Below are 240568 nucleotides of genomic sequence, written 5' to 3' on the forward strand. Positions count from 1 at the left end.
TACTGTGAATATTCATAGAAAGTAACAGACTGACACAGATATATATGAAAAACCCCACACTTCCCACTGCCACAGCCCGAAGAACTCATCAGGCTGAAAACAGTAATACAATACCTTATCCTTTATACTCCACAATCCTCATATTTCTTCCTGTTAAAGCACATTATGTGGCCTAAGGAAGTGCCTGATGGGACAAAAATCCCTAGTAACAAGACATTACTCCATGTTGTCCTATTGGTTGGTCTCCGTCACAGTAAACCATATTTTCATGCAATAAGATGAAAGGCCATTAATTTTCTTGTACTGAAAGACACGTGCTTAATGTACCTGCTGCCTCTGTGTGATAGGTAATGGTGCCAGGCAGCTTTGGATTTATCTCAATACTCAAAAGATGAGTTGACTAACAAACTTGAAGGTCCTTCAAATACCTCCCCTGCTAGGAGGGAATCAGAGGATGCTGGTCTCAGAACCTGACAGGCACTGACAGATTGAGAAATCCCATGCTAAACAGTAATCAGTGCCCCTCAAAATTAGGGTTGACCTGCACGGACAACCAGGAAGCCAAAAAGATGTTTACAGTCTCGTTCTTGCTAGTCTCACTGTTTTTTTTAGTCTCATTATTCATTCAAAAGATTGTGATCTAATATCCACTGTTAGAGGCAGGGACTTTAGACAGAATGGCTCATAAGAGGGATAGACTCAGGAGGAAACCTCGTTCATGCTCAGGTGGGTGAATCCCACTCATTCATTTACACGTGCATTGGTTCAGGAAAAAAGCAAACTGGCATTTTTTTGTCACTGCCAACTGAATGCTCCTGTCAGTGCACAAAATTAAAAATGTCAGAAATCCTGTAGGTGATCAAGAGCTGTGGAGAGAAATATTTTACGGTGCCATCTTTCCCATCATCCGTAGGAAGGATCTCTCTGTGCTAGCACACAGTGCGTCACCCAGCACACACCTACAGTTCACAGGCACGGGCTGACAACACCCACACGAGCTAACTTTAAACCAACTGCTTGAGCACAACAGCCAAGGCAGCACAAAGCTTTGTGGGGGTGAACTCCAAGGATATTTCTTCATGCCCCAGCCAGCAGGTAGGCTTCCCAGCCACAGCTCAGTGTCACCATGGTGATGCTTCCAGCCCTCCCCAAAACAGCCAGTTTAAGGGTAATGTGGATAAGCCTGCACTAGCTGCAGACATTTTAGTGACTGCAGCATAGACATACTCATAGCAATGAAGAGCTCTCAGAAGGATTTCAAAATAGCCAGGTAATCTTTATTTTAAATGTCTGCTGCAACCGTACCCACTGATGGAAGGAGGACAGGTGCAGGGGGAGTACAGGGGAGGGCAACTTTCTTGAGTCAGGCAAAATGCAAGGGAGTGCTGCAAGCAGCCCAGATTGCTTGTGAGTGAATTGATACAATGGCACAGACAAAACCACAATGATGAGGAATTTATGTCCTCAAATTTTTCTTTATATTCCACTGTTTACTTAGGTGTAGATCTTCATATGAAAAGAATTAGTTTCCTTATCTTTTGGGCACCACAGATGAGCTTAATTTTCCTGTTTTTTTATTAATTCCTTATAGTAATATAAAAAGAATGTAACTCATTTATATACAAAGCAAATGCCTAGACACATATTAAACAGTTGACACAAAAAATGACTATTATTTGATTTATCTGTATCTGTATCTGAATTTCTTTCCACATTACCTTCTGTAATCCTGGAATTAGTACACGAAAGAGTCAAGTAACAATGTCCTCTCATTCCCATATCTGCTACACACCTCATTTGTACTCACTGCAGCACAACGATATCTCAATAGCCTGAAAAATCACTTGACACTGCATATATTCAGGTTGCACTCCGTTGGAAATAAATAATTCAATGTTACCTGTTCTATAAACACCCCCATCACAATCCCCCAGTAACCATAAGGATAAGCTGCTTTAATTGAAGCAGAGACCATGGTCTGTACTATAACTGTATTGTAACATCTCTTAAGAGATTCCTTTAACAGCTATAACAGACTGCTTAAGTAAGGTATTGTCTCTCTTCAGAGAAAAATATTTTTAAATAAAGAATACTTGTAAGTGAATTTCCTTTAAAAGATTATAGAGACAGGTCAATCACTGTGGTCATGCCCAGTGCTGCTGCTTTCTCTTTAATGGGTAATAGGGCACCAAAGACATCTTCCTTTACCCTGTTAACAAGTCCAAATTAATCTGAAGACTCTGAAGAATGAAAGCTGCTTGGCAGTGTTTCCAAGTGGTCAATCTTCTGTACACTGCACATACAAAAATAAACTCCTTTCCTCAAAAGACCAACTGCTCACATACATCATCTCAGCTAGAATTAAGTGGAGAAAAGAGGAGGTGCCATTGCACACTGAAGAGCTGCTCCTAAAACTGGATATCAAACATGAGCTGTGTACTATAGGGAATCAATGCATAGCAGCTGATAAGCTTTTCAAATTACATCCTCACTTATTGCCTACCTTAAATTTTTAGATGCAGTTGAGAAATGAATTAAATAATCTCCATGGAAATTCCTAACACAGTGTTCGAATGTGTTCTAAAATCCTGAAAAATTGTAGAAATATATCTAAAGGGTGATAATACTATAAAAGAACAGAATTAGCTACTTGAATACTACCCCTCAATACTTAAGAACCAAGAAAATACCAAGGTTTATCTTAAGGGTAGAACAAAAATTTGTAACTCTCCTAGCAGTTAAGAGCAGAACTTGAAGTAAATGTCAGCTGAAACACAGATGGGCTCTCCCACAAAAACAGATTTTGCTGTCATGTGGTTTGTTTAGACATCATGGCTAGTTAATTGAGTTACTAAGCTGCACTTCATGAACCTCATATTTGCAACTACTTAAATGCCTTCATTTCTATACTTCTAAATTTTAACTGCATGGAAAATTTCTAGAGCTGTATATTGATTTTGTGCCCATATATTTTTAATTTAATAATATTTTTTTTTCTTGCATGTTATAATTAGTAATTAGGATCCTATTTTGTATACAGTTTTGTATTTGCACGTTATTCTGGAAATCAGTCCACAGGCTGAATTTTACAACTAGAGGGTGCTGGTGGACCATAGTGTGAGATAGTATGCAAAACTCTTGATGACCTTTAGTAGAAAGAAGAAAAATAAAAGAAATCAATTATTACTGCTCAGTAGGACAAGCGAATATATTCCAAGGTAATACCAACACTGCAATATTATCTAGTGTAAGTAAAAAGAAAATTAATACTTTATAGCTGATGCTTGGTTTCATTTTAAATTAAGTTTCAAATTTGATGTTAAACTTTGCTTCTGGCCTTAGTTTTTGTGCTGTAATGAACAAAAAAACCTTTATCTGAACAATATGCATTCCTCTTGCTTCCCTTTGTGTGAGTTGGAAAGCAATTACAGTGTATTATTGATTAAGTGTTTTATGATAAAACACAAAAGCCATCAAGTAAGCAGGAAAGCAAGAAGGAACAAAGATTAATTTAACAATAAAATCTATAATTGAGATTTTACAGATAGCATGTGGACATTAATTACAGATAAATCATTTAATAACAGTTATAACAAGAAAATTATCTTCCAAAATTCATATAATTTCCAACACAAGGTAATTATTTTTTTGCCTTCCAGTACTGTAAGAAAAAATACAAGTATGAGAATAAATAATGTCTATAAATATACCATTCTGTATGTATAAAAGTTCCCCCTCCCATCCTTTCTCTCTTTCTTTTATCCTTACTGCTTCTTAGAGTCTCTGACAATTCTGCAATTACCTTCAACTAACAGAAATATTAAAACTTTGAACTAGACCTTAAAGATATAATTTCCCTCAGCCCCCATTCAACACAGCTTAATAACATCTGGGATTCACCTTCCACTTTGGATCAGAAAGAAATCCAAAAAACAAACTGTAGCCACTTGGTAGAGTGGCTGCCTGAAACCTCCATCAGACAGTGGCCAGGAAGCTGCTGGAGCTCATGTGACCATACTGTGAAGAGCAGATCTCTTCCACCCAAATGTGAGTTGCTGCAGCCAGCCTGTTGATCATAAAGTGGCAGTGGTTTGAAAACGCTCTGGGCATGCAGGTTCCCCAGATGTCCAGTGAAGCCAGTGTGGAATGCCATTCCTCTTCTTACATTCCCACTTTTGACCTTTTGGTTGCACAGGATCGCTGTAGGTGGACAACATTCTCGTTCTGGGCAAGTCCCAAGTGATCCAACAGTCCACTTGTGGTCTGCATCAGCTCAACACATCCTGGATGTGCCAGAAGCAGGATTGTTTGTTTCCACACTGTGGAAGGTTACGTGTATTTAAACCAGCCCCTTCCTAGCCTATGAGAAGCCAACAGTCCAGATTTCCTTTAATCAATTTCAAAGTTAGTGAGAGGTGGCTTATTTTCGTGTTTTAACTATCTCTGGTGCCCCGTCTCTACCAACAGAGATGTGTATGGCATGCTCTCATGGGCTGAGGCCAAATGCCTGCTCTCAGGAAACACACTACTCACATGCCTACCTACATGCAGCTTTCTTTTGGCCACATTTCTTCTCATGACTCACCCTTATGAATGGATGTACCCTGGCATCCACAGGAGACCACAGCTCCTGCCCTATGCACACCAAGGAGCTCACATTAAGGTAGTCTCCATGCATTTTCCTCTGGGAAATGGAAAGCAGGCTCCTATCAGAAGTATGTAGTGCATAGGACCTTATTCTCCAAAACATAGCAGCCAGATCAATGAGTTGATGAGGGCAGCCATTAATTAATACATAGGCACACTAGGACCCGAGAGTCTCAGCCTCTTAGACCTTAGGACACGTTTTCACACCTACTGGTGGCTGTGTGCTAGTTAGCACACAAACAGAAAAGGTATAATTATTGGTGAAAATGGGATTTTGTCTTGACAACTGGTTTGTTAAAAATGAAAACTTTCAAGGGGATAAACAAAACAAATCAAGTAAGAAGTGTCCAATGCAACAACAAAGAAATTGTGACTTACATACTGCAGGCTTGCCAGGTGCTACAGAAGCTGAGCCAGAGGACAAACTAATGTAAAAATGTAGAACAAAACTGATATGGAGCCGCATCTTGTGATGCCTCTCCAAAACTCTTGATATCTTTAGTCTAGGAAGTGGCCCATTTGTTTTTTATGTACTAGTTGGTAGCTAAAGAAACAGCAGTTAAAATTTTCCCCAATGTTTTATTGCCAGCATATTCTAACACATTTAACTGTGTCTGTTTCATGGACACAGTTGTTGGGGTTGGTTTCCTAAATGAGCTGATTCTACAAAATTAGTAGTTCTCTGATCTTTATTTTTCCACATAGACAAGATCTGCTTACTTGATGCTACCTTCACTTACAAAGTCTAAATAATAATAATTACACCTTAGCTTTTTCTTCAACAGTGCCAGCTGAAATTATACAAGAACAAGATGTTTGGTGGGTGTTTCTTTTTCCTCTGGAAGTCAGCAGAAAAGCTGTTAAATACTACATATACTAGAATACTGATTTTAATAATACTCAACGTGCACATCAGTTTCATTGTCAGAAACACTTTAAATTTCTGTATGTTACTAATAACTGAAGAGCATTATTCAGCTTTATAATGTAGTAGGCATCGTCCTTCATATATATTCCTAAAGCAGGGTGTATGCTGTACATTTATATACAAAGTTGGTCAGAGCACAGACATTGCAGTGTCATGCTTTCATTCAAATTTCAGATGCCATATGTTCAGTACAATCGCACGGCATCAAGATGCAACATATTGCTTTGCAAATGCAAATAATTTCACACAGTGGCCTTCATGACTGGGAAGGGATAATGAAATGGGCTATATTTTACACATATGAAAAAAAATAAAAGATTTATCATAAATATATGGACCAGTATATGACGTTGAAGAACAAGAAGCAAAAAGGAAACAGTGCTCTTGCATAAAGATCGATTCTCTTTGCTGCTGATGGAATGACAGGCTTGGGAGGAGGAGGCTTCTTGTTGTTCTTGGCTTGAGATTTCCCGAGCCCATTGTTGACTTCAATGGGCTTCCCGTAACAGTCATAATTTGATAATTCAAAATCCCTTGGCAAGCTTCCAACGATGCTGAAATCATTGGATCTCAGATCAGATTTCGAAGTGCAAACTTTTTTGCATCTGGTCTCACCAACCTATGAAATAAAGAGTGAGGGGAATGATGATCGACTCACCACAGCTCATTAGCAAACTTCATGCAGCTGCTAAAGAACACTGCAAACAAACATATAGGAAATTACTTGTTGATAGGGATACATTACATCAGACTAATTTGTGGAATGGTTATGTTATAAAGTACTTAAGGATGATCAGTCAATCATATCAACATAATTCAAACATTCATAATTGTGTCATTTTTCATGCACAAGGTGCCTCATGCTCTGCAATCTGCTGTAGCTAGACTCCTTCATTTTAAGATGATAGAAGGGGAGAGAAAATTTTTGTGGGGAGTATTTTGGATATTGATTCTGTACTGATGAACCTGCAGGCCTGATATTATTCAATGCTTGCACTTTTCTGAGCTCTGAAACCCATAGTCAGAATTAGCCCTGAAATTCAATGTTTGATGCAATTAATTTCAGTTTGTTCTGGTTCTAAAGAGGTCATCAGGTCAGGATCCTACACCACATCCTACGGTGACCAGCTTGCATGGTGAGAAGCATTTTGTTTGTACCTGTGGAGCTTAGTGCCTCTGTAAAGACAGGTAACACAGGTGTAACACGGCTCTCAGCACTGTAGAAGCGTTTAACTGGGAAATCTGAATACAATAACAGAACTCCTGTGTTTCCTATAGCTCCTTTAGTGCTCTTGGGGATCAAGCAATACCTTTTTTCTGCAGTGAATAAAGGTTCCTATAATCTCTTGATTGGATTTTATTAAGTTTTTATTTCAGATTCAACACATCTCTAGGAGAACCAACCCTGTTCGGGGAGCTTGAAGTGATTTAGAGCCTACTTGCTAAACTCACTGTGCTTTGTGACTTGGGTAAACCCCTCCCAAACTTTCACTTCAATTGGACTTCTCAGGAAAGCAGAGAAAAAAAAAAAAGAAAAAAAAAAAGAAGAAAAAAGAATACAGACAATGACTTTGTTCACATATATAACCTGAGCGTTAGTTGAGAAAATGCTAGGTCAGAAATCAGGTTATACCCATGGACAACTGACATAAATGTAAGTTTCACTAAGGCTTCTTGAAGCCACTGGTAGAATAAAACTCAGTTATTCCAAAAGCTGCCTGTTCCTTCTACCCATTAGCCTGTCTCTCCTCCACAATACTCCCAGGCGTTTTACCATCACCTGTCTCCACCTCTGCTTTTCTGCAGTTTTTGGCTGATAATTTGGGATATTTGCATGGTCATATTTTGTAATTACTAAAATAATAATAATAATAGTGTCATAAAAAAGTACCAGGTTTATGAATGAATGAAAAATATTCTGAAGAATACTATTAGCTTCTCTATGACAGTGACAACTTATCCTGCGTGGAAGGAACTGAGGCAGTCCGGAAGAAACTTAAACTTTCATTGGGGCTTTTACTCCTATTATTGACAAAGCTGATTCTAACGCAAGGTGGAAGAGAAGCATGACACTATTCCTTCTGAAAAAAGTGGATACACCTTCCCAAATTTTCAAGAGTTCTATTTCTCATGAAAGCAGTATATTTTGAAACCAGTGCATTAAACAGAGGTGTAGTTTTGTCCTGGTTCCAGCCAGGAGACGGTTAATTTTTGCAGTAGCCAGGGCACAGAGGTTACTCTGTATCTCCTCATGTCATTGCCAGGGCTGAGGAAAGAAATTCTCTTCTGGCACAAAGATGTTCCTTCTGGTTGACAAAACGTGCAGAGAGAGCCATCCAATATTGTCTGTTGTCAGAGAATTTTTCTGTGTGAATCATTTATTTTCTTACACCTTTTGTTATTAATATTATTGCTGTCAACTGCTCATTTTCTTAGCTCATTGCCATTTTCAGTGAATTTTTCTCATCTCAAACCATGATCTTTACCTTTTGTGCCTCCACTTGGAGCAAGGAGGTGGAGTGTGTGGAGGAGTGCGTGGTTTTAGTGGGAGTACTAAATTGGAGAATTAAATTGGAGAATACCATTCCTAAACCACCACAAAATCAAGATTCCATGTTATAAAGAAGAAAAACAAGATAGGTAGGACAAAACTATACGTACAAATTTCTTGCAACTGTCTCCAAGTCCTCAAAGACCTGACAGCACAGGCCAGTGTTCATTACTGGAGTAGCAGGGGCAAGCTGTCTAGTATGGTGGTGACTAAGACACAGATAAACATGATTGTGTGACCCTGGGTGACAGGATGCTATTATTCACCAATCTGAGACATTCCTTCCAATCAGATCATACCCAGTGACACAGGTAATAAAGACATAAAGCAGACCCTTGTGCAATGAAAAGTGAACTTGCAGGACTGGGGTGCATGTTAACTGAATAGTCACAGGAATATTAGATTTTTTCCATGGTCAAACCTAGCAAGATTTAGTAAGGTCACTACAAGAAATAGAATCTTGTATGAAATCATAGGCCTCCTTTTGGATTTGAAAACTTGTAGTCCATTCCTCATACTACCAGCAATATGTTGTAAAATTCAGTGACACTAATTGTAGCCTAAGTTCTCTCATTTATAGCACAGAATATTCCTGTTCCAACTGCAGTATCTAGAGTGCTCCCCTAAAGGCTGTTACAAGTCGGTTCTCATTCCCATTCAGGACTGAGAGTGGATTCTAGGTCACCTCTGCCTTATAAGCAGAGAACTGTTCACAGCATGTTCACACAGAGCTCTGCTTAGTTCAGTGTCAGCTGGAGTACTGATTTATCAGGGTGACACAATTTTCCTTGTATGAGCAACCTGGCCCAAATTTTTCTTTAATAAGTATATGCTACTTTTGAAAATAATTTCATCTATTTCCTCAGCTTTACAAATCTGACATTCTTCTATTTACTACACTCAGCTGCTGCCTAAACATATTTTTAATTTTTTTCTCATATTTCTCTTCAACTCTCCAATGCTTCTGTTGTTTTAATCTAAATTCACTCCAGTTGACCTACAGCTTTCCCTAAACAATGTGAGCTAATATAAGGTGTATCAATGTGCCAATATAAAATATATTATTATCTGCTTTTTATTAATTTTGTCTTGGTTTGTGCCAGAAGCCTAACAATAATCCTAACAATGCCTCTGTTCCTCCTCAGTTTCCACATTTACTGCACAAAAATCTTTTCTGTACAAAAAAAAAATATCATAGGACTTGATTTTATGGTACTACATTGAAGATGTGTAAAGAATAGTAAAATGTTAAATGTTATATCCTTTTGACCTCATCCTGACACAGAAAATATTTGATATCACTTGCCTTATCCTGTCCCAGCATCATGACCTGTGGGCCAGCCACAGGATTTATGGCTTTTCCCCAGCAGGGGATGGGGAGCAGCTGTTTGGGAAAGAAAGGCTTCTGGGATAGTGTGGGGACACCCTGCATTCCCAAGGGAGAGCTGGGCAGCCACACCTTGTCCCTCTGGCATGGATTTGGTGGGAGGGGAGGGGGAAGGAGAGCACGGGAAGGTGATGGCTCTTGGGGCTTGGCCCAAAACACAGACCTAGTTCCCTATTTCTTCCAGACCTGGACCACCTTGTCTAGGTTTGGTAGGATGGACAGAACACCTGTCTTTTGATGAACAGCTCAGAAGTACTTAAAAACACCTCTGAGAATCTATAAGACCCATTGTGATGATGGTTTCTCTCACCTTTAAAAAAATTCGGGCAGACTGGTGCTCATTGCCAAGCTCAGCACCTGCTGCTGCTCCAGAGCTGCAGCATGTGTGCCTCTTCAGAATGCCTTTAGTTGCAGAATCAGGGGAATAATGTGAGAAGAAAATGGGGAAAGAGATGAAAGAACTGCTGCTTATGCATGCAGACTGGCAGGGAGGAGCAACTAACTCCTCATCTCTGCCTCTGCTGCTTCTGCTGCTCCTCCTCACTTTCCACATTTACTGCCCAAACTAGTTACACTAGATTTTCCTTTAAAAACATCCAGGATGGAGAATTTTTTCCATGACCTTGTTCCTCAGAAACATATGTACCTTATTTCTAATCTGAATTTATTTGGCTTCAATATTCACACATGAGGCATGACTATAGTTAGTCTGATTAACTGCTGGTACATAGAGATGGTAACAAATCTAACCTCGATTTTGCATAATTCAGATGATGTAACTGGGCTGAAATACGATGCCAAGAAAAATGTTCTGAAAGAGTTTCTTACTTTCTGATCATTACATCTGCCAACCTAATTGATAGTACTTAAAAAAGTTATATTCTGTTAGACTGAAACAATAAACACACAGATCAACTTTAATTTCACTGACCCATTTATTAGCTAACATGGGGGTGAATGATGAGTAATAATAAAGATAATTAATACTTACAAACAATGATTATTAGTCAGCACCTGTAAGCCATGCAATATTCTCCGCTGATTGATGTCAGGCTTATAATTATTCATGTTATGCCACTTAACTTTTAAAAGTACTGGCATAAACTTAGCTTCTTGCTGTATTTTGGAAATCTCCCAGATTTAAAGGATTTATTAAAAAATCAATATTAATGTTCCACAGCACTCACAGACCAGCTCTGTAAAAAATTCTAGATGCAACTTAAGCTGAAATCTTGATTGTAAAATGTCTAACAGTTACTGTTTAACATTCTCATCAGCTACTGTGAATGAGAACTACTTTATCCACAGATTGAATATATGTGGCTTTTCCCCAGACCTAGAGCTGAATATTTGTTCAGTGCTTTTCTCTGTTAATTCTTGATACTTACAGCACCTCTACCCAATATAGTACCATTACTCTTCTCACAAGGTTTTATATTCTTGCTGTATATGAAAAGTAACTTCCTATTTCCCTCAGTTATGCTATGCATATATCTCTTTTCTTACTTACACAATTATTTTATTGAATTCAGCTTATATTTATTGTTCTCACCTCCCACTTGCCAGTGAGAAGAAAAGAGAAGTGCTTGAAGCTGAGTTAGTTTTAAATCTTTGGGGAGTTTGCCTTCAATTGTGCTGTTTGTTAAGTTTTGGGGTTTTTCTTAAATTAGTATACCTTTACATCTGGTATGAACATTATTAGCTCACCAGCAGCATTCATACATTTTGCTTAAATTCTTCCATCCAGATTAGACAGTTCTCAAATTTGTGAAATCTGACCTTTCACAGCACCAAAAATTCCGTGGACTTGATTCAATTTATTTTGTGCAAATAGAATAAAGATCCTTTTCAACTGACTGTTCATCCTGTGATCAAGTCCTCTTTATCCACCAGGATGAAGTGTAATACAAAAGCCACCATTTCTGAGAGCAGAAATGTATTGTCCATAACACCTAGCAAGGCTTCAAACGTGCTACAGCGCTGGCAGCTTCTCAAGCTCAGCACATGTCCCTCAGGCTGAAGAGCTTCCCCAGTGGAGTGCTGCCTTCCCTGCCCTGCACAGCACATCCCCCTTGCCTCTGCTGCTGTGCCCCCAGCCTCCTGTTGGCATGCAGATCTGTCCCCAGTGCTGCCACTTCTGCAAGGGGCCTCCATACAAAACAAAGGAGGGGTTTTTTAACAAGCTCTGTTATTCATCTCTCTTGCACTTGTTTTGTGCTCTTCTCTTGCTCTTTCCGTAATGATAGATAGTAGATCATCAATAAAGTAATTATTGTTTAGCATTAGTCTGCATTCACACTGAGTATATTTTCCAGTGCAGCTCAGCAGGAATATGCTACCACATTCCAAATATTCCATGCCAAGTACAGGACAAAAAATATTAATACATAAAATGTCACAGTATTACGGCTAAGGTTGGCAGGGACCTCTGAAGATCATCTAGTCCAACCCCCTGCTCAAAGCAGACTGCTTGGGGCCTTTTTACAGTCGTGTTTTGAATTATCTCCAAGGATGAATGTGAGAGTCACTGGAGCAGAAAGTACCTACTCTGTACCTGAAATGCTGTCAGGAACTATTAAAATAGGCTGCAGCCTGTGGTTTTGCGTACAAGGCAAAATGTAAGCTGGGTTTTTGGTGGTTCTACAATAAAAGAGTTGAGTCTGGAGAGCCACTTGAGGGGGAAAAACCCTGGGAAGATTAGGTCACCACAGGTCACCACCAGTGGCCAAGTACATTATAACTAAGTAGAGATGAACATAACCCATCTCATGTTTCAGAGCCTAGATTTGGCTCTGACAAGATAAAGCAAGCAGTAGCACCACTTCTTTTTAAAAATAACTGGTATTAGAGCTATTACCACAACTTGCCTAGTGCTATTCATCATCTGCCAGAACCATTCTTTTAGCAAATGTTCTCTCCAGTCATTAGCACATTATCTGTGGGGGACAGTTTCTATAAATGGACGTGATGAAAATGTGGCTTTTCAAATGGAGGGGTGTTGTTATAGTTAACAGTGCAATCTCTCACTGTAATCACGTCAGCAATGAAAGAAAGAAAAAAAAGAAATTATTCATCTTCAAAACATTTCCCTTTTTTCTTGTTTTTCTCACTGTATGATGTTTCATTGCTAGGAAACACATGCAAACTCCTGCTGAGGATTCCCAATAAAAAGCCAGTACATGCAGTTATCACCAGACTGCATAATTTTCTCCTCTGCTTAGAACAGCATCTAGTCTCAGCCACCATGAGCTAAGGGAGCCAAGCTGCATTTTCTCATGGCTTTTTGCCTCTAAGTGTATAGCCACTGCTTCTACTAGAAATACACATCAGAAGTGCTTATTTTCTCTTCTTTTCCCTACAGATTCAGGGTGATCTTGACAGACAGACCACTTGACTTAAATCAGACAGTCATATTGATAAACCTCTGGGTTTAAAATGGCACTGACATTTCAAGGGTTTTTGTTGGAGGGAGCATGACTCATAAAGCTTGGACTTGAGGGGCTGGCGTATGCTAGCAACATGCAGCTTTTACATCAGCCAGTTCCCAGGATCTGGTAAAGTAGCTGTACATCTGTGGAAGCCTTTCTCCACCTTTGGGTGATTGGAAAATTGTGAGCACTCTTTTCACCCTGCCATTTTCACTGTCACCATTGGTGATTATTGGTCATGATCACCAACTGTTTGACACAGTGACATAAGTGCTTTCTGCTGAAAACTTTCAGTTCACCCTTGCAGGTTCTGTTACAGAGGATCTCTTCTCCTAGCCTGCAATTATGAATTACATTAAGCTTTTAATATTTAGGATACACTGAAAAGCTTATGCCTTTATTCCTAAAAATGGAACAATAGCTGCTTGTATTTTTAGGGATTATCATGAGGTTTTGTTACAGTTGTTTTTCACTAAAATCAAATATGCCAAATCTCCAGATGCCATTTTAAGTTTCACAAATGGAGCAAGCACACAACAAGCAAGTTGTTCCATGAAAACTGGAACCAGAGATGCCCGATTGCCCCGCTTGCTTCCCTCTGATCCTCCTCTCACCAAGGATCTTCTCAACCCAGCAACTCCCCTGTACCTTACATGCAGACCCTTTCCCCAGATCTCCTGCAGAGACATCACTGCTGCAACACTGCAAAAGCAGCAGGTGCACAGCTGCCACAGCACCAGGAGCAGGGGCATTTTAAAGTGACAGAAAGTAACTTCTGTTTTAAAATTTTATTCCCTTCTAATAACTTACAGATATGTATCAGCACCATTCAGTTAACGTTTCATAATATGTAAGAGCTTAATTTAAACAGGAGAAACACTCATAAATGGAATTATTCATGCCCTCTGTTTTTCCCCACTTGGAGTTTTCTGCTTCCCTGTTTTCCCTTGGCTTTACCTTCAAGTCCCATCTGCTCTATCCACTGTTTCAAGCTTAGCTATGCTGACATTTCCAGCTACACCCTCAGTCACTTTTGCCTGAATATCACCTCCTATGTGGAAAAAGAACGTCCTTAAACATTTCTATAGGACATATACTTATTTCAGGGCTGCAGTTATAAGTCATCCTTTTCTCCTAAAGTTATACACTGGGCCACCTAAGTCTTTCCAGACATTTAGCACAGTATTTTCTCTTGCCTCCCACACAATCCTCCATGACCCCAATGAAAACAGCTCCTGAAGTTTTGGGACAGCACTCTGGCCTCTTTTTGTTTTGTATTCTTTATGCCTTTCAACATCCAGTTTTTTTCCATTATCTGCTTCTTTAATGTTTCTCTCCCTTACATATTTTCCATATGACAAATGCATTCTCTACTTGATCTTTATTGGTATGCATTTACTACTATTTACCATTACTGCATGGGAGCAATCCAAATTTTGTGGGGCAGGCCTAGTTTTGGATTAGAAGTCAGAGCTACCAAAAGATTTACAGCTGTTCTGATTTAGGACTTCAGTACAGGCTGAGAATTTTCAAAGTACTCCTCTGCAACAGCAGGTTCAGAGAGGCAGATTTATAACTTTCAGATATATAAAATCTAGTATCTCTGTCCTACCACATCCTGATGTCAAATGATTCATAGGTCTGGGACCTTTCTCTACCTCAGCCTGGTCATCTTCCCAGAAATTACCAGCCCAGGATACATTTCCTCTGGTAGACTGTGTTTCAAAGCAGGTGGATTAATTCAAGCTGGATCATTAGCCATGAGCCACTCAGCCACATTATAAACTTTTACAGCATGGAATACTTATTTCCACTATGTCTTGGCAAATAAATTTTTTGTAAATGTCTGTATAGAAGTCATCAGAAGCTACTAGAATATTAAAGATTTCTCATAACAAACTGGAAAGACCCTGAAAAGTGCAAGTCAAACATGAAAAACTGAGGCTGACATTTCAAGTTCATGGAGGGGAGGTGCTATGAGGGGAGGGCAAACTGAATTTTGAATTCTAAAAACCTTCAGCCTACTGCTAGACACCATTCATGGGGAACATTACTGAACTTCTGTGAATAATGATTCCCCTTCTAAGTCTTAAAACACACTGTATACCAGTGCCTTCTTGAAAAAACATTAAAAGATGAAAGCACAACATAGGTAATTGTACATACACAATTTTGTTTTCCACATGGATATGACAATGGCATGTACCTTAGAGGGTGTGAATACCAAGAAGAATCAGTAATTTAGCAATTGGTTTTGTTCACACTACTGAAAAACTGTAATTTTTGTTAAACTTGTAATTGATCAAACTAAACACTTAACACTTTTTAAGTACTGGAAATAGGAAAAATATATTATATGCTGCTCTGCTGGATTTTTTGCAACTATTTTTTCAGAAGAAACAGCTGAATTTGGGACCTGCAGGTTGCTGAGCACAAAATTATCACATTCAGCTCAGGGGAAGCAAAACCACAGCAGAGACATTTTCTTTCTACTCAGTTCTCACGTTGCCTGGGCTTGGGGAAATATTTGTGACACAAGTCAAAGCAGTCATGGGGTTACTCTAAGCTGAGACTACTTGTCTACCAAAAGTAGTTGTCTACATTTCCCAAAGATTCTTCTACCAGATGAGAATTATGGTGGTTGAGTGCACTGTTCTTCAATACCTGTGGCTCTTCTGGACTGGGGGCAATTGGTTATGGGGCAATCCCAGCTTGATACTAAGACAAGATTTCAGCCATTCTTGCATAAATTACTCATTCCTTAAAGAAACATTGGAATCACAGTGTACCAATATTATCACTTGGGTCTAGCCTAATAGCTGTATTTTATACAACAGAATTGCTGAGTCATTGAAAAGGAAAAGCCAAATTCCTATTAGACATGTTGTAGAATAAAGTATTTTCTTCTGCAGAATAAATGTCAAGTAAATATCACTTAGGACTGAAGGCAGTTGGACTGGGATGTCTCATAACTCTTGAAGCACAAACAGGGACTTCTAAAATATCAGCAACATAATGGAAAACTTTGTCCTGAGTGAAGATGTACATGTCATCCTTAACCATATAGTGAAATCTGACTGATTTACACATAAACTCCATCTGGAAACACAAGAAATGCAGAAACTGTTTGACACAAACAGACTGGACTTTTGTCTACAAATGCCATGACTTCTGGATTCCTGGCTTCCTAGGCATGCAATGCAGTGCAGCTGTGGCCATCCCGAGGAAAGCAATGAGCTGGGTGTTATTTGAGTATGCTCTCAGCAAATACTGCCTGAGAGTTCTATCCTCTGAATAGTTACAGTTTGACAGCTGCTATTTATTATGAGAAAAACAGCAACTGTAAAGCTGCTTGCTACTTTATTTACCTAAAGCTAAGAAGCAACCACGGTGCTATGACACTAAAAGACAATTTTTTCACTTAGAACTTCTGACCCCAAAACACTAGGGACCAATTGGTCAGATTGCTAGCCAGTAATTATCACTGTGTTTTTTATGTCCTGGCCCCTTCCAAGATTAAGCACTATTCAAAATTATTACAAACAGTATATTCCTGGAATTGGGTTAATAGAGAAGAATGCTGATTTTGCATGCAAAGCTTTGCAGCTCCTACCTGTAAAGTGCTGATGTGAACAGGAGTCCCTGTGCCATTCACAGTGTTCTTCTTGGCAGCATTTCCACCCTTCCCTTCCGCTTGCTCTGCCTTGGCAATCTTTGCTTTTTCAGCTTCAATTCTCTTTGGATTATTTAGCATTACCTGAACCACAGCATATTCCACCAGGGATGCAAACCCAAAGAGAAGGCATACAATCAGCCAGACATCTAAGGCCTTCACATAAGACACTTTGGGAAGTTCAGCAGCAAGAGTGGTACATTCAGATGCCAAGCTGAGCACTGAGAAAATACCTACAAAAAGAGAAAACAATATATCTAGTAAGAAAACTTCCCTTTAATGACACTGGCTGTGTTCTTCCTCTGAAACAGACAACAGTGAATGATGTTTTGCAACACTGAATGGGACTTCACAATGTGGTCGGTGCAGCAGGTCAGTGCAAACAAAATGCATATGCCTCCAGCTAATGAACAAGTTAAACACTTAGGTAGAATAATGCAGTTAATGATGAATTATTAATAATGATCACCTTCATTTTATTAACAGAGACATAAATGAGGCTAAACTGGTTGTTATGTTTTCCCTGTGCCATCACACGTCACACAGTCGAGAAATGTGCTTTCCAAAGAATTATCTTACAATGTGCATCTAATTCTGGGAAGGTGGAAGACAAATATATATATATTATATATAATATTAAACCAAAGTTTATTAAACTCCAAGTCCTTTAAATTAGACTAGCATTGTACAAGAAATCGAAACGTTGCTGTAGCAGGAGCAATTCTCTGAATGACCTGTTCACAAGTGTGAAATTCAGACCTTAGGTGAAAGGGAAGTTTTTGCTGAAGAGCAAAGCTGTATGAGAAAATCAAAAAGCCTTTGTTCCCAATTCACTGAGAAGATGAAAACGTGGAGGTGACTGAGGATCTACAATCATTCCCTATTTGAACTTGCAGGCTCTAGAGGAAGCTTTCTAGATAAAGGGCATCTCATGAAGCCCTTATAATGAAAACAGCCCACATGTGCAAAGGCTGTTAAAAGGTCACGCTCATCACGGATTTCGCCATGCATTTCTCCTAATAAGGCTTCTAAATATCACCATCAGCACAGGATTCGTATGACAAGGGACAAAATACAAGCTTGACCCCAAAGATTTCTCACAGGCTCCTGTGAAAATAGTAGCATGAACAGCTACATTTGCCGAAAGCTAAATTTAGAAATGGCTGTCATATAGGAAAAACTTGGTTCAATCTCCAAGTTCAGAATGTCACATTTAGGTTTTGTACATGCTAATGATAAAAATCTTTATCTATGAGTGGGAAGCTTAATGAAATAGAATTGATATCCATAAAAAATGTTGGCCAAAAGGAGATATTCAGTTAGTCTCAACAATGTTTGTTATATTTCATGGAAATTTTTTTTTTTCATTCACAGAGGAATGATTTCCTTCATTTTAAGTAACTGAGGATGTGAAAACGTAAATTAAAATGAAACTATCTGTATTGGTGTATGAAAATATTCATTTCTACTTGATCACAAACAACACATTCTTCAGCTACTGTTACTGCCAAAACCTTAAAATACTATACCTTAGAATCTTGGACTGAATTCTACAGAACTAACTTATAAATTCTAGCTGAAAGGATTTTTGTGGAGGTTTTATTAACATGTTCAGTAGAGAACTGGTGACCAGCAGCTAATTTCCTTTTGTATGGATTCCTACAATGAAAGGTTCACTCAGAGTCTAAGAAACTTCTAGGTTTTCAAGGCAACAATAAAGTGAGACAGAAGAACAGAAATATTATATTCAGCAACCATTTGCTGCCTGATGAATGTTGGCATGGCCTCAGAGACCCTAGTTCCAGAGGTGTAAGCTGCACTTCTGGCAGCAGCTGCACTAGGTGCCTGCTTATCACAATCCAAAGCTTAAGGCTCAAATGTGAGCTAGGAGCACGAATAAATAAACTGAAAGATCTGAAGTAGCTTCTCATCTAATAAGATCTGTAACTAGCCACTGGTGCACTTTCTTGGGGCTAGATGTCATTTACTTGACACATAAATGTTAATCTTGTCGTATTTCAAGGTCAAGGATTTCAAGGATGTCACTAGAAGAGTTAGTTTGTTGCTCTCCTGACACGGAAGAAAGATAAATCTTACCCCAGTGACAGCATTAATAACTATCATACTAAATACTGACTCAACTAAGGGGGTGTCAGATTTAGAGGTTTTTTGCTTTTCTGGGGATTAAAGAAAAGTCACGTAGCCAGGCCAATGGTTAGCATCTTTGAAAATTCATTATTTCAGAAATGGTAATACATGAAAGAAGCCAATAAACAGCTACAATGAATGAAACAAATAAACAATAAATAAGCATGCATATTTAGTTACAAAGACATCCATGTTACTTAAATCTATGCTAAGATTCTTAAAAATGTAATATAACTTTAATAAGCTCAGCTGGTTCACTATTTGAATCGTGGGATTATAAAACTGGCAGTACAGCTTGGTTTTGATTCTAGTTTTCCAGTTCATCTTTCATTCTCTTTAATTTAATGCATGATACATTTTCCCCACCCTTTTTGTCTTCAAATGTTCTCTTAAAGTTTTGCATTATGTAATGCAACCTTGCAATTTTTCAAGGTAAAATATTGTATCTTTTATGTGCCATGAAACTAATACAAATTGAGACTTCTTCCCAATTAATTATTTTTAAAGGTAAAAACAAAACAAACAAACAAAAAAAAAGCTTCACAGGAGTCATATCCTGTGGGGGTGTGGCAATTCCAGTGTGGGTAAGAGGTTTCTGAGCTAGGCAGGCAGCTGGAGGGATTCTGCAACTGCACCACTGGGGTATTAGAAACAGATGCACTAAACCTCCTGGGACATGGCAAAGATTAGGAAAGCATGGACTTGGAGAGGGGAGAGTGCTAGGGAAAATAGGAGCCTTGTGGGGCTAGAACATGGGAAATGGAACCCAAATAGGAGAAGTGTCAGGATGCAGGAGCCTGACTCTGCATGTCCCTGAGCTCTTGGGGTCAGCAGGTTTGGCCATACCAGAGCTGTAGTCCCGCGTACAACCCAATTAGCCAGGATAATATTGTTACTATTAAGTCTGTGTCCTGCTATTTCATAACAAATGAAGGGTCTGCCTACTGTGTTGTGCTAAGCAGCATGACTGCATGAGCTTCAAGTACTCTCATGAAGTGAGTCTAATGAAATAAAGCCAGTCAGGTAACAAGAATGCTAGCTCTTTTCTAAATATAGTTTCTATTAATCTTCAGAAAGACTTCTCCAACAGGTAGCTATTTAGAGTCTTCCTTATCACCCTGCTTTCTTAATGATTATTCAAATGTTGAAATCCTGTAAACTGCATATTGTCAGTGTTTGCAGCATCACCTGTGCATAGATGGATCAGACTTGTCCAGACTGAGGGGAGCGGAGACAGTGTGCTTGTCACCCAAATGCTGGAACTGCTATCAAATGAAGTCTTAATGCTGAGGTGGAGTTCACAGGACTTGGAATGAGCAGATTTCAGTGAAAATGATAAGCAGATAATGGAAGTGAAGTTGCTTTCAGGGTCCAGTGTCATGTAGACAAAGCAACTGAGAACGGCCCAATGGAGATACAGTGGAGTGTGACAGTACGTGAAAACACAGGTTACCCAGTGGGACTCTTGCAGCACTTGCATCAGGATTGATCCAAAATGACAGCCAGGATAGAACAACAATTAGCAGTGTAGGAGCATAAACACCCATCATGTAAAATCCAACTTGTCTTCTTAAAGTGAAGATTACTTCTACACAAGTGTAATAACCTTTAAAGGAATAAACGCATTAATGTTTAATGTACTTTGCAGGTGAATTTCTGATCCATATCATCCAGGTCTTTTTCTGCTCAAGAGCAAAAATTCAATGCTTTGATTTTCTTTATAAAGGTAAAGAATTTAATTTGAAAAAAAAAATCAAAACACAAGTCTACTTAAGCACCAAATGTGGTTAGGCTGTGGTACCCTGTGCTCTGTAAGGAACCCTTCCACTTTTCAAAGCAACAGGAGGCTGAAGTGACTCCCAGCTTGATGCTGGCTTCAAGATGAAGTCCAGCTAAAACCAATGGAGTCCAGCAGTCCCACTAGCTTAAGATCATCTGAAAATCCTACTTAGCACTAATTTGTGCAAAGGATGAATTAAGAAATATTAGTCTAGCAGGTTTAGAATGGAAAGAAGTGTTCTGAATGTGACTGTAACCAGAGATTTCCCCAGTACTGAAAGCTGGTACAAATAACTTCTGAAATTTGTACAGACATTTTAAAAAAGACTCTAGAAAAGCTGCAAGTTTTGTAAACAAGGAATAATGTATCAAATCTTTTAAAATGAAGATCTAAAGCATACAAACTTCAGAAGATGCTTAAGATGAATTCAACACAATACAAAGTTGTAGTTACGAGATGTTTTTCTGGAGATAACAAATGTATCAAGTTTGATAACCAGAATATAATTTCTGTCCATATTTTCACTCAGTTGGAAGAATCAGAATATTTTTACATTAATTCCAACACAACAGTGTTGGGAAAAACCCAGAAAACTTCAAAAACTATTCTATCACAAGGAAAAGGCATTCCTATATTACAACACCTTCAAAATTGAAATCAGACTGTATTTATCAATCCAGTTGGTGAGAAACTTATTTAGAAGATAGAATGTGTCAAAAAGTTCTCTATTTATCTTCTATATTGTATCAGTTAAGTGCTGTATAATGATACGTCATCACAAAAGTGGTGTTTGGGCATACAAATACCATAACAACAAAACAATAAAACATTAAGGACAAACATCCTTGTGTAGAAGACACTATACTGTATTTTATAGTTCATTCTATCATCTTCAGTGATCAGTTGGCTGAAAAATTTTCCCTCTATAATTTATGAAAGGATTCCAAACACTTTTAGGTTTTGTTTTCAAATGAGCGATGACCTTCAAAAGCATTATTTGTTTGTGTTATATAGGAAATGGATTCTGCATGCCTTCATTTGAATAATATTTCATCAGACAGAGTAGAATATCTATTGCCTTCACCATTCAGCTCAATAGGACCTATTTGATCTGTCATAAAATTGATGAATAACAGGAAATTTGCAAACATAAATATTCAATGTATTGCTACAAAAGCAGACCAGATTTGCTGACCCTCTTTCAACTTAGGCAGGTATGATAAAACAACAGTTGACCAAAATAGGCAGCAAAGATTAAGGGTTCTTGCAATTGTCAGGGAACTCCTACATAAACCATAATTTTGAGAATCTGTTCCTTGATGCAAAACTTCTTTTGATTATCTGACAAAATTATTTAGCTCTGTGTGTGAAATCTGCTTTAAAAAAATACCTTTCAGCAAAAGAACTTTCAAGTAAATAAAAAAATGGAGTATTGAAAACAGCCTTTAGAAATACTTCTAAGTATTTAAAAGTACTAAATATTTGACTCACATTACTGAAATATTAATTCTTGTTTTGGTTATGAGATTAAACAGAAGTTCTTAACAGAATAGATTTGAAATAAGAGAATTGTGAAAACTTTTCAAAATGGTTCTCTCCTGTTCTTTCTTTGATTTTCAAAGCATACACACAAACAGAATGTGCATATTTTACTGAACATTTTGCATCATGTCTTTTGTGGTCAAAGTTGCTGAAACTTGAGAGAACACCACTGATTTTCTTTGTGTATAGTCCTTAAATATTTTTCTTTAAGTTTCCTAAAAATACCTGAAATATCTAAATTTTTTTTTGACATTTAATTTCAGATTTAAGGGACACCTAAAAATAATCACAATAGAATATAAGTTTTACAATTTTCCCATTTGTAGGAATGTCATTTGGGAAATGTAAGATCCATTCCTTTAGTTTTCCACTACTTTATGGATTATTTTTTTCAGTTAAAAATCTTCATTTTTTAATAAAGAACAAAATATTTTTCTCCCTGCTAAGCAAGGTTTTACCATATCCTGAATACAATCACTGCTAGATGCTGGATGTGCTTTCAAAAAATCAGAATTTTCCTGAAGAGAGGTAATTTCTTATTTTTTACAAATTATAAATCACATGAGAGGCTGAATTATGTTCTTGGGCTGATATCTCACTCAATTTGCAGTTAAAAAACAAAGCCTACTTTTATTTTCATCATATTCTCAAATTAAATTCTTAACTCTAAGATCTGCTAAGGTTCCTTGATACCTTTCCAGGCTTGGAATCTACCACAGGAGCAACTGCAAGTAACAGAGCCTCCACTTCAGCTGAATAGGCAACAAGAAACTTGCAGAGGGTCTTCAGAAGCTGCAGCACCACAGACTTCCCAATGGAGTTTTAATGGAAGATTTATTCCCATGATGCAGAAACACTGACTAAAATACAGCTGTTCTTATAGAAAGACTTGTGGCTGTCATAGTGTGAGTAGTTTGGCTATACTTGTAGGCAGTCAAGGTGAAAAAGGTAAATCATTAAAAGCCAGAGTACAGAAAGCATTGGAAAGATTTGTGCCTACATTAGAAAAATAATCACAGGAATAAATAAATAGAAGGCTGAGGATTGCAAGCAGCTCTCAAAAATGACATAATTTCCAGAACTTTTAGAGAAAGGAAGAACCTGCAGGGTGAAGCATTTGGAATTACACTCTAGTAATATCCACTTATGGAACAAAAGTCTAACCAGAAAATCAAAATTTACCCACTTTGCTGCAACTGGTATGATTCCACATGGACATTCTTTCAGAAAAGTTTGACATTTACAAGCATAAACAGGTATTAGCACCATAGAAATAAAATGGTGATAATAAGATCACAATATATGTAAGCAAAGCCAAGACAAACATTTAATCTCTTCTTTAACTTGGATATTTCTATATTTGAAGTAGTTTGTAATGATCACATATTAAACTTATCATTATATGAACCACTCATTAGTTAAAATTAATCTATTTTATACATTTTATTAAATGTAAGATGTGGACTGGAATATTAACTACAAACAGTAATTGAAGGAGGCTTAGAGTTTTTTACTAAGGAAATAACTCATATTACTTACCTGTGCCTTTGTAATACTTGGTACAGTTACCATATTCAATATCCTCCTTTTTAATATCAAACTGAGGCAGAGCAATTTTCTCTAGCTGTACAGGATCTCCAGACTGCCAGATAAACCGTAAGTCATCAGTCGTGTAACCAACTACAAAAACAAAATAATAACAGTTGTTTAAAGAACCACCTCAATCACAGTAAACTCTGCAACAAAACCTAGTGTGTGTGTATATATATATATATATGTATTGTATATCTTTCAGTCTTTTCATTTCCTGTTCAAATAAATAAATAGAAAAATTAAATATTTTGCAGCTGCATTTTTATGTAGGCTGAAGTTAGAGGGTGAAACATTACATTATCAGCAATATTAGGATGACTAAGAGGTATTTGTTACAGTGTGTACTTTGCAAACAAAGAAAGCAAAGCTGTATTTTCCACAGCTTTCAAGCCTCCATATTCATTCATACTCTACTTCAGCAAAATATGAAAATGCTGAATTTTAAACAGCACTTATGAGTCTGAGTAACTTCAAAAGAATTTAACAACTCAATTACCATGATGAATCTTGGTGTTTGTGTAAGACAACCGCACTGCTTATTTGCTCAGACTAAAAGTCCTGATTCATGAAAGCATTGCCATTCAGGAAATACTTGACCAGGAATGAGAGCAGATGTGCAGTCCTACAGAAATCAGCTCAGTGCCTTCATGACCTAATGAGTACAGACAGACCTCAGCAAACCTCTGAGTGCCCAAATCATAATATATACACCACCACCAAGTGAGAGGCAGTGCAAGTTAGATTCACAATAAAGAATAAAGCAATATTGATTAAATATGCATAATCAGAATCATGATTTTACATGTCATTTTTCTGCTACCTTCTGTTCACTAAAGATTAACTTAATTCAAATAGAGATAATGTGTATTAGATGGAAACAGAGATGAGGAAACATAAAAAAGATGAAGTTGAAATGCATCATTTAGCAGTTCAAAGCCTGAAAAAAATATTTAAAGAGCCATTCTTTTTCTGGAGGCATCAGATTACTCTTTTTAATTTTTGAAAAATAGCTGTGATTAAGAAAGTTAAACTGTTCGTAAGTGATGTCTCTACAATTCACAATAATTTAATAAAATCACAATGTTTCAAAGCTCCACAATATATTATACTATTAAAAAAATTTGTTTTAATGTTTCATTCATAAAACTGTTTTCACCCCATTCCAACACAGCATATCACAAAACTGCCAAGGTCATGTTTGATAGCAATTACTGGAGAGTGAAAATTGTGTTTATAGAGAATACATAGAACTGTAGATCATAACGGTATATATGAGAACATCTTAGTAACAACTGATGGCCTTCTTTGATTTTAAGTTTAGCAAGTAAAAACAAAATATTGATTTGAAAATAACCTAAGAATAAAACTGACAGTGGTTAACAGGGAAAAAATTGAAAGGATGGATAGGAAGTCAGGGGTACCTTTCCTACTTTTGATAACTGAATCAAATGGTAGAAGAAAATTTAGTGCACAATCTTTTCAAAGAAGTAAATTCACTGAATTTGAGTATATCAAATTAGCATGATTTTTTTAATGAGTAGTTTATCTGTGTATGACTATACCTTTGAACACTTGCAAAGCAAGTGGACTTTCTGGACTGAGAAATGTTGAGAGAACTTCTATTCATATTACTAAACTAAACTGATTTGGGTTTTCCATAAGAGTTTACTTCAGCTAATGTACATACATAGTAGTGATGAACAAAATTACTGTGGACATACTAAAATTCTAAAGATAAATGCTGACAATCAAAATCTAAATTTTAAAACTCTATTATTATTATTATTATTATTATTATTGATATTAGTATTAGTGCTATCCTTGTCCCTATTGTGATACTCTGCCCAGTTTTGGTTAACCTTACTTTTTCTTCACTTGTGACTTCCTTTCCCTAACCTCACCTTTCCCACCAGACCTGCTGGAGCAAGAGCTGAATGAGTTTTTAGGTTACAGCAGGAGCAGACTGGAACAAGTCACCATCCTTCTCTCTGCTTCATGCTCATCCTTATTCAGGAAAACAGAATTACCATGAAACTGGGATCACCGAGGATTAAAGTGTTGGAAAAATCTGTAGTTGAGGAGACACCTATGTACTTGGGGCATGGGAAGGAAGATGGATTTCAGAAACTTTTTGTCTGCAACTTCCAGCATGGCATGAAGCCCTTCAGAGATGTGACCTGTGTGCCCTGTTGTAAGATAAATCACCTGGAGACCAGGAATAGATGCCTGACTACATCCACAACACATCCTGAAACCACTTTCAAAAGGTTTGATACTAAATGATCTCACTGTTTTGTCATCAAACACTTTTCCTTTGGTACTGTATCAAAGGAGTTCCAAACAATACCAATGTATCCATGCAAGAGGATAAATTGGGCCCAAACAACCTACAAAGAAGCACAGGTTGGGGAAGTTAAAGCTACCAGGCAAAATCATTCTTTTTTCCAAATGGTATATTTCCATTTATCTCAGTTTATTGTAAATGAATTTATAAAAGGCATCAGTTATCATTCTGGTTGATAGCAAAAGCTAAAACTAAGAGTGCTGTAACAGTAAGAAATATCTTTGATAGGGAAATGTACATTGGTAGGAGCCAGTGAGTAAAAATTTCATAATTCATTAAAAACATTTTCATGATTCATTAAAAATATTGAGATGAAACAAACAGAATAATTTTTGTTTGAATCTCATGCATGCCTAGAAGAGAACTGCTTTTATGGACAGAGTGATTTACATACAGCTTTCCAATTGCATCTTGCAGCGCTGTGTATCCATAGGAAACAAGGTCAAGTCCAAAGGGCATGACAGTGTAATAGACAATCTGAAAATACAGAAATTATATTTAAAACAGTGTGAGCTATCAGGTAAGCAGTAGATGGCCATGAGAAAGAAAAAAATCACAGGTATTTGATTTTCATCTTCTAAAAGAACAGAAAGAAAGTTTAGAAGTTATAATTAGCAGTTTGCGTTGGAGATCTCTCTAGTATAAAATAAGACAATAAAATTTAGAGAGGGTTTTAAACACACAGAAGCTCACAAATTAGAGAACTACTAATACAAGACAAAATATATACAGGTCACAGAATATCCAAATCAAATGTCCATACAGAACAGTCCTGTCTTCACCATTGGCCAATGAGAGACTTCTAAAAAGAATAACTACAGCAAACTGGAAGTGCTATTTTGCCAGATATCCAGCAGCATCCAAAAGTTGCACCTCAAGGGCTTTCCAAACCAGAAGGGATTATTCCATATTTAAGAGACATCAACAGATTTGTTGTCTCCCAGAAGTTGTTTTGCTTTCAGCTGCTTTCCTGAATCTAGCTGTCCTGGTTTCAGCTGGGACAGTTAATTTTTTTTCCTAGTACCTAGCACAGTGCTATGCTCTGGATTCAGTATGAAGATAACATGGATAGCACACTGATCTTTCTGGTTGTTGCTGAGTAGTGCTTACCCTAAATCAAGGACTTTCCAGTTTCCTGTACTCTGCCAGTGAGCAGGTACACAAGGAGATGGGAGGCAGCAGGGAAGAGATGGGCATCTGTAAGCAGGTAGTGAGCAATTCTATTCTGCATCACTTGTTTCTCTTGGTTTTATGTCTCTCTCCCCCTGTCCTTTTTATTACAATTAGCATTAATACTTTTACTTTGTTTTACTTTGCTGCAATTTTTTAGTGGTTCTTGACCCACAACTTCTGTGCCCTTTATTTTCCTGCTTCTCCTCCCCATCCCATTGGGGCCAGGAGGACTTGAGCAAATGGTACTTAGTTGCCAGCTGGGGTTAAACCCCAACACCACATAAACCTCATCATGCACAGCATCTTCCAGCAAAGAACAGCATAGCTAAGCTGCACTCACTTTAATCACCTCTTATCTACCCTCAGTCTGTCTCATAGTTCTTTCACTGTAAAAGAAGGCAAAAAATCAATGTCTATCCATTCTCTCTGTGCCATTTGTAATTTAGACACCTCTATGGCAGAGGTCTCTATTTAGAGACCGTTTTCAATTTAGAGACCTCAAGTATTTTGCTTTTTCCAGTGTGAAAAGTTCAACCTTGCTCAACTGTTCCATACCTTTAACTATCTCTGCCTCCCTTCCTACAGCTGGAAGACCAGAACTACATTCAAGATGTAAGTATAGCATACTTTTATGCTGTGGCATAACTTTAATCCCTAATACTTCCAAGAATGCAATTCACTTTCTCAGATAGTACTGAGCTATTGGGTGACATTTTCAGAGAACTACCCATTACTACTCAATTTTTTTGGCTGGTAATAACCAACTCTAGATCAATCAGATTTTATGCGAAGTTAAATAATTTTTTTTCCCTCATGCATCATTTACAGTTGTTTACATTGAACTTCATCCCATACTGTTTTGTCTAGACATTAGATTGATTTGAGGTTCTCACTGTTGTTTCTTATCTTTACTGTTCTGCATATTTTGGTATCATCAAACACACTTGCAAATTCAGAGTTTTTCAGATGGTTTATGTTGAAAAGCACAGAATAGATTTTTTTTGTGGGACTCTACTGTTTACTTCCCTGATGTGAGCAGTAGCTGTTTATTTCTGCATTCAGATTCCAAATTCTTAACTATTTGTGCAAGAGCTTTCTCTCATACACATTTTTCCATATCGGTATTTTGATAACTGGAGAGTCTCTCATTTATATGTGATAATATTTCTGTAAACTAGAAACACAAGACATAGAAATTATATATTTTAAAAATGCCACCAAACCACAGTCCCTAAAAAATTCATCTTACCTACATATATATCATGTAAGAACATAGTGTGCTATTAAAATAAACAGTATTTTTAGAGGATGACAATAATTTCTATCTTTATGAAACCTCGTTTTCTTATTTTCAAGTTTTCAGAGAATAATTTTTCCATCAGAAACATTTCCATTAGTATTCATTCAATATTCACTAATCATTAACCATAGCTATTGAGCTCATTTATAAATACCTGCAACCCAGAAAAAATATCTGAAAAATATTTCAAGGTTTCATTTAACATCTGCTCTTTCAAATGGGAAACTTCTTTCATAGCTGAAAGTTATTTTCTACTTTGAAATATTAATTTCTACACACTTCAAAACTATGGAACCAGTTGAAATCAAAACCAAGACCTTCAGAGCAAGCCAAATGAAATTCTTTGATTGCTCAATGTATTTACTTTTCTCATCACTGCCAGCAATAGTCTTGACACTGATTTTTCTCATCCTGTTTTGAAATGAAAAAAATAGAACCCCAACTCTTTCTTATTGTTTCTTCTTTTTTTCTATCCATTTCTACTCCAGAAAGAAATAGCTCACGTGAACCTAGCTTCTTGAGTGGTTCCCTCTTAAAAGTAATGTTGCAGTATATTCAGATAATCACTTCTGTGTCTGTCAGGGCAATATGTTACAGAGCACACCAGAAGAAAATTCACTTCCTTTTAGGAAATTAAGCCTAATCTCTACAAACTATAAACTCTCCAGATCTGTAATTCACCATGACCTCCTTTTTAATCAACTAATTTGCTGGCTCCAATGGATGACTATTTTTTTGGAATCATGTATACCTTTGATAAACCACCAAAAAAGGATATGTCAATTGCAATTAAATTGAACAGCAATTTGGTGTTTTGAAAAAAATTATATCCAGTAAGGCACAGAACTTAATCAGGATTTTTTCGCAAACATATTCACAAATTTTGTAATTTCTGCCTTTCCCTATATCTTTAGCAAGAAATCATGGTTTACTTTAGTTGCTATAAAAATTCAAGTAGTGTGCAACATATACTGTTTTTCTAAAGGCTGTATTTCAGATATATTATCCACTCCATTATGCTTCTAGGAAGCTAAGAAATCATCAAAAGGGTTTAAATTTAGTTAGTTCAGTGTGTTAGCTTAACATGTATATACACTTCAAATTTCTCACACCTGCAGTTCTATCAACAGACATGCTTTAAAACACTTCCATCTGATTTCTTTACACATACTTGATTTATTGCAGCGTTGTTTAGAGACTGTCTTATAAATTTAAACATTAATTATAAATTGTAATACATTGCTAAGGCTAACACAGAATATATATTTCATATAAAATCACTTTAAAAAATAGTGGAAGCATATAAATAAAATACCTCATGCTGACTAGGACGTCTCCATCCCGAAATATAAAAAGGAGGATGTTTTCTTGTGTGACATCATGGAAGTTAGCATTTTTTTCATTTGCAAAGAATAAGTCTGGCTTCCAAAGACACTTAAACATAGTTGGGTCCACTGTCAGTGTATCTGAACCTCTCCAGTCATTGGGCAGTTTGAGTCTGGGGTCATTCCACTTCTGTCTTAGAAAGATGTTGACTCTATAATCCTGATGGGAAGAATAAATAAATATTTGACTAAAAGTCTAGCAGAAAACTCACAGAGAAACAAAACCATTCTATCAGATTCAGAAAAAAAAATTAGGCCCTGATTTTTCTATCACAAAGACAGTAATCACTATTCAAATTACATTACGAAGTGTTATGTTTAACAGGCTTTACTACAAACAGATTACATCTCACTTATGGTTTTGAATATAGCAACTTTCCTTAAACAAAGGATCAAATTGCCACTCCACAGTAATTTTTGTATTCCCTCAGTAATAGCCTCCTGTCACCCAGGCATAGAGAAAAGCATGCAGCAGGGCAGAGAAAGGCCATAGCTTGACTACACTAAATGGCTGCAGGCAGCAGGCATGATATCACTTCTATCAGGATATCCTGTGAGTGCCAATTCCAGTTTACTCTCCATTTGATTAAGTGGCACACTGCTGGCAAAATATTACACTATAAAAGCAGGAAACAGACCAGCCAGGTAACAGATTTTATACTACACACTTAGAATACAGCCTCAGACCTTCTATCAGTGATCTGAGACTATCTTGGTAACAGGAAAACCTATGTCAGCTTGCAACATACGTACTGATGTAGGAAGTATGAAAGGAGAAACAGAATCAATCTCAAAGAGACAAAATCAAGGCATTACAGAGGAAATCTTCTGAAATCAGTAGGACTCAGGCTGAAGAAGGGACAGTAGTAGAGCCATTCTCAATGAGAACCTAATTTTGCTTTTGGGAATTGGAGTATCATGTGTCTCAAGGCAAAATGATACCCTACACATGCTCTGTCCTTAGTGAAAGCGATGTGCATCTGAAGGAAGAATCTGACTTAGAATGTCAGCTATGATTTTTCAGTCTTATCTCTTAAGTCTTTTTGTTTTTTACACTTACATTAAGCCAGCACCCCTTTTTGATGTATATGTAAACTAGGCAGATCATATGCAGAGAAAGAATAAAGTTATTGTTAAAAAGAAGTTAAACAAACCCAAACAAATTAATGAAAATTCTGTATGCAAGATTATTTCTATCTCCAGTCTTTCTAGTTTCCTTCTATAGTGTGCTTTGTTTTTTTCATAATTGTCTATTAGGTACAAAGCCTTCTGAGAGGGCTGTGCCTTTCAGAGCAGTGAAAACACTGCTACTGCTCTACAATTATAGCAAAATTCTAAAATTGTGTGAGTGAAGGCTTTCAACATATTTTTGGCTTGTCAGTGGATTCTGCCTACAAACTAATTTTATAAAGTTTTTGCTTCTACATGTCAATGACTCTTACACTTTTTTTTTATACAACTGAATTATCTTTTGTTGAACTTGCTACATTTACAGTCCAAAGCAGGTGCCATGTTGAGACAGCCATGCTAACTTCAACTGGAAGGAGTCTTCTTGGTAAGACCTCATGAAGAATAATTTATTATGTTGATTTGCTCTGTACATTTAAATACACTTTCCCATGTCCAGTCCACCAGTCAAATCAGCCCAAGTATTTTTTTATGACACTATACTGCGTAATATTTTTCCTTACTGCATTGTAAAGAATAGCAAAGCATCAAAATCAAATACTTGTTACTTGTTGTTAGCTGGTTTTGGAAAAAATATACATAGTCTGATTCTTATTTCTACAAAGACCTATGATGACTTGCCAAAGTTAAGAGGCAAAAAATAATGGTTAATATGAAGTGAATTTGTACTGGAAGTCTCTCATAGAGAAGCTTCATAATTGGAAGGAATTCAGGTCATTATCTCAAAAAGCATCTTTTCAATTATATGTATATAATTGAAAATTTCCTTTACTTGCTTCTTGCTGAAGCTCCTATTCCATATGCACTTCTCTCAGTGAAAAAAATTACTCTGAACCATATGAGATAAATACTGCATACCATTCATGCTCACAAGCATTACACTATTGGTTACACTGAATTTAATTTCCCCATAAACAAGTGTGTTACCCTAATTTTAAACAAAATAAGATGCCTTCCCAAAGCCAAATGATAAGCATTGTCCAACACTTGCCTTCAGGTTACCCATTCAGTAGAAGGAGATGCTTACATCACTGAAAAGCAGAATGCACTGGTTTAATAAGAATTGGAAGTAAGATCAGGTGGATGCTATTTTATTTCCTTCCTTTCTCTACTACGAATTAACTTAAACACCAAACAATCAGATGTTTCAACATTTTAAGAACTTGAGTCTGTCCTTGTTTAACTCAGAGAAAATAAACTCCCATTAATCTAAAATGTGGAGGTTCAGGCCCAAAGTAGAGATGTTGATAATTGGAGAGGAAGGCCACCACATACTTGAGGCAATACAGAAAATGTAGAAGGAAGCAAAGACATGTCACAATACAAAACTGGCTAGCCAGACAGCAATGTGCAAAAGATCTGCTTTTTAGAAGAGCATGTACCCTTACAGCATCTGGCAGCAGTAAAGACAAAGATCTGGTATCAATCTGTCTTGAAAGAAGTCTGTAACCAGTCCTCTCAAATTTGCACAACGAATTTTAAGATTCAGTAAGTATATTACAAATAGGTTAAACAGGGGTTGAAGAAGAACTATGCGTGGAGCACATGGTCTTCCTGGTGTACATTTTACAAATGTTTTTTGAATTTGTAGAGTGATTGGCATTTTATAGAAAAGGAGAGTCAAATAGCAACTAAGAAGCCTGAATCTCAGGGAAGAGGATGGAAGAGATATTCATCAGCATCAGAGCTAGGAGAACCTGCCAGGTAGAAACACAGAAATATTCTACAGGGCTTTGTTTTCCCATGCAACTCCAATAGAAGGCAAGTTACTCTCAAGGAGGTTGGGAGGCATTCTAGGAAATATTTCAGAAGTCTACTAAATAGTTGGCATGTGGCCAGAAAACCACCTCAGGTTAGAAAGCAAGCATGGCCTATACATCTCTCTGCAAAATAGAGCACACAGGAGATCATGAAAGACTTACTACATAAACTGCACTCATACAAAGAGAGGCAACATAATACTGCTTCCTTTCAATGAAGTAGAAAATGTCATTTTTAAGATTAAAATATGGAAACCGAATAGTTTTTATAGTCAAAAATATTAAAAATACATTTCTGAGAGGTTTTTAAATAGAGGAGAAGGGAGAAGTGGTGTTTTGTCATTTAGTCAGTGAAGAAAGGTCACACTGCAAGCAAAGACCTTGAACACAGATTCTGTAGACAGAAAGATCATCATCACAGAAAAGAATATCGTAGTACTACGGGTGTTTATACCAGAAACTCCCTATACCTAGGAATCCTTGACTGGTCATCCAGTTTAAAACAGCTTCTAAATGTGACATTATCACCATATTATGCCACAAATCTGCAGTCTGAAAAAAATGTGTGCAAACTCAGAAGCAGAGCTAACATGGGGTCCTTGACAAGTGGCCTAATGATATAGAAGGAAACAAGTTACAGGAGTCATGATAAAGAGAGCTAATTGAAAGGCAGCAGCTCTGGTATAAGCTCTTCTCCTTTTTATCTGTACAAATTCTGATTCCCTCTGTAGTTCACTAGTTCTTTTGCTTTTTTTTTTTTTATTTTTTTCAGAAAACTTGCTTGCTAAGGATGTGGAAGTACTGCAATTCTCTCCAATATTAAACAACACAACATGAGCACTATCCTTTCTAGACACAGAGCAAATATGTGCCCTTCAGACACTTCACAAGGGCTCGATTAAAGTGATACAGGATTCTGGGCATAGAACCCACAAAATGGGGACTCTTGCTTTAAAATAGTTACTTCAAACATGTAGCTGTGTTTCTATAAAGAAATTCCCTCCTTTCTTAAATCTAATGGATTCTACCTCAGAAGAGCTAATCTCAACTCTTTGTTGAGGATGAGCCAATTGCATAGCTAAGAATATAATAATCACAGGACCAAAATGTCAGCAAGCAAGGCCTTTTCTCACTGTCACTCTACACATTTGTTTGTTGGGCCTTCTATCATGACCTCTCTTCCAGTCATCTGGTACCCATTGTTATTTTTCCCCACACTTCCATCACACAAAAGAATCATTGCTTTAGCATGGCTTTACCCCAACACAGACTTTGTAAAAATTTATGAGTTCAATTACTACAGCCAACAGTAGAGAGCAAAGCATCATCACAATAATTCACTGACTGAAATACTTAGAAATATATTATTTCACAAATTTTGATATCACTCCAAGCAGTTTAGGAGCTTCTGGTAATTTTAGAGACAGTCTATAAATCAATACTCCTCATGATTCTCACCAACACCAGAGACAGTAGAAATGTAGCCAGCCACTCCCTTCTCCAACACCAAGGAATGTTTTCAGCATTTCTGGTACTTTTGCAAATGTCTCCTTTTCAGAACTTAGTAGTTCTGGTACCCCTCTGATCCTTCTGATCAGAGGCTTGGTGCCTCACCTCCAAGAAATATTTTTCCTGTGATTCTGGAAGTAGAAGTTTTTTCCTATTCTAAGGGATTAGTTTCTACTATCTGGTGTGTTACCCAGACCATTTGAAGACAAGTACAAACCCATCCCCAAGAGAGCAGTGATTCCTGAAAATCCAATGACCACTGCAGCAGGAAAAATTTTCGAAGTAATACATGGAAGAACAGATTAACTGTTAATTTTGTCAGTGCTTCCTGTATTACATTAAGCCAATCAAGAAGTAACTCAAATTTCACATAAACATGCTTAGCTATCATAGTGATCAACTAGACATAGAAGTCAAAATAAAAGCATAAAACAATGTAAGGATGGTATCTGAAGTTCTGAATTATGGAGGAGAATATGACTTATCATACAGCACGTCCTAGTAAATTTGTGAGAGACCACGTCAGGAAGGCACGGTCAGGCATACGTACATGGCTGCAAAGAGTGTACTTTTTTATTTTTTTTGAGCGGCTGACGGGGAGAAATCTCTCACATTCATGTTTTGTTACTATCTGAATCTGGGTGAATTGTAAAAAAGCCTTTTAAAAGTCACTTTTTAAAGCATGCAATTAACTTCAGAAACTTGAAAGGACCATCAAGATACTTGGCATCTTAAGACACTTATCTCAGTTCTACTTTCCTGCTCTTCCTCCCTGCCCTTCTTTAAATTTGAGTCCTCCTTTTGTTTTCAGAAATAAATCTCATGGCCTTTTGGGCAAAATTACTTTTTTTTTGTTTTAATATCACTTCTCACTAATGCCATTAGTTGACTTAATATCATTTGCAATCAAACATAAATCTCTGCTAGCTAAAGAAACAGAAATTTCTCGCCAAGCTGTTCAAAACTGTTCCAGCCACCATTTATTTTCAACTTGGAGCGGTTCTGCAGTCCTATTGAAACTTCATTAGGGTAACATGTAAGCTGGTTCTGAATTTTAAGTGGGCACTTACATCCAACAACAAAAAAATGTGGTTTATTGCTTATTAGTGGTATTGTGGTTTATTGCTTCTCTGCCATTATGAGTCAGAATGCTGCCTTAGTCACAGCATTAGAAAAGGCAATTTGATTTTTGGAACTGCCTCAATGCTTTAGATGCAGCAGATCACCAAAGCAATCAGGGAATGCCTCAGAACTCCCACTCAGTGCATGTCTTGGCTGTGGCTTTCCATGTACTGGCACAACATGGTGCATTCCCCTCTTTTTTACACAAAAGTAAAACCTGATCAGGTCAGAACATCTTCAATAACTAAATGCATTTTTTTTGGCAATATTTTTGATAGTATTTATTGGAAACACCTGGACAAAAAGAGATCTTCAAGTCCCAGAATACCAGAAAGGGCTTTGCTGAAGCAACTCATCTTTGGAAATGGATTTTATTTCCCAAAGAAACAAAAGAAGTCAAAATTATAATGAGGATTATGTTGAAATTTTCTGGCTGAACTGGAAACACATTTTTACTTCAAACTTCATTCCCCAGTTTATCTTTCCCATGCAGTAAATAAACAGCAGTAAGGCTATGGTCATTGATAGTCTATTCCTTTACTACCGCTCCTTCTATTCCTCCACAATTTATTTCCATCTTCAGATCCACATAAGACAAAGAACCTCTACGTTTCATCCTTATGTGTGTCCTTTTTTTCTCATCTACAGTCTTAGTAGTTTGGGGTTTTTGAATAGCACACCAAGCAACCTCTGTAGCAACTCTCAGGAAGATCTTTAACTCATATGACCAAATGGGTTCTTCCAATGAACGTAATAACTTATGGAAATTGTTCTACCTCTTACATCTTAGAAACCATGGATTTCCTTTCATGTAAATCAGATTCTAAAGCCAAAATAATCTGTGGACGTATAAAAAGTGAAATACATTAATAGGTTTAGGTCTATGGCATAAAACACAGTCAGTCAATCACTAACCCCAGTAATTTAATTCTCAGTGTCTGCACCCACAACAATTATTTCTATTTTATAGTTCATAATCCTCAGTCTGAAGTTCAGTATAATAAGAAAATCTCCATGTGTACTACATGAATTTAATTTCACTCTTACCATAGTTGTCTCTTGAATTGACCCAAAGCTGTTAATGAAGATGTTAACTGCAACATCGACTGGAATTCCTTTAAAAGAAATAATTCTAGTGAGCTGCACAACCCAGTAAAGATACATTATCTTTCATTTAAAGCTCCTTTATACCAGTATCACAATGTCACAATGTAACTTTAAGTTTGTATATATACAGTTTTCAAAGTCATTAGAAATCACTAAAACTCTTTTTAGCCTAATGGTAAGAAAAAGGGAAAAATAAAAATCCTTAGTCCAGAGAGCTAATCTTACAGAATTCCACTGACCATATATCTAATTTAATAGTTTTTGAATTCCATGTTTTTCTGTTATCTCAGAATGAATAAGCCAGTATTACTTTTGCACACAGTATAATGGATAGAGGAAATTCACATTTCTAGCAGCAGACACTTTTAACTGTCAAGATCATAATGACAATCTATCATCCCAAATTATGTGTTTATCATTTATAATGAGAAATTTCCCTATGCTTTAAGAGGAGACCTCTTTGTGCAAGTAAAATACATACATGTGTAAAGTAGAAACACAGGCAGGTAAAAATTACTGCATGCATCTTTTGCAGCTACCTAGCTTTGGTATGACAGAACTGGAAAGCTTCTCAATTTTACAATGGCTACCAATTAGCCAAGAAAAATTTCTAGATGTCAGCAGCTGTGAAGATACTAAGATGGCCTGGATTTTTTTCTCTTTTCCACAGCCAGGATTCCTGTAGTTGAAGAGGGATGGTATGACAGCTGCTACATCTGCCCTCTGTCACCCTGTGGGATTTGATTGACAGTCATTTAATCTGGTGTTAACAGAGAGTTATCACAGAGCAAGGAGAAGTGGCCTGATAGTTGAAAGAACTAATTATAGATCACTACTTTTATTTAGTGTCTCTATGGTGTGAGTGTCAGGATGTCCACTAGATGCAGGTATCTGATCTCATGTGCACTGTTAAAAACTCTTGGCAGGTTTCTTCCTACTTTCAGCCAGAAAAGAGATATAAGAATATATGAATACTGTTTTGACAGACTAATACAGTACTAAATATAGTACAAAGTAATATATGCCTCTTCAAATAGCTTGTTTGTCTGCATAAAATATTTTATGTACATTTAATACAGAAATTCAAATTCATTCTCTTGGTTACCAGAAATTCATGAAGATAAAATTTCACTTTTTCAGTTAAACCAATTAGTTTGGTTTGCTTTTTTAATCAGACTACTTAAGTGTGATGCTTTTGGTTATGCAATAGGTACGATATTTCTTTTAATGTCTGATGCATGTGACAGAGCACCCATCACATCACAAGTAGCCAAGAGTGTACTCTCTCTTCCAGATTTGAATAGGAAGTGCCATCCAAGAAAATCACTCATGTGTGAGGAACATTTTAACATGGGCAAACCATTTGTCAGAAAATGTTCTTTTTCTTCCACCTCCCTCTGAGTTAACGTTACATGTCCTCCCTTTCCCTTCTGTCTTGACTCTTACCAGACTGCCAGAAGGGTTATCAAAAATATAAAGAAATCTGCAACATGCTTTGTGATTACAAGCTGATTATGCTGAGGAACAGGTAGAGAAGAGGCTGGACATATATTCTTTGTGACAAGACTCAGTGCTGGAAACATAAATACAGTTCTACAGAGAGTAAGAAAGAAGCAGAACACTTGCTGAGAACTGAGTTTAATATGTTCATAAAACTGTTAAATAGAACTGAAAATAGCCTCCTCAAAAGCACAATATACATTTAAGATTTCCAAATTTTTCATTCTAGTGATATTTATGTTAAAATATCTCTTAATGCTCATATAATTAATTAAAATGAAAGAGCTGTTTTATGTAAACTGCATTGCCTATATGTAATAACATTGTCTACATCTTTTTTCAGAAGGTAAATAATCAATTCCTGGAAAGCCCAACTTGTGTGAATTCTTAGAGGTTTTGCAGAGAATATGTATTCCAACTTTTTCTGCATATGTAAGGATTCACACTTGCTTACTCAGAAGAATCCTGCAACATCTGACTACCAGGGAGATGTTTTAATAGAAGAAAATGTGTTTCAATGCATTCCCTATAAATTCCCTATGAATTCCCAAAGCGTGTAAGCTTTATATCTAAAATATCTTTAAAGGAATTAATAATTGTATAGTTTTCTAATACTGATACTGCTGACCCCAAGTTTTTTTTTAGTTATCTTAAAGGATGCAAAAAAAAATAAACATTAAAATCCAAATATTAAACAAAAAGGCTGAAATATCTGACTAACCTTTGAAATTAGGCCTTATTCTGGGATCATAGCTGAGCAATAATCTATTCAAGATATTGCTGGTAGAATTGGCAGGTACTCTTGCAAGGTCTTCAGCTGATTGCTGCCTGTAAAAAAAAGTTCATTAGTTACTATCAAGACAGAAACAACTCCATGCTTAAACTGAAGTGATTTCAAAGTAATGCAATAAATGCCATTTCACAAGTAAAAAATGTTTATTATTTTCAAGTGCTATACTATATAGTCTTCCTTACCTTGAGAAGTTTCAGTATTTTTCAGGAAACTATTTGTGTAATAAACAAATGCTCTTTGACACACTCCTAACTGTAAACTTGGAAGCAAATAAACTACGATTCACTAATTGTTCCATTCCCTCCTAACAAAAATATGCAGAGGGACATGATTTCTTCATCAGTAGAAAGCAGCCACCTGAACTATTTTTAGTGACTGTCTGATTAGGAACCTTAGCAAATTGACAGCCACTTTGTAGGTGCCAAACCATGCAGAGGCTTTTGGCAGTCTCCTGCTCTCACATGCCAGTGCCAGCTATTCCACCCAGAGCTGGAGGATTGCATAATCTCATTGTCAAGTGCTAATAAAAGCTTTGCTGCAGAAAACAAGGCCTTGGACTCTGGTTTTGCAGAGGGAATTTAAACATCTTCATTATGTTGCCATTATTGTTCTGGGTGTTAAACCATTCCCACAATCAAAAAGAACCTGTGACAGGTAAATGTAGCTACAAGAGTACATGAAATTGAGTGTAATAAAAAGCAATACGGGTGCGTCAGTGCCCTCCCCAGGTATTTTAAATGCCAAGCAGGCTTGTAATGGTATGGAAATTAATTTGTATGTTTCCAGAACCTGTTCAGTGACTGTTTCCAGTTTTGAACTCTGTCTCATAATCACTTTTCCATCCTTTTAATGACTACTTTGCTGTCTTTCTGTTATTATAATTCAGTAACCAGGACGCCATGTAATGATAAGACAAACACTTTACAGAGGTATAAGTCATATGCATCACCTTTATCACCTCTTCCAAACTAATGCATGAATGTATTTTTAAAAATGATCAAGTTTACTTCCTAAATGTTTTCCATAATCAGTATCAGCTGCTGTTGCCTTCTTCACCCTGTAATTTCTTTTTTTCGTTATTCTTTCCCATACCAATGTCGGCTTGACAGACCTACAGGTTATTCTGTATAACATCTCAGTTCATTGCTTTTTTTCCTCTCATCCTTCAGTTTCCTTCATGTCCTCTGGGATTTCTGACTTATTCAGACATTTGTTGAAGAAAAAATTAACTCTACAGAAGGTTTTTGACCAGTTAAAAAAGCCAAAATAAAACAGCATGAATCTATTAGACCTCCTGATTTTAAAATGTCCAATTATGGTAGCTCCTTTTCAGCATTTTCCTTATTCATTACTGGGAAACCAATTAATTAATAAATTTCAGCATAGAAATGACATCAGTATTTGATTGAAAACTGGAGATGAAACCAGATCCTAGCCCTTGAATTTATTTATTTATTTATTTAATTTATTATTTAGTAATAACCTCACCTTTAAAAACAACTTGTTTTACTCAAACAGTAAGGGAAAAGAGAGTCAGCTCTGCTGACTTGGTAGCACTCACTATGACTTCCCAAAGAGATCTAATCTCCTCAGTTAACATTTAACAACTAAAACATTTATAAATAAAACTATGAAGGAGTTCCCTATTATTAAAAACATGTCAACAATTTATGAAAACATAACTTCATTTTATTATATCATAGTCTCCTTGACACCCTTTGAGCATTTTATCATTCAGAAAAAAAATCAGATTTCTGTTTTCTCTGTTGAATTCAGGATACTTCTGAAACCTAAAGCTTCATATATGCTTAGCTATTTTCTTGTATTTGCTTGATGCTATAAACGAGGAAAAAATATGGCAATAAAATGGCACTAAATCCTCATTGAAATTCTGGACTACTCAACGGTAATTAGCAGGATAAGTATGCATTCCAAAGACTACACAGAGACTTACCTACCAAGACATGCATTCAGGAGGATAGCTTAAACTACAGGAAAATTAAAGAATTGTGGAGCAGCATTAAGAGGCTGAAGTAAATAATTCCCCACCCACCTCTTGCAGTAAACACACTAAAACCTCTGTGATCTGTAACAACCACAGAGGTGAGCTAATTGTTCCAGCAGAATTTCTCCAGAGATAGTTGGTCTTCTAATAAAACAAAGAAGTGTTTACTTTTAGCAGCATATGCTAACTTGCTGTTATGTATACAGAACTATATGTCCTGTATTAAATAAGCCTCTGGTAATTTTTAATTAGAGCAATTAAAAAAGGAATATCTGTTCTTACTCCTTTCCTAAAAATTGACAATGCTTTCAAACAATACTTCCAGGGCTGAGTTTACAAGTTTTTATATTTTACTTAGAATTGTATCATTATGCAAAATAATTAATTTATTTCCTCATTTGGTCAGGCAGCTGGACTAGATGATCATTATAAGTCCCTGCCAGTTGAAATGTTCTGTTCTATTCTATTCTATTCTATTCTATTCTATTCTATTCTATTCTATTCTATTCTATTCTATTCCTATTCTATTATATTCTATTCTAATTTCTATTTCTATTTCTATTCTATTCTATTCTATTCTATTCTATTCTATCCCATTCCATTCCAATTCTATTCCATTCTGTAATTTTGAGACATGTTCAGTTTTCAGCAATGACCTTTACCAATGCAGAGGTTGCTATAGAAATATCATAAACCAGCTTTGTATGCTTTTTTTGCTATTACCACTAGCTGGACCAAAGAAAAACAAGATTATTTTCCATTTTCTAGAAAAAGCAATTCAGAAAAGAATGTTCATTTAGCTATTAAAAAGGCAGGCAAACACTCTGTATGCCACAATTTAACTGATACAGAAAGGTTCATGGCACTGCTTCCTTGCAAGTCACAAATATTAACATTTAAAACATCTGCATCACATGCCTACAAAAACTACATTGATAAAAGAATCTCCTTAATACTGACTGAAATAAGATTTCTTTCTAAGCTAAGTATGTCCATTATGATGAAATATGAAAACAAATCCAAGCAACAACTAATGAACAAACTTAAATACCTTTTTTTAATTTTTGTCATGAGGTGCACAAAGAAGTTTGTTAAATAGTGAAAACAGTAATCTGAACTACATGGGATAACATGGACACATAAATAAAATACAGGTGCTCATAAAAAGTAATGAGGAAAAGAGGAAAAAGTTCAAGATATTAAATGAGTGAGCAACAAATAGCAAAAGAAAGCCAAATACAGCTGACAGGTTTATTTATCTCTTTGAGTAAGAGGAATAAAGTGGTAGTTTTGTGAGATCTGAGCTGCACTGCAGAAGTATGTTAATATTACTGTCTGTTCAGGCTGTTTGTTAAAAAGCCATCCAAAAATTGGGCAAAGGAGATTTATTGCATTGGGAAGACAGTGATGGGAAGAACAATGGCAACATAGCTTGCTGGTAAAGAACACCACAATCACATCTTCCACAAGTTGTTGGGTTGTGTTTTGAACTTACACAAGTGTATAAGCACATTGTCCTTGCTTATCTGAGAACCAAGTGAAATACAATGACATCGGCTGCTTTGAGTTAGGAGGAGAAGCATTGAGATTCAGTAATTGCTACTTTAAAAGGTCACTTTGAATGAAGTGGTTGAAATAGCTACTGAGAAGAAAATGCTCTGCTGAGTATCAGTCACATTTTCACTGTGGTTCTTTTAGAGGGTGCTGTCATTAAACTACCATCACTGAACAGCACACAAGGGAACTTCTTCACAATGACTGGATTTCCTTCTGTGAGCCTTGCTGACCAAAATGCCTAAATTTCACCTGCAAATCAATACATTGGATAAGTTTCTTGGGGTGAGTTAAGGAGTTAGCAACACTTTTGGAGTGACAGATGAGCAAAAAGACTTAATGAGACAGTTAATGGTTTGTGTTAGATGCTTGGATAAAGAGACTGGGACTATTAACGTGAGACATTTACCTAGAGCCACAACCACCCCTGCCTAATTGGCCATTATAGAATGAATTAATGATAGGCATATTTGTATATTACATAAGACAAAAATGATTTGAGCTGTGATTAGCCTTTCTAGAAGAATCTTACTTCAGTGTGCTGAAGGCTGAGTTCCACATAACACTCATACCAACTGAGAAGTTACTTACCATTTTTTCTAATTCAGCCTACAATTCTCCCACTTGTAAAGAGCTGGTAAGTTAGATTTCCACCAGTTGCAGCATGCATTTTAATTTTTATGCATTTATTTCAACCTGTGTTGAATGCACATGGAGCTGATGGAAAGCATTAAGAAACAGGAATGCAGTACTCTTCACAGTAACTGATGAGTTCTAAGCAAGATACATTGAGTACCAAAGGATAAGGCAACAGAAGCCTCACAGTTGCTATGAAAAAAATTTAAAAGCAAGTAATAGTAGAGCTAGAACTTTCCCTACCAAAAATTTTATTTAAGTAACAATTAACACCCCCAACCAACATACAAGATACCCAAACCCAAAGTGATCTTTCTGAATAAATAAAGGGGGAAAAAACAGTATTCTTGCATGTACAGAAGTATCTGCAAACTTCTACAAACAGTGTCCTCACAATCCAGAGAAAAAGCAATGTACAGTTAGTCTTTTGCTGTAACAAAAGTTAAATGTGTGAAATGCCTGCCCTTCCAGAGGTTACATCTGGTATCAGTGATTAATGAAAGAATTTCTTTACAGACTGTATTTCACAGGATATGCAGTAAGGTGTTCATCTCCTCTTCCACTGCAGCTCTACACATTTTATCACTGCCTTTGAAGATCATGATCAACAATTTAAGTTGATGGCAACAGGTAATTATTTTCCTAATTTACTAATCAAAATCCAGAATTTGTACAACAAAAGGAAGCATGTACTACACTTTGTTTGAAATTTATATAGGTTTACATTTGTGTTAGGCAAATGTGTCAGAAGACATTATATCACTATAGGTCATCATGACATTTATTCTCTCAGAGCTCATAGAAATTATAAGGAGTGCTTTCCACAAGCAGTGCTACAGGAGGAAAAGATATAAACAATATTCTACACAAACAGGAAGGAAAACTTCCTCATAATTCTAGATTACTGACAGCCAAAAATATGTATTCAAACTCACACTGTTATCTTCAGTAAAATTACCTATATGATGCTGAAACCACAGATTTCAGTGCAACTTATTTTATCTACATGATGGAAACTGACATTTTAGTCATATAACATGTCTACGTGTGAGAAAGGTCAAAATAAGTTTTGGGAAACATAACATCTGTTATCTCACCATATATTTTAGTACAATTTCCATTATATCAACTATCAGTGTTCTGATTTGCAGGCATTTGATTTTTCGAGTGTAATAACTCTAAGCATAAAACAAGTTAATACAGATCAATAACATACTATATAACTCTTCTGAGTGATCTCTCTTATCTCTAGTATGTTTAATAGCTACATTTTCAAACTGTGCAAGGTGACATATCTATTCCCAAGAAGATCAATTACAATTACTCCAATGACAAGTGGTATCACTAATTACATGAAAACCATGGATCTCTGAGCCACCATTTACATGTCTTGACAAATGCAGTTGACAGCTTAACACCTAAAATGAGATATGTAGCTTCAGTATCTAAATTTGGAAGTAATGCAAATTTGGAGGTAAATTGGGGTGAAAAAAAGAGAAAGGTTCCTTCATAGATAATTTTGATACAAAAACCCAAATTAGGCACCCTGAATTGTAAACTGTGAGTTGAGGGGATGAAACAGCTCATCTTTCATCTCATGTTGTAGACACATCAAAGAGAATAGTCTCTTAATGTGGACACACAGATAACCTTCCTGCAGTTAGGTAGTGTCAATAGGTGTTAGTGTCACTACTTCCATCCTTGTCTAGCAGAAACCTCTTAAATCCACCTCTGGTTTCACATTCAACATTCCCAGGTTTAGACACCTTAAGGAGTGTTTATATGCAAATTTGAAGTGCCTTATTATTCACTAAACTCAAGAAAAGTGAGCTGGTTCATCTGCCTGCCACACAGCAAACAGCTCCCAAACCAACAGAACCAGGTTAGCACAGTATTTCACCCAGCCTGAAATAGTACTGCTCTCAGCAATGTGGGTTTTTCTCTGAAGTTAGCTTGCTTGCTCCCAGCTTAGGCATCTCTGCATCCCACCAAAGTCACCACCTGCGACCCTTGTGAATAATGGTGTCCTGTTGTGTCTTGACATAGCACACAGATGTAAAACATGATAGGCATCCAAATGTTTAAGCAACATTTTGGAAGCAATTTATCTGTATCAGTTCTGTACCCCAGTATTTTTTTTCAAAATGCTGTAAGTATTGAGACAATAGAAGGACCTTGGTAAATTCTAACCACCTGCATGGTGGTGTAAGTGGTGATATAAGAGGAAAGTGTAGGCTGAGATACATTCTATATAATTTGTCTTGACAACAGAATTTAGACCTATGGTTTTCCTTGGGCTTAGGTAAAGGAGGTGCAATTTAACCCACAGATCCAAGTTTTTTCTCAGTCTGGAGGTTGTGTATGGAGTACAAAGTCTGTAACTTTTCCACACAACTACAGCGTCTCATCAGTCTGGTGTTGAGAACAGAGCAAACGCTGCTCACTGAGAGGGAAAGTTACTGAATGAGATCCAGTCTATCATGCTTAATTACTGTTTTACAAGACAGCTTAGGTTTTGCTTATATAGCTTTATCTTTTACTGCCTGCCACATTTAACCACTTTGAAAGCAAATTCACAAACCTTCTGGAATGTGGCCCTATCTGTCTGGGATCACAGCTTCCCATGAGAGTTACACGATACAGAATAACAAAAGTATTGACCAAATGCTATTACTACAGGGCAGAAGAATTTTTACAGGAACAAGACCTGGGCCCTGCAAAGTACTTATCATTGGAATGACTGTGAGATGTATCTATTCCACAATCAAATTCAGGCTTTTCTTTCAACTTTATTCCACCTCCTCCTCAAAATGTATCAACCCTTCCACCACACCTACAAATAAAAATGTCCACAGACTATCAACAGCTTCTTTTAGAGGGGAATGAAGACAGACATGATGCAATTTTCCCACCATTTACATTTTGGGGTTGATCACAGACTACAGATAGAGAGGTGATGTAGACCCAAACACTTGATAAAGAAGTTCTAGTTCATGAAGTGGAGAAGACCCAAAGTATAAAATATATTTTGAATTTTTACTTTAGTCTTAATAGGAAGAGCATGTCAGAAGCTTAAAGTCAACCAAGAGGAATTTTAGGGCAGAGTTTCATACAACTCTATGCTTTAAACACATCAAAGCCTTTTTTTCCCTAGTTCCACTGTCTTTTGTTGTTGTTTTCTAAAGGAAGCTGTTTATTGAACCTTCGCATCTGTGACCTTTCTAAGCTTCTGCCCTGGCAGATGGCACAAGCCATGTTTTCTGGAGGGCTTAGAGGGCCATTTCACAGTTTCTGAAGTAGCTGATATGCTTTATTAAATACAAGCCAAATATGATTTGTACTCCTGCTTTTTGGGTAAGAAAGGTCTCTATAGATATTATACAGTATTTAGTAAATCATCTACAAGGATATAAATCTCCATGTGGACAAATGCATACAGGTGAAGGGAGATGCTGTTTTCAAAGCAGAGTCCTGCTATCCAGACAAAAGGATGAGATTTAGTGACTGAGGTTTTGCTCTCAGCATTGCTGTGGCATTAGGGATGCTGAGAGATCTTCAGAAGTGAATGCTGTGCAAGTGAACAGCTGAGTCATCCTAAAACTATAATTAACAGGGATAGCTCTGACAATGACCACAGTAATTACTGGTTTTATTAGCTGCTATGTGACACTCTTATTTCTCTATTCCCTCTCTAACAGTGTTACAACCAAACTTCCCTTTCCTTATAATTTCTTTTGTCTAGAGATCTTGTGAGTAGTTTTGAGTTGAGACCTTCTAGGCTACTAAGGATTTTGGGGATAACAGCAGCAGCTCAAGCAACATAACTGAGGTATTTATTATGGTGTAACAAAAGGAAAAACATGTTTCAGTAGTGCTCTATGCCACAGATAACTGTCCCACATGTTTAAGAGATGCAAGGTATTATGAGGAATTATGAAGAAGTTAATAAGAACTAAGTAACAAAGGTCATGCAAGTGTGGGCAGCTTGTGAGCAGAAAAGAGATCAAGTGACTTAATCCATCTGTAGCTGTATAAAAACCATCTGTATCAAGTATATGAAATTTCAAAATAAGCTTTGTAAACAATAATACCCTTTTTTTTTTTTTCTTGAAGGGGTAGGCCTGATTTTTTTTTTTTTAAGATCTTCCATTAAAACAAAGGCAAAAGTTTCATTACTAAAGGTTTATATTTCATTGTGCTATGTATCTGTGGAACTCAGTTTCTCAGATTTATGGTACAAAACTCTCTACTACAACATATTAGGCCCAATATGTCAAATTTCTTTGTTAAACAACAAAGATTCAGGAATCAGAAAGAAGTATAATTACTCTATGTTTCTTGGTAAGCCTGAGGTAAGAAGGAAGATGATCTAAATGTAAGATGTGAAATCTTACATCTGTTCTGAGAAAACATTAAATAAAGTAAGAACCAAATGATTAAGCATCAGCTTCAAGAAACTCTTCAATAAAAACCTGGGAAAAACAGTTTCAGGAATAAAGGAACATAAGGTGTCAAATCAAGCCCCATCACACAATGCACTGAAAAGTACAGCATCATGAATAATCACAAGGGTTTGCTCTAAGATACAAAATAGAATTTTCCTAATTTAAGGAACCAAATATCTGTTTATGAGACAATAATGAACTTTTTATGGGGTTTTAATCAGCTTGTTTTCATCTCATCCTATTATTAGTTAATTTCATGCCAGAGGGACATCTTTGGTGAAAGGCTTCTGGAGAGCCATAAAAGGAAAAGTGCAAGTATGCTTAATTGTTATCCAAACAAATTCATGCTAAAGTCCCAAACGAGTCTTGTAGCCATCCATTTCTTAACATCAAATTAAGGAACTCAGGCAATAATATGAGATTCAATATAAGTTTTTCCTGAATAATGATTTGCATGGATTTGAATTTCATTATGAAGTTTGCAAGAGAAGACTGCTTCATATACAACTAATGCCGATTTTTGTTCCCTTGAAGTAGTAAAATTTAGCTTATACATGTTGTAAGGAAATAAAAGGTGATAATTTGTTGCAATTAAGATTTAAATTTTATTGCACCAGTGACCAATGCAAATTAAAGGTGGATCAAGAATTTAAATTATAAATGCACATTTACCTTAGAAATTTGCACCATTCAATTTTATAAATTATGGAAAATCCTAATTTTTTTGTTAAAAAAAATAAAACGCATTTTAAAATATTTGTTTCATGCATTACTAGGAAATTTTTCATTGAGACACCTCCTTGCGTAGTTTTAGTCAGCCCTGATAGTGTCACTTGATTCCCTTTCCACCGCATTGTGTTTTGGTTTGATTCCAAGGAAAGATTTTTTCTTTTTTCACAAAGAAAAAATTATTACTAGTAAGCAACCTCTTTTATAACACAGTGTCACCACATCAAGAAGTTTTGTGAGAAAAGATCATTTAAAAAATGCTGATGATTGGAAGTTTGCCAACAGCAGACTGAGTTAAGAGAGCATTGGACAATTTCTCTGCCAGACAGAGTTGATTTTCATTCCTCACACACATGACAGATCTTCTAGATGCCAGCCACAGCAACAGCAACCCCACTATTACAAGTGGTTGTTTCTCAAGCTGTGAACTTCAGCCAAGTAAGGTAAAGACAACTTGGTCATTATTCAGGAGATCTAACAGGACTCATTGCTACAGCAAGTCTAGCTGGCAACACTGCACAAGGGATCAACAAGTACTGGATTCCACCAGTATTTTTAATTATATTTATTTATATATTTATATATATTATATGTTATATTTATATATATTTATTTATATTATTTATTTTATATTTGCTAACAGCTTCAACTGGAAACATGTCACTTTAAAAATGATAGAATTTATTCAATGTTTTTTCAAGTGTATTGGTGACAAATGACATCATATTTGATGATACTGAGAACCACAGGGCTTAAAGTAAAAACAAAGAGGAAAATTCCACTCACAAAGAAAAAATGACATTGCTGCTTTGAAGTCTACTAAGTCAAGAACAGGGGGAAATGCTGGCTGTTTAAACAAGACCATGGAAGATCTGGATTCAGTTCCCAGCTGCCTAATTCATTTTCCAAGGGCTGCTGTTCTTCTATCTGTCCTGGGAGCCCTGACATTTCTCTCCTTGCTATAACATCTCAAAGTAGCTCAGACCAAAAGCCTCATCCAGGACTCAACTTTTAAAGGGGAAATAATGGGTACGGGTCATTTCAGATGAGTCACATTCACATTTGAGACATATCTTAATGTATTCAAATCTAATGACATATTTAATTTTTTAGTTTGATATAAAAGAAGGAAAACATGCACCATAGGTAGAAACATTCTAAAATTTGGTGTTAGAAATGAACATCACTGTCAATATTTGAAAAGAGTGGAAACTTAAAGTATTACTCAAACAATGCTTCTGTCTTATTATTACGCTTTTTATTTTTGTTTTTTCTTGAAAAAGTTTATAAATGTTAAATAACTAGTCTAACATTCTGTACCTCTTTTTTTGGTCAAAGAAGAAATATGTTTTAAATTTGTCCAAACAATTTTATTATTTCAGTCATAGTGATTTTCTACACTTACTGGCAACTTATGATAGTCCATCAATCTTTTGCTCAGATATTTACAACATAACACTAAAAAATGAGCAAGGCTGGAAAAGAAAATAATAAAATCTTCACTCACAAATAAAACTTTTTGCATTGTCCTATGGATCACAAACTAAAGTGTAGTAGACATCAGAAAGAGGGAGTATTTTTAACATCAAGTAATCATAAGTGTCCAGAACACATCCTCTATTCAACTGGGCAATCACCAGATCATAATTCCTGTATTTTTACAAGGAGACTATTCCATAAGGGCATACTTTATAGCAACAATCAATATATCCACCTCCATAAAACTTATAGAACTGCACATGATTGATGAAAGATGCTGAAGACCTTAGTTCTATTCAACCTGCAATAAGAATATCTGTAGGACAAGCCTTCTTTTACAGAACTAGCTAACCAGAAGCTGAATTTCAGCATGACAGTTCTGCACCCTCCTTGCTTTCCCCAATACACCTGCAACATGATGCTGGACAGCACAGCACCATGGGACCGTGCTACTGTGTCCCCATAAACAGCAAGGCACTGGGTTGAAATCCTCCACAAGGAAAGGAACAATTACTGTGGCTTAGATTTTCCCTTGCACTAAAACAGGCTAAAATAGAAGACTTGCTGCAGAAGGGACACAGTGACAGAACTTAGCTACGATTCTGGTCAAACCCATTCCCACCACGGACCCCATCTTTTCAGAAGAAAGCATCACCTCCTTCAACTGCCACATAATTTCCACTGTTAAAAACAGGGCAGGATCACCATCATACAAAAGCATAAAAGAAAGCAGGAACATACGATGGACATAGATATTGCTTCTTTTTCCCTTTTCCTTTCTTTGAAGACTTCTCTTTGGAATAGACTTCTTCAACCCATAAGGAGAATGAGATGAAACATAAAATCGCTAGTAAGAACTTCATCTTGAAGATTATGCTTCAGAGAAATCTTCAGTCTGTGGTAAAGGAAAGTGGTTTATGTTAGCAGGGCTGGATATGGCAAAAGGAAACACATACCTGCAAAAAGTAAACAAATATTTCATGGGGGTTGGGTTTTTTTTTTGTTGTTTGTTGTCCTGGGAGAGAGAGAGTCCATTCACATGTAACCCTGACATGAACCTGACTTAGGCAACTTCCAGAGAGTCAAGTATCTTCCCAAAGTTGAGACTGACAGTGAGGAACAGATCTAAATGCAGGTTTGCTTCAGTGTGTTTAAGATATGTGATGTCCTTCAAAGACTGTCTAACCCCAAAAACCACAGAAGCTTGGAAACAAGTTTCCTCACCAGAAATGTATCAACTCTATTAAATACAATATCAACCAGTCATGTAGCAAGGCAAAGAACTGCAAGCTCTCTGTGACCTTGCGCAGATGAAATAGGACGCATTTCAACGCTGGTTGTGAGAAGAGGTCATAAATATAATTTTATGTACAGAATTTAAACACATCTATTTTGCACGAGGCATTTCCACTGCAGAGCCAGCACTGACAGGGCCTTGCAAAGATGACTAAACACAACCTGTAATATTCTGCTTTATTGCATCGTGCTCAGTTTAATATTTAAACTTCTCTGGGGCAAAAGCAGGTACCCCAAAGGCCAGGAGATGAGTTTGTGTTCGGCCAGAGGCCGCCCCACCTGCCCCTGGCCACAGCACTGCGGCACCCAAGGCATTTTCCATTTGTTTGCCATCCCGCAGTTTTAAATCCCAAGCATTTCCTTGGGCCGACAGGAACCTCGCAGATGCCTGCTGCATTTTCCACTTTTGTATTTATTTGGATTTTTTTTCCCCTCCACTGTTTTTAAAGAGCTGTGCCTCTCTCTCTTTTCCCTCACCTCCGAGAGGCACCGGGATGCTTCAGCTCCCCCTTCCCCGGGGGCCGCAGCATCGCCACCCTCCCCCGGCCCGGCCGGGAAGGGTCGCGGATCTGCCCCTGCCGCCACCGGCCCCTCTCCCGGCCCGAGGCCTCGCACCGGCCCCAGCACCGGCAAGGGAGCGGCCTCGGCGCTGCCGGCGCTCCGCGGGGAGCGGGAGACGAGCGGGGCTCCCCCCGGCAGCACCCCCGGGCCGTGCCCCACCGCCGCCCGCCGCCGCCCCACCGGCGCTGGCCGAGGTGCTGACGGGGCTCGGCCGTGCCGCCCGGCGGAACGGGGCCCTCGGGCCGGACCCCCGCCCCCCGCCCGCACACGCGGCCCCGCCGCCGCCCCGGCCGCGCCCCGCGCTCACCGCCGGACGCTGCGATCCCCGCGCCCTCAGCGGCGGCGGCGGCCCGGGAGCGGGCGGGCCATGCCGCGGCCCGGCCGCAGCGACAGCGCGGCTCCTCCGGCGGCGGAGAGAGCCCCTACCTCCGGCGGTGCCTCCGCGGCCAGTGAGCATGTGCGGCGGCGCGGCGCTCCCCAGCGAGCACGTCCCGGAGCCCGCCCACACACGGGCGCTGCGCGCCGGGAGGGGACAGCGGGGCCGACCCCCGGGCACCCCGGCCCTCCCGCCGCTGGACACGGGCACCGGGGAGGCGGTGGGAGGGGGAGAAGGGCTGGCGGAGCGAAACATCCTCTGGCCTCTTGTGCGAGGAGAGCGCGTTTGACGGTGCTGTTGAGAGATACCTAACAGAGTTGGCAGGAGCAAGAGAATATTAGCGGAGAGGGACTGAGTAGGATGAGAGGAAGAGGGGGTGCAGTGTTGCACAGATTAGTGGAATGGTGGATCCGTGGGCCGAGTCCGATTGCGTGAGGTTCAACAAGGCAAAGTGCAGCATCCTGCCCTTGGGTCGCAACAACCCCATGCAGGGCTACAGGCTGGGGGAGAGTGACCGAAAAGCTGTTCAGGGGACTCTGGGGCTGCTGATCCACAGCAGCTGAACATGAGCCAGCAGTGCCCAGGTGATCAAGAGAGCCAGTGGCATCCTGGCCTGTATCAGCAATGGTGTGGCCAAACAGGAGCAGGGCAGTGATCATCCCCCTGTACTCAGCACTGGTGAGGCTGCACCTCAAATCCTGTGTTCAGTTTTGGGTCCCTCACTACAGGAAGGACATTGAAGTGCTAGAGAGTCCAGAGAAGGGCAATAAAGGGTCTGGATAGTAAGACCTATGAGGAGCAGCTGAGAGATGGGCATGTTTATCCTGGAGAAAAGAAGGCTCAGACAAGATTTTACTGCTCTCTACAACTGAAAAGAGGTTGTATAAAGGTGAGGATAGGTTCTTCTTCCAGCAGTCCCTTGCCAGGCCTGGCTGGGGAAAGGGGCAGGAGGCAGCCCAGGACACAAGGGTGGGCAGGGAGAACTCGCCAGCCCACTTCCCCTCCCCACAGATTTATCTTGGCAACAGCACAGATGCAACAACCAGGTTCAAACTGATGTAGGGCCAGGGCATTGGCCCAGCTCCCTGCGGTGAGAACACCCCCTTTGCTCTTCTATTGCCCCACAAGCAGCCATGAGAGATGAGCATTCCTGACGCTCTCCAGCTCAGATATAGCCGTAAGGGTGGAATTCATTCATGTCTGGCATCTGGATGCAGGTGATAGTAGGACATGGCTGAATTGCCATGTGCATGTCACAGTATGAGCCCATGTGAGAACCTTCACACAGCACACATGGAAAGACAGCAAGGAAAGGACAAGATATGCTGCCTTCAGCATGTAGGGAGGACTACCTAGTTTAAAATTTTAAAATTTCAGGATGGTTGAACACAGACATTTGAATGCACACTTTGTGCATGCAGCAGTACTTCTCCATCACTGCCAGCATTTTCCTACTAGGAGCTCTCCCTCCCTTCCAACTTTCCCAGGCTTCCCCAGACACCTTTTACCTTTGGATGTGGCCATGGTGACTCAGGCCAGTGACTGCTGGTTTTTGGGGTGGGAAGAAATGCCAGGAAGTGCATATGCCACAGAGGCAGATGAGGGGAGTGATGGCAGCTGCCTCCCCAGGGAACCAGCTTTGGAAGCCAATGTCCTGATCTCACAGCCAGGGTTCCCTGGAAAGGCAAAGGGTTCTCCCAATGGCAGCAACTTCCTGCTGCTCTTGCAGAGGGAGAAAACCAAGCTGGCCTTGCTGCAGGGCTAGCAGGCTGTGGAGAAAACAGCTCTGTCTTGTCCTCAGCACCATGCTGGGCATCTCTCATTAGCCTTCAACCTAAGGCTGGGTGCTTGCAGCCAACCATACTTCCTCTGGTCTGGCAGCCTGTCCCTTGTCCCTGTCTTGGTGCGCTTCCCTGCTGCCATCTCCTGCTTGTTGTCCCAGGATGATGGTGAACAGCACTTTGCCAAGCTGGGGAAAGCATTGTCACCAGCCGTGTTTAACAGCCTGTGAACCCCATGGCACACCTTCACCATCACCCTCTCCCAAAAGCCCAGGGCAAGGCATGTGGAGCTCCCATCCAATGGGGATGGGGATTCCTGCCTTCAGAGACCCCCGAAGAAAAGCAGGGAGGTTGCATCCCCCATTTGAGGGTTGATTCTCCCCCCCACCCCCAGGATGGTGCTGCACAGTAGGACCATGGCACAGCTCTGCATGGGGCTGGCTTATGTGAAAGCCAATGTAGCTTTAAAGTGTACAGGGGGGAAGAAAGGCATGCTTTGGAAAGAAAAGAGCATCCTGTATGACAGAGCTCCATCATTAACACTTGCTACATTTGTGGTCCCTGTGGCAGTAAAAAGAGACAGAGGGATTTCCTCAGTGTGGGGAACATCCATTGGGCAGCTAAGGCCAGGAGCTCATGACAAAAAGAGAGAAGGTGAAACCTGAGGGATGGTGGGAACTGCAGCCCAAGCTCAGGAGGCCAGACAGGTAATGAAGCACCTAACAGACCCCAGCAACAGCCTGGGCCTCCCTCCAACACCATGGCTTCATTCTCCTTTTGCAGTTTATGGCTTCTCTGCTCAGTCCCTTTCATGCTTCTCTGCTCATTCCCTCTCCTCACATTCCTGAGCTGTCAGTGAGATGTGAAGAAGCAGCTGGTTTTGAGCTGATTCCAATGAGCTCCCTACCCACAAATGTTAAGCTGAGCACACAGGTTTGGCTCCAGCTGTCTGGGGACAAAAAACAGCAGTACTAGGAAGACCAGAACGGGCACTCCACCTAATTTTTTTTGGCTGCTGAGTATGGGAAGGTTTGCCTCTGTCCTGGACTCCTAAGACTGTATATGTCCTATGACAAAGTATGTGCTTCTGTGTCTACATCAGAGTGCCTACAAGTCCCAACACAGCTGAACTAACAGGCAAAGTCTTTGTTTTCTAGGTACAAACCCATCAAATAAAATAGCAGCAACCTGAAAGTCTTAGCAATTGCCACAGTTCATCCTCTCCTCTGGAAGTGTTGCCTCTCCAAAACAAAAACTTGCCCAAGGGACAGACAGGGCTCTATCCCACACTTGCCAGTAACATTTCTTCCATGAATTAGTTCAAAGACAGTTTCTTTTACCTGGGAAGAGATTAACAAAAGCATGGAAGTGGAGAAGGGTGATGATTAAATTCAGAATTATTTTCTCTTAGGAAACTCCAACTTCTTCCTCCAATTGAATTTTGTGTAATAACTCTGTATGTGTGTATTTCAAACAGCTTGCTTCAAGCTTTTGATTTTTTTCAAGTGATTTATACCACATTTAAAATAATAACAGTAACTTAAAAAAAAAAAAAAGAAAAAAGGGAGGACTCAGAGAGTAGTCCCAGCTCAGAGAGTAGCCCTGTGTGTTCTGTAAAGACACCTGGATTGAAATACAGATTAAGCTAATGTTCCTGCAGAAGGAAGAAAAGTAAGACAGCAAGTAGACTGGCCTGAGTGGTCACTAGAAATCAGAAAAACCACCTAGGAAAAAGAGGTTAAAAGTTCTTTATTCACAAACTTATATAATTCATGAAGCATCTACTTTACTAGAGGATGAATTTTGACTGAAAACCAAATTTTTTAATGTCAAATAGCTGACCAAATGTTATTAAAGCCTTTAACAATCCTTTTTCAGGAAAGCAAATACATATTTTTTAATTTTTATTAACACAAGGACCCATGTCTTGGCTTTCAGACTAATTCAGTTAAAAAGCCAGGCAGATAGAAGACTCAAAGCAAATGAAAATCATATTTCATTAGTTTCAGTGCTCACCAAAGTTGTTTTTCTTATAAATTGAGTTGATTTAATTCACAAAATTGAAAAAAAACCAGTTTTAGAAAGTATTTCATGTTTTCCTTTGTAATTATAAATGGTTTTTTTCAATCACCTGTCATATCTTGATGGCTATTGCGATCATCCAGAAGATTTAGAGATTTACAGAGCACCTAAGACTGATTTCTGAAGGATGATGGAAGCTCTTTCTTCTTTCCTTCTCTACTATTGTTAAAGGGTATACATCCTCAGCTCATTGTAGGAAATAGGGACAAAATAGGTACTTGATATACAAGGTTTTTCCTGTCTGGTACAAATGACCAGAACTTTGGAAGTAGTCTCATTTTGTTTCTTCAAAATGAAGACTAATGTTTTTCCTTTCTTTTTGAAATACAGAAATTTGAAGTAGCAAACCCAGCAGCAAACAAAATAGCAAACAGATGAACCATCAGATGAAGAAAATTATAGCCTGTCCTCCTTAATGTTCCAGTTCCCTCATCTCTCTCTCCTTTACAGATACTGAGTGTGACAGATGATCCTTACAGGGTCGATCTGGCAAATCTGACTGGAAAATTCAGACTATTATTGGTAGAGGCTCTAAAATTAAGACTTTTGAGAGAGCTGCACGCACAATGAAGTGTCTCATTTATTAAAATTAAATGAGAAAATTATTAGAAACCTGTACCTCTTCAAACATGCTAATGCTAGTAAGTATGTATATATGTATATATGTATATATTTATATATATTAAGCTTTATGTATCTGATAGATAAAGAGCTTGTCCAAACAGCAATGGCATACATTGACCATAATAGACATGACTACATTCATAATGCCCTTATGCTTCACAGGAAGCAGACGCATGTTTAATTGCTGTCATGTATTTACAGAAAATTGAGATCATACAAGATGCTGAAAACATATGTTCCTTGCAGCCTTATGCATTTTATTGTTTACATTTACTATATAGCTATGCCTTTGCTGACAGATCTCCATGTGCAAGCCACGGTCAAGTTGTTTGTATGACCTCATGGTTTTTTGCCCCATGCAGTGGTGCACACATCACCTCCCCAGCCCTGGCCACACTACAATCCCAGAAACACTCCCTAGGCCTCAGCCTTCAGAAGGTGCACCTGGAGCTTATCAGGAGCACTGTCTGTTCCCAGGAGCTAGTACTGTCTAATGACCACCTGGACTTTAACAGCCTTAGAAACTCATTTTTCTTGTCTGAAAAACCCAAGAGAAATAATATTTTCATTATCAAATTTTCAAAGTTAGTTTCTGACCTGAATTGTGGCCAGGATGGAAGATTACTATGACTAAGACCACCTCTCTTGTGATTCCAAAAACAGCAGCCCAGAGACCCTCTGAGCTCTCCCAGACCACTGCAGCTGTGACCAGCAACCTTCCTCTGCCTGGGGCATCCCTCAGCCAGTTCACTCAGCCAGGAAACTCTCGAGTTTGCTCTGCTTGGAGGATTGCTGAATGATAATGATGGATCCAGGGCTGATACCCCAACTCCTTGAGGCTCAGCCCTGTGCCTGATGAGAAGATGCAAAGGCATCTGAAGTGAGCAGTTCACTGAACTCAAGGGAAATTTTTCACAGGTACCTTGTATAAACTGTTTAGGTCTGTGTGAGCAAGTGTGAATATGCTACAGCAAATTTCTAGGAATGTCTCTCTCCTAGATTCTTAAGTACTTTAGATTTGAAAGTAAGTAAGGCCTGTACATGAGTAACTGTTGTGCTATAGCAAATTCTATAGGAATCCTTTGCTAAGCTGTTGGTCCTAAGTTATGGATTAAGTGCTATTAAATTTAAGTGTTGTAAAGGTTAATAGCTGTTGAGCTTTCAGGCATAAATTCTTGGTAAAGGTCAGGCTCAGTTTAGCACAAGGGTCTACTCTGGACCTTGTGACTCAACAGTAGGGTCTTATGTATTCTTCTTTACCCTTGCACTTTTCTATCCTTTTCCTGCCCGACCGCCTTCCCTAAACTTTAACATTTAAAGACTTTAAACTCTTGTTGCACATTACAACACTCACAGTGTTGCACATTATAACATTCACAGTGTTAATACCTTCAAAAAAAAGTTTTGAACACAATCATATACCTATAATAATTAAAAAAATGCCAAAACTAAATGTCTCTTAAAAATTACAGAGGTTCATTTTCTTCCTGCAAGATCATATTTTAGCAAATATGAAATATTGTCACACCAGTTTTGTGAGAAAAAAATTATAATTAAATAAAAAGATACCTATTTTTCTGCATCCACATTTAACTCATATGCTCTCATTTAACCCCTATGTCTCAACAAAATGGGGCAATTAATTAGCTGAATACATTTAGTGCTATTTTGGATTCTTTTGTGGATTATACTGTCATTGAGGAATTGAGATACAAGTTAGTGGTGAAAAGGATTAGCCTGTCATCTTCAAAGTTCTTAAAGGCAGTGTTTGTTCATGCATAAATGGTAGATGTAAATGACTTGTGAAGAGTTAATGCATGATTAATAATTGTTATCAGCAAGCTACAGGCATGAACTTCATGTCTCATGAATAACTGTGCCACAGCTATATCTTTATAAATTGATAAGCTTAACCTTGAAAAGAATCAGGAAGACAGTTATTGTTGAGATGTCTTTTAATAACACCTTCTATACTTTCTGCCACATAAACACTTTCTAAAGGCACTTATTGTGTGCAAAGTGCTATACAGAATTAAGTACCTGTCTTTATTTCCTGTACTTAACATAATAAAAAAAGAAGAGACAGATGCCTTGTTGGACAAGTCAAGGCAATGCCATCTAATAAGAATTTTAAGCATGATTCAATATTCCTCCTGGCTGACTATTTTGGAAAGGTATCTAGATGTTCCTGAGGACAAAAGTGAGGACAGCATGAAATATCACGTACAAATTTCCTTTTTGCCCACCATAACATATGTATTTATACCTAAATCACACCGCTGATGTGCTTTACTGTAGTAGTTGCTCTTTACTTAAATTCTTCTTGATTTGCACTCAGTCTGAACAGCTGTCAGCTACCTGCTAGACATATGGTGCCAAAGGCCCACAGGGCAAATTTCTTACAACCCACAAGATGCTCAGTTGCAGTCTTTGGAACACTTTTAGCGCACTGGCACGGTGTTATAATGAATTGCGCCTATCCCAGGCTCCAATCCCAAACTGGACCTGGGCCCCAAATATTTACCTAAAGAAAACAGATCCTTTCTGCCTTTAGCAGAGTTATTTCAGCAGAATCTCACTCTAAGGTCTTAGTTTGGTTCTTAGTATAAAAAATCGATATTCTCTATATATTTGCTAATACATATGTCTGAACTTTAGAATCTCTCCTGTCATCCAGATTTAGCAATTCAGAAAAGGGACACCACCATAATAATTGAGAGAACATCTGGGTTTTCACACCACCGTGAAGGACCCATGCATGTTAAAGGATCTGCCTTAGGAGATCCTAAAAGACACTATTAAATTTATCCTGAAATTAAAGCTCTGCTATTTTTTTCATTTTATTTTTCAGAACACCAGGAGAACTAGCAACGCCTGGATGCTGATTGTTTGGGTAAGGAGTGAAGTGAGGACTGTGAAATGCAGTGGAATCATTACCTATGCAACAATGGAAGTCCTGGGGAATGAATGAACTCAAAAAGAAGAAGAGTTGCCTGAAGCACCAATGCAGGTATGTGGGACACTATTTAGGGAGATATTTTTCAAGGATAAGAATGTTGGACAAAATTAAGGGTTGGAACAAAAACTGTTATATGAACCCTCTTGACTGAGCATACTTCTCAGAGGCTTGAATACAATTAAGTATGCAAGAAAGTCCATGTCCTTCTAGTTTGAAAAACACACTTTAGAGTAGTAATAATTATATGCTTGGTGCCTAGTTATTACACTACATGATTTCTCAGAAATTATAATAGCAACTAATAATTTCCAAAATAGAAACTTCCAAAAATACGCTACCCAGAAATCCCTGTAGAAATCCCATTCATTCTAAAATGACAGTTTGTTATGGGAACAAGTATTTTACACATTATGCCTGAAATGTACAGGGTAAATTACATACCTTACATCAACATTAAAAATAAATCTAGCACTGAAACTTCAAGAAAATGTGGCAAAAGTTCTTGTGCTGCTAATTTATTTATTTTTAAATATCTAACTGTAAACGTAGGTGCTAGAGGATGGGTGGTCATTCACTATTAAAGAACATACTGACCTCTTAATGCATCCTTACATAACTTTCCCTTGTCTAAGACATTATCCTTCCTGTCTTGAACTAGGAGAGACTCATACATGCTAATGGATCTGACATCAGTGTTGCTGGGGAGCATGATTTTTATGCTAGAAAAAATACATTCTCATTTTCAGATTACATCTGATTATTGTTTTATTTCTGCCTTTACATGGTTCACTTTAATATCAGCCTAGGCCAGCCAGAAGAGCCATTACCTTTAGTGTAGTTACTCACATCCTTAAGTGTGTATTGAAATGCTTTTTTTGGATTAAAAGTCTGGGTTTTATGTTAGCAATTTTCTTGAACATAGTAGTTAAAAACATAGATCCTGCAGTGATCTTAAAAGCCAAACTTAATGGAAAGATTAAGTTTGGAACACTTAAAAGATTAATACTGGGGTTTGTCTGCCCAGACTGATCAATTTTGTCAAAGTAGCATTAAGTTATTCTGTATGCAGTATGAATTCAATAGAGTTCATACAAAGACCATGCAGTCATTAAATATTTGATGAAGATTATAAAATGACTTCATAGAAGCAGCCATGCTACTTTAGACCACTGGACTCCATGAAACAATATTTTGTCTGCACCAGTGGCCACAGCCAGGTGCCTAGAGAAGGGTATGAATAGGATCAGCAGATGTTACTTTTTACCCAAATATCTTTCCAGACTCCAACCATTTTCTACTCAGGGGATTTCTTAATATCATTGTGCAAGTAAATAGACCTTAGCATATTAGAACAAGGGGCACTGCTGCCCTGCCACTCCAAGATTAGGAAAAGAAGAATATGGGGAAGCTTGGGTGCACAGAGGAACTGTCAGATTGGAGAGAAATAGCCTGAGACTGGCTGTTGCAACTTTCCAGTCCAGCATTATGGCTCTGCTGCAAGAAATAAATTCCCATAGGGCAGAAAAACTGGGTAATTAAGAGCCAGAAACCCCAGGGTCTTTATGATATTGTTTTTGTTTAATTCACAGTATGTGTGCATAACTATTTGCCCCAGTTTTTCTATTTCTTTCCCATTTTTCTTGTTTAATAAACCAGAGCCAACTCAGATTCGCAAACAGAAGTGGTTTTCAGTCTTCATTCTGATCCTTGCCTGCTCCTTCTGTGGTCTGACCAATAAGTTTGTGAAGAAAGATCTTAGGTTAGCATGCCAGCATCTGGGTCCAAACACACAGATTTCGAGTGAAGACAGACCAAGCAATAACTATTCTGATTTCCAGCCCAGTGACTGGGAGAATATATCTCTGAACCTGCCCTAAGCACATCCCAGAGAGAATCCTCCAGAACCTGCTGTCCATTTTATTAGAGTCCCTTGCTGCTGGAAGTGCAGCTGACCAGCAAAAGGCCACAGAGTCTGCTGAGACCACACTAACAAAGGACCTGGTCAACTAACTTCTTTATGACTGGCATGTGAACCAAAAGCTGAGACTGAGTCATGGTACTGTACCAACATAATGAAAGAAGTAAAGAAGTCAGAAAACTGGACAGTGACTTTAGGGACAGCCGCTATAGTAGCTATATATAGCTGGCAGCAGCAAGGATAGCAGAAGTGTATCTCTAATGGGTTTTGCAACATTTATGAGTCCCATCTACATTCTCTAATATCCAGGGAGGCCTCTTTTCTGGTGGCTCATCTCATCGAGCTCCTTACAGTCAGTGACCATCTGGAAGCTCTTAATTACTGACATTATTTACTAGTTACTTAATGGCCTAGATGCTGAGGGTGATGTTTTCTGCTGGAAAAGTGATAACATAAATAAAATGCTTCCAAGGCTGATGGTTTCAAAATCACACAAGGAATAAATATGATCAGTGTTGCAGTTGCACTGCTCAGCTATGAGACTCAGGAAAAATAGATTACAAGAGACATTTTGCTGCCATTCAGCCTACTTTTGAATGTTTTGCCATGCTGCAGTGGCATGCTGCAATATGGTGTGATGCAAACACAGCAGCTTGCTGTCCAGAGCAGTTTCCAGCCTTTCCATCTGCAGATCTGAGGCATACATCCCAAGCTGTCTGACCTCAGATTGCTTGGACCTTGTCTACCACACAAGATGTCCTTGCTTTACACTCTATCAGTCGCTATATTCCTCCCTCAATTCCTATTATGGGGTTTCCCAGTCCAGCCTCTCAGTACCCACTCTAATCTAATCTAATCTTAATGACTACTGTCAACCTATCCGATCCCACTCTCTGAGTCTTGCTTGAGGGCCTGAACACTAACACAGAGCATGTGGGAGATATCAGGGCTCTGTCACCCATTGTCAGCATGGAGGACTCAGTTCCAAACTGCCTGGGTGGGCTCATCAGTGAAGCCTTGGTTGGAATTAAAGACCTCTAGATAAAAACAGTTTTAGACGACTGGCATAAAGGAGATGAGTTGCACTGCCTAAATTAGATGTTTAGGCTGGCAGTCAAAAGCTAGGAAGGTCTCCAGTTGAATGGTGAGTGAACAGCACTGGGCATTAGAATGGGGAGAGGGAACAAATTGTGGCCTTATGCTGAGGCAGGACCTGATGGTCCGTACTAGACCACATTTCCTTGTTTGCTTATGCTGAGACACACAACACAACCCAGTCTTACTAATGTCAAATGATTTCACTCCTTTATTCACTTACAGTGCAGGCTAGTGTGCTGCCAGCGGATGGCTGCTGAGGTGTGTTTTGACAAGCCCATATTGTATGCTTCTTAGCACCTCATCTTTTAGGTATATACAATTTGATGAAACAAATATGGTATGCCCTTTCCTTTCTAGAATTTCACATTCCTCTTTTGCTCTCTTCTCATGATAGCTGAATAGAATTGAACCAGCACCAGGTTCACAGTTCTAGCAACGTTAATTTCCTGTCTTTAAATATGCATCTAACTTCACAAATACTAACAGTCAGATTAATACCAATTCTCTGAATTTTCACAACAGTAGCTAGGTTAGTCACTCCAAAAATGAAAATTACTTTTTTTATTGTCTTATTAAATCTACTTTGAGTACTGGACCCTTTTTAATAATGGGGATATAAGGACACTGAATGCATAACTCCATTGTTTATTTTATTAAATATATCAAAATTAACTGAACAGTTCCCTTTAATAAGTACCTTGGCTTAGAGCTTTGGAGAGCTACAGATTACAGCAAAACATCAAAATCTTGAGATGCTCACATGATTTATGATTTACTAAGAATTAAAAAGCCATATAAAACTGATATCACTCTATGCAACACACTATCATTATCTCTGAAATGCTCCAGTGAACTTTTTGAACAAGCCAAACAAAAAAAGAGACCTGACAACTTGTTCAAAAGTATGGACAGCCCTTGCTCAGACACAGTTAGTATAAAAAAATCCCTTTTGGTACATGCAAACCAGGATTTTGTGCTCTAGTTATGGAATATCTTAGTGGGTGTAGATGAAAGGATTTTTTTAATTGTTTTTCTTGTCTTTCGAAACAGCTTTGTTGCCAGTCAAATATTTACAGCACAAGTTCAGAGCAACAGTTTTCTTATTAAAGTGGTGGAAAATAAACAAATGTAACCATTAAAGTGTAAGGGAATACAACTAAAACCTTTTATTAACTTAGCCAGAAAAAAAGACCACATAAAAAAATCTTAATTTAAAAAAATTACCTTTTCTGTAAAACTAGACACTGATCTTTACTGATGATTCAGTCCAAATATGAGTTGCATGTGCAATTTGATTGACAGAGCACCCAAGCATGGCCCACGACTTGGCCTGCTCTGACCACAGGGCAGTTGTGTGGAAGGAGATACAACCATCCAAAACAGACCCAACTCTGACCACCCAGGGATCTCCCATCCAGATCTGCTGGGAGACAGTGCTGCTGGCCACTGATGTAGCAAGGGATGATTCTCAGCTCTGAAAGGACTGCTTTCTTCCTCTGTCGAAGGGGAAGCCCACACAGAGCTAAGCTGTTTGACTTTGCCTTGGGACAGAGTTGCAATCCTCATATATCCCAGCTCATTTCAGCTCCCAGTGATTTCAGCTCAGAAGTGGGGTCAGGTTTTGTCATTTCCTGAATGAACTCAAACTCTGCCTGGGATCTGATTTAGACAGTAAAGAAAAAGGCCAAACCAAAAAAAAAAAAGCAATTACGGGGTGTTGGGGGAGGAAGAGGGGAGTACAAAAAAGGAGAAAAAAAAGGAGAAAAAAAGGAAAAATGGAAATGAAGGGGGAAAGGGAAAAGAAAAACAAAAACAGTCTTCCCAGATAAGACCCTGAAATATAAATGGACCCCCTATACATGACCTTTTCCCCTTGACTTGATAGCTGGGTCTACCCTCATCAGTGGGGAGAGAGGCTCCCCAAACCTGTTTGTTTTCTGAGATGAGTTAGCAGTGAAGTTCCTATTAGCATTTTCTTTATTAAAATCTCTTCAGGACTTCCGTGAGACTCACCTTGTTTTCAGTGTCTTGGTGAGCATTAGGTCTTCAAAATTATTATTATCCTTGTGCCATAAGAACATTGTGTTGCTGGAGAAAAAAAGTTAAAATATTACCTTTCCTATAATACATCTGTCCATATGTTCTTGTTCTCCTTAAGAAACTCAGGCATTTCTTTGATTCTGACAAAGTATAGATCATAGGCTGTGATTTGTGATTTTTGATTTCACCATTAGGCTGCTGCAAATTGGAGACATTCTTTGTACATGTCTGGTGGTTGAAGTGAATATCCTATTTTAAGGGACACTAAGGTGTTGAACTGACATTACTAAGTGGTGCAGATTTGCTGTATTTCTGTATGGTCCTAGGACTGGATATGTGCTTTTAAGAAAAATTATATTTGTGCAAACATCTGGCTGTAGGCACACGCTGCACATGCGTGAAGAGGTAATGTTGCAAGTGAGGTGAGCCAAGGGCACTCTGATAAGTGGCTTCGACCTTGGCTCCACCAGGGGAGAAACCATTTCCCGACACGGCAGTCACACACTCCGGCACATCCTGCAAGACTCCAATCGTAAGTGCAAGGCATATTCAACCCCTCTGGTACTCTAAATAACAAATGTGCAGCTATTCTTCCCCCAGAGCAAAACAGTCATTTTGAGTTAACTTCACGTTAGCCATTTAGTGTCAGTAAAAGAAAATACCAGTTCTTTATCTGTTTCTCCCAAGACTGTGGGATACAAGTAACCTATTAGCATCCAAACAGCATGGATTTATGAAAGGCAGGTCTTGTTTGACCACCCTGATCTGCTTCTCTGGCAAAGTGACCCACTTGGTGGATGAGAGAAAGGCTCTAAATGTTGTTTACCTGGAATTCAGTAAAGCCTTTGATGCTATTTCCCGCAGCATTCTCCTGGAGAATCTGCCTGCTTACAGCTTGGATGGGTGCACTGTTCTCTAGGCAAAAAACTGGCTGGGTGGGCAGCCCCAGAGAGTGGTGGTGAACAGAGCTCCATGCAGCTGGCAGCTGATCACCAGTGGTGTTCCCCAGGGCCCAGTACTGGGGCCAGCCGTGTGTAAGGTCTCCATCGATGACCCGGACAAGGGGACTGACTGAGTGCACCCTCAGTCAGTGCACAGATGACACAGATGACAAGCTGGGTTGGAGTGTTCATCTGCTGGAAGGTGAGAAGCACCTGCACAGGGATGCAGAGGGATATGGACAAGCCCCTGCAGCGTTATGGTCTAGGAACAGTGTGGCTGGACAGTGCCCAGGCAGAAAGGGAACTGGGGGTGCTCATGACAGCTGTCTGAACATGAGCCAGCAGTGTGCAAAAAGTCCAACAGCATCCTGGCCTGGATCAGGAATAGTGTGGCCAGCAGGAACAGGGAGGTCTTTCTCCCCCTGTACTGCACACCTGTACACCTGGAGTGCTGTGTCCAGTTCTGGCCCCTCAGTTCGGGAAGGACGTTGAGATGCTTGAGTGCATCCAGAGGAGGCAACCAGGCTGGTGAGGGGCTTGCAACACCAGCCCTGTGAGGAATGGCTGAGGGAGCTGGGGTTGTTTAGCCTGGAGAAAAGGAGACTCAGAGGTGACCCTAGCACTCTCTACAACTCCTTGAAAGGTGGGTGCAGGCAGGTGGGGCTTGGTCTCTTTCACCAGGCAGCAACCGACAGAACAAGAGGACACAGTCTCAAGCTGCACCAAGGGAAATACAGGTTGGATATTAGGAAAAGGTTTTTCACAAAAAGAGTGATAAAGTACTGGAATGGTTTGCTTGGGGAGGTGGTGGAGAAACCATCCCTGGATATGTTTAAAAAAAGACTGGATGTGGCACTTGGTGCCATGGTTTAGTTGTGGTGTTATGGCTGGGTCAGACTCGATGATCTTGGAAGTCTCTTCCAACCTAGTCATTCTGTGTGATTCTGTGTGAAGATGGATCATGGGCCAAGGCAAATTTTATGAGATTCAACAAGGCCAAGTTCTGGGTCCTGCACCTGAGTCACAACAACTCTGTGCAGGGCTACAGACTGGGAGCAGAGTGGCTGAAAAGATGGCCAGTGGAAAAGGACTCTGGGGCTGCTGGTCAACAGCAGCTGAACATGAACCAGGGTGTGCCCAGGTTGCCAAGAATTTCCAATGGCATCCTGACTTCAGTCAGCAGTAGTGTGGCCAGCAGGACCAGGGCAGTGGCTGTTCCCCTCAGCACTGGTGAGGCCACATTTCAAGTCCTGTGCCCAGTTTTCGGCTGCTCACTACAGGAAGGACTTGGAGGTGCTGGAGTGTGTCTAGAGAAGGGCAATGGAGCTGGTGAAGGGTCTGGGGCACAAGTCCTGTGAGGAGCAACTGAGAGAGCCAGAGATGTTTAGCCCAGAGAAAAGGAGGCTCAGGGGTGACCTTATCACCCTCTATAACCACCTGAAAGGAGGTTGTAGCCAGGTGAGGGTTAGGCTCTTCAAATAACAAACAACAGGACAAGAAGAAACAGCCTCAGGTTGTGCCAGGGGAGGTTTAGATTGGAAATTAGGAAATTTTCTTCACAGGAAAGGTTGTGAAGTTGCTCAGGGAATGGGTGAGTCACCATCCCTGGAGGCATTGAAAAGACACATGGATGTTCAGTGATGAACTTGGGAGTGCTAAGTTTATGGTTGGATTCAATAATCTCAGAGGTCCTTCCCAACCTAAATGTTCTATGAAGTGTACCACGGCTAATGGTTTTCTCTTTAATGTTACTGCAGCCACAGTGAAGGTTATGTTGGGAAGATTATCTTTATGAATATTTGTCTTCTTGATAGATAACCAAGAGACACATTACACTCCTCCAGCAGTGTTTCTCAGTAAGAAAAACCAAGATGTGCAATGGCACTAGCTTAATTTTGAATTAACTTTAAAAAAATTTTTTGGAATTCATATTAAAGTGAAAATACGTTCTTTTGGTCTACAAATGACTACATTCTTTCTGTTTTACACAGAAACTCTCACTATCCTGACATCAAACTCATTTTTCTTAATGGACTCAATCCACTGTCAGCAAAATCAATGAAGTGCATTTTTCATCCGTCTTAATGGGATCTGGAAAAGGGCCCATGTTTCTAAATAAAGCCAAATACTGGGCTGATTCTGTATTCAGTTATACCCATGCAAACTGGAAATCAGCCAGTTGGCAACTTCTTTTTTCTTTCCTTCTCTTTTGTGTTTTGCAACAGGAAAAAAAAATCCCACTTTATTAGGGTGAAAAAGGTAGAAGCACAAGATTACAAGGATAAAAATTCAATTCCCCTTTCAAGTGATGTAACACTTGATCTGTATGCCTCAGCTCAGAAGGAGATTTGCAAATTATCCAAATTTCAGCATCTTGAATTATTTGCAGCAGTGTTAGGGTTGACATGACTTAAATGTGGCTGTCCACATACCAAAAGAGCCTTTTCTATTGCTGACTATTGGCTGAGTATAACAACACTCAAACAACATTTCTGAAGTGGCACCTATGTATGAGGCAGGCAAATCTAAAGTAAAGCTATCCCATCTGTTCCACTTACCTCTTGTCCTTGGAGACTTTCTTCATTTATTTGCTTTGGCAAAGTAAAGAGATTTTTCCAGAGTCTCTGGCATCTCCGTGTATGTAATGATATTATAACACAATCCCTGAATTTGACACACAGGTGGATTATGACAATGGCTTAAGCAGCAGAGAGCTTTAAAGGAAAGAATGACAGTCTGGTTAGTTTTCAGATAATAGAAGTTTTCTAAACAATTCCTCATGCATAAAAATGGCAGAAAACCCTGTGTGGTTGAGAACATGGTTGCCAATGACCTCACTATATCTACCTCAAAAAATAGGAGAAGACAGTGCAGCACCTGGTAACATTTCCTTTCTCCTCTGCCAAAATTGCTTCTCATACTTATGAAATGTTTAGCTCTCATGTTTTAGATCTGGAAAGCTTAATAATAACTTTCCCTGCTTTATAAACTTTACAAGATTAACTCATTCACAGCAGACAGATAAGATGTCGTTTCAATATCTCTCCTTCATTCTCTGAGTTTCTCTTTGAAAAGGAGGGTCGTTGCCATAAAAAAAAATGTAATGCCTCACACTAAAATGATGGCACTTATGTACTCTGTTTTGTTAAGTCTCTACCATATATGAAGAAAGACAGAGCCTTCTTGCCTGTGTCTTGAATAATGCATAATGTATACAAAGAGGAATGGTTAAGAGTTTAAAGAAACCACCATTTACAGGAAGAAGAATATGGTAGAAATCACAGTTAAATGCAAACTGGTGTGGCAGATGAGCAGACAGAGAAGAGCAGGCTTCCAAGGCAGAAGACACTGATTAATCTTGCAATCCTTTCACTTGGCAAAGAGCACGAGCAAACACTTTCTTCCATCTTTAAGGACATATGACCACCAACAGATTCTACCTGTATTGTTCTGCATTTATCTGTTAATGTGTGCTCAGAGAAAAAAAAGAAAAAGGTAAAGTCCACTTTTCAAGCAGGAACTAATTAAATACTAAGAAAATAAGCCCCTAATTCTTCCATTCCCTGCATTTGAGCCAAGACATAACTCCTGCTGATGTCCATAGGAGTTGTATTAGTAGAGCAACGAGAAAGAGTATACACAGAGACCTGTTCTGTAAAACTTTTTACAACCTCAGCCACCCTTTTAGAAGAACAGACATTGTTAAAGAAATCCATGCCTGCTCACAATGCCATTCACTGGTGACACCTCTCACTGACTATGGCCAGTGTGCAGTCCCTGTTTTCTGCATAGGTTCAGTTCAAAACTTCCAGGCTCCAGTGGACACAAGTGAATATTTTCAAAGACAAACACAGACACATGTTAATAGTTTGGAAAATGTGACTATGCAAGATGCTCTGCTGGAAAGCTTGGTAGAGACTTTTAGGGTCAGAGTATGTTTGACAAAGTTCCTGGAAATATTTTTTTTAATTCTGTTTCAAAGGCTATAATAATCTAATAAGCAACACAAATCAAACATCAGTATATGATCAGTATGAAATCAGTTACAGGATTATTTTCCCCAATTTAATAATAATAATATTAAATTGGGTATTAATCTCTAGTTAGATAAACCTTAAGAAGTACAGAATACATACCTTTCCCAGGAAGAAAATGAGAAAATGCTTTGACAGAAACACAGCTTAGAAATATTTTCCAGAATACCTATTTACAGGACTGCAGGCTGAAGGAGACATTCTCAGGCAGTTGTCATGATGGTGATATGTCATTGACCTCCAAAATGAGAGTTTACCAGTTCAAGTTACCAAATATTCTAACTTCTATCTTGAATGGAATTTGAGAGAAACTAGACCCTAATTAGAGATAAGTCCTACTTCAGTAGAAAGCGCTATTGTTTGGGCTGTCATGCTGGCTGGTGGGTTTTCTCACATACAGGAGTTATGTTTAATCAGCTAGCCTGATTCTTCCAGTGATAACTTAACACATTTAACTTAATACACTTTTTAGTAGGTTTCTTTGTGTGTTTTTGAGTTGAGTTTTTTTTTTTTTTGTTACTCACTAACTGGATTTTTAACCTGTTACTTTTGCTCAAAACTAAAAACATTTTGCTTCTAGACCTGAGTTTGGCTGCACATGTTTAATACACAGTACAGATTTTATCAACATATGCTACACCTCTTTCTTATTTGGAGCATTACACTTATCCTTTCCTCATAATTAACCCTCCTTACCTCTTGCTTTCAATGGAAAAAAAAAGAAAGTGATGAATGAAGCAAGGCCCCACCAGCGACAGAACTTTTCCATATGAAAATACTAACTTGTTCCGTGCTTTCTAAGATATGAGGTAACATTTTAAAAGGCACACAATTAATTTGGCTAAATATTTTTGATTTTTTAAAATATTTCATTTTGACATATACCTTATGATATGGTATTTTTCTTTAACATCCCTTGATTATTTTCTTTATTCAAAAGCTTAAGAATTCTGAACAATGGATTCTATTGATATGGGAGCTCAAAGTGTCTTTTTGTATCTATTTTCTAGATTATCTTCTGTTTAGATCACACCCACAAAAAAAAGAATAAAATTAGAATGGCTATTAGATGCTTACATTCTATTAGAATTAGTTATTTTTTAAATAAAAAAACAAGGTCACTTCTCTCACACATTCATTATAGAGATCATCCTTGCCATAATCTATGAATTTATATTAATTGAAACTGGTAGATGAAAGCACAATCTCAGATTTTTCTTATATTAGAGCCTAGCTGACTTTGATAAATAGCAGTGTCTGTAGAGCAGTCCATCCCAGTGTTCATTATTGGTCTTGACCACAGTATCACAGAATATACTGAGCTGGAAAGAACCCACAAGGATCACTGAAGTTCAGCTCCTGCCTCTGCACAGGACAGCCTCAAGAATCACACCATGAGCCTGAGAGCATTGTCCAAACGCTTCTTGAACTCTGTGGTCACCCAGGTGCTCTGACCACTTTCCTGGGGAGCCTGTGGGTGAAGAAACTTTTCTTGGTATCCAGCCTAAACCTGCCCTGACACAGCTTCAACCACTGCCTCAGCTCGTGTCACAGGTCACTAAAGAGAAGAGATCAGTGCCTGCCTCTCATGAGGAAGTTGCAGACTGCAATGAGGTCTGCCCTCAGTCTCCTCTTCTCCAGGCTGAACAGACCAAGTGACCTCAGCCGCTCCTCAGGGCCCTTCACCATCTTTATTGCCCTCCTTTGGACACTCTAATAACTTTATATTTTTCTGATGTTGTGCACCCAAAACTGCTCCTAGCACTGGAGGTGAGACCGCCCCAGCTCAGAGCAGAGTGGGACAATCCCCTCCCTTGCCCAGCTGGCCATGCTGTGCCTGATGCCCCCAGGACACACTTTGCCCTCCTGGCTGCCAGGGCACAAGGGTTTATATTCAACTTGCCATCAGCATGGCCCCAGCTACCTTCCTGCAGAGCTGCTGTCCAGTCTCTTGCTTCCTTGGTGTCTAGCACAAGTTTTATTCTGAACCAAAATTCTGAGAAAGTCCCAGAGGGGCTTCAGGGAAATTTTGCCTGCGGTTCTTTATGAGCATGTCCCAAAGGAATATCATGAAAAGAGAAGGATGTGAGAAAAATGGAAAGTATTTGCCAAATTCCCATAACTACTTTATTTAATTGCATATATTTCTGATATCCATGCACATGAGTATTCTACACTTCCCTGCTCTTAGTATTGAACATCTGCATTTTTGTGTTTATGAAAGTAATTAGTATTTACTTTCCAGTCGCAAAAGTAGAAAACATCTAAAATAAATCTCTCAGGCAGGTTTTCCCCTTCCACAAGAAACACCAGCCACATGAAGCCTCATGAATGGTTACCAAAAGGCTAAAAACAAACAAGGATTTCTTGAAAATGTAATTGCTCAATATATCCAAAACTGCCAGCTGCAGTTTCCTCTTTAGGCTATTGACTTCATAACCTTACCCAACCCCTTAGAAATTTCCTGGTCAACAAGATTTTTCGGAAGCTTTATAGAAAAAACAAACCAACCAAAATAAAAAACTCCATTGGTTTAAATTAATTTCCTGAAGACTAAATTACTTCATAATAAGTCAGAGTAAACAATTGTAAAAGTTACTAAAAGTAAACCAGATTATCACCTTAGAGCAATAAAGGCAAATAAACAGACAACAAGGCTTGTTGCAAACTACCTTTTTAGACTACCACCTTGAAAGAATATTCAGATATTCTTTGAACATTTGTTTTTCTGTATTGGAATGCATTGTCTTATTTTTTTTAAGTACAAGCTTTAGAGAAACTCAAGGGTATAAAGTAGGAGTAAGATTTCAGACTAAAATGGTTATTTCTTCATGAAATTTCTGTCATGGTTATTCTTTCTCTAACTGAATAACATATTTACAATTGTGACTGTTTAAACTTGTAAAAGTGATTCTCTATGTAAAACCATGAAGTGTGTTTTTAGCAAGTGTATTCAAATCAGAGAAGGAAGGTATTTTGTGAGAATATTTTTGCTCTGAATTTACTGCTGTGCATATTTCTGTCCTCAGTTGTGACCTTGGTGGGACTCCTTATATGAACCAGATCACAAACACATCACCACTAGGCTGTTCTATGATTCTGTAAGAAACACAACCCCATCTCACTCCTAGTTATAGGTAGTGATTCAGATTTCAAGGAGAGACAACAAAGTATTTTCCATAGGATTGTTAAGGATTAAATGAAAAAATTTGGCTCTCATCTTAATAAGGTTGCTGTTATATTTTTGTTTACATAGAAACTTGGACAACTGGTCTGGCTACAGTCTATCTGATGTGCTTTAAAGCATGTGATAAAAATTAGATCTATAATTTCAGACCTAGGTCTTATGAGGCACAGTGTCTATATGGAACAAGACAGAGAAGTTACCTTTAGGTTAGAATATGCAAGTCACATTTAGAAGTTTTCCCATTTTTTAATGAAAGCTGACAACTTACATGTTCTAGTTTTAAGATTTCAAAACTATAAGCTCAACCAACTGAAATCTGAATTTAAATATATATATATATAGACACACACAATAAAACTTGCCATTAGAAGTGCTTGTTACCCAAAATATCTACAAGAGTATTATTTTCTTTCAGGAGAGGCTTACAGACTTCCAATCATGGAGGAGTCCTCCACAATACTGCATAGGAATGGGGTAGAAAATGCCCTATCATACTGTACTGAATGTCTAATGAAGACCAAGTATCTTTTGTTTGGTCTTTTTCTATTTTAGGAGGATTTTGGAGGGATTGCAGAAGAGCCAGTAACTCCCTAGTGGGATTCATGGAAAGCTGACAGAGCATGATGCAGAACTTCTTATCTGTGAGAATGCTGATGTGAAAAAGCATCAGTCCTGCTCTTGGCTCCCTGCTCAAAGCCACATACGAGCAAGTGCAGAAATACTCACTTTCAACCACATATTCCCAATTGCTGTTGTGTTTGGCTTATTTTTTTTTTCCCTTTTTCTTTCACGACTCAAGTTTGTTATTTTGATGAGGGAAAAGTTAGGATGTTTGTAAGGATAGGAAATATTAATTAAAATAAACATAAGGTTAGACCCTACCAACAGCTTGCAGACCAAACTGAAGTCTAATGTGTGCATTTCTATTAAAGTGCAAGTCCTGTTTTGATTGGAAGTTCTTAATTAGATTAGTCGATTATTTAAGAGAGGCAAGTCCTCCACTCACTTTTTCTAAATTTTCATTTAAACAAATATTTGGCATTGTGGCTTCAAAACGCAAAGCAATTTATTCCTAGTGTTTCACAATAGACATAGCCAGTGGCTCTTTCTGACTTCTCATTTCTCTCCTGACAGCAGGGATGGCTACAGAGTCATCAACCCTGACAGTGCTGAGTGAGCTAGAATAGGTGCTGCTCCATAAAATACACTTAGAAAAAATTTTGTTTTTCTCAAAACATTTAGGTTGTTTATTTGTTTCTTCTGCTTTGACAGCCTATAGCACCCTTCCTGTCTACCTGCAGCCTAAACCAGGCATTTGTTTATAGCTTTTCCACCCATCAAAAGTATAATGAAATTCCTGCCCTGAAAACTGGGAGTTGTAAGATGAAGGAAGAAAAAATATTTTTTCCTGGCTGGCATTGACTGTAGCCAAGAACCACACAGATTCCTCTGGTGCCATGTCTGTGGCCAGCAGCCATGCTCCTTCCATGCTAACTGCCCCGTGTGTTTATTCTGAACCAGGGCATCCTCAACACGTAAAGGAGCTGACAAAGTCAGAGGGGCAGCACTGGCTGCAGGAGGTCATGGAGGGATTTACAGGTAGACCAGACTAGACATGAATGAACAGGAGAAAGCAGATGTTACACGACCACAATTTTTCTAAAATCATTTTAGTAATACAGGAGAACCTTGGCAGTCCTAAGGCATTTAGTCAGCCAACATTTTTGTAAACAAATACATAATTTAATCTTAAATGTCATTTCATTCCAGGGGCCAATTTCAGGTTGCTGTCACACAGGTCTCTTCCTTGGGGAGATTTGTTCAAGGGTGATTTCTGAATACACAAGAAGCAAAAGGGGACAAAAAATCCAATCAATTTCAAAAAGAACGGTCCTGGTGTGCATTGCAGGCAATGAATTAGGGAAAGGCCAGGACTTTAACAGTGATGGACTGAATGGCAAGTGGTGTTCTATAATGAGGTAAAACATTCCCTGCCAAAGTTCTAAATAGTCAGGAAAATAATTTTCTGTAGTTTTACATTTTTCCATTGCAGACTCAAGACCCTTTGAGGATTTGAATTAAAAAAACCTGACAGAGTACAATAAAACACTGCAGAAAGAATAAAATGATCTTCAAATATAGAAGAACAAATGCCACTATGTAAGCTGAGGAGTCATAATCATTCTCTCATATGAAAGAACTCTGTTCCTGCTTAGAGAATTTCAGTTCAGGCCTGGTATTAGAAATGCAAGGCTTCATACTGATACACATCCCTCTTCTTTTTTCTTTCGGTTCAAGGACATGACAAAGAATGAACAGGTTTGGTTCCTTAGCCAGGAATTCCTACAAGGTGTGTTAATATCTGCTGAGTCAAAAACATCGTTCTTTTTCCTTTAATTTTTTTTTTTTTTTTTTGGCATAGATTCTCCTTTTTGGACAACTGAAAACAGGGCACTTGAGCTGAGATCTGATACCAAACCACTTATGGTCAGCAGGGAGTTTTTTTCTGTAGATGGACCTAGCTGCACCTGTCCCCAGAAGCATTCATTCTGGATAGACTAAATTATTCTGTAATGCAAAGTGACTCTTCACCTAGTGAAGCTGGAAAATAGGAAAGAGATTAAAAATGAAACTAGTTTAAGAGTTGAAAGAGATTAAAGGCATCATCAAGATAGTTTATAAATTTATACTTAAATTACGTAAACTATCTGAAGATTGTCATATCCCAGCCAAGTTTCTCTTTCCCAGTACAACTGATTTGCAAGTACCATTCAGACACACTCCAAAGAAAAGAAAATGTATTTTCTAGTAATTTGAACATTGTGATCCAAGAAAGAAAACATTATGGCCACCTCTGTTTCTTTTAGTGCATTATTTTTTAAGTTTTGATACCGTTTTATATTTTGTATATGACCATATTCTTTCACCAAGAGATAGGCACAATTGTGCCTATATGTAACAGCTGCTTTATAATCAGTACTTCTGGCAAAATTATCAGAGATTCAGATGGAATTTAAGGACACTATAATCAAGTTCCTAGCTGCAGGTGGAAAAAGGAAGGAAGTCTTAAGATATTTTTAATCTACCATGATAACTTCAAGTTGCTGTGAGTGCAATTCTCTCAGTGCAGTTATGTTTGATTTGGAGCAAAGCAGATTAAAAGTAATTGCCCTGGACATTGGTCAATGCAAATAATATCATCACATAGAAGTTCATGTAATATTAATTTCCAGGATATTTTTTTCTAGGCAATTTTAAGGAGGTTTGAAGTTTACATTTAATTTGAAGAAGGGGGTTTGTTTGAAGCTTACTTGAATTAGTCAAAGACCACCAAACTGATGCGGGCTAGAAACCTGTGAAAACTTTTCATTATCTGTCCAGCATGTATGCCACCTTTTGTGGCCACAGTTAAGAGTATGTCTTTCCTAAGGCTTTCCAGGGTTACAAATTACATTTCTAATCTAAGGCTGGATATGAAAAAAAGGCATAAAGAATGTGTAAAAGAAAAAATATTTGAAACCAATATTATACCCATCCGTAATTTCAGAGGGTATTTCCAGTCATATAAAGTTGGCACTATGTAGTATGAAGATATAACCCCAGTGCAATCAGAATTAAAAACATATATTTACTTTTCTATCTGCATGTTAATCTGGTTAGTATAACCAGTAAATTAGAGTAGAGTAGAGTAGAGTAGAGTAGAGTAGAGTAGAGTAGCGTGAGTAAATTAGTGTTCCCTCAGACACCTATTACATGCATAGAATTAGATTAACAGTATAATCATATTTACTAACATTTTAAACAAGAAGATATTTCTGTGTCATGCTCTAACGATGATGTCTGAACCAAAAATACCACTCAACTTCAGTCCTTGATGGATCTGATGAGAGGCTGAATTGGGAAATTCTGATATTAGCCAAGAGTTTGAATGTGAAGCCACTGACATAACACTTCACTGACATATTTTGTAGTCCATTCAGGTGTCCAGCTCTACAGAATCAGGGAAATGTCAGAGCCATTCCCCTTGAGGGTATGCGGACTATAGTGGACATAGTGGAAATTCTCTGAGCTAGCTCAATCTGAAAAGATGCTTTGTTCTCAGTACAGAAAGGAATCTATAACATTCAGCAGTGCATTGTTAAAAATCACTTATATATATATCAGTCAAGTCTACTGGAAATCTAAGGAAGTAATTAATTTTGTATACATAGAAAAGAATGCTTCTTCAACTTTTTAATTTTTAAATGTTTTTTGTAAAGGAGCTGGTGTTTTCTGTCCAAAATGAATTCCTCGTTCTTAGGAATAACTCAAGAAAACTCTGATGGAAAATGAACAAGACAGATTTCTGCTACTTTGAGACAGCAGCACGTTTGCTAAGAAATAATGTACCAGAGTGTCAGACTGAGTATGCTTTTAGAGAAAACATTTCTAGCTTAGAAAGACATAATTTTAAAAACAACAAGAAAAATTATGCATTTTTAAAAGCCATTAATTCTTGTTTTATTCTCAGTCTTTCTTCTTTTCTATTTTTGATTTGTTGGTTTGTTTTTTTTGAATTTTGAACCAGCATCTACATAAATGTTGCAGATCAGTAAGCTATTAAAACTAGTATTTTGCTTGTTACATCTCTAAAGACAACTCTCTGAGCTCTCTGAGCAGCAGACTTCCTTTAAATACATAAGTGTGATAGGGTGCTTTTCCTAGATGAGCAAAACCAGAGTCAGTTCATACAAGTTATGAATCCATTCTGGCAAAAAGTTAGACCATTCATTCTGGACCTCTCTTTATAGTTCAAGTAATAAAGACAAGTCTGGAAATCCAATTATTGTCTCTTGTCTGCAATCTTTAAAAAAACTTAGGAAAGGTCTCAATGAGAGAGAAACACAGAAAGTATTTTAAAAGTATTTTATTTAAAGTATATCCTTCTAGTCTTACTGTTTAGAGTCCAGAGTTTAAGATGTGATTACCAACATATGTCTGTTTAATCAATTACTGATTTTTTTTTTTTTTTTTTTTCTGGCTACAGCACCACCGAAACAACATATAGGATTTCTGTATTCTGTTTGCAACTCTGGTAACTTGGATCTCTAACTTGGATCTCAGTTCAAAAGGAAATGGAAACACAGGTATGTTTAATAAGAGGGAAAAAAGGCAGAAAAAACCGCTTCTAAGAGCAGGAAGAGATAAGCATTATTAAGCAAATTTAGTTTTGGACATACATTATCTATCTAGCTATGTACGTATGTATGTATGTATGTATGTATGTATCTATCTATCTGTCTGTCTATCTATCTGTCTGTCTATCTATCTGTCTGTCTATCTATCTATCATTTATCTTTTGCTTTTAGTCATTCTGAAATAACCGTGAAGGTGTGTGATGAGAACAGATGTAGAAATGCAGGTAACATCCTCAAACACATTACCTCACAATGTCGTCAAATAAACTTAAATTATGTATTCTGTGGGGTTATCAGTTGTATTTCACATTATCCAGACAAAACCAAACTGAACCAAACCAAACCAAACCAAACCAAACCAAATCAAACCAAACTAAACCAAACCAAACCAAATCAAACCAAATCTCTTTTAGTTTAGAGAAATAAGAAACATTGAAAACATCAAGGGTTGTGTTGAGGAAAGAAGAAATGGAGATTGATCTTACATGAGGCAATGCCATTTCACGGCTGAGCTTGGTCAAATTACACCATGTAGATGCCAATGTGAGGCCCTAACTCTCACTAAACTTTAAGCTCCAGGTCTCTGTGCAGCATTTTTATTTACTGACATTCTTGGGGCTGTGGGGTGGAAAGTTATCTCCTACTAACAGTTCCTGCAAAAGGGGTTTCTTTCAAACTGCAATTAATTCTGGGATCTGCTTCTGACTCATACTACGAGTAAAAGTGGGAAATTCCAATATTTTGTAACTTTAATGTCATTCCAGGGACCTGCAACCAAAAATTCCAGGAAAGTTCCCCGCTAGAAACTGCATTTGCAGCTTTTGAGTAAACACTATGAGTGGCAAGCCAGCTGCACTCCCTCCATTTTTTTATTCCCTAAACCCACACATAGAACTGAGCTTCCACAATGGCTGCTTACAGGGATTAAAGAGATAAGAGTCTCTTTCTCCTAACGTGTCCAACTACCCCTCAGTTCCACAGCAGCCAGAGAGGCTGAACCTTAATGCTGAGTTGCTTCTGGCCTGCTGCAGATGAAAACTGAAGGCAAACCCAAGCTGGCTCCAGTTTGCAATGTAACCTGCCTGCATTGGTGAGACACAGCTTTCCAGTTTCCCCTTTGAAGCTAAGAAGTTGATAGATGTGGTCAGGTTTTATGGCTCTGCAGCACATAAACACAGCCTGGCCAGATCTGCTTCGGATCTCGGCGCAATGAAAACCCAAACCCTTTGTGAAAACATCAGGGATAACTATTGCTGCTGCCAATCTGCCTGCTTGGCAAGCCCTGTTGGAGCTCAATTAACTCTACTACTTGATTAAATTTCAATAAATGGTGTATAGTTTCATCATAAAGAAGTTAGAAAAATTCATTTGTTTGGGTGAGAAAATATCAACCCATCTTAAATGAAAGTTAAGTACCTAAATCATGTTTGCGCCTTTCTTCAAAATACTGGATTAAAAAAAAAAAAAAAGAAAGTGATCTCAGAACCTTTCCCTCAGCTTCTTTCAGTTTTCCCTGAAACATCTTTTCAGTAGCATAAGCAGTGAGCAGTTAGTTTGGCAGATGAGCTCATTATTGGCTTGGTTTTTTAAGAATGACTGTATCATGCAGTAGTTATGATGCTACTTTTCCAGACTTTTTCAAACCCAATTTTGCTTCCTATTAAAATGATGGCACTTTAGGACCAACAACATTTTCTTCTTCTGTATTTTGAGTTATAAGTGGGATTTTTACATGACAATAATCTATTATATGCTGTTGTCTTGTTTCCCCAAACAAGAAGTATACGGCAGCATGGAGCTTCTGGAATATTAATTATATGTAGTTTATTTCAAGATTCCAAGATATGGTTGTAAACATCCTGATTAAATCCATCCCACAATTGGAATATATTCCTCTGAGAGACAAAAGGTTAAAGAAATAATTATTTGCTCTACACTGTCTTAAACTAACTTTGGAGGTGTGTTTTATTTAGATTTTAAATTTGTTTCCCTTAAGTGATGTTTATCTCCTTAATGGCTTTGTGTTAGCAAAAATTTCTGACACTGAAGATGAGGGGAATTATGAAGGAAGGGGAGAATAGCTTATTATACATGAGGAATGATCATGAGGTTTAGCAAAATAATAGTGAAATGGAAAATAATATTAATTTAAACTCAGAGAAAAAGATACTGATAAGAATTTCTGCTATAGCAGAAATTTTAAGAATTAGGCCTATTAGGATTTGCAATGTAGAGAAGATTGGAATACATCAGTGGCATTGAGTGGTTTCCAACTAGATGTCGTATTTCAAGTAGTGATAGAGAAGTATTAAAGCATGAGGAAATGTCATTTGGAATACTGTATGCAATGTTCTAGGAAAACACTTCTAAAATAAAGTGTTTATTTTATACCTATCAGGTAAGGGAGGTGTCAGTGGTGCTGGAAGTCTCTTCTGGGTATTAATTTCTCTGCTTCTTTGCAAACTTCACTGTATAATTTCATTATGTAATATTCACTAGAAGCCTGACTAGAAAAAGCTGTGAAAAATACATTTGGTCTTTGATTTGAGCTCAGAGCAGGGAACACTTATAATAAAAAAGGTCCTTATTTTTCTTATGCATCAACTTCCCCATTTGAGAAACAATGAAGTTGGTTACCCAGTTTTATAAACATAATTAATCTAATTAAATACTCATCAGCCTGAATGGTTAATGAAACACTTTGCTCTGTCTCTGTCCAATACCACAGCTTGTGACCCTACCTACTACTACAACTAAAGAAAACAAAACCATGTAGCTTTAATGTAGACACACAGCACCTAAACTTACAGTTGTCTCCTTTTATGAGCCCTTGAATTTCTTCAGATGCTCAGTGCACTGTTTCTGTTCAGAACCAATGTGGACTAGGAAGATTCCTGGGCTTCCAGAACAGTCAGGAGATTAAGTGTTTCTTAAGCAAAACTGGAAAGAGCAGAGGACATAGCAGAGTTTCCTGGAATTCCCATTCTATACACAAAATATGAGTCCTTTCCAGTACAAAACAACAGAAATATCTAAAGCCTTTCCTGTTGAATAAATATTACTGTGCAAAGGATACAAGATTAGAAGAGAGAAAAAATCCCAAACAACAACCAGGAACATGATTCTATTATCTACTTGTTACAGCACTGAAAAGAGAAAACAGAGTTGGAAATCCTAGTTTGGTGTTTGTAGTTTCCACTAAACTCTAAAAAGAAATATGCAAGTAAGAGTTCAGCATTCTCTCTCTCACACTAAACAATATTAGCTGGACTTAGGCAGCCAGTGTTTTCTTCCTGTCATCCGGTGAAACTGGGATCTGCTACTGAACACAAACATCACTTTACCAGGTCACTTAGAGAACATCTCTTTCTTTCCTCAAAGCCTCTCAGAGGCATAGGTGTGATTAGGCCACCATCAGTTTGAAAAGGTAAATAAACCTAGGTTTTCTGTTTCCTAAGTACTCAAACCACTAAGCCAGCAGTGGAGGGGGTTCCCTATGGGGCAGGCAGGGCAGGCACATCCTTTATGGGTGATTCACATGGTAGAAACATCAAGATCAAGAATATCTCTTGATGTATCAGGGAAGGATGTAATATATGGGGACATAGAACCTAAAAGTTGAATAATGCAGTGCCTCTTTCCCTCAGTCCTCAGCTAGGAGGTATGATAGGATAATCTCATGAATGAATGGTCAATTCATGAATCATATATAGGTCTTTATTTTGAAAATTTCCAGACATCCTTTTGGAAATTTTCCAGTCATTGGAGAGTCTTTTTATCCTCAAATACCACAAAAGATTAAGGTGATTGAGAAATCCTCTCTGCAAAGGGAGAATTTATTTTTGGAAAAGCCTTCAGATGTCAGGTTTAATAAGTACATGATGTCTGATCTCCATGGTCACATTGTGATGTAACTTAAAATGACCTGGTAATCAAAGAAAGGACTATTTTTAGAAGATTCATAACAGAATTGAGAATTGCAGCATCTTATTTAAACATTCTGTCCTCTGGTGGTCCTCACAGCTCAGTGTCATGGTTTAATCCCAGCCAGCCACCAAGTCCCACACAGCCCCTTGCAAACTCTCCCACCACTGGGACTGGGGAGAGAACTGTAAGGGCAAAAGGGAGAGAGCTCATAGGTTAAGATATAGAGACAGTTTAATAAGGAAAGCAAAAGTCATGGCCACAAGCAGAGCAAAACTAGGAACAATTCACTGCTTCCTACAGCCACATGCTCAGTTGTCTCCAGGAGAGCAGGGCTCCATCACGTGATGGTGAGTAGGGAAGATGAATGTCATCACTCCAAATCTTTCCTCCTTCATCTTCCCCAGCCTTATATACCAAGCATGATGCCATTTGGTCTGGAATATCCCTTTGGTCAGCTTAGGTCACGTGTCCTGGCTGAGAATTTCAACAGCATCATGAAGCATTGCTTTCCTGAGCTGAATCATGAAGCTGAGAACTTATTCTAAGATACTGTTCTTGCCTTCAGCCCCTAGGGCTCCAAACAGCTCTTCCACTCCTTGTTGATTTTACATTCCAGTCTTTTAATCAAGATGCTGTGTTGTACCACATCATATGCTTACATTTCTATGAGGCATTTTACATCAACACTAACAACACTATTACTTTTAGCAACAAAGGTGTATTTCTTACTAAAAAATAAAAAGGCATCAAATTCTTTCTGCCATAAATGGTGTTGAATGATTTCAATGGATAAAAATATAATCAACCTTAGTTCTCTATTAATTTATCATAGTCAAGCTAATGCATCTCTTCTCAGTTGGATCATTCTTTTCACTCATCCCCTTTTTAAGGAACTTGAGATTTACAGATAACTCCAGACTTTAATTTGTCATAGGCCATTATGTGGCAATGATTATGTTATATCCCATTTCCATCAAGGTGGAACTATAACCACTTGCTTTTTCTAGTTTTATAAATCTCCTCTCTTAGTCCAGGCTTAAGCAAAAGTAACACAAGTATGGAAATTCCCTCGAGACAAGTTTCTTGGGTTGGGCACCAGTCAGTAAGATTTAGATGGTTATTTTTAGTAGCTGCTGCTTACCAGTCTCCTCAGTTACTCTGGGAATAGAAAGTGTGTAGTGTGTTCACTGGAGATGCTGTACTAACACAGACTTTTCCATACCTGCAGAAGCATTCATTTTTCATCTGGTGTGAATATCAGGAGAATTTACTAGGCTGGAATATAAGTATTCTAAAGCATAACTTAGGTGATGGTAAAGTAAACTTACAATTGAACGGGCAAAATGTATGATTCTAAAATCTCGTTAACAGAGAGTCATGTAGGAAAGCCTAAACTAGAGCCAAGGAAGTCAGCTACACAAATTACCAGCTACATCCTATGAGCACAATGGTCTCAGTGCAGGAAGCAAGCAAAGTGCTGAGTTGGCCCAAGTCTATTTTCCCCAGAATTTTAGGTAATATCTTAGCATAATGCTTCAAAATCCTGTGTTGATTAAGTCTGTTTCAGATCACAGAATCACACAATCACTAGGTTGGAAAAGACCTCCAAGATCATTGAGTCCAAAGGGACTGAGCAGAACACTACCTGTGCTCCTGCCCTATGAAACACTTGACCCAGTGCCCTGAAATCCCTTCTAATTGTCCTGACACTCCTCTTTTCAGTCTCATCACTGCCAGCCTGGAGCAGTGGATAATAATCAGAAGGCTGAATCAGCCCAGGCAGTCTCTCGGTAATATCCCGTACCCAGGTCCCAGGGAGGCACAGACCTCTCTGTGGGATGGGTCCTGTCAACATACGGGGCCCTCTGTTCCCCTCAGGAGGGAGTCACCCACTACAGCTACCCTTCTTTGCCTTTTTAATGTCAGAGGTGGTGATCCACCCTACAGATGAAGCGTAATTGGGAGGCCCACTGGGCAGATCATTTTCTTTTATGTCATCTGGCTCACCCTCTAAATCCAAGGCCTCATACCTGTTCTGAAGTGGCACCTGGGTAGGTGATGGGGGTCAGGAGGAATTTTTATTCCCTCCCTGAGTAAGGATGCATTTCCACTCCCCTTCATCCACCAGGTGTCCTCCTATTGCCTGACAGTGGGAGGCACAGGAGTCCTCTGGCTCCTGGTGGGCCTCCCTCAAGGATGGAAGGGTGGAACTCCATCAATCTATTTCCCTTTTGCTTTCCCTAATACTCCTTGGTCTTTCAACCTCCTCCCTAAGCTCAGCCACCAGCAAAAGGTGGTTCACACTGCAGGCAGGCTTCTTCTGCAATGTCCCTGGTGCCACTGATAAGCTCAAACACATTGCACAGCACTGGGTCTGGACAGACAGATCCTTTTTGGAGGGTTCTACCTGGCTACATACACTTTTCCCAATTGCAGTTTAGTAGCTGTAACAGATAAGCTGTTACCTGCCCACACAGTGCTGCCACGTACCAGGGGTGCCTGCAGACTGCCCCACAATGGTGCTGTCAAACTGAGGATCCAGACAAACCTGTCATGGGGAGGAACAAGATTAGGCTGGATTTAAGTTGATCTGGGCAAGATGAAAAAACTCTAGCTATTTTAGAGGGCTGATACCTCCTGAAGGCAGAATGCAGCACTGCAAAAATACGCAAGCTGACATTCGAAAAGTAGCACGATCATGCCAGCACAACTTTGCATGCAAATGAGTTAGACCTTGCTTAATCCCCAGAGTGATTTCTCTGTAGTGAAATTTTCCATTCTGCTTTCATTTTTTTTGTAGCTGTTTCAGCAGTTCCAAGTGAATAAATGTCAGATGTCACTTGGTGATTCTTATACTTTACTCCCTTTGCTTTCTGTCCCTGATACACCAGAGATGAGTGATGAGTGACTACAGAAAAGGGAATGTGTTGCTGGAAGGCTTTGGGTCTTTTTTTTCTTTTTTCCTTCTGGATGTTGTAATCTGCTATACATTAAAATGAACAAGTTCACATCTGCAAAGTGACGCATAAATGTTTATTTTATACACTGAATACTTGACAGATTCTTAAACTCTTTAATTTCAAAAATATTATATATTTTATTATAGTTTATTTTCCTTTTATAGTGTCATTACAAGTTAGAACCTGATTTAATAACCTTGAAAACCAAAATGGTATTATTTAGCAGCTGTAAACATTGTTCTATGGGCAGATTTACCTAAAATAACTCATTATATTGCCCTAAGCTACTAATGCACTTGGTCCTGCATGAAAAAAAATTCACTCAGTATAAGATAAAGAACTACAAATCAAAGCTAACAACCTTGGAAAAAGAAATGGAACAGGAATGCAAAAAGCATTTAGAGTTTTCCACTGTCTCAACATGTAGCAGCTATTCTTAGTGCCGTAATATTCATATAAGAATTAACTGATACGACAAATCTGACTTCCATCTGATAACTGCATTAGCAGTTTTGAATTAGTCTGTGCAATGAATAACATTCTTCTCATCTATTCAATTAGCATTAATTTCTCTAAGTTACCTAAAGCTATATATTAGTTTTAACAAAAACTGCAGATGTTAAAGGTACATTTACAATAGTGTGGTATTTCTGAGTACAAGGTCTTTGCCCACAGTTTGAAGGGTGAAGGGGCATGGTGACTGAGTGATCTTTCAGTGGCTAGAGTAGTCCCAGTTTGATTGAAAGATCCTCACAAACAGCTTTCCTGGAAATTATTGGAAGAGTAAATATGGTCCATGACAATAAATTTGATAGAAGAGATTTATAATGCCTTTAAAATAATAACTAGCCTCCACTACAAAACCAGCACTGATTTATCTTCCCATAAGCAGAATTCTGCTGCATTACAACAGAAGAAAAAAGGACAGTCTATTTGCCATCATCTGCTGTCTCTGCCAAAGCAAAATTCCTTCTGCCTTCGTAAGATATAAAACAGGCACAAGAAAGCTATTACTATAATCACTTGTTAAAACTTACTGCACACAGAAATTTTCTGCTTGAAATATACAACCATAACAACTAATTTTATGTGACAAAATATTTTTGTAGGTCGCAGTAAGTACACAAGCAATTAATAATAAAATGAGTGGAAAAAAATAGAAATGCCAGAGGCCTGAAAACTGAGGAGGGGAATACCAACTGGACAATCAAAAAGGTAATAATTCAGCTTCTGTAGCTTTACCTGCTCTCAGTGATCATTTTGCTTTAGTATGACTTAGCTGGTCATGACCAGGTATGGCACTGAAAATAAGAGCTTTCATTATTTCCTGCATGAAAAAAAGATCAAAATCCATTCATCAGGCTGTAAACAGGACAGCTGAATTGAATGCAGGGAGCCCACTACTGAAGTATCTTTCTCATTAATTTCCAATTACATGAGGGACTGAGCACTCTTTCTTAGCTTTGTTTTTGATTTTTTAATGAATGGAATTAACATTTCTCAGTTCAGTGGTTCACAGGATTGAGCAGAAATGTGTTGAGCTACAAAGGATCAAGTCATATTTGCTTTATTCAGGCATGAACAGGCTTACTCTTTCTATGTGTGTGATAGGACTCCTCGTCCAGAAGAGTTTTTAGGCTTTTGTCCAACAGTGTAGGGGCAAGGACTAAGAATCTGGTCCTACAAATCCATTTAGAGCAGAAGCCCTTGTGTAAATTAAGAACCATCATCTCAAAACTGGTTTACTCTTTCAGAATATGTCCTTGTAATAATATTCATAATTTGCATTGATTAAGAGCTGCTTCAGGTCCACCCCTACACACACTATTCATACTGGGCATTGTTGATTTGCTTTCTGAAGGAAAGAATGATCCTGTGAGGTACTGAGTTCCACCCAAAAAGATGCTGACAATCTCAGCATCTTCAGCTCCTCTATCTCCTATAGTCCATGTTAAATTCTGGGCTATTGACAGTAACTGGCAGGCTGGGGGAGCACTAGGGAATGACAATATCACTGTTTACATCTACAAATCCACTCTAAATACCTAAATAGACTAAGGAGTCTAAGGAGAAAAGAGTATTTTTTATAAATTTGAACATTAATGGAGTGGTATTCTTTTCAAAATATATTGTGACACGGCACAACATACAACAGTATTAGAAACATAATATGAAATACATAGTTCAAAGACCTACTGTCAACCTAAACATATTTTATAGGATGATCTGTGATCCACATGGCTGTGAAGCTGAAGTTCTCATTTTTTATGGTGCTGTGGGAATGAGAGACTAGTGTGTGATCAATAAAGAAAAATGTTGGCAATACTCTGGAATATTGTGCATTCTTAACTGGATGACATGAACTCCAGTGGTTCATCATGGGATAGCTTTGAAATATTACTGGAAAAAGCTTTAAAATTATTTTCCTTTGTAGTGTACTTCCAGTCAGTGAATTGGCAAGGAAATAACACTGAGAATATATTGGTATGAATAATGCATCATTTATATCATACTTCATCATACATCATCTTCATATTCTTGTCCAGCTGGCAGTCCAGTTGCTGCAGCATTACCTGGATTTCCAGATAGAAAAACCAATGTATGATTTGAAATAATAATACTGAAGTAGGCTTTACTCTACATTCTTTTGTAGTATAGCTAAGTAATAATTTAACTGCTCTTCAGAATCTCAGGTTATTCTAATATATTTATAATATGCAGAAATTCTATCTATATTTATGTAGGAAGAGTTAGAAAAAAAATTGGCAGAATTAAGCTGCTCAGCCCTTACCAATAACATTTTATCTTATGGGAAAAAAAAAAAAAAGTAGTATCTATGTCTGCTTTTAAAACATATTACTGAATGAGGGGGTTAAATGATATAATTTTTAAAATTCTGAAAATACAAAGACTGTTGCTTTTTAATAAAGTGACCTGATATTTTAGAAGTTGTTTACTATTTCTGATTTTGGAAAAATACATGGGATGAAAGCCTTCATATTCCATTTTGAAATTTATTTCTGCCAAAATAACTTAGATAGTTCTGTGAATGAATCAACTGATGAGAAACTCACAGTTTATGATTTTTTACATTTCCCATGTTAAAGCTTTTTAAAAATTTCTGATGAGTTAAAGTTTTAGGAAGTGATAGCAACTACTTTGAATATGAGCCTGATGCCTTTTTTTTAAAACATAAATTAATCAATTTTAAGAAACGTGGAAAATTTGAATCTGATCTGTACATTCTTAAATATTACAGATCAGTTCCTTGGAAGCTTTTCATCTCTTCTCTGGAAAAGTTCCAGATGGCCTAAATAAAACTCTGGTGTGCTTCTGTAGATGATTCCAAGCCTAAATTCAGGTGAATGGCTAGAACACATTCTCTCCATTTGACTCTGTGCTGTGTGGAACAGGGAAGCTGTTCAGAGGCAGAGATACTCCATCCATAAGGAGATGTATGTACGGTAAGTTAAAATAAGAGGGATTTTGGAAAGGTGTCACAAGACAGACAGAATAGTGGGTATATTTACACAGGAGTTTAGTTTTGAGAAGAAAGACACCTTCTGAAAGAAATCTTACCATTGAGTATCACCTCGTAGCCATCTTGCAGAATTATAACTTTCCTATGGAGGCGTACTGGGAGACCTCCAACATATCAGTGGTGTGGGTGCTGGGTCTGCAGCACCAATTGATTCACTCCACTAGCCTATCTTGAAGGATCAACGCAACGAAGGCCTGAATAACAGTGTGAAGAAGTCATTGTGTGAGATGAAAATGGGGATAAACAGGTTTGCTGTGGTAAGCATATCTGGCCTGGAGATGGACAAGAAATAAAACAGGGAAAACTACAAAGAAACAAATCTGAGTGCTAGGGAGTATCAGTGGACCAGTTATGAAGGAAAGGAGGTGGATTGGGAAAGATAGAACTTAAATCAAGTGCGGAGAGATAAGATTAGGAAGACAAGACTTTAATTAAATAATGAGTGCAGTAAAAGTAGTAACTAATTAATTGAGAAGGAAGAAAAGGAGGAGGTGAAAAAGAGGAGGATTAGGGAAGAGACAGGGAAACGACAAATGAGAGGAAACGTGAAGTGGCAAGGGTTAGGGAAGACAGACACTCCAAATGTGGTAGAAGTTTTGCTTCAGACTCTCATCATTCCTGGGTGGTTGTTTCTGCTCTTCAGTTCACCTTTACTCCCCTACTCCTGTTAGATTCCTGATTTTCTCCAACCTGTGGCCTTGTTTGCCATATCTTCTTAGATGTATCTCATTAACCAATTAAACTGTAATTCAGTTCAGCCTTTAAACAATGCTGTTTGGAAGCTGATGTTGTCAATACAGTTCCTGTTCTCTTCAGCTGAATTAGTACTTAAATGAAGGCTCACAGCTATGTAATTGTCTCATCATTACTCCTGCTCTGTGTGGACTGAAGTGCCAGAAGACTAAAGCTGAAGTGCAACAGCTACACAAAAAAAATCTGGTTCAATTAAACATGTTCAACAACCAAAATTCTTAAAATCAATACTATTCTAAATATTATAAACATAAAATCCCTGCAACATAAAGTAAATCAAGACATGTTATTTTTCTGCTTCAAACTCAATAGATATAAATATTTCATTCGAATGAATATGACCGATCTTAGTATAACTATTTGATAGACAATCTGCATTTAGGCTGCTAAGTTCTTCACATATTGGTAGCAAAATTAGGCTGCTGTGCCACGAATACTTTCATCTGAGTTTCATTTCTCTGAAGAGCAGTTTCAAAGCCATGGAATATTTATCTATAAATAGCTTAGAATTATTTCAGTGTAAAAAAAAATCTTGTAATGCTATAAGTGGATTTTATCAGTGTTTGAAATAATCTGTTTATATCTATATGCATTTTGAATAATACAGTTTACCCTTAATTTTACTGAATCTGGATATAGTGATGTGACTATAACTACATGACACATACTATTTTTTCAAATACCAGTGACTAGTACTGCTTAGAAATACTATCCAGAATTTGTATTCTGATTGCATATCCATATCTTGCAAAGCTCAGTTACAGCCAGACAGGCAGGAAGACCAATAGTTATCCACAATTCAATAGTTCTTTAGAGCTGACACATCTCTAAAGTGTTGTATTCTTCAGTATTGCTCATGTCAGGATTTCATGCATGTTGATAGAACCAAAGATGTTAGTGATCAATAAGTGATGTCATCTGATTGAAAAGGAGCCAGAAAGCTTACTTCTGGTTACATAAATAACCAAAGTCATCACACACATAGTCATAAATAGATAAACATCCATGAGTACCTGAGCAAGCCTGGGCACTTACTCAAGTCCTTACAAACTTGCATAAATGCACAGCATTTGAACACTGATGTGCATCTGAATGGGGGTGTAAAATGACAGGAGTTTCTACTCTGAAAGCATACAGATGAATAAAATGAACAAAGTGAATGCTTTGAGAGAGACCCCTTCACACCCAGAACACTCCTACATATCCCCATGAGGAAACACTGACCTTCAGACTGGCAGCTGCCACCCTTTCAGGCTGGATGTAGTCCATGCTGAGGTTCGGCAAACACGTTACGAGGCATAAGCGACCTCCACATCCCACATTTTAAATGCTGACTTTGGAAGCCCATCAAGACCCAAATGAGCTGGCAGGTGCCAGAAGGGGGTAGGGTTCTTTCACACAGTTTGGGAGACCTCTAGTGGGCCTCCTTCCTTGTCTCCTGGTGTAGCTCCCACAGCCTACATAAAGCAAAGTTGCATTGGATTATATATGTGTATGCAATTGACTGAGTAAATGGAATTCTTATATGTGACTGCTCTAAAACAATGCTTATAAGTGGAAACCACACAAAAGTAGAATAAGGACTTTGATCTCAAATGTTTGAGACATTTTGAAAAATGGCTAAGCTATGCACCATCGAGCAGAACAACACTGATATGCTTAGAAATCTCTTTTCAAAGGCTTATTCGTGGGTGTATTTTTAAGACCTGTTGCATCTTAGGACTTGCAAAACAGAAATGGCACCTTTTATTTAGAGGTGTGATTCAAGTAACCAAACTACGTTTGGAGCTCCTTCTCCTCTCTTCGTGTCTGAGCAGTCCACATCACACAAGCATCAGTAACTTTGAAGCCTCTTTGGACTTCACATTTTTCTTTATTATATTTTCAAATGCAGCATGGAAATGGAAGAACAAATCAGCTCATTTACAATTTCAGTAGAAACAGACAATAAGACTAAACCACTAAAATTTATCATTACCTTATTTACAGGAGTACTTTCTAATACAGGAATGATGTTCTATTCAATTCCATACACAGCTTTCGCTCTACACATGAGGAAGATTAGAAGAGTCATGTTTATTTGTACAAATGCCTCTTTTCCAATTGCTTGGTGATCATGAGAGCAGAACATTTTATTACTGCTTTTCTGGAAGGTAATCAATGTGACACAATTTCTGTTTTCATATTTATCATTCATCCATAAAAATATTTTAACAAAACATAATATTTAATAACTACTTTAGTAATTAAAAAAATTCCATAACATGAATATAAGCATTTAAGTCTCAGCCCTTTTATACCAGCAAATAATTTACGTGTAACTACACTGAAATCAGGAGCACTTTGCACAAAAGTGGACACTTGCCTGTGTGTCTGGATGAGCAGATATCTACTGAATAATATATGTAAATTAATATCTAAATTTGTGGATGCTGAATGCAAGAGATCAGACAGATAGCACAGTGTCTGTGTGAAACTGAGTCACATAACTTTCTCACACTGGCCTGAAAAAGTGTGGCTTGAGAAATTGTGAGGAGGAACTCAAACAGTCCTTGGAGAAAGAAAACAACCTTTGCTGGTGTTGTCTCCCTGTTTAATTGCAAGAAACGGGCAAGGGGTGTTATTCCTAACTGTCCAATGATGGTGATGTGTTGGTTTGATGCCCAATGAAAGCTTTACCTCTTCAGACCCCTTTTTGGAACTGCCTATAAAAAAAGAATCCTGAAGCAAAAAACTAGCTCTCTTTTGCAACTAACCTGTGTCATCACTATTGCCATTCCTAATACAGCGCAGCACTAACTTATAGTCTAAGTTTTGCAAAATACTCTTTTTCCTTTAGTATGAACAGACAAGGATTATACAGATTTGGAATATATGGGAATATAGAAGTACATATGTATTCATTCATTTTTTTTTCTCTATCCTTATTAAGAAGTGAAACAAGCTTTGGAGAGAAAAGTTAATCAATCCATCTTTTCCAACAGTGGGTTGTAGTCTTGCAAAGGTACATAAATGTCTAGCTCTAACTCTTGTGAGACATAGGTTTATATCTCAGCCTTTTGCTATTTTGCCTCCAAACACTATATTTCTCATCCTATTCCTTCTCATGAGAGAAATACTTATGTCATTGCAAAGCTTTTGGAGTGGAAAAGAGTATTTCTGAAACAGCATATTAGGAAAAGGAAATAGTACACTTCCTCACAGAACTTGAGTATTTAGAGCTCCCTGAAATCAGTCCATATCTCTTGGCATCAGCTCAAGCCATAAAGGGTAGTCTTTAAGTGCATCTATGCACCTTGCCAGTTCCAGCCCACTTCCAAATGTAATGGGGAACCTGTCTTTGTGCAAAGTGGTGAAGGGACAAGGTGTGGAGCACGTGTGACTGTCCACCTCTGTTTGCACTATGACCATATTATTTTGACTTTGGTGTGAGGAAATCTATTTTCTGATGTAAGTGAACGTTTTGAAGACAGCGTGATGAATGAATGTGGTTTTTAATGGTAACCCTTTCAGTTAATAATAGAGAGAATGCCTTTTCATTTCAAGGATATTTATAGTTCAGGAAGGCTATACAACATCATACTAAGTCTCTGATATCCTAACAGGCCAAATTTCTGTTCCCTCCTATGGTGCTAAGTCTCAACACAATAAATTCCCGTGGGATAATCCAGATAGTTCAAATTTTATTCAAGTAAAAGAAATACTCCTTCAAAGATAGTTCTAAATGAGGATGATAAAAAACAGTCATAAAACAATCTGAAAATATGTCAAATCAGTGAGGCTATTCTACAGAGCAAAGCTGGCATCTCAGACAATTTGAATATTGCAATATTCAAAAACATCTGTTGCAATATTTAAGTTGAAAAATACTTGAGGCACACTTTATAGACTACAGTACAAAACTTTTGGGGAAAAAAAGTCTTTGAAAGACTACAGAGTGCCGACTAAATAATTGTGAGTTATGATGAGGTAACTGATAAAAAAGAAAAAAACCTGAAGTGCAAATCTAATAATGGAGAAAGCCTAGGAACATAAAGCTCTATTTAAAGCTCTAGCTAAAAATATTTATAATGTATAAAAAAATTTATATTCAAAGAAATTTGTACTGGGCATTGAGTCACCAGAACTTATAGCTGTATTGGCACTGTGATCACCAGTGAAATTAAGTATGGGCAATGCAGTATGCACTGGCAGGAATTATCTGAACTACATATCCATTAGTTTGTCATAATTACCTAGACATTTACTTTTTTAATGCCAATACTTCTGTGGGTTATTACATGAGTGGATAATATAAAAAGCTGAAGGCATGAACATGGATAATATATACAATGAAACATTCTATTTTCATTCACTATGTAATGCTAGATTAGGCCTTCCCTTGGAATGTCATGTTTTGTTTGTCCCACCCCAAATAAAACACAACAAAAACAGATGGCACTTGAGAAGCCCTAGAAGTATAGAGGTGTTCATGTGAAAACCACAGTAAAAATGCCAAGCTGGGAAAGGATGTGATACAGCAGTGACACAGAAGATGAAGAGGTTAAAGAAAGCAAACATAAACTATCTATTTTCATAACTCAAGCACATATATATACCTGATGAAACTGGAGAGCAATAACATTAAAAATAAACATAGATAGTGATAAATGCTTAGCATGAATTTCAGAGAAGATTGGACATATTTAAGGATACAGATTACCACATGTGATACTTTGGGTGGAATTTGCAACAAAAGTATTTTTCTAGAGAAGTAAAGCTTTAATGATCAAAAATATACCCTGACCTTTAATTACAAGAGGTTTAGAATGGAAGCTTCCTCCCTAGCCACTGTTATTCCATATTCATCCACTATGTGGATTCTTGCATTTTCCTTTGAAAAGCCTGAGCCAGGACCACAGAACTGTAGAATCATTTAGGTTGGAAAAAACCAAGATGACCAGGTACAACCGCACACCCAGCACTGCCAAGTCCACCACTAAACTGTGTTCCTATGTGACATATCTACATATCTTTTAAACACCTCTAGGAATCATGATCACCATTTCCCCAGGCAGCTTGTTCCAATGTGTCACAACCCTTTCTGTGAAGAGATTTTCCTTAATATCCAAACTAAACCTCCCCTGACCTAACTTGAGGCTGTTTCATCTTGTTCTGTTGCTTATTAGTTGGGAGAAGAGAGCAACCCCTACCTTGTTACGGCCTCCTTTTCAGGCAGCTGAAGAGAGCAATAGAGTCTCTCCCCTGGGGCTCCTTTTCTCCAGGCTAAACAGCCCTAGATCTCGTAGCCACTCCTCATAAGGCTTGTGTTCCAGAGCCTTCACCAGCTCCATTGCCCTTCTCCGGGCATGCACCAGCACCTCCAGATGAAACCCTGGTCTGATGCAGCCTAGATTTTTCAATGGATGGTTTATTTTTCATGTACTCAGCGTAAGACATTAGGTCCACGATTTTCAGAGTGACCTTGCCATCAGTACTCCAAAATACAAAGAATCCCACAAAATCTGCAGGCAATGAAGGTTAAGCTACAGTGTAATACTTCATTTATTTGATTTAAAAAAACCCCAAAACACTGCTTGTAATCATCAGGGTAGGAGACTTGGAAAGTTGTACATGTTATTTTTATTTCCATTTAAAAATAACAACAGTTAAGCCAAAAAAATTATAAGGATAACAATAACAAAAGTAACTACATAGTCTGCTTTGCGCAGTACATTTCTGTCTTCATGCTCTCTAAGTGAAGGGTTGCTATTTACGGTATGCTCCAAGTCTGCTTTTCAGAAGACAGCCCAGCTTGGCTGGACAGCTTTCAGTTGCTACTGGAAATATGTCACTTATTAGGAACAGAGGGGTTGTTTATCACTGTCTCAAGGGTTACTCTGGCTGAGGCAAAGAAACAGCTCAGTTATATAATGGAAAGAGCTAGGTCAAAGGATAAGAAATTTATTTAGTACGTGCTTAAGACTCTGGCAATACAGACTCAGTTTCTCTCTTGTACGTCTTGTATGTATCATGGCTATATAGGCCCTCCCAAAATATTTAAGGCTGTATGGGTCCCCCATCCAGCCCCAAAACAACTTTAGAACATTGGGGGCTGAAGTTAAAAATTTAAGAAACCCTCCCAAAACTTCTCAATCAAGACAAAGAGACTTGTCCTTATTGCTTCCTCTGCCTTCCTGGTATCCAGTTAGTGTTTGGCCTCGTTACCCAGATCCACCACACAGCCACAGTTCAAGTCCACTAGCAAGCTAAAAATGCCATCTCTAGCAAAGATCTACATGGGTGCTGAATATCATCAGTCCTTTTAGTCCTCACCAGCATCAATGGGGGAATAATCCTTGGCATAATCTCGGTTCTGGTTTCTGGTGAAACAGCAAAAAGGAGCCCAATCCTATCTGCTTTACCTCACCTCGTATCACACAGCATCGGAACAAACTGGACATTTACAAAGAGTTGAACCTACGTTTTCATCTGCTTATGTAACTATTAGACGTCCCAGTTCAGGGTAACCAAAACAACTTCTAGTACAAAAAACCCAAACCAAACAAATCCAAACAAGCAAAGAAAAAACAAAAAATATTCAGAGACTTTTTAAAACCTCTCAGTGTTTTAAAAACTGCGATATTTAAGGGCATCCTTTAGATGAAACGTTTACCCAAGCATCAAGTATTCAAGCACAAACCCAATTACCATCATAACAACCCAGTAAACAAATAGTGGTAATTCAGCACCTCGCCCTAATTACCAAACACACAAACCGACTGCGGACCGCGGTGACCTCGGGTCCTCCTCGGGGGACGGCGGAGGGAGCCGTGGGGCCAGACGGTGCTGGGGGAGCCCGCCCCGGTTCCCTTCCCAGCACCTGTTGCGCCGCCACTTGGCCGCAGGAGAGGGGCAGCGGCGGGGGCCGCCCGCCAGCCTCCTTCTTCCCCCCGACAACTTCCCGGGGCGTAAACGGCCGCGCCAGGTGCCGCCCTCGCCGTGATGGGACGGCGGGCGTGGGAGGGAGGGGGGAGCCGGCAGGCAGGGCCCGCCGAGCTGCGGGCAGCGCTGGTGTGTGAGCGCGGGCTGCCCGCCCCCCGCTCCGCTCCGCTCCGCTCCGCCTGACAGGTGCGCGCTGCTCCGCGCCGGCACAGCGGCCCCGCGCCAGCCCCGGCTCCTCCGGCCCCCGCCCGCCACGGCCACGGATTGTTTAGTCCTTGGGAAGCTGGTCTAGGTCCAGATTTTCCTTTGATCCTTTTTTTTTTTTTTTTTCTTTCTTTTTAAGAGAGAGAGAGAGGGGAAAAAAAAAAAAGAAGCTAAAGGAAAACAAAACTTGGAGACACAGAAAAGGGCTCTAGGAAAAAGTTTTGGATGGGATTATGTGGAAACTACCCTGCAATTCTCCGCTGCCAGAGCAGGCTCAGTGCTGCCTTCTCCCCAGCGGCGCAGCCCGCGCCGGGCGCTGCTGAGAGACGCCCGGGCCTCGGTGCCGCGCCGCCAGTGCCTGCTGTGCCGGAGCCCCTCGCCCCGCCGGCCCAATGCTCCTCCTCGGGCTGCTCCTGCTGACAGCTGCCCTGGCCGGCCGGAGGCAGGGGGCCGTCGCCGAGTCCGATCTCAGCAGCAAGTTCGCCTTCTCCGGCGCCAAGGAGCAGAACGGTAAGGAGCCGCAGCGCCCGCCGCTGCGCAGCCCGGGGCAGGGCGGGGGCGGGCGCCCGGCCGGCGCGGAGCTGAGCTCTCGGCTCCTCTCCTCTCCTCTGGGCTCCTCTCCTCTCCTCTGGGCTCCTCTCCTCTCCTCTGGGCTCCTCTCCTCTCTCTCCTCTCCTCCCGGCGCGGGGGCAGCGCGGCTCTGCCCGCCGGCTCCGGGTAAAAGGGCAGCAGCGGCTCGGCGGCCGCGGGGGGAGCCCGGCGGCTCCACTTCTGCGCTACTTGAGGTGCAAAATGTGTCCCCTTCCCGTCCGCCGCCTCGCCCTGCTAAAAGAAACAAACAAACAAACTAGAGAACAACCTAAACCCGGCAGGGATCCCGCACCTTTGTACCCTAAAATGCTTCGCTCTCGGGGGGTGGGTTTTTGTGTCTGTGCGTGAATGAGTGGTATTTTGTACGGGCTGGAAACGAGCTAATCCTGCATAGGAAATGAGAATTACTTTCAACTTTCAAGTGTACCTGAAATGTTTAGAAAACTCTCAAATGCAAGTTCCCCTGGGCTGGGGCTGCGCAGAGCTGGAGAAAGAGTCCTTTCATACAGCAAGGGCAGCTTCGGGGTGTGTAATTTGCTTAGCCTCTGAACTCCATATGATTTACATTATTCAGATTTTTAAGCGCCTTTCCTCTTGATCTGCTATTATGAAGTCATTTTAAAGAATACTTTACAAACTGTAATGTTATATACTGCATGAAACCACACTTACTGTAGAATATCTAAAATTAATGCTGTTAGCATGCATTCTTGGAAAGCCCTGGTGTTTAATGTATGGGGCAGGGGGGTGTGTTTGAAAAACTTAGTACTTAGCATGTCAGCTAGAACAAGCTTTCTCCCTGGGCACAAACCAGCACAAAAGGCCAAGCTGGGAGCTCTCAAAACTCTCTGAACTGTAATGAAATAAAGCAGAAACTCAGATTCGAGGCTAATTCAATTCTCTCAACTTTGAACTTGGGACTCCCCAGATAAAAGTATTCTACGTCATATCTTCTAATAGAAAGCAAAGTTTCAGAGACCTCTGCCAGTGCTCTGTGAGTGGGTAGAATATGCAGTGGACTAATAAATTTAAAAGGGGGAGATTAATACTGCTGTGGCCTGTTAATGTGATGATATATGGCACCTGCAGACTGCTGGAGCTGCTGATCAAAGAGCAGCATGGGGATCAATCTCTAATCAGAGCAACTGTGAAGGGCCAGAGGAAAGTGATCAAAAGACTTGGAGACCAGGCTATTCTGACAGGAAACCAATCAGACTTTGTGCACAGTACAGGAAATTATCTGCTCTGTGTGAGAAATCACTCACTTTCTACCCCTTCCCATCCTACCTGGTGTTCAGAGGCTTTAGGGCACCAGTTTGTGACAAAATGGGCTTGGCAATTATATATTGAGATGTCTTATGCCGTTATGCTGCCTTCTCTCAATGCTTGGTGTGCATATGGAGCTTATCAACACACAGATTATTGTCATTGCTTTGCTTTAACTTTGTCAGGACTGGAAAGTAAGCTGCTATGCTGTCAGTCTCCTCTAAAAGGTTTGTTCCAGGATAACGCAGCTGGGCCCTGAAAGGCCTCCAGGGTGCAACAATGGGAGCACAACGGTGTAAAAGGTAGATCATACAGCATGGAAGCAAAACTAGTGTAAATAGGTGTAAGTATAGGTGACAGTGCAAACTAGATTCTGTTCACATATATCAGAAATGCAGCTGCCTTAGGTCAGGCTTCAAATGGTTTGTAATGAAAATTTGGCATGCTCTAAGATACAGTCACTACATCTTAGAACAAGCACAAAGCCAGGAGAAATTTTGTTTAAAAAATAGCTCTGAAACTATTGTGTGGTAGTTTTTACTGAACACAGTGCAGGTTCCTCTTGTAGCTTACTTTACATTTGCTTTATAGTTGTTCAATTGCAAAACTTATAAAAATTAGCACAAGTTTAAGTATAGCTAAGTACCAACCTCTGACTTTTCTTAACTGATTTTAATTATTTGGGGGATCAGTAACACTAGTCAAACCAGTTCTTACTTGATTTAATTAGAGTGATTTTTACACTCTGCTGCAATCTAAAGATTGTATAGCTTTTAGCTAGAGGCAGGTTAAAACTCCCTGGAGTATGAGAATGAGATATTGCTGTTCATGTGCCAAATAATCTCTGGTCAGGAGAGAGAGGGAGATTTTTTACTCACGCAGTCTACAAATAAAAATTCTGTCCTCAACTTGTAAAACTGCTAAGTGGCCAAGAAGTTTTGCAGTAGAATGGATTACAGTGTTACTCAGCTGCACGCATGGGTGCTATAGCTATTGCTTCAAGGTGATGCTGAAGATGCCTGTGACCAGTTATTAATTCAGTGGGACTGCTTGTGTTTCAAAGGGTAAGCATGTGCTTAAGGATTAACTGACATTCACTTATTTAATATCTGAATGATATTAACTTCAGAATTGCAATTTGACTCAATCTATTTGCTAATTGTTTGCATAACAAGCTCTCTTGTTTTGGCTGCACAGTGAATATTATTTTAGGTGGTAATTTCCTAGTGAAAATGTATTTTTGCAATTGTAAATTAAATATGTTAGAACACAGTGTTTTGCTGGTACCTCCTGGAAATTCAGTGTGCTGGTTGTTGTGGGGCCAATGTAGCTCCATTTGAGACCACTTAAAACTCTCACCATGTTTTTATTTGCCTGCCCTCTGTTATAGTGAGATTTTCCTTATGAATGGGTTTTATTTGTAATTCTGCTTGACAGTAAGGGGTTTTATGTGATTTCTATGAAAAAAATCCTATTTATATTTAATGCTTTTATTTTATTCCACTTAGTAAATAATCATCTGGAGGATCAAAGAAGTTTATGCAACAGTTTTCTGGAAAGTAAAGGAGTAGTAAATAGTCCGTGTAGTGAGGCTCCCATTTATCAAGGTGGATTTAATTTATACAATTCTTTGTCAGGTTATGCTTTGAAGCATTTTTCATACTTAGGTGGCTTTATCATTTCTCTTACGGTTCTTTGATGTATTTGCTACCATTTTTCCATATTGAAACAAGGAGTGAAAAAAAAAAATTGAATGCTCAATTTCTTTTAAATCGCAAAACTGAATGTCTTGTATATTGAATTTGATAATTGGATGGTTTACTTCTACTTTCTTGCTTCATTTCTTTCTACTTTTGACTGCAGTTTTTGACATAGTGTCTTCATGCTGCTTCTGTAGCTTCAGAAATGTCTGAGGGAGCTATTGAGTACTGTGAATGACTTAATTCTAGTGACTCAACTCTGGTAGTCTTGAGTGCACCTGCTTATGTGGTGTTATGAGCTTAATCTGGATTTGGTTACAACATGGGATGGCAGGAGAATCTAAGATCTGTTTTCTGCCTTAGAACAGGATGCAGTAAATGTTTAAAGTAATTTTTGCTAAGCTATCAGCTGTTACATTTTCTGCGAGAAATACGAGTGTATCTATAGAACATAATGGAAAAACTACTCTTGGAAGCCATGAGCAATGGTGTATACAGCTTATGTGGTGTGCACATTTCAAGTGTAGTACTGAATGACTTCAGAAGGCTGAGAACCTTAGGTCAGTTAGAAAAACACCAGGACCAACTAAAAAGACTCATTTTCCAGTAGTCAGTTTCAAGTGAATTAATGAACTGCAGTAAATAGAGTTGCTGAAGTAAATCTTAGAAAACTGAAGCTCTTGCTTGATTTCTGTCAATTCTGCAGCACAGGTAATGTGTCAGTCGTGATCTGTCTTTTCACAGATCTGAAAAGGAATTAGCTTGGTTTTCTTCTTCCTCCACGTGAATAGAAACTCCTAATAATAAGTTGCACTAACTGAACACTTCATGATCTATTTCTTAAATCTTCTGAAATGGGAAAGATTTATGTAGCTTAAAACAACCAAACACATAAGTGTGTCCTTGAGAGAGAGCTTGAAACTTGCATATTTCAGGCCATCCTTGGGAAAAGTTGGTGGATGCAGCTGGAACTGAGTGAGTAGCTGAAGTGCCAGAGGAAGATGGTCTCATCACCTCAAAGTGTGTGTGGCCTGCCACACCTACTCTGAGCCACACAGAGGATTCCCTGATTTATGTGTCTCCAAAGAGAGCTCCCAGTTAATTCAGGGAGAGGAACAGCATCACAACAAAGATTTCTGATTAAGTTCCTTTAATTTGGGCTGATCAGAAAAACGTGTGGATATCCAAGTGATGCAGCACATGGAATCCTTACAGACAGGCATGTCAGTGCTTTTGCTTGAAGGCAATCATTTGATTGCAAAATTATCTCTTATAACTGAAGATACTTTATCGTGGTGTGTTCCCACTTCCACTGGCTCATGTTGAACTGCAGAGTGCCAGCACAGCCCAATGACTACTGCTGGGTAGCAGAAATTGTCTTAGTTTTGAGAAGATAAGGAAGTATAATAGATAAGTTGTGTCACCTAAAGGGAAACTTGATAGTGATGCAATTTTTCTCAAGTTAAATCTATTTCTGCCTAGTCCAAGGCTTGCTTTGAAATGTTTTAAAGCTGTTTTCCTGGAAAGTAATGAGTTACAGCACATCCTCTTTTGACTTTAAGCAGAAGATTGTAACAAATTAGAGAAGCAGTTCAACACTACAATAAATGTCAGAGGAAGAAAGTTTCTAAAACTGGTTTTTTTTAGGTGTTTGTAGTTGACTTCTGGCATATTGTTTGTCATTCAGCATAGTGATGCCTGGGACTTCTCCTTAGTCCTGTTGCTTCTCTCAGTTTCTTCTGTTAGGTGAAATAAGGGTTTTAAAAGCACAGAACTTTTACTTCCTCTCCCAAATATGCAGTCGTTCCAACCTGTCCATGCATTTTTTAGGGTTGGAATGGAACTTAGTGTAAAATGGAATTTAGTTTAACATGGGATCTTGAGCGGAATTTAGTGTAAAATCTTATTTTTGCATTAACTAGTTCTTATTAAGTTTGCAGATTGGACTTCAAAGCTTTATGTCATGTTGTTTGGGGGGTTTTTAGTTTGTCTGTCAGTCACAGTTTTATAATGGAGAAGAAACATGAGGCATACCTTGAGTCAAGGACAGCTATATTGCCAACGAGCTTATGTTGAACTTTGTCTTCACATAAACATAATGTCTTTTATATATTTTAATTTTATCCAAACCCTTTGGGTCTTAATTATTACATAGGCAACATATAATAGCAACATACTGGTTTACATCATATGGCAGTGGTTGTGCATTATAGCAGTGGTTTGGGGGGGTTTCTGTCTCTGTTGGATGGTTGCTGCTTTTGCTTTTTGCCGTGTCTGGCAGTTCCTGATCGCTAGAAAGAGGATGTGCTGAGCAAGCCCACTTCCCTTATCGGGAAATGAGCCTCCTCAGTTGCTTTATAGATAGCTCTTGGCTTTACCAGAGAGCCATGCCTTTGCTTTTTAGTCACAAAGTGCATGCCATGGGAAATACACTTCTTGGTGTGTAAGCATCTTAAGAATTGGCCTTTACAGATGTAGCCCTTTAGCAGAAACCAGTGTGACTTAGAAAAAGTTACTGGAACAGAAAGGAAGTAGGGCTTAAACATAGAAACATAGTTACTTTAGTAGCACTTGAGTGTCTGTATGTGTGCTTTGTTGTTTTAGTGTTTCTGAGAAATTAATTGCATGTTAAAACCGACCCAGCCCTGCCATTCCCTTTTGGGGAGAACTTTTTCAGCTCGTGTTTAAATGTGAAATGCTTTTATTCCAGTAGGTAAGTGAAAATTCATAATGTGTTATTGTGAAGCTGAAATATAAATTCGTGTTTTGAAGGGACTTTCTTAGACTGTAGGATGCTATTTTAAGGTGACGATGCCTGGAAAATTTGTTCCTGGCTCCATCCATGGACATCCTAGTCTTAAGGTTCATCTGTCTTCTGATCACCTCTTCTTGACATCATTCCACTGAGATTTTTTCAAACAAATCTTTAGTGTTACATTGGTCTATTTGTGTTTAATTTCATGATTCTACAGCATGCTAAGCAGTCTTATGTGTGAAGGCACCTCATCTTTACAAAGTGTGTGTACATTAAGACATTTCACTACGTTTCTGTAACTTAATCAGTTTCCACAGCAGTTGGCTGGCTGGGTGACAAAAGGCAGGACTCTGGATGCTCTGGGAGAAAGTCTTACACACAGAGAGTATAAGAACTGCTAAAAACTAGTATAAACAAAAGAGAGAGCCCAGCTAATTCCTTGATCTCCAGAAAGCCATCTGTGTTAGGGTTTGCAAGTACTGGTTATTATTCTGAGCTTAATTAGTTCTCTTCCAACTATTCCATCTTTGTTGAGTATGCCCTCAGTTTTGGACTTTGGCGTTCACCTTGTGTAGGCATGACCTTATGTTTGCCCTGGGCTTGGAGCCTGCTTGGCTTCTTGCCACTGTGGAACTCACAAGTCCTGAGTCCACCCCAAGCCATGGCAATGTGCTTTCACCTTTGCTGACCAGACCCTCATGTGAGCTGACTGCAGCTGAAGTTAAAAGAACTCCTCGGCTGTTTAGCTTAGTCTGTTTGAGCCACTGGATCATTATTTCACTGTGTGGTTATTCTCATTCTTGTGAGCTAATTTAAGACTATGCATGTTAACTCTGCAGTGAGGATCTTCACAGTGATGGTTGCTGCTTTTGTTTTTGGAATTTTATTTTCTTTCTGCCATTTTTTTATGCAGGCGTTTGGAGCTGGTGAAAGAGGATATGAATTAATCTAATACAATACAAGCAGAAGGAGAAATGAAATAAGAAAATTTCCCATGAAGTGGCATCCTTTTACACTGGCGAAAAAAAGAATTGCAAGGGAATAATCAATAACACTTTTTTTCCCTGCAGCAATGTGCCTATTAGTGAATTAATCCTCATTAATTATTCATTAAACTTGACATTTTGTGGTAAATTCAAGGTATCATTTTCAACATGGACATTTTAAGGAGATTCTTCTAGGCTAAAGGTCACCTTGGTTCCTACCTCCCTGAAAGCCCAAAACACTGAAATTTCTCCTTGAATTAGTTAAGACTGGTTATTAGCTGCATTAAAACAGCATGCAGGCATGGCTCAGTTTGATCACTGTTGTGCTGATTTCTCCACATGAAGGGGAGGGTACCACCGATCCTGAATAAAGCTTGGTAAAGGGAGGCAGGCTGGGGCTTTCCTTTGGTCATGCACTTTGCCAGCATTGTGGCTGGAATTAAAAATCTTTGGTTTTAATTTTTTAGGGCTTGGTTTTCTAGATGAACAGTGCTTTTGGTTGGGTACCTAACCTAATATGTTCCCTGTGATACTACAGTACTACTAAAGGAAAGTGGGGGGGGTCTTCCTAACTTCAGTAAATGTCTGGCATAGCCAGTGATAATTTTGAGTGCTGGATCACTTATCACCCTTACGTGAATTTCTTGAAACCTTAATCTGTCTGTCTCTGAAGAGCAAAGAATGTCTCGGGAAGAGGAAACAATGCTGCTTGTGTTTTCTGTACATTTAATTCCTTTTTACATTGCTGCTGCTATAGTATTCTTATTATCAATTGGCAATAAATCATGTAAGAAGGTGGGGAGGCAAGGAATTAGATGGTGCAGTTAATTAGGGAATTGGTCCTGTAATCTGATAAATGGGCTTCAAATTAGGTTGTGGTGCCCTTTTTGTAGTTTCAATATTCTACGCCTTTAAACCATTGTTCAGTTTGGCACATATCAGTAAAGTTATAAGTTTTTGTGTGTAAAATACCAGGGAGTGTCATGTTTGAGGAGCAGTTTATACTGGAAAAATGATTTTGGAAATGCTCTTAGCACACCTTCCCTGTTATCTGTAGCTCCTAATTTCTCTATGCCTTTTTTTCAGCATTATTTGTTTAAAAGCATGTGAAGTGAGAGAGTGACTTTGCTGGAAGAAGTATTTATTTCTGAACTAATGTGCAGTATTGCTTTTGTTTCAATTGTGATCTTTAGTTATAGTCTTTTTCACATGGCTTAGTTGTCCAGTCTCTTACTAGACTGTTATCTAGGCAGCTTCATTGGATGAGCTATTGTATAAAAGCAGCTAGAATATCTAAGTTTGATTATTATTATTTTCTATTTTAATACTTTTTTTCTGCCAGTGTTATTCTCTGTGCAACCATCCAACTGTGCTCACCTTTGTTCCAAGCAATCCAAGGCATTAGTCCTAGAGGCTCCAAGTTCCAACTTGGATTGACAAGGAAACCAGCACTCATTTTATGCAATAGTTAAACATTAAAAAAGACATATGGCCCAGGAAATTCTTTTGCTGTGTGTGAAGGTATGGCATTTCCAATCTGAAAGTGTTCTGACTATTTCACCGGTAGTGGGGAGTTATATGAGGCCACTTCCATCTGCAGAGACTCTGTTTCACTTGCTTGTGGTTCTGGGGCTCATTCAAATGCTCTAAAACAAAATAAAAGGAATGGATGTAATAACTTCTTTATGGAAAAGTCATAAAAAGCTACAGGGCCATGTAAACAAATTGGGTCACTTACAAGATGTTTAAGTGATGGATATTCAGTCCAAATTCAAAGGTGTAGATTAGGTTTTTACAGTCACCTTGACTGAATTTTGCCCTCAACAAGATTTTCTTCCTCTGCCAGGAATGCCTTTGACACTACAGACGACAAATTTTCAGAAAAAGTGTTTTCGAACATTTCAGTGCATTCAAAGTAAAACTAAAGTGCAGGAGAACAATTCAGTACTATGATTTGTTATTTTTCTATGTGAATGAGGAGCCTTTCTTGATCTGCATGGTTACACTGTGACGCCGTAGTGGAACTTTGTAGTATTCCCAGGGAAAATCAACCAAAAGAGTTTCCCTTCTGGATTCAAACATGCCTGAACCAATTACAAAACAAACGTTTTGGCCCTCTGCTCTGTCAGTATAAATAGGTTTGCACAGAACAGCAGCGACTGTGATCCAAACTATGCTGTGTTAGTCACAGAAATGTGTGTTGTATCTCATTGAAGCACTGAACATCGTTTCTATGGTGTGTCACCTCACAAGGCCCTCCCGAATCACTTCATCACTTGTTGGAGAGGAGTGAAAAAGTGGAGTGAAAAATATGATAACTAAGATTTCTGAATGTTAAGATGCATTCTGTGAGTCGTTTATTTGCTTTGATGTAAATATAAGCCTAAGGGACGATTTTCTCGTATTTGGGGGAGGGATATAGGTGTTAACTACTGTGAGGTGCTTCCTTTCTCATGAGATGTGCTTGCTTTCTTACTACCAAAGCAACTTCAGTTGCCTTTCATAACTCTTCCTGCACTAAAATCTGCATATTGTTTCAGAGAGAAAATAATTTTGCTAAGCACAAGTTTGGAGTTAGTAGTGATTAACTATACATGGGTGAAGCTCTGTATTTGTATGTACAGTGCTAAGTAAAGAACTATTGATGTGTCTCTTAGATGCTTGATAATGTGCCTGTGAAACTAGCAGATGTTACCTGTAAAGTGTATATCTGTGCAGCATTTGAAGAAGTTCTTCAGGAAGGGATTTGAATGAATGTTGCATCACACAGTGTCAAGTGTAAAAGGTTTGTATGTATATTGTTGCCAATTTGTGTTTCAAAAATAATTTTTGGGGAAGTGTTCTACCTTAATATTTCGAGGCTTCCATGTCTTACTACTTAGTTGGTCTGTTGTTACACAGGGAGGTTCATACCTGCCAAAATTTCTTTTGCGTGTGAAATTATAGTGGATCTGAAAGAGAGGTAAAACCTAATTGTCAGCTAACAAGTAATGGTTCCAAAACAAACATTATCTCTGTAAAAGGAGATTAAACTGTTGGATATGACCTTGCCTACTATTTTAAAATATGGCTAAAGATTCTTGATGGCCTTGCTTTCTTTGTGTCATTCAAAACTCCCAGGCCCAAGGTGTGCTGCATATTTTTAGGCAGACTGGAGCCTGAAACTTTAAATACTCAAAAATTTCTACTGAGCACTCACTATATTTCTCACAGTACTTTTTGTTATGAGAAGTCACAAAGTACTTGCCTGTAGTGCTAATGCAGCCTTGTAGTTACTCCTTTTGAAGTGCAGATTGAATTTGTGACCGTTGAGTCTTTCACCAATCCTTACCTATCTAAGAGCCTTTAGAAAGATTGGCATAAGATGCTGAGAACAGCCATTTCTTTTGTTTCTTCCTTGGGCATCTTTATTCTGTACCTGTTCCCAGTACCTGCAAGAACTGGTATGTGTGTAGGGAAGTGGGTGTCCCAGGCTGAGCCCAAACAGTATGGGCATAGAGTTTGAGTTCAATAATTTTCATTTGAAGCGAGACCACTGAGATTGTTTCTGATATTACCTAACACCTCAAGAATGCCACACCTCGGCAGAGTATGACAGTAAAGAGAACTCTGTTGCTTAAATACCTGCCTGATTTGCAAAATTTTCATATTGCTTGTGGGGAAAAAGATGGTTTTGTATAATTGTCAGGTAGAAAGATAAATATGTTTCTAAAGCTTGCACAGGCCTTATCAGCAAGAATCTTACAAAACTCTGGTTGGCCTCATTTGTCAAGATGGATCTGGAGGTTGGTGTAGTGGTAATACTCAAGGAAGTAGCAGAGAAATGTTTCCAAATTGTTATTGCTTTTATCGTAGTTACATTACCAAAATTTGGACCCAGTTAGACTTTCTCACTGGGGAAAGAAATTACAATGTGCTAGTAGTATATGTAACACTGACCATTGAGTTTATAAGATTTTTAGCTTCTCCTTGAGTTTAAGTTTGGGGATCTATCTAATATTAAAAATGCTGTTTGCAGGTTGGATCAATGCCCTTGAATACAGTTGATTTCTCTTGCTCAGTATGGGAAAAACACAAATTTTATAATGGTTCTGATTCATCTGCAAGACTTAAAAAGGTTTCACTATAGAAGGGAGTCTTCATTTTCTCAGGGACAGTTTTACCAGCCCAACATTTCTTTCTAGCAGCAGCTGCTCAGTAGATGGTCTTTAATTATTCAAATTTATGGTTCACTTGTGTGGTGTATTCTGACATTTTTATGTACATAGATGCTTAATATATGTTTGTTCTCATTCTTTTTCTTGAGGTTTGTTTTTGGGCTAGGTTGACCTGTTCAGATTTTTTCAGTTTTAGGAAGTCCTTGGTAACTTTACATTCAGATGAGAATATGTTCTCTGTAGTTTTTCAGAAAGTGAGAATCCGAGAATCTCTTAAGTTGGGTTGGGCAAGCAATGGTGAACATTGGAGCTAAAAAGTATTTTGACTGAATTCAAGTTCAAGGGCCATCAGTGTGTTAACAGGTATCAAACATTCAATAAATTGTGTAGAATTAAATGATGTAAATTTTACATGTACATGGAGATCAACTAATGCTAGGTGATGTGACAATATTTACATTTTATTTTCATTTTCTTGGGTTTGGGAAGAACAGAGTCTTCTCTGCTCTTCTGCATGTCAACTGTTCTTAAAGTAATTTAATTCCAGGAGATAGTGGCTGTTGAACATGTGTATCATTTGCCACCTCCAGGCTGCATATTGAGCTGTCTACTCCACAGAGGGGTAATGTGTGGCTGCAGAGGGTTCACACTGTCTGGTTTTGGAATCTGTGTGTACACAAATGTTGCTACTGAATACAGAATATAGGAGCTATTGGTTTCTGAGTCATGATTCCCCAGCCCTACTTTAGGATCTTCAAAACCAGCTCTGAAATACGTAGTTTTTGTTTGGCTTTTTTAATTTTTGTGGTTTTTTAGTATTTTTTTAAAGTGCACGATCATTCATTAATAACTAATTTATTAAGAACAAGTTTTTATTTTTTGCCTCTACTGCATTCCCTTGGCTGACTTAAGACTTCAGAGTCAACTAAAATATAATATTTTTCAAAGGTAGTTGTTTTTCTCTTTCATTTTTTTTTCCATTGATTTGCTGAACATTCATTACTTCGAAGCTCAAAGTCTGCTTTAAAAGATATCTTGTAAGATACTTAAATAAAAGCAAGCTGTTATCAAAAATATTGATTTCTGTCCCTGCTTTGGTCAAATCCTTAACATAAAAGCAATTCTAAACTTGCTAATTACTATAAAGCATGCTATTATATTTACTAGCAATTTATTATGCCTACTGAGCATGTATACTTTTTTTATAAATAGTGTGTTACCAGCTGAACTTCCCCACTGACAGTACTTTGCATTGGATAGATTTAAAAGATGCAAAGATACATTGCAGAGTTGTTCCCTAAGATACATAAAAAGGCTTGACCTTGTGTGAGGAATTCCACTGAAGTTGGGAAGTGATTTGATCTAGTTAGAATGAAAAAATGACATCATGCACATTTGCAAGATCAAGACCTTGCCATTAATTCAAAGCCTGGAAAAGGGAAATATCTTGATGACTTCTTTTTCAGATTTTTGATTATGCCCATTAAGTGTGAAATAAAGTTCAACAGTTGTGATCACGTTTGCTATGGTGGCTGTGCCTGTCTAGCTATAAAAATCATTTACTGCATCTGAATTTCTTCTTATCTGAAAAAAAATACCCCAGCTAATAATGGTTAAAGTATATTAAAGCTTATTTATGTAAAATAGTATTTGAAGGATAAAAGCTAATCATGCTTTCATATTTTGAGTTTTATTTTCTTTTATAGCTCTCTTATACTCAGTTAGCTGAGGAATCCAAGCTGTATACTGAAAAACAGGATCTCTTCTCCATTTACAGTAAAATACTAATGGACAGACGTGAATATCTGTGCTCTTGATAAAAATTTGATAAAAACTGTAACAAAACTCCCCATGCTTCTGCCTTAATGGCAAGGGAGAAATGCTCTTTTTTTGCTGTTTTCAGAATAGTTGAACATCAAATGCATTAAAGCATAAGGAAGTGGTATATGTTGAAAGGTAAAGACAGAAATACGAAAAGTCTGCATTGAAAGTAAAGAATAGAAGAAACCAAGATGCTGTGACAACACTGCATAGAAATTATTTTTCTCTGTATCTTTTTCCTTTCTGTAGTAGAAGAATGAACAAAAGGGCTCCAGCACAGTAGCTCTTCTTTGATGATTACTGAATGAGGTTAATTATTTTTTTCATCCTGTTGTGCATGCTGAACTTACTTTATACTGCTAGATTGATATCACCTTTATACTGCTAGATTCTTCCATCATGTAGAGGTATTTGAAAGGGGAGTTTGGAAGATTTTTCACTGGTACAGGACATGAAGCTGTAAACAGAAAAGATGGTGATCAATTCATAATTGGTATATATTGTCTTGGTTTTGCAATATACTGGCTTGGTTTGTCCTCAGCATTAGTGACATCTTTTTGATGGGCTGTACACTCAAAACAGTCTATGTTATGTTTGTATGGTGTTGTTGGTAGTATAAACAGGTAGTTAATCAGGGCTCATATTCCAGGGAGTGAAGAGAGAAACATTCGTTCAGCTATTACAGTTTTTTCATGGTAAAACATTTTTCAGTGTCATGTAAGCATTTATATGTCTGATGAACTACAGATAAAGTAGCAGGTGCTTGGGGTTTTTATCAATATTGGATTCATAACATAAGCAATCTCTATTTTCTTGTGGTTTTCTTGTGGTGCACCAAAATTAAAATATCAGACATGGCCTTTGAAATTGCTTGTCTTTTGTGTGGAGAGTAAATGTGGCTTTCAGGGATGGCTTTGTACCAATAATTGTCATTAGTTTAAACAAGAGGAAATTGTAATACTTCTAAAAATCAAGACCAAAGCATTTAAAAAATGAAACCTGATGGCAGTTGGAAACCCATATCTCTGTCTCAAAGTTATCAATATATTTACTTTTCTGGCACATGCTTATGCTTCCACTAGGAACTTGGTCCTTGAAGCCAGAGAGAATGTAACAAACTACTCAGTGGTACCTTGGTGCCAAGATGGATTCACTGCAAGCTTTTATTTTGTTATTCCTTGCACTTTTTAAGTGGGTTATTTCTTAATTCCTGAAATGTTTCTGAGGATAAATAAAATTGCATCCAAGGCTTCCCTTCTTCTCTTCTTCCTGATTATTTTATTTTTTTTTGGTGTGGATGTGTGCTATTTGGAGGTTTTTTTAAATAAATTGAACCCTAACGAAATAGTGTGCAAACCAGACAGTGGTTAAAGGGTTGTTTTTTTGATTAGAAAGGTCAGCAGCTTGCACCTGCCCGAAAGATTTTGATCAGAAATGGTTAAATATGTATTTATATGTGGATAGGGAAAACAGGAGGAAGAGGAGCTTTGGTAATTTCTCTGCCTGTGAACAGCCCTGGAGCCTCTGGAATCACCTTTTGCAGAAATAAGTTATAATGGTCGGCATCAGGGTTTGAGAGCTTGGCTAGCATCTGCTTTCTGTCACAGGGAAGGGTGAGAGGGAAGGATCTTGCATCCTACTGGAGTTGTCTGGGGTACAGTTCCTGAGGACTGAACAAAACAAAAAATCATCACTCCCTCTGTTCAAGATGACTTGATAACAAAGAGCACCCCATAAACACAATGGGATTATTTGCTCAAAGGACCAAGATGTTTGTTACTGTTACTTTGGGCAGCAAACAGTAGAGAAGCACGATAAGGAAGATGGTTTTAAAAAAAAAAAATACGTCCAATACAATGTCATATCTGGTAAATATTTTTTCTTTAGATCTCTTCCTTGAAAAGATATTGATAGTTTTTAGCCAGGTAATATGAATAAATGCTTTCTTTTCACTAGAGAAAGAGATACTGCAAAGATGCTGTCTTTTGCAGTTCCATAAATTCTGTGTTTAAAAAGTAGGAACAGTAGCAAGACAAAAGTAGTAATACTTTGCAGATTTTAAGAATGTATGTAAGCAAACAAGATCTAATTCACAGAAACGGCTTTTATTCTCTGAAAATTACTCTGGTGTTTTATTTTTAAGGTGGGTACCCTTTTTCTAAAAAAATTCATCCTGATCTGAAATTTCCTTCAGAAATTTCCTCAAGAACTGAAGCCTTCTGCATGTAATTCAGCTTTTCTGAATTTTATTCCTTTATAAATAGAGTATCTGGTACATTGGTTCTAGGTGCAGTATTTTCCCTACTTCTTCAAACCTCTATTTACAAATACCAGTTCAACTAAGCAATATTACATTCAAAGAGATTGTGTCCAGAAAATAGCTCTAAATAGGTTCAGATACTTGTCTTTTTTAAGGTAAAATAAAATATTTTTGTGTTGTTAATTTCTGAGGTTACAAATAATTCTGTTTTCTTTTCATAGCTTTCTCATAATTTGCTTCAGAATTTTACCATCTTGATCTCTCTGCAGAGGGTTATCTAGTGATGAAGATGTCACCTCCAACAATTGTATTCATATGCAATTTAAATATACACTTTGCAAGCTGTAGCTCTATATTAGGTACTGTCAACAACTTTCTTGAAGCACCTACAGAAATATTCCAGGATCATGAAGACCTTTTTATTACTGCCTTGAGGCAAAAATGCTGCCAGGGACTTAATTTAATGACAGGCTCTCAGTGTAAAACTTCAGTTATATTTCTTGGTATCACAGCATCATTTAGGTAGTAACAAAGCACGAGCAGCCTGCAGTTGAAAGCTCAAGGTCGAGGTTCTGTTCTTTTATCTTGGCTGAAATTAGGTTTAGCTACTACATGAGTAAGATTTCAGATAAATACAGAATGTTAAATGAAGAAGGTTTGGTGACTCTGCTTGACTTACATCCGTTTGACTTGTACTGGTGGAGACATGAAGGCTCTTCTTTATTTGTTTGTGAGGGTTTTGTTGCTTGTTTTGTTATGTTTTTACCTTTCTCTCCCCCCATTCTTCCTGGGGGGTTGAGATGGAGACTGACATCCCCTATCACTTGCTGCAGGTTAGCACAGTTTTGACCAGAATCAAATTGGAGAATTGCTTTTGGTCCCCATAAATTCCTTTCTAAACACTTAATTTTCTTGCTCTACAATAATGTCTGCTGTTAGAGCAACCTTTTATTAACTGCTTTGAGGTTCTTATCTACCATTTACATCTGTTAAGAATGTAGTTGCTGTTCTGTTGCCCAACTTTACACAACTTTGGATATTTTTTAGTATTTTTTGAGATATTCACATAGAAGATCTGATTGAATGTCCATTTGTTAAATTTCATTTTAAACTTGGGGAAGCCATAGGAACCAGGGCTTGAAAACAGAACTAAAATCTTTGAGAAAGAGAAGGGAAATGGAACAGAGTTATGGGCAGAAAAATCAAGAAGTTCACTTAGACAGGACTCCTATTTACCATGAAAAAATTAAATAAGAATTATCAATTTACCTTGTAAATGGATACTTTAAAGAAGTAAAACTTAGTGGTAGGTAGCTTATATAATTGATATTAGGCTGAGGAGAATTCAATTAAAAAATATGGTTGACTACTCAGAAAGAAGTGCTTTGTATTTGAGATGAAACAATTTTATTAAAGGTAGGCAATGTAATTAAAGATATGAAATAATATGTGAATTTTGAATATCATCAAATGGTAATGAGGCCAAAAGGAAGAGATAAGGTTAAATATAATGCTGTGATCTCAAGACTGTAGATTAAAAGAAAGTGCTAGTAATGAAACCTGTGTGCCAAAGCAATTCCCTGAGAAAGTTCTAGAAGGTAATAGCAGCTATTCCCAGCCAAATTAAAGGTACAGTTGGCTCAATGTGTTTTGTTTGACAGTACCCAGTATGGAATGTAACAATCATTCCCTGGACTATTCTCCTGCCTTACAGTGTTGTAGGAGTCAGAAATTTTTAGAAGGTGCAGGCAGAATTTGAGTGTTTGGTAGCCCAAGAGACTTTTGACATCTTGTAAACTTTTGCTATTTGCAATTTCTAGTGAGAAAGTTTAACCACATAAGTGGTAAATATCTTATTTTGGTTGTTTCATGCACACTGTTGGATCATTTTATTCAGCATCGTCTTGCTCTTTGGTTTTGCCTATGATTTTTAGATTTGACCAGCTATCATGGAGCCTCAGCTAGTAGCTGCTCCAAGCCTTGCATCTGCCACACTGTTCTTCTGCAGAGTGTTTGTGTGTTTGCCTGTAGCAAATATGCACATGTGTATGTGCAAAAATGCACATGAAGTATATATCTTCTAATATTTTGAGTATCAAAAATACTGAGAAGTAGTATTCAAGATACAAATGGACCTTGGATTTACACAGTGATGGTGTTTTCTCTGGTTTTCCATGCTTTTGCCTCAGCTTCTTAATACTCAGGTTTTCCTCTCAGCTGTGTAGTCCTGTCCCAATAGGACAGACAGCAGCTCCTCATATGGGGAAGATGCTCAGAAATTGCTTTGTGTTGTGCTCACATCTGGAGGTGATAGAGACTGCAGCGAGTCAAAGCTATCAATTTCACAGCATCAGGACATTTCAATGTTCCACTTCAAGTATATCTTTGTTAATATGGGTAAAAGATGCTCTACATCAGGTGGTGACTGTAAAAATGGAAAGTAAACTTTCTCAAGTGTTCTTTCCTAGCATTAGGTTGTGGTGTCAAGTGGTGTTTTGTTTGTTTTGGCCTTGGTTTTCTTCCCTTGGACATTTTTTTCATTTGTAAACCTTCATAGCTCGAATCTATTCCTCCATTATGCCTCTGCCTAAGAAGAGCAGAGATTTAAGGGTTTGGGTTTTTTTAGTCCTTGCTGATTATTTTAGATCCTAGTTTGCAGGAGAACCTGCCCCTGGGGTAAGCAGGTTCCTCAGTGTGGCCAGTGATATTAAGATACTGCAAAGTAGTCACTCATTTCTCATCCTGTTCCTTGCCCTATTTTAGAGTTGAATTTTATTTGTTTACAATATTGAGTTTCTCTCATGAGGTAACCCCACCTTTGTCTACCTTGTGTGTGCACTGTGATTGATTTCCACTCCACCCTCCTCTTAAAACAGAATGTTTTCTAGGGTTTTTTACATGAAGAAAAACATTTTAGATTACCAGATGCTTCACCTAACTATCTTTCAATTGTCTCTGGAGCCAGAATTTGGATGCCATTCCACATTTAGGAGTGGGGTTTTTGACTGCAACCAAAATAAAAAATATTCTTAGAAAAGTAAATTAATAGAGGACATGTCTACCTCTGTTTTTTTCTGTGTTCTGAAGTTCCAATTCTTATGCATGGAATAAATAACACCTACTCAAATGATAATCCTCATTAACTTTGTCAGGTAGAGATGGCAAGATAAGAACTAGATACTTATTTTCTAGTAGTATTTTTAAATTCTGCAGTTCTAGAAGATGACACAGCACTATTTTGTTTAAATTGTTGAATTGAAAGTCACCTTTAAATTTATCCCAGAAAATTATTTGTAATTTAATTTGAGATAATTTAAGGGATAATTTCCAAGATTGCCTTTCTTATTTAGGGAGAGCCTAGCAATTGAACTATTATTTGTTGTGTTTTTTTCTCTCTAATGGGTTTTGGGAGAATGAGTGAATTCTGCAATCATGAACAGGCTAATGCATGCTCTGCTGAAATCTGGATGACCCTGTTAAGTCAAGCCTGTGGTGACCCAAGCCTGGTTGTTGGTAGGCAGTGCTGAGAGCAGGGACTGGTGTCCCTGAGGACAGTGCCATGCTGATTGCCAGTGGCTCTTTGGAAACCCTTTCCAAAGGAAGAACTGCTTGCTATGAGATTCATTTCTTGGATGCTGCTGGATCCACTACTGATCTCCTGAGCCTTTTCCCCAGGTGTCCTGTCTCTGCCTTAGAGGCTGTAAAGGTGTTGGGGGAGGAATGAAGGGAAATAGATGCTTGGAGCACAAACTGAAAAATACTGTTCAGATTTGGGCAGTATTTTCTGACCTTATTCACTGCAATAATTAGACATTTATGAAAATACAGGCTGAAGTGGTACCATGCCAGACAAAATGTAGTAGAAATCTCAGATCAAGTTGCTAGTACTTCCTTTTCTGGCTCGCTTTCAACTGTGCCTGTGAGCGCAAAGGAATGGCATGTATTTATACGTTTGTAAATAAGATCCCACACATTTTCCGCTTGAGAACATGCACTCGGACCTTTTATGGTCAGGAAGGGGTGTTTCCCTCTGTCTGTGAGCTGCCCAGAGAACTACACATTTCCAAGTATGCAGTTCAGAAACTTAGAGCTAATACTTTGTAAACTTCAGTTTAAATAAAGAAGTTTGGGGGATTAAAGGCAAAAAAAAGTATTTTTTTTTTCTTTTTCCAGTAGTAAAATACTTTAAGATAAACAAATAGGTTTTGAAGTTGATGTTTTTTGCTAGCCTAAATTGCCTCATTCAGGTTTACTTACAAAAATAACACTTGGATCAAGCTCTTATGACTGTGTGTCTTCTTTCCAAAATGTCTATTTATCAAGAGATTCAGTTGATAATGTATTTTTAAAATATCTGAAACTCTTTCTAGATACTCAGTTAATCATAATGGATCAATAGTATTGAGAAATAATATTCTTAGAGAGAAAAACCTCACAAACCAACAAAAATTCACCTAGATGAAATGGAAGTATTTCAAAAATAGTTTCTTGCAGGCCCATTTCACTTATCAAAGAAATCTTGATTCAATTTGAGCTATCTCCAGCCCTGTAAGATGAATGTAGAACACTTAAATGTCACTGTCAAAAAGTATCATTTTCTCGAGAAGGCACAAATGAAATAATTCACTTGTGTAGCAATTTAGCTGCAGAAAGCAGAAGAAGTATGTTCTTTCTTTTATGTGAAATGGTAAAGTGTTTTAGGGAACCTGTAATGTGCCCTACAAAATGTGTCCAGGTGGGATTTAATTTTCCATCAGCTGTTTTGGAAACTGCAAATAGTCTGAAACAGGACAGTTGGAAACACTTGAACTATGCTACAAGAGCTAGAGATTTTTTTTAGGTATTGAAACAGTTTTTAGTTCTTATGCCATGATGCACACAGTACTCCACTCTAGCTTTTATAATAAAAAGTTTTAAATAGATTTTATTAAAAGTGATTACTTGCTGTCTTCAGATTAATCAGAAAAAAAGCCTTTAATACTTTTTGGAAAAGAAGAATGCCTACAGGAATTATCATTTGTTGAATGCTAGAAGGGGTAGGTTTCAAAATTTCCACTTAGTTTCCCAAAGATGCATTGTACCACATGTATCTTTGTGCAGTGTGATGTGAGAGTTGCCATAGAAGTGTTTTTTTATTTCAGGACTGTTTAATTCGGTCTAAATAAAATGACAACAAGCGAAACATTGTAATAACAGTATGTGTCATACGTACTAAGCATGTACTTTCAGTTATAGTGCCTTTAGGTGTTTTAAAATATTCAGTTTCAAATCAAGATAGTCTTTGGGAAGCTTGAGTTTTTTTTGTAGTCAGAAAAGATGAATTGCATGTAATAGCCAGTTCCCTTTCACTTAGGCCGCCTTTGGTCATACCATTCTGCAAAGGCGGAATTGGTGCAGTTGAGTCCACAGTTAAGTTTGCAGTCAATGGAGGCACAAAGAATTAGGCTTAAAAATTTGCAAGTGGGCTGTGTGTAAGTTTTCAGAATCTGCCCATACAAGTAGGAATTCAGACAATTAAAATTACCTTCATAATACAGAAAGCTTTCTCTCCAAGGTCATGTTCTTGCATTAACTGGTGCTATGTAATCTTTGAAAATATGTAACCCTACCACAGATGAACCAAGAAAGTAATTCCTGTTCCAAGGAAGTAAAAGTCAGTGGTATAGCAGAGTTTCTAGGGCACTTGCTCAACTGAAGTCTTTGCTACTTTGTGTAGGCCTAGAAATCCCAGTGCCACTAGTTAATTAGTGGTGTAATCCTGAACTTTGCTCAGCCAGAGGCAAGCAAAGCTATTATTTAAGTGGAAATAAGTGAGCAGGATTAAAACAGAGAAAATTGGGCCTCAAGGGGATCAAGTGTATTCTTAGAATTCAATTGTTGTCACTTAATGTGTTTAATTATCTCTCGATTCACAGGGCATGCCATGTGCAATTAGCTGGAGTTAGTTACAAATAACTAATCCACAAATTTTTGAGATAAAGCTGCCTTTTGATATTAGACTAAATTATGTCTTCTATGGGGTATTACTTTAGAAACCAGGACACCATCTTTTTATTTTCCATTTTTCTTTAGTTTTTGTTTCTCCTGCTTCCTTATGTCAATTTAATTACCTTTTGTATTCTTTTTCCATTTCTAGCTGCTGATAATTGTTACTGGTATCATTATATGGTATGGGTTGTCTCCTCTGTGATTTTGTAGTTGGTGTTGGTTAGTCATGTCATTGCTGAAGACATGACCTAGGTGATTTCTCAGAGGTCTTCTTGACCTCTCTTTCCTGTGATTGCCCATCAGACTTGTTCCTCAGTCAGCCATGCTCAGTGTCATGGAGCTAATTCATGTTTTAGGTGTGAGTCACATGCATGACTTAGGCAGGAGCTGATTCTCTTCCCTTAGGTACAATGAGAATACTGTGATCTGATCAGGAAACTTTTCAGAGGGGCTCTGTGCTGAAAGATCAGCTGCTGCTTCTGTGCAATGTTAGGTTGGGGTCAAAGTGTGGAGTATCTTGTAGATTCAGATCTATTTCTTCTGCTCCGGTGACTAGTTAAAACTGTAAAGGTATGATAAAATAAGGTGTTTTGAGATTGCAGCCTATGCATTGTAGCTGCATACTCAAATACAGCTGCAAAATAGTAATTTGAACCTGACTACCCATGTAAAGTATCAGATTCCATATTCAACTGAAGAGCTCTGTTTTGCATCTTATCTGTGCTTTTTTAATGGGCTTTGTATGCATAACATCAGTTTTTGCTCTGAACTGCACAAAAATTTGTTTGGTTACTTAAAGGCTGCCTCTTGCTTTGAATGACACTGAAGCAGATGGTATCTCTATTACCACTGAAGTTGAAAACATGGTATGGAGGGAATAAAGGAACAAAACTCTGCAGTTGTAGAATCATCAGTGAAAAGTTCCAAAGACAAAACCTTTCTGTGATTCAAAGCCTTGTTAAAAATTCTGGTGGCTCTTTCCAAACTAAGCTTGATAGGAAGGCTGCTTTTGTGAGCCTGGGGTATTAGTGGGGGCTGTGGTTGTGATGGCATCAAAGGGTTAAAGTTCAGTCTTTATTTTCAGATCTTCTGACCTTTAAAGCAGCAGGTCATTAGTTTTTATGTTCTATGGTTGTTGGTTTTATATCTGAAATTAGGAGAGGCAAAATTCCTAGCTGTCAGAGCCCTGAAATTGTTTTCACCATCAAAAAAGCTTAATGCAATTTTTTGTGATGGCCATGTATGCAGTGTTATTGTTCTTCCCAATAGCAACATGATCTGCTTTTAAGTACAGCTTCAGGATAGTCTTAAAAGTCTTTTTATTGTCATTGTGGCTAGTTATCAGAAGTCTTGTATTTGAGTGAGGAGAAGGTAATCCAAAACCTTCCTTAATAACAGGAAATATTTGCCATTTCACCTCCAATACAAAGGAATTCATGTTTGCTGAAAAGCTGGGTCCTTCTAAAGGTCAAAACTGTGGCGCTGTTGCATCCTTTTCACAATTCATTTCAGTTTTGTCTGTTTAGAGTCAACCTTCTTTGCATTCCCACCAGATAGTGATTGGTTTGGGTTTTTGTGGTGTGGGTGGGCTTTTTCTTACTATGTGTGGGGTTTTTAATGGAATGCAGAAAAATTGTATGGAAATAGGATTTTAAAGGTTTTGGACAGGAAAATTGAAGTCCTGTTTTTATACTGATGAGGCAGGGAATGTGACACTGAGTGTGCTATTACTAAGTTAGACTCAGCTAAAGTTGATTTTATTGCCAATTTTATATTTGTAATAGTATCCTGAGTTACTGCTCATGTTCAGGGCTAAGGTTATTCATTTATTAAAATTGTAATGAAACAGAAGAATATTTTGGAGATGACATAATTCAAAGTTGAAGTAATTGATGGAGGCATTTTCTTTGTCTTCTGTTGTTAAAGTACATGCAGTTCACAGAACAGGCAGAAGGAAAGGTAAGTTTTTGTTGTATTTTAAGGCATTTGACCTTGGCTGGAAAGTTTACTTCAATCTCAAGGTTTTCCAGGGTTTTTATCCTGCAGTTCTGGCCTAGGTAATTATTGTCATTTGTGCATATCATCTTTGGCATTACAAAATGACTGACCTATCTCTGCTGTGAGACAGGAGAGCAGAAAAAAAGCTAATGTGTCTTGAAACACTTCTTATTAGTAGTTTCTGACTACCTAAAAAGCTTGACTCCTGTGTATATACAGAAACACTCTGCTCCTGGCAAGCTGAGGTGATGCTTTTTCATCATCTGAGCTGTCTCCAAATGCAGATGACACTTTTTGCTGAACTTCCCAGATGGCTTTTAATTGAGTACTTTATTCATGTTATGTAATGCTCTTAGAAAACTACAGTGCCAGTGCCTCTTTCTTGCAGTAAAGAAATCTGCTGTTCTTTCCTCAAGCTTAGCACGTGATGAGACAGGTACAAGACTTTTCCTTTATCAGAGGGATTTCAAACCTTGTGTCTGATTTCCATGGAGAAAAGCTGTAGCATGGCATTTCAGGATCCCTCCAGGAGTATATAATTTCATAAATTTGAACACATCTGTGGGTAAAATTAAAATATGACTTAAATAGTCCTGATGTTTAAATACCCTAGGAAGTTCAGGAGGAGATTTTTGATTTGCAGATCTGAGTAGATCAGCTCTGACTGGGGCACTGACATCTTTGAAAGAAGAGGGGTTTCTTTCAAAGCAAAACTCCCAAAAAGCACATCTTCCTCCACCACAGTGTTTATTTTCCTGGAGTTTGCTTTGTCTTTTCATGGTACACATGAAAATTGATTTGAACTGGGATGAGTGTGTGGTTTGTTGTTCTTTAAATAAAGTTTTTCTTTCCAGCAGACTAATACAGGTTTTCAGATTTGTTTGGAAACCAGACCATGTGCCAAACAATGACAATGCACATGAGATATTTTTTTTCTTGTGACTTTCCTTTCATGTTTTCATACTTTGAATGTACAATTTTTATATCGTTCTTCTAAAAATGGATAGTAGTTTCCTTTTTTAAAAAAAATCCAAGCCAATCAGCAAACAAAACCAATGAACATACCCTGTCACCCCAGAAAACAAAGCACATGCATTTGTCTGGCATTATGTTTGGTAAAAGTAAAATTTACACTTTTGATTTAGATTGTTACATAAATGAATGCTGATCTGTTAGAAGAATAGTCTGTCGTGAGGGGAAAAAAAGAACAAATCTGCAAAACATGGTTTTAAGATCTCAGTTTTCAAGGAGCTTATAAAAATGCAGTTGTGTTGATAGGTTTATAATATTTAAAATATTAGTCTTTGGTAATTCACGTTTCAATATTGTTAGATAGTAAGTATTGCTGTTGGTGAGATGCACTGGTTGTCATTTTATTCCATTTGCTAAATACAAACTTAAGAAAATAGCTGGACTCTCTTCAGAGATCGTCAGTCACTTTAGCTTCTAGACTTCATTTCTCCATTTTTCTACTCCCCTCCAGCCTTTTTTTCCCCCCTCTTGCTTGCATAAAGCCTACAGTGAAGTGTAACTTGAGGCCCATTGACTGTGAGATTTCCAGAAATCTGTTTTGCAGCTGACCCTTTGTGCTTTATTAAGAGTAAAGCTAAAATACGAAACTTAGAGAATTTTGCCTGTGCAACAGGTAATAAATATAATTACAGCTTAATGCTTGAAGTATTTTACTATCTTCAGAGACTTTGGTGTTTGTTTCAAGAACTCAAGAAATTTGCAAGAGAATTTGGTATAGCTTTGGTTTCTAGAAACAAACAAGCAAAATAAATCTATGAAATAGAGTATTTATCACAGTTTGGATGATACTGTGAGAGTGTGAAATAATAGTTCTGTACTTATTAGGATGTATTGATTTTTTTTTTTAAATGTATTATAGATTTGAATGTAAAATAATGAAACCCTCTTGTTTAGAGATCTAAACAAATAAAACAACAAATGTAGTCTTATTTTTCTGTAATATTAAGTGTGAGTCTTCCAAACTCACAAATTTAAATGTGAATAAACAGTATTATACCTTATTTACTTCAATATTCATAGCAGCTGGTAAATAGGACTATAAAATGGATACTTTGAAAGTTGTGACTTGGTGGCTTTTTTGGTGCCCTGCTTTTATTCTGAAAAAAGCCCCATTTTTGGCCTAAGTGGGAGGGAAGTCAACTGAGGCAGTTCTGAATTGTGGCTTTTGAGATTCTAATTTTGTAGTTAATATGATGTGAGAAGTGCACCCAGTTCAACTGAACTCAGGCTTGGGGTTGACTGTCATAGTGTTATCCCAATTTAAAACTGAATTTAGTTGCTACAAATTTTGAAAGCTCAGTGTATATGTAAATAAGAGTTTTGCAATTTCTCATGAAGGTGATGGGTAGCTCCAATTTCCAGTTGTTGCTTTCATGTTGTTGAGGTTCCTTTGATGTAAATACCACTGACTTCTGAGACATTTTACATAGGCCTTTTTTTTTTTTCAACATACAAGTTTGTACCAACACTCTTGTTTTGTTTGGTCTGTTTTGTAAATAGAAAAGTAGACTGTTACTGTGGTGGTCCTATTAAGAACTGGAGCATGGATAAATATGTAGATTTTAAGTGTCCCCAAAATTCTAATTGCTTGACAAGTATAAGAAAAAATTGAATTTTCACGTAACCAATTTGATGAAGGCCATTATATCTGAATTCTCATGGAACCCATACACTGCAGAAACCCATTGTATAAACCATAAAAGAAGAGTTCTTTTGCTTTAAATCCAGATGGTAAACCAGAAAGATAGGTGTAAAATTTGAAAGCTTTTTAATTTATCATCAAAGATGTGCTGTCAGCATTAAAATGTTGCGCTGGCATGAAGGAAAAGCGAGTGTTGGCCCTCTGTGAAGCAGTGGAGCACTGTTCCCTTCAGTCTTTGCTCTCCTCTGTAATAAAAGAGGAATGAGACCCTGTTGGGCATGCACATCTCGGCAGCACCAGCCTCTGATCTTTTGCAGACAGTTTTACACAAGTAGTGGGATCATTCAAGGCCTGTGGAGCCAGTCCCAGTGAAATGTCTGGCAGAGAACTTATAGGATCAGTCTTCACACGTAATTGCTGAGCTGGTAAATTGTGATTGTGTTCTAGATCTGTGAATCTAGAAGATATCTTGTCTGCTGTGCTCCATGAGGTGAGGTTAGGAGACAGTTCAGACCACCTGCATAACTTAAAAGGTGTGATGTTAACTATGAGATGAGTTTCTTTTTCTCCACAGGAAGGGGAAGACGACTGAATTGTTATGTTTGGTGCTTTTTGTTGACTTGATTATTACCTTTTCTAAGCTAGTAGGCTTCGCAGTGTGACTGGAGTCCTGAAACCGTCCCTTGCTTTGGTGAGAAACCACTAAATAAGTAGAGCTGATTACAAATTGCACAAAGATATTGCATCTACAAAATAAATCTTAGGACTCTTATCCTCCCTCTTGTGTCTGTCCTGTCACCTCTTCACGTTCCCTATTTTTCTTTCTCTCGTTTTTAATGCTGCTTTTATTACTTAAGCTCACACAGGTGGTCCTGTCAGGCTATAAAAGTAGTTGCTTGACCAATATAAAGAGACTGCCTGAATAATGCTGGTTTTTACATTTAAGACTGATTTTGCTCAGAAACCCTTACACAGGATTTATGCAAGAGAGCAATAAATTATATGTAGCTTGTAAAACATTCTGGGATACACATGGGATACAAGATCAGTCGGCAGCAAAAATTTTCCCATGAGTTGTATGTTTCTAAGGTATCTGGCAAATTGGTTCATCAATCTTTCCTGTTTACCACTTAATAACGGTGATAGTTTACTTTACATATTATTTTTAGGGGTAAAGTTTGTTGAACAGTCCTCAGGATTGTGTGACCAGTGGCTGATGGAGTTCTGTTTTCAGCCCATGGCTTTTCTGGCTTGAAAGTAAAAAAAAAAAGTAACTTGAGATATGTTAAGCATGTTATTAATTAAATCAACTGTTTAAAGTGAATGTGTGGGACAAATTTATAATATGTATATTCTGTGGCCCATGAGTTTGTGTTAAAATCTGGTTTTTTTGTGTTTCTACTTTTTACTGTCAGTGAAGTTTGTATTTTTTAAAATGGACATGTTCTGAAAAAATTGTTCTTCATAAGTGCTGAAAATAATGGGAAATTAAGAAACTGTTCTGATGTAACTGTCTTGCAATGTAGAGTAGGTTGGATGAATGAAAAATCAAAAAATAGTAGTCTGCAGACTCTGAAAGTCCATGACACTGAGAATAGTAAGTTTGCTTTTTCAAATAAAAAAGGTTTTGAAAAACCTTGCTACTTTGTTTTATGCACAGCTTCTTGTTTTGATTGTTGGCCCATCCAGAGGCACTGTTACAGTTGCATGATTCTGGCAGGCCTTGAGAAGTACAGATTAGTTTTTAAGCTAAAACCCAATGAAAAATAAAATCAAACACTCTGAAAGTACAACTGGCCTGAAAAAAATATAAATTAATCTATTTTTAGTTTGTTACTATAAATAAGACTTGGGTTTTGGAAAAAAAAGTAATAATAGAAGGCCTGGATTTTTTTTTCCCCTTGAGAGGGAAAATGTGTGTATATACATGTTTGTATATTTATTTTTTTAAAAAAAGCATATATATGTATGTGTATCAAATATTTTTATGTGAAATTCTGTAGCAGAAAAATTTGGGGTTTAGATGATGCTTTTGGACTTGTCTAGAATCAAGCAAAGTTTTTAGAAATAAACATGGTGAAGTGACAGTTTATGTACAATGTGCTACAGATTTTGGGATGCATACATATATGTATGCATATGGTTAAATCTTTGGTCCTATATGTATACACAAAATTAGCAATCCTTTTGAAATTGAATGTTGTAAACCATTCCATTCCAGATTGGTTACAAAATACTAATCTCTAGCCCTGTAAAAGCAGGAATTTACTGAAGGAACATGGGCAAATCTTTAGTACTAGAAATCTGAGCAGTGTCAGTATAATATTGTACATGCTATTTAAATAATCCATGAATTAGTCACACATTTATCAGCTTAACATTGCACTATTCAAAACTTTACACTGGACAGCAAAAACTGAATCCCATAAACGTTTTTCCCAAAAGCTAATATATGAGAAGGCTTACTGAGGCCTTTTTTTAAGGGTAAAAAAGGAAACAAAACCCACCAAACCCACAAAATCCAGCAGAATAGTGAAAGGTTTGTTAAGAATATTTTGAACTGGTTTTAAATTTTTATATGTCAGTATTAATCTCAGCTTTCACTAAAGTGCTGTTGTCGCATTTTGTACTCCATTACTTAGGATTTAGATCCCATACTGATCTGATGTGGAAAACACAGAGATGACTCTTTCCCAGGAAACAAAATATAGGTTGTTTTTTTTCCTTGTCGTCTACTATGCTTGTGTAAGATTGTTGCAGTCACAAAGCAGCATTTTCAACATTTACCTGGATGAATCCTGCAGCTCTGTGGTTCTGCCTGACCTGACACGAGTAGTCTCACAAGCTGTGGGAAGCAAGAAAAGAGTTACAGGTCTGTGCCAGCTATTATATATAAAGCTAATTTTCTTGCCAATAGCTGCAGTGGTCAGTTCTTCCACGCCAAATAGTCGCTGTGGTTGCATTACACGTGGGTTCTGTGAGGATGTCTTAACTGCATGAAAATTATCCTAATGGCTTCAGGATACCTGCTTCATTGTCAGATAATCATCATGGTGGACTTGTTAATTTTCAGGCTTAATTAGATGCCTTGAAAAGTATCAGTCTCCTAATTAGCGTCTGCAACATAAAATCTGCAAAGGACTACAGGTATAATAATGGGTATTTATCTTTTTTGAGCTGGTACTTTTGTAGCCTGCTCTAGCTCCTCAGCAGCCCTTTCTGAAGACTTTCATGACAAAGGCCAGAAGCAGTGTCTAGGACACCTGGCTTAGCCTTGCTGTCTCAGGAACTTGCAGTGAACAAACAGCATCCTTTGTCATCTTTGCAGAATAAAACATGGCATGAGTATCCTGCGTTAAAGATTCTCTTTCTTCTTTGGTCATATTAGAGTTAAACCTAATATGAGTGAGAGTTTCAGGCTTGTTACAAGGACATAGTTGCTGTGCTTTGTTTTTCTTTTCTTTTTTCTTGGTTGTAATTTTGCTTTCTCCTGAAAGTAACAATTTCGGTGTCACTCATGGTAAACGTGCCTGTACTGTATCTCCTGCTAATGATAAAATTCTAATGATAAGATTCTGGGTACTTCACTATTGTATTAATGACAAACTTCTGACTTCTTGATTTTAGCCTGCCTTTCCTGTTTAAGTTCACATGCTCGTGTGAAATTCAAGTTAATTCTTCTACTGGAAAATATAGTAGCTTCTGAATGTGTTGGCCTGAAAAACTGCATTTTGCTTCACTGGGTGTGTCTTTTCTTTCTTACCTCACACCTATGGAAGACCCATTTTTTTGGTTAGTTGTGCATTTTTTGTTTGGGTTTTTTTTTAACCTACAAGTAACCTCAGACTAGTAGTTTAAAAACCAAATAAATGGGTTTTGGTGCCTGCTGAAGTTATTGGGAATCTTCTCCTTGACCCCAGTGAACCAGTGATCCTCATTATACTTCTTTGGACCTCAGAACATGGCTCTGACCAAGGAGTCCCTTCTTGTGTACGCCTCAGGAAACAGCGACAAAGAATATGTTTCTTGAAAGTATTTTCCTCTTAAAAGTCCTAATAGTCCTTTTTTATTAAACAGAGCTGAAAGGATAAAGTTGGCATTTAATCTGTGCATGTGTGGGGTAGCCTTGGATAGGTAGTGGTGCTCAGCTGCCTTGTTGAGTGTGTTGGAGGTGAATTCTTTGACCTGAGTATTGTAATCAGCTGTTTCCGCAGCAGAGACCCACCACGCACATCGTGGTACCAGGCTCCCCGTGGAGAAGCAGTGGTTCAGTGCTCTGAAGTAATGGATTTAATCTCTGACTAAATCTGAAGTTCTGCAGATAAACGTTTCAGCTAAGCTCCAGCTCTGTGCTCTCCTCCTGCAAACAGAGGATTCTCTCACTCTGCCTCAGCGAGGTGTGTCTTCGTGGTGTTCCTCATTAGCCTGGTCACAAGTCCAGTGTTGAGCTCTAAAATAATGTCTTACGTTTCTTCATAACACTGTGTTTTCATCCACCCTTGTTCCTGCTGCTCATTACTTTTTTTCAGCAGCCAATAGCACTTGTCTTCTTGCTTTACTAGGGGAAGGTTAAAAAAAAAAAACAAACAAAAGAAAAGAAATTCACCCCATCAATTACTTTTCTCAAATAATGTGCTAGGCAGTTTTGGCATATAGTGGCATAGTCGCTTGAAGAATTTTATGAGGCTGCTTACTTGAGGTTTTGTTCTGAATCCCAAAGTGTTTAAAATGAATTAGGCTGAATTCACAGCAGGAAAAATTTCTAGATAAAAATGTGTTAGCAAGTGGTGCTGTCTGGTGGTTAAGTTTGGTGCCTATGACTTCCTGTATGGAAGGATATAGACAGATAGGGAATATGTGAGAAACAGATATGGAAAGGAATGTAAGAACTAATCAGGGAGCATGAGAAAATATATTTCGGTTCCTTTTCTGTGGAAGAACTGCAAAATGAAAGAAATGGGTGATAAAGAAGCACAGATGCAGAAGATGATAAATACACCTTCTTGGGAAAGGCAAAATACTGCATAAACTGGGATGATTAGGATAAAATCGCAATTGATTGAAATAATTTGGTGTCATTCAACTTAACCTGTGGTTACTGTAGGTCAAAACATTTAATCTGGAAAAAGCAGATATGCTGCTATACTGCAAAGCAGCCCATTTTCAGGGCTTGTTTTGAAAATATGAAATAGACTGCTGTACTAAAAAAGGCATTTTAGACATTGTTTAATATTTCAGTGTCTTCATATTACAAATGCAATTAAAAATGGTTTTTCTTTTACTTAGACCCTTTTTCATAAATGAAATGTCAGTCAAGAACTATAACTGATTTGACATTATACTTCAGTTACATTATTATTATTGTTGCAAATACTTTTAAACAATGTTATTTATTCAGAGTTGTGGTACATACATAGAGATTTTCTTTATAACACAGATTTCTAAAATGGAACACAGTTTATAATATCCTCAGAATGTCAAGTACAGACCAGTTATTCTCAGTAGTAAGAAAATGTGGCTTTTTGGCACTGGAACGTGTCTGTTAGAGTTTCCCTAATGCAGACCACCTGCTGTTCTGATGTATCTGTATTTTTGCTAGATATACCTGGTGTGTGGGGGAAATGTGTTTGTGTAGTTTGTGTTGTGTGACCTTGTAAACTTAAGCTTCCTTCCTTTTATGGCTGCTGTTTGAGGCACAGCTGTTTTTTGAAAACATTTGCATTAATCTGCATTTTTTTTGACATCTCAAGAAACATGGGGATACAGAGAAACTGAAGTAGCAGTGATATTTCTTGTGAGGTTAGCTGCTCTTTTCCAGTGCTCACATTATTTTAACAACAGGGTTTTTTTCTCTTTCTGGAAACCCTGTAAACATGATTACACTGTGAGAGGGTTGTGTGATTTACCTTTTTTCTACTGTGTTAATTATTATTTTTCTTTCTGCAGGTTAGGTCCACAGTTTAGAGATTACATAAGTAACAACAGTAGTACAATTGATAATGAAGTAGTACTTTACTGGAGTTGAAGTAAAAATGTGGAGAAATTGTGGAGCAAATTTCTGAGGTATTAAAGATTGAATCTTCCAAGTCTCAGTCTTGGATTGTGGCAAAATGGTACCTCAGAGTTATATTCATGTATGTTTTCAGTCTTGAAAGGCTCCAAGGTTTATCTAATGTAAACTAATCATCTGTTCCAGGGAAAAACATTTTGCTAAAGCATTTACATGCAAAAGAAGGATTTGGAAGACTTTACATATATATATATGTGTGTGTGTGTACATATATTTTGATGTATATTTATATCTAAAGTCTTCCTTAAGAAAAGTTTTTTTTCCACAGGATGACTTTTCTTTCAAAGCAGTAATTCCTATTAATGTTGTCATGTTGTTGCTATATTGTCATACAATATTTATAACAAGAAATTCTGTACATGCTTCTTATGTGTAAGAAGCAATCACAGAATCATACAGGTTGGAAAAGACCCCTATGATTAAGTCCCACCCTTGCCTGGTCACCTTCTTGTCAACTAGACCATAGCACTAAGTGTCACATCCAGTTGTTTTAAATACACAGTTTTAAAACTGTGGGCACTGAAGTATTGCTCGGCCCTAATGCCATACTGTGTGCATCTTCATGTTACTTTGCAGTGGGTCTTTAATGGAAGGATAAGTCAAACAGACCCACAGATCCCTACTCCTTAGAAGTTTAGACGGTTTTAGATAGTGGACTGGAAGAGAGAATAGAAATAGGGCAAAAGAGAAAAAAAATGTTTTTTTTTCTTGTGTGTGCTGTGGGTTCTCGAGTTTTAAATGTGTAGTGGTTGATCCTTAACTCTCATTGTGGTATAGAGCAGTAGAAAAAGTATTTTTAGTCAGACAGCTCCTCACCATCGCTGTGACTGGATGTTCTGTGTCTCTATGTTGAGATACATACTTACCATTGTAAGTTTTAGTAGTTAAAAAGTAGTTTATTTTTATAGAAGTAAGGAATTTGATGCCTCAGCTTGTTCTTTTTTACATGGCACAATCTTTTTGATAAATCAATCAAACTCTGTCTTTAAAGCCACGAGAATGTATTTTGGTTTATTCTGGGTTTTTTTGGTCTCTGAAATTCCTTTAGAAGACCAGAGGGAGATGAAAAGTGTAGAGAAGGTTAATAGGCACATAATGAAACAGAGTAGATGCTTGCTGCTGAGTTTACTTTATGCAATATCAAATTAGCAGGCAATTCAAACTCAGAAGTGCTGACTTCAGTTCACTTAGATCTGAGAAGGGTAAGACTGAAACACAGTGGTAAGATTGCATTATGGTTTCCTGGCATTGTTTTCAGAAAAAAGAGGTGGAAAATGTGTGCTGCAAACTGTGAAGACCACAAAAGCAATACTTAGAGAAGAATGAAAAGTGAAGAAATTAATTTCTCTGAAGAGTTTTTCATAGACAGATAAAGAAAAACGAGTACCTGACAGCCAAGAACCAAATACAGATGATGAAGACGTTGCTTTGGTAGCACTGGAACATAGAAATTCAACCTGAGGAAGACCTAGTGAAAACAGTGGTGTCAGAGAGGACTGTGAAACCATGTGGCTGCAAAGACAGACTTTTTCAACTTCCAGAGATGCTGGGCAGTTTTAATTTCCCTCCTCTAAAGTATGGGACTCCAATGAGCTTGGTTTTGAAGCTAGATACTGTTATGACTTGGATAAAGCTCAAAGGAAAGTTGCAGAGTTATTTATAGTGAATTATGAGCTGAATATGTGTATTTTAGCTAAGAAATACCTAAGGCAAATGTAATAAACCTTAAAAAACAATTGAAATTGCTTCAGTTCTAGGGAAAAAGGAAATTTATTTAGGTGGGTGTGAGAAGAAATGGTAGCTAGACAGACAGGAAGAAAGAAAAAAAAATGAGACCTTATTATGAGGAATAAAATACAGTTTGAAAAAATACATGAAATTATGTGGTGGTTTTCTGAGTGAAGTGGAAAATCTATTTACTGGAGAAATTTGCAGCAGCACATGTTTTTCTTCTCCTGCTTTTTCTCCTCGTTTCCATTTTGCCTGAGAAGAAATAGGAGGGCAATTGTTGTTCTGCCCACTGAACTTGCAGAGGGAAAAGTTCAGCTGTCTTAATCTCAAAGTGTTATGATCCATTAATACTTGGTGCTTCACCTTCTAAGTCTGCAGAATAAGCCACTGCTATTTAAAAAGGCCTAGAGAACTTGAGAGCTCTTAAACAAATGTAGTTCATGCTGTCAGTGTACAGCAGCTTGAAAAGTGACAAATTGTCCTGCTGGTTTGCTGAATGCACCTGGGAAGAGCTGAGCTTGTCGAGGGATGGGTTGAAGATGCTCGTACCACTTCACTCAGAAGACTGCCAAATAATTGCATGTATTTTTTTTCAAGCTGCAGAGCAGTAGCTCTGTGAAAGCTTTAAGCATCCCTGCGTGCATGTTCGTTCCTCTAACGCTGTTTTCCCCTGCCACGTTCTGTTCCTGCTGTTCAGAACTGGTCCTGAGGCAGCAAGAGGTACAACAGACAATTCTTACTTCAGTTTTCCAATGCCAGCTTTGGTTTGATCCCTTTGGTCAGCATTGCAGGGTTTGACTGTTGAAAGTTCCTGGGGAGCTGCAGTAGGAGAAGGAGAATTAAAGGAGTTGCAAACCATGAGGAAAGCTTACACAAATATATATTTTAAAGGGAAAAACTATCCATTTTCTCAGGGCTGTCTCTTATTCTTTGGAAGTTTAGGAAGTCCTGCTCTATTAAAAATTCTTTTAAAATAATTTTAAAGAATATTAAGCTGATGATGGAAATTGTGAATGCCATTCTTTTCAAGAGTGATTTAAAATGAAGATTGTAACGTGACTTAAGAGAGAGAATATATTCCTGTTGTAAATTTTATGACTTAATATCAACTTTCCCTTTTTATCAACTGTGCTTTCCGTGAAGCTGCTGATAATTGAGGATCTAATAGCTGGATGGGGGTATGTCATCTGAGAGATTAGTGATTTATGTGATTCCCTTGAGAGTCCCATTAACAGTTGAAATTACCTAGCTTTCTACTTTGGTGTAACTTTTTGAAATGCAGAGTGTAAGATGGTCTTTGTGAATGCACACCCATACACAATCACTCTGAGTTCTTTGAAGAGCAATATTGCAGAATCTCTTCTGAGGTGGATGTTTTAAGCATTTGCTTCCTAAAGTGAGGAAAATCTGAAATATATCACATTTATTAAAAATGGTTCAGAATGGTATTTGTGTGTACAGTGTAAGCAGTACTGGAATTTGAGTATCTGTTTAAGCATGCCTTCTGGAGTCTAGTAAAAGATGTGTAGAATAGAAGATGGCCAAATATTAAAAAAAAAAATAAAAAAAAAAATTGACCAGTAATAAGCATAATATCTGAAGAACCAACACAGCTTTCAGGAGTAAAAATCATGTCTTTTGAGGCCTTGGTCCCTAGGGCACTATGAGAATTGCAATTATAATTCAATTTTTATAAAGAATTGCGATTATTTTTATTTAAGGCCCTGCCACTCTGAATGTTAAAATGCAGTTAGTTAGAAAATGCATAATACTGAGCTGCTGCTTTTGGTAATCATTCCTGTTCCATGATAAGTCATCAAATTTTCACAAAAGTAATGTAAGATTTATCTATTGTAGTGGTAGCTGCAATTTCAGTAGTCACCAACTGATAGTGCTGGGACTAGGCATGATCTGAGCAAGCCTGACATTGTCATTTCTAGGGTAACTGGCAGCAAGGAGAACATATTGATGTACATCCAACCTTTCTCCATGTGGCACTGAACCAAATGTAAGGTGTATTTGAACTGCTTATGGAATGTAGTTATGATAAAATTGGGCTAATGTGTTCCACTAGAGAACGTGGCTACTGACAATCCCATTCTCTAGCCTGTAAGATGATTTCAGCAATGTTTGGAATCTCAATACTTTATCAACAATTTTATCTTGTGAAAGTTTGGCAGTAACTGAGCTGTTTTACGCAAACACCTTTCCAAAAGTCATAGGATAAATTACTTCATGTTTAAAATCTGACTAGCCATTTTTCCTATAGCAAAAAATAAAATTATTAATATATGCATTATTGCATGTAGAACATTACATACAGCTATTAAAAGCACAGTAATTTGAAAAAGAGTGTATTAAGTAATATAGTTATCATAAAAAGCTAAGGTAGGTAGGTATGAATTAGAATTTAATTACCTGAAGTACAAAGATGATTCTTTTACTGTCTGCTAGATAAAGCTTTCAGTAAAGGGATTTGTGTCAGTATCCTAGTGAAGATTCCTTTGTAGGGAACTTCATTGAGGGGTCTATGCCTATAATAGCAACAATCAATATTTAGATTGTTTCTTTTTTCTTTTTCTTTTTTTTGTTTTTGCTTTTCAGGAATTGTTGAGTTTCTGGTCATTTGGAATATATTTTCTTGTGTTTATTATTCTAGCACCCAAATATGCACAGGGAATAACAGTATTTTCCTCTTTTGAGAAATTCTGCCTTTAAATGTCCAAGAACACTAAAACAGGAGTTTCTTGGATGCTATAATATAACATTACTAAGTAGTAAGACACATATGTTGGATTAATTTAGTTCTGTGCTTTTTAGTCTCATGAGCTGTTAACTGGTGGAGAAAATGTTTGCCTTTAAAGTTGTGTTTGGTTTATTGCTTATGCAACATGTACAAGCACAAACGTGGATTCAAATGTTTCTACAAGTTAAAGGTTCTCTTTTTTGAAGTTTTTTAAACAAGTTGGTTAATAAATAATGCTAAGATAATTGTGACTAGAACTAGGAGGGTTTGGTCACTATTTGACATAGTAGTCACCAAAATCAGCAAAAGTATTCCAAAAGTTTGCAATCCAAAACAATTTTTAATACTTATACCAGATGTTCAGATTCTGATAAAAGTAATTTGTAATTATAAAGAGGTTGCAGGGGAAAATGTTATGAAGTAATTATTTAAATCATGTATGCAAACCATACTGTTTACTGTTTATAATACAATTTATTGTGTTTTATACCAGCTTCAAGTAGGTTTATTCACTCCAGTTTTTCCTGGTTGTACATTGGCTCTGCCTACTGTCCTGTTCTGAATCTCTCTGAGACTTAAGAAGCTTCTCAGGCTTATTTGAAAGTAGTCTTTTCAACAGCCTTTTGGAAGTACATCCACAATCTCAAAAAGGAAGGGATTAGACATCATTAAAGGTTCAGTGGACCATTCAAATTTAATTTGAATGATTTCAGGTTATCCTACCTTTTATCAGCAAAATGCTTTTTAAGACTGACATGTAAGAAATATGACTTCTAATTGCAAAGCAGGGGTTACTGAAGTCAACATTGCAATGATACCTGACTGCCTCAAACTTCAAAGAACAGCCTTTGTCCTCCTCTCAGGTGTTAGTTGCTATAAATCAGTCTTTCTTTCCAATATTTTTCTCACAACTGCTCACCATGTTTAATTACAATGCAACTCAGTTCAAGAAATTTACCTTGCTTCTTCTTACCTTCTCCATTTAGAAGGGTGTTATGGTTGTGTGCAGTTTGGGCAAACCCTGGGTTGTTCTGAGTGGCTCCTTCTATTTTAGAATATGTCAAATTTAAAAAAAAAATATTTGTAAAAATAAATGTAAGACTTTAAAATAAAGAAGTGTAAGGAAAATTTTTGCCCTTTCAACATATTTGTGATTCTAATTTTTTACTTTTTTTTTTCCTTTTAATTCAAATAGATAATACACCTTTCTCTTGCAAAATTGCATATTTTGAGGGGCACTTCTTCAAATGTAGATGAAATAATATTGATAAATGACGTGAACGATAACAAAATGATTCTGGACTATTAGCAGATCAAGAAGACAGTGTGGAAACAAGCAGTTTGAAAGGCAGTGAATTGAGGACTTTGTGATGGTACACAGTTCAAAATGAAAAATCCAAGTCTAAATCTTCTGGTGAGACTGTGCTTCTGTTCTTTGATTTGTCTGTAACAACCATGTTTCAAGTGCCCTGCCTGACTCAAGCAGTCAGTCTTTTTCAAGCATATTTGTATTTTGCTCAGACCTAAGTGTTTTGCAGATATGCTCTTTATTTCTCATTTTGGAAAGCTCTGTTATATAAATTCTATTTTTTTTTTTTTATGTAATACTTTGTCTGATATGTGGTGAGTGATACAGTGGCAATTAGGCCACAGTTCTTAACAGCTGTATCACAAATTGTGCTGATGGGGCATAAGCTCAGTGTTTTAGCATATACCCACTAACAAACATTTCTGAGAAATTCTGTTTTTCAGGTAGATCACAGATCATCTAAAGTAATGCGGCAGGGATTGCACCTAATTACTTTTCTTGGTGACTTCTTTTTTTTTTCTTTTAAATAAGTTCCACCCATATTTTGTATCAGAGGATAAAGGGGGTGGGGATGGGACACAATGCTTTACATTCAGTCTTTTCTGAATTATATGTATGTATGTGGTGGATAGAACAAATCACCCTCTTTGAGAATTCCTTCTGCAGGGATTCTCTCAGGAATTTACAGATTATTTGGGATGATGAGTAAAATTGCAGGTAAGAGGTCTAGTTACTTGACTTTTCATTGTCTTAGAGCTGATGAGAACCATTTTTCTGCAGAATTGTGCCTTGCAGACAGAGGAGATGGAGCTTTCTAAAATTGCGTTACTGACTTAGCTGGAGGATGTGAGAGTTGTGGGCTCTGGCTAGAGGCAGTGGACATGACTGGAATGCCCTTGAGACCAGAATTATGATCCCCAGCTCTGACCTTTCTTGTTAAATTTAGACAGCAGCTTAGTTTTGTCCTCTAATTAGAAGTATCTGAGATGGGCGAGCTTGCTGTTCGAAGAGAGTGTGGTAATTTAGTCTTTGCTACATTGGAAAGAAGGACTGCAGTAGTTTAGGCTAAGAATGGCTGTCTGTGGTCAGTGTGCACAGGCCTGATACATTTGGAAATGACATGGCAGTCCTTATTGGATGTAAGGAAGATGTTTATGTTAAATAACATCTGATGCATGTAAACCAAATCTGAACTTGGTGCTTCTTATAACTGTTTCAATTAGAAAGTAAAATAATAGATTAACATCCAAAATAGAATTTTGCTATGGTTTCTGTGACTTCTTGGGGACATGGAGATAATGTTCTTTGAGGCAAAATCTCCTTTTAAGGAGAAAATTAAAATTGAGAAAGCACAACTCCCCATGTGTGTTGGCAGAGTTAAGTGTAGTTGGATAGCAGAAAAGTTTGGGGGGGTCTTTGTTTTGTTTTAAAATGATGTGAATCCATGGTGTGCTTCAGTAGAGTTACAAGGGCTTTTTTTCTGCCCTGTACAGCATTATCCAGGAATCTCAGGACCAGGATTTTTCTGCATGGTCTAGTTTGCCCTTCTGAGAAGTTAATACAGGGGTCTGTGTGCTTAACTACAGAGCAGACCTAGTCTGTTGTCTATAAAAGGAGCCCGTGTATTCCTGAGAATACTTTGAACCCAGGCTCAAATATTGTTTGCACAGGAGACCACTACCCCTATTAGTCAAACACCTGTTGAAAGAGAAGAGTTAAGATTGTTTGTTGTCCCCCTTCCCCCATTTGGAGGAGAAATGAAATACTCTTATCTTCAAAGCTTGAAACAGATTTGAGGCAAACTCTCTGAAGGGCTCTATTTCCATCTGCACTCTTCTTCAACACCTGAATTCCTCACACTGCTATCAATGCTTAGTGCTGCAGTAATAAAATTGCAGAGATTGCAAGCCTGTGGGATTTATTTTTAATAGGTTTTGAATAAAATAATTTATTTTAACAACTCTTGGTTAAAAATACTATAAATATTGATTTGGGGACATCTGACTAAAATTAATAGACTATAAATAAAGTGGTTCTTTAAACAGATGTTTCTTAGCCTACAGTTTCTCTAGTTGGTTTTTAGGCCCTTTTCATATATGGCAGCTAAATGTCAGTGAAGAAAGCCAGCCATGTGTATTGCATTTTATTTGTGAATTGTATCTCAATATCTTGTCAACACTGAATGTGTTTTTGTGGTTAAGTAATGTGTTTTTTTCATCATAGGCAGCAAAAAATATGTAGTTAGTCATCTTCATCAAGCTGAAAAGGAGAAAGCACAATGTCTGGCCTGCCTGGGTAAAAATAGGACTGAACAATTGTTTCTTTACTGTTCCTTATCTCCTCTCTCACCCGAGTAAAAACTTAGTTCCTTGAACTTCTAAGAATCGTATCCTATATAAAATTTAGCAATAGTTGGATGCCTGCTTTGGCATATGAGGCAGCCTTATGTGCAAAGTACCTTATTCCTACCTGAAAGGGAGAAGTCTGGAAGAAGAAGTGGTCCCGACTCTCATATTTTACCATGGTTTCCTACTATTAGGAGAATTCATCCAAGTATGAGGGATGAGCCTCCTCAGCTATTATATATGCAATATTCATGTTAGAAAGCTTTTTTGAAAGATACTTCTTTCAAAATACTCTTTTGGATTGTTGAAGGGTATCTGGTTATACAGGTTATGTGGGCTAAGCTGCAGAGTATCACAAATTCTTGGTTTATTATTGATAGCAACATAGTGTTTTGTTGTGTTTTAAGTCTTTAAGTTACTTCACTGCATTTATCATTCACTTCCCACCTGGAGTAGTGCATCCAGCTCTGGGGTCCTCAGCACAGGAGGGAGATGGATCTGTCAGTCTGAAGGATCACTGAGATGACCAGGGGACTGGAGCACCATGACAGGAGACAGACAGAGAGCAGGGGCTGGAGAAGAGGGGGCTCCAGCGGGACCTTGTTGTGCCTGAAGGGAGCCTGCAAAAAAGATGGAGAGGGACTTTTCACAAGGGTATGTTGTGATGGGGCAAAGGGGAATGGCTTTAAACTGAGAGTAGGTGTAGATGAGATATAATGAAGGAATTCTCTGCAGTGAGTGTTGAGGCACTGAAACAGGCTCCTCAGAGTAGCTGTGACTGCCCCTCCCTGTCAGTGTTCAAGGCCAGGCTGGATGGGGCTCTGAGTCTGGTCTAGTTGAAGGTGTCCCTACCCATGGCAGAGGGGCTGGAACTAGATGATTTTGGAGGTCCCTTCTAACTCAAACTTATCTGAGATTCTATAGTTTTGGTTTTTTAAAAAAAGAAAAATGCACAGGTTGGGAAAATGAGATATTTTCATAATTCTAGACTAGGTTGATTTTTATGCTGTGGAGGAACTGCAGCATGGTTAGATCACTTTGTGTAACAGTGATGCGGTTTAGAAGTCATTGTTTGTTACCCAGTAATTTTTATTTTTCTGAATCTTTCCATGTTATTGTGCCAAATTTTACTGAATAAGGATATACTCTTTAAATTTGATCTAAAGTAGTTAACAGTGTAAAAATCAGTTATCTGTTACATTAGTCTGTCACACAGGATAATTTTTTTGATTATAGAAATATGAAATATTGGGGGAAATCAAAAGAAAAATGTGCAAATACATGTGTAACTTCCTTTTCTTTAAAACATGAGCATAGGCATGTTCAGAGGCCTGTATGTGCCCTGTCTGAGAAGTGGCTAAAGGTAAACAGATCAGTAAATATGAAAGAGAATAAGCATAACCTATGTATGAATTCTTTCCCAGGCTGTAGCTCATGAATCAGAGGCAGTTCCTGTTCACAGTAAACTTCCATCCTGGTAACATGTCCAGCCTTCAGTCTACTTCACTCTGGATATCTTGTCAGGACCCACAGTACTCTGCTGTAAAGATGTTTACGGGTTAGCCATGGATTTTTGTAAAGAATTGTGTTCTTTTGTGTTTTTGAGCCTACTATCTGCAGTTTCTCAGTGACTGGACCTCTCCTCACCTTTTTCTGTGAACCTTGTGCCTTGGACAGAAGCCTCTCCATTTTACATGCCAGTCTTATCCTAAGGAAATGGAAATATTTGATGGACACAAACCTTGCCGTGCTCTTAGCTGCCAATTTGGTGTTCCTATGGGTGTTCCTGTGCCTGGCCCTGCTCTGCAAAATTTGTGTCACTTCTAGCTTACAAGTGAATATTGTGACCCTTAAGAGGAAAAAAACCCAAACCATCCTTTGCATTTGTGTTGTTTTTTGCTTTTTTTATTTATTTTTTTTCTGTGTATGTGCTTTTTTTTTACCTACACTCTTACTTGTCAGTCTGATTGCACATGAAGATGTCAGTGAATGTTATTTGTGGCTCATTGGGAAGGAACGTGAGGCTAGTGAAAATATATATTAATGTAACAAATCTGACTTGTGGAATAGCAAATGGCAATGCTGTAAAGGGTAAGTGCAGGAGTAAATGTCCTTGAAACTTCATGTTTACCTTGAGTGAGAATGGCTGAAGCACTGTAGCAGTGATTTTGCAAATTCCTGTGTTTGCAATACAATGCATTAAAAAGTGGGGAATGTGAGTTTGTTGGTTTTTTTTTGGACTACTGTGTGGATGTGTTGGCAGGTTCATTTCTTCAGTCATTCATAGCATAAAATTTGGTGGAAATGCTTTTAGGATTTTTTTGCTGTCCTGATGCTAGGAGCAATGATCACAGCATGGGTTTTGGGGAAGCATGCTCAAAGAATCATAAACCTCCTTTGACCATCCCACTGAAGGCCAGTTTGAAGAGCTCTGTAGTTTGCAGCGCAAAACTGGGATTTCCATCATCCTCTCAGCCCTTTCACTAATCGAGTAAGAATGCACTCAATGTCTGTGGGACAATAGATGCCTTCCTGGTATAATCATTTAATGTTACCTCACTTTGCCTTTTTTATGACCATTTTGATTTCAAGGAAGCAGAAATTTAACAAAAGCTTATTGAATAGAAATAAAGCCTTCATGTGTTTAATGAAGCGTAATTTACTATTGCTGCCTCCCTAGGCCAGCTTGTTTTGTCTCCTCTTTGGAGTGCTACTCTGTAAAGAAATCTAATACTTTGCAGTTGCTTGTTATTCACTTCATTTAAATTTGGCTATAAATTACCTTTAACTCTATTACAAAGCTTTCAGAAGATAATCAAAAGAAAACAAGGGCCAGGAAGAAATAATAGCAGTTTGTTTTTATTTTATAAATCTGCTTTACTGCCAACTAGCTGGACATTGTTTAGGAAAAGAGATGAGTCCGAAGACTGATAGAATTTCTGGTTGGGATTGCACAGGATTTAATTTAATATGGCAAATCTCAAGGACTTTCCCAGCCACCATTAACCTAAAGTTCTCTGAATTAGAAAAGAGAACCTTTTATATTCAATATTATCATAGCCATTTTTATCTTTCTCCAACCCAGTTCTATGTATTTTCAGTGCCTTTGATAAGTCTTGTGATCACTCATTTATTTATTGGTCTTTCCTAACATTCATTGCCTAGAGAGTCATAAAGTTTGTGGCAGTGTACAATTACTTTACGATTTATCATGTTGTGACAATTGCTGGCAGTAAATGTTTGTGGTGGTAGGTGTAAAATTAGATACTGTATCAGTGACTGGAGGATATAAGATAAATGGAATGAGACAGAGAAGGTAAGTTCAAGAAACTGATTGAGCAGTTGAGTTTTGTAGATGTTTCACTTAGAATCTACTAAATTGCACACACATACTTTGGTCATGGCTAGAGGCCATATGAAATAGGTTATTATCTGTAATGTGACTTTCCAAATTCTCAACAAAAATTTGAGCATAGAATGATGAACAGCTTATGCAAATTAAGATTCCCCCTGCATCATTTCAGCTCAAGAAGTGGCATGTTTAATGAGGAAACAGAGAGAAACAGAGCTATTCTGTCTCCTCTCATATGGTTTTGGATGCAGAGAAGTGATCCATCTTTGTACTCAGTCCCAGTTAAATGCAAAAGCCATGTATTGAGTGAATACAAAAATACAATAGCTTAAAAGTAAAGAAAAAAGATAATTAGATTGCATTACATGTTAAAAATAAAATCACTCACACATTTCTTCTTTTGGGTGAAGTTGGACCAGTGGCAAGTAAGGTTAAGAGAGGGATGTTTATCTCTTCTGAAGTCTTACTGTATCCCCATTTAGAAACCAATATTTAGGGAATGTTTAGGGAATGTTTGTGTAGGTACAAGTCTTTTAACTGGTGGAACCAGCCTTTTTTATTTGTTCCTTTGTTTCACTGGAACATTTCTAAAGCACATTCATTTATGAATTCCATATGATGTGGAACATTTCTTCTTTGTCCTGGCTGTAAATGTTTCATGAATGTGCCTTTTTAATTTTTAATCAGCTTGCTCTAGGACATTGCTGGTGCAAGGAACACAATTATTTCTCACAACTTGCGAGATTACAGATTATAGTAAATCTATAATTTTCAGAGAAAGAGTTGTGTTCTTAAAGATTGTTTTTTTGGCATGTTTTTGAGGTAACCTTGATGAGTGTGTTGGTTGGCAGAACTGGTCATAATTCTGAATTACAGAATGTTGGTTAATTAAAAATTCTGTGAGGTTTAATCATGAGTCTTCTGTTCATTATTTAATGTGCATAGCAAAGCCTGTGTGTGAAATTCCAGAAATGTATTCTAGAGCTTTAAAAGGAGAAATTCCATGGGAAACATTTTCTTACTCTTCTTTTACTTCTCTGTGTTTAAGTTTTTTTCTACCTTCTTCAGTTTCTGAAGCAGATTTAAAAGCTGTTGCTTTTTCAATAATAATAGTTTTGTCTGTTTCTTTGCTATTCCAGAGAACTTTACAGATTATCTTGCAGGACAATCCTGCATGTTGCTGCATGAAATATCTTAAATGGGAAGAGCTGTCTTGTACTTGCAGCTTTAAAAGTTTTCTTTCTATTACATATCTTTCTTCCTTTTTCAATATTTGGTCCTTTTGTAAATCCTGTTTGTGCAAAATTAAAGGCAACAACAATTGAGCAAAAGGCTATTAATGCAGAAGAACTCTTTCCACTATCTTTCACATAGCATATGCAGTGCCTGCTTTTCTTATTAGGGGGACAGGTATAGTTATATAAATATATATGTATGTAGCAAAAGAACCTTCCTATCTTTAATTTAGTTCCAAAACATGAAAGAAATTATTGGTGCATAGAGTTCAAAAATAGAGATGGAGAGAGAACTTGGTTTGAATTTTGGAAAGAAAGTGGCCCTAAATTTTTTGTTTACTCTTTTTTTTAATATTGCTTTCCCCAAATAAAGTTGTGGATTTTATTTTTTTTTTCCAGAACTGGACATAAGGTTTTATGATACCTACAGCTCTGTTAAAGACTTAAATGAACACATAATATTGTTAAAGACTCATGAACACATAATAATTCCTGCACGTTTCCTTTAGTACGGGCACAGGTTGTGAGATTTTTATAACTTTGTTTTTCATGTAAGTAATGTTGTTGCATACTTCAGAAGATGTTTTGCTTTCTCTTCTGCTTAGTCTGCCTGTGGAGTGAGAAGTTGGAACCTATGTTCCTGGAAAGAAATTGCATTTGATAGTTGCTAGCGTATACATTAATACATAGGAATATGTTTTCTGTTTATATGCAGCAATTACAACTTAATATTGCTGGTAAGGATAGAGTAATTGGTACCCATGGAGCATGTTCTTCTTGGTATCTTGGCTTTTGGGATTCACTGTTGAATTTCCCATGGGGTTTAGAATCACCTGATAAAAAATGTTTTCTTTTTGTAGTGAAATTATCTTGATGTTTAAGGTTAGCATAAAAAGTTCTGCTTTCTTGTCTTACTATGTTGTGTAAAGCAATTATATAATTTGAAGTTGAAACCATTTTAAAGATCTCAGGAATAACATCCAGTTCTATAAGCTCTGTGTTAATCTTAAACTTGTCTTTCTTGGTAGTTCTGCACACATGCAAAAATAATATTTCTGAAGGTTCTTTTTATGTTCTGATCAGTGTTCCAGGTAGTTAAAGGAGTACATGAGAAATATGTGGTGTGACTTAAGGTTTACTTGACAGTCAACTGTTGCAGTCTTTGTCCCTGTGCCTGGACCCCTGAATCTGTCAGGAGCCAGCCTGCATGCAGGTAAGATGTGCTGCAGAATGTAGACCAAGAACAGACTTCAAGAGTGATTATGCTTGTGGTTCTTTGTTTGGAGTATTTGGAGTTTAAAGAAATCACTCTGTAATAGATTTAATAAGTTAATTTGTAGTCTTTGGTCTTGCAATTTGACTGTGTTCCAGCTTCACTGGAGCATAATCAATCTGTTCCATGCCAGTTACTCTGAAGTTTTAGCTGGGGAACTCTGTTCACCTTGTCCAGCCTCCTTCTTGCACCAAGGGAAAGTTAGATGAGGTAGCTCAGGGCCTTATGCAGCTGAATTTTCGAAGTCTCTAAGGATGAAGATTCACAGCCTTTGTGGGTACCTATCCCAATGCTTGATGGTTTCTGTGAAACCCTCATTGTTCTCATGTTCAGCCAGACCTTGTCTTTCTGCAGCTGACCACCCCTGGCTTTTGTCCTGTTACTTGAGTCCCAAGTCACACCTCTGTGACCCTTGTGTAGGTTGTGGAAGACTGCAGTGAGGTATATCCTTTGCCTTCTTTTCTCCAAGCTTAACAAACCCAGGTCCTTCAGTGTTTCCTCCTGCACCATTTGCTGCAAACACAGGAGTGCTTTGAGCAGTCCCACCCTCAGGTGCAGCCAGGTGGGTGTTCAGCCCTCATTGCTGCAGGGGTGTTCATTGTTCATTTTTCATTTTTGCTTGTTCATTTTTGCTGCTGACCACGATGCCCAGGACTGCAGAGCCACAACCTTATTCAGTGGCTGCCCCTGCCTGCCCTGGTCTATTAAAAAAATTCACTAATAGACCAACAATGGTAGTTTCAGCACTGTTTCTTGAGGGACCACATGGTTGTCTCTAAATTAAAAAACAAACAAGAAAGAAACCCCAAACAAATAACAAAATATCCCTCCCAAACCTCTCAAATACCCACCCTTCATTTTCTGTGTTTTGCCAGTGATTAGTCTTTGGGGAAACCACTTCTGACCTAAGGCAATCTTATAAATGTCATCTAAAAAATAATAAAAAATAAAGATTTCTACGTCAATTCTCTCAAAACAAAAAATTCCATTAAAACCACTTTATTCATTTATGTGCCTGCTCTTTGTGAAGATATAAATTTATGTGCACGATTTCACTGACCTTTGTGGTGCTAACTGCAGTCTTTAACATTGAGCACATGCGTAAGTGTTTTCAAAGTTGAGGTTGTAAATAATAAGCTGTTTCACAGGGAGAAATATGTCTCATTGATGTGGGTTTTTGTTTGTTTGTTTTGAAGGATTTTGTAAATTTACAGTTCACATAAATACCTTATTAAGGTCACCATTAACATGCCAAGGCATTGCAACAGTGTTTTCTTGTTTCAGAATGATCAAAATTAAGAGCACAGAATAATCTTCAAAGAACAAAAACTTGCACTTCTTTTGCTTATGCAGACTTCAGAGAAATAAGACCTGCAAATGAGGATCCCTTACTAAATACCAGACTTCCCCAGCTTCTGCATGCCTTCAATATTAATTTATTTCAGTACCTTTCAAAAGCATTGTTGGATATTTCATTTAAGTAGGTTGAAATATTTCCAGGAACATTTTGGGTCAAACTTCTCTCTGTTGGTGTTTTGGTCTCCTTGTCATTGTTACCTTGCAGTGGAGTGGTTACACCTCTGATTTTCCTCTGGAGGGTCTGATGTTGGGCTGCTGATGGAAGTGCAATCTGCCTCCTGTCCCACTGGCCCCTCTGGGAAATGGCTCACATGCAGCCTCCTGGAGACCATATGCTAGAAGGCATTTTCATGTTGTTCAGCCAGCTTGCTAATTCTCATCTGCACTGTCGATCTGCTCTGCTTCACAAATGGCCACTCGAGATCTGAGCAAAGAAAAGTTAGGAATGTTGAAATAAGATCAGCAGGTTTTGTAGCAATGAGACTAGAATTGCTGGAAGGTCAAACTAAAATTTTCCCTCAAGTTGAAGGGGGAAGAGAAAGCGGAACAGGAGGTGAAGTATTTCACAGCCAGAGTATTGTCATTAGCCTTTCTTTTTGCAAAACAGTTGATTTAAAGTTAACTGCTAATTCATTATTTTTGTAAATTACTTGCATTCTTATTCTGTGTATTTGTGCATTGTTTCTCAAAGATAATGTCCAGCAGAACATCAGTCCTTGGGGTGGAATAGTAGTAGCCAACAGCATTATTACCTCTTAGCCTTTAACTTTTTTTCCTAAGTAAATGACCAGACCTCACAAGAAAACCACATAAAATCAAGCTCTGAAGCTCTTTTACCTCACATTCATTCTGCTAGCCCAGTTTCACTTCCAGCAAAGTGAATTATGCTGCTATTTAATTTGGTATTGAGAAGAGAGAAGAAAAACTTTGAAAGTGCCTTCTTTACATAAAATATTAACACCAGCGTGGTTATGTGCTGATCTTCTGAAAACTGAGACCTGCACTGCTTTTAGTGCCAGTTTCTACAGTACTTGAATTCTGACTTTAGACCCTGACATTCAGATCTTCTGATAACCTTTGCACAATCCTTTGTGGAGGCATAATAAAGTGTTCTTATATAAAACTAGAAGCTATGCTGGCATTAGCCTGAATAATCTAAGAACTTGAATTTTCCAGAGCTGGAGCTGGCAAGACGAGACTGGAATGCATATAATCTGCAACATCTGATTTTCAATTGTGTACTTGTTTAGAATTTTAATATAGATACAATATTAGTTTTAATACTAATTATGCCATCTAATGACGTGTTAATTTTTTTTAAGGCTGGAGACATATTAGACAAAATCCAATCTGCCTTTTGTCATCTCTAAGTGTGTATCCTTTTTGTTGTGGAAATATTACTGCGGTCAGAAGGAGGATCTCATATGGAAAATGACAGTTTTTTAATGCTGTTGAGCCAGCCTGTAGGGTGAGGGCTATAAGAACTTCAGAATAATGCCATCTGGAGCTCCTGAAGTCTGCCTCAGAAGTATTTGGCAGTTGACTTCATCAGGTCATTATGTCATTTTCAGATCAGTAGAGTGGAAGAAAGTTGGGATTCTTCCAAAATTCTGTCTTTCAATTTGGAAACGGTATTTCTATGTGTTGCCTTTTTTTTTTTTTCCCCCCCCAAAAGCAGTAAAGTAGGATAAAACTGTCAGATGTGCCTGCCACTCTGGTAGAAGCTTGGCAAATATTGAAAAATGGGTTTTTAAATTTTTCCCCCCCTTGAACATGGTGACATACACAATAAATTACAGTCTTTGAAAGTGGAACACCATCTGAACATACTGTCAAAAAAATTCTAGTGTAAATCTGTCCCTGGCTTTAGTAATTTAGCGAGATGATTACAAGAAGAGATGGTGGCTGTTCCCTTAACAAACTTGCGTGGGATTTAGGAAACTGATCAGGTCCTAGCCTGAGGAGGTTTTCCAAGGATTTTCAAACATCTCCAGTTTTCCATGAGGAAGGTGGCCCTTTGATGCTGCTAGAAATGTGCAGTGCTGACCTTCAGTTGAAGCAGAAGCCCAAAGTTGGCTGTGTAGTGGTGCAATCTGTGCCCCCTTAGCAAGCTCCAGGCACTGCCCTGCCTGTAGGGAAGAACTCTTCCAAGCTGCTGTGCTCTCCAGCCTGCTGCTCAGCACTGGTGTACTGCAGACTGTGGCCATTGCAGTGCCCAAACCTTCCCCAGTGGAGTGGGCAGCGCCAGAGTGCCTGTTGCAGGCTGGCACCACTGTGTTTGCACGTTTTACCCCATTTCTGTGCCCAGAGTCCCCGTGGGCAGGGAGCCGCTCTGTCCAGCTCGCCACGGAGCTGAGGCACACTCAGCAATTGCAGAATGGGCTGGCTGAGGCTGGATCCAGAGCAGAATAGTACTACAGGGCTTGGAGCTAGAGCTTGTTTATCATCAATCCATGGTTCAAGGAACAAGCTGTCTTTTTTTTCCCCTTTTTTGTTTTTTTCTTCTCTTATATATTTAGGGTACTTTTGAACTTGTGCTTTTTGTGACTTGAAAGCTTGAAAGAGATGAATTACTCCAGTATGCTTACTCTTGGAAGCTTCAGCTGCTGCGGAGCGAATGCCAGCCTGCCTGCTGATGGGCACATCTGTTATATTTTATCTGTTTTGTAATCCAAATCTTTCTGAGACCATTTCTGTCCATATACAGTCAATCCAGTTGCGCCATTAGCATTTGAGTACAGATGGCAAGTGTGCTCATAATAATGTTCCTGACTGCAATTTGGATTCTGTGAGACAAAGGTTGGCTCTTGCCATTTGTGAGCCTCACAAACACAGAACTATTTAATTTTGTTAGACGTCTGCTGGGCTTTGGGTAGATGTAGTCTGAAAAAATAGTTTTACCCTGAAGACCTTTTTTCTTTGAAGATGCTGCTAACTCAGACTGCCTGATATTCCTGAGGAGCGCATCCCACTGGATTTAATCATTATGAAGAATGTGTTAGTCTGAGAGTAATCCCCAAGGAGATGGCAGAAGTTGGCTGTGCATCAGTGGGACCTTGGTGAAAGTTGTGAGAGTGACTGCAGAAACTGGAGACCTCAAAAGTAGTAGAGAGAATAAATATTTAGACTGGAAAAGCTCTCAGATATTTTAAACAGACTTTTTTAAAAAAAGTGTATTTATATAATACAGCTATCAAAAAATATGAATTTTTACCTATAGTCTGACAAAGAAAATTAGGTAACAGCAGGATGTTACAATCCTGCCAAATAACCCTTGTTAGAGCATAGGAACAACACCAAAGCAGTACAGGACATAAGTATCCTATAATTAATCTCAAAATTTTAGGAGTTTTTCTTCTGGGAGTTATTTAAATAACAAACAAAAAACTAAACCTAAAAAGCACAAGCAATCTCATTATCTGATAGTAATGCAGCCAAAAGAGAAATGACATTTGCTGTATAAAGTATCTGCTGAGAGTAATTTGTCACTAGCTGCAGCCATTAGTTAACACTGTAAGCGCCACTATGATTCCGACTAAAATAGCACTTGTTAAGTTTTGTTTAAATACCATAGCAGTAATTATACTGATGTGTATTATAAGCTTCAGCATAAAAGTGACTGATTATGTGCCTTTTATAGAGGAGATGAAAAGTAAAAACGTGGTAGTTAATTATGATGTAGACTTTTCACGGCTTTCACAGCTGTATTAGGAGAATGAAGACAGCTGCAAGAATAAGCTGCAAAAATAGTTAGTTTAGCTTGCCTGCTTCCTAACTACACACATGTCCTTCTGGAGGGAGGCACCTGGTATGGAAATGTTTCATCCTTGTATCTGTTCAAAAAGCACTCCCAGCACCTTCTTGGCGTTTGCAGAAGCACCCAGAGAGTGCTAATTTAAATTAAGAAATATTGAAGACCTAGGCACTTGAATGTGTATAGTAATCCTCCATCCAGTTATTTCCAAGTCCCAGAAATAATTTGGTTTCACTGCATTTTTAGGCTTATCAGTGACAAGGGTAGTTGTGTAGAAGGAGAAAAGAAGGTGAACATGTATGAAGAGTACCTAAAAACACCTTTCTGAAACAAAGATGTAGTGAATAAACTTGGAGTGTTATTGTTATATGAGCCATAAATTGAAGCTGTTTGCCTTTGAAGGCAAAGGCTTTTTGATCTATATTCTGCTGTTGACTAGATTTTTATCTTTCAAGAGAGATGAAAGTAGCTTAAATGAATCTGCTAAAACAATGGAAAGCTACTTGAGGGAGGTCTTATTTTGAAAAACAGAGTTAATTTGCAAAAAGTAGGGTAGTAGAGCTCTCCTTTTGTCTGTGTAATTTGGTTAGACTTAAAAAAAACCCCAAACCTTTAACTTCTGTTCTTAAATGAGAACATCCATGATTTCCATGGTTTCTTCCCATGTATGAAACTTGAAACTTATTTGCACATGTAAGTGGAAAACAGAAAATTAGTTTTAAGTCTATATTTTAAAGCTATGGCCTTACAAACCAGAAATGTTTCAACTTGTAAATATTTTAAATTACTCATTAAAATATTTGTACTTATTGTCTTATTCATTTTACAGAAAAGGAATAATTAGAAGTGTTTGGTGAAAACATTTTCTAAACTATTTATTTTTTCCCCATAAGAGAAAGCAGGGACTTTTTCTTTTCAAACCGACTTATTTTTTTTTTCCCATTCCATTCACTTCAACATTTTTCAAAATTGAAAGGAGAGGTAAATCAATAAAATAAGGAGAAAGAGTAAAGCTTCATCTTTGTTAAGTAAGAAATTTAAATTCCTGCTTTTGGAAATGGAAGTGGAAAGAATGAGTAATGTGATATGAAAAAGTATAATTCAGGGAGAAAAGAGGCCTTTTATTAAAAATTCATGTATTGAAAAGTTTCACCATTACTGTCAGTGACTGACTGCAATTGATAATGAATTATGTCTTGTAAAAATGGTATTTTGTTCTAAAAAAAGTAAGAACCAAAAAGAGTAGGATAATGTGGAATTGAATTGCAAGTTGTTTTTCATAGTTAAACCGGTGAACAGTCATGAATTCAGAATGTTATGAATGTTGTGTTACATTTTCACACCTCTACATGTTTTTTCTGAACACAGCAGTCAGTAAGACATTACTGCACAAACTAAGCAGGTGGCCATTTTGATATTCTCACCTACATTTCAATAATTACATTATTATTATGTAAAACATAATAATTAATAATAATAATCCTGTCTATAACTAACGGTGTTGTCGGTCAGTGCTTGTTAACCAGTGCCCGGTTTTGCTGAGGCAGTGACGAAACTGAGAACCCTCGTTACCCATGAAATAGTTTTCTCATTGGAAAACCTTTGCAATCTACTGTTTTTGCAAACCCAAACAAAGTAAAATTGCGGTCTGACAAAGGAAAAAAATAAATAACTTTTGGCAGATTATATCTGTTTTTTTTTGCACAGACCTACTGCGTGGCAATGTGGAAATGGGAAAGGTGGCTGTAGGTGTTTGCTGCTCTGGTTGTTTCGCTGTTAGGGTAATGCTGTTACACACATTGTTCCTCTTTATTCATTGGATGAGTTTCTTTTTTGTTAGATCCCCACGATAGTGACCTAGCAAAGTTTTTTTTAATGCGCTCTCTGATCTTGGTCACTCATACAGGAGAAGGATACTGCAGGACTGAACTTGTAGAAAAGTTTGTTTTCTTAGTTTTGTTTGTTCCTGTAATGTTAGACCAGATCTGGGGATTCAGAACTTCTCTGTAGCTAGCTGCTTTGTTATTCAGAGTCCCTGCATGATACCTCACTCCTCTGGGGGCTAAATGTGCTGCAGGCAGGTAGGTGATCCCTCCTGAGCTATTTGGACAGAACTGTGTGCTTTTCTCATGCCACAGAGTACATATCCACAGGCATCCTCACAAACATGATAATTTAGAATTGTGCATAGGGTGTTTTTGTGTGTGTGTGTATGCATGGATAAAAAAGGTAATGTATCTTATTTTGGCCAAAGTATTTTATTGGGTTCTGCATAGTAAATGGTAGCAAATATTTCCTGGTTATTTCCTGGTTCCTTGTTAAAGAAGCCAGTCTTGGGAAACAGCATGATGACTAACATTTAAAGTTTCTTTACCCTTTTTAATTATGTTTCCCCATGCATCCATAAAAATGGAGATTCTCCGTAGCCCTTCTTCTGTTGCTGATATATGTGCAAGTGTACAAACACTGATACTTGATAACTTTATACTGAACTTCACAAATCTGAGACTAAAAAAAAATTAATCAATCTGCTCTTCTTTCTTTTATTTTTTCCCCTCTAAACTATTCTTAATGCAGTGTTATTCTCTGCATGTATTAGTGCAAGACTTTTATTGGATTTTTTTATTTTTATTCTGTGATTATTACTTCCTCGCTTAATTTACCTAAAAAGTATGTTATGCATAGAAACAATATGATTCTGTGTTAAAGAAACTGATTGGGAGAAAAATTAGTTTTCACTTGCCTTAATGAACTAGGACTGCAGATTTAGATAAAACTTTGCCAAACCCGGGAAGAGAACAGGTAAACTGTAATGTAGATGTGGATGATAATAAAAAAATAAAATAGGATGACTAGTGAGTTCACAGGGGGAATAAAAGCACAAAAATGATACAAAAAATTGTATATTCTGTCACTGAATGAAAAAGTTCATAATCCAAGTGGCATTCAGCTTTGAGAACTGAGTTTGACTGAGGGTTCTTTTTTGACTTAGGTTAACAAGGCATAGCAGCTGACTTAATTTTTTTTTTCCAGTGATCTGATCTCACAGACATTGAGTGCATAAGCATTTTCTGTATATGAGTAAAAGTACTGCAGGCTTAAATAGAAGCACATATTTGCAGCTGTTTTACATAACATCTGGATTTCATCCACATTACCAGCTGTGATGTACATGGAATAAAAGAGGGAAAAAGAAGAAGAGGAGGATTCCAGTAGATTGTGTCATCAAATGACTATGACTAATTTAAACATCTAGATATTAATAGTGGTTCAGTACTCTGAATTTAAAAAGGAAAAAAAACAAAAAGGAAACATCTACCTGCTTGCACTCCCCTATAATGATAGTAATAAATGACAGTGATCAAGGAGGATGAAATGAAGTTCTGGTGTTCTTATGTTAAGGTAGTACTAAAATCTAGACATGAATTGTGAATGGTTTTTTTTTGGTGTTGTATTTTTTTTTTGATTGGTTGGTTGGTTTTTTTGGGGTTTTTTTGGGGGTTTTTGGGGTTTTTTTTTGTCTTTTTTTGCTTAAGATAAATTCCATTGTACTAAAAGTGTAAGAATTTATTATGTTAGCAATATAAGACTGGTCTTCTAGCCCAGACTGGTTGGTAATATGAGCTGACTGGAAAGATAATTACATGCTCTGCTGGAAAATAGGATGGGGTTCTCATCATCTTTCAGGATTTATCTCCATGAGTAGAAAGGCACAGTAAGTATTTATCATTAGTTGCCTTTTTTCATTTATAATTATTATTTTAACTCCTAACTTTTCACAATGATACACAATTTCTTTGGCTTGTAACCAGAATTTGAATAAATATTATTAAAGAGAAATTTATAACACAAAAGGAAGTGGCTTTTGCTTTCCTCTTCATACAGTAACTGCAAAATCTTTAGGGGATGAATTAAACAAGTCCTTGGGATATTTAATTTGGAATTGCTGATAAGTTTTGATGTTGCTTAAAATTTATGTGGCACTCTTTTTTAGTAGCACTAACAAAAAAAATTGTCCTGTGAAGGGAATTACTAGAATTGGAAACAAGAACAGTTATAATTCAGTGCCTTCAGTAAGACCCAGAATATTGTCTTTATGAATGACTTTGGGCTAAGCTGTGAGTAGATACCCAGATTTGCCAACTTCTGATCCCTGGTAATCCCATTCTGCACCAGGCATTAGCGCTTGAGGGGTATGTTCTGGGGAATGCTGTGTGTCTCCTTGAGAAGGGTGGTTTTGTTATCAGCTTGAATTTTAACAGCAGTCACAAGGAAAGCAAGTGATTTTGCAAATGGATGAAGTGGGTTTACTGTCGTCTGCAGGATGTACCAGAAAACAGAATGAAAACCCAGTCTTCCAGCTGTTGGAGTTTGGAGGGAGTTGTATATGAGGAATTGCCAAAATAAAGAAAGAAACTGTACTTCCAGCCCCTTTATTAATCTATACTATTTTTACTTTACAAAAGTTACTTTGTTTCAATTGGGCTTTTGCCTAACATTTTCCTAGACCAATCTCTAGAAATAGTGAAGGTAAGCAGCACTGGACAAAGTGCAAATGCAGACCCTTGTGGAAACTTCTAGGCCTTGTGGGAATTCTCCTAAAGGTAACCATATCAATACAGCAAATTGAAATGCCTTAAGACATCTTCAATCTTCTATCTGTTCTCTCACAGTTAAGTGCCATTCTTTTAGTGCATGAGATGATGATGATGTGGAAAACTGCACCCAGAACAGCTGAAACACTCTGAGCTCATGAGAATGAGTACCTGTAGCAAGGAGGGGTTCTGCTAACTCCAGCCAGGAAACTCAAAGGCATTGCTTTCTACATGTGTGTTCCTTCTGAGTGTGTGAAAAGGAAGCTGTTGACCAGAATATTAGTGGCTCTCTGATGATGTGCATAGGTGGTGTTGCTAAGAGATGGGAGCTGCCTTAAAGCCCGAATTCTGCTGGAGTGCAGCTGGTGCCAGGCTCCAGTAAGGATGGCAGAGGAAGCAGCAGGAGCAGTGCTGGCCTCGCCTCCTGCGCCCCACGGAAAGGCCCTGCTGTGGGATCCTCACAGCTGCAGAAAGCTGTGCTAGAATAGTGGAGCAAATGAGAAATCCAGCTTGCAGGAGGAGAAGGGGGCACATTCTCTTCTCCTGATGTATGGAATCACTCGGGCTGCTGGTGGTGAGATTTTTACCCATTCTCTTTGTGACTCTTAAAGTGTGTTTAATATGTCTCCAAGTCTCTGCTGAACTGGAGCTTTCCATACCAAGACTGGTTAGTTCTGATGTGAGGACATCCTTGTGTTGTAATTTGAAAAATCCCTGGAACTGTGCTAGTCTGAATCTGGCTCATTTTTAATTTCTACCCTTAATTAGTTTTTCTGCTAGCAATGGTTCTAATGGCATGGACTTGTTTTAGTACATCTGTTAGCACTGTTGACTTCATGTATGCCTCTGATATTTGATATATTTCACATTCATCCCTTCTGAAGTGGGCACAAAGACTTTCATCTTTATTAGTTTTAGGCCTGCAGCTTCAAAGATAGCAGAAACAGTTTCTCCTCTTCCAATTTGGTACAACACGAATCTTCCAGAGGCAAATGTGCATTCCCATGAGCTGAGAGTATGTGATCACTTTAGCCTTCATCAGATTTGGCCGATTTCAAAATGAGATGATGACTTATTTTGTTGTTACTCCTTTTAATTATTTTCTCACTTTCCCTTGTGCTATGAACTCCCTGGGTCTTACAAGTAGATTTGATGTTACTTCCAGAAGTGCACTTAGAAGTAATTAGACATGCCATAAGAAATTAAAAGATTAGGATGAAATCCCCATCCAAGAAAACTTTTTTATTGTAAACAACAGCATGAAATCTGAAAAGACATCACAGAGCTACTTCTGCTAAACTGTGAAATAACAAATAGTATTAAATGATGGAAGAATTTCTGTTTTTTCACCAGTTCTTCAGTAAATGCCTGTATATGGATGCATGTGTTTTTTCTTTCCAGCAATGCAATTCATAATCATAACTCATAAAGAATGTTTAAATAGTGTGAGTGAAAATTCTGTAAGTAGGTATTTTTAAAAAATAATAATTAAAACCACCAGTTCTTTGCATTGTGTGTATCCTGCTGATAATCTAAAAAGAATTAGTCTAATTATTTTTAATAGAGTGAGCTTTAATTTTTTTATAATATACAAAATAATGAATTTGAAACCAGAATAAAGTTAGTGCCCTATGAAGGAATGGATATCTGTTAGCAAGTCTGTATTTGTTACATTTAAAAGAGAAGACGTGTTTTGAAGTGGGATTTTTAGTGCTCACTGTCCAGAACTGTTCTTTGAACAGTAACACCTCAACTTAAAAGTTTTGAGAACTTTTCTCACTGCAGAGAATCTACTAAACTTGCAGTGAAATCATCTGTTTCAGTTACATTCAGTTCTATGCAAATAGGTGATACCATGAAATACCAGTCCTCCTCTTTCTGCTTCTTCTGAAGACCTAAACCTAAGTGAGATGGACTTCTCTGGATTTAAAAATCAAAAAATAAAAAAATTCTGACCCTTTTTTTTTTTGAGCATCCTAAAAAAAATTGTATATGATGCTCATGATTTAAAAGAATCTGAGGGAATAATGTTCTCAGAAGCAAACTGCTTCATTTGGTGACTACAAATCCAAATTGTGTTAAAGTGTGAGCAGAAAGAGGTAAATTAATTACTTCCCTCAAATCCAGCCAGTGAGGAAGGAGTCCTAAAAGAGTGAAATCAACAGTTTTGCCAGTGTGACAATGTAATTTGTCTGATGTTTCAAAAACCTCTAAAATAACCGGGAACTGAAACAACAAGACCAAACCCCCACCCTTTCAACCCCTAAACATTCTCAGTTGATTTTCACTCAGCTGTCTTTGGTTCTTATTCAGCTTCATAGTGGAGGTAGTCAACATTTGGCATCTGGTGCTTCATTTTTCTTTATAGCAGTGATGCTTTGATGTGCAGATAATACTTTACCTGTGGCATATTATAATCTTAACTTCAAGCTTTCAATTTCAAACAAAACATCTGCCACAGCTCTTTGGACCTTTTTACTTATTTTTTTTTTTAAATGTGCAAGATTTTAATAAAATAGACTTCTGCTAAGGTGCCTAGAAATAAGAAGAAAATAATAAAATGGCTAAAAATTTGAGTAAGAGATTAATTAACAAACTTTAAATTCATCTTAAGCATTGTATGTGTATAGAATTCTTTTTCATGCAGTGCTATGGTGGATTTAGTAAACAACACTATGGACCATCAAAGTTTGTAGGCACTGATATTGCTAAATTTCTGCAGAGGAAAACTGATTAGATATGAGAAATATTTACTTTCTTCTTCAGCCATCATGTGTAATATATATATATGTTTAGTTATTGCAGAGCATTTATCACCAAGTGATTCAGACATCCTGTTAATTGCAGTGCTAGATTATAGATTATGTATGTATTAATTGTTTTGTTCCTTCTTATTTATGTGAAGGCATAAGCTTGAGGGCTTGATATTCCTATCTTGTTTGTTTTGCAATGAGTTACTAGCTTCACTAGTGTCAAAGCTGTTGATAAATGCCTTCTGTTGGGGATGCATTGGAATTCTTAGGCATAAAATTATAAATGAAGTGTGCATCAAGATGTGAATCTTTAAAAAAGCTGTTCTCTTTCATAGGAACTTGCTGCTATGCCTTGGAAAAATGTGCCTTAATATAAGGCACAATTGCATTTAATTGAAATTACTATTGTTTTCTTCTATTTTAAAATACAAAAAACTCTTATAATTACAGCATGGGGATTAACACTTGAGTCGTTCTCTTGTGACTCCAGGTGTAACTAGGGGAAAATTCTTTCTATTTAACATATCTTTGGTAAAGAGAATTCTGGCATTCAATTTCCTTGTTGTCTTGAGACTCATGTGATGTGTTGTGAACTTGGAATTCCACTTGTCCAAACTGCTCTTAAAAATTCCAGTTCTGTGCCTGTGAAATTAATAGTTCTGCCTTTCTCCCCAAGGAGTTCAAATGACAATGCAAACTGAGCCAAATCTGGCGTCCAAATCCCTTCCAAAATGTGGGTGAAGAGACTGGAAAGTGGTTTTCACCAAGTATCCTAACCTAGTTCACTGTTCACCTAGGATAAGTTACCAGGAAAGCAGGTCTCCTCTATTGGTGTACAGATGGGTTTCCATCACACATCAGTGTTTGTTCTACCATTGACTCTTAAGGCAAAGCCTTTTTGTCCAGACTGAAGCCGATCCATTCAGGCAGTCTTTGAGCTTCCCTGCTAAGGTCTACTTTCCTTTTATACTGTTTTTGTGCTCTCCAGAACTGCAGGGTCACTGCAACCAACATGAATTTTAAGTAGTGATTTCCCCCAACCCTCCCACATGGGCAGAAGTCTGTGCTTTCCAAAGAATTTGAAGAATACTGAAGAGTGATATGGATGGTTTGGCAAGGGTTAAAGTTTCTAGAAAGGTAAAGTGACAGATCTGTCTTCATTCTGATCCAGAGTGTCACTGAGGACAAGACTGTTGTGGAAGGCAGCATATTTCTCATGCTGGATTTCAAAATGAGCAATGCTGATTGAGCGAATGATGTTAAAGGAATACAGCTCTGTACAGCATTGCCAAGATCCTTGGGGAGATCACAGACAGATTTAAAAGTTTTAAAGCTTTAAAACTTTTATAGTTTTGGAAAGGTTGACAAATGGAAAACTTATCTGAAACTAGAGATATTGGAGTGACTTAAGAGTTTCAAATGTCGCTTTTCATATCATAACTGTGAAGCTTTTTTCAGATGCACCTACATGGAGTTTTTTTTAATATTGGATTAAACATTAACTCTCTAAGAGGATTTTTTCTGTCAAAGACAGCAGAAAAAAACATTAAATCATCTAGTGATAAAAGCTTGAGTTTATTGTGTGGAAAAAAAACCACCTAAATTATTTGTGAAAAAATAAAATCATAAGTTAACATGGGATACAAGGTGAACGTTGGCAGCTCTGGAGAACAAAGCCTAAATCAGTGTATCAATAGGTTTTTGAAGACTGCAGCACTGCATGTTACTTTTTCGGTGGCATAAATAGTGACTGATGGTGCTTGGACCCTGCTATCAGTCCTCCTCAAAGACACCTGCTGTACTAGATTAGCAAAAGGGTCCTTTGGAAGTGTTTTTACATAAAATAACATGTACAGTACATTAGCCTATGGGATACAGGTCTCTTATGGATGCTCCATTATGCCTTTATGGTCTCTGGAAAAAAACAAAGGTCACAGGAAAATAAGGATAAATTGTTTGCACATGTCACATTGCTGTTCATCTGACTGCCCTGAAGAGTAAGGACAAAATGATCAGTTAGACTCGTACCACTGAAAATGGAAAGTGTTTTACTTATTTAGAGAGAATGGCAAGAGGTGTCTCCCTGAAGCTAGAAAAATCTCTGTCCTAAGAAAATTCTCATCAGTTTGTCTAAACATCAGATTCTTCTTATTGTGGTCTGTCTGTGAAAACAGATCCTGGTTTCCATGCACACACGAATTTAATAGCCAGCAGGATCAGAGATGCATGATTACTGAGTTTTTAAAAGCATTATTTCTCCATGTGGTGTTTCTATGCTGTACAAAACTTTCTCATTTTGTCCTTGCAGCACAAAAGACTGTCTGCTGTAGCTGGACTTGTGCTTCCTTTCTAAATTTCTTCTACACACACAGATAATGTTAAGTGTTGCATGATTTAACCTTCTTTTCAAAGATATTAGGAATGAAGGTTTCAAATTTGATTTTGTGCTGAGTTCTGTCTGCCTTACAAATCAATAACTTTTTGAATTGCATTGCATTCATCTTTGCAGATCTGTATTCATAGTACATGACTACTTCCTGCAAAATCATCTTCTAGAAATAAAATTTTAATAAGGTGAAGACATCATTTTTTTCCAAAAGCTTTGTTTTAACAGGCTAACACCAGCTAATAATTTTTTTTTAAATGGATATTAAAGATGTAACATTTTTATGTCTCTGAGTTTGGAAGTAGTGTAGTCCAGTACATAAAATACATAAAGATACCAAATGATTTCTTTATAATATCTTCTTTGTTTATCTTGCCTTTTTTACACCAGAATATACTAGAGATACATGTTGTGTGTATGTGAGGTAAGCCTGAGACAACTTTCAGCTGGTTTTTGGAGTTTCCAGTAGCAATGTCACTTCTGCACAAAGAGTTTTGCTTAGGACCCTCTGCACTTTTGACAGTGAACTGAATGCCACATGTGCTTCATTCTTATAATTACACTTGCTGTGTAGGTGAAACTAGCCCTACATGTGCTGCATTCCAGCCTTCAATTGTAGCACACAAACCCTTCAATCTCTGATTTCCTTTTATGTCCCCTCTTAGAGGACTTCATCACTAATTTTCTGACTAAAAGTGTTTGCAGTAATACTTTTCAAAACAGTCGTGGGCAGCACAGTTTTTCAGAGCTTAGAATATGCCTGATGATCTTCATAAATTGAGTTGCTATATTTATAACATACTTTACTATGTAAAGAATTACAAAAATAAAATCCATACAAACAGCAAAACAATGCAAACAGCAAACCAAAGCGTTTCAGGGCTGGTGTTTCTAAAGATTATGGTGGTAGTTTTAACTTTTTTTTTCTTCTTGCCACCTCTTGAAACTTGATCAGTCTGGGGTTATTTTTTTCATTCTGAATAATACCTAAAAAGAGAGAGAGCTGTTTAACACATTCTGTATCCATAGAGTCTATTTATTCAGACTGAATTCCACATGGACCATGGATAATCTTTTTCCCAAATGTTTACTAGTATCTGCTCTTAACAAGTGCTGTACAATATAAACTGAAGGCACCATAAAGAAAAGGCACATAATAAAATTAAGCCTGGCTTTTCAGCAAAGCCTGACTTAAGATCAAGAAGTGCAGATTTCAAGTGGTTTGGATTTTAAATAATTTTTTCTATAAAGGAAATGAATCACATGAATTTAAAAGCATATGAAGAGCAATAGCTAGCTTTAGGAAATGAGATACAAGTCAGTTTTAATATATGGCATTTGAAACTAATGCTTTTAATGGATATGAAAGGAAATCCAGGTTAATTTCACTGTTTTGTTGAAGTTATCTTCTCGCACTTGTAACCACTCTGTGCCATCCACAGTCTGGGAAATCAGGGTAATACTACTCTGTTTTCCTGTCCCTTCCTGTCTTGGTTGATATATACAGCTTTTCAAGACTGACTGTGGGGCACGTGTGTGGTCTCCAGTACTAACAAAGATAATTTTGGATGTAGCTTCTAAGTGTTGTTGTAATAAAATTGAAAACAAATTGGAAGTGCTGGGCTTGAACATTTTTATGTGATGGTTTTTACATTCACTTGAGTTTTTCTGTTGTTGCTGTAGATACTATTTATAGTTGTACTTCCTGTTGATGTTTGTTTACATTTCAGAATTATGTCTTTCAAAACTTTTCTAAATCAGTTCCCATAGGGAAAAGGAAACAATTATTTTTAGTAATGGAAAGATTACAGGTTTGAAAGTACTAATATTTCTTCACCCAACCTTCCCAAACACATAAGACTTTAAAAATACTTTTTTTTTTTTTCCTTTATAAAGTAAATAAATAACTTTGCTATCTCTTGGTAGATATTTATATCTCCAGCTTGGCAAACCTGTTCCTGATTTCCTGGTTAACTGCTGTGTGTGTGTTTTCTTCCTGGCCCTCTCAACATTAAATGTTCCTGTGTGTCTTTTCTACTGACATTTTTATAGTAGAGCAAGTTGTACTTTTCAAGGAGACTTTGCAGTTCCTTCTGTCCCACACCATTTAATCATGTGTTTGTTAAAACTTGGGTGAATAACTTTCAAAACCTTTCCCTTCCTGAGTTTTCTTATCATTCAGGACCACCCATTTTACCTGTTCATTATTAAGACCGAGCCTGATGTTCTAGCCTTCCATGAGATGAACCTGGAAAATGGATCCATCACTGTATACTGCTAAGCTTTGCTTCAGCTTCAACAATTTTCAATTGAAATAATTTTGCACAGAGGGACTTCTGAGTGGACATTACGTAAAATGCTTCCCCCTTAAGCAGGGGAAGAGAAAATATGAAGCAGAAAACATAATAAATATTATGTAGCAGATTGATGCTCCAGAATATAGCAGAAAAGAAAAATATTAAGATTGGTCTTGTTGCAGGAAGATGAGGAAATCCTGAAGAGTTCATGTGTTGATGAGTGAAGGCCAGGTATTTAGGCTGATTTTTGTCAGCCCTGCATGCTGTTGATCATGCAGCTGTTTACTGTCTGCCAGTGGATATTAACTGTATACTGGGGAATGGAATTAACTGTAATATAGTGCCTTTAAAACTTCTAAAACACTATCTGCTGGACATTTGATATCCATTTCTCTTTATGGCTTTGCTCCTCCAGAAAGAAATCATAGTTCTGGATTAATTTGATAAGTGTATTAATAGCATTGGTTGTAGGAAGAGGCCAGAATTTTCTTTCCTTAAGTGATACCTCTTCTGTTTGAGATGACTCCTGTCACTCAAGCTAGAGGACAGAGACTGGGAGAAATACTTGACTAGAGACTGTGCTTTGTGATGGTTACTTACGGTATAATAATTTTACTAGGGAAAAACCCACCGAGACAAGAAAAAATATAAAAACACCCCAACAAAAAACAAAAGGATGAGCTTGATATTTATTTTATCCATAAGAGAAAAGAAGGATGTTAGTATAATTTAACTGCTACTTTTTAAATTAGAGTACTTTGTTAATTTTTGAATGACTGAAATATGTATTTGTCTAATGAATATGCAATGTACTAATAATCATAGTCCATAATCATTTTTTTTCAGGCTTAAGAAAGCATATCATATTATTATCAGTCTGTTATAAAATAATTCTAACAGGTTTATGTATTAGCATAGATTCTTTTCATATTCAAGTCATCAGGGGCTTTAATATCAATTCCTGTGTTGCCAAGGCTTTACCTGTGGACATTGGAATAAATGCTTATTGAAACACTCTAGAATAATTAGATCTTTGAGTATGTGATAACAGCAAAAAGTTACCTCATCTAACATTTAGCAAAAGGAATTCTTTGTCTTGGCTAAAATGTAGTATTTATCTAGTTTTAAAAGATATTGAGAAGTTCAGGACCAAGACTGCCTTCCAAAAGAATTTGGTCTGAAAACAGATCTCAATAGAGGTTACTTTTAATGCAAGAAGATTTACTGTGGGAAAAAAACAACCCAACAACAACTAACCAACCAACCCAAAAAAACTACCAAAGAAACTCCACCAAAAAAACCACCCCTGTTTAATTGCCATTCTCGTCTTTGAGCAGAAGCCAGAGTACTAGGAAAAGTGCTGGCAGAATACTTGAAGGTTATAAATTATGAGCTTGTAAAGTGAAAATACAAATTCATTTTTGTTTCTTGATGCAATTTGGAACCGAATAAAAAGTTTGTTACTTTCTGATTAGTCATAATTATCTTCTGCAGGACATTGTCACATAAATGTGTGGAAACTTTATTAAATTTGTTACTGCAGTTCCATGCTGTCGCCCATTGATGTCTTCCCCCTTCCACCCCTCTGTCCTCCCTTTCTTTTCCTTCTTTTTGTCCTACCCTGTTGGGCCAGCTGCCAAAACTCAGGGTTCCTGAAGATCTATTAGAAAACTTTTTCTTCTCTGCTCACTTCCTCTGTGTTCAGTCTTAAACATAAGACAGAAAGGCAGAAAGACCTTTAGGCTGCAGTCAAATAGTGTGTAATATTCATGCCTAAGGTAACAGTACAAGCTTGAACCCAAAACAGTAACTGAAGTAAAAAGGAATAGCTTAAATTGTAGGAATGAAAAAAAAAAACCCAACAAATACAGTTCTTCTATACATTTATCTTGAGCTTTTGTGAATTAGAATTTTTTCACATGTCTTTCCAAGTGTGTGAGTTAAGTATGTGTCAGAGGGAGGAGTAATGTAAACAAAATGTAATATTTATCTTACGTGTTCCCACTTTGTTACTTTATATCCATATGATACTTTATAAATTGTATTTCTTACATTTTCTAATTTGGGTTAATATGTAACTATGCAAATTAGCAGATTTCTAGTTAGAGGTTGAATTTTTTGTGCTGTGATGTTGACAGCTCACATGTGTATATTGTGTGTGCACTATGGGTAGTGCTCATCTCTCTAATTTCTTGCTAATACTTGAAGAATCATATCAAGACTTAAAATAGATAGCTGTATCATAGAAGCAACTGAAAATGGAAAATCCACAGAAGATCTATCTCAAGAATTGTGTCCCAGAAAAGCTGCAGACTGTACTGCTTAGGGAAGCTCTCTTAGGAAATACAGCAAGTCAGTATTAAATTTTCTTTTTCCTAGTACTGGAAAAGTAGATGGTAAAAGCAAACCCTATGAGCTTCAAAAACATTTTTTGTGTGACTTGAGGCAAAAGTTTGGGAAGAACAGACTGCTTGCTTAGTTAGGCTGAAAATGGGCTGGATGGCCAGGCTTGGAGGCTCAGCTAGCTGGTAGCAGGTCGTGATGGACAGCGAGGAGTCTGGGCTTGTTTTGGTTGAGGAAGAGAATCATGTGAAGCAGTCAAAAAAGGCCTCCAATTGCCTGAAGAGAAGTTACAAGGGATGGACAGTGGTTAAACTCTTCCTGTTAGAAGGTACAGAGTGTAACACCAGAACAAATCCTGAAAACACAAACCACAAACAAACAAAACTCAAACAAAAAACCAAAACAACCCTCAAAACAACAACAACAAAATCCCCAAAACTCAAAAACAAACACCCCTTCCCCCAAAAAAACTCCAAAAAAATAAACAAACAAGCCTCACAAAGACAACAAAATAATTATGGCTAAAAATTGCAGCTTCTGAGGATGAAATTTAACACTGGGAATAAACACCTTACCTAGAGAAGTGGTTCAGCAACAGAGCAAGCTGTCCCAAGGCACTGTGGAGTTTCTGTCTGTGAGGGGCTTTGAGCATTGTCTAGACAATGCCAACGCTCCAGTGACTGTGCTGCTCTGGTGTGAGCAGAACTGTAACCTAAGCAGGAGCTGGGTCTGGAGGTCTCCAGTGGTCTCTGCATTGCAGAGTTTGTGTGATTTTGAGTGACTTTGCTGTGATATTTCTTCAATTTAAGTGCAAACAATGTAGAACAGAGTTATTTTTCTTCAATTTTCTGCCAATAACAGATGATTTTCCAGTTTTTCTTCTGTGCCTGGCAAAAAGGGTTAAACTTCTTTGGGCTGTTGTATTCAGATAATAGCTAAGAGTGCCTGGAGGCAACTGAAAAAGAGACAGGACAGAAAGAGGTACTCCTGTATGGCTTGAGTAACTGCTTTTGAATGCAGGCTTACTGCTTCTTGAAAGTCTGGTGAAAGAGGAAGAAATAGCATGTTATGTTACATTTCAAATAATTTATTTTACAAAGTCTTGGTGTCTGTACAGATGGGTTGGTTGTAAAAATTATATGGGAATGGTGTCTGGAAATCCTTTCAATTAATAAAAAAACCCTGTTTGCCTCTCAAGTTCTACGGTAATGACCAAGTCCTTACTGGCATCTTTTGTTTCTCAGTTTTAAAACAGAAAATTCACAAACTGCAACACTGCTGTATGTCTGAAAAATTTTTGTTTATTGGTAAATATTTGGAGTTCAGATTTTTTTTATCTTTGGATTTGGCTTTATTTTTTTTGAAGCAGTGATAGCCACACATTAGCTAATATTCTTTCTGAAGGCCTAAAAGTTGTTTTTCATAATTTAGGGCTATCAGATGAAATTAACCAGATAATATATATTAAGACTGTATGATTAGCAGTACTGTTGTCCTGTTGTGGAAAAAGTGTAGTTTTAGCAAAAGGATTTAAAAACTAATTTTTCCAGTACTGTGTGACCTGTTAAGTGAATCAGTGCCGAGGTCATTATTCCACCCGTGGTGCTCCTCTCTTCTTCTGCGGTTCCTCTTCTGTCTCCTGAACTGCATGCAATTTGTCCGAGTTTTAGCCATGACCCTTGCTAAAATGTAGGGATTACAATGTACTAAGAAAGAGGTATTTGCTATATTTAAAAAGTGTCAGCGCTGATCTTTGTGAAATGTGTTGTGCCCATGGGGGAAGAGACTTACTTTGAAGTAGGCAGGAATGAGCTTGTCTAGTCGGTGGGTTTAATTTCAGTTTACAGTGGCATCTACTGATCTGTTTGGTGATACTGTGGTTTTTCATCTGCTTTACTACATCGGTGGAAGGGTTAGGCACTGCTGTGCTTTCAGAATGCCTGGAATCTTGTAATTTTCAGGGGCAGACTTTCCGCACTGAAGGATATATAAATCTGGTGATAGCATCTTGTACCACATCAAAGACGACCGCGGCCACTCATTCTTCAACTTCAGGCTATGTTAAGCGTGTGCCGTCCTTTCCTAATAAGTGTAACCGTGTCATATCTCTGGGTCAGCTCAGGGATTTTTCCTGTCTAGTTTGACTCATTTCCAGGACTTTCTCCTGAAGATGATCTCAGTTGCTCTTCAGCTGTTGAAGCTTTTTACTGAAGATACAAATACATGTTTTTGGTCCTTGTCTGTCCCCATTTTCCCAGTTGTGTTCTGGCTGAGATGGTACCTTGTCTCTTTGTCTACCTCAGTTCTTGCCTAAACTGATGCTTCAGAGTTTTTCAAAGCTGTTTGCACAGTAATATCTTTTTCTATTTTTTCCCTTTTTTTTTTTTTTTGGACAGTGGAGGGACATTAGGATGAGGGTAGGGCAGATGGTTGTTTATAGAAAGACAGACAGCCCACAGCAGCTATATATATATATATATATAGATTTGGAGTTCTACAGATGACTGCTATAAATCTCAGTGAGCTTGTTACTGCCTTTTTAGTGTAACTTGGACTCATTTATACCTAAAATAAAGCCAGGAATTGCAAAGTCATTTCACAAAGAACAAAAATCATGGTCTCATCTTAGCCATTCACAGGTAGCTGTGGTTTTCACACAGTCACACAAAAAAACCAATTTTCAGACCATGCATGAACTCAGCAGAAAAAGACTAGAATTTTGAGGTACACTGGTACAAATTCTGTAGAACAGATAAAAAGGAATATTGCAGCTTTTCTGAAGAGAAATAACAATCTTCATTCTCTAATGACAGCCATAACTTGCCTTTGTAGTCATACAAAATAATTCTTTTGTTAGAGATGAAATTCCACTCTGCGAAAGCAAATATTTGAAATGGAGTGAGTGGTCTGTGTGGGAATTTGATATGTTCATGTAACACTTGTATGTAAAGCAAATAGATATTTTTCCATTAAAAATGGGGGAACTTGAAGGTACAGGAGATGCAGTTCAGTAGATAAGTAGTGAGTTCATTCCTTTCCCCTTTTTATTGACTTCTCATTTGATATGCCTGGACTATTTACATAGCACTTGCAGTGCTGCTATTATCAGTGCCTTGATGATGCAAAAGAAAGCACTTTTTAGTATGTTGTGAAATGCATCATGGTTTGTAATCCTTTTAGTGTTTTTAAAGACAAAACATACCACTAAGTATAGTGTCATCAGATACCACACTTTGACATATTTATCTGAAATGGTGGTCCTTTGAATGCTTTGGAAATAGCACTCGGGTGCACTGATCTCTGGGAAAGTAATTTGTATTATTTTTGGCTCCTGTGTTTAGCATGCAGCTCTCAGCTGACAGACTGTACATTATAGAAAAATGTTTGTGACTCAGCTAACAAAAACCCAATGAAGTATCTAAATTAGGAATTCTGGTTTTGTGCCTTTTTTTCTTATTACTGCATGCTGTCCTCTCTTACTGCAGTCAGTCCTTTGCAAGTGTGTGTGGATGTTGGCAAGACCACACTCCATTAGTTTGATATAAGCAGCCATTCTACTAAAAATAACATTTGCCATTTTCATACTGCAAGTTGAAGGCACAAGTCCAGAAGAAGAGAAGGCAAAAGTTTGTCAGACTTTAAATTATATTTAAATATAGATTGATTCTTTTAAGATACCAGGGCAGTGTCTGTGGCCTTCTTTTCTTGCACTACATTCATTTAGCTGTTGACCTTTATATGTGGCTATATTAAGGTGCAGTTGTAGTGTGTATTTTCATAGTAGACTGAAGTACGTATGTCTTTTATAAATTCAAATGAATGTTCATCAGAATGCTGCTTATAAAGTCAGAAAAAGAAGGTAAAATATCTATCTGAAAAAAACAATTAATAGCTGAAAAGAAAGTAACATAAAACCTCCCTTATAAAGCTACCACCTTGTTACAAAATTTATTAATAGCTACCTCTGAGAATTCCTGTAATTTACTGAGTAAAATATCAATCTGACAGTATACAGGTTTTAGAAAAACTTTAGTGTTACTGTTAATTATATGGACTTTTCAAGCAGAAATTCTTGCCAGATGAAGAAAAGCAAACAAAACAAAAGCTTCTTTGTCTGTGTATACTATACGAACACTCTGGGAAAAGGAGGAGTGAGTACTGATGCCTCTCTTTTCTGTCCTTCCTGTAGGTGTGCAGGACCCTCACCATGAGAAGATAATTACTGTGACTACTAATGGGAGTATTCACAGCCCCAAGTTTCCACACACATACCCACGCAACACTGTGCTAGTGTGGAGATTAGTGGCACTTGATGAAAATGTGTGGATACAACTTACTTTCGATGAAAGATTTGGGCTTGAGGACCCAGAAGATGATATTTGCAAGTAAGTTACTTTCCCTTTCACTTAGGAAATTCTGAAAGGAGGTGATTTGAGATGAAGAAAAATATTGCTTGAGTTTTGCAAAAATCAACATTTGCATGTTAATTTATTTATAAAATGCATCTTTTAAAGTATTGGTTTATGATTTTCTTTTATAGTGCTAGAGGAGGTTTTCATGCTTGAAAGCTCTGGGGTGCTCTTATTTTTACTTCTGCATTCAGTATCTAGGCCATAGATACATTGCAACGCAAAAATGTGATATATTTAATCTCAAGTAAAAGTTTTGACATCTGGGAAAATATTCTTGACAGAATGTTAGGATTATGAATGTCTAATTTTTACAGGGTAAATTTTGGTGAGTAAGTTACCTGAAGCAGAATTCAGGTCATGACACAAAGTACTACACTGCTGTTTAAGACACCCACACCCTCTACTCTACAGCATTTTAATGGCCTTAAATTGTCAAGTTATCTGTGAAAAACAGCACTTAAAGTACTGTGCTAATTGACATTCTTCAGTGGTACTGTTTTTCCCCTGACTCCAGTAAGTATCTGCGTGTGCAGTCACTGGCAAAGGTTTCCATAGGACTTGTGGAATCTGTTTCCTTCCGTGCTTGTCAGCTGAAGGCTTTGTAATTTGGGAGAGAAACAGTGGTGACATAACAGGCAGCAAGCAGCACAGATGTAGTTCTGAACCAAGCCATGTGGTTGATAGTTTTGGATGTTTAGTGAGGCAGTGGGACTGACATGTACATTTCCTGTGGGAGGGTGAAAGAGGAGGGATCCTAAACTCCTGTATCCTGTATCTGTCCGTCGTCACAGCAACACATCATAAAAAGTCCTGATGTGTGAATAGTGGTACATTGTCTGGACTCTGCAGTAAATTAGGTAGCAGATAAAATATGTCATTTAAATGGCATATTTTTCCTTTGATGCATCCCTGGACACATACTTCACACAAGATTATTGTTTCAAAGTAATTTTTGGGGTTTTTTTTTGTTTTTCTGGTTTGATTTTTATTTTTGTATACATCATATACACACTTGACTTGATTCTTGTTTTCAGTTTTTCTAGTCAACTGTTACTCCATTGGTTTTACATCTTGTATCAACTTTTGATAACAAATTTGAAATTTTTAGGGGTTATTTTTGCACTTATCCTTGATTAGGGAGAAGGCGTTCATAACAGACAGATAAATACCTTTTTTTCATTATTCTAAAGGAAGTAATTACCAAGGCCATATCAGTACTATATTAAGCACTGAAACTGTATGTTTGCTTGAATGAGTGCACTCCCCTTGCACAAAAAGTCTTTTTTTAAGTAAAAACTTAGCTTGCTTTTTCTTTTCTTTGCATATAGCAGAGTGAAGTGGCAAGTGAAAGAAAACCCAGGTAGGGTGACTCATTCGACCACTTCCAAAAAGAGAAGTAAGATAAGTTAAAATATTTTATAATATTATAACTAGAATAGTATTTTAATTGGAGTACATTTATTTTAAATAAACAATGTGCTAAATAAAAGAGGACTGACAAATTGAGAAACAGTAATAAGTCACTCATAATCTTCACTCAGTTATAATCTTATCGTGTTCATATTTGTGCAGGGATACCAGGAAGTTGTACGACTGCAATTCCTTATACATGTCCTACTGAAAAAATACTGGGCTTTTTGTCTTGGGAGATTAAAAAGAGAGTTATATTTCTATGTGAAAAAGATTTATATTTTTGATTTTAAGCAGGATTCCTCTAGGATTCCTCTGAACTTTAATTGCAGTAGTAAGTTCAGTAAAGGAAGAGAAATTGCATCTTGTTTGATGTAAAGGAAGTATAAATAACTAATAAGTTGAAGGAATAACTAAAACACAGATTAAATATGTAAAATAATTCTACACAGATCAAGTAAGTTACCAGTTACCTGAATAATATCTGTTTATGAGTTATGTCTCGCATTTCTTACCACTTAAAGTTCCCAATAAAATTATTTACACTTCTTCCAATACTTTTTGTAGAAAAATTAAGGGTTTTTTGTTGACTACATCCCACAGTATTTATTACTATACTGTGTTTCTGCCATCTTCAAACACACAAATCAGTATTGTTGATGTAGAGGGCTCAACGATTTCTCCAAAACCAAGTTTATATGACAAAGGACAGAGTGAAACATCACATGAAGTTTAATCTATTATAATTCTTTATCTTTAACTCTGAAATATGACCGAAACTAAGTAAAAACTGCAGCTAGGAAATGTTAGACTTTCTCTGCAACGTACAGTGTGTATCAGGATATCACTTTCTTCTTTCTGTAGTGTATGAGGGAACCTCATGAGTTATCTGCTGTGGTCATTGTCACAGTTTTCAGCCTCTCTACCTGTTTCTTAAGCTGCTCATTCTGGGTAATGCCGGAACTTTCTCCATCATCTCTGTAGACTGTGGTGCCCTGCAATGTCAGCTCCCAGGGCCAATGAGAGAATATTCTGGAGTATATCAGTATATACAGATAATTAGCTTTAGATTTGGTTATAATAATATAATGTAATTAGATTTAGTTTTTAAATCTCATAGTAATTCAAACTATGGCTCATACTTTGGAGAAAAATAAAACTCAAACATATTCTGTTGTACAAGTGTTTTTTGTTTAACATAGCTCTATAACAGGAATACATAATAGTGGTACCTAAAAAATGTTGCAGATGTATCCTGAAGCTATGGCAAGTTTTTTCCTGTATCTGACCTCCACATTCAGATTTCTTCAGAGTCAGTTCTGACATTTCAAGCTATTCAGTGAAGTCTTTTCATCTAGAGCAAATATCACATTTTAGAGATATTTTGCAGGTACCAGCCTACCCTCTACTTCAGATATTTTCCCGAATACAAATCAAAGTGATCCTGCATGGCTTTTTTTTTTTCCCCACTCTGTTTTTTACTTGCCATTCAACTTCCAGTATTTACTAATGTAGCAAATTTGCATTACAACAAATTCTATGTTTAAGGCCAGCCCTTCTGACTTAGCCTTACCTGTACTGGTATTAACGTGCGTATTCTGCTAATTCTCAACAGTCTTAAGTATGAGTGCTGTGTAAGTTTAAATTACAGGGGTTTTAGAATAAAATTCTGGTTTTTTTGCCTGTTTTTAACCAGGTGATTTTTATCCTGGTTTTAAAATTGTGACGTACTTGAAATTCATGCACATCATGTTTGCATTCTTTTAAAAGCAGTCAATGGGGGTTTTTTGCCTTTTTTTTTATAATGCTTCTACTTCATTTGCACTTCATCATTCCTCTGAACAAAATATTAAGAATCTCACTGTGTCCTTTCTAAAGTGAGCACAAACTCCACTTTATTTGAAAACTAGATCTATGCACATGTCTAGAAAAGATTTAGGTTATTTGGTTGACAGTCGGGATATATAAATCTCTGCAATATTACAGTAATTTCAGTTTTGTACACTTTGTTTGATTTCAGTTATGACTTGTAAAAGAAAAATGTTACAAGCAAAAAAATCCCCTTTCAAACCAACCAAACAAAAAGGAGAAGTATGCAACTTTTGGGTGTTCTGTGCAGTACTGTTTACATGATAGAAGTGGCAGTGAATTTCTAGTGGAGGCATTGCAAATTTGGGTTGTATGTCTGCCCTTTCTGCCTAAATAAAAATGCAGTTTTTCTGCTGTTGATATGTTAGCTGATATGACAGATTATTTTCATGATGCTAGCCCCTCAATCCTGTTTTAATCACAGAGCCTTTAGACTTGTGTGCCAGACAGCTCCTGTTGCCAGGGAGCTGCCGTAACTCTTCTTGACCAAAAACTGACTTTTGCTCAGCTGTTGCTTCTTGTTCAAGTTTGTTGCTTTCTGTCAATAAGAACAGAAAGTGATAACAGCTTTATGATGAACTCCTCTGTGACAGGAAGACTGATTTAGCTTTCTTCCAGCAAGAACATAGATGTTACAATTGCCCTAGAAGGGAAGTCTGATGATGTGAGTTGGTTGTACGTTGGAGCATTACAGTGCAAGGCTGAAATAGGAAAGGGAAGGCAAAGAATCTTATTTCCATCAAGAACATGTATTAAACTTGCTCTCTCCCTGTGCTTGGAGTGGCTCTAGTTGCTCATCTGAGTAGTGGTTGCAGCTGTTCTTTCTAATCACCTGATGATTACAGTCTGACTTTTATTATATATAATAAAACACAGAAATATGTCACAAATCCAAAGTGCAATTACTGTAGATAAGGTGATAAGGATAAAATACATGAGTAAAAGGCTGTGGAACAAACTGATGGTAGAATAATAAATACCATTTTACCAGCATCTTCATGTTAGGATGGTTACACTAATTTCCAACTCTCTTTAGCCCCTTAATAATTTAAATTATCAGCTACAGTTAGTTTGTTTGTTTTGGGGGGGAGGGAGGCTCTTAGCAGCTGCAGATGTGAATCTGTTCATTTACATGTATAAGTAAAGCATTCATCTATGTTTTGAAAGAAATTTAATAGCTTTTCTACTTGATACATGCGATCTGTAGAACTTTTTCCTGAAGGCAGCCATCAGTGCTAACATCGGGTAAAATCTATGCAACTTGTGGATCCTCTTCCTGTCAAATTCTTAATTATTTAATTTTATACTTTTATGTTTATTATAAATTTATTTATTTATTTATATTTTTATATTAATTTTATATTTATTCTATATATTTAATTCTTAAATACCTAATTTTTAATCCTGGGAATATTCTTCCTCTGAGGATTCTTAGGATGATGCTTTATTATTCAGTGTCACATGTATTAAATTTACTACCTCCCCTTTCCGTGTTTCCTTAGGCTACTTTACTCCATTGCAGATCTGTTGTGACTAAGCTATTGCTTTCCATGCATGGAACACCAAGATTCTGTGGTAGAAGCCGAAATCCAGACTGCTTCAACAGTCATATGTGTTCCTAATGAATGTATTATTAGGAAATTGTTGATAAGAATTAAAGAATTAGAAGATTTTGCTTAGGCTGATAATACTGAAAAAAACTGTATTAAAGAGGAAACATACAGACACTGTCTTTCCTCTGTGGCTATGAAGAATGAACTTGTTTGCTTAGCAGTCTTTTTTTCTATTTTTTTGCATAATTTGTTTCAAATGGATGCTAGACAGTGATAATTTATAGTAAACATGATAAAAAGACTAAACACTTTGTTACATAATTTTCCAGAGACCTTTCTGTGTAATACAAGACACAATGAGTTATTTGTACCATGTAGAGCTATGTGGAGTAAAATACAGATGCGTAACTATGACTCTCTAATGCCTCAGTAAAAAAAGACAACATAAATTTTGCTTCTGTTTTGCTCCTTTTTATGGAAGCACCTTGCAACATCAAGAGAGTGCATGCATGAAAGGATAATGTCAGCATCATTTTCTTCTATTCAGAAGAAATTCCATCCCACACCCTGCTCCCTAGGGAAGAAAAAAAAAGTTTGTTTTTCTTGTTTTACCTTGGGTGCATTACAAAGTCAATGTTGGTATATATGTGAAGACCACACTAATAGCAAGCACAGATCTGTGAAAGAAATACAACTCTTCACATAAATATTACTTCTGGGACTTTTGAGGGCAACAAGTTCCTTATCAAGGTCTAGTTCCCAAGAAAATGGGGAATTTTCTGGACACAGTTGATGGGCTGACTTTACTATCAGTGTTAAATTCTTCTCCTTGACTGTGGTTACAGAGGGTGAAGTTATCTCCTGAGCAAGTACAAAGTTCAAGTTGGCTTTGAATAGCTGGATGAGGACCTTTAAGTGAACTCTGTATTTAAAGTGGAATTGGTGCAGACAATGTTCACGGTGACTCATGTTGCTAAGTAGCTGGGCCGCTGAGATTTTTACTGCTTCCCCACGTACTTCTGAAGATGAAGAGGTTGCTGCTGCCACCTTTATTTGAGAATTCAGAAGAGTCCCCAAAAATTTTCCCTTCAAACTGGGAAAAACCCCAAAACACTGAGTACCAAAACACTGAATACAGAATCTTGAAAGCAGAGATGAAAGTTATAGTTAAGATTAATCCTTTAAACTCTTTTCTTACATCTGTTGCCTTAGAATTTCACCTGTTTTTTATGAGATAATCACCAATGATAGGATGTTCAATAAGGGCAAGTTCTGGATTCTGCACCTGAGATGGGGCAACTCTGGATGTACAGACAGACTGAGGAATGAGAGGCTGGGGAGCAGTGCTGTGGAAAGGGACCTGGGGGTCCTGCTCAATGGCAAGTTGAACGTGAGTCATTGTGCCCTGGCAGCCGGGAGGGCAAAGCGTGTCCTGGGGTGCCTCAGGCACAGCATGGCCAGCTGGGCAAGGGAGGGGATTGTTCTGCTCTGCTCTGAGCTGGGGCAGCCTCACCTTGAACATAGTGTGCAGTTTGGGGTGACTCAATATATATAAAAAAACCAAACAACTAAGCTGTCAGTGAGTGTCAGAGGAGGGCCACAAGGATGGCAAAGGCTCTGGAGGGGAAGCTGTGTGAGGAGCAGGTGAGGTCACTTGGTCTGCCTCAGCCTGGAGGAGACCTCACTGCAGTCACAACTTCCTCACGGGCAGAGGAGGTGCGGGTATTGATCTCTCTGTGGTGACCAACCATGGGACCCGAGGGAATGGCTGAGGCTTTGTCAGGGCAGGTTCAGATTGAATATCAGGAAAAGGCTCTTCACCTAGAGGGTGTTTGGGCACTGGAACGGCTCCCCAGGGCAGTGGTCACAGCACCAAGCCTGACAGAGCTCAGGAAGCGTTTGGACAACAATCTTAGGCCCATGGTGTGGCTCCTGGGAATGGTCCTGTGCAGGGTCAGGAGATAGACTCGATGATCTTTGTGGGACCCTTCCAATTCAGGATATTCTGTAATTCTGTGAGATTTGACACATGTGTGGGCTGGGCTCTGCTTAGGTGACTCTACATATCAGTGATATTGAAGTGTCTCATAACTGGCTGTTACTTCTGCAAAAATGAAACCATAACTGAATTGAAATTTATTATAGCTCTGTTCTGTGACTCAGATCTATTTAGAAAGGAATGATTCATTAATACACAGGGTTATAAAAAGCATAATAACTCTCATTCCTTAATACAAAATATTTAATTTTTTCCCAACATTAAATAACTTGTTAATCATTTTTATTCAAAGTCTGAAAGGGAGACATATAATTTAAATGGTTGGGATGAGTTCTAGCATTCAAGTGCCTTGGTTTAATTGAAATACTGATGGCAGAGAATTAGTATGAAGTAGCTAATTTAATCTGAAGTCCTTTGTAGCAACATTGACGTTTTATCAGTGGCAGAAAGGTGGCATTTTAGGAACAGTGTGTAGAAAATTACATAATACTTGTGTTTATACAGGCTGATGGAGTAATTTCTTCTGATGTTTGTGGAGTGGTTTCTTTATGGTTTTGATTTTTAACTGTTCAATCCATTTTCATGACAACTGAAAAGTAGTGCCAGTACAAGAGAGGTTTGGATGCTAAATAGATAAATGGAGGATGAGAGTGGGGGATGGGGATGAACATTTGTAGGAAGTTATATTGATTTAGGAGCAGAGTCCTCTGATTATCTAAAAATTGTCCTTTTATATACAAGAAAATAGTTTTATATTACAAAGGTTATTTCTGTCATTTGAGTTGAAATGTAACAATATTATTTCAATTTAATGAATAGAATTCTAATGAAGAATCCAACAGACTTATGCTTCCTGCTTTCCTAGTGTTTTGAAGAAAAAAAATGAGTGAATTTTTTGCATAACAAGAAATATTTGGATCTGTTTCTTCTCTATTCTGATTCCATTGAACAAAACTATAGTGGGATTTTTTGTTTTGTTTTGATGTTGGGTTTTGGTGGTTTGGTTTTTTTGATTTTTTTTTTTTTAGCAATATCTTTCTTTTGGATATTGCATGATTCCAGAAAAAAAAATTCCATCTAACTCAAACATAAAATCATCTTTCAGGTGGTCGCATCCTTTTGGTTTAGCTACAGTCTGCTGTTCACAACATGGCAGAGGTGTGTCCAGAAGTATATCCTTCCTTTTGGCTTCTCTACTGCTTTTTAAAAGTTGCTTAATACCATTCTCACAATAAGAGATTTATAAGTGTGACAAAGCAGATATCACAGGCAATAAAAGGCGATAAAAACAAACCAGAAAAGCAAAGCTCAGAATGAGTCTAACTTAGGCTACTCTGTAACACGTATTTCCTAGGCTTCAAGAGTAAACTCTATTGCACAGAAAGGTCTTAAAGCTGCAAGATTGTATTCTCTGAGCAAATCAGAATGAAACATAAGAAAGGAAAAGTGAAGGAGATGCTTCTCTGAGCCGACAGGGGGGACAGCAGAGCGCAGGTGATGTGATCAGAAGGGCACGCTGCACAAACCTAGCGACTGCATTCCTGCCCACCCACTTTTCCCTCAATTTCAGTAAATGCAGCATTCATTTTTAGCATCCACTCTTGCTAGAGGACACTATAATAGGAATTATTTTGGAAGTAATTTGACACCTGTTTTCACAGCCCAGATGAGTGTGTAGGAGAGTGATTGCTGATAAGTGGGAAGTTGACTTAATCCCTTACTCCTTTTTCACACCAGAGACTACAGTTATTGACTTTAAAAAAAATTTAGACTCCTTAAAATTTCTTCCTGGTCCTCTCAATCTCAAGCAAACTGTTTGAATAAAGTAAACTGTATCCCCCCTATCAAAATATTTTTGTAAACGGTCCTAATCCTAATTTATTGCTTCTAAAATTGTTTTATGTTGCCGTTGTTGGCAGTGTTTCTAATGGTGGAGACTGAAGTTATTTTCTTTGAATGTGAATGTGGAACTGCTGGGTCTTGCTTCTTTCTAGGGTGCTCTGGAAATAGTTATTATTGATGGACTTCTGCTCTCACCCTGCTGCTTACTAAAATATAGAAGTAAATATCTACCTTCAGGGGCAGAAAAACATACTGTGAGCCGTCACCACCTGAGCTCAGGGACACAGACAGACCCTTTTTCCACCTGTACTTTCTGCTGTGGCTCAGTTTAGGCAAAAGACAAATGCAAGCTGCAGAGTCAGGCCCAGCAACATAATCTAAAGTTACCCTGTGTAGTGTCTAAATATGCCAGTTTAAGCATAGCATACTCTCCCTTCCTGATGTTTTCTGAGTACTGAAGGTCTAAGTGCAGTTACGATATTAGCCTCACCATTGCGTATATAAGCAGGATTCAACAGGAATAGCAGACATTCCAGTGTCCTGTTCCTAGGTGGAAAGTGTGTTTCTTCACCTGTTGTGCAGCTTTTCCTTTTTACCTTCCTCCACTTGTCCTTTCCTTTCTTCTCTCCCTCTCACTAAACCCTGTCCTTGCATCTTTAAGTGTATCATCAGCATTTTAACAAAGTATGTTTCTCACGTGCAATTGTAGTCAGACAGCACTACCAGCAAATATTTTCAGTCACACTAGTCAGTAACAATTCGGTCTTGTACTCAATGCTGCTCCATTAGGATAAAGTGGAAGCTAATAGTAATGCAATTTACATCAATCTAATCATCAGGACATCTGAGAACATGCACGTGCATCAGAAACTGCAGAAAGAAAGATGCATTATTATAAAAAAAGTATTAGGAGGTCATGTGGGAGCATCATAGGAGTTAAGGTAAAATAATTAGAATAAGGTAAAAATTATTAGATCATCTCATTTTCTGAAAGTAGCATGTGAAGAGGGAGACCAGCACTGTAGCACCAATCATTAAGACATATCTCTTCAGACTAGCCTTTGATTCATACACTGTGGCTGGACTAAAAATAGATTTGCATAATTTTATGGCCATTAATTTATAACTAGTAAAACCGAAGTGAGAGGAAATTTCTTACACTCCTTAGGTAAAAGTGATCTCCTGCTAGGATTGGGAATACATTTTTTTCCTGGCTCATGCTGACTGCTCTGTTACATTACAGGCTTTTTCATCTTCTGTTTGAGTAGCGATTGCTAGCCTGTCCTGAAGCAGAATATCAGACAGTTTGTGACAACTGGTCTGTCCTGGGTTGGTAAATCCTGTGTGCAGGTGTAGCTGCCAAAAGGCCACATGTTACTGTATTGCTGAGCTAAAGAAAATAAAGGTGTTTTCATTTAAATAAACATAGAGTCTCAGCCTCCCCTGAAGTAGGCAGGAGGTAAGGAGGGAAAAAGAGAAACTTATCCAGGCATGTAATGGTGTTCGAATATCAGAGGCTGCTTGAGGGGAAGGGCAGCAGCCTGCACTGCCCTAGCAGAATCTTCACATTGCTAAAAAATCCCCCTTTTGCTCCTTATGGGTTTTTTTCACCCAAAATGATACTTTTGAATATTGTTAGGAAATTGCTTAACCAGCAGTTTGCACATCATTGGCTGGAGTCATTGCTGCATTCCAGGATTTACATCCTAGAATATCTTGGAGAGTGCATAAAGAAGAAATTACTCTTTGGGATTCTAGGATAAATATTTCTAAGGCTGCTTGAAAAACAATGGTAAAAATATGTGTTTGTGGATTCACAGAAGCTGGAACAGATACATTGACCACTGTGAACAGTGTGAGTAGAGGAAGATATTTTATAGTGGATTAGGAATAGTGCTTTACAGCCTTAGCTGTAAATGTGAACTCTAAGGTCCATTAGAGTTTTTGGTTTTCTACAAAATGTTGATCTGTACAGTAGGAACATGAGATTTATTATGATGGCTATAATTCCCAAGATAAAATATACCAGACTGTAGAGAGGAGTCCTGGGAAAAAGTTGGTAAGGCATTTAGTGCTCTAAAATCTGGAATGTGTAGTCCTGTACAGTGCAGGATACTTATTAAGCTGATTCATTCTGTGAGGAGAGACAGCAGCTGCATCTTTATGAAGGCAAAAGTGCTTTGGAGACTGTAATGTCCACTGCAGCAAGATCCTGAACTTTGGTGGTCATTTCCACATGATGTTCTATTGTAAGAGAACAGTAGTAAGAATTACAATTCAGGTAATGCCTTGCATGGCAGAAGACAAGGACAAATAATAGAAGTACTGTACAAAACAGTAAGAATGCTTTATCCTATTACCATTTTTTGTTGTGTATGTTATTATTTAATTCATAACTCGTGCAGAATACTAAGGAGATCTGTGGTCCACATATGCAGTGAATAGCATGAAGTAGAGAACTGGATGTGAAACAGAACAGGAAAATATTTCCTTTAGATGTTACTCATTTTTTAGTCCCTGAAAAATAACCTCTCCAAGTGACTTCTTATTTTGTGGAAAATGTTTATTTACTGTATTTATATGAATACAGGAGAATCTGTAGTCAGATAGGACAAAAGTAAGTGTGGTGTATTAACTGTGAGTGTCGGAAATTTATGGAACCTTTGTCTACACAGTACTTCATTCTTTGTGTTTAAAGATAAAGGCCAAAGTTAGCACATGGACTGGGGCATCATTTGCAGGCTTATTTATGTGTACATTTTTTCCAAGCTCACCCTTTTTCCCAAATTCTTCTTTGATATATAGTAATAGTAGTGATGGCATGAAATATCATGTGCCTTTTTGGTTTATATGTCTGTTCTACACATAACATGCCATTTTTGGACCAAATTTAATCTGTATTTTAAAAAGGCTAAACTTATGTCTTATTCTGACCATCATTGGGAATACTTTCATTCTGTAATACGGTGAAGATAAGCATAGGTAGCTTCTAAGAAATTTGACAATCCGTCTTTTAAAGGGAAGATTTTGGGAGACCATCTTCAGAACCTCTGGTTCCAATCTGCAGGATTATACTGTCTCTTCCTATAACATTCTTATTCAAGTGCTTGAAATGCTGTATCAATAGGAGTTGTATGGGTATAAATTAGTTTGTAGCAGAGGCTGAATTCTGTGCTTATGTATTCCTGAAATTACTTGTTAATGTGCTTAGTCTATATCCGTAGTTTAATATACACTTAAATAGTTGAAAGCTTGTTGTCTGAACATAGAATGGCTTTTGTTTCAGAGCCTGAAGTACATTTACCAATGTATCTAGTTTGCAATTTCTCATTCTTGTCCCTTCATCCTCACAAGGCAGATGTCAATTTCAGAGGCTATGGGATTTCCATCTGCTTGTGGTTGAGACACGTAAGTGTTCATCAGTGCACCTAGATACCAGTCATGAGGATTTATTTACTAGATGAAGTTGTGTGCCAACTTCCTAGTCATCAAGGAAATGTTTTCAGCAATACACAGTTTATTAACTGGCACTGAAGTAAACTTTTGATACAAATGGGAGTTTTGGGGAATAGAGACGCACTTCTTTGGGCTTCTTATTTTTGCATGCAGTACCAAAATGAATTCACCAAGGGACAAAAGCTGCTTTTCAAAATGTGTATGTCTCACCTTCATACGATACTGATCCACAGAAGATAGAAATATATTTTCTGGTAGACCATAGTGTGGTAATGCAGCAGTTAATTTTTCCAAATCAAGCAACTAGTGCATCATTTTCATGAAAAGGGTTTGAATGTTTGAAGAGTAGAATTTGGGGGTTTGATCTCTGTCTTGTTTTTCCTTTCCACTTGTAGTGTGGTAAGTGCTATGTTATGATCAAAGTGGCTTACAGTGAATGAAAGGGAAGATAATTGAAATCTGAGGATTAAACTTTCTTTCCCCATGTATCCTAAATAACAAGGTAGAAATACAGAGAGAGCTGTGTGGTTGCATTAGAAGCCTCAGGCTGTTATTAATCAGTGTGAGAAAAGATTAAACAGAGAGAACCATGGCAACCATGTAACATTTGTGAATGAATCTGTGTTTCCATAAGGCAGTTCCTAATGCGCAGTACTGCATATTCTAAAATAGATGTATTCAAAGTAGGTTGGCGCAGAAACTACAATCCATATTTGGGGAATGGCAGTTAGAAATGTTCTCTGTTTATACCTTGAGTATCTTTATTTCATGGAAAATGTAGACATGGCAGGATACTTGGGGGTTTTATGCTCATTCGTTGGCTGGAAGTGATGTTTACTGCTAGAAGTGATGTTTGTATATAATTGAACATAATTTTCTGAGTACAAAAACTGACCTCATGAGTTATTTATTTGGATTATATCTAGGTTTGTTGTTTCTTTCCAGTGACTGTTATGACACAGTGTGTTTAAGATCAGAAAATACAGAAACTACTATGGAAATTTATTTCACATCAAATCACTGGTGTTCCATCATCTTTTCTCTGTTTATATGTTAAAACATCAAGCATGATGATATCATGACAGATATCACAGAGCGTAAGTCTTCTCAACTTTTGGATGATCTGTAATGATATCCAATGGAGTTTCCTCTTGCAGGAGAAGACACTACCAAATCCTCCTAAAGAGTGAGTCTTAGAGGTAAATTACCCATATTGTGAGCCTCAGGAACTGCAGTCAAATGACTCTGGGTAACTTTGTTTGGAAATTCATATTGAAAAGACAAAATCCAGAGGGAATATTTTAAATAATTAAAATTTTATATTGGCTAGTTTTTGAAAAATGTTTTCTTCTAGTATCCTGAGTTTACTGTCACTCAATGTAGCCTCAGTTAAATATTTCTGACGATGTTGAGCAGAATAATCTTTACTGAACTTTTACTCTGTATGGAGTATTTGCTGGTGCTGTCACAGAGCCACCATTTCAGTCAAGGTGCAATTTCCCTTCTGTACCTCCAGGAAATCTGCTTTCTGTGTTCTTTTCTCTACAGCCTATTTGGCAAGTGACATTATTAATAGATAACTTTTACTGATGTGCACTGCTAGTGGGTTTCAATTCCAGGAATCTTGTATCTACTGTACTGAATGGGGGACCAGTCTGACATACATAAAGATATTTCTGTCTGGCAACAAATGCAGAAGAGTATGGTGTAAATTAATGCATTTGAAAGGCAATGGAATTAATTAAACAGCTCATCTGAAGCTTGCAAACTTGGGCAATAGGTTTTTGTTGTGCTGCCTGACCTGGTCACATTATAAAGTAAAAAAGTAATACCTGAGTTAAAATTTCATTTCACATAAACTGAAAAATAGTGCCCAAGTACCTGCAGTTTCATTATGACCAATGACTTAAATATTGTGTCATTTTGATTTTCATCACACATGATGTATCTTTTGTGTCTGTGCCTTTGTGTTTGAGAAAAACTTAATTTTGTCTCAGTGAGAGGGGTGATGTTGGTAGTAAAAAAGAAAGTTCTCCACCTGTTGAATGAATGATGGAGTATGCTTTTCTATTTACAACTGTATTGGGATGTCTGTAGGCTTGTTGCTTGCCTGAAATATATTTTTTTTTTCTCTAATCCAACATGCCACTCTGTCCTTTTCTTCCTTCTTGGGGTCCTCCCATTTTCCCTCTGCCCATTGTCATAAACTGCATTCCTCTTGTCCTAGCACACATCTTTGCTGCATATTGGCCTGCAGGGAATAACAAAGCTGCTATTAGATACCATGGATTTGAGTGCCTCTGTCATGCTCCAGTGTTCCCTTTTCCACTCAGAAAAATGTGAATCTGCCAAACTTTGGAAAAAAATGTTGTCAAGTTAAATGTTTGGCCTTAGTTTCATCTATAGGCAAATATGTTTATTTTACAAGGAGCAATATTATTACTTACAGATGTGATTTGACAGTGATCTAAGAAGTGAAGGCTATCTAAGGTATCACCAGTACCTCACACTTTTGTCTTTACAAAAGCACAGTTACATCAAATTATGGAAACCACGACTTTTGTTCCATAAGAAATATAAATATTTCAATGGCAGAAGTTAAAATTATTTCAGATAGAGGTAGAAGAGGGAAGTAAAGTTTTCTTTAGAACAATGGTGTTAAAATTCTGATTAGTAAAATATTAAAGTTATATTTTCATGATGACAGTTCCCAGTAATTTGCAGTGTTTCCAAAACTGAAGGTGTCCAAACCATTTCAGTGCTATTTTACAAGTTTGGTGAACTGCCAGAGGACCTTGGATGCTTTGGGTCTGCAGGTGGGTGTGCTATGTCAACACCAGGAAAACCTCTGAACTGTATGTGCTTTAAAACAAGTTGGAATAGAAATATTACATTGCCCCACAAAATGCTGTAAAAAAATTCAGTAGGGATCATTAACAATTTCTTATTTCTTAACTAAAAAAAAAAGAAACATGTTTTTATCAAAAGGGGAAGGAAAAAATTTCACCTCTCACAAACTGTTTTAACGAGCTTTCTAGATTTTTGTCTAGCATGCATCTGTATACAGATGGAAAGGTCCAACACCACTGATATGACAAAGGGTTTTGCCTTGTGGAATTTTGCTTCTTACATTTTTTGATATATTTGTGGAATTCTGGAGGCAGAGGGAAGCCATAGAAAGGTCACAAAACTCCAAGCCAAGGTAAACAGCCTGTCAGAATATGTTTAGGAAATGACAGTATAAACCACAGAAAATCATATAGAAAGGAGAGGAAAACATATACCCTTGGAAAATACATTTCCTGGTTGGAATGATGTTGAAGCTTTGAGCTGCTTATGTTGCTTCCTTGCTCCTTTCCAGTAAATTGTCTTTGTTCAGATTGTTGATTCAATCCATGTTCCCAGGCACCCAGGTCTTGGGGGGAGAAGATCTTCTGCAACAGGTATATCAGAAGGTATTGTGGGCATCATGCCTAAAGGCCAGAGCATCTTTAGTCCCTGGAAAGGGTATTGGACTGCCTTTTTGGCATAAATTATACTTAGTAATATTTAAAAAATACTACAGATACAGCACCAGAGCATTTATTTAGTCATTTTCAAAGAGGCTTCTGTTTGCTTCTTTGCATGCTGCAAAGAAAATAAGGCTTCTGCGTTGGTAAGTTCAACATTTTAACATTTTTTTTCTCCATTGAAGTTGTAAAATGGGATCTCAGTTCTTGGTTATTTATCATAGTTCTCTTGTGTTTCAAGTACAAGCTTCTCTTCATTGGGAAATAATTTTCCATGGCCATGCTATTGTCCCTGCTGCTCCTTAGCCCCGTGACATCAGCTGCAAAATTACGTAGCACAATAATGTAAATACTAAAGCATCTGAACAACTTTGGTTTGTTATTTTTACAGAAAGTTCAGACATCAGTCCAGATATGTGATGAGTGGAATTTTAGTCACACAGAAGGCTTTTTGGCAGGCTCTTGTAGCACATTTAGCCTAGATAACTTACTGGAATAAAGCTATTGGCTAAAAACATCACTATTCAAGCTGAATTTTGTTTGGTTTTCCAGCATACTTGTTTCCCTCGAGTTTACCTCTCTACTAATGGAATTAATGAGCTTTTATTTGAAAGGTCTAGGATTTAAACTGTGGAATTTGAGTTTCTCTTTTACTTCAGGTGTACCAGAAGACCAAAGGGTGCAATAAAAAGTACTGCAAGTTAGGCAGAGGCACTAAGTCCCCTGACTCCCCTCAACATCTTAAACCTAAGTCAATAAATGTAAATATTAGCTTATCTCACTCTTTAAAAATCAGAAAGGTAGGTTATGATTTCATATCCTAAACTGAAAAATAAAAAAAAGTTATCTTTAGAAATTTCATAAGCTGATCTTAAAAAGCAAAAAAAAGCTCAGCACTCCAAATAAATTTGATAAATGTGTTGAGCCCTGAGGCCTTAGTACAATTAATGTACACATTGCCTTTGTAATAAGTTGTATACCCGATCATAAAGTAAAAACACTGGTGGATCTGTTAAAGGAATTAGTTTGTGTTTGGGGGAAAAAAGATAATGATAAAGTAATTAGTATCATAAGTTCAACAGAGATTTAAAACTATGGTACATGGCAGTAATGGATTTTGAGCACAGTTAATGAGCATATTCATTGCATTCATTTTTAATTAAGTGGAAAAAATAGTGGTCCTTTAAATGGAGATAATAAATGTGCAAGTCAGTCTTGCACAAACATGCAACACAAGAATTTATTGCCTGCTGTCTAACTAGGGAACTGGGAATCATTATAAAGATTAGATTTACTGAAAAAAAAAATCCAGAGAAAGCTTTAGTAGAAAATGTTTATGAGGTAATAATTTTCACATTAAATATAGTTTGGCATATTTGGTAGAGAGTGTGTGTGTGCATGTTTTTTAAAATATGAGCCTTTGCTATCATCAGAGTTAGGACTGTTTGTACCGTTGAAAAGGACTCTGCTATTTACAAATTCAGATTTATGTGAGATGTATTTAATATATGACTTCGCATTCAAGAGAACATAAATATATCAGAAACCTCAGAACTTTCTCAGGGGTTTGTTACGCTCATGCTTCGGATACAAATTGCGGCTTAAAAGTAAAAGCTTGGCTCGGGAGGCTGCAGCTGAGAACAGCCGAGGGTTTGCCCTGCACACACTCACCTTCCCAAACCACGGGCTCCGCTGCCACTGGGGCTCTGGGGGATTCACGCTGGGGCAGGCAAAATGCAGCTGCAAGGCTTAGTGTTTATTCTGTCAGTGGGCAGCTGACATGAAGCAGGTTAGAGCACTGAAACCAGACGTCCCTTCTAGAGCAGTGGCTTTCCGTGTTTTTATGACTTGGGAACCCCCTAAATATTTCCAGTGGAAATGAAGACATTTGTATGCCATGCTGAAGCTTATTGATGATTGACTGGCATGTCTTAGTTACCTTTCATGGATCTGGTTGTTCACCGATCCCCAGGGGTATCCAGACCACATGTTAAAAGCAATGAAACTAAATCAAACTTCATATGTTTCATTCTCTCAAAGTTCCCTACCCATATGTCTCTTGTCAATATTTCTACAATACCAGGTTCTTTTTGACATGTGGTGAGGTCTAGGTTTTTGCTCAACAAACATTTTGTTGGGATATAATAAGGCTTAACTTAACCTTTAGGAGGTTATTCACCATGGACATTACAGGAGAGGGAATTTTCCATCCCAAAAAGCCCCCAGAGTTTCACTGGGGGCATGCAGTGTACTGCTGGTGAAATTGCAGTACGAAGTACTGTGCCACTCAGGCAATTACAGTCTTTTTTTCCTCTGACTTTATTCTGCCCTGTCACACATGTGGTAATTGCTTTCTGTACAAGAAGCAAAACCATACACTTGGGTCTCTTCAAAATGCTTACTCTGCTTTTATTTTTTTAACCTCACTGCATGATTTTATTATGTATGTAAGTCAGTAGCAACTTGGGAGCTAAGTTTAAAATAGCTGGCTTTAGCTGCATACTTTTAGCGTTTAAAAAATAAAAAATTGCAGAGTCAGTTTATTGGTTAAATTAGGAATTTTATAGAATTTCTATAAGTAAATAAACATTTTATTGTCTTTTCTGTTCAGGTATGACTTTGTAGAAGTTGAAGAGCCCAGTGATGGCACTGTTTTAGGGCGCTGGTGTGGTTCCAGTAGCGTGCCAAGCAGACAAATCTCCAAAGGAAACCAGATCAGAATAAGATTTGTGTCTGATGAATATTTTCCTTCTGAACCTGGATTCTGCATCCATTATACACTTCTTATGCCAGTAAGTAACATGTTTCAGATCGAAATATTTCAGGATACAAAATCTTTGAAGTGGTGGCTCAAAAGAATCTTTTAATAGGGTAAGATTAATTACTGTTTATTTCTTAATAATAATAACAGTGTGCAATCTGTCTTCCTGAATTGTACATTTTGTTTCTGTTTCTTAACTGAGTGTTCCTGTGGTTCTTTTTGGATGGCTTTGGACTAGGAAGTTGTGGGATTGGTGGTTTGGGTGGAAAATTGACTAAAATGTTTGCATTCCTAATACTATACTGTGGAAAAAAAGAAAGAATTCCAGCTTCGAGAAAAAGACAGATAAGTTTATGAATCAGCAGTGTGATGTTGAAAGAGGACTGAGAAGTTACAAAAAAGAAACTGAAGAGATTAATGTTTTCATTAGTCAGCTGCTATTAGACATACCCAACCAGATGATTATACCTAGTTCCCAAACAGAAGAGTTCTTCTGATTCTAGATAGTTTTATTATAGAGACAAAGAAAACAATCCATAATGTTCATTTTTCACTGCATTTTCCTTGTAAACTGTACTTCAGCCTTCTCTTTGTTGCTTAAAGCTTGTTAATCACAGATATTAAACTAATCATTGTCTAAAATGTGACTAATTTCACTGTCAACAGTTTTCTGTTACTATTTTCATGAAATGAAAGATCTGTGACAGCAAAAAATGTTTACAAAATTTTAAGGATGAGATAATGTCCTGAAACATTAAAATGGAGGAAAATAGTAGTTGACTTGTTTTAAAATAGGTATTCCATATTTAAAGAGAGTAAGGAGTATTTTTTTGTTAAATGCTTCATAATTCACTTTGAATCTCTTAAGTAGTCTTGTGGTCTGTGGTATTTGGTTGGTGGAAAATATCTTGAAGGTCAGTGAAAAATTGATCAAAAGAATCCATGTTGTAACTCCACTGACATGTGCTTCACTCAGAAAGCACTTGGCTGGCTTTATTTTTCTGCTATTTTTGTTCCTTCTCTCCTTTGGCAAAATTTCAGTTATTGAGTAGAATATATTTAGCATGCTGATGATGGTGTCAGTGCACTGGGGGTGGAATGTTTGTATATAAAGATATATATATACTTATGTGGGTTGTTTTCCTATAAATATTTTTAACTACTTATGCCTAAGGAAGAACTACTTCTAAAGGGACTAAAGGTTTGATCTGCATATTTGACTCTTTTATGAGTTGGAATAACTTTTGCTAGTAGAATACTATGACCTGAAAATGGTAAACTTTAAAATTAAATAAAATGTCAGTCTCCAAACTTGAAATAAGGCCAGGTTTAAACTTCAGTACACCTGAGGGCAGGATGTAATTAGTATATTTACCATTAGAAAATAGTGAAAGAAAATCACTAAATACATGTATTTGTGGGGCTGGTGCCAAATTCCATTGTCATAGCTCTGGTATCACACCCTACCTGCGATGTATCTAAATTATGTATGATCCCATTTCTGTGGAACTGCTTAAACAAAGGCACCTGAAAATAGGATTATATGTATTATTATTGTTGTGTCATGCTGTACAAATGGACTGAATTTATTCCTTAATATTTGATGAGGAAAACAACTTAGAAAATTTTAATTACCAGCACTCACAAAACAATGGTTTAATGTTCAAAATAGTTCCACCTAACACATGCAAGGGACAAGAGCAGCCCACTTGCTGTCATAAGAATTTGGAATGAGCCCCAAAACTGCTTATCAGTTAATTTCTAAATCTCCCTCTAAAAAGAGCTGTGATCTTTTTCAACAAAAAATATGTCCTAATAGTCATGCAGAATACAATACATATTTCAGACAGCAGATTGTAAATTAAATAGATATTGTTTAGTTCCAAGATTAAATCTGCTTCTTGTACCCAAAGCAGTTGAAAACCAGTGCCAAAAAAACAGTAGATTTATTTACAACTATAAAGTTATCTCATCCAGCTTTTCAAGAGAAAATAAAATTTACAAGTCCCCTCCCACATCCCCACAAAAAATATGTCAGCTGGGGGAATGAGTTTAAATTTTAAATAATTCTTGCAAAATCATAACTGACTCACTAAGAGATTCAGTTCAATGAATTGGTCCTAAACAGTTAATTTTTTTTTTTCCTCTTTTTTTGTTTTGACAAGTAGTGGGGAGGGGGAGATGCCTGGTAGACTAGCAGTGAGAGATTGTTTGGGGAGAAATGAAGCAAAACTGAAATAAAACAGTGCAAGCTTGTTTCTGTATTTGAAGGCCACACACAGAGAGGGGCACTGGACGGATTTTCAGGTCTTTTAAAGAGCAAGAGAAATGGCTTTGTTTAGATCTGCTGTAATTTATTGTGTGTGTATATATATATATATAATTTTTTTAGTTTATTTTTTTACTTTGTATATTCTATTTCAAACCAACTTTTCACATGATAAGTAGTAGGAGAATGGCTGTTGATCTGATTACTTTATTTCTAGGATTTAGTCTCTCTAAAGAAATGATCCACAGGCATTCCAGTGTCAGTGGATGCAACATCATTCTCTAGAAAGGTTTGATGTGGGGTTGGAAGGCACTGCATAAAAGCAGTGCACATACTGTATACAAGCAGAATGTTCTCTGAGAAAAAAATGGCACTTTTCTTCAGATCCTAACTAATCAGAGCTTAATAATTTGAATTTCTTCCATTTTAAATTGAGTACTGTGACTGCATCTGGAACTTTCTGTAATTCTGGTCTTACTCCCAGTTTCTTTCCTCTGTTTAATACTTGCAATTTAATTTTGTCTGGAATACCATGAAGTGGAAGCAAGTGTTGAAAAATCTTACTCCTATTAAGCAAACATTGTTTATATTATTCTAAAATTATTATGCTCCCTTCAGCACAGCTGTTATTCTGTCACTCTTTTATGCTCTGCCCAGTCACTTACTCTGTGCTTACTGGTGAGCTGCTTTATTCAGTAAGGGCTGCCTAGTGATGGTTCTCAATTTTGACCAGCTATCCATTTATTAAAACTCATGATTTTGGCAGCAGCACTGTGCCACCTAAGCCCTCCTAGAACTCTATTGCAAAAACAATCCATGTTTTATTCCTTTCCCCCTTCTTTTCACATGCCCCCTGTAGTAGCCACATGAAATTGAGGGAAATCTTATAAACTCTTACACATTTGGGCCTCAGTCTTCCTAGTGACTTGTTTAGTTTAAACTATGTCAGTTACAAGTTTGGCAGAGAAAACTTGATGTAATAAAGTCCATTGTTAGTTGGGGAGCGGGTGAATGGGATACTTGATGCCTGAGGTGCCATTAAGGAATGCATGACTGATTGCCAAAGTAGTTATTAATTATTCAGGGCACTCAGAACAAAGCAGCTCCAGTTAAAGTTGAAGCTGGGGGTGACTGTATTCCCCTTCTTTTTTGGCATATGGGAGCATGTCATTTGTCATCAAAGATCATGCCAAAGATCTTTGAAAAGAACAGACTTAACCCTCTTTTATGCAAGATGAAACTTCAAGAAGCTGTCTAAAGACTGACCTGGTTCAAGAGTGACTTAGCAGGTGGTTTGGGATTTTGGTGCAGTACCTGTTTGGCTACATGGGTGTCAATCCAAGAGTGTAGTCTGGTTTGATTTGCTTTTCCTTTTTCCTCTTTTGATGCAGAGGTTTTGTTAGTATTGCTCTTGCTTTTTAACAGTAATGAAAATTAGATAAATATTCATTTAGAACTATCTAATAATTCTTCCTTTATTTCATCCAAATTGGCTAAGCTTTGCTCTTTAAAGATTGAGCATATTACTTTTTTTGGGTGCAATCTTTTAAATTGAGCTTCTTGATTGAAACAGGCAAATAAAATTAAAATACAAATAGAAAAATTGCATAAAATGGAACAGAGAGGAAAGCTCATCCCTGCTTGCACTTCCTCTCACAAATCTCAGAAGTCTACCAATTTTACAGCAAGCAGGTGTGTTTCTCACATGTTTGTGCTGAAGCCCAAGAGATTCTTAACTCCGTCTGCAATACCTGGAAATCCATCTGGAAACATCATAAAGGACGTTATTGATCTCCTAAACAAGTTTTTTTCTACACTCTCTTTAGAAGTGGTCAAAAGGTATCAGAAATAAAATTATTTCAGGGTTATTTAAGCCAAGGTGGTACAAAGAATCAGCAGAGCAGATGAGTGTTATGTAGCACTTTGCAATGCTACATGAAGTGAAAAAGAACTGTGAAAACCCTTCGTGTCCTGGGAAGGACTCTTAAAACAAAACCTCTGTGTTCAGGGTTTCCACTGATTAGGTACAGTGAAACCTTAGTCTAGATAATTGAAGAGGCTATTAAAGATGCTTCAGTGCAAATTCCATGTGTTATTCTGTGTGGCAAAAATTCACTGTAAATCAAATATGGTTTGGAACTAATTCTTTCCTTAGAGACTCCATTTTGCATTATACTTGCTTAACGTCTTAGATGAGATAATTTCTTAGATGAGACACTAAATATTACCCCAAAATACATAGATAGGAGTGAAATGCTTCAGTTAACCAAAAAAATGCAGAAAGTTCAAACTGAGAGTGGGACTAAAATGAGTGATGGGGGGAAAAAATCGTTGAGGCAAAAGAACCTCTGAAGTATGCTTTCTAATTAATTCATAATGCCTTTTTTTCCTGTGACCGTATCTCATACTGTCCCAAGGACATCATGAAGAGTTTAAAGATCTCTGTGTGTGAAGCAGACTTGCAGAGGGACAAGGTTAGGCAGGAATCTAGTAAGCTTTTGGACCTGCACAGAAGTCCATGGAAGTGTATCCTTAACCTCCACAAGCTGAGGTGTCAGTGAGGATTTTATGAGACTCCAAAAGGAAGAATGACATTTTGAACCATTTTGGTGCTGTCATTTAGTTCTTAAAAGGAATGAGTATACTTGTCTGATAGCAAGTTTTGTGCTTTGAAGGACAATGTTCCTTTCCCTTTGGCCAAAATCTGGATGGAGTTTCTCATGTAGTACATGTGGTATAAACCATTTCCTTTGTGTTCCTTGTGTTTTTCTGTGATGTTAGTTTTGCAATGGCTCAGGCTGAAAAGAATCACAAATTGTTTCATTGTTTGTGGGAAAAAGTAATTTAGTTTCCTTGGATTAAACCTTTTTACAGATTTATCATATATTTGACTAGGATTTAAACTCATTGATTTGGGAACTTCATTGAGTATCATGTCCTGTATCACTGAGGCAAGAGATAAAAAAAAAAACAGCTAATTTTCTTATTTCTAAATAAATAGCAGTAATTTCAAAATTAAATGCAAATGTCATGATTTGGTGGGTTTTGGTGGGTTTTTATTTACAAGTTCTATACAATTTTTCTTCCTGAAAAATTCAGGAGTGTTCAAGTATCAAAGCGGGATTTTTTTATGGAACATTAAGATAAATCTTAAAACTCCAATTTTTGAGTTTGGGAGCTTTTTTTTTTGAAAGAAGGTATTTAGGGGCAATCACAACAAATGATATGGAGAAGAGCTCATGAAAATTAATCTCCTTTTAGAGAGTCCAGAGCATTATGTCCGAGCTAGATTACTCTCTGTCAACTTGTTTCAAGCAGAAATTATTACCATAAACAAGAGATGGGATAGTGCCACTGGCCAGGATAACCTGGCGACCTTTATTGCTCATTGTACCAAATAAGGTCTTTGATCTCATATTAGCCCTCTCCTCCCACATTAAAGTAGACCATAGAATGATTCCATGGAAATAATTAAATGCCCTAAAAAGTGAAAAAGTTTAGAAAACATATTGGAAAAGTAGTTCAAATATGTGAGACATACTCATTTCTTTTCATACATACATACTCTTTTCTTCATTTTCTGTAAATTACCCAAAGGATTTAATAACATTTCCATTTAGTAATGAATATTTATATTGTCAGGGACTCTATTTTGGTATTTGAAAACTTTATTAGTGTCTCATAGTGTTTCAGCAGAGAAGTTTGTGTATGCATAGTTAACTTGGAAATGAGTTTTACATGGTGTATCATTTACTTTTTTTGTAGTGTTCTAGTGTAAATTTTAATGTTGTGTGCTCTGCTGTTTTCAAAAATTCAAAGGTTTTTTATGAGGATCCTCAAAAAAAAAACCAACAAAACACTTCAAGCAAGGCTATGACTTAAGAGCAAACTGTATGTATATAAAAATGTAAACTCAGTGATGTCATGGAGCTTTGGATGCTACTTCAACAGAAATATTTCAGTGATGTTCAAATGTTCCTTTAGTATTTCAAGATTATTCTGTAGTCATGGTTCAAGTTTATTTGTTCAATCTAATTGATCATATCTATCCTAAAGAATGCAGTGTCTCAATTATTTGTAAATTTTATTTAATCCGTTACTAAATATATTATGAGCTACTTTTCACTTGATATGTTTGGTTTAAAAAACCCAAACCATCCTCTCCCCCCAAAAAAACCCAACTGAACAAAAAAAAGACAATAAAAAGTCCACACACAAAAATCCCACATAAAAATCCAAACAAAAAACCCAAAGAATTCCCAACACCACCTTCCTCTTCCCTGAATTTTTTTTAGGAACCCCTTATTTTTTATACTTTAAATACTACAGAATAATCTAGTTGACTATCCCTTCTCCAGTTTTCAGGATTTACATTTTTGAGAAAGCATGATGGTGTCTTCTCTACAAATTCCAAAGTGAAGTGATTCTATGCCATTCTCAAAGTAATCCCCATGTAGCTGGCATAGTCCTGATTTTTTTTTGTTCTTTTGAATACTGAAACGTTGTGTCTGACAAGGTTGCTAACTAAAAAAAAAAAGGTAAGTAAATGTACATTTGATACTAGGTTTCAGGCACCCCCACAGTTTTCAGTTATGCCATCTAGGTGCTTTCCTGCTCTGTCCCTATGCATTATTAGTGTCTTAGTCATGCCACAATCCCATCCATTGCCTCAGCCCAACAAAACAAGCAGTAACTAATTAGAGTGGTTTGTACCGTGCTGAATTTTCTTACTATGATTCTGGTAGGCAAAAGGCAGGAATGAAATGAAAGAAGTTGAGATGGAAGAGTGCAACTTCTCAGTTTATTTTTCACATTGTAGAGCTCTGATGGGGGTAGCTGTAAACATTTGAGATGAACCCAGCTGTGGAGCAGCTTCTGTGGATGGTTTACTGCAGAATCTAGCTCCACAGGTTGATAGAAGCACCTCTTTAAATTCAGGAGAAAAATTCTTGACAGAGTAATAACACTGTATAGTAGCTTCAGGGTAAGAGTTTGCTTGTGGGAAGATTAATGTGGGATACTGGTAGTGGTGTTAAGACAAATCCTTTTGTTTCTAAAAAGGGATGGATAATAAGTGCTATGGGAATACCAAAATTTGCACCTGTCTTGTCTTTGCAGTACCTGGCCTCTGGTGTTACAGATGGGGATTATGAGCTGTCATTTGTTAGCTTCTATAAGTGCTCAAAACCTTTTTAATGATGATGATGAAAGGTTCTTCTGAAGAAGCCAGGATTGTTGTTGAAAAGCATTCAGTTTTGTTTTCATGGGAATGTCTAGAAAATCAAAAGCTGTCACATCTGTTCCTGCAATTATCTCAGGCTGGGGTAGTAGACAAGGAATTCAGGAAGGCTGCTTCCATGTTTGCTCCTAGCTGGCTGATGTTGTTGAAGAACTGTAATTGTTTAAAAACAAAACTAAATTTAAAAAACCTTACATGTGGAAATGGAAGGCAGTTTGTTTGACCAAAGACATTTCCAGAGACTTGGCTATTAATTTCACTCTGCTTATGAGCTGAGCAATAAATCACAGGAAAAAAATAGCAAAGATCATTTACAAGGAGAAATAGAATGCTGGGCTTCATATTGAAGGGCGTGTTTTAATGCATGAAAGACCCAGTTTTAAGGAACTTGAAAGGTGGAGGTATAAAAGCAGATGTCACAGCCTTTCCAAGAAATTCTGTGTATAATCCTACAGGCACTGTGGAGGTTGGTGGATTCTAATAGCCTTTCCCTTTCAGCTGCAAAAGGGTTTCTTGGGGGAACTCTGTAATAACTCTGCTGTGACATCCCTTACAGCAGTTCTTGGTCTTACAGCAGTTCTTGGTCTCATCTGAGTGTTAGGAGGATAGGGGATTTTCAGTGTAGTGGTGTAGATAATTAAATCAATATGGTGATTTGTTGTTCAGTATCTAGCTCTGGTGTCTTTTGAGAGCACTTAGCTTCTGAGTTTGTTGGTGGACATCTCTTATTCTAAATAGTCTTCTAATGGTATGACAAGCACGCTTTAAAAATCATGCCTATCTTTAGAAAGAGAGATCCTGTGCTAAGGAAATTCTGTTAAAAATCAGTATCTTCGTGGTTTTGTGAATGGCTGGCATAGTAAATGTAATTCCTGAATTTGAATGTTCAAGTGTTTTATTTTCACTATTTTTCTTACTGGGCCTGCATGTGAGTGTTTAAAAGGCCACTGTCTTTAAATCTTGAAAACCTCTAAGATTTAAAATATATTTGAAAACAAATTTTTGCTAACTCTTGCAACTGACCCTGAACTTCCATGCTGACTGACAGAACCAAAATGACTAGGTAGCCAAGGAGAGTAAGATAACTTAGCTGGGCCAAATTATCAAACCCTCTCAGTCATCATCTATATTTCTTGAGAGGAAAGGATCGAATGCCAAATAAATTGCAACTTTCTAACTGGAAGGAGAGTTAGCCACATACATGTAAGCTTTTAAGATGTAATCTGTTTATAGGGTTGCCTTTGCTTATCTTCTAAAATTGCTCTGATCTGCTGAACTCTTCAGATTTGTGTGTGCATATTTGTCTTAGGGCTTTTCGATGTTAGGTGTTCTGGGAAATCAAAAGTTAGCAATAAAATACTTCCTGTTCTTAAGTCCACTGTGTAATGCCTTTTTGGTTTGGAATTCTTATCTTTTAGTTTTAAGTTCTGTCATTGACCTCCTTCTGTTTGTACTCTGTCAATGTCTAAAACTTTAAATATTATATTTACTTTATTTATTTGCCTTTTTGCTTAAGAAAGTCACAGGCACCTTTCATGGAGGAAAAAACCCCTTTGCAGTTAGGTGCCTAAAATAGCAGTATATCTTTGATGCAAAATTAATGTGGAATTAAGGTGCATTAGAAATGTTAAGTTCCGTGTTTTGGAACTGTTTGTTGGTATAAGAATTTCAGAGTACAGCTCATTTCTTCACCAAAATATCAAAGATACATAGTCAAGTTAACAATATAAAGACAACTAAAAATTTTCAGGAAGTTTTTCAATTCTTTAAATTGGAGAAGAGACTTACGTTTAAAGAAGAAAAAAAGGAAACCCTTAATATTTCCATTATAAAATTTGATATTTAATCACCTGAAACTTACAAATTACAAAGGAATTTTGAAAATCAATCAATTAAAAGGTATCAAAGTATGAGCAGGACCGGCTTTTCTATGCAGGCCATTTTGAAAAAGTTGTTGATATTTTTCATACACTTACGTCCTTCTAAGGAGCATCATTAAAGAAGTCATACAAAGCCACAATTTACTAAACCAGTGCTATACAAAAGTGCTATTGAATACTTTATAGATAGAACTGACCTAAATTTTGTGGTTCATATTTGAAAGAGTAACAAAAAATTAGGGTGTAGTCATGATGAAAATCTGAAACCAGAGAAAAGTGATTTTAGTAACACCATTATTTTCTTATTCTTTTTTAATTTGATTCCTTAATAAATTATGAGAGGACAATTACTTTTGAAAGACTTCTCCATTGTCCTTAGTTAAATACTTACAAAAGGTAATCTCCTAATCGAGCAATTAGAGAGTCAGTAATCAAGTAATTAGAGAATCCCCCAAGAGAGCAAGGAAGAACATATCTTGCATGGGGTACAGCATGTGAATTTTTTGGTTTAGATCTTTTATACCCTGCTCTGGCTTTGTCATGCACAGTGTTCTGTCCCCAGTTACAGTCTGCCATAGGCCATGGCTTCTTGCAGAGTGGCAATTTTCACTGTTTTTCTTTCTGCAGGAAAAGGATGGCAGTTTGTTTCTGCCAAGTATTGATGTTCAGAGGAGAGAAAATAATAGTCAAGTTACCCAAGAGGTGATACCTGGCAGTTGCTATAGTACCAAACTGCCATGGCTAGGTCATTTGGTTACAAATGGTGTTCCTGTGGGCTTCACTGGATGAATAATTGTATTTTAAAGTTACTTTAACAATGCACCAACTTGAACTTATTATTGCATGCCATTTTAATGCTATTTATATTCATATACAACGCTACAGAAATTTCAATAATAATCATATACTTTCCAATTTATAGGCTTGAAATCTTTGAAAGTTTTGATTCTAGTATTTTTGTCATTTACAGTGTGACTGGTGACACATTTTTAAACATGCTGTTCCCATTGCCTTCAACAGGAACTATTAGGTATTGTGAGTCTGAAAAACAATACCATACCATCACAATAATGGTCACATTATTCAATCCTAAATAGATTTTGGTGGGGTTTTTTCAGTTTGGTTTTTTTTTTTAAATATATTATCTAATTAATTGACAAATAATTGTTTCCCTATACGTATTTATTACACTGAGATTAATGTTCTGCCCAGCATCTATGTATTCCTCTAATCTCCTAATTAAGTGAACTATATACCATGGACCAGATTCAGTAATGAAGTAGAGATTGCTTGGAGGAATTAAGCTTTGATGCTAATGAGGTTAAAAACAGTATTGATGCTCTCATTCTGAGATTACAGTCAGTGGTTATACCAAAAAATTGGTTTAATTTTCTGTGGGAGAAGTTGAATTGTAGGAGATAAAATAAAAGAGTTGTCAATGTTTTAGTTGCTTACTAAAGTATCCTGGTTTCTCAGAATTCTCTTTAAGAACATAATAGTTGCTAAGGTAACCCATATCTAATACTAGTATATTGTTTGAGAAGAGAATATAACCTGAATTGTTAAATAGCAAAATATCCTCTTCTAATTTCCTAACTGAAATATGGCCTTACAGAGGGAATTTATACTCATCTAAATTCAGGCAATTTACATTAAGTTTATGGTGATGTACTGGAAATGACAATTTGTCTTCCCTGCCATTCCCCAAGTGTTTAGTGCTCACACATCCTAATTTGTTCATTCAAATCCTTGTTGGTCCACTGGGACTGCACAGATAATCTGAAAGATGCAAAGTAGCTTCAAATTAAATAGTAAATAATGAAAGAACACTAAGAACATGATAATACTATCTGCTTGGCATTTTGGTATCTCAAATGTATAAACATTTACAAAAACAGAAAATATTTTCTCCAAACACAAGACTGAGTCTTCCTTCTGCAAAGCGTGGCAGTGACCACAGTCACTTAACTTGTTTAACAAAGTGTAATTCATGCAGAAAAATCTCAATTATTCATTTTTATTATTGATAACCTTCAGAATGTGTTTTTGTTTAGACAAAATAAAATCTCATGGGGCTTCCCTGTGGGAGCAGGTGGGAGAAATCTCACCAGAATTAGCCATGCAGAGATCTCTTTGGCTGAGTGTCCTTGCAAAGTCACTTCCCTCTCCCCTGCCTCCCCTGTTCTTGCCCTCTTCTTGCAGTGTCTGTCCATCATGCCCTGGAAAAACCATACCACAATATATATTCAGTGATCATTGGTTGTAAATAATGCCTTTTTAATATCATCTCAAATTATCTGTTTATCTTTTTTTTTGATTAAAAAAAAAAAGGTTTATTTCTGAGATAGTGCTTTGTTGGGGTTGCAGAAGAGCATTTTCTGACTTGGTCAAAATATAAACTTGTGGTTAGCCAGTATCTTTCAGTCCAGTATGGTAAGGCAGCAAATCACTTTGTTTTCTTTCTGTTGAACCCCACTTTATCCAGTGTCTGCAGTTTACAGAAAGTCATATTTCTTATGAGCTGGAAAATTCAGGTACAACCAGTGCCTCACAGTTTGGCTTTTTATTTAAACTGATAATAAGCCCTACATCTAACCACTTCCTAGATTACAGTGAATAGCAGCTTGTGAAATGACAATTAAATAAAGTTTAGCAAACCACTGTTTTTGATGTCTTGTGTTCTGTAATTAGCTCCATATAGTCTACATTAAATCATCAGAAACTGACAGTATTGCTGAATCAGTGAAAGGAAAAATAAGAGACACGGGGATATTTTAAGCATATATGCAATTCAAAGCATAAATATTAACTTTTCAAATGAATGTTAAAAATGGTATGAGGGGAATACCATGAGAGGTGCCTCTTTAAAAGGCTTTGCAACTCTTTTAAAATTCTGCTATTGAAATACTAAATTGAAGAAAACCTTCACCTCTTTCAAAAGTGACAGTAAGGTATAGCAGATAGCAGCACTTTGTAAATGGGTTCTGATTAGTGCAGTGTTAGTGTGCAGCACTTCCTTTCTTGTGCAGGTGTTTTGACTTTGTAGCTTTCCAGCAGAGTGAGCGTGCAAAACCAGAGTAGTGTGAAAGGAGGAAACCAGATGAAGGTCTGTGCACAGGGGGACATCCCTTTAAGCCAGTGTGGCTGCTGTCAACAGTCTGGTGACAGGATTGGGACCACGATCGATGCCTGAATATACTTTATACTTATACGTTTAAAATGTCACAAGCAAGATTAATGGCCTGGTTGAGAACATGAATCAGCATCATTTTTTATGATTTCTGTTAGAAAGAGGAACCACACCCATACTATGTTAGCAAGCCCAAATGAATATAATTATCTGTCTAGCTATGTCAAGATACTTCATCTAGTTGACCATGAAATTAATTAGAGGTTATTAGGGAATTTGGTCACATCTGTGGACAGTGACATTGTTATAGCTGAAGATATCAGCCTTAATGGAAGACAACTGATTAACTAGCAATCATCAGGAGAATGATATTTTCTCTAAAAAATACTGGATTTATTGATACTATGGGTTTATTACTTGGCAGATGCCTTCTTTCCTTCTTTTCTTTTTTTGTCAAGGAAAGAGCTGAAAAGGAATTGCATATACAAAGGAAAACGTATATTTATTCATTATAGTGAAAGTAATTAGATTGTTTTGAAGATTTATTTCATTTTTAATAACACCAAGAATCAGGTTGAGGCAGTTGATTATAGTGGTGCCTTAAAATTCAACCTGTTCTATTTTAATGGATTTGTTCATGCTGTAAGCAGCACCAAATTTCATGGGAGACTAATAGAAATAGAATGAAGCAGTCTGCTTTCAAACCATCTTTGAGGGATCAATTTTAAATAGCTTTGAAAAAGTAGAGCGTGGCAGAAATGCATCTACTTTTGTTTTATAGCTGATACTAAAACCATCTTCTCAAGTGTGTTGTATTACATACTATTTTGAGGTTTCAAAGAAATTGTAAATGATACTGCCAAAGGAGCTTCTGCTACTCCCAAGGAAACAACTTTTATTAAAAAGCCTGTGACTCCCTAATTTTCTTCAAGAGAAAGTAGCTAAATTAAAATCCAAAATTGGAGTAGTTTCATTTTAATTGAGGGCTTGTAGGTTTGACATTCAACTAAAAAAAAAAATGTATTTTTCTACCAGTTATTCTATACTTAGGTATACTGGTATGCAGTTATTTATTTTTATATGTACCATTAGTTTACTAAATCCAAAGGGTTAAAATGTTCAAATGGATGAAGAGTTACTGAGGAAAAAAAGTATTTGGTTATGTATTCAGGAGAGCTTCTGGCATAGTTAATGAAAAAAGATTTTAAAATTATTTAGAATTAATTTGTTTCTAAAATTCAGCGTGTCCCTCAGCATAACTTTACAGATCTTCTAGAAAGATCAAGGTTACCAGGTAGATGTTTTGCAAGACAGTCACAGAGATGCAAGGCTGGAAGGGAACTCAGTGGGACTGGACCTTTTCTGAGCAATTGTCCTGCTCCATGCAGGGAGCAGATACACTAAGTTCATTCTTGCAAGATTCTAGTGCTGGCCCTGTAGTCCAGGGATGAAGATTTCAGAGATTCCCCATATCATCTGTTGCACACTTTTACATTGTGTAAAGCTTTTTTCAAGCACTTAAAATAAATAATTCTTGCCATTGATGGACTAGGGAACAGCTGATCATCTGATGCTCTTTTGCATGTTTGTTATCTCCTGTCAGCCTGGTCTTGTCAAGATGAAAGAAAGTTGTATCACTTAATCTTTTATTGCTTTTGTTTTCATCTTGCTCTTTCATGTGAATATCCTGTTTCTCTCTGCCTGTGTCTCACAAGTGCTGGAGATAAATCTGAGCACTGTATTTCAGCTGAGACCTCTCTAGCAGCTCAATATATGTTTTTATGTTGTTCTGAAAATATCGGAATGGGTCCCATCCTCTCTTATTCAGGTTTTGGTCTTCTCTGTAACACTGTTTATTCTGCTTCAGACTCTACTTATGAATTTGCATTTATGCTTTTAATATTTTACTCCTAAATGCAAGGGACTCAAAAATACTTTTTCTTAAATATCAAAGTATAATGAGGTAACATGAAATGCTTGATGACACCAAGATGGATATATTGGGACAGAGATGAGGTTCTTTCCCTGCAAAGTAATGCTTTGTTCAAGGACTTTTTTTACCTTAAGGCAGGACAAGCTCTGATTTGCAATGTCTGCTGTACAGGAATGTTGGGTGTGTTCATTTTATTGTGATATGAAATGAAAAGAAAGCTGTTGTGGAATGCAATTTAACATGTGTACTGCAGGGTCAAATTAGCGTTCACTGTAGAAGTAATTTTCATTGTGCATTCACAAATACACTTTCCAGTTGTAACAAATGGTCATTCCTTTAACATTTGATTCCTTCAATTCCATTTAATGTTTGATGAACCTCCTGTGAGCATACTGGGATAAGTAAACATTTTCTTTAGATCACCTACCCATTTCCAGTGGGGAAGTTCCTAGAGGGAACTTAAACACTGGTTCATTCACCGACTCCAAACACTGTTGTTTAATTTGATTAAGCTGCTGTATGTGTTTTGAGTAAAATGAGTAATTTAAAAAAAAAGTCTGCAGACATGGTGTCCTCTAATATATGGCTGGCCATATCCCCTGTTATAGAAGAGTGTACAAAAACTTCTGTTCAGAACAGCTGCATTTATGTTGACTGTTTATTCCTTGTCAGCTGCTGTCAGTCAATTAAGAACTAGAGCATTGTGTATAGAATATAGAAGAAAGGCTTCTGTAAGTCGTAAATATAGCAGACACAGCTTTTCCCTGCTTGAATTTTAGGTGTGTCTATACATGCAGTGATTAACAGTCACAGTAACCCTATTTGCAGTAAGATCTGAGCAAACAGATCAGATGTAGATTACATCTACATGTCCCCTGCCATCTGACTGCAGGAATCTCTTTTCACACAGATTCATTTGGCCACTTTATTTGCTGTCAGCTCAGCTACAATGTTATTCCTCCTTTTTGATGTTAATTTCATATTGTAAGCAAAACTCAGGTTGTCCTGTTCTCCTGACTGAAGGAAAAGGTGTTCTACAATTCAGCCTTCAGGTATATATACTGGACTTGCGTAGTATCAAAGTTTCAGGGGAAGATCCTAAGCTCTCTAGAATCCTATTCTGCTAAAATTCAGCTAAACCTTGGATCCAGGGTCTCTGTACAATAAATATAAACTGTAAAAAGACTAAAAATATAACATTAGAAATATTGAGAAGAGATATTCTCTTTCTTGCTCCCAGTATTTGATATATAAATCTTTATAAAGTTTCCCTTCTAGAAGGGAATTGCAGGTATAATACAACATTCATCAAAATAGGACAACCTAGAAAATTACATTTAACTTTATATTTACAAAATGAAGGTAAAGGGTTTATTTATAGCAGCATTTGAAAAAAACACTTGATTTAGCTGTCAACTCATGCATTTGAATGTCCATGAAGGAATATTTTAGTGCAAAGTGATGTCACTACTATTTAAAACAGTCACTAAATACCCTATTGCTTTAATCACAAGGACAGTTCAAGCACAAAACAAAAAGGAAGCTCCCTTAAGAGCTTAGGGTTGAAACATAAAAATGTAATTGTGGGTATATTCAGAAAGTCATCAAGCAATGAAATATTGGTGTGGTTTTAGAAGGGTCTCTGTAGAGTTCTACTTTAACTCTGTAGAGTTTCTACTCTTCAGTGGGAGCTATATGAGGAGAAAATACTACATGTTTTGGAAAAGTCAGCAAATAGCCAATATAGAGTTTTGCCCTGCAAATGGGTACAAGACTGCAATGACCTCTTAACAATGGGCTAGATTAAGCAGGAAATAAACTTTAAATGTCCTTAAATACTGTGATGAGTAGTTAATAAGGGAGAGTTGAAAGGAAGGCCCTAAGACAGGGAGGACAGAGTTACTACCTGGGAAACTATTTTCTGTTTCCAAAACTTAACCTGCAGCAATCAGCAGCAGTCCCATGAGATGTGAATAGCTGACCACCTGTCCTGCATGTCCCCTCACACGTTCCACACCTTGTAAGGATTCACTGCAGCTGCTAATTTGTTTAGGACAGTTCTGTGAATATAAAAATGGAAATGCTATCAGATATGAAGGTTATGATTTTTAGACATTGGGGGATTTGCCTGTTTTATAGCCTTGCTGCAAGCACATGACAAGATCTTGCTCCAAAGAAAGATTTTGTGAGATTGTGATGAGAAAAATTGGACTTCAGTAAATTATTTTGGTACTTCATTTTGCCTATACACAGTCTACTTTCAGTCATTTTCAGCAGGTATTTTATCTGTATATACACACGAACACACTTTATACCCTTTAAAATGTGTATATAGAAGTTAATATTGCCCATGGTCTGAATTAGACTAAATATTTTTATTAAGAATTTAAATTGTCCAAGACATAGCATTATCTATGGGCTATAGCTTTTTGAAGTTGCAGGTATAGCCTTCCCATGTGCTCATGCATGAGACAGGAACAGCCAGTTTTAAATGCATATCATAAATTTGGTTTGCAAATGTTATAATGAAAGTTACTCTGTAGTTCAGAAATCAAAATATTTAGCAGTCGTTACTAGGATACAAAGGGTAGACTTTTTCTTATGGCATATATATATATATAGTTATATGGTGTGGGGAGAGCTCACTCTAAATTTTGTTTTAAAGTCTCATTTAGAAGAGAGAAATGTGTAAAAAGAGAGTGCTCACTAAAATTAAGATTTTGGAAGTAGTTATGGTTTAAATGGTACTCTGCCACACTTAATAGGAACCCAGACTCTGGGATAATAAACATATAGTTTGTGTATCTACAGTAATTTGAAAATTATTAAAAAAGACAAATTATTTCAGGAAGTAACTCAAGATTACTGAGTTAATGACATTACTGACATACTGATTTGACTTTGAAGTTTCTTGTCTTGGACATAATCTATGCCATAACTTGTTCTATACTATTATCACAGGCTAAGTGTTTGCTTTTAAATGTTTTTTGTTCAACTCAGTGAATTTCGACTTCATCAGGTCCTGGTTTCAGAATAGTCAGGCTGGGTCTTTGCCTACTGAGACAAAATGTGACCAAGTCTTGAGATGTCTTACATTTGTCTGAGTCTTCTATATGGAATCCTATTCACTACCATGTCCACAAATTCCGAGTACAAGAAAATACAATTAAAAACCTATTAGAAAGGTAGAAAAATGGCATCAGAATTTGACTTCCCTTGCAAGTATCTGATTAAATCTGCAAGCTTTCTGGATTCTGGGGTTTGCAGCAGTTACATGATTCATGGCTTGAGATCTCTGCAGTTGCCAAAGATACTGGCAACACAGCTTTGCTTGATCAAGAAGAGTTGTTTATACAATTCTTCTTTCCTTAATCAGCTGGAAGAATAAATCAGTGAATGAAAGTTCTTACCAAAAAGAATACAAGATTCACTGGGTCATTTTGTAAAAAAAACAAATACTTCCAGTAAAGGAGAGGCAGGTAATTTGGTAGTGCTTAATGAAATACTCATAAAGTAGCACATGCTGCTTCAATGAGACTTACCAGATGCACTGAAAAAATGAATAACCTGCACCTGCATCCAAGATATTTGGGTCTGTGTATATATTTCTTAGGAATGGAAACCTCTAAACTATCATGATGGAGTGTATTGATTATAAGATCTCACATACAATACAGTGCTGAGCATCAGTTTTCTTCTTTTTGCCTTTAAAATGAATTACTGTGATTTATTACCAATACATGCAATCACAGAAAAAAAAAAATCACAGTGTATTTTATGCATATATAAACACAACTATTTATTTATACATACATGATTATAGATATTTATGATGAGTGACCAATCACTAAAGTTTTTTGAAAATAGCTTACAGAGATTATTCCTATTGATGGCATCATTAATGAGCTAGCTCTAATTGTGTCAGCTCTGTCTTCACAAAGTGTCTCTTACACCTATACTGTCTATTTCAAAAGGTGTCAGTGTGCATGAACTTCAAGCAAAAAGCTGCAATTTGCTAGAGGAATGCTGATGATTAGTGACATCCTGTGCTTGGATCCTTCCTTGGGAGCATCTTGCAGTTGTTTTCAGCCCAATTAGAATTCCAGGCCTTCTCTGTGAACTGCACAGAAACTCTGTTTAAAGGAATATTTAAACATTTTCAAAAAACATTTTATCTCACGTTTAGCCTGAGGAAATGTTATGATGTTAGTTAAGCTGTTATCCAATGCTACAGACTATCCAGTGCTAGCATCCAATGCTAAAGACTTTTGCATGTCTTTATTCTTTTATTCTCACCTGTGATAGCAAAACCAGAAAGGCACAAATTTTCCCTTGTGATCTCTGGAATCTTTCTCCTGTTGGTGATTATGGAGAGTAGAGTTTACATATTATTCAGAAGGCAATCCTCAAAATGCAGTTACCAAAATATGGATGTAGAGCTTGGAAAGAGATCTCTGGCTTTAAGATGTAAATTGGTGCAAGGGCATGCATGGATACTCATCAGCAAGTGAGGTTCTCAGTGAGATGAAAGAAAAACCCTGCACACACACGAGGAGAGCCTAAACAAGCTTTTGATAAGAGGCTGCAGCACACTCTAGGAACAGAGAATTTAGGGAGCCTGTGGAAGGCAGAGAGCTGAAGGCCCAGGAAAGAGGGGTGCTGTCCTCCTGCAGATTGGTTCTCATTTGCAGAAGCATTAAATTGAGGAGGGCTGGTACCCCTCTATCTGTGTGTCATTTGACTGGCAGAGGCTGCATCCCTGAAGCGAGGCCAGCTGAAAGAGAGGGCTGTTTAATTCAGTGCTGCTGGAGCTTATTTCACCAAACCTATGGCTCAGAGCTCCAGGGTGATGTGCCTCCCATGCAGCCATCCTTGCTGCTGTGATAGTAACTTCATCTAAAGCAGTAAAAAGTGCTGCAATGGATGGGAGCTGTGGCAGCCTTCCTGACTTCCTTCTCTGCCATGTGCAGTAAACATCCTTGCCTTATTCCTGGTTTTGGCAGCCTAAATGGATTATCTGCCTCTGTGGCTTCTTTCTTTTTTTTCCCTTTTTTTTTTTTTCTTTTTTCCTTTTTTTTTTTTTTTTTTTTCCCCTGTTCTTTTGCTTAAGGCATAAGAAGAAGATCCTGGAACTTGATTTCTCCAGTGTTTGCACACCGGCCCAGCTACAAATCATCTCACTTCCTTCTGCCTTGCAACTTGAACAGGAAGGACTAACACCTTCTTAGCAGTGCTCATTAATGTTGCACAGAGAAAGTGTCTTCATAAAATGAGAGACTTTGACAAGTGCTTTTTCTTTTGTACTGCATAGATGCAAGCAAGTAAAAGTGTGTGCTTTTTCAGCTAGGTCAGGATTCCTGGAGGCTTTTCACACCTATTACTGGGTGTACTTGTGGGAGAAAACAAAGAGCCATTGTTATGCGGAGAAATTTGTGTCCTCAGGGCAAACTGGAAGGAGTTGGATATCTGCTTTCTCTCATAGCTTCTAATGATGCTTCTAGGAGGGTTACCTGTGATTGTAAATGAAGAAAACAGGCTCCTGTTACAAGAATGTGCATGTACTCTAAGTTTCAAAAGCATATCTTTAAATCTAAGCAGGACTTGGAGTGTTCCTATATAATAATTAAAAAAACTCCAACAAACTCTAAGGATATTTCATTAAAAGAAATATGTTATTTTTTTCAAATTACTGATCCTCCTTGGGTTTCAGGGGAGACTAGGTTCCTTTGAGGTTTTTATAGAGTCCCTTCTCCTTTGATTAAACTACACTGATGTTTATTAGCTTCTCTGAACTGTGCCAACTGATGAATGGGTCATAACTCAGAAACTGCTTGACAATATTTTCTTCAAGACAAGAAAGGGAAAAAAAGTGGGGATTTCTTTTGTGGGGAGGTAATTATTTTAGACATAGTACTCAGTGCTTGTAAGTGTCCTGTCATGCCAAGTACTTGACTCACTTGTTTTTGTTTTTCCAGTCTTAGTGCTTGCATTATTAAACATTAAATTCCTTACTCCTGGCGGCATTACGTTACTATTTTTTGCCTCTCCTTTAACTGGAAGAGGGTAGTGTTAGTACCTTGAGACTCTTAGCCTGAGAAACAAGAACAAAATAAAGGGTTTTCTTAGATCATAATAGTGCTTAAGAGCTGATCTTGTGTAGATTGTAGATCAGTGCTGTTATGTGCTGAATTTTTTAGCCTTGGAGCAGGTACAATGCAAGGGAAGAACAGACAGATACTGGCAAACAGGAAAGGTTATAACATCCAGTCTCATACCCAATTTTATACCTGGTATCTGTCTAACACATTTCTGGGCTCTACAGGTAAACCCGTAATGAGTATTTTAAAAATTTGGTTGTATTCATTCTCTCACAGAACTTGTGAGATCAAGGAATTGCCTTTGTGCTTATTTTACAGATTTGATAAGGCTGTGATACAAACCTGTATACTGTGAAATTCCTGGTGCCAGAGTGAATCTAAAACTGTATTTGTATTAGCAGCTGCTGTGCTTTCAGTTGTGATGGCTTTGCTATTGCAGGTCTATGCTTCTTTTTCAGAAGTTTGCCTCTTGTTTATTATTTAGCCACATACACAGTCATGCTGGCATAGCAAGGAGATACTACTTTCAGATGCCTTACATTATGAAGGTTTGGCCTAAATACTGTGCTCAGGATAACAAAAGAAATGTGTGTCAGAACAAGAAATTAATCATAAGTCTTCAAGTTAGGCTACATACTAAATCATACTTTAGGCTTAAACTTCAACTTGATAATTTTAAATTTGTTTGTTGAAATTTTTGTTCAGATCTGCTGCTTCAGTGAGGGTTGACTTCTTATTCCACTTACAACAGTGTCCTACTCCTTTCCCTTTGAAAAAGAGGCTAGATGGAGTAGTTTTGATTCCTTAATAGGGCACAACTAACATTGTAAACACCATAAGACACATTTTAGTCCCTAAATCTTTTCTGGGACACTGTTATGTGGGATGTTCTGGACTAGATAGTCTTGTGACATTAGTCTGTATAATTTCCATCCTTTTTTCCAAGCCCATATCTTTAACTGTTGCCTAAATTTTGCCTATTGTCCTGTCCTGTATGTTTGTAAACAATTTAGGGGATTTCTGTGTGGTATTTGTTTTGATAGAGCTAAGTGCATTTACAGAAATACAGTGTAAGCAAACCTGAAGAAATTTCTGTTTGATCCAACACTAATTGTCATTCTTGGCTGTTGTGCAGGCCAGCAGAAGTTCAATGTTTTCTGCTCTGATTTTCATCCTGAATCATTTTAACTAGCAGTAAATATGCAACTGTTTGTCTCTGTCTTGGTTCTAAGCATATTTATGCTTATTAAAGTAATTTGAAATTGTTTCCAGAAGCAAACCACAGTTGTTGGTTTTAAACCAGAGGAATCACAAAGAGAACTTGATGTATTTGTCAACTCTATCTTGACAGAAATTATTCATGTTCAGGAGAAAAATAAGAAAGGTGATCTCAAACCTAAAACATTGGTATGAGTTGAGAATGTGTTGCTATGACAGAAAAAGTGTTTACTGTCAATTAGTATTTATTATAGCAGAGTTTGGAGAACATCACTTCCCAGAAAATGGTTTCCATCAAGGAAGATATTTTGGATAGCTGCAGTATTTGGACAGCAGAAGTGGTCTTGGCTTGTATCTCCCCTGTCAGATAAATAAAACTATGTTAATCAAAGGTTGATTATTTTTTAGCTGGCCTGTTAGAGAAGACATGAGAGATTTCTGTTGAGTAAATTAAGTGATGCCATCTATAGGATAAATGTCCAGTTTACAGATGGCTGCTTCATTATCAGATCATTATCTCCATCAATGTTGAGCAGTAAAACAGCAAAGAGATTATCAGTGGTCCTCCTGGGAGGCTTTCCCACCCCCATTCTCCTGTGCAATGGCATCTATCCCTGACACCCACTGAATGCTGATATCATAGCTCTGCACAGAGTGCCTTGAGAGCACCAGAGTGTCAGGTGTGCAGGTGGGGTGAGGCACCCGAGTAGGACTGCCTGGAGAAATACACATTCAATTGCAACAGGAGTGATAGACTTTACTATAAAGTGACTGAAAGCTTCAGGTAAGAAGCATTTCAGCATTTCTGAGTTGCTGCTATGGTGCTACTTTTCAGAGTTATGCTGAAGTTCCACATTTGCTTGCTCTAAAAGGTGTGTACCATCAATGAAGTCAAGATCCAATTTCTTGCTTTAATTTCAAGTAACTTCTCCTTTGTGCTCTGAGAGTAAAACCTTATTGCATGTATAAACTCTGCCTATAGATGTCAAACTTTGAAAAAGTCAAGTGAAATTATAAATTGTATAGAATTCCAATACATAGTTTTAGTCACTGGAAGGAGTACCACTTATGCTGCCCTGGATGTTCTTTCCAAAAGATTTAAATTATAAAATAATTAGTATCCACTAGCAAGTAAAAACAGTGTAAAGTATAATTAGAAGTACAATTTATCTTGAACAGTTTATTGAATTGAGATTTCATAAAGGTTATTATGTCACAAATTCAATATACAGCATTTGTAGCTTTATGATATCAATTGTCTTTAATCTTTGGTACATTTTAACTGATACATAAATTGACTAACATTAAAGATTATTGGAAAAATCATTCTTAATCCTGAGATCCTAATGACTTCATTTTAAAACATTCAAAGTTGTATAATGTTGCTGTTTCAATTACTTTTTCTTTCTGTTTTGGGTCGCTATGAGAATGACTAGAAAGTGATGGCAACTTTGTGTTACCATTAAGTGCAATGATTTCACCATATCCTCACAACATTTTGACTCAAGGAAATGCTTATTGAATCCAGAATACCATAAACTGATGGATTACTTGCTACATACATATTGTTTAGTGTGCATGTTATAAGTTGTAATTATGGGAATAGATTCTAGATCAATACATTTTCTTCTAGAATTCACCTGTTTCTCTGGCAACAAAAATCCCAGCAGAAGTAAGACACTGAAGCAAATTCTTCAGCTGGAAACAAAATAGATTTCTTTTTTTTTTTGTTTAATTCAGTTATTAGTTCTACCACTGATTTTGTTTTTCACGTTAGTAAAACTTTGCACCTGCAAATCAGGAAATGTGGCTGTTACAGCATTGTGGAGAAAAACAGGAAGAAAAGTTTTGGAATGTTTATTTTTTTGACCATCTGAATTACAGTCACAGCACTGGTCTAAACCTTGCTAAGTAGCGTATTTTGCTAAGAGCAACTATTTAAATTATAGACCAGAATCTGTTGATTTATTATCATAATGTAATAGATGGATCAACATGTTACTATTTTTAATGCAGGCAATGGAGCAAAGAAATATTTTAATATTTTGAAAACCACATTCATCCAGAATGGGAAACAACTGTTTCACCAACTCTATTGGAAATGAGTAGCAAGATGGAAATATTGTAAAATTAACAGTAGCAGAACACTTAATCTATGTTTTGTAATATTTTTGCAAGACTTCCAGTTAAAAAGCAGTACAATTCCTTCTAGTAGCTGCATTTCTTGAAGATGTAGAGAGAGAAAGCCTTGAAGCAAAAAATAGGAAGGCCATGGTGGTTACTCCCAATTTCTGCTCTTTCAACCACATATTTAGCTGAAACCAAAACTGCATATTTAACAGCGTTTAGAGGACAGAAAATAAAATATTATTGATATGGGATATAGCTACCACAGGAATATATATTTTTGAAAACTTCTTCTGAGTGAGTAGTGTTGCAAGAATTATTTTACTAAATCTTCTTTTCTGGTATAAATGTTACATTTCTCATCAATTTCCCTGATCATTTTGAAAAGGTAAATGACTACCTACCATTGATGGAAAAAATTACAGTATATTCACACTTCACATTACAGTACAGAGAGTGCCATTTTGACACTAAGTGGTATGAAGATTTTTAAATATAAATATCTATATAAACACGTATTCTTGTCCTTTCCATCCCCTAAATCTGCAGCAGCTTCAAATTTTTCTTCATCTTCCTTTCATGATCCAGATGAATTGCTCTGGTGCAATTCACCAGATCTGTGGGGATAATGTCTGCAGTAAGTCTGCATACAGAAAAGCCTAAAGCCTAAACTTCAGAAGCAGCTTCCTACTTAGGCTTACCTTCCTGCCTTTACTTTTTTGAAAATATAAATAAATACATAATTTTTAAACAGATTGTAGAGTGAACAAAAACAGATGCCTCACTTTGCTTGAATTGTCTGACTGAGTACTTCTGTCCACTGAGTTTGCATTGTGGAAAATTAATTTTTCAGGACTCAATTTCAATGTTTAAATACTTTTTATTTTATTTGGAACATTTTTTTCTTTTCATAAGGGAGAAATAATTTTAGTTATACCAGATGTTGTTATTACTCTGTTCATCATTGTTTAACCAGAAACATAATTCTTACTACTGTATTAAACACAACTGGTGGGGTTTTTTATCTATAGATGAGAGCAAGAATATTTGCTGTCTTTGGGGTGTGTTAATATTTTGCATTGAAGGAGAAGAAGACAAAGATTATGGCTAAGTTTCTGAGGAAAGACAGAATGTGAAATGTTTCATATTTCTAGAGGGCTTTGGGAAATGCCATTAAATGGGGCCTTATTTTTAAATCACCCTTTGTTCTATTTCTAAAGTCCCACCTGTCACTCAGCGAACATCTTCAAAGGACAGGTGTAGTGGCATGCTGGCTGTAAGGCTGGAAGTGTAAGAAGTAGGCAAACTGCAGTGGGAGTTTGTTTACAATTACTGCTAAAGAATAATTAGGTACTTTTTGACTCTTGTCATTTGTCTTATTAGATAAACTGTACTTTGGAAACAAGCTATCCACTTATAAACTTTCCCAGCTATGTAACTTGGTAAAGCACAGCACTTTGTCAGAGCTGGTCCATTAAGCCTCTGACTGGTGCTCTTCTCTTGGGTTTGATTGCAGCACCACACAGAAGCCCCCAGCCCATCACTGCTGCCCCCATCAGCCTTGCCCTTGGATGTATTAAACAACGCCGTTGCTGGATTTAGCACTGTGGAAGACCTTATCCGCTATCTTGAACCAGATCGGTGGCAACTGGATTTGGAAGATTTGTACAGGCCAACGTGGCAACTTCTTGGGAAAGCATACATTCATGGAAGGAAGTCAAGAGGTAATTTACTCTTCTGTCTGGCCTTGCAGCTTTCTACGGGTATGATTTCTTGACAAAGGATTTAGAATGTTCTTCACCTTGATTTTTGGTTCCAAGAAAGGAATACGAAGAGAGAGCAGATACCATGGTTGTTAGCTGTCTCACCATTGCAGTATTTGAAAAAGGACAATAGCTAAACTCCAAATGTAAAGGAATTTAGCAGGCTAGGTCAGCAAATGGGAATCAAAAAATCCCCAAAAAAACAACAAAACCAACAAAAAAACCAAAACAGCAGCAAACACAGTAGTTAGTTTCCTGTAGGGAACCTGGGAGATCTTTATTTCCCTAAGGCAGGGCATCTTGATGGGGTAGTATTTTAAATTCGTGGCTTTATTTTATTATGGAGGGCAAAAACTTTATTTTTATTTGAGGTAGGTAGGTAATGTCTTACTGTATCATGTGAATGATTGTTTATTTCCCTAGAATTTTTCCAGTCTCTACATGAAAAGAATTGAGAGCAATTACCCAAACGTTTCTCTTTGATGACAGCTTAGGAAATACCATGTGTACGTGGCTGGGTTATCATGCAGTTGTCAACTTCATCCGAAGTTAAGTAGATTGTGTTTTCAAAATTTGTAGATCTATTGAACAGCAACTCATTTTCTTCCTTCTCCATCTGACACTCATGAATTTCCTGCCACATCCCATCCAGATGCTACCCACTATTTCATGTTTATGGATAACACGTGGATGGATAGTGTGAAGGCCATACCGCCTTCCTTGCCCACCATACAGCATGGAAAGGAAAACATATGAGCATAACTGAACAGACTTCCCTCTTGGTGAATGTAAACTAAAAGGTTATCATCTGATCAGCAAGAAAAGGGAGGAAGTAGAGCCTTTCATTGCTCAAATTTAAGGGTTTGACAGTTAATTCTTAGATCAGAGCCCAGAAATCAACCTTTGTACCCTATCACATTGCTGTAGCTGTGCATAGAGAAGCTAAATTATAAGCCAAGGAGGAGGAAATGTCTTTAAAAGCTCTCAAATAGTCATTTAACACTTCCTTAATTAAAGAGATTTAGTATTTGCCAAATGCATGCCATAAGCACACTGTAAGTGGGAGAAAAACAAAATGCAGGTGTTGGATAACATCAACATAGACAAAAGAAATTCCCTGCAAGACTCATCTTAGAAAGAAACTATCAGAGTAAATCTTTTAAAGACTTCTAATTAGATGCTGAAATAGATTTTTTTCACTGAATAAACATATCATGGTATTGCTACATTTGACTTAGAGACCACCCTCAGACTGTATTACTGAGTCTGTAATATAATAGCCTGAGGTGGAAAATATGTCCAGTTGAAATGACATACAACTATTCAATAGAAAGGAAAAGCAAAACCGTTTTCATCCTTTTTCTTTTTTTTTCCCCATGTTACTCTCTCAAGCAGCATGTTTGCTGTCTTTTGAAACCTTTTTAAGAAATGTTTGTCAGAAATGCCTATCCTAATTTTTGGTTTTGTTCAAACTTTTTGATTCATGATTAGATCAGTTTCATTTTTGCAGTGTTTCAGTGTAGAAGCTAAATTACTGTCCTGTTTTCATAAACAAGTTACTAAAACTGTATCTCACTTTATGTAGAGAAATGTCCTCTACTCCTACGTAATAATTTGTATAAAAAGACTATATTTAGACAACCTAAATTCCAGAGAACTTCTGTCTCTGATGTTTTCTCTGGATGAAATATTTCCAAAAACTTCTAGTCAGGAAAGGAGAAACAACCAAGTTCAGAAGCTTTGATGTCTAAATATAGTCCTAAATTCCTTTATACTATTAAACATGCTTAAAAATAAAATATATTTTGCTGTGCAAAGAAAATTATCCCATCCCTTCCCACTGAAATCTATGTTATAATCATTAGATCATATTCTGAAATCTCCTTAAGGAGGAAAAAAATATATTCTAAATGATAGAAAAAAATATCAAAGCATAGTCCTTAGCGGTTGTGGTTTTTGTACAGTTATGTGACTTTTTTTTTTTATACCCCACTTCTTGCCTGAGACTTTGTTACAGCTCCTATTGCAGAAGCCAGTAAGAAACTTACATTCCCAGGAACATCTCCAAAGTGCTTAGGAATGAAAACCGTTCTGCTGCTATCTGTGCTCACACACAAGTGCCCCAACCAGAATTTAATTTGTTTCATTGACTTTGAGAGCGGTATCCAGCTGGAAAAATGTTCTGGGAAGGAAGTTTCCCTGTGGTATTCTATACACATCCAGAAGATGCCAGAAAATTGCATTGCCCGTTGCATAACACAATTAATTTCAGGCTGCTGTGAACATGGATTAGTTCAGTTGCGTGTGCCAGTGTCTTGAAATACACTTTACTGTAGGCCTACCTGCGTCTACATTTTTTCTCCTTCACTTATTTTTATTTTAGTGTTTCCCATTTATGTGCTACTGCAGAGCCTTTCAGTCCTCTGGAGCTAGTGCTAGACAAAAGAACCTTGACTGTTGTGTCAAACATGATACATGAGTGGAAGCCAAGTTGAAGGAGTGTTTAAATGTTCACATTATAACAGGTACTGTAACTCAGTGCACTTGGGAAATCCACATAACCTTTTATTGTGGTTAAGTAAACACTTTTAAGGGAATATATACATTCTCTCATCTAGCTTCATGCCCACAGTGTGTTAAAATAAATTTTGAACAGACAGCTACTCTTTGAAAAAATAACAGCTTCATTCACACACTTCAAAGAAGTGATTATATAAGCACTAGATAAATTTGCCACAGACCTTTTAATGAAATTGAATTACATAAGGTAGGGCAAGGGTTCATTGTGATGTATCATAGCAATATACCTAAGTACATTTTAAAGCATGGAAATCAAACATGACATTTGTTCATCTCTCCTGAAGCCTGCTGTAAAAGTATAGCACACTGAAAGGTATCTCCTAAGAGCTGACTGTGTGTTCTCCAACAGAACCCTTTTAAAATTAATGTCTGCAGGTCTCGGGGGTTGAGATCAAATTAATTCCTTTTTTGTGACAAAATGTGTAACATGCTGTTTATTTTAGTGCACTGTTCTTTTCTCTATAACTACACCTAGCTGTAGGTATGGAAATTGATGCATTCTTCTGCTGCTGCCTGAAGGCAGGAGGCAATGGAGAAGGACATCACCACACAAGGATCTCTCCCACTGTTCCGTGGGCCTGCTGGAAGAGGTGTCAGTGCCCAGTTTCCACCTTCAATATCTCATGCTGAAGGGCTGAGCAGCACATAAGCTTAGCTCCTTCGAATTTGCTGGAACAAGTATATCAGTCTCTGCAGAAACAATCTTCCAGCAGAAAGTATTAGCAGAACTAGCACTTCTCACAGTGTGCTTCAGGCATTTTATCCTCATTCAGACAGCTCACTTATTATATGTTTGAAAATGTAACAGGAGGAAGAAGTACTCCATTCCTGTCCACAGTCCTTGATTAATGGAGGTAGACACATCCACCTTTTAAGTGACTCAGCCTAGAGCTATTAGCTGATCAGAAGAGCTTAAGTAATTTCTGATTTCTCACAGTGAATCTCTCCCCTGGAAGTTTTGTCTCTCTTTTCCTCTGCTCCCTTCTCAACTTTCTCCAAGGAATGCTCTTGCAATGTGGGAGGCAGGCTGGTGTCCTATCAGTAACTTTATTGGAGTTATTACACACTCCTCCCTCTTAAAATTCAGTTTGTTTATTTAGGAGCCTGTGTTAAGCCGATAGTGATGGAATGAAGTGCCCCAGCTTGGCATTCGCTGTGAGTGCAAGCAAAGAAAAGGCTTCAGTGTGTTTAACTGACCTTTCACAACAATAAATCCTTACTTATGGATGCCAGTATACAGATATGGCCTGCAAAAGAAATGTTTGAAGGAACATGGACTGAAATTCCTTCCCAAAGATCTGCTCCTGGGAGAGTACAAGTGAGCATTTCCGCTAAAGAAATAGGCTTCTAAATTTTTTTATGTCTTATGTGTTTAAATAGAATTAAGGGGCATTATCTTGCCTTAATAGGCTGAAGTTCTCCTGGATGACCTTTCCAGGCTTTTTACATAGTAGAGAGGAAAAAAAAGGTATTTCTCTAGAGGGTGATTCAGATCATAAACTTATTTTACCTATATTGTATATCTTTTTATTTATGAATGGGTAACAATAAAGTATTTTTTAAGCAATATAAGTGCACTGGGATTTTTTTCCCCCATTTTTTTTTCCTGATTTAGCTTAAAATCAATTGGTTAAAAGTTTTTTCCACTTTATTCAGGGCCTCTGTTTCACTCATCCCAACAGCCACATTATCACCGGGTTTTCTTTTTCTCTTTATCTTTTTGTTTCTTACTACAAAGAGTAGTAGCCCTGTGAATTAGACATCACATCTGTTCCTTAATGGTAGGTGTGGAGAAAAACAGTTCAGACAAAAGATCCTAGATCATGATCATTATAGTCTGACTTTTCTGGAGTAAATGTAATTTATGTTGCTTCTCGCTCTTTTTTCCCAGTCTTAAGAATTTTTTTTTTCCACTTTTAACTGCTTCTTTCAAAGCTTATTAGCTCTTGACTGTGCAGCTAAGATGAACATAAAGGAGTTTTTCCTCTTTCAGATATCTTCATGAACTTGCTGTTCAACCATTAGCATAGTGAAAGTATAGTACAATACAGTGGAACCAGTTTATAGGGAAACTGGCGCCAAATATTAATATCTTCAACTTGCACTTCAAGTTAGTTGCTTACAAGGAGGAGCTTTTATTTAAGACACATCAGGAGAAAAGGAAACCTAGAGAAACAACAGAAATTCATATATATGCTGCTATGAAGAAGGAGGAGAAAATAGTTATATAGATATACAGTCTTGTGCACTTATTTATTCTGTGCAGAATTCCCTGATGATTACAACTTCTTGAAGTTCTTAGTCCATAAAAATGACCTCTGTTTAGATATGAATAGTTGCAATCTTTTTTATAATTACAATGCCCTAGCAAAGAAGCAATAGTTGAAATTTTAACAAGGAAGAAGTTTGAACGCTTTATTGCAAGCGAATTAAAAATGTCTTTGAAATTTTGTAGGAGTCTTAATTGCTCTGTGCGTGTTTCTCCAATCCAAAATGACTGCAGAATAGCAACACTGGAGGTCAGAGTATTACTGTGGACAAAGTGACTTGTATCAGGGTTGATTTGATAAAACATGTGCAGGAACAGAGTAGCCAAATCTTGCTTTAATTGGAATCAGCTTTGCCAGAGTTACGAAATAGTTGGTGAATATCACTATGCAGGGATCACTCCATTTAAGTTTCATGGTATTCATGGAACAGCAGTATTATACTTTTGTGTTGCTCCTGCACAAAAGTGAACCTCCCCCATGGGTTCTGCACGGCTGAAGTTGATTTGCCACGAATGAACTCGGATTGCAAATCTGGAAGGCGCCGTTCTCTCCGTCTCTTTGCAGTGGTGGACCTGAACCTCCTGAAGGAGGAGGCGCGGCTCTACAGTTGCACCCCGCGCAACTTCTCGGTGTCGCTGAGGGAGGAGCTGAAAAGGACGGACACCATCTTCTGGCCACTGTGTCTGCTGGTGAAACGTTGTGGTGGAAACTGTGCCTGTTGTCAGCAGAGCTGCAATGAGTGCCAATGTGTGCCAACAAAAGTCACCAAAAAATACCACGAGGTATGCACTGGCTTTACATTTGCTTGTTTGGAAATACTGAAAGCCAATTAAGGTGTTTATTTTATAATAAAATGAGTGCACCAATATTCATATTTTATGTATTGCACTTTTATTTAGCATTTTAATTAGATATTGTATTTTAAAAAGTTCCTTATTAATATACTTTCCCGTGCAACTATTAATTAGTTTCTGAGATACTGAGTGGTGCAGTTCAGACACATCACATTCATACCTTTTGTTCTTCTTTCTTTTGTGGTAGATATCAACTTTATGAAGAAAGAAATGTTTGTTCATTTCCATTGCTATAAATTGATAGCTAAAATTATTTATTATAGAATTATCTAATTGGGTTAACTCTACTGTTTGCTCTTAAATAAAATTTTGTGGAAATCTGAAACTGCAAGACTCTTCTTTGGTAAAACAGCATGATTTAATCATGTTCAACATGATTTAATCAATTTTGTAAATGGCTTGAGGTAAAAGCAAAAATAGTAACGAGTGGGTGGAATTAATGAAGAAATTCAGTTTTAATATGCTTCCTGTAATGCAGTGGGTTTCCAGTGCAATTTACGTCGTAGTGTAGGTACATGATGAAACACTTGCTGGTTTCTTGATGTTTGGCTCTTTCTCCTTCAGGTTCTTCAGCTGAAGCCAAGGATTGGTGTCCGAGGATTGCATAAATCATTGACAGATGTACCCTTGGAACACCACGAGGAGTGTGACTGTGTGTGCAAAGGGAATACTGAAGGATAAACATGATTTATTTGTGCTGTTTTCTTTCAAAGCACATTCAATCAATGGCTGATTCTATTATGGGGCTTGTGCATTATCTCCTTCTGTAATCTCAGTTGTTTGCTTTGGGGATCTTCCATCTTGAAGATTTACAGTGAGCTCTAAAAAGAGGAGAAGCCAAACTGGGATTATATGTTGTGTGACAGCTCTGTTTGGAGGCCCAGTGAAAGGATGGGAGAAAGGCATCAATGAGGGATTTAAAATATATGTATTGTTGTTGTTCCCCACAATTTTCTTGGCAATACATGGATTTATAATTTAGGAGTAAATAATAGATTTAGAAGGCTGACATCATGGAGACTTGATCCTGCTGGCTGTCTCATTTCTACAGCTCAAGTACATCTGGCCTCTGGTTGAAAACACCTGAAATCTTTCTGTGTTCAACTACTCCTACGTACTCTAAATCAAAGCGTTCTCTGTTGTATAAACTTGGGTTAAAACAGACTGTCTTTTTCTGAATTAAATTTAATTTGTCTAATGCTGGTAGGAAGGACTGGATTTTCCCATATGCTCTAGTAAAGCTCCTGCCTTTTAGAAGGAAGACTGGACAATAAAGTGAGCTAAAGAAGCAAATATTGAAAAGAACAGCGCCTTTATTCTTACTACTATGGCTGATGATTTTTTTTGTGTGTTTGTTATTTTTTATCGTGTACATTTTTATACTCTCCTTTTGACGATATAACTATTTGCTTTTCTAAACTTGTTAAATATATCTATTTTTACCAAAGGTATTTAATATTCTTTTTTTTTTTTTTATTACAACCTAGATCAACTATTTTTTAGTTTTGTGAGACTTTAAAGCCAGGTACAGTTGGAGGAACAGAGGTTACAGTGGGAAAGAAGCGTGATCTCTTTGCAGTTTGTTTCTACAAAGTGAAAAGTACAGTTTTTTAACTGGATGCACAGTAATAGTAGACAGAGATGTGTGGATGAAACTCTAAGCTTGCTAGCTCTATAAGACTAAAAATATGAGAGACAGAGGTTACTATAATCAGTTTCAGAAGCTGACTTTAAAAATTCCCTCTCTCCATACTGGCCTTTGTTCAGGTAGAAAAGAAATGAGCATAGATAGATAGATGCATTCTGGCTTGTTAAACTCTTTAATTTCTTTAAAGGAGAATGACCTACAGTGTAAGAAAATAAACTAGTGGCTTACAGCCATCATGATGCATCATGGTCATGGAAAGGCAGCCTTGTCAATGGTGAAGTGTATGGTTTTCCACAGACAGAAATAGCTGTTTAAGTACTGTTCACTCACAGGAACATTACACTCTGCAGTGCAGTTTGATGAACTCTATGGTATTGTTCTTCTGTATGTTATATTCTTTAACCAATACACTTATCCCACCCTATGCAAATTGAAACGGAAACAGTAAAGTATTTTGCTTGTAAAATGCTTTAACATTATGCCTAGTTTATTTTTTTTTGACTATTGGTTTTTCAGATTGTAATGAATCACAAAATAAAGTAATAATGCTAATTTTTGGAGAATAAATGTTTCAGTGTGGTTGCATATTTGTACTTGTCAATATACAACTTAATGGGAAAAGTTAGGATGGTGATTTTCTCCCTACCATTTTGAAAGTCAGCTCTGAAAACAAAAGTCTTCTGTTGCCAAGACTTCCACTTGCTTTATTAATTCTGCATTACTGTAAATCCGTAAGAAAAAAAAAGGAACTAATGTGATGCTATTTGTATAAATATTCAAAATGTTCAAAATAGTGTGGATATGAAGCCATCAGACTGAAATAACATCATATGTTATTGTTTCCATAGTGAAAACGGATTCTGATGAAAATTTGGGGTTTTTGCAAGTTGGTATGACTCTCTGATACCAGTTCTGGAAAACACTCAGGTGGCTTCTTATTTTGTCCCCACCCTCAAACTCCTACTCAGTAAGAAAAAAATCTGGTGTAAATGTGACATATAATTGTCCAGTCTGAATATTTATTAACCATGTATCAGAATACAGAATTATGATCACACAAGAGACCTGGTTTACTTGAGTTTTGACCAGAAGTGTTTTGAAGGGATGTCGGGGATGTTTTGCATTAATGTTATCCCTTTTTTTTTTAATTTTAAGGGGTTTTGAACAGCAAGTCAAGCTAAACAGAGAAATCATGGCCTCTGGCATCATAGTTCAGCAGAAGAATGAAAAAAAAACTACAATTACATTACAGAATATTCTGCTGTAGGAAAAGCAGGAGGTCTCAAACTCTCTGTAGACTTGCTAGGAGAAGAAGGCTGGTCATGAATTTTGGAGTAGGTATTTGGTGGCAGCAGAGGAATGGGGAGTTTCTGGAACCATGTGTGATATGGAAAGTAATGTTTCCCAGATATCACAAGTAGATTTTTTTCTATTGCTCCCCTCTGGCTCACTTTCTTCCTTGCCAATTTCTTGAACCAGTTGCCTTCCCAACTGCTTGCTATGGACCTGCATCTGAGCTCCTTACCCCTTTGCTCCTTGTGTCCCCTTCACAGGGCTGTCTCTTGTCTGTCCCAAAATCAGCACCGCTTCTGTTTGCCACCCTCTTGCCGAGCATCATTGAGCTCTGTGCCTCCCCCTCAGCTCCATGCTCAGGCTTTGTCTTCTCTCTACCTCTACCAGGACTTCATTTTTCCACGTTTCTTCAGACATTCAGGACTTTTGGCACGCCAGCTCCTCCCTGGCTGCAAGATTCTGGACAGGCTCATTTCTTCTACAGGAGGAGGAAAGGCACCAGCTGAGAGGAGCAGTGATGGGTGTGGTTCTCCTGCTGGGTGCTGCATCTCGGGTCCTGCCAGGCAGAGCAGCTGCCCCTGGCCATGGGGGACATCCAAGCAAAAGGTGTGGTAAAATCTGATTGAAGATATTAATAATGAATTACCAAAAAGTAACTAACGGTGCCTTTCACAGCTACAGGTAATGGCAGCTGAAGGCCAAGGATGTGTGGAAAAAGACTGACAAAAGTGGCTAGTAAGCCTGTGATTTTCTAATGTGGAATAAAAGTTGCAAATTTTGATCTTACATCTTTGTGGAGATTTTTTTTTTTTTAAATGTTTTTAAATGTTTAAATTTTAAGCCATGAATTCCTGAATTGCATTAATTAAGCACCAGCATTTGGCAATAATGGCTTTTTCTAATGGGTCTAAACAGTGGAAACAACCAAGTGGAATAAAGTTGCTCCTGTAAACAGACAAAATCCAAATAGCATAGTCTGGATTTTGTAGGTTTTATCCTATGCCAAATAAATGTCTTCAGTCAAAAGCAATTGTTACCCCCAGAGGAATAGGTGGGGGAGCTGACGACTGATGTTGAGCCTTGTTTTTATGGATTTTGTAGATATCCACATTCCTGGAACCCTCCTGTCAGCTGTGGCCAGCATGGGAGTCATGTGGAGAAGCACCAAATTTTTACTCACCAAGGGCATTAACTGCAGATCTCTTGGCTCTTAAAAGAGCTTAAGTGTTTTTGCTCTGTATGTGCCTGGTTGAACAGGCTTACAGCTCCTTTTCAGCAAAAGAGGAGAAAAAAATGCAGATGATACAACAGAGTGTGTGGAGAAAAAAAGACAAGCACAAAAGATTTTTTTTTTTTTTTTAGCTAGTGCATCAGCTAATGCAAGCTGTTACCTGATTTCCTTTCTAACAGAGAACTGTGTTGAAACTCTTAAAAATTTGCAGTTCAGGTGCTAGCTGCTTAAATAGTCTCATTTTGACTACTCAAACTCTGAAAATAAAAATTCTAAATATTTACTTTCTGTTTGACTTCTTACAATACAATAATAGTGCTGCTATTCAAATCTCTCACGAAGCCTCATGCAGAAATACTAAAGAATCATAGTTGCAAGATTCTTGTTCAAACAGGTGCTGAAGCTGAGCAGAACAGCTTTTCTGACTGCTTTGTGTGATATGCTATTTAAATTGCATTCAGCAGGATTGCTCTTTATATCACTTTTTGCATGGGATGCTTTATCAGTTTGCCTTTGAAAGTCCTTCTGTGCACCTTTTAAACACAAGAACAGTGGTTTTGTTTGTCTGACAATACCACAGTGTGAAAGTATGACTGCTTGTTTCAGCATAAATTGGGCAAAGTTTTTGGAGAAGACAGTTTGCCTGTTGCCTCACTGCAATTCTTCATGACTGTTGAAAGAAGGATAAATTTACAGCTCAGTCATGGGAGAAAGATGCCAGCTTTTTTTGCAGTTGTGATAGTACATAATCTGTATTCCTGCTCTGAATCTTGTGTCAGCCTTCATTGAGCTGGTCTGTCTTCATCAAGTATAGAGGCAAAGTCTGGCCCTCCCAGATGAGGCAGCTCTGTTAGGTGCATAAGGTTCATCAGTGGGAATACTTCATACACAGGCCTGTTTTCTGAACAAAACATTGCTTTCTCCAAGAGTCTTGAGGAGTTTTGAGTCTGGAATGGCTTTCCATATAGCTTTTTCCATTGGCCAGCTTTTTTTTGCCTAATGAACTAAAGACAGAAGTGCCAGTTTGACTCAAGCCCGTATTGCTTCCTTCAGATTCTCCTTCATTGAAGACAGACCCAAGCCAACTTGGATCCAGTGTCTTTCCTGTGTAGTATGAGTGATAAACCACATCTCAGTAGGCTTGCTTTCCTTTCACTGTGCAGAATCCCAGTAAATTAGCAAGGTGAGGAAGAAAATTTGTGTATCTGTCTTTGTCTTTGCTTCACACATATCCGTCGGATGGGCCTTGTCTCAGACAGTACCTGAAACTTACTTAAGAGTGAAGGCCATAATGTTTAGGGTTATTTTTTGAAAAACAGTATCACACAGTGATAAGAACAATTAGCAACTTTGAGACTCAAAATATAGTAAAATTAACTTCACTGCTTTGTTCAAAAGGCTTCATTTAGAGACTGGGAAGAAAATGTTTAAACTTTGATTTCACACCATTAGAGATTTTCCACAATTTTGGAAGACAGGCTGCTTTTCACCCTCATTAATAGTTTTTTTAATTCTGTATTCTTTTGTCATAAGTTGAGTGATTACCCTCAAAAACAGTAAAACAAACACATAAGTCTCTCTTTCCTGAGGTTTTAACAGGCTGGACCCCCTGATTCTTTCAGCCTTCAGGATGACATCACTTTTATTGTGACTAATATACTTTTCAGTGAGGAGAAATCAGTGACCTGTGTACCATGTAGCATCTCAGTGCTTGAAGGCTAAGCAGACTTTTGATATACTTGCAGAGAGGAGGTGCCAGGAAGGATATGCCCCACATGCAAAGCTTCAAAAATAAATCTGTTTACCTGTGACTCACTTTAGTTACTGTTCATGTCTCATGTTGAAGGGAAGTGTTGAAAGACAAAGTATATCTGAACTATAAAAAGCTTTTCTATCCAGAGCCTTAAACAACTAAGTATAACAATAATCTTAATCTGTGTTATGCTGTGTAGGTAAATCTTGGAGCTTAAGCACAAATTTCTGATACAGTCAGAAACAATCTCCTCTTGGCTGTGGAGCAGGGTGAGAGGGCATCCTTTCCACATAATTTTATGGCATCTGGCTCTTCGGGAAATAGTCTGTTCATATATGTGAGATATGGTTTGTATGTGGTCCTTGGTGACAGGCTGGCTCCCACTTAGAAAACTGGTCGCTGATTATGAAGAATTAGGAGTCTATGAATAAGAAAATAGGCAAAAGGCCTGTGTTTCCTTAGAACAAGTGCTCACCTAATTCAGCGTTCTTGTCTCTCTACTCATGGCGATCATTGATGAAAGCATATGTATGCTATGCTTTCCAAATTCCATAAATCAGCAGTTTAGTATTCTTTTAGCCAGAGTTTGAATTACAGCCCATAACATCCTCGGGAGCAGCTGTAAAACACAGCCCATTTAAATAAATGGATGTGTCTTCTGCATTATGTGATCACAGAGTGCTGAAATGCAGCACAGGTTCTGCCTCACAGAAAGATGGTTATCATAAGTGTCTTAAACTTTATCTCCTTTGCCACACCTGAGCTGAACAGGTTCAAAAGGAACAGATCAGCTGTTTCACTACCAAAAAGGCAGTGGGATCTTGAAGTAACTCTTTTACACAGGAGATGCAGCACACTTCTTGCATGCAGTTAAGTGTTCAATAAAAGCAATAAAAGTGTCATACAGAATAATTAGTTTCAGGAGGATAAAAAAAGTTACTAAATGTTCTTTTACAAAGCACTGTTAATATATGTATTTCCAACTGTACATTTCATTGTACCCAAGAAATCACTCAGTCTTGACTTGAACTTCATGAACTTCATCACTCAGACTTGAACAGTCTTTTCCCATACATTTGGTATATTCATTCTTTTTCCCCATAACTTTCAGATAAATTAAAATATTAGCATTTTTATGGTGCTGAAATTTTGACTATTGCTATGTAACAATATATATAACAATATAACAATTGAATTATAACAATAACAATAATTCAAGAAGTATTGGATGCAAACTTAAAGGCATATCCATTGCTAAACATTGCTAGATATGTGTTAACAATTTAAACAAAAGAGACAAAATTGTGGCCTAAACCACAATCAGTGACTGTGAGGAATTCCTTTCAGTCACCTTGGCAATTGTATGTTTCCTGTGGTTTAGCAGTGTGGTATGTTAATGCTGAAGTAAATGCAGCTTTTCTCCTACCTGTAAAAATAAGGATTTATTTTATGCAATCAATAAAACTATATTAGAAGAATATAGTTTAGAGAAGCTAATAAAGTGTGGCCTGGATGAGCTGGCAATGAAGTGGACTGAAAACTGAACAACTGGTCAAGCCAGAAGAAACTCTAGCAGGAGAGCAGTATGTGTGCCCCCAGGGTCAGTAGTGGGTCCAGTTGTGTTCATCAATGATCTGGATGTCAGGGCAGCGTGAGTGCACCCTCAGCAAATTTGTAGATGATTCCTGACTGGGAAGAGTGACTGATGCACCAGAGAGTTGTGCTGCTGTGTCTTTGACAGGCTGGAGAAAGAGATTACAGGAACCTCATGAAGTTCAGCAAAGTGTTGCATCTGGAGAGGAACAACCCTAGGCACCAATATAGGCTGGGGGCACCCAGCTGGAACGCTGCTTTGAAGTAAAGGATCTGAAGGTCCTTCCTGGTGGACACCAAGCTGAACATGAGCCAGCAATGTGCACCTGTGGCAAAGAAGGCTGATGGTGTCCTGGGCTGCATTAGGAAGGGTGTTGTCAGCAGGGTGAGAGAGCCAAGCCTTTCCCTCTACTGAGCACTGCTGAGGGCACACCTGGAGTGCTGTGTCCAGTTCTGGGCTCCCCAGTATGGGAGGGACGTGGATGTACTGGGGAGAGTGCAGCAAAAGTCCACCAAGATAATAAGGGACGGGAGAACTTGTTGTATGAAAAAAGGCTAAGAGAGGTGTGAATGTGCAGCCTGAAGAGGAAAATGCCCGAGGGAATCTCATAAATTTGTACAAATACCTGAAAGGAAAGTGCAAAGAGAATGGAGCCAGGTTCTATTCAGTGTTGCCCAGTGATTGACAGGACCAAAGCAATGGACACAAACTGAAAAGCAGGAGTTGCCCTCTGAACATCAGGAAAGGCTTACTGTGAGGGTGACAAAACACTGGCAGAGTTTTCAAAGAGATTTTGGGATCTCCCTGCTTGTAGATATTCAAAATCCACCTGGACATGTATGTGGCCTACAAGCTGTAGGAGGCCCAGTTTGAGCAAAGGACTCAAACCACATGATTTCCAGGGGACCCTTCCAACCTCAGCCTTTCTGTGAGTAGCACACATATAATTTCCACAAACATTAAATCTTCATCTTAACACTGAGAAATTTAACTCATCATAGAAAAAAAAAATAATAAGCAGTCAAGTATTTTCTTATGCTATAAAGGATATACATAGGCATCAAATTGCTTCATAATGTTTATGATCTGATAAATTCTTCAGTTTCTCCCAGAAAAAGCTTCTAAGGGTTTATATCTGCTTTGTTAATCATTGCTTTCAAGATAAAAACCGAAGATAAGGATGTGAAATAATAGTACGTTGTGTGATAGGAAATGGCCCATATCTAGGCCAATATCCTGTGTGAAATCACACCTTTATTTTTCAAGTAAGATCAAGTTTCTTGTATAAGCAATAGTCTTTGAACTCTTACCAAATTTCTTACTTAACAGTTTCTCTGTGTTTTAGTTTTGCTTAAGGTAGCATATAAGAACATAGACATTTTCCCCTCATACTTGCTAGCAGTACTTTGGCCTTGCAAAAGGTACCTCACAGGAGCAGATAGACTGTGAGTTTCTGGTCATTTGGGAAATGACATCAGAGCAATTTTATGGTGTGTTGTCCAGGAACAGCAATGCCAGGAATGGTGCCACACAGGATGCTGATAACCATCAGCTCACAGATAGGCCGCTATGTAAATACCCACAGGATGCATGGCTGGGGACCAGTACCCCTGGGAGCCAAACATGGAAAGGATGCACTTCTTCAAGGTTGAATTGTCCTTGATTTTCTTTGAGAATATATAAAGGCAAATGACATCATCCTAGCCTTCCTGGAAGGGAAAAAGAAATGAAGAGCTAGTTAAACTCTCCTAATACTTAAAAATTCTTTTTTGCCCCATGGGAATGTGAAAAAACAATAGAGCTTTGAAGCAATGCTGCAGTTCCCCATGCCCATGCTCAAGGTGGCATTTAGATTAGTAAAGACAGTGTTCTTCCCAGTGTGAAAACAGTGAACAAGGTTCTCTATATAACTGATTTACCCTATAAAAGTACTTGAATTAACATATCACTGCTATACTAACCACAACCAACCGTGTCAAAGCACTTTGTGTGGTGGGTTAAAATTATTGCCTTAAATATGGTAGCACAGTTCACAACTTTTTTTAAGCAACCTTAATGGATTTTAGAATTTTGGCTGCTCTTGCAGAATCCTTGGAGGTCACTCTGAGTGATGGCTGCAGTGAAAACTTCTTTGTGATCTTTGGGACAGTTTTACACAGTGAGGTCATGACAGCAATCTTATTTAAATGTAAGAGAAGAGGTCAGGTACAGATTTATTATTAAGTTTCAAGAAGATGTCTTGAAACACCATTCCTTGCTGGCAGAAAGGGGACTCCAATTCCTGAGCTTGGATTGGTTTGTCTCTTAAAAATTAAATTTTCTTCCCTCTCATAGGAAAATGTTAGCAAGACTAAAATAGAAATCTTGTAATCTAATATTTAACTTTATTTGCTTTCATATATTCTTTTTGTACATCCTTCTGCACTGCAAACAATGCATCAGGACTGCCTGAGCCTGTGCACATTCTTCCTGCCTACAAGCTGTGCTAATGGGTCTCAGAAAGTAGAAACAGTCTTTTTTGGATGTTTGAGATCAGTGTCAGTGTAGTTAAGCAATAGAATTTGTAAGTGGAGAAGAGCAGCTGGACCATGCCAAAAATAAATAAAAAATTATAACTCAGTATCTCGGAAGAGCCAGAGGAGCTCCTTACACAAATAGAAGATAAACATCTCTTGAGAGCCAGCGGGCTGTAGGCTTTGATTGTATTACTGCCTTTGAAAATCTCAAGCAAAAGAAAAATGGCATCAGAAACTAGTCTTTGAAAAGGGACTGGGGTGTAGGAAGACTGAAGAAACTAAGCACAAGGCAAACAGTGGTGTTTACAAAAGAAGTTGGTGGTGTTTGGGAACTGGTTGTGTTCATTGTTTGAGGAGCTCTGAAGGGATAGGGTATCTCCATCACAGAAAGATGAGTTGTATTTTACACTGCTCTGAGCCTGCCTGGAAGCTTAGGATGCCAAAAACAAGCATCAGAGAGTTGTTAATGGGCCCCTTGACTGGCAGGCTGAAGGGATGTCACTGGTGCCTATGTAAAAGTCTTCTCCAAGGCCACAAAGGCAGGAGCACTCCTGACTGGTTTTGCAAGGGTGTGCCCTCAGGGACAGAAAGCATCTAGGCAGAGGGAATGCTAGTCTGGGAGAGATCTGCCATGCCTTCACACCTGGCTACCAAATGTGCAGTTTTGGGTGATGTTTCTTTGGATGTGTTGTGAGGTGTGGCATCTTTCAGGCTGTAGAGGGAAACTCATAGAAGGAAACCTCTCCCAAGGTTCTGTCTGGTTGTCATTACTTTGTCAAGTCATAAACGACAAAGGCTTTGTCAGAAAGTTTTCCTGTCCTTTTCTTCTTTTCATTGAATGCTTTGCTCTCTTTGCCATTCTGCCATAAGAGTATGTCATTGTTTTGAGCTGCAGTTTCCAGTGGTGAGCCAAATGCTCAGCTGTTCCTATTTCATGTTGTGCTTTGCCCATTTTCTGCAAAGCATGTGGAAACATTGCAAGGAGGAAGGAGCAGGGATTTGGAGAGGTTTTCTGCTGTTCACTGAAAAGCCATTGAAGACTCTAATGGCAAGAGCTAGATTGTGGTTGCACATGGCTGAGGAAGATTTCAAGAGGCTGAAATTTGATTAAAACATTCAATATTCATAAAAACTTAGGATCAGGCCTATGATTTAAGTCTACTGTGACTGAGCAACCGGCTAATATTTAGTTCTAAACAGAAAAAGAAATGTTTAAATGTATTTGCTCTTTCCTAATTATTGGGGCATGAAATCTTTGGCTTCAGTCTATCACCATTTAATTCAGTAAATCCTAAATCTTTGCAGCTGGAATGAGTTGCTACAATTTCTATTTAAGTGACATGAGTACTTTGAGACACAAGTCTAGAAAGTAGGAAATTAATTTTAAAAAACTAGCTTGGATACATCTCTTAGAAATTTCCTCCCACTGTGCAATCAAGAATTTTTTTACTTTGAAAGTTTAGTCTTCTGTTTGCTGTGTGAAGTTCCTTGGTGTTCCCTCAGCCTATTGTGCTTGATTTCATTTTTACTGTAGGTACAGTATTTTCAGTAATCGGAGGTATTATGTTTAATTTTCTGCTGTTTCAAACTTTTCTTTTTACTGGAGCTCCAGCAAAATTGTTTACCAGAGGTACATACTGTGAAATATGTTTTCCTGAGTTTCCCATGGGTGAAATAAATTGGTTCATGTGGGAAGCATGGGAAAATAACATGATGTATTCACTCTACAAGAGATCTTCAAAAATTTTTTGGTTTTTTTTTTTTTTTTTTGTAGTGGGATATCCAGCTTTCTACCTAAAGATAGAAAACTTTTTGATGTACAACTTTTTTTTTTTCCTAATACATTTGTCCATTTGGAAGAAACTGAGAGCTTAAAACTATTTCCTAAATTTGTTGCCTGTCAATTTAGTGTCTGTCAAGATAGTTGTATCAGACATCTGGCCATGGGTTCATTTGCCCAATAACAAGCACAAACAGACCCTCTTTCCTGCTGGGCAGGCACAAATACACTTTGGGGAGCCTCTGAGGGAAGGGCTGTGTGTTTTACAGAGCTGCTTAAGTGCCTCCTCACCTCTGGTGCATGACACCTCTGAAACAAAGTGAAATTTTAGTCCTATTACCATGCACTCCTTCAGCTGGGGAGAGCTGGGCTGGAGACCTTTCTCCATTTTTTTTTTTAATGCTTTTGCTGTCTCTTTATATTGACATTTCCCCTAATGTGCAGATACTGAAACCATCTTATTTTGATGTTTTTTTTAACAAGTGAACAGGGGCCCATCAAACAGTCTGCCCTGTTTTCTGCGTGGTCTTCTGTCTGCACAGTGTATAGAGCAGGAGGGCCCTTTTGAGGCAGGAATGCATGTAAATACCTAAACACACAGGTTGTGTACAGCAGATCACTGTACTCCTTTATAGCTCCTTCACAAATGAATGTGCACAAATGCTGGAAGGCTACCAGTTTGAATATTTGTTACAGAGAGATCCTCTTAATCCTTTTTTTTACTAGCATGAAAAAGGAAAAAATGTCCAAATGAATGCTGATTTTTGTTTAATGTACTCTCTGCCAAGGTTGGAGTTAGATTGTTATCAGCTTCAAGTGATTTTAAAATCAAATTTTCTTTGATGACAAAGACACATTCTAAAGTGTATGCCCATTATCTCTCTTGCAATATTCCATAAACACATTTAATGAACTGGCAGATTACATAGTAGTGAATTGCCCTTTCAGTTTGCAAGGGAAAGTTTCTCTTTTTTCCAGACCAGAACACAAAACATTTCTTGAACTACAAGAAAACAGAGAAATTGAGGCTGTGATTATGAACTACAGATTCTGTGCTTTTATAAGCAAAGATTGTGCTTCCAGGTTTAATGTAATAACATCATCTTCTTTTCCTCTACCTTCAAGCTGGTAACCTTTCAGGCTGGAAATCAGCATTGTGCTCTTGGTGCTGCCACTGATGCCTGAGAATTGCTCAGCAAGTCCCTGTCCCTTCCTTAATTTACCTTGTTGGATGTAGGTGATGATACCTTCTTTTTACAAGGCACTTTTAATTCTGAATATAGAATTGCCATGCTAAATTCAACTTTATTCGTTATAAATTGGTTTGGAATAACACCACGCAGGTTAATCCAGGCAGAATTTACAGAATGAAAAGAAATGGAACTGCAGAAGTTTTTTGTCATGTAATTGAATTGCCACGTGAGGGGAGGGCAATGATTTCCCCAGGCAATTTTTTCACGAAGTGCTGAGATGCTGCATGCAACATTCATAATTTGGACACTTCCACTTTCTCACAGTAACCCAGATATGCATTAAAACAGAAGTGTGGTACCTTTTTGTTTTGACTGGATTTTTTTAGCACATCTTTGTTAGTGCAACTTTCTTCCCAAATCAATATAACTAGTGCTACACCATTTAAAGGTTGCAATGGATTCCACAATTTGGGGGTTGGTGTGTGTCTGCACTGCTTTGACACACTCTAGCCTGGCAAATTAAATTTAATTAAAGTGTGAATTACCTGAAAAGCCAGGAATTCAGGAATAGTTGTTTTTTTTTCATTGGTTCTGTCTTCCTTCTGCTTTTTCTTACCACCTTAAGCTTGAAGGATAATATGGAAACCATTTTACTTTCTATGGATTATTTGGATATGTGAACAGAAATGAGATTGAAATAAATTTGTTTTCACAGGTCATATGTCTTTACCATGTATGTGATTGACCAGAAATCCATGTTCAATATGCCACTAACAGTCATTTTAATTTCTGGATGAATTTGCTAATGGTATTTATTCCAGTTTTTAGTGACCATTTGTGATGTAGCTGAGAGAATTTTACACTTCTTAGTTTTCTTTATAGAGATATGGAAAATACTTCTCTCTAACCTAAAACACCATACAGCATTCAAATGATTTTCTGAAGAACTTTTTCTTCTTTCTCACTCATTGAGATTGAAAGAAATATAAATTTATACTTCTTTTGGCAGCTACAAATGTAAAAACTTATCAGGAAGAATATAAAATTTAAGGCTGAGTATCTAAATTAATGTACTTTTAAAAAAGGCCCAAAACTATGGAGCTTAAATATAACATGTGGCTCCAGATTGGCACTGGATTGTTGAAAATCTCTGTGGTATGGTATTAATGTTTCAAAATTAAAAGTGCTATTTCTTTATATATATGTATATATATGTGTGTGTATATAAGTGTGTGTGTGTGTGTGTGTATATGTGTATATATGTATATGTATATGTATATATGTGTATTTCCTTATTTGTGCATTCATAGGCTAGACTACATTTAGAGTGAAAACATCCCTGGTTGCAAGTGTGTCTGTTTCAGCTCTTACCTTTTATATGAAAGCAGTTTTGTATTCTCACCATGCATTCTTGTGTTATATAAATATTTTTATTAATTTATTAATACAATTCATAATTTTTTGTATTAATTTATTATTTTGCTGTGCTGACATTCCTATCATTGTTGGCAGTTTCATGCAAACAAAACCCCATAATATTGACAGAAGAATGAGTGGTAAAGATGAAAATCACTGGGAAAGGAATGTCTTCAGTGCTGCTGTTGTCACCCTCAGTGAAGACAGGAAAGTTGCTTCCTATCCACAGTCTAATTACCCCAATTATGAACCAGTGTTCAGTGTTTTAAAATTCAGACACACTGTTGCAAAAATAAACACTTTATTGATAAAGCAATAAGGTTATTTTCTCTTTTTCATCTTTCCTAATTAAGACCTTTGTTCAGTTAAAATCAGTAATATCCTCTCAATAATTTTATGCTGTGGGAAAACAATAGTTTGACTTACACAGTAGGGGCTTATGGTGTTTATGGAGATAAGTTAAAAACTCTTAAAATCAAAATTTTATAATGGAAGTGTTGACACAGGCTTCATTCTGCTGGCATAATAGATTCTATTATAGTGGTCATTATAAGAATTCATTATAATTCATCATATATATATTCATCCTTTATAGGCCATGGAGTCTCTGGAAGCCAAATGAAGTCAAAAATTAATAGACTATCACAGAAGTGCCTCACAGTTATTACTTAAAAGTAGCAAATTATTTGGAGTGTTACTTTTTCTTTATGGGAATATTTTCCTTTTCTCCAGACTGGCTGAAGTGGAAACTTCAGTATAACCTGATTTGTTTGAGTTGTCTTTGGAAAAAAAAAATAAATTGATATAATCTTATTGTTAGCTATTGGGAAAAGAGATACAAAAGCCTTCTGTGAATAGCACCTTTTGATCCATCCCACAAATGTGTGATTTTCCTAATATTTTATTATTTTCTGAATCCAATATGTGAGATGTGTGGGCTGTCTTCCTTATATACATCATGGTGCACCACCTTGTTGTGGGGTTCACATGCATTTTCACCCACAGAGAATTTCACTATGTGCAAAAGCACCAGGTACAGCTTTAAATCTTTGTGTTTTGTATCAGTTACTGCTAGAAGTAACTATTTCCTATTCTTGCCTTGTCCAGAGTTGCAGAGAAACTATTTAACATATAAAAAATATGCTACACTTTGCACTACAGTAAAGAGACTGAACAAAATATTTTGATTACCCTTAATTTTTCTGTAGATTAATTTTTCATTTTAGCTGTCAGACTGGAGCAGGCTAGAGGAGAAGTTGTATTGCATTGTGCCATATTGTGTATATATATATATATATATATATATATATACTTTTCTATAAAATAGCTTCAATCTTCACCAAAAAATGTAAAAAATCCTCAGGCATCTCAGAAATACCAGCAGAAAGATTCAGGCAGATGGGTTTTAATGTTCTTGTATGGGTATTTAGTTATATATGACATTTCTGTTAAGAAACTGTGAATTTAAAATGTATACACCACAAAATCTCCAACTCTTCTTCTGGAAGTGTCGGGTGTCCTTGAAGTTATTCAAGCACCTACATGGAATCAGATATATCAGGTGGACAAGACAAGATATTAAATCTGAGGACCTGTTTGGATGTTCTTTAATGGACCTAAAAGTATGTTACGGCTGCGGTGACAACGCTATCAGGAGACAAGGGAAGGTGTGATGCTAAATGCAGCTAAATCCAGGTGACAGTGAGACCACAGTAAGTTTCTCTCTTCAGTGAGAAATCTGCTTGCTCCATTTACTTTCTAGCATCTCCTTTTTAGCAGTTATTCTAGGAAATGACTTAGGAAGTACTGAGCTATAAATAATGTTCTTTGACATTTAGGATAGAAGAAGAGGGAAGAAGGTGTAGATGTTTAGATGTCTGGTCTGATACTGAAGCAGGTCAAGCCTTCAACTCCAAGCTGTGAGAGCTGGCTGTATTTAATTAGGAACAGACAGCTGACAATTTATGAGTGTACATGCAGGCCATCTTTAGCTCACTGAGTAGCTCTTTTATTCTTTCAACTTGGCAAGGAGAGTATTCTTTTCACCATCCCATAGTACACATCCCTTTCCCATTTATGTGCACAGGCACATTAACTGAACAATGAAAGTACACCATAAGTAACATGGATGACATGATTGCACTGTGAAGAAATAATAACCATCAGAATATAAAGTATATTCCCAAGGGCACTCGTGCACATTCGCTATTTCAACTGCTAACATTGTAGTCCTGACATTTCAGGGAGCAGTAGTAAAATATGTTAATTCTTGGCTTAACGTGTGCTAAAGCTTGAAGGTCACACAGTGTTTCCAATTGATGTATTCAGTTTGTTAATAAATACAGGGATGTTGTAACTGTACCCTTCAAGGTACTGAAGATCAGCTTCTTCAGAGGCTGTCACTGGTGTCTTGTGTCTGTGCTCTGTCCAGGTGCTATACTGTCACGTGTCTTAAAACTGATTGTTCATCTGTCTGTATTTCAGGAAATTTATAGGCAATCAGACTAAAATGATAGAATCTAGAAATACAAACTATTTCAGGTGAAGAAAGGTCTCAGTGGGAAGTTCAGGAAAGAAATAGTTATTATGAAATGTCTTTCCTTTTGACTAGGTGCTATAACTTTCATATGCCCTATGGAGCATATTTCAGTGAACCACTTCAAGGGAAAAATAGCACAGGAAGCTGACTGAATAATGCTTATGTCAGGTTCACTTTCTATTTATGTTTGCCTTATTTGGAACAGCAAATAATGAGTTGGGGGGACAGGGGAGATTGAGAGAAATGTTAAATGACAGTAAAATATATGCATGTATATTATATATTAATAACTTATGTAATCAGTGAATACTGAGGAATTTTTAAGAGATATTCAGGAAGTTAGTAGCTGAGTGGATTGTTTAGGTAAACATGCATGTGAATGTGGTCTGTAGAAGTTTCTGTCACTCATAAAATTATATGTCCAAAAAAGTGAAATTCTTATGGTAAGATATCAGAATAGATCAGTCCTGAAAATCATGCATATTAATGTAGTAACTGTGATCATGAAATAAAGCTTTTAATATTTATATTTATTTACATTTAATTTTTATTTGCTTATTAATATATGTAAAACATTTGTCTCTATTTAAAATGGAAGAATTAGTCAGAAATAAGCCTTAAGGAAAATGGAGGAAATGGTGGGTTTTTTTTTGGGGGGGGGGGTTTAGTCAATATTCATTCAATTATGTTGTAAAGAGATTAGAATTATGAAAACTGTCTTCAAACACCAATTTGATAAGAATCTATGATGAAACTTTTTCTTTTCTTCTGACACTTGTTTTTTGTCATTTCTTAGGAGAAAACACATTTAGAGAACAGAAAATCCTAATTATAAAAGCTTCTAGATTCAGGAGTGAAAAAATGCTTTAATCATTCTCAGTTATAATTACATTCTGCTGCACCTACATGATACATCAGTGTCATGCCAATGCCTTTTTCCTATCCAAGTGGTTATACCGGAGACAACAGATTTCTTCCCACTAGGTTGTTTCAATATGCAACCCAGGCACTGATAATCCCACCTACACCAAAGGCTTAGGAGAATTCCTGACTCATTGACAACCATGAACAGCTCCCCTTAGATGTGAATATTTTACCAGCAGCGAAGAATTTTCAGATTTACATGGATTTGAGGAAATTGGATGGAAAGCACAGGACCTGCACTGCAGATTCTTGTAATTCTGTTGTAGAGAACATCAATACGTGGTATAAATAATTAATGCCACATAACAATTACTATGTTTCTTCCTGTGTGTAACTTCATTCCCAACAATAGCATTAAATTAAGATTGAATGTTTGATTGTTGAAATAATGATTATTCATGTCCCTTAAGATGTGATGCGTCATTGGGTGAGTCAGAACATCTTTGTGTTTTTACATCTATTTTCTACTTTGAAGTTTATCAGTATTATTTGTGTTATGATGGTGACAGCATTGTGTTTTTTGTAAATCGCCAAAATCAAGTTTATATGTGACAGTTGTGCTTTTCATTGTAGATAATCTCTCTAACACCTGAGTATCCTGCATGCAAAATTAATAAGGAAGTCTAATGTGGACCTTAAAATAATTCAAATATTTTGACAATTCCAGAATTTTACTTTTTACATTTTCTTTGTTTTCATAGGGCAGGGAGGCAGGGTTGCCACCACATGGTGGTATTAAATGCAGTACTATGGTTGTCTGCATCACTGATATTGGCAAGGTTTGTTCAAAGAAGGCTGTGAAATGTTTTCAAAAGAGGTCAAGTTTAGATCTGCCTGCTGTCCTCTGACAGAGGCTGTGCCTTATGCCCTGCACACAGGAGTATTGATAATGGTGCTAATGACAATGAATCCACCTAGCTTTGTTGAATTGTCTCTCGAAGGATCTCAGTTCTAGCACTTGACTAATATATTTATTGGTTTTCTTCAAATATTCTATTTCTAGTATTTCACTAATATGTTTATTTGTTTTCTTCAAAGATTCTATTTCTAATGTTTTACTAATATATTTATTGGTTTTCTTCAAAGATTCCGTATGTGCTTATCCTGAGGTGGAGGAGATTCAAAGTTGCCCGAGATCAAACTTCCCAAGTCTGTTTTAAGTTCCTTATAAGGACTATGTATTGATTTTGGTGAACCTTTTTATATGGCAGACTTCCTGCAGCTATGTTAACTGTACAAAGCCTTTATTAATGGAAGAATATATTTATAGGGTTATCTACTCTGTGTCATTCTCTTTTGATACTTCAGTCTGCATGCCAAGCAACTGACCCTACAGAAGCAGCTTCCAAAGACCTGTCTTTTGTACCAAGTGTTGACTTTTTCTGTGTCTGCTAGTTTCTAGCAAATTGTGAAGGAATGAAAAAACATCTCTCATATGAGGTCATTCTGTATATGCAAAAAAATCATAGCAACCTCCCCAGCCACACTGTTTCCATGTTTTTGCTTCCTGTGCCCTCTTTCCTGCCCAGTTCTCACCATGCCATTGTGAGAGCTGCTCAGTGTGCCAGGACTGCTACCCATCTGTTGGTAGCAGCTGGGTGGTGTGGTATTTGATCCAGTCCTTTCCCCAGGGAATTTCTACTAAAGCTAGGTTTTGATCTGAGTTTCTTAGAGAACTTCACTGTCAGCAGCTCATTGTCACTGGCACATTTCACACACTTGCCAAGGGCTTTCTTCTACAAAGGCTTAGAGATAGGCTCAGCTCAACACAAGAGTAGTCCTGCTAAAGTCAATGAGACCTCTTTAATGCTCATGAAGTGCCTGTATAAGCTTTTGAAGAAGGTTACTTAAAACTTCTTTAAATATACATGTTTTTATACACAACATTGAACTTTCCCTGGACTGCTGCTGTGGGGGAGATTATCTGGCTCATGTTGTTTCCTGGAAGGTACACAGAGCCCTGTGTTATCTGTGTGCTCCTTCTCACAGATCTTTGTTTTGTCCACTCGTGCAGATGAGTGATGTGATATCTCCTTGCTGTTGAGATATCTCTGTGAGCTCTGCAAGGCTGGTAGGCTTTGTTTAAGAGCTGTGCTTTTACATATGCTGTGGACTTCCACGTCCATAGGTTTGGGATTTTGAGGCAATTGCACCTATCCACCCTTATTAAAAAGCTAACATTGAACTAACACACATGATCAGTAGTGCTGTCCTCCCTCATACCTCATACCTCATACCTCATACCTCATACCTCATACCTCATACCTCATACCTCATACCTCATGGGATTCCCCTACTATTTGAAAAACGGAAAAATAAGAGTATCTTCTCCCTCATTATTTCTCAGGAATCAGTGAGATTTTGTTCAAATGTAAATATTTTCCAATTCTTTCCCCTCCATAAGTTTTCTAACCCTTAACTTACTCTAAGACAGTCTTGCCCTACTTCCAGCCAAATCTTCAATTGTTCCTTTTGCCTTGGAAAAAAAAATTACTGTCACCTAGACAGACAAAATCATTGTCTGCTCAAATAACGATGGTAATCTTGTCAAATTTACCATGCCTGGAGCAGAATATTTTATCCAGACCAGACAGAACAAATTACTTTGTGATGAAAATGCAGCCAAACTTTGGTGACCTGTAGTTCTGTCTTTGGGTCAGTAAAATTTTCAAGGAAGGCCCTGTGATTTGCTTGATCTTATTATTGCAGATCTAATGCATCTATTAAAATACCTATTATTGGTAATGATGAAGAGCAAGAGTATTACTGTCTTCCAGTGCTTTCAAATACTTGTCATTCTCTTACACATCTGCTGAAACACCTTCCAAGAAGCCATTTATTATTACACATTATTGGCAGAAATCCATTTGTTGCTTCCTTTTGCTGCTTTCAGCATATTTCCTTTAGAACTTTTATGCATATATTCTTGTTCTTTATTATAGCTAGTCTAGTAAAGTGTTCCCAAATGTCTCACTGCTAAAATAGGACAGGCTACAGGTAACAAATTAGGATAAATATGGAGAAAAGAAAGAGGGAATCAACACTAAACCAATGTTAGAGGCAGAGAAACTGAAGCTGGCATCCCATGCAGTGTAACTTAGTCTCACTTAGAGCAGTTTGTCTTTTCTGGCAAACCAGCAATCCTCTCTTCACACTAACTCTAATGTTTGTCCAGCCGTGATTTTGGCTGTTTCTGTGCCTTAAATCTATAAAAAGCAGGGGAAAGCAGGGAGGGGAGAACAAAACCCTTTCATACTGCTTTTCATACTGAAATGCCTTAGCCAGGGTCAGAGCTGAGACAGGGAGGATGGCAGGACTGCAGCAGCCAGCAGTCAGATCAGCTCCAGCATCCACCACCTCAGGCAGGAAGGAGCTTAGATAGCTTGCCCCTTACCAAGACTGAGACAGAGACAAGAATGAATCAAAATCTGAATCAAAATCAGTACCTAACATATAGGAAAAAACTCTTCTCTTGATTTTTCCATTTAGTGGTATTTTTCACTAAGTGGTTTAATATTTTAACTGTGTCTACATAAAGTATCGTAATTCTTTCTCTATTTTTATTTTCAAACAGTTTTATATGCTTTTGGTCAATCTGTATATGTACATCATACAAACTTAGATTACAAAATGAGACAGATATGTAAGTACTCAGATTAAGAAAGCAGCATGGAAGTTGTCCAGTACACAATAGACAGCTTGGCTTTAAAGATATTTCTATAATTTTAGAAAAATATAAGAATGTGCAATTAAAATGGTATAAAACCTAAAGATATTTCAGTTTAAAAGGGCTATTTTTGGGACAGAGAAATCTTAGGTTCAAATACACATACAGTTATGAGTGGCCAGAAATATAGAGGCACCACATAAATGATTATACATCAAAGGAAATAAACTGTGTAATACAGTTGTGCAAAAGAAAATAGTATCACTAAAAAGTTGAAAATAAATGGCTGTCTGAAGTATTTAAAAAATTAAGAAGTCTAGACTTCAAAAATATGTTAATTGAACTGAGTCTTTTTTTAAATACAGACAAATATGTAATAAATAAAGTCAGCATTTACTTTCAAAACAAAGCTAAAGAAGCATTCAGAGTTAAGTGATTTAGAATAAATGGCTGTGGATTATGTGGCTATCAGAGTAATAGAAGGAGAATACTAATTAGCACTTCAAATCTTTAATACTGTACCAATCCAATTCTCTCTTTTGGTAATTCTTTATTGTAGCCATAGTAACAAAAGAAGAAAACTTAAGCCACACAGACATTTGCAATTCCTTTTATTTTTCTTAAAGAAGCCTTAATTTCTCTAAGAAGCTCTGTTTCATACTTGTAGCACTTGTAATTATACCTTTCTACATTTAAATATGACAGCGTATCCTTAGGCATAATTCATTCCTACATAGCTCATCTAGATTAAATTTTTAAAAGCTTGCCCTTGCTTTTATTATTTCATGAAGAGCCTTTCAAAATAAGCTGCAGTATTCAGAACTTAAATATATATATATATATATATATATATACATACATATATACATATATATATAATGACAGTACCTACCTAAAACAGAACAGTTATTTTGAGGGATGTTCTTTTAGATGTACTTTTAGAAATAGTTTAGGAGATTTTCATGCCAAAGCCAAAGAAAGTTAAAGAAGGCAGTGATTAGAAAGCTCCAGGAAAGGTCTTAAAACATGTAATGAATCACAGACTAATCCAGGTTGGAAAAGGCCCCAGAAGATCTCTAGTCCAACTTGCCACTCAAAGCAGAATCAGTCCTGAGGTCAGCTCAGGCTACTCAGGGTTTTATCCAGTTAGGTCTTGAAAGCCACCAAGGCTGAAGGCTGCACAGCCTCCTTGGGAAGCCTGTTCCACTGCTGGACTGAGAGTAAAAGAGCATCCTCCTGTTTTCAGTGGTGCCTCCCCCATTTCAGTTTGTGTCTGTTGTCTCTCACCCTCCTGAGAGTCCCTCCAGGGACTCTTGTGACCCTGTCTTCATGCTAAATTTACCATAAGCACTGGAGGCTCCATTGGGTGCCCTGATTCACCATTCCTTCTCCCAGATGAACGAGCCTCAGCCTCTCCTTACAGGATGCCTGCACTCGTGCTCCAGTCCCAGCCATCTTGGCAATCCTCTATGGAAACTGCTGCATTAACAATGCCTTCCTTTACTGCTCAAGAGACCTGAAACCAGACATAATCTCCTAGATAGGGTCAGCAGGTGAAATTAAGGGGCACAGGCTTCTCCCTTGCCACTGGGCATGTTCCTGATTATACAGCCCCAAACACTGCTACCCTCACTGCCAGAGCATGTTCATCCATAGATGGTGGTCCACCACTGTCCTCTCTACAGAGCTGCTCCACAGCTTCTACCACTGCCTTCAAGGGGTACAACTTTGCAATTGTCATTGTTTTGTTCCTTAGGGCTCCTGCCAGCCCATCCCTCCACCCTGGTGCTCCTGGAAGCAGCCATGGCTTCAAGCAGGTTGGCTGCTTGCACCAACTAGGTGTCCCCCAGAAGTGAAAAAGAGCTCTGACCTCTACTCCAGATCACTGTAAAAGGTGTTAGACAAGAGAGATCTTGAAAAAATCACAACTGGCCTCAAGGTAGAGTGTGTGCCATTAAACCACCCACACTATTGGCCTCAGGGCCCAGGCAGGTTTTTACCCATCTAGTAGGCCACCCATCCAGACCCACCACCCAGAATGCTCTAATTCAGATATCAGGATGCTGTGGGAAAGGAAAATGTACATCCTGATATTTTTTTTACCAAAATTCATATTTCTAAACTGCAAGAAAAGTTCTTTATTAAACACTGCAATATCTTAAAGTCACCGTTCTATAAATATTTACTCTGACAAAAGCAGTTTTATGTTTTTGAAGATTGTACATAATACAGTGTGCTGATTTCTATACAGTAAATAGAATAGTTTCTTCTTTTTCTATATAGTATAGTGACGGGAATGAGAAATGTCAGAGCTACTCAAAGAACAGGTTCTTATCATAGTTTAAATCCACCATAAGAAATGCATCATCCTGTCACTGATCACAGCTTTTTTGAGAATGATTTCTATTAAAATATATTTATTTCATTCCTCTAGCAGTCTGTGAAACTGTATTGGCATGTGCAAAACCAAAGTGGTCAGGGAATTTGAGTTTTTGCTTAGGAGATACTTTAGCAGTTTTTGAGGTGGGAGTCTCAGAGTATTTGATATGAGGCAAGATGGGTTTTCCAAGCTACAAAGAGATATCTCTCCTCCCTAACTCCTTGATGATCCCTAACTGATTTGGTGTCAAGGATGCACAGATGTGTATTCCTGTTAGATTTCAGGAAGCATCTCCATCCTTGCACAATTTTATTTGCCACCATGGTTAAAAGCACTTGGAGTTGTGACCCAGGACAAGGCTGCCAAAGAAGCAGCTTTGTCAGTGCAGACAAACAGATTTGGGCCACTGGAGGCTGTGATACAGTCATACCAAGTCCCTTATGTCATGTGCTTTTTATAGAAGAGGTGATTGGAACCCTCCCCCTCAAACAAGGGCTGGTACCTGCATATCTAAGTCAAGTTGTCCTTCTTTTCTATTCTTGTCTCACATCTGACAGGTTGTTCTTTTACAAGCCACCATCATTTGCACTGTGGTTGTGTAAATCTTTCCATCAACCCCTCTAAAGTCA

General features: G+C 37.4%; 2 protein-coding genes and 2 long non-coding RNA genes across 7 annotated transcripts; 2 read left to right on the top strand and 2 right to left on the bottom strand.

Annotated features, from left to right (window-relative positions):
• Window positions 1-3506: 3506 nt before the first annotated feature.
• Window positions 3507-52522, bottom strand: GLRB (glycine receptor beta). Of its 4 annotated transcripts, none has more exons than XM_086891182.1 (10): window positions 51990-52522; window positions 50448-50601; window positions 38787-38893; window positions 36506-36573; window positions 29810-30039; window positions 26416-26498; window positions 23624-23764; window positions 20216-20368; window positions 16555-16847; window positions 3507-6194 (listed from the first exon to the last, which is right to left on the bottom strand). In XM_086891182.1, exons 2-10 carry the CDS (start codon window positions 50567-50569, stop codon window positions 5898-5900), a joined length of 1494 nt encoding a protein of 497 aa, XP_086747308.1. In that variant the 5' UTR covers window positions 50570-50601; window positions 51990-52522; the 3' UTR covers window positions 3507-5897. The 4 variants fall into 4 exon arrangements, with proteins under 4 accessions (XP_086747308.1, XP_086747307.1, XP_086747310.1 ...); XM_086891181.1 differs by having other exon boundaries at window positions 51871-52071; XM_086891184.1 differs by lacking the exon at window positions 20216-20368.
• Window positions 52523-53601: 1079 nt separating this feature from the next.
• LOC111927860 (uncharacterized) lies at window positions 53602-78870 on the top strand. The gene is made up of 9 exons (XR_015287467.1): window positions 53602-54427; window positions 56253-56443; window positions 57090-57344; window positions 59278-59436; window positions 64822-64973; window positions 73156-74763; window positions 74902-74953; window positions 77630-77729; window positions 78754-78870. It is a non-coding gene; the product is annotated as an uncharacterized LOC111927860 (long non-coding RNA).
• Window positions 63031-90418, bottom strand: LOC111927859 (uncharacterized). The gene is made up of 4 exons (XR_002863790.2): window positions 90186-90418; window positions 67941-68096; window positions 64415-64489; window positions 63031-64060 (listed from the first exon to the last, which is right to left on the bottom strand). It is a non-coding gene; the product is annotated as an uncharacterized LOC111927859 (long non-coding RNA).
• A 5537-nt stretch (window positions 90419-95955) lies between these two features.
• On the top strand, window positions 95956-218220 carry PDGFC (platelet derived growth factor C). The gene is made up of 6 exons (XM_086891186.1): window positions 95956-96599; window positions 166023-166218; window positions 184495-184675; window positions 210055-210262; window positions 215716-215933; window positions 216570-218220. Exons 1-6 carry the CDS (start codon window positions 96482-96484, stop codon window positions 216684-216686), a joined length of 1038 nt encoding a protein of 345 aa, XP_086747312.1. The 5' UTR covers window positions 95956-96481; the 3' UTR covers window positions 216687-218220.
• The last annotated feature ends 22348 nt before the right edge of the window (window positions 218221-240568 follow it).

Source organism: Cyanistes caeruleus, chromosome 5, assembly GCF_971803275.1.
Source record: "Cyanistes caeruleus chromosome 5, bCyaCae1.hap1.1, whole genome shotgun sequence".
NCBI classification, from domain to species: Eukaryota; Metazoa; Chordata; class Aves; order Passeriformes; family Paridae; genus Cyanistes; species Cyanistes caeruleus.

Coding starts and splice junctions, on each gene's coding strand:
- GLRB (XM_086891182.1), bottom strand. CDS start 50,569: ATGAAGTTCTTACTAGCGATTTTATGTTTCATCTCATTCTCCTTATGG. Junction 20,369..23,623: donor CAAGTATTACAAAGGCACAG/GTAAGTAATATG, acceptor ATTCCTTTAAAG/GTTATTACACTTGTGTAGAA. Junction 16,848..20,215: donor TGCTGCAAGAGTCCCACTGG/GTAACCTGTGTT, acceptor CTCTTTTTGTAG/GTATTTTCTCAGTGCTCAGC.
- PDGFC (XM_086891186.1), top strand. CDS start 96,482: ATGCTCCTCCTCGGGCTGCTCCTGCTGACAGCTGCCCTGGCCGGCCGG. Junction 96,600..166,022: donor CGGCGCCAAGGAGCAGAACG/GTAAGGAGCCGC, acceptor TCCTTCCTGTAG/GTGTGCAGGACCCTCACCAT. Junction 166,219..184,494: donor CCAGAAGATGATATTTGCAA/GTAAGTTACTTT, acceptor TTTTCTGTTCAG/GTATGACTTTGTAGAAGTTG.